The sequence below is a fragment of the Pogoniulus pusillus genome, chromosome 24, assembly GCF_015220805.1.
Source record: "Pogoniulus pusillus isolate bPogPus1 chromosome 24, bPogPus1.pri, whole genome shotgun sequence".
NCBI lineage: Eukaryota > Metazoa > Chordata > Aves > Piciformes > Lybiidae > Pogoniulus > Pogoniulus pusillus.
Genome location: NC_087287.1, coordinates 3894451 through 4136693, shown reverse-complemented (window position 1 = coordinate 4136693; position 242243 = coordinate 3894451). Strand labels below are relative to the sequence as shown.

The following is a 242243-nucleotide window of genomic DNA, read 5'->3' as shown; positions in this document are numbered from 1 at the left end:
TCCAGTGTGGGACATGGGAAGAGCCACAGCACCAACCCTTGGCATGGCTGAGCTCTGCCCAGGCTGGACTTGGTGCTCCTGAGGGTCTTTACCTGAGCATGGGAAGAGCCACAGCATCAACCCTTGGCACGGCTGAGCTCTGCCCAGGCTGGACTTGGTGTTCCTGAGGGTCTTTACCAACCTGGGTGTTTCTGGGATTCTGTGACCCTTGCCCACAGCCTCAACCTTTGACTGTGGCATCACCTTCTGGACTGGGATGGGCATGGCAAGCAAAGCCCAGCAGAGCTGCTCCATCCCTGCAGAGCTCCAGCCAGGGGTAGATGATGCCACTCCAAAAAGAAGGGACCCAAGGCAGAAGGATGCTGTTGGTGTACTGGAGAGGATGCTGAACCTCAGCCTGGCCTCTCCAACCTGCTGCAGGATGGGTGCCCTGAAGTCACAGAAGGGTAGGAGTTGAAAGGGACCTCTGGAGATCATCCAGCCCAACCTCTCTGCCAGAGCAGGGGCACTCAGGGCAGGCCACACAGGGATGCATCAAGATGGAGCTCAAAAGTCTCCAGAGAAGGAGACTCCACAACCTCTCTGGGCAGCCTGCTCCAGGCCTCCAGTACCTTCACACCAAAGATTCTCTGCAGGTTGAGGTGGAACCTCCTGAGGTCCATCCCTGTGTGCCCTGCCCTGGGTGACTCCGAGTGACCTCCAGAGGTCCCTTCCAACCCCAGCATGCTGGGATTCTGTGATGCCATCACCATGCTCCTACAGCCAGCTAGGCATGGAGGCACAGGCATGGAGCTGGGGGAGAGGAGAGGAATCCCAGCGGGGTGGGGAGAGGAGCAGAAGCCGGTGTGGAAAGCGGCAAACGAGGGGAGGGCTGCCCTGGGGTTCAGAGGGGTGAAGGAATGCAAAGAAGAGGCTAAAGGGATTGGGGAGTAAAAATCCAATTAGGAGATGTAAGAGGAAGGAGCCAAGCCCTGAAACAATCAAGATAATGGTTTTAGCTGCCAAAGGAAAAGATTAGAGCTGAGCCCTGCAAGAGGATTTGCAGCTGGGCCAAGAGGAAGGAGAGATTGCAGCAAAAAACACCACCAACCAACCCCCAAGCATGACCCAAGCCATCACAAAGAGTTTTTATCCCTCAGGGCAGAGTCACAGCACAGCCTCACCTGCAGCAAAGGTCACCTCAAGACCCAAACTGTGAGGCTGGGTTTGAATTTTAGGGTAGGCTGAGTTACTGCAGAGGAGTTTGGAATTGCAGCGTGAGTCCTAGAAGCACAGAATGGCTCAGGTTGGAAGGGAGCTCACAACCCCCTGCCATGGGCAGGGACACCTCCCACCAGCACAGGCTGCTCAAGGCACTCACAGCATGAGTTGGGTTGGAAGGGACCTTGAAGATCATTTAGTGCCAAGCTCTGTGCCATGGGCAAGGACACCTCCCACCAGCACAGGCTGCTCAAGGCACTCATAGCATGAGTTGGGTTGGAAGGACCTCGAAGATCATCTAATGCCAAGCCCCCTGCCATGGGTATGGACACCTCCCACCAGCACAGGCTGCCCAAGACTTCATCCAACCTGGCCTTGAACACCTCCAGGCAGGAGGCAGCCACAGCCTCCCTGGGCAGCCTGTGCCAGGCTCTCACCACCCTCACACTCAACAACTTGTGCCTCAGCTCCACTCTAACCCTGCTCTGCCTCAGCTCCAAACCATTGCCCCTTGGCCTGGCTCCAGACAGCCTCAGCAGAAGTCTCTCTGCAGCCTTCCTGCAGGATCCCTTCAGGCACTGGCAGCAGCTCTCAGGTGCCCCTGGAGCCTTCTCCTCTGCAGGCTGCACCCCCCCAGCTCCCTCAGCCTCTCCTCACAGGGCTCTGCTCCAGGCCCCTCCCCAGCCTTGCTGCCTTTCTCCAAACACCTTCCAGCACCTCAGCATCTCTCTGCAATTCAGCAGCCCAGAACTGGACACAGCACTCCAGGGGTGGCCTGAGCAGTGCTGAGCACAGGGGCACAAGAACCTCCCTTGCCCTGCTGCCCACACTGCTCCTGAGCCAGCCCAGGATGCCATTGGCTCTGCTGCCCACCTGGGCACTGCTGCCTCATGCTGTGAGCATTGCCATGGGTTCAAGGTGAGAGTGGGCAAGGTGGTGGGAAGACAGTGTCAGCTGGATGAGTAACTACAGACACAGGCTGCTCGGGGGGAGGGGATGCTGTGCCCCTGCCCCCTGCTAGCAGAGGCCATACACTGCCTGGGCAGACCTGGCTCCTGGAAGAGATGCCAAGGGGTGGGAATTGGGGTGGGGTGTGCACCTACTGCTTCCTGAAGGCTTCCTAGGATGCTGAGTGGTTCAGAGCCTTGTTCTGACCTCCTACAGGAGATCTCCTTACTCCCTGCAGACCTCAGCCTTGTCCCCTCGGGTCTGCCAGGAGTGTCCTGCACCTCACTGCCCGGGTGATGCCCACCAGTGGGTGGTTCCCCCTTGCAGGTCCTGTCCTCAGCTGCTAACCTCCATCAAGCAAACCTCCAGTGACTCCACAGGGTGGGATTTGTTGCCCTCAGCAGAAGCAGAGGCTCTCCCCCTGAGGACAAGCCTGCAGAGGATCAGCAGGCTCCAAGCTCACCCAGCCTTCCCCGTGGCTGTTTCTCCACCACCAACCCCACCTCACAGAGCCACCCTCCTGCCTCCTCTGACAGAGCCACCCTTCTGCCTCCTCTGATCTGCTTGCCAGATGGGAAAACACTGCTGGCAGCTGGCAAGAGGCCAGCCCCCATGCCAGCCCCCGGGGCAGTGGGTGCCAGCTGCTAAGTCAGGCAGCTGGAGATGCTTAATGAAGTGGTGGCTGCACAGGCATCTGGCTGCAGCTCAGGCTGCCCTCTGCTCCCTGCTGCTCCCCATGTGATGGCCTCCTGGGCTGTCCTTCTGACCTTCCCTTCTTCTGGATGCACAGGATGATGGCCTGCTGGGATTGCCACCCCCAGGCACCAACCAACAGCCACCTTGGGTCTGCTGCTTGTGCCCGTTGGGTACCAGCTCAGCCTGGCTCTGAACAAGGACCATGCAACCTCACAGAGAGAGCCTTGCAGGTTCTCATGAGGGCAAAACCACTCCTGGATTGCAATTCGGGAGCCCAGAGCATGCTGCTGCTGAGGGCCTGGCAACTCCCCTGCACTTCTGGGGCATCCCAGGAAGGCAGCAGAAGCAAAGCTGGAGCTGCTGCACTGGCAGGATAAAGAAAAGCCTGCTTGAAGCCAAATGCTGCTGTGAGGGCTCAGGTTGCAGCAGGCTTTGTGCTTCTTTTCCTCCTGGATTAAGCAGTGGCATGTGAGCAGCAGGGAGCTGAAGGGTTGGCAGCTGGAGGTTAACATCAGGTCAACGACTCCTTTCTCTCTGCCTCTCAGCCCTGAGACACCCCCCCTGTCCAAAGTGGGGGAGCTGCTGAAGAGCAAACCCTTCCAAAAGGCTTTTTCTTCCTCCCAGCCTTTCTCTCCGTGGTCCAGAGGAGCTGCCTTGGGTTTCACAGCCACCTTGGACACTGCTGTGCCCCAAGCAGGAGGTAGGAGCAGATCACAGAATGGTTTAAATGACCTCAAAGATCGTCTAGTTCCAACCCACCTTCTCCCATCAGAGGGCTCTGGTCACTGGTGCAGCCTGGTTGGAGGTCTGTGGCCAGTGGTGTTCTCCAGGGGTCAGTTCTGGGTCCAGTCTTGTTCAACATCTTCATCACCACCCCTGATGAAGGCAGAGAGTGGAGCTTCAGGCAGTCTGCTGATGGTGCCAGGTTGGGAGCAGAGGCTGGCACCCCTCAGGCTGTGCTTCCATCCAGTGAGCCCTGGGCAGGCTGAGAGCTGGGGGAGAGGAAGCTCATGAAGTTCACCCAGGGTGAGGGGAAAGTCCTGCAGCTGGGGAGGAACAGCCTCCTGCAGCAGTGCAGGTGAGGGGGGACCTGCTGGAGAGCAGCTCCAAGGAGAGGCACCTGGGAGTGCTGGGGGAGAAGTTCCACATGAGCCAGCAGTGTGCTCTTGTGGGCAAGAGGCCAATGGGGTCCTGGGGGGCATGGAGAGGAGTGTGGCCAGCAGGGCAAGGGAGGTGCTCCTGCCCCTCTGCTCTGCCCTGGTGAGACCACAGCTGGAGCACTGTGCCCAGTTCTGGGCTCCCCAGTTCAGGAGGGACAGGGAACTGCTGGAGAGAGCCCAGGGCAGGCTGCAAAGCTGCTGAGGGGCCTGGAGCAGCTCTGGGAGCAGCAAAGGCTGAGAGCCCTGGGGCTGAGAGCCTGCAGAAGAGCAGCCCCAGAGGGCAGCTCAGCAATGCTCAGCAACAGCTAAAGGAGCTGTGGGGAGCAAGAGCCTGGGGCCAGCCTCTGCTCAGTGGTGCCCAGGGACAGCACAAGGGGCACTGGGCACAAAGTGGCACCCAGGAGGTTCCCTGTGAGCAGCAGGAGAAAGTAGTTTGGTGTGAGGCTGCTGGGGGCCTGGAGCAGGCTGCCCAGAGAGGTTGTGGAGTCTGCTTGTGTGGAGAGCTTCCAACCCCCCCTGGGCACTGTGCTGCTGGGCAAGCTGCTGTGGGTGCCCTGCTTTGGCAGGGGGCTGCGCTGGGTGGACCCAGAGGTCCCTTCCAACTCCACCCTGCTGAGGTTCTGGCTTCTGTGATCTGCAGTTCCCAGGTCCTGGGAACTCCTCCACACCTGCAGGTGTCTGCAGGCAGCCAGGCTGAGCACAGGCTCGGGGCCCTGCAGCTGGTGCCTTGGCTGGTGCCAGGTGTGCTGCTCACAGGCTGACTCAGCCACCCCTGGGTTTCCTCAGGGGGCAGAGGCACAGCCCAGCTCTGGGTGCTGCTGTCTCTTCTCCAAAGCAAAGGTCAGCAGCACCACTCCTGCCCTCAGCACCCTCCTGCTGGCTGCTGGCAAGGTGACACCCCCAGGAGAGGAGGCTGCAGTCAGCTGGGGTTGGGCTCTGCTGCCTGGTCTCAGGTGATGGAAGGAGAGGACCTGGCCTGAACTTGTGCCAGGGGAGGGTTAGGTTGGAGAGGAGGAGAAATGTCTTCGGTGGCAGAGTGGTGAGGGCTTGGCACAGGCTGCCCAGGGAGGTGGTGCAGTGCCCATGGCTGGACCATAACACACTGCAAACGGGACCCTAAATCCACCACCGTGGAGCAGTTGCTTTAGTGCCATGTCAGCACCCTCCAGCAGGAACTTGGCAGTGCAGGGCACACGTGTCCCACCTTCTCCTCCCACTCCTCCTCCTCCTCCTCCTCCTCACCTGCTCCCACCGCAGCACCCAAAGGCCCCAGGGGCTGCCCTCACCAGCTCCACAGAGCTGCACCACAGCAGAGCCAGATGGAGCTGCCAGCTCGCCGGTGGGAGCTGGCACAGCTCCTCACACACTCCTCCTGCCAGGGCTGCCTACTCCTGCGTGGCAGCTGTGAGTAAGGCAATGTGTTGCCTACCCCAGCCAGCACCCCTCCAGCATGTCCCAGAGACACCCACGGAAGCCTGAGCTGGGTGGTGCCTGCAGAGATGCCAAGCAACTCTACCAGAGCCGTTTGTGTGGTCTGGAAGCATCAGAGCCTGCTCCAGCTCCTTTGCTTCAGAGGGAGGAAGCTGCTGCTTTGGGGGGGGGCATCCATCAGCTCCACCTTGTGTGATCAATGCTCCACATTCATCCCTGGAGATACTCAAGGTGAGGCTGGATAGGGCTGGGAGCAACCTGCTCTAGTGGAGGATGTCCCTGCTGGCTGCAGGGGGTTGGGCTGGGTGAGCTTTGGAGCTGCCTCCCACCCCAGCCTCTCCTGTGACTCTCTGATGGGGCAGCAGCTGCTTCTCCTCCTGTGCCAGGCTGCTGTGGTGCTCCCACTCTGCCATCTTCATCTCCGCAGGCACTGCCCACGGCAGTGTGCTGCTGCCTCTCACTCAGCACCTTCATCCTGCACCGTATCTCCCGAGGGCTTCCACCTCCTGCTCCCGGAGCACTTCCACCTCTGCTTTCTCCCTCCTGTCAGGCTTGGCAACGCTGTGACTCCACCAGGGGCCAGCTGGTACAGCCCCAGCGCTGCCCTGGCCTGGGTGGGTTTGTTCGGCGCAGGGCACCACCTCAGCACCACCCCCACGGGCAGCATGGTTGCGTTTTGGCTCGGGCAGAGCTTGCCCATACCTGATGCCAGCTCAGGAGCTGGGCAGAGGTGTTTCTTCTGCTGGGCAGTGGTGCCCTGCTTAGGCAGAGCTTGCTCATGCCTGGTGCCAGCTCAGGAGCAGGGCAGTGGTGCCCTGCTCAGGCAGAGCTTGTCCGTGCCTGATGCCAGCTCAGGAGCTGGGCAGAGGTGTTCCTTCTGCTGGGCAGTGGTGCCCTGCTCAGGCAGAGCTTGTCCGTGCCTGATGCCAGCTCAGGAGCTGGGCAGAGGTGTTCCTTTTGCTGGGCAGTGGTGCCCTGCTCAGGCGGAGCTTGCTCATGCCTGGTGCCAGCTCAGGAGCAGGGCAGAGGTGTTCCTTCTGCTGGGCAGTGGTGCCCTGCTCAGGCAGAGCTTGCCCATGCCTGGTGCCAACAGAGGAGCCGGGCAGAGATGTTCCTTTCGCTGGGCAGTGGTGTCCTGCTCGGGCAGAGCTTGTCCGTGCCTGCTGCCAGCTCAGGAGCAGGGCAGAGGTGTTCCTTCTGCTGGGCAGTGGTGCCCTGCTCAGGCGGAGTTTGCCCGTGCCTGGTGCCAGCGCAGGAGCCGGGCAGAGGTGTCCGGGGCAGCGCTGCCCCGCCCGGTGCTGTGCCGTGCCGCAGGATGCTGAGCCGAGGTCGCCATCCCCTGGTGCGCTGCGAACCGACCTCGGCTCCTCCCAGCAGCTTGGCACCGCCAGGCTGGGCTGCAGCTGGGCACCTGCTCTGCTTGTGGGGCTTCTGATGGGGCAGAGGACACAGCAGTGGCAGATGTCTTGTCTGAGGGACTGGTCAGAGCAAGCCGCTGCTGCTGCCTGTGTGGGATCAGGCTACAGCTCCCCTCGGGTCACCACACTTGGTCCTGAGGTGCAGAGAAACCAGGGAAGAGCTAAAATCTGACCAGGCTGCAGAGGTGGGCACAAGCCAAGCTCAGGAGGTTCAACAAGGCCAAGGGCAAGGTCCTGCAGCTGGGTCGGGACAATGCCAAGCACAACTCCAGGCTGGGCAGTGAGTGGCTGGAGAGCAGCCCTGAGGAGAGGGACTTGGGGGTGCTGCTGGAGGAGAAGCTCAGCAGGAGCCAGCAGTGTGCACTTGCAGCCCAGAGAGCAACCAGAGCCTGGGCTGCAGCAGCAGCAGTGTGGCCAGCAGGGCCAGGGAGGGGATTCTCCCCCTCTGCTGTGCTCTGCTGAGACCCCACCTGGAGTCCTGCATCCAGCTCTGGAGCCCCTGGGACAAGAGGGCTGTGGAGATGCTGGAGAGTGTCCAGAGCAGGGCCAGGAGGATGCTGAGAGGCTGCAGCAGCTCTGCTGTGAGCACAGCCTGAAAGAGTTGGGGCTGTGCAGGCTGGAGCAGAGGAGGCTCCCAGGTGACCTTCTTGTGGCCTGCCAGGATCTGAAGGGGGCTCCAAAAAAGCTGAGGAGGGACTTTTGAGGCTGTCAGGGAGTGCCAGGATAAGGGACAACGGCTTTGAGCTGGGAGAGGGGAGAGTGGAGAGGAGGAGGAGATTGTGTGCAGCCCTACAAGGCCCCTCAGGTAGCTATGGGTGGGGTGAGAGCTGGTGGGAGTTGGAGCTCTGAAACCACTCAGCCTCCTTGGGCCCTTCCTGGGGCAGCACTCAGGGCTCTCCCTGACCTCCTGCTCCCTCTCCAGCCCTTGGCTTTGTCCCTTGCATGCTGGGCACCCAGGGCTCCAAAAGCTACACTGTGAGGCTGCTGCTCAGCCAGGGACTGCCTCCTGCCCAGCCCACAGCCCTCACAGCAGGCTCCATGGCTTGGATCACAGCCTTGCCTGACACACAGGCTGGGAGAGAGGGAAGAGGTCAGGACTTGTTCTGCTTTAGGGCATGAAGCCTGCAAGAATCACCACATAGTTCTGCCCTGAGAGGCTAAGAGCTCCTCTGGTGCTCAGGGCTGCTCTTTAAGCTCCAAGTCCCTGGGGCCAGCTGGAGCCTGAAGTGAGGCAAAACGTTTGAACTGCTCCACTTGCACTGCTCTGGCTGCAGAAGAAGCTGGAAGGTAGCATCAGGCCTTCAAGATTGTGCTGTGATCAGGGCTCCACATCTTCTAGGCCTGGGGGTGTGTGCTCTGAGATGCTGAGGCTGTGGGTCTGTCTGGCAACGATGGCAGCTTGGCCCTGGCAGTCAGGGGCCAAGTGGTGCTCAGCAGCCCAGACCTCTGCAAGGCTCCTGTGGCTGAGCAGAGAGCTGGCAGCTGCTGGTTGGTCTCTCCAGGAGGGCTCTGGGTCATGGTGGGCCTGAGGAAAGAGAAGGAAAGCTTGGGATGGAACAGTGCTCTGAGTCTGGAGTGCTGCAGCCTCCTCCTCACCAGCTCTGCCATCGAAGCAGAGATGTGGTGCTGAGGGCCATGGCTTGGCACCAGCCTTGGCAGAGTTGGGCTGGGTGAGCTGAAAGGGCTCTTCCAGCCAAAAGGGTTCACAGCTCCACAGAATGCATTGGGCTGGGAGGGACCCTCCAAGGGCATCCAGCCCAATCCCCCTGCAGGCTCTCTCCTGCCCTGAGGAGGAAGCTGTGCAGAGTGAGGGTGGGCAGAGGCTGGCCCAGGCTGCCCAGGGCTGTGCTTGAGGCCCCATCCCTGGAGCCATTCAAGCTGAGCCTTGCTGTGTGCCTGTGCAGCCTGCTCTGGCTGCCTGCAGGGGGTTGGGCAGGATGCCCTTGGAGGGTCCCTTCCAGCCCAATGCATTCTGTGGATCTGTGAGGAACCAGAGCTGCCAACCCTGGCACACCCAAGCCAGTCCCTGGTTATCCTTTTCTGTATTTCAAGTGGCTTTTCTATGCCCTGAAGACATCACCAGGGCAAGATTGTGCCTGAGGGGCATGGTTTAGTGGTGACCTGGCAGTGCTGGTTGGACTTGTTGAGCTCAAAGGTCTTTTCCAACCAAACCCATTCTATGATGCTAAAATGCTCTTCCTGGGCATGATGTTGGCATTTCAGCAGCTAGGAGGGGATCACAGAATCAGAAAAGGTTGCAAAAGACCTCCAAGATCATCAACCTTGGACCCAACCCCTCCTTGACCACCATACCAGGGGCCCAGAGTGCCACATCCACTCATTCTCTGAACACCTCCAGCCTGGTGCCAGCTGTGAATCTCTAACAGTTCTTTGTGCAGAAGGAGCAGGAGCCTCCAGACACAAATCTGCTCCCTCCTGCCATGGAGCCCCTCCTGCTGTGCCCAGTCAGGCTGCAGGCAGTGCTGCCTGCTGTGCCCATACCTGATGCTGCAGCCAACAGGCTGTGCCCGGTGGGTGCTCGCCGCGCTCTGGCCCTGCCCCGGGCATCTGCAGGCTGCCTGCAGGCTGTACTGGCCCAGCAGAGCAAGGTCCTTGCCCACAGACTGGGTAGAAGCTTCCTGATGAGCCCTTGGCTGGCATGGCTGCATCCAGTGCCAGTCCTCCTGGCTGGGTAGTTTTAGGCACCTTCCTCTGTGGTTCCTCCTTCTCCAGGGTCTTGCTGGTGTTAGAGATGCAGGTGAAGGGCTTTTGGGAGGGGATGGAATGAGACAAGGGATCAGGCTGGGGAACACTGCAGCCTCCTGAGCCTGGGAAGGACCTGAAAGAGCAGGGAGAAGGGCAGTGATTTACCAGGCCATCTTACTTCTCAAGGAGCAGCCTGGGCACTGCCAGCTCTTGGAGAACCCTCTGTGATGCAGCTCTGGGGGCAGACATGCCCAGGGGACCACAGTGGATTTGCTTCCTCTGACAGTGGTTGTTTGGGTTACTGGGCAGCTTCCCTCTGGTACTGCTGGTGGTGTGCCTGGCACTGGAGCTGCTCACCAGCCAGGCACTGGAGCTGCTCACCAGCCAGGCACTGGAGCTGCTCACCAGCCAGGCACTGGAGCTGCTCACCAGCCAGGCACTGGAGCTGCTCACCAGCCAGGCACTGGAGCTGCTCACCAGCCAGGCACTGGAGCTGCTCACCAGCCAGGCACTGGAGCTGCTCACCAGCCAGGCACTGGAGCTGCTCACCAGCCAAACCCTAGATGAGGGTGCCCAGGGTAGTGGTGGAGTCTCCATCCCTGAAGGAGTTTCAAAGGTGTGGAGCTGTGGTGCTGAGGGCCATGGGGTAGTGGTGCCCTGGCAGTGCTGGGGTAAGGGTTGGATCTGATGATCTGGAAGATCTCTCCCAGTCAAAGTGGCACCCAGGAGGTTCCCTGTGAGCAGCAGGAGAAAGTAGTTTGGTGTGAGGCTGCTGGAGGCCTGGAGCAGGCTGCCCAGAGAGGTTGTGGAGTCTGCTTGTGTGGAGAGCTTCCAACCCCCCCTGGGCACTGTGCTGCTGGGCAAGCTGCTGTGGGTGCCCTGCTTTGGCAGGGGGCTGGGCTGGGTGGACCCCAGAGGTCACTTCCAGCCCTCATCACACTGCCATTCTGGGCTGCCATGGTGTCCCCAGCCTGGCACCACGTTCTGCTCAACACCCAGAAGGGTTACTCAGGCTCTGGCACTGCAGTGATGTTCCCAAGTGGCTGCTTTAGAGCATGGAGCTGTAGCTCACAAAGCAGCTCCTGTCCCCAAGCCCATGCTAAGCCTTCCTCAGAGCTTTAGACCCAGTACCTGAGGGAGCCTGGCAGAGCCAGGAGTGGTGAGAAGAATCCAGGGAAATCCTTTCAAGCAGATCTTCATCACTGCTCTCCCTCAACTCCTCATCACAGCTGGCAGCCAGGCTGCAGTCTCCACTCTTCTCCTCACTGCTGGCTTTTTGGTGCTGACCTCTTTGCAGGCCCCTGGAGAGCAAGCACCACACTTTGAGCTGGCCTTGCAGCTGTGCAGATGTCCCAGCCAGGCCAGAGGGGCAAGGACCTGGGCAGTGGAACTGGTCACCCAAAGTGATCTCTCTCTGCTCTGGGGTTATGGAAAGTGATTTTAAAGATCTAAGCTGCCTCTGTTTGGTCGTCTGAAGCTGTCCTGAAGTGAGTCATGAACCTCAGGAGGTGCAACAGGATTGAGTGCAAGGTCCTGCAGCTGGGTCGGGGCAATTCCAGGCACAACTCCAGGCTGGGCAGTGAGTGGCTGGAGAGCAGCCCTGAGGAGAGGGACTTGGGGGTGCTGCTGGAGGAGAAGCTCAGCAGGAGCCAGCAGTGTGCACTTGCAGCCCAGAGAGCAACCAGAGCCTGGGCTGCAGCAGCAGCAGTGTGGCCAGCAGGGCCAGGGAGGGGATTCTGCCCCTCTGCTGTGCTCTGCTGAGACCCCACCTGGAGTCCTTCATCCAGTTCTGGAGCCCCTGGGACAAGAAGGCTGTGGAGATGCTGGAGAGTGTCCAGAGCAGGGCCAGGAGGATGCTCAGAGGCTGCAGCAGCTCTGCTGTGAGCACAGCCTGAAAGAGTTGGGGCTGTGCAGGATGGAGCAGAGGAGGCTCCCAGGTGACCTTCTTGTGGCCTGCCAGGATCTGAAGGGGGCTCCAAAAAATCTGGGGAGGGACTTTTGAGGCTGTCAGGGAGTGACAGGAGTGGGGGGAATGGAGCAAAGCTGGAGGTGGGGAGAGTGAGGCTGGAGGTGAGGAGGAAGTTGTTGAGCAGGAGAGTGGTGAGAGGCTGGAATGGGTTGCCCAGGGAGGTGGTTGAGGCCCCATGGCTGGAGGTGTTTGAGGCCAGGCTGGCTGAGGCTGTGTGCAGCCTGCTCTAGGGTAGGGTGTCCCTGGGCATGGCAGGGGGGTTGGAACTGCCTGATCCTTGTGCTCCCTTCTAACCCTGACTGATTCTGTGACTCTAAGAGTCATTGAGATGGGGCAGATTAAACGCCCCCTGGTGAGATAAGCATGGAGAAAGACATCTGTCCTCCCAGCACAACTCTCCTCTGGCTTTGAGATGGAGGAATCTCAGCACAGAATTCTCCTTTCAGCCTCCCACTTGGTTGGCCCCAAAGCCTCCTCCCTTTTGCTGCCAGCTCTGAGCATGTCTCAGTGCTTAAGGGAAGTCATTTCCTTTGCCCTCACCACGCCACTGCTGCCCTTCAGCCTCTCCAGAGGGAGCTCAGAGCTTGCCTAAGTTTCTTCTCCCCTTGCCCAGCCTGCAGGTGGAAGTCTGGAGGCCAGGACCGTCCCCTGAAGCCACCAGCAGATGGCCAAAGAGCTCAATCTATGACTGCAGCAGAGCCTCCAGCCCTGCTCTGCTGCTGAATCAACTTCTCACCTCTTGTGCTGCTCTCTCTGTGCTGCCAGGTCAGGAGATTCACCCTCCTGCTGCTGACCTCCTCCAGAGCCAGAGCCAGAAAGGTTTTCTGTCCTCACACCATCCAGGTGCAAAGCTCCCACTGCAGAGGGCTGCCAAAAACGACAGGAGTTAGAGTGTCTTGAGGAACTGTCCCCAGCTCTCTTTCCAGCTGGTGGATGTTTGGGATCATAGAATGGGTTAGGTTGGAAGGAACCTCAAGGATCAGCCAGTTCCAACCTCCTGCCATAGTCAGGGACACCAGCAGAGGTTGCTCAAGGTCTCATCCAACCTGGCCTTGAACACCTGCAGGGAGGTTGTGGAGCACAGAATCACCCAAGGTGATCTTTGATCACCTTGGGTGATTCTGTGCTCCACAACCTCCCTGGAGGTATTCAAGGGAGGTCCTTGGGAGGTCTCTTCCAACCAAGTGTGATCTGTGGCTGGACAAGAGGCAATGGCTTTGAGCTGGGAGAGGGGAGACTGAGAGTGGAGAGGAGGAAGAAGCTGCTGAGAGTGAGGGTGGGGAGACACTGACACAGGTTGCCCAGGGAGGTTGTGGAGCACAGAAGCACAGAATGGGATCTATGATCCCATTCTGTGCTTCTGTGCTCCACAACCTCCCTGGAGGTGTTCCAGGCCAGGTTGGATGAGGCCTTGAGCAACCTGTGCTGGTGGAAGATGGAAGATCATCCACTTCCAAGGCTTTGCCCATGGGAGAAGACTTGGATCTAGATGGTCTTCAAGGTCCCTTCCAACCCAACTCATTCTATGGGATCTCTTGGGAGCTTTTGGTCCCTCCATGGAGGAGTTGTGAACCAGGACTTCTGGGCTCAGCAGGTAGAACATACACCCAGCTTTGGCTTCCTTGCTTCAAGGGTCTTGGTGGGGTTGCCACAGATGACTTGACTGAGTCCTGAGGAAGAAAGCAAAGAGAAAACCATTTCACTGCAGTGCTGGTTTTGAAACCAAGCCCACATTGCTCCCTTCCCAAGGCCAGGCTGATGTCCATGGCATGGTGCATGGTGTCAGCTGGCACATGCCCAACACTGGCTGCCAGGAGGCACTTCCCCTCTGCCTGAATCTCTCTCCTCCTGCTTGCACCGTGGAGCTGCTGGAAATACTTGTGGGAGCCACCTCAGGGAACAGATCCAGATGAGATCTAAAGATGCAGATTGCATCTAAAGAACATTTAGATTTGATCTAAATAATGCTTAGATTCGATCTAAATATGCAGAGGTGGCTGAGGAGAAGCTCAGGAGGCTCAAGAAGGCAAAGTGCAAGGTCCTGCACCTAGGGCAGGGCAGGCTGGGAGTGAGGAGGTGGAGAGCAGCCCTGCAGAGAAAGCCTTGGGGGTGCTGGTGGGGGAGGAGCTGGGCAGGAGGCAGCAGTGGGCACTGGCAGCCCAGAAGGCCAAGGGTAGCCTGGGCTGCATCCAAAGCAGTGTGGGCAGAGCTGGAGAGAGAGGATCCTGCCCCTCTGCTCTGCTCTGGGGACACCTCACCTGCAGGGCTGGGGCCAGCTGTGGGACCCCAACACAAGAGAGACCTGGAGCTGATGGAGAGGGTCCAGAGGAGGCCAAAAAGATGCTCAGAGGGCTGCAGAAGCTCTGCTGTGGGGGCCAGGCTGGCAGAGTTGGGGCTGTGCAGCCTGGAGAAGAGAAGGCTGCAGGCAGAGCTCAGAGCAGCTTTCCAGCACCTGAACAGGCTGCAGCAGAGTTGGGGAGGGACTTTGGAGAAGGGCTGGGAGTGTCAGGCTGAGGGCACAGCTCCAGGCATGAGGACTCCACCACCTCCCTGGTTAACCAATGCTTGTCCCTTCGCTATCAGGAAAGGTTGGGTTTGGAGAGCTGAACCTGCTCTTCATCTTTCACACATGATGAGCTGAGGGATGAACCCTGACCTACCTGACCATGCAATGTCTCCAGCTGAAGCACCTTCCTTGCTGAGGAGCCAATCCTCAGGAGCAGCCCTGGGAGGAAGGCCACAGCTCTGGCTCGTGGGTGTCGCATCCAAGCACTGCAGGTGAGGAAGGAGCTTTTGGATTGCAGCTCTGTAGTTATAACCTGAGGCCTGCAGGGATGGAGAAAGTGGAGATGGAAGAGCCTGTGGTGTGCCAGCAGCAGAGCAGTGTTGCAGGTTGTATGACTGCCAAAGACCATGGGACACCTTCTGGACATGGCAGCCAGCAGCTAAATCCACTCAGCAGTTTCCTTGCACTGAGCTTTCTCCTGACTCACCTCCACTCGCTGGGAGCAGTGCAGGGAAGCTCCTCAGGCTGTGCTGTCATCCACCCAGACATGGACAGGCTGACAGTGGGGCAGGGAGAACCTCATGAAGGCCAACAAGGACAAGTGTAGAGGCCTGCAGCTGGGGAGGAACAACCTCCTGCAGCAGGACATGGGAAAGGGGAGCTGCTGGAGAGCAGTTCTGTGGAGAAGGGTCTGGGAGTGCTGGGGGACAAGTTCCACATGAGCCAGCAGTGTGCTCTTGTGGGCAAGAGGCCAGTGGGGTCCTGGGGGGCATGGAGAGGAGTGTGGGCAGCAGGGCAAGGGAGGTGCTCCTGCCCCTCTGCTCTGCCCTGGTGAGACCACAGCTGGAGCACTGAGTCCAGTTCTGGGCTCCCCAGTTCAGGAGGGACAGGGAACTGCTGGAGAGAGCCCAGGGCAGGCTGCAGAGCTGCTGAGGGGCCTGGAGCAGCTCTGGGAGCAGCAAAGGCTGAGAGCCCTGGGGCTGAGAGCCTGCAGAAGAGCAGCCCCAGAGGGCAGCTCAGCAATGCTCAGCAACAGCTACAGGAGCTGTGAGGGGCAAGAGCCTGGGGCCAGCCTCTGCTCAGTGGTGCCCAGGGCCAGCACAAGGGGCACTGGGCACAAAGTGGCACCCAGGAGGTTCCCTGTGAGCAGCAGGAGAAAGTAGTTTGGTGTGAGGGTGCTGGAGGCCTGGAGCAGGCTGCCCAGAGAGGTTGTGGAGTCTGCTTGTGTGGAGAGCTTCCAACCCCCCCTGGGCACTGTGCTGCTGGGCAAGCTGCTGTGGGTGCCCTGCTTTGGCAGGGGGCTGGGCTGGGTGGTGTCCAGAGGTCCCTTCCAACTCCACCCTGCTGAGGTTCTGGCTTCTGTGATCTGCAGTTCCCAGGTCTTGGATGCATCCCTGCCCTCCAGCCTGGCTGCTGCAGCACACAGCTTAGTGTGGGCAGCAAACTTGCTGAGGCTGCACTCAGTGCCTCTGTCCATGGCACCCACAAAGATGCTGAACAAGACTGGTCCAGGACTGATCCCTGAGGGACTCTGCTTGTCCCTGGCCCCCACTTGGCCATGGAGCCATTGACAGCCACTCTTTGGGTGCAGCCATCAAGCCACTTCTTTATCCACCAAACCCATGTGTCACCAGCTTGGAGACCAGGATGTGGTGTGGGACAGTGTCAGAGGCCTTGCCCAGGTCCAGGTAAATGACATCAGTTGCTCATCAGGCTGCTCTGAGGAGCTCCTGGGCTACTGCCAGCTTCCAGCCCTCCTCTTGCTGGAGAGCAGCATCACCTTAGGCTCAGGTTACAGGAGAGCAGCAGAGGCTTCTCCTGGGGCTGCTGCTCTCGGTGCAGACAAGAGGGCAAGATGAGCTCATCTGCAAATGGAATTACAGAGAGCACACAGAGGAGCCTGGAGAGGGAGCAGCAGCTGCAGCTGGCCCAGTCTACAGATAAAGAGTAGATCGACAGAAGAGCTTCTACAGAGCTGCAGCAAGAGCCAGAACATGAGAAGGACTCAGGGGTCCTGGTGGGGGAGGAGCTGGGCAGGAGCCAGCAGTGGGCACTGGCAGCCCAGAAGGCCAAGGGCAGCCTGGGCTGCAGCCAAAGCAGTGTGGGCAGAGCTGGAGAGAGAGGATCCTGCCCCTCTGCTCTGGAGAGACCTCACCCACAGGGCTGGGGCCAGCTGTGGGACCCCAACACAAGAGAGACCTGGAGCTGATGGAGAGGGTGCAGAGGAGGCCACAAAGATGCCCAGAGGCTGCCTAGGGAGGTGGTGCAGTGCCCATGGCTGGAGGTGTTGCAGCAAGCTGTGCCCATGGCACCTGTGGCTATGGTTTGGTGCCCAAGGTGGGGCTGGGCTGATGCTGGACTGGATGAGCTTGGAGGCCTTTTCCCACCCAAACCATGCTCTGATTCTCTCAGCCTGAGCCTTCCTTAGCACTGTCTGCATTCAATTTGTGCTCACCTTGGGGACAGCAACCACAAGAGGACAAAGTCAGCTGACATGAAGGGTGGGAGCTGCCAGGGCACTTAGGGTGGGAGCTGCACCCCTGGCAGCCCTCGGGCTGGGAGCTGCTCCCCCTGAGCTGGGACAGGAGTGCCAGAAATGAACACCAAGTGTGCAAACCAAGCCCTCACCTCTGCAGCCTCTGCAGTTGGCTTCAGACAGATGAGGTTGCCCTCCACTGTCAGGCACCTCAGCTTGCCACAGAGTCCCAGGTACTGCATCTGGTTGATGTCCTCAATGTGGTTCCCTTCCAGGTCCAAAACCTCGAGGTGATCCAACCAGGGCAGCTGGCTCAGGTCAGAGATGTTGTTGTAGGCTACGTAGAGCTCCTCAAGGGAAGCAAAGAGAACAAACACATAAGGGCAGGTTTGCCCCAGGCAACCCTGAGCTCTGCAGCTCTGAAATGGGGCATGGCACAGCAGGGCAGGGAACAGCCCCCAAGGGTGACCTTTGCCACCTTAAATATTAGGGCTACAAAGGCTGTGCTGCTTTGGCATCTCCAGGCTCAGAGCTGGATGCTGCACCTCACTCAGAAAACAACACTGCAGTGCCTCTGAGACCTGCAGCTGAAGGCATCCAGCCAAAGGGTGAGGAGAGGCAAAGCTACAAGTGAAGGGTGTCCACTCTCTGCAGGCTGGAGGGGAGAGAGAGGCCCAGGCAGGTTGGAGAAGCCCCTCAGGATCACCAAGTCCAACCTAGAACCCTGGTCTATGAGAGTCACCTTAAACCATCTCCCCAAGCACCACACCCAGGCTGGGTGACTCCACCACCTCCCTGGGCAGCTCTTTCCAGTCCCTCACCACTCTCTCCATGTAAAACTTCTTCCTAATGCCCAACCTAAACCTCCCCAGCCTCAGCTTGAGGCCATTCCCCCTTGTTCTAACTCCAACCACCTGTGAGCAGAGCCCAGCAGCAGCCTCTCCACAGCCTCCTTTCAGGCAGCTGCAGACACAATGAGCTCTGCCCTCAGCCTCCTCTGCTCCACACCAACCTTCCCCAGCTCCCTCAGCCTCTCCACAGCCTCCTTTCAGGCAGCTGCAGACACAATGAGCTCTGCCCTCAGCCTTCTCTGTTCCACACCAACCATCCCCAGCTCCTTCAGTCTCTCCTCATCAGATTTATTCTCCAGGCCCTTCACAGCTTCCTTGCCCTCCTCTGGACCTCCTCCAGCACCTCCACATCTCTCTTGTAATGAGGTGCCCAAAACTGAACACAACACTCAAGGTGTGGTCTCCCTTGCTGTAGCCCTCTGAGCAATCTTGGTGGCCTCCTCTGGAGTGGCTCAAACAATTCCATGTCCTTCTTGTGGTGGAAGTTCCAGAACTGCACACAGGACTCCAGGTGAGGTCTCAGGAGAGCAGAGTTCCACCTTCCCCCATCCCAGTACAGCAGGGACACCTCCAACTGGATCAGGCTGCCCAGAGCCACACTGAGTGTTTAGCCTCAGCCTTGGCAGAGTCTGTTGGACTGAAAGGACTTTTCCCACCACAGTGATTCTGTAATTCCCTGAACTGAAGACAGCTTTGAGCTCAGCACTTGGCAGGACACAGCTCCACTCACCTTTAGAGAGCTGCAGGAAGAGATCCCATCCAAATCAGTGAGCCCACAGCGAGCCATCCACAGGACCTGGAGATGGGACAGGCTGGTTCCCAGGTCCCTTGGAAAAGACACAATTCAAGAGCTGTTGGGATGGAGGAAGGAGTTCAGGACAGGCTTTTGGCTCCCAAAGCCCAGCCCACTGCTGATTGCTCCAATCCCCCCTTTGTTTCCAGGAGATGGCATTAAAAATGATCACCTGCAAGGATGGGGAAGAGAATTCCACCCCTCTGGCCCTCCTTTTGTCTTTGTTGTGCTGTGCCAGTGTCAGCCCAGCTGAAGTTAGTGAAGAACCCTCCCAGGAGCTGCTTCATGTCATAACAGACAGGGGATTGCTGTGAGTTAGCCTAGAATCAAGCAGGTTGGAAGAGAGCTCCAAGCTCAGCCAGCCCAGCCTAGCACCCAGCCCTGCCCAATTAACCAGACCATGGCACTAAGTGCCTCAGCCAGGCTTGGCTTCAACACCTCCTTTTGCTGTCCACACATCACTCCCACTAACAGCTGAGAGCTGAGGGCAGAGTTGACTCACTCTGTCCTCTTTTAGAGTCACCTTTCTGCTGATACTGCAGCTGCAAGGCAGAGCTCTCTCACCAAAGGGCAGCTTCTCAGTCAGCAGAAAACTGTCATCCCTTCCAGCTGACTGTCCTACCCCTTAGGGGGAGGAAAACATCAGTGAGGGAATCATTTCTGTGCAGTTCAAACCTTCTGCTCCTGACCCAGAAAAGCAAGTCACAAGGCAAGGCCCAGCAGCTGGGCTGGGACAGTCTCAGGTACAAATCCAGAGTGGGTTGGGAGCAGCCCTGAAGGAAAAGCCTTGAGGGTGTTGGGTGCTGAGCAGCTCCCCAGGAGCCAGCAGTGCCCTCCTGCAGCCCAGCAGGCAGCTGTGTGCTGGGCTGCAGACAGAGCAGTGTGGGCAGCAGGGCAGGAGAGGGCATCCTGCCCCTTGGCTCTGCTCTGCTCAGACCTCACCTCCAATCCTGCCTCCAGCTCTGCTGTCCCCAGCAGAAGGAGGGCACAGAGCTGCTGGAGTGAGGCCAGAGCAGGCCACAGAGATGCTGCAAGGGCTGGAGCAGCTCTGCTGTGAGCACAGGCTGAGGCAGCTGGGGGTGTGCAGCCTGCAGAGGAGAAGGCTCCAGGGGCACCTGAGAGCTGCTGCCAGAGCCTGAAGGGATCCTGCAGGAAGGCTGCAGAGAGACTTCTGCTGAGGCTGTCTGGAGCCAGGCCAAGGGGCAATGGTTTGGAGCTGAGGCAGAGCAGGGTTAGAGTGGAGCTGAGGCAGAAGTTGTTGAGCGTGAGGGTGGTGAGAGCCTGGCACAGGCTGCCCAGGGAGGCTGTGGAGCACAGAATCACAGAGTGCAGCCTGTAGCAATCCCAAGCTTGCTGATACTCAGCAAAAAGAGGGTTGGGTGCTGCTGGTTTGTAGTGTTTCACCAGTGCTGACTCTGCCAACTGCTTTGGCTCTTTCACAGCACATTCCTTCTGCACATCCCCTGCAGCTTGGAGGGGCTGAATGGGAAGGCTGAGGTCAATGTTCAGCCCAAGCTGCAGCTTCTCTCTCTTACTGTGCCAGAGCTCAGACCTGCTCCACACTGTCAAACAGCCCTCCCACCTCAGCATGTTGGAGACCAGAAAGAGCTCATTCTGTAACCACATCTTCATTAGCCCTGGTTTGGTTGCAACCACGGCAGGGAACTTGGAACTAGATGATTTTCAAGGTCCCTTCCAACCCAACTCATTTTCATAGAACCAGGCAGGTTGGCAGAGAGCTCCAAGCTCAGCCAGCACAACCTAGCACCCAGCCCTGCCCAACCAACCAGACCATGGCACTAAGTGCCCCAGCCAGGCTTTGCTTCAACACCTCCAGCCACGGCCACTCCACCACCTCCCTGGGCAGCCCATTCCAATGCCAATCACTCTCTCTGCCAGCAACTTCCTCCTCACATCCATCCTAGACCTGCCCTGGCACAGCTTGAGGCTGTGTCCCCTTTTTCTGCCCCTGGGTGCCTGGCAGCAGAGCCCACCCTGGTTGATTCTATGATTCTGGTGGCTGATTCATTGGCACTGAGCTATGGCAGCTCAGCTCTGTGTCCTTGAGTGCCTGCAGAGCAGATATTCATGACCTAATCCATGCTGATGGCAGTGGGGAAATGGGAGGAATGAAAGCAGCACCAAGGAGTTTATCACCCCTCAGGCAGGACTGTTATTCTTCATGTTTATTGCACTCCTGGCTCACTCCTTACCTCACAGTCACCAGCAAGCTGTCATTCAGCTTCAGCTCTCTCAGGCTGGGGAGGTAGGCACCTATGGGAGGAGAATAAAGAATCCCTCAGCAGGCCAGGGAGCAGAGGAGAGGAAGCTTCTGAAAGTTACAAGCTGTGGCATCAGAGTTTGCATTGCATTTCCTGCATCTTTCTGCCCCAGCTCTGCTGGACCTCTCCTAAGAGAATGAATTAGTGCCCTGCAAAGACATTTCAGCCTCTGCCTGACAGCCCAGTGCCCTCTGGCAGTGCTGAGAGGGCACCTTGCCAGGCTGGTAACAACAGAGCCAGAGAAAGGCTTAGGTTGGAAGGGATCTCAGAGATCATCTGCTCCAACCCCCTGCCATGGGCAGGGACACCTCCCACCAGCACAGCTTGCTCAAGGCCTCATCCAGACTGGTCTGGAACATCTCCAGGGAGGTTGTGGAGCACAGAATCACAGAATGCCCTTGGCCTTCTGGGCTGCCAGTGCCCACTGCTGCCTCCTGCCCAGCTCCTCCCCCACCAGCACCCCCAAGGCCTTCTCTGCAGGGCTGCTCTCCACCTCCTCACCCCCAGCCTGCACTGATACCCAGCCTTGCCCTGCCCTAGCTGCAGGACCTTGCACTTTGCCTTCTTGAGCCTCCTGAGCTTCTCCTCAGCCACCTCTGCAGCCTGCCCAGGTCCCCCTGCATGGCTCCATCCTGTCCTTCACTCTTGCCAAGCACAGCACTCAGCTGGGTGCCACCTGCAGGCTGCCTGTGGGTGCCTCAGTCTGGCTGTGTGTGGCAGTGATGAAGATGCTGCACAGCAGTGGTCCCAGGACAGACCCCCGAGGGGCACCATCCCTTACCCATCTCCACGTGGAGCTGCTGAGGGTGCCTCAGTTCCACCCTCTACAGAACCATTCAGTCTGAAAAAAGACCCTGAAGATCACCAAGTCCAATCCCAGCAGTGCCAAGACTAAACAACTTCCCTCAGCACTGCACCTCCATGGCTTTTAATCCCCCACTCCAGGAATGGGGACTCCAGCACTGCTCTGAGCAGCCTGGGCCAGGACTTGCTAACACTTCTAGGGAAGAAACTCTTCCTCAAGTGCAAACTAAACCTCTCCTGGTGCAACCTGAGGCCATCTTCTCTTGTCCTGTCACTGGCTACATGGGAGAACAGATCAGCACCCATCTGGCTCCAACTATCCTTCAAGAGAGAGTTGTGGAGAGTCAGGAAGGCTCCCTCAGCCTCCTCCAGCAGAGCTTTTCCTTGATGGAAGGCATGCAGGGGAAGCAGCAGTCTCCAGAGTCCTAATCAACTTAGCTTGGCCACCAGCAGGCAACAATTCAATCAGGGCCAGCAAACAGCACTGTGCTTAACTTGATTTGCAGCTATTAGAATCACTTAGGCAGAAGAGAGCTCCTGGGTGGCTCCAGTGGCTCTGTCCCACCAGCTCCTGCACCTGGCAGTTCTCTGAGCTGGTCCTGAAGGCAGCCCCAGATCTGTCAGCAAGGAAAGCTCATGAGAGGGAAACAGCACATCTGCTGCAGGAGGAAATGAAGCCTCCATGTGGCTGAAGAGCACAAAAGTCAGGGCTGAGACCCCCAAAGCAGGCTACAAACAGCTGGGGAGGGACTTTGGACAAGGGCTGGGAGTGCCTGGATGAGGCACAATGGTTTTGAGCTGGGAAAGGTGAGAGTGAGAGTGGAGATGAGGAAGAAATTGTTGAGTGAGGGTGGGCAGAGGCTGGCATAGGCTGCCCAGAGGCTCCATCCCTGGAGCCATTCAAGCTGAGCCTTGCTGTGTGCCTGTGCAGCCTGCTCTGGATGGAGGTGTCCCTGCTGCCTGCAGCGGGGGTGGAACTAGATGATCTTCAAGGTCCCTTCCAACCCAACTCAGGGGGTTGGATGGAGAGGATCTTTGAGATCCCTTCTAACCCAACTCAGAGGGTTGGATGGAGAGGATCTTTGAGATCCCTTCTAACCCAACTCAGGGGTTGGATGGAGATGATCTTTGAGGTCCCTTCCAACCCAACTCAGAGGACTGGATGGAGAGGATCTTTGAGGTCCTTTCCAATCCAACTCAGAGGATTGGATGGAGAGGATCTTTGAGATCCCTTCTAACCCAACTCAGGGGTTGGATGGAGATGATCTTTGAGATCCCTTCCAACCCAACTCAGAGGATTGGATGGAGAGGATCTTTGAGGTCCTTTCCAATCCAACTCAGAGGATTGGATGGAGAGGATCTTTGAGGTCCCTTCCAATCCAACTCAGAGGATTGGATGGAGAGGATCTTTGAGATCCCTTCTAACCCAACTCAGGGGTTGGATGGAGATGATCTTTGAGATCCCTTCCAACCCAACTCAGAGGATTGGATGGAGAGGATCTTTGAGGTCCTTTCCAATCCAACTCAGAGGATTGGATGGAGAGGATCTTTGAGGTCCCTTCCAACCCAACCCATTCCATAGACCTATGAATCCTTTTTCTTTGGTACCCACACAAAGCCAACTCTACTCATACCCTCCAAGTACCTTGCTCCTTTCTGCTCTCCCAGGCCTTTCCATCCAGTTCCAACCCCCTGCCATGGGCAGGGACCACCTCCCACAAGCTCACATTGCTCAAGGCTTCATCCAACCTGGGATTGTTGACCCAGACATTGCTGACCCAGACATTGCTGACCCAGGCCAGGATGCTGGTGGCCTTCTTGACCTACTTGCCACTAGCTGTGGTTCCCTGAGTGCCAAGTCTTGCTTCAGGACTTGATAAAGGAAATTTGGAGGCAGTGAATAGAAGACAAAACATTTCCTTACCCAAGTTCCCCAGACTGCTGTCTCTTGTATCCACTCTCACCTCCAGGACCTGCACTCCCTGCAGGTCATCCACACCTGTCAGAGCTCTCTGCAAAGACAAGCAGAGGAAGCTGTGTAACACTCAAGCAATAAACCAGATGGCAGAGGAGCAAAAAAAAGGGGTAGAAAGACTTCCACTTAGGGCTTTGCCAACAGATAGTGCAGGGCACAATGGCTGCTGGGATGGGCTCACAGGGTGTTAGGGGTTGGAAGGGACCCGAGGAGATCGAGGCCAACTCCCCTCTGCCAGAGCAGGACCACACAATCTAGCTCAGGGCACACAGGAGCACATCCAGACAGGCCTTGAAAGGCTCCAGAGTAGGAGACTCCACAACCTCTCTGGGCAGCCTGTGCCAGGGCTCTGGGACCCTTCCAGTAAAGAAGTTCCCCCTTGTGTTGAGGCAGAACCTCTTTTGCTGCAGCTTACACCCATTGCTCCTTGTGCTATGCCAGGGAGCAGTGAGCAGAGCCTGTCCCCCCCCTCCTGTCCAACCCTCAGATACTTAGAAACATTGATCAAATCCCCTCTAAGTCTTCTCTTTTGCAGACTAAGCAGCCCCAGGTCCCTCAGCCTCTCCTCATAGCAATGTCCTCCAGTCCCCTCATCATCCTCATAGCCCTCCAATTAGAGCAGATCCCTCCCTCAATAACTTACAAACCTGCCCCCAGGATTTGGAAAAGTCAGAGAAATGAAATTGTCTTCTTAGAGTTTCAACTAAATGTAAGAGTGTAGAGAGAATAAATTCTCACAGGATATAGGAGCCTTAAAGGAGAAGGGGATGGGGCCAAAGCAGCAGCCAAAATGGCAGCAGGCACAGCAGAATCACACTCACAGAAGGTCAGGGGCTGGAAGAGACCTTCAAAGTTCATCCAGTCCACCCCCACCCCTGCCAGAGCAGGATCACACAGGAACACATCCAGGTGGGGTTTGAATATCTCAACCTCTCTGGAAGTGTTCAAGGTCAGGTTAGATGAGGCTTTTGATCCACAAGGAGCAGGCAGTTCCAACCCCCCTGCCATGCCCAGGGACACCCTACCCTAGAGCAGGCTGCCCACAGCCTCAGCCAGCCTGGCCTCAAACACCTCCAGCCATGGGGCCTCAACCACCTCCCTGGGCAACCCATTCCAGCCTCTCACCACTCTCCTGCTCAACAACTTCCTCCTCACCTCCAGCCTCACTCTCCCCACCTCCAGCTTTGCTCCATTCCCCCCAGTCCTGGCACTCCCTCACAGCCTCAAAAGTCCCTCCCCTTGCTTTTTTGGAGCCCCCTTCAGATCCTGGAAGGCCACAAGAAGGTCCCCTGGGAGCCTCCTCTGCTCCAGCCTGCACAGCCCCAACTCTTTCAGGCTGTGCTCACAGCAGAGCTGCTGCAGCCTCTCAGCATCCTCCTGGCCCTGCTCTGGACACTCTCCAGCATCTCCACAGCCCTCTTGTCCCAGGGGCTCCAGAACTGGATGCAGTACATCAAAGAGGAGGGAGAAGTTATCATGCTGCTGCTGGCCCTTCACATTGCTACACGAAACTTAAGAGTGATTTTGCTTTGAGACATGCTGAAAGGAAGGCAAAAAGTTGCTAAACTTCCACGAAGTGAAAGCAACTTGGTGCAGAGTTTTCCCCTGGCAAGCAACCTACAATCACCCTGGGAGCAGGTGAGAGGAGAGGTTAACAGAAGCCTGCAGATGGCAGTTTGCCTCCTGCTCCTCATGCCAAAGCTGGATGGCTACTCACCAATTTCCTGGGAGAAAGGTATTCCTCCACAAGCAGCTCTCCATCATCTCTCACCGAGGGGCTGGGATTTGGGGTGCTTTGCCAGCTGGAATCAGTCACCCCAACGGCAGCTGAAGCTGGATGAGAAATGCTGCCAGGATTCCACTTCAAGTCCATCTCAATGGCCCTAAACAAAAGGACAGCAGGAGGCCTGATTTGCCCTGCATTGATTATTTCCCTCCAGGAACATCTCTTTGGGCTTCCAGTACTCCTCAGCAAGTGCCTGAGGAGACACAGGTTGATGAATCAGAAAGAGCCCAAAGCAGTGCATCAGGGGAGGCTGCAGTGAGCTGGGGGTTGGGCTCTGCTCCCTAGCCTCAGGTGGGAGAAGGAGAGGAAAGAGCCTGAAATTGTGCCAGGGGAGGGTTAGGCTGGGGAGGAGGACAAACTTCTGTGTTGTAAGAGTGGTGAGGGCTTGGCACAGGCTGCCCAGGGAGGTGGTGGAGTGCCTATGGCTGGAGGTGTTGCAGCAAGCTGTGGCCATGGCACCTGGGGCCATGGTGGTGGAGCAAGAGCAGAGAAGGTCACAAAGAGGCTGCAAGGGCTGGAGCAGCTCTGCTGTGAGCACAGGCTGAGGCAGCTGGGGGTGTGCAGCCTGCAGAGGAGAAGGCTCCAGGGGCACCTGAGAGCTGCTGCCAGAGCCTGAAGGGATCCTGCAGGAAGGCTGCAGAGAGACTTCTGCTGAGGCTGTCTGGAGCCAGGCCAAGGGGCAATGGTTTGGAGCTGAGGCAGAGCAGGCTTAGAGTGGAGCTGAGGAAGTTCTTCAGTACAAGGATGGGAGGGCTCTGAAATACGCTGCCCAGGGAGGCTGTGGATGCCTCCTGACTGGCACAAGTTGCCCAGGGAGCTTGTGGAGCACAGAACCACAGAATGTGCTCTATGATCACATTCTGTGATTCATAACCTCCCTGGAGGTGTTCAAGGCCAGGCTGTATGAGGCCCTTGAGCAAATTAGGCTGGTAGGAGGTGTCCCTGCCCCATGGCAGGGGGTTAGAGTAGATGATCTCTGAGCTCCCTTCCAACCTGAGCCATTCTGTGGTTGAAGTTGATGATCTTAAGATGACTTTTCCAACCCAACTCATTCTCTGACTCTCTGTGTTATGCTTCAAGTGGGGAATGAAATCTAGACCTTGAAGATGAAGGACTTGAGCCTGCAGTTCCCAAAGCTTCTTCCTTTGACAGAAGCATGAGCCTGTGATCATCCTGTGAGTCCTCTGACTGAAGCATGAGCCCAGAGCTCTGAAGCAGGAGGAGCAGTGAGTGTAGAGCTGTCAGCAGAGCAAGAGCAATAGGCTGTGCCTGGCTGCTACAAGCATTAGGATGATTTACACAGTTCTTTACCAGCTCTTGGCAGCCAGGAAGCATCCCAGCTGGAAACATCACTGCTACAACAAAAGGCTAAAGGAGAGGGAAGTCTTTTTGCTCTGTTGAAGGAACACCTGCAGCTCTGCTCTGTTCTCTGCTGTGAAGCAAGACTGATCCTTCCTGCTGGAGAAGCAATTAAATCATCAAGCTAATCAGAACTGGCTGACAAGGCTTCAGTGGTGGCCAAGGCTTGAGAATTCCCTCCCTGCTGTCTTCCCCTTCCTGCTACCAGTCACACACAGGGGTGAGTGAATCACAGAATCATAGAATCAGGCAGGTTGGAAGAGAGCTCCAAGCTCAGCCAGCACAACCTAGCACCCAGCCCTGCCCAACCAACCAGACCATGGCACTAAGTGCCCCAGCCAGGCTTGGCTGCAACACCTCCAGCCACAGCCACTCCACCACCTCCCTGGGCAGCCCATTCCAAGGCCAATCACTCTCTCTGCCAACAACTTCCTAACAACATCCAGCCTAGACCTGCCCTGGCACAGCTTGAGCCTGTGTCCCCTTCTTCTGCTGCTGGCTGCTGGCAGCAGAGCCCAACCCCACCTGGCTACAGCCTCCCTGCAGGCAGCTGCAGGCAGCAATGAGCTCTGCCCTGAGCCTCCTCTGCTGCAGGCTGCACACCCCCAGCTCCCTCAGCCTCTCCTCACAGGACTTGAGTTCCAGGCCTCTCAACAGCTTCAGCACAGGCTCCTTGCGGTGCCAGAACCTCCTGCTGCTGCCCTGAGTGCATGACCCTAAGCCTGCTGCTTGCTCCGAGAGCTCTTCCCTCCCCGCCTGGGCAGCGCCAGCTGTGCGCAGAGCCGGTTCAGGGCTGGCTCGCAGTGGGACTCATCCCCGTTTTTCTCCTACAGAGCTGCACTGAAGTGTAAACTGTAAGCACACCACGACACCTACCAGCTGCATTGCCAGCCCTGCCGTGAAGGGCTCCCTCAGGCGCTCCCAGGGCTCTCCAGCTCCGCGCAACTCACCCTGCAGCGCTGCGCACTCAGCGCCCTCTCGCCCCGGGGTCACACGAGCCGCGTGCCGGCGGCGTGACCACGAGAGAGGCCTTCAGAAAAGGCCCTTACCCGTCCGAGTAGCGGTAACGGAGGGGCACTGCCCGCAGGGAACCTCCCCGCAGCGCCGGTGGCGGCGGAGGCTGAGACGCGCCGCAGGGACCCCGCCACGCCGAGCGCCGCCTGGCAACGGCGGCCGCGGCTTGCACACGGCGCCGAGCGTCGGACCCGCCCCCTGCGCTCACACCACGCCCCCTGCGCACAGACCACGCCCCCTGCGCACAGGCCCCGCCCCGCAGGTCCAGCCCCGGGTCCGGACCTGGTACCTGCTGTTCCCCGCCCGTAGTGCTCAGAGCCGCAGAGCGGTGTGGGTGGGAAGGGAGCTCCAAAGCTCTCCCAGCCCAGCCCCCTGCACTCAGCAGGGACATCCTCCACCAGAGCAGGCTGCCCACAGCCCTCTCCAGCCTCACCTGCAATATCTCCAGGCATGGAGCCTCCACCACCTCCCTGGGCAACCTGTTGCAGTGTTGCAGCAGCCTCCTGCTGCAGAACTTGTTCCTCACATCCGATCTCAATCTGCTCTGCTCTGCTTTGCAGCCATTGCCCTCATCCTGTCTTTGCAGAGCATTGGGAACAGTCCCTCTGCAGCCTTCGTGTAGCCCTTTCAGGCGCTGGCAGGCAGCTCTGAGGTCGCCCTGGAGCCTACTCCAGGCTGCACACCCTCAGCTCTCCCATCCTGGCCCCAGAGCAGAGCTGCTCCAGCCTCTGAGCATCTTCATGGCCTCCTCTGGACCCTCTCCAGCAGCTCCATGTCCTTCCTGTGCTGAGGGCTGCAGATCTGGATGCAGCAGTGCAGATGAGGTCTCCCCAGAGCAGAGCAAGAGGGGCAGGATCCTCTCTCCCCAGCTCTGCCCACACTGCTTTGGACTGTGATTCTGTGACTGTGACTCTGTGACTCTATGATTCTATGATCTGTGACTGATTCTATGATCTGTGACTCTGATTCTATGATCTGTGATTATGATTCTATGATCTGTGACTCTGTGACTCTGTGACTGTGACTCTATGATTCTATGATCTGTGGCTGTGATGCTGTGACTCTGTGACTCTGATTCTGTGATTCTGTGACTGTGACTCTATGATTCTATGACCTGTGACTGTGATTCTGTGACTCTGACTCTGTGACTCTGATTCTGTGATTCTATGATCTGTATCTCTGACTGATTCTGTGACTGTGATTCTGTGATTCTATGATCTGTGACTCTGCCTGACTCTGTGACTGTGATGCTGTGACTCTGCCATTCTATGGCCCTGTGGCTGTGAGTCTGTGTGTTCAGACACCTGCATGGGCTTTTAGCTCTTCTCCTGCTGCTGCTGGAGGTAGAATCTCAGAATCACAGAATGGTCAGGGTTGTAAGGGACCTCCAAAGATCATCCAGTCCAACCCCCTCTGCAGTCAACAGGGACATTCTCCTCTAGATCAGGCTGCCCAGAGCCCTGTCCAGCCTCACAGTGCTGATGATCTGGTTACAGCCCACCCAGCATGGACTGATCAAAGTCAGTCACAGAAGAAATACATCCTTCCAACTGTGAGCAAGAGAAAAGGGCAACCCAGCTGGGGAAGGGTCTGGAGAACAGGGCTGGGGAGCAGCAGCAGAGGGAGCTGGGGGTGTGCAGTGTGGAGCAGAGGAGGCTGAGGGCAGAGCTCATTGCTCTCTGCAGCTCCCTGAGAGGAGGCTGCAGTCAGCTGGGGTTGGGCTCTGCTGCCTGGTCTCAGGTGATGGAAGGAGAGGACCTGGCCTGAAATTGTGCCAGGGGAGGGTGAGGTTGGAGAGGAGGAGAAATGTCTTTGGTGGCAGAGTGGTGAGGGCTTGGCACAGGCTGCCCAGGGAGGTGGTGGAGTGCCCATGGCTGGAGGTGTGGCAGCAAGCTGTGGCCATGGCACTTGTGGCCATGGTTTGGTGCCCATGGTGGGGCTGGGTTGATGTTGGACTGGATGAGCTTGGAAGCCTCCCCCAAGCCAAACCATTCTATGGTTTAAGAATTCCATTGGACCACACCAGAAACACAGGAGCAGAAAGAGCTTTCTGGGCAGAGCAATCAGCTCTCTGCTCCTGTAGCTCACCACAGCAGGGACATTCAGCTCCCTGCCTGTCACATCCTCCTTCCTCTGACAGGCTGGGCCAAAACCTCTGCCTGAAGACCTCCTCACTTTTAGGTCCCAGTTAGTCATGGTTGAGTTCTACCTACTTTTTCTTTTGCCACAGTATACTTCAGCTTAAAATAGCTCTTCCCCCTCAGGCTGTTTGCACTCCTGATGTATTTATAGAGCCCACTGCCATCTCCTCTCAGCATTTATTTTGCTAAGTCATGCAGGCCAGGCTGAAAATCTCCTCTCATTAAAGACAGGCTCCAGGACCTTTGTATCATCCTGCTCTTCCTTCTCCAGATTGTCCCTGTTGAAAAGGAGGGGGATACACCTGAACAGTACCAGCCCAGACAGCATCCTGGGCTGCATCCAAAGCAGCTGGGGCAGCAAGTTAAGATTCTGCCACTGCTCTGCTCTGCTCTGCTCTGCTGAGACCTCATCTGTAGCACAGGTGAAAGCCCAGAGCCAGCTGGGTGAAAGCCCAGATGCTCATATGGCTGTGGGGACAGGCTGGGAGAGTTTGAGCTGTGCCAAAGTGCCCAGGAGACAGCACTGCTGGCTCCTGGGGAGCTTCTCTTCTCCCTCTCATGGAGCCAGGCAAAGGCTCCAGGGTGAGGAGGTTCCTCTGGTCGGGGCAGGCAAAGGCTCCGAAGGGAGGAGGTTCCTCTGGTGGGGGCAGGCAAAGGCTCCGAAGGGAGGAGGTTCCTCTGGTTGGGGCAGGCAAAGGCTCCGAAGGGAGGAGGTGTCTGTGCGGAGCCCTCAGCTGCGCTGCCCTCTCAGGACCGCAGCAGGCAGCCTCCGGGCAGTGCCTGCACCCACGAGGGAAGATCTTTGCTCTCTATGCTCCCTTGCTCCTTGCCTGAGCTTCCCATGCAGCCTGCCCAGGCTCGACTGGAGGCAGTCTGATGGATTTTGTGTGGGAGCTGGAGCTAAGTGAAGCCAAGCAAGTGAGGGCTCTGTCTGTCAGCTCATCTGCTCCCCCAGGTCTTGAGCGTGAGCCCTGCAAACAGGCTCTGCAGGCTGCTGGGGATGGGGCAGGGCTCTAGGTGTGATGCTGAGAGGAGAAGGCTGCGAGCCATGAACCCAGGCTCGGCAGCTTCTCCTCTGCAGACCACATCCCAGCCAGGTGATCCACTCCTTCGTGCTGTCAAACAGGCCACGGATCTCCTGCCAGCTCAGTAATCCCCACTCACCCCTCTGCCCCGACCAGCCCTGCAATGTGCCTGCTGTGTCTGCACTGCTCTCAACCTGCCTCAAGCCCTGGGCATTCCTGCTCCTCGCTGCCAACGACTGCAGTCATTAACCAGCCTCATTAAGGGAACCTCCCTGCTCGCTTTGCCTGCCAATCAGAGCCCAGCAGCACTCCTCTGCCTCCTCCTCTGCCGCTGCTCCCTCCTCTGCCTCCTCATCTGCCTCTGCTCCCTGCTCTGCCTCTGCCTCCTCCTCTGCCTCAGCCCCCTGCTCTGCCTCTGCCTCCTCATCTTCCTCTGCTCCCTCCTCAGCCTCTGCCTTCTCCTCTGCCCCCTCCTCTGCCTCTGCCCCTGCTCTGCCTCTGCCCCCTCCTCTGCCTCTGCTCCCTCTTCTGCCTCTGCCCCCTCTGCCTCTGCCCCCTGCTCTGCCTCTGCCCCCTCTGCCTCTGCCCCCTCCTCTGCCTCTGCCCCTGCTCTGCCTCTGCCCCCTCCTCTGCCTCTGCCTCCTCCTCTGCCTCTGCCCCCTCTTCTGCCTCTGCCCCCTCTGCCTCTGCCCCCTGCTCTGCCTCTGCCCCCTCCTCTGCCTCTGCCCCTGCTCTGCCTCTGCCCCTGCTCTGCCTCTGCCCCCTCCTCTGCCTCTGCCCCCTCCTCTGCCTCTGCTCCCTCCTCTGCCTCTGCCCCCTCCTCTGCCTCTGCCCCCTCCTCTGCCTCTGCCCCCTCCTCTGCCTCTGCTCCCTCCTCTGCCTCTGCCCCTGCTCTGCCTCTGCCCCCTCCTCTGCCTCTGCCCCCTCCTCTGCCTCTGCCCCTCCTCTGCCTCTGCCCCCTCCTCTGCCTCTGCCCCTGCTCTGCCTCTGCCCCCCGCCCCTGCCCGCACAAGCCCCGGCCGCAGCGCTGCGCAGGGCTCCTGTGTAATGGTGTGCTGGCTGCCGCAGCCGGTGAGGTCATTCCTGAGGCAGCAGGCAGCAGTGCCAGGCAGCAGCAGCTGCAGAGGGAGGTGACTCAGGCACGGGCAGCCAGGCACAGGTTCCCACCTGCCTGCTGTTCCCACCTGCCCCCATGGCTCAGCACAAAGGGCTGAGTGTGGCCCTTGCCTGCCTGCTGTCTTCATCCAAGGGACATCTGGACTCAAGCTGCAGAGCCAGCCCAGAATCCCAGCATGCTGGGGGGGGTTGGAGGGGACCTCTGGGTCCAGCCAGCCCAGCCCCCTGCCAAAGCAGGGCACCCACAGCAGCTTGCCCAGCAGCACAGTGCCCACGGGGGGTTGGAAGCTCTCCACACAAGCAGACTCCACAACCTCTCTGGGCAGCCTGCTCCAGGCCTCCAGCAGCCTCACACCAAACTACTTTCTCCTGCTGCTCACAGGGAACCTCCTGGGTGCCACTTTGTGCCCAGTGCCCCTTGTGCTGTCCCTGGGCACCACTGAGCAGAGGCTGGCCCCAGGCTCTTGCCCCCCGCAGCTCCTTTAGCTGTTGCTGAGCACTGCTCAGCTGCCCTCTGGGGCTGCTCTTCTGCAGGCTCTCAGCCCCAGGGCTCTCAGCCTTTGCTCCTCCCAGAGCTGCTCCAGGCCCCTCAGCAGCTTTGCAGCCTGCCCTGGGCTCTCTCCAGCAGTTCCCTGTCCCTCCTGAACTGGGGAGCCCAGAACTGGACCCAATGCTCCAGCTGTGGCCTCAGAAGGGCAGAGCAGAGGGGCAGGAGCACCTCCCTTGCCCTGCTGCCCACACTCTTCTTCATGCAGCACAAAGACCACTGTGGCCTTCTTGGCCATGAGGACACACTGGTGGCTTACTGGGGACTCGTCCACTCCCAAGCACCTCTTGCTTGCTGAGCTGCTTCCCAGCCCTAGGTGGAGGCTATCCATGAGCACAGTCTGTTGTGGGCAGCCTCCCTGCCTGGGCACTCTAAAGAGAGAGGCTCCTGCTCCTCCCAGGCCACCACCCTTGCTGCAAGAAGCTGTCAGCTCAGGCAAGCTGGCCCTGAGCAGCCCTGGGTGAGCTCAGGCAGGCTGGAGCTCTGCCCACCCACCTGCCAAACAGGTTTCATGGCAGGCAGCTTTTCTTTTTCCCTAGTAAAGCTGAGGGAGTTCATAGATTCACAGACTCAGTCAGGGCTGGAAGGGACCACAAGGACCAGCCAGTTCCAACCCCCCTGCCATGCCTTTAGGGACTTTTTGGGGCTGGGGGAAGGGGAACAAAGCTGGAGGTGTGGAGAATCAGACTGGCTGTGAGGAGGAAGTTCTGCACCCTGAGAGTGGTGAGAGCCTGGACTGGGTTGCCCAGGGAGGTGGAGGGAGTCTCATCTCTGGAGGTGTTTCAGGCCAGGCTGGCTGAGGCTGTGTGCAGCCTGCTCTAGGGTAGGGTGTCCCTGGGCATGGCAGGGGGGTTGGAACTGGCTGCTCCTTGTGCTCCCTTCCAGCCCTGCCTGATTCTGTGATTCTATGGCTTATGAAGGAGGATCTGAATTGATTTTACTGCTCTGGGAGGCACAAGGTCAGGCTGCAGAGGTCTCCTGGGCCACCTCTTCAGGGTGAAATACATTGGGACTGCAGAGTCCTCTCACCTCTGTGGCTGCTGCTGGTGTAGTTTTGTCACCATGGAGCCATCCAAAGTCCATGAATCTTCCCCAGATCTGCAGGGAGCTGTGGCTCAGCCCTCAGCCTGGCAGCAGCAACGTGCTGGAACATGCTGCCCAGAATGTTCTGAGCACCACAGGCCAGCTGCTGGCAAGCAGGAATCATAGAATCATGGAATGGCTCAGGTTGGAAGGGACCTCAAAGCTCAGCCAGTTCCAACCCCCCTGCCATAGGCAGGGACACCAGCACAGGTTGCTCGAGGTCTCATCCAACCTGGCCTTGAACACCTCCAGGGAGGTTGTGGAGCACAGAAGCACCCAATGTGATCTTTGATCACATTGGGTGCTTCTGTGCTCCACAACCTCCCTGGGCAACCTGTGCCAGGGTCTCACCATCCTCTTCCTAACATCCACCTTCAAATCTCCCCTCTGCCACTTCAAACCCATTCCTCCTCCTCCTCCTCCTCTCATCACCAGACCTTCTCAATAGTCCCTCCCCAGCTCTTCTGCAGCCCCCTTCAGATCCTGCAAGGCCACTCCAAGGTCTCCTCCAAGCCTTCTCTTCTCCTCTCCAGGCTGCACAGCCCCAACTCTCTCAGCCTGTGCTCACAGCAGAGCTGCTGCAGCCCTCTCAGCATCTTGGTGGTCTCCTCTGGACTGGCTCCAACACTTCCATGTCCTGGAAGATTCTGGCTGAGGAGGCAGCAACAGAAGAAGGGGACACAGGCTCAAGCTGTGCCAGGGCAGGTCTAGGCTGGATGTTGTTAGGAAGTTGTTGGCAGAGAGAGTGATTGGCATTGGAATGGGCTGCCCAGGGAGGTGGTGGAGTGGCCGTGGCTGGAGGTGTTGCAGCCAAGCCTGGCTGGGGCACTTAGTGCCATGGTCTGGTTGGTTGGGCAGGGCTGGGTGCTAGGTTGGGCTGGCTGAGCTTGGAGCTCTCTTCCAGCCTGCCTGATTCTATGAGGGAAGGGGAGAGGAGGGAAGGGAAGGGCAGGGAAGGGTGGGGAAAGAAAGGACAGGGAAAAGGAAGGGCAGGGAAAGAAAGAGAAGGCAAAGGGAAAGGGAGAGGGAACGAGAGGAGAGGAGAGGAGAGGAGAGGAGAGGAGAGGAGAGGAGAGGAGAGGAGAGGAGAGGAGAGGAGAGGAGAGGAGAGGAGAGGAGAGGAGAGGAGAGGAGAGGAGAGGAGAGGAGAGGAGAGGAGAGGAGAGGAGGATGGAGACTGCCTGAGAACAGAAGCCAGGTTCAATTCAGAGTTGCTTCATCCCTTCCTGGCATCAGCAGAGTTGTATCAGCTGAGCCTCATGTTTCTGGACCCCAGCCTTGTTTCAGTGCTTCTGAACAATTCCTTCTTTCCTTCTGGCTGCACTTCAGTTGTGATGCAAGTACCAGAGGGGCCCAAGAGGCCTCTGAGCTGCATCCAACCTAAGGGAAACTTCTCTTGACAGCATCTTCTGCCAAGGTGATGCTGTGGCCCTCCATGAGCAGGGGTGAGGTCTAAGCTTCTTGCCTTGCTATAGCAACACAGCACCTTCTGATGAGCATTTTTGTCCTCTTTCATAAGCTGGTTGCCATGGTAAGTGACTTGTGCCATGCTGTAGGATCCTAAAAGGGAGCAATTTGTGTTCTCTGAGAGACTCAGGGTTTGCTTGCTGCCACCCCAGCACTCAGCCCCTCAGCTCAGGGAGACAGCAGCAAGAGTGACACTTCCTTGAGGCTGGTGGAGGAGGAACAGATGAAGAAATGGTGAAGAATGTGGTGCTGTGGGAAAGCAAAGGTCAAGGTGGAATCTCTGCTTTATGTTCTCAGAGCCAAGATGAAGGAGAACATCACTTCAACAAGGCTAGGTCCTGCCTGGCCAACCTGGCAGAGTAACTGCAGCAGTGGACAAGGGAAGTCCAACAGATGTCATCTATTGGGACATCTGGAAAGCCTTTGGAACAGTCCCCAACAGCATCCTCCTCTCTGAGCTGGAGAGGTGTGGCTGTGCAGTGGATGAGGAATTGGTTGGCTGGTTGCATCCATAAGGTAGTGGTCAGTGGCTCCACATGGAGATGGGTAAGGGATGGTGCCCCTCGGGGGTCTGTTCTGGGACCACTGCTGTGCAGCATCTTCATCACTGCCACACACAGCCAGACTGAGGCAGCCTCAGCAGCTCTGCAGGTGGCACCCAGCTGAGTGCTGTGCTTGGCAAGAGTGAAGGACAGGATGGAGCCATGCAGGGGGACCTGGGCAGGCTGCAGAGGTGGCTGAGGAGAAGCTCAGGAGGCTCAAGGAGGCAAAGTGCAAGGTCCTGCACCTAGTGCAGGGCAAGGCTGGGTATCAGTGCAGGCTGGGGGTGAGGAGGTGGAGAGCAGCCCTGCAGAGAAGGCCTTGGGGGTGCTGGTGGGGGAGGAGCTGGGCAGGAGCCAGCAGTGGGCACTGGCAGCCCAGAAAGGCCAAGGGCAGCCTGGGCTGCATCCAAAGCAGTGTGGGCAGAGCTGGAGAGAGAGGATCCTGCCCCTCTGCTCTGCTCTGGGGACACCTCACCTGCAGGGCTTGAACTTGAACTTTGGGGACCCCATTTCAGCTCTTTGTCCAGCTGTGGACTCTCAACACAAGAGAGACCTGGAGCTGGTGGAGAGGCTCCAGAGGAGGCCACCAAGATGCTCAGAGGCTGCAGAAGCTCTGCAGTGGGGCCAGGCTGGCAGAGTTGGGGCTGTGCAGCCTGGAGAAGAGAAGGCTGCAGGCAGAGCTCAGAGCTGCACTTGAGTACCTGCAGGGGAGCTGCAGGCAGGCTGGGGAGGGACTCTTCAGAAGGGGCTGTGAGGATAGGCTGAGGGCAATGGTTTGGAAGTGGAGCAGGACAGAGTTAGGTTGGAGCTGAGGAGGAAGCTGTGCAGAGTGAGGGTGGGCAGAGGCTGGCCCAGGCTGCCCAGGGCTGTGCTTGAGGCCCCATCCCTGGAGCCATTCAAGCTGAGCCTTGCTGTGTGCCTGTGCAGCCTGCTCTGGCTGGAGGTGTCCCTGCTGGGTGCAGGGGGTTGGGCAGGATGCCCTCGGGGGCCCCTTCCCACTCAATGCCACCTATGAAGCTGTAATTCTAATAAAGACTGATGCTTCCCATCTGCTGGGCAGAGCTTTGATCTACAGCTGCTGGGGACTCTCTTCTTGCAGAGGTCAGAAAGGGAATGACAATACCAAGGAGTCTTTTTTTGGGTCACAGCACCTACAAAAGTTAGTGATGCACCTTCCCAGGCTGAACTTACACTGCTGTGACAGCTCAGGAGTGGCTTCATGTGGCCATGACTTACAGCCTCGACCTGCAGGCTACACACAGCTTGCTGAAGTCAGGCAGCAAAGACTGAAGGCATTGGACTGATGGAGCAGCTCGTCAGTCTCCCTGCAGGTTGTGTTTTGGCAGCAGGGACCTTCTGGGATGCTCTGCTCTTGCCTTTTGCTGCTCTGCTGCATGCCAGTGGGCCCAGGATCCGAGCAGCCTTCCCCTTCTGGGAGGTACAGCTTGCAGTGGGCAGCAACAAAGCTTGCAGTGGGGAGCGGCACAGCTTGCACAGTGCATGTAAGACACACTCTGGGATCACAGAATCATAGAATCATAGAATCAAGCAGGTTGGAAGAGAGCTCCAAGCTCATCCAGCCCAACCCAGCACCCAGCCCTGCCCAACCAACCAGACCATGGCACTAAGTGTCCCAGCCAGGCTTGGCTGCAACACCTCCAAGCACAGCCACTCCACCACCTCCCTGGGCAGCCCATTCCAGTGCCAATCACTCTCTCTGGGAAGCTTCTCATCCACCAGCACCCACCTATGTTCTCTTCTTCAGGGCTGCTCTCCAGCCAGGCACTGCCCAGCTTGAGATTGCCTGGGGTTGCCCAACCCAGCTGCAGGACCTTGCACTTGGCCTTGTCAAACCTCAGGAGGCTGCCTTGGCCCCGGCTCTGCAGCCTGCCCAGGTGCCCTTCGATGCATCCTTCCCTCCAGCTGTCAGCCACAGCACACAGCTTGGTGCTGAGGCTGCCTTGGTGCCCCATGGCACCAACGGGAGAACTTAAACCAGACCGATCCCAGCGCTGATCCCTCCACCTGTCACCGCCTCCCTCCTGGATCACCTTCGCGGCCCTTCTCTGGACACCTTCCATCAGGAGCTCCCGCACGCTCGGGATGCTCGGCAAAGCCGGATGGCTGCCTGCCGCCGTGCCGTGCCGTGCCGTGCCGCCGTGCCGTGCCCTGCCCGCTCGCCAGCCGCGGCCCGAACAAGCCGGGACAGGCGCCCTGCGTGCGGCTGCTTGCGGCGGATCCCAGCGCCCCGCTGCCTGCGGCCGCTCCCACCGCCGGCCGCCCGCCCGCCCCGGCGATGCTGCCTGCGCCCCTGCCAGCTGCAGGCCCGCAGCTCCTTCGGAAGCAAGGAGGCTCGGTAGAAGCGAGCGAAGCGTTTTCGAGGTAGGTTAAAGCTTCAGCTGCTGGCGGCGGTGGTGTTGTTTGGGCTTGCCTGGTTGCGGTGCTGGCGCTCCCGAAGCGCTCCGGCAGGTTTGCCTGCGCTGGTGCAACAAGTCCGAGGGACCTGAAGAAACCTGCACAGCCTCTCTCAGAGGCTGTCCTTGGGGAGCTTGCTTCACCTACACTCGAGCTAGGAGCTCTGCAGGGCACGGAGCTGCCTTTGTGTGATGTGTCAAAGCCAGCGTCCACGACAATGCTTTCTAGAGCCGGTTTCAGGTTACTTTAGATCCTCTTCTCCGGGGAAACAAGTTGTGTGGCTGCGGGCTTGGAGACGAAGGAGCAGGAACATCCCGCGCTGGATGGGGTGTCAGGGACTGCGCCAAAGCTTGCTCGCTTCTCGTCGAGCAGCGGCCGAGGGAGCGCAGGTTCGTTGGGTCTGGAGAAGAGACCTCCCTGCTCTCTACAGCTCCCCGAGAGGAGGCTGCGGGCAGGTGGGGGCTGGGCTCTGCACTCAAGGAACTAGATGGGGCCAGAGGAGATGGGATTAAGTTGTGCCAGGAGAGGGTTAGGTTGGAGAGGAGGACAAATACCTTTGCCGCAAGAGTGGTCAGGGCTTGGCACAGGCTGCCCAGGGTGGTGGTGGAGTCACTGTCCCTAGGAGTCTCCAAGATGCTGTACGTGGATGTGGTGCTTCAGGGTATCTTTTAGTGGCCACGGTGGGTGAGTGACAGTTGGACTCAGTGATGATCTTAAAGGTCTTTCTCCTCCAGCGTTAATGATTCTGCTTCTCAGTGCTGCTGGCTAACAACCACTGCCCGAAAGCAGCAGGGGCATCACAGCGCCTGGCAGTAGAACCACTTGGTACCAGGCTGGCTGTGACCGGCTGGGGCAGTACTGCATTGACAAGACTTCAGCTCACCGAATGAAGCTTGAGCCCACCAAGGTTTCCTTGTGGGACCCACACAGGATCAGAGCAAGCCTCTCGCCAGGCTCACACCGCTGCCTGCAAGGGGAGGCTTGCAGTTGATGCAGGATCTCTGCCGCCAAGCCCTGCCAGACCTCAGCTGCCCCAGACAAAACCCCTTCAGGAGCTTTGCCTTCTGTCTAAACGGCTCCTGAATCGTATGCGGTGGTTGCTTGTCCTAGGCCTTTCTAAGGGCCCGGCAAGCTGCGCCGGTATCGCCTACAGACAGGGACCGGTGCTACCGACCACGTCCCAGCAGACTCAAGGCCTCCGCGGGTGGCTGAGCACCGGGCACCACCAGGCCTCCAAGGGCAGCTGAGAGGTGGCTGGGCACTGCCCGGTGCCTGGCCTCCAAGGGCAGCCGAGGGGCGGCTGGGCACTGCCCGGTGCCCGGCCTCCAAGGGCACCCGAGGGTCGGCTGGGCATTGCCCGGTGCCTGGCCTGCAAGGGCAGCCGAGGGCCAGCTGGGCACTGCTTGGTGCCCGGAGTGCGGCGTGCAGGTCAAAGGCAGGGCGGCGGCTCTGCCCGCCGCGATACCTGCAGGGCTGGGCCCTTTAGACGGCAGCAGCTGTGCTCCCGAGCTGGCGCAGCGGGACGCAGACCGGGGCAGGAGGGCAGCAAGCTGCTCACCCACCCCGCACTCCGCGTCGGGGTAGCTCCTGCCGCTACCGGGCGAACGGCGGCGCCTCTGGCTGCCCCCGCGGGAAGAGCAGTCCCGCAGCCGCAGGGGAGGGCGGCCCGAAAGCAGCGGGAGGGAGGGGAGGCAGGGAGGGAGGAGAGGCTGGGAGGCAGTCGGCGCCTGCAGCACAGCGCCGGCCAGGCCTTCCCCTCGCCCCGGCGGCGGGCAGCTCCCGAGGAGGGGCCGTCGCGGGGCGGCCGGGAGAGCGCCGGCCATGAGGACGAACAGCGAAAGCCCCGCGGCCCCCGGGGGTGAGGGGCGGGGGGCAGGGGACAGCAGCAGCAGCAGCCCCGGAGGCAGCCTGCAGGGCGAGGCGGCGGCTGCCGCCCTCCCCCCGCTCCCAGCCGCCCCAGGGACCGCCCTCGGGGCCGCCCCGCGGCCAGGCCGCGGTGGGCGGGCGGTGCCTGCTGATTGACGGGAGCGCAGCCCAGCCGGAGGGCGGCGGCGGCGGGGGCCGCCTATCAGGGGCGGCGGCTGAGCGCGGCGGGGCGGGGCGCGGGGCGTGTGCCGCGGCCGCCGGCGGGGCGCGCTCCCGCTCCGCCGCTCTCCCCCCGCACGCACATTGTCCGGGCGGCGGCGGCGGCAGCGGCACAGCGCCCCGGCGCCCGGTGCCAATGCGGGGCGGGCGCGGCACACCGGGGGCGCCTCCACCACCGCGGTGGAAACTTCGCCTGGCCGCTGAGCCGACGAGCGGCTGAACCCCCGGCGGGACTGGGCCGGGCGGGGAGGAGCGGCAGCGGCAGCGGCCGGGGAGGGTGGAGGAGCGGTTTCGTCCGCCTCGGGGGGGTGCCTCTTCTCATTTGATTTGTCTCCGTTGGAAGAAAGCCCAGAGAATAATCTTATCCCGCTTTAAACTTCCGCGCCTCGCATCCCACCCGCTGGGGTGGGCGAGCCGGTGAGTGACCGCCGGGAACGGGGCTGGGGCCGGGGGGGGAGGGGGGTGGGAGGTGCCGTCGCGGGGGCTGCGCCCACTGCCTGCAGGCGGGGCCGGGCCGGGCCGGCAGCGCCGCCACCGCCACCTGTTAGCGGGGCCGTTGCACCCCCCCCTACCCCGGGAAGTTTGTGCCCCCTGTGCTGGCGGTGTCTCTGCCGTGCTCCGGGGGAGGCGGGAGGGAGGGAGCCCTGGGTCGGTGGGCAGCGGTGGGGCCGGGAGGTGCTGGGAGGCGGTGGCGCGGACCCATCTGCCCGCGCCATGACTCTGCTGCCTGGGCGCTGCCCGACGACCCCGGCCCCCGGTAGCCGCCGACATGGGGGAGTAAGGCGCCGCCGTCCCCCCCGCCACTGCACCCTCCTGGGTCCTCCTTCTTCCCTTCGCCCCGCCTTGGCCCCTCCTTCCTCCCTCTTGCACCCCCTTGGGCCGTGCCCATCGGCTCCCCCATAGACCATTCTTTTCCCTGTCCTCCATCTCCCTTCTTCCTCCTCCAGCCCCTTCCTGCTCCCTCCAGCCTTTCTCATCCCAAGCTCCAGCCCCCTTTCCTTGTCTTCCTGCTCCCCATCATGGACCTTAGCTGCAGCCCTCTCGACCCCCTCTCCCTTCTCTTACACCCCCTGCTCTACAGCTCCTTCCCCTCTCTTTCCCTCCCCTTCCTGACACACCCAGTTCTCAGCCCCTTGCATCCTCCTTCCCTCCTCCCCTTGGCGTTCCCCATAGAGCCCCTGTGATGCTTCCCAGAGAAGAGCACTGGACTCCCCACCCCGCCCCCCCGGCTAAAGCCCACTGGGCTCTGGCTGCCCCCAGCCCCCCTCAGGACTGCCCAGCCTCATGGCAGTGCCAGGTGGTGGCGAAACACGGAGGAGGTGCACAGGTGGTGGAGCACAGCTGTGCACAGGTGCCCCTGTGCCTGCCAGCTTCTCCATTCCCACCGTGTGTAGTTCCGTGGGGCTGGTGGTGCCTCTCATCCTTCCAGGGACACTGGAGCAGGCATTGCTCTCATCCTGCTTGCTCCTTTAAGGGTTTCCTGGTGTCTGGGGTGCAACCTCTACACCCTCAGGTGGGAGCAGGTGCACATGGTGGCTTGCTTGACCCTGGAGCAAGGATGCCTGGAGACAAAAGGGCTGATGTGAAATCGGAGAGCCTTGGTGAACCTCTGCAGCAGCTGGAGAGAGAGAGGCTTAGGACAGCTGGAAGGAGCAGCAGCAGGGGCTTGACCAACATCAGGATCCCCAGATCCAAGACTTGGATCATGCCATTGGCTATTTCAGTGACCTAAAGTCATGTGGAGTTGCCCCTGGGTAGGTCACAGAGATGCAGTAGGGGTCCAGATTCCTGCTGAGGCTTTGCTGTGATGTGCCCCAGCCTGGTTGGCACGGGTGGGTTGTGCAGGCTGGGGCAGGAGCTGGGTTTGAACAGCGTGAGGCTTTGCCTGGGCTCAACTGAAGAGTTCCTAGTGGGTTGTGTGGAGGATGCTGGCTACTCCTGGTCAGGTTTGCTGATGGGTTTATCCTTGCAGAGCTCCAGCTGATGATTTGGGGGGGGTCTCCTAAGGGCTTCATAATGCATCTGTGACTTTGAATCCATCCAGGTCCCTCCTGCAATCCTGGCAGAGGAGTCTGTGGTGGGGGTGGCAGCTGCCAGCATGTCTCTTTATGTCTGGGTCAACCTCCTCTTTCTTTTAATTAAGAAGAGATGGAGTCTGTGTGGTAATACCTTGACATCAAAATGATTTTGTAATTAGCAATAATTAGCTCAGTTTGGGATGTTGCTGTACTATTGAAATAGGACTTAGGAGCCTAGGGACACTTTACCTGCTCCCAGGGAGTTATCCTTGGGATGGTTCTCTCCTGAGAGGAGCCACAGAATGGTAGGGGTTGGAAGGGACCTCTGGAGATCATCCAATCCCCCTGGCAGAGCAGTGGCATCCAGGGCAGGGCACACAGGAACACATCTGGATCAGGGCTTGAAAGTCTCCAGAGCAGGAGACTCCACAACCTCTCTGGGCAGCCTGCTGCAGGCCTCCAGCACCCTCACACCCCAGAAGATCCTCATGCTGAGGGGAGTTAGCAGTGATGGGAGGACCATACAGGTTTCCCTGTCCAGTTGCATCATCCAGTGCTGCTTTGTGAGGCTCCCTGGCAGACCTGCTGGCAGGAGAAGGTCTGACTTGGTGGCTTTGGTAACCTGTGGGCTGGAGGCTCTCAAAGGGACATCCTCTCTGTTGTGTTGGGCTGGAGGGGGAGGGGAAAACCAGGCTGAACATTTGCCTTTTGATGTTTTTTTCTCCTCTGGTTTTCCTAGGGAGGGTTGGAAAAGTTATAGGAAGCTTCTGCCTGTAAGAGCAGAGGTGCTGAGGCATCCTTGTCCACATGGCCACCTCTCACCCAGCTCTCCTCCCCCTGAAGAGCAGCTGCAAAGCTCAGCTCACCTTTGCTTTGGCTGGAGATGACACCAACCCCCACCCCACTCTGCTGCTGCTGGTGCAGCCTGAATTTGTCTCCCTCCTGGGCTGCCCTCCTCAGACATCCCCCAGTCTCTTCATCATCTTCCTAGCCTCAGTTGGACTCTGTCCAGAACTTCCCTGCCCCTCTTGAACTGAGGAGCTCAGAGCTGGACACAGTACTCCAGATGTGGTTTCACCAGGGTAGAGGGGGAGGAGATCCTCCCTTGCCCTGCTGGCTACACTCTTCTTCATGCACCCCAGGAGACTGTTGACCTTCTTGGCCTCCAGGGCACATTGCTGTCCCATGAGACCTTATTGTCCACCAGGACTCCATGGAGCTGCTTTCCTCACCTGTCAGCCCTCACCTGTACTGCTGCAGGGGCTTGTTCCTGCCCAGGTGCAGGACTCTCTTCTGAGACCTTTAATGAAGTGCTGTCTCAGTAAGAGGAATGCAAACCAAGCTTGTGGCCTTCTCAGCCTCCAGTGTGCTGGAAAAGAGTGAGGAAAGTAGTGTAGAGTCATGGAACCAAGCAGGCTGGAAGAGAGCTCCAAGCTCAGCCAGCCCAACCTAGCACCCAGCCCTGCCCAACCAACCAGACCATGGCACTAAGTGCCCCAGCCAGGCTTGGCTGCAACACCTCCAGCCACGGCCACTCCACCACCTCCCTGGGCAGCCCATTCCAATGCCAATCACTCTCTCTGACAACAACTTCCTAACAACATCCAGCCTAGACCTGCCCTGGCACAGCTTGAGCCTGTGTCCCCTTCTTCTGCTGCTGGCTGCCTGGCAGCAGAGCCCAACCCCACCTGGCTACAGCCTCCCTGCAGGCAGCTGCAGGCAGCAATGAGCTCTGCCCTGAGCCTCCTCTGCTGCAGGCTGCACACCCCCAGCTCCCTCAGCCTCTCCTCACAGGGCTCTGCTCCAGGCCCCTCCCCAGCCTTGCTGCCCTTCTCCAAACACCTTCCAGCACCTCAACATCTCTCTGCAATTCAGCAGCCCAGAACTGGACACAGCACTCCAGGGGTGGCCTGAGCAGTGCTGAGCACAGGGGCACAAGAACCTCCCTTGTCCTGCTGCCCACACTGCTCCTGAGCCAGCCCAGGATGCCATTGGCTCTGCTGCCCACCTGGGCACTGCTGCCTCCTCTGCAGCTCCTCTCTGCCAGCACCCCCAGCTCCCTCTCTGCCTGCCTGCTCTCAGCCACTCTGGCCCCAGCCTGCAGTGCTGCTTGGGGTTGTTGTGGCCAAAGTGCAGAACCCTGCACTTGGCCTTGTTCAGTCTCATCCCATTGGCCTCTGCCCACCCATGCAGCCTGGCCAGGTCCCTCTGCAGGGCTCTGCTACCCTCCCACATACCGAATGGGCTGCTGAGTCTTGGTGCTGCAACCTTCTGTTGCCTCCTTCCCCAGCTCCTCTGCCCTCCTGTGCCCATCACCAGCAGCATCTTTTGCTTTTAGAAACCTGTTCCTGGTGGCTCTCTCTTACCCTCCCCTCCCTCCAGCCCCTCTCTCTCTTTCCACCCCCCTCCTCCAGCCCCTCTCTCTCCATGCTGTTTCAGCCTTCAGGGAGGCAGTTTTCCTCTCCACATTCCTGGTGGAGGTTGTTACTGAACACTTCCTAGCCAGCTCAGCCAGACCTGGAATGTCTTTAAAGCAGGATGAATGTGAAGCTAAACCCAACCTGGGTGAGTGGGAAGAGGTTTGCTCAGTGGGAATGCTCTCCTGCCTCTCCCTGGGGTTTTGGGCTGTCCCAGCAAGGCTGCCCCTGCAATTCCAGAGGGTTTTCCCAACTCTTCATTTCTGCCTCTGCTGCTCTTAGTACCTTTTCTGAAGTGAATTTCCTTCTGTGTCCTAAGGAGAGGGTTAGGATTGATGATCTCAGAGGCCTTTTCCAACTTGAATGAATTCTGTGGAAGCAATTGAAGATCAAATTGACAGAATGGGTTGTGTTGGAAGAGACCTCAAAGCTCAGCCAGCTCCAGCCCCTGCCATGGGCAGGGACAGCTCTCACCAGCACAGGTTGCTCAAGGCACTCATAGAATGAGTTGGGTTGGAAGTGACCTTGAAGATCATCTAGTGCCAAGCCTCCTGCCATGGGCAAAGCCTTGGATCTAGAGGTTCTTCAGTCTTCCACCAGCACAGGTTGCTCAAGGCACTCATAGAATGAGTTGGGTTGGAAGGGACCTTGGAGATCATCTGGTTCCAAGCCCCTTGACATGGGCAAGTCCTTGGAACTAGAGATCTTCAATCTTCCACCAGCACAGGTTGCTCAAGGCCTCATCCAGCCTGGCCTGCAACACCTCCAGGTAGAAGACATCCATGACCTCCCTGGGCAGCCTGTGCCAGTGTCTCCCCACCCTCACTGCCAACAATCTCTTCCTCCTCTCCACTCTCACTCTCCCCTCTCCCAGCTCAAAGCCACTGTCCCTCATCCTGGCACTCCCAGCCCTGGTCCAGAATCCTTCCCCAGCTCTCCTGGAGCCTCTTCAGCTACTGGAAAGCTGCTCTGAGCTCTGCCTGAGCCTTCTCCTCCAGCCTGCACAGCCCCAACTCTCCCAGCCTGGCCCCACAGCAGAGCTTCTCCAGCCCTCTGCTCATCCTGGTGGCCTCCTCTGGACACTCTCCAGCAGCTCCAGGTCCTCGTGCTGAGGGCACAGAACTGAAGGCAGTGCTGCAGATGGGGTCTCAAGGAGGCAGAATCCCCTCCCTGTGCTCTTGCTCCCAGGAGCTGTGCCATGCCCTGGCAGCCCTGAGCCGCTGGCTGCGGCAGTGCCACTGCAGTGAGTGAGCTCAGCCCTGTGTGTCAGAGCTGTCTGCTCACAGTCCTTGGAGCCCTCTGCAGCTGCCTGCCCTTTGCACCTGTGCCATGCTTGAGTCAATGCTTCCACCACTCCTCTGTGCCCCTTGCAAGGCTCTGGGCAGCAGTTGGGTGCCCTGACCCAGAGGGTGGCACGGTGGTGCCAAGCAGGATCGATTGGGGGAGGAGGGGCCAAGAGGACTCTTCTGGGCTGGTTAATTATTTACTGTGGGCAGGGAGGGAAGCTGCTCTGAGGTCTCCTGGAGCCTTCTCTTCTCCAGGCTGCACAGCCCCAACTCTGCTAGCCTGGCCCCACAGCAGAGGCTCTGCAGCCTCTGAGCATCTTGGTGCTCTCCTCTGGAGCCTCTCCAGCAGCTCCAGGTGCTCCTTGTGCTGGGTTCCCAGAGCTGGAGGCAGTGCTGCAGGTGAGGTGTGAGCAGAGCAGATTGGAGGGGCAGAATCCCCTCCCTGTGCTGCTGCTCTGCCTGCTCTGGCTGCAGCCAGCACACAGCTGGCTCTGGGCTGCCAGCCACCAGTGCTGGCTGCTGGGCACTCTGGCACCAACTGACACCCCCAAGGCCTTCTCCTGCAGGCTGCTCTCAGCCACTCCTCCCCCAGCCTGGATCTGTGCTGGGGATTGCCCTGCCCCAGCTGCAGGACCTTGCACTTGGCCTTGGTGAACTTCTGAGGTTGGCTTGGGCTCAGTTTTGATTTTCCAGCTGATGCTCCTGCAGGACAAGGAGGACAAGAGAGAAGAGATGAAAACTTTCAGGAAGCTTTGAATTCCAGAGGGAAGATGTCTCAGAGTCTTGAAGTTAAGCTCCACAGGGGATGTCTTGCTCTGCTGTTCCCTCTCTTGCCTTTCCCTGCTGAGCTTTGGTACCAGATCTGGCATCTGTGTTTGAGGAGCATCCCAGCAGAGGCATCTGGCACAGTGCTGGGTCCTTGAAGCCTCTTAGTGTCCCTGCTGTGTGCAGCCTCCTGCCTGCTCAGCAAAACCATTCTCTGGCTGTGAGCAGTCAGTCTGTGCCTGCCCCTTCTGCCTGCTCACCCAATGCTGTTCCTTCTTCTGCTGCTAGGGCAGGGATGGTGCCTCTGTGCTGGGCACTGCTGAGGCCACAGCTTGGGTGCTGGGTTTTGGGCTCCTCACTGCCAAAAGGATACTGAGGGCTGCAGCAGGTCCAGAGAAGGGCAGCAAAGGTGTGGAAGGGTCTGGAGAAGAGGGCTGGGGAGGAGCAGCTGAGGGAGCTGGGGGTGTGCAGTGTGGAGAAGAGGAGGCTGAGGGCAGAGCTCATTGCTCTCTGCAGCTCCCTGAGAGGAGGCTGCAGTCAGCTGGGGTTGGGCTCTGCTGCATGGGCTCAGGTGATGGAAGGAGAGGACCTGGCCTGAACTCGTGCCAGGGGAGGGTTAGGTTGGAGAGGAGGAGAAATGTCTTTGGTGGCAGAGTGGTGAGGGCTTGGCACAGGCTGCCCAGGGAGGTGGTGCAGTGCCCATGGCTGGAGGTGTTGCAGCAAGCTGTGGCCATGGCACTTGTGGCCATGGTTTGGTGCCCATGGTGGGGCTGGGTTGGTGTTGGACTGGATGAGCTTGGAGGTCTCTTTCCACCCAGACAGTTCCATGGCTGTGTGTGGAGGCTTGGCCATGGCACATCTGTGGTCTGCTGCAGCTGATGGCCTGGGCAGGACCAGCCTTGGTGAAGGTTGTCCCTGCAGGGCAGGCAGCCAGCTGGGGAGGCAGGGAACCCCCATTCCCTCCTCCTCCTCTCCCCCAAAGGCTGCTTTGCTTTTGGCTCAGCACTACAAGCCCTGCCTGGTGGCTCTCTGCTGCCTGCTCTGCTTTCCCCTGGGAGGGCTTTGAGCCAGGCAGAGCAAACGAAAGCAGCTCTGCTGTGCCTGAGTCAGCAGCGTGCTGCTGCCAGCCCCTCTGCAGAGCTCCTGCCAGGGCCCTGCCCTGCCTGCCCTCCCCTCCTGCTGCTTGCACAACCTGCACGGCCCAGAGATGCAAATAGAGCCCTGGGGCTGGCCCCTCTTGCCCAAGGAGGCTCTTTGTTGAGGTTCTCATGCTTTGCACTTGCTGCTGGGAGCCTGCACCTCATCAGAGCTGCTCTCAGCTCTGCCTGAGAGACACAGAGAAGAGGAAGCAGTGCTGGGTGGGTTTTCCCCTCTCCTCCTCATCCTCATCCTTGTTCCTCAGCAGCTGCCTGCTGCAAAACCACCACCTTGTGGCTGCTTTGCTCCTTCAGAAGCAGCCCTGTGCCTGCTGTGGGTACCCAGCTGGCTTTGGTTGGTGTGGGTGCCAGCCCAGGAGGGCAGCATGGTCCTTCAGGCTGGCTCTGGTTGGTGTGGGTGCCAGCCCAGGAGGGCAGCATGGTCCTTCAGGCTGGCTCTGGTTGGTGTGGGTGCCAGCCCCATCCTAGTTGCATGGTGCCCCTGGTTGGTTCCCCTGCTCAGTGGCTGCAGCTGGGAGTTGCCAGTCTTGCCTCACTCCTTTGTATCACCCCCAACTGGCACAGGAGCAGCCAAGCTCCCACCCTGGGCTGTTGTCAGAGGAGCTCTCTCCCAGCCTGCTTGGTTCTGTGACTCTCTGGTCCTCCACAGCAAGTTGTCATCCCTGGAGGGCAGGCCAAAGCTGCTTCCTCTCCACTCCTCTTTCCAGCATCCAGGCTGGTTGCTGTGACTGCAGGGAGCTCCTGATGGTGCACTGAGGGTCAGAGCCCTGTGCTGGCCTTTGCTCCATCAGTGGCTGAGCATCACCTAGGCTGAGTCTTAAGAGGCAGGGAGAGGCTTCCAGAGCTGTCTCAAATGCAGTGCTGTGGCTAGACCTGGATCTGCTCAGAGGTGTCCTGAGAGCCTGGAGATGAGCTGAGGAAGTTGCAGAAGCTGAAGCTGTGCCAGAGGGCCCTCAGCTGCCCTGCTTCTCTCAGAGCCTTTGCTCCTCTCCTCACCAGCCTGTCAGGCAGCCCTGCTGAGCTGCAGCCACATCTCCCCCAGCCTTACAGCCTTCTCTCTGCCTGCTTTTTCAGCCCTGCTGTGCTTGTGGCTGCTGGCTGTGGGCCCACCCAAATCCTGCCTCTTGGCTTTGCTCTGGGCTCCCCAGGAAGCTCTGGAAGGAAACAACACCCCCCCACACACCTCCCCAGCTTCTGCTGATTGTGCAGCACTGCCAGGAGATGCTGGAGGCTGTGGCAGAGGTGATGGAGCAGGCCCCTGGGCTCCTGTGCCCTGCATGAGCAGCTGCAGCCATGGGTGAGAGGCACAGCTGGGAGGCAACAGCTCCACTATGGAGCAGCAGGCACCATCAGTGTCCTGTGCCACCCTCAGAGAGCCCCTTCATGGGCTCCTGGGGGCATGAGGAAGAGTGGGCAGCAGGGCAAGGGAGGTTCTCCTCCTCATCCTTTGTTGTGGCCTGTGGAGACCACAGCTGGAGCACTGAGCCCAGTTCTGGGCTCCCCAGGTCAAGAGGGACAGGGAACTGCTGGAGAGAGCCCAGGGGAGGCTGTGAGGATGCTGAAGGGCCTGGGACAGCTGTGTGAGGAGGAGAGGCTGAGAGCCCTGGGGCTGAGAGCCTGCAGAGGAGAAGGCTGAGAGGGATCTGAGCAGTGCCTGTGAATATCTGAGGGGTGGGGGTCAGGAGGGGGCCAGACTCTGTTCAGTGCTTTCCTGGGACAGGACAAGAGGCAATGGATACAAAGTGGAGCCCAGGAGGTTGCAGCTGAGCATGAGGAGAAGCTTGTTTGGTGTGAGGGTGCTGGAGGCTGGAGCAGGCTGCCCTGAGAGGCTGTGGAGTCTCCTGCTCTGGAGGCTTTCCAGCCCCCCCTGGATGTGTTGCTGTGTGCCCTGCCCTGGCTGCCCCTGCTCTGGCAGGGGGTTGGCCTGGATGAGCTCTGCAGGTCCCTTCCCACCCCTCCCACCCTGTGTTCTGTCACTGCTGTGGGTTCCTCCTCGTGGGCTGCAGTTTAAGCCCAGTCTGGTGCAGGAGAGGGGCCAGGAGCATCATTTCCTTGTGCCTGAGGTCTACCACGAGCAGCAAGCTTGGGTTTGGGGACCTGAATTGGCACTGCCAGCCCTTGTCCAGTGTCCCTCCCCAGCTCTCCTGGAGCCTCTTTCAGCTACTGGAAGGTTGCTCTGAGCTCTGCCTGCAGCCTTCTCTTCTCCAGACTGCACAGCCCCAATTCTCCCAGCCTGGCCCCACAGCAGAGGCTCTGCAGCCTCTGATCACCTTTGTGGCCTCCTCTGGAGCCTCTCCAGCAGCTCCAGGTGCTGCTTGTGCTGGGTTCCCAGAGCTGGAGGCAGTGCTGCAGGTGAGGTGTGAGCAGAGCAGATTGGAGGGGCAGAATCCCCTCCCTGTGCTGCTGCTCTGCCTGCTCTGCCTGCAGCCAGCACACAGCTGGCTCTGGGCTGCCAGCCACCAGTGCTGGCTGCTGGGCACTGTGGCACCAACTGCTTGATGCTCTTTGTGTTTGTGGCAGTTCTGTGTCACTCTGTTGACAACCTGTCCTGCTGGACAGCAGAGCAGGGATGGATCCCAGCAGTTGCTGCCTGCTCCCTTCCTTTTATCTCCTCCCTGCTGCCCCTTCTTAATGGCTCCTTAAGGTGCCCTGCCCCTTGATTGTTCTGCTGCTCCCTCTCTCAGATCTGCCCCTGCAGGGCTGTTTCTTACTGGACCAAAAACCCAAACCCCTCCCAACAGTTCCTGACCCTTCCCAGCACCCCCTTTGGAGAGGAGATCCCTGTCTGGTGGGTTCTGAAGGCAGCAGGAAGCTCCTCAGGCCAGACCCATTTCCATTGCAGATTCCCAGGGAGAAGAGCCTTGGATGTGTTTCCTGAGGTCACCTTCCTCTGGTTTTGTGTTCCCCTCTAGGATCCATCCCTGGTGCTTGAGCATCTCGCAAGGGGGAAAACCCCAAGCTACCCTTTGTGGCTTTCAAGCTTCCAACAACCCTCCCTGTGCCCTGACCCACTTGTGGAGCTCATTAGGCATTAATTAGCATGCAGGGCACAGCTCCTTCTTGATGGACTTATCCTCCCTCCCCTTCTCTCTGCCCAAGGAAGCTGGGCTGGGGGGCAGCTGCCAGCTCTGCCAGCTTGACAAAGCCCCAGCAGGAGAGCAGAGGTTTTCCCAGCCAAAAGCTCCACTGGAAGCTCTTTGTCTCAGGTGAAGATGTGCCAGGGGTTGGAGCCTGCTTTCACCACCCACTGACAGCTCTGCCTTGGCTTGTTGGCACTCCCCTTGCCTGGCTGGGCAGGAGGAGAATGGGCTTCTGTTCATGGATGGGCTCCTGGAACAGTTTGGGTTGGAAGAGACCTTCAGCATCATCCAGTGCCAAAGCTCTGCCATGGGCAGGGACACCTCCCACCAGCACAGCTTGCTCAAGGCCTCATCCAGCCTGGCCTGGGACATCTTCAGGGAGGTTGTGGAGCACAGAATCACCCAATGTGATCAAAGATCAGAGGGAAGAAGCTATAGGAGGAGAAGAAATGGCCTCAAGTTGCCCCAGGGAAGGTTTAGGTGGGACATGAGAAGAAACTTCTTCCCTGAAAGGGTTCTGAAAGCCTGCCCAGGGAGGTGGTTGGATGCCCATGCCCATGCCTGGAGGTGTTTGAAAGAGGCAGAGATGTGGTGCTGAGGGGCATGGCTTAGCCTCAGCCTTGGCAGAGGTAGAGACTGGTTGGACTGGGTGAGCTGAAAGGGCTTTGCCAGCCAAAGTGATTCTGTGGAGGAGCCTGGAAGGTCCCTAGGCTGAGCCAGGACATTTGGGTTGGAAAAGGCCCTCCAAGATCATCCAGTCCAACAGGAACTCAGCCCCACTATGGCATGAGGATTCCCCCACCTCCCTGGGCAGCCTGTGCCAAGCCCTCACCACTCTGCCACCAAAGACATTTCTTCTCCTCTCCAACCTAACCCTCCCCTGGCACAATTTCAGGCCAGGTCCTCTCCTTCCATCACCAGCAGAGCCCAACCCCAGCTGACTGCAGCCTCCTCTCAGGGAGCTGCAGAGAGCAATGAGCTCTGCCCTCAGCCTCCTCTGCTCCACACTGCACACCCCCAGCTCCCTCAGCTGCTGCTCCCCAGCCCTCTTCTCCAGACCCTTCCCCACCTTTGCTGTCCTTCTCTGGTCCTGCTGCAGCACCTCTACCATGTAAGCTTGCACCAAGCATCCTGCTTCTTGCCTCTGTGCTGCCCAGCAGCAGGGGACAAGATGAGGAGATGCCTCCTGCCCTCACCTGCACATTCATCTCCTCCACATCCATCTGGCAGCTGGCAACAGTGGTGTTCCCCAAGAATCAGTGCTGGGCACAGTCCTGTTCAATGTCTTTGTTGATGACCTGGAGCAGGGGATTGAGTCCAGCAGCAGTGAGTTTGCAGATGACACCAAGCTAGGAGCAGCTGTGGAGCTGCTGGAGGGTAGCAGAGCCCTGCAGAGGGACCTGGCCAGGCTGGATGGGTGGGCAGAGGCCAATGGGAGGAGACTGAACAAGGCCAAGTGCAGAGTTCTGCACTTTGGCCACAACAACCCCAAGCAGCACTGCAGGCTGGGGCCAGAGTGGCTGAGAGCAGGCAGGCAGAGAGGGAGCTGGGGGTGCTGGGAGAGAGGAGCTGCAGAGGAGGCAGCAGTGCCCAGGTGGGCAGCAGAGCCAATGGCATCCTGGGCTGGATCAGAAGAAGGGGACACAGCCTGAAGCTGTGCCAGGGCAGGTCTGGGCTGGATGTTGTTAGGAAGTTGCTGGCAGAGAGAGTGATTGGCATTGGAATGGGCTGCCCAGGGAGGTGGTGGAGTGGCTGTGCTGGAGGTGTTGAAGCCAAGCCTGGCTGGGGCACTTAGTGCCATGGTCTGGTTGGTTGGGCAGGGCTGGGTGCTAGGCTGTGCTGGCTGAGCTTGGAGCTCTCTTCCCACCTGCCTGAGTCTCTGATTCCCTGGTGCCCATCAGGGTTGGATGCTTACCCTCAGGGCTTGCTGAACAAGGCTGGAAGATGTTTCTTGTCTGCTGGGAGCTGCATGGCTGCAGCTGCTGGGGTGGGAGCAGCTGCTGCTGCCAGGCAGAAGCTCCTGGTGAGGCTTTCCTAGACAGCTTTGGATGGGAGCCAGGAGCCCTTGTGACAGGAGAAAACCCACGAGGGAGGCAGTGCAGCAGCAGCAGCAGCAGCTCTGGCTCCACACTGTGGCTGGTGGCTTGGCACATGGATCCCACAATGGTAGAGGTTGGAAGGGACCTCTGGAGATCATCCAGTCTGGATCAGCAGAGCCAATTCAGGTCCCCAAACCTCAGCTTGCTGCTCGTGGTAGACCTCAGGCACAAGGAGATGATGCTCCTGGCCCCTCTCCTGCACCAGACTGGGCTTTAAACACCCCTGAGGCTTGCTGCTGGGGGTGGGGGGCAGTTATTTAAGCTCATCCCCGCTCTAGCACAGCTCCTGCTGCAGGGAAGGCTGGAGGTGTTTGGATGCCCACTCAGGAATCTCCTGCTTTTGGCTCTGGAGAGGCAAAGAGATGCTGCAGAGGGACTCACCCTGCCTGCCCTGCAAGCAGCACAGTGAGCACACAGCAGCTGTGCTCCTGCAAATCTGTGTAGCCTCCAGGCAGGTTCCTGTATCCCATCCACACAGGGCAGCAGATCAGGCAAGTGGCAACTGCAGCCCACGAGGAGGAACCCACAGCAGTGACAGAACACAGGGTGGGAGGGGTGGGAAGGGAGCTGCAGAGCTCATCCAGTCCAACCCCCTGCCAGAGCAGGGGCAGCCAGGGCAGGGCACACAGCAACACACCCGGGGGGGGCTGGAAAGCCTCCAGAGCAGGAGACTCCACACCCTCAGAAGGCCAAGGGCAGCCTGGGCTGCATCCAGAGCAGTGTGGGCAAAGCTGGAGAGAGAGGATCCTGCCCCTCTGCTCTGCTCTGGGGACACCTCACCTGCAGGGCTGGGGCCAGCTGTGGGACCCCAACACAAGAGAGACCTGGAGCTGCTGGAGAGGCTCCAGAGGAGGCCACCAAGATGCTCAGAGGCTGCAGAAGCTCTGCTGTGGGGCCAGGCTGGCAGAGTTGGGGCTGTTGAGGCTGCAGAAGAGAAGGCTGCAGGCAGAGCTCAGAGCTGCACTTCAGTACCTGCAGGGGAGCTGCAGGCAGGCTGGGGAGGGACTGCTCAGAAGGGGCTGTGGGCACAGGCTGAGGGCAATGGTTTGGAAGTGGAGCAGGGCAGAGGTAGGTTGGAGCTGAGGAGGAAGCTGTGCAGAGTGAGGGTGGGCAGAGGCTGGCCCAGGCTGCCCAGGGCTGTGCTTGAGGCCCCATCCCTGGAGCCATTGAAGCTGAGCCTTGCTGTGTGCCTGTGCAGCCTGCTCTGGCTGGAGGTGTCCCTGCTGCCTGCAGGGGGTTGGGCAGGATGCCCTTGGAGGGTCCCTTCCAAGCAGATGCAGTCTGTGAGTGATTACAGCCAACACAATCTGACTGTGGAGCTCCTGGGGCCAGCCAGAGCCCACCCCAGGGAAATGTGGTTTGCCAGCCCTGAGCTTCAGTGCTGTCACCTCCAGAGAGCTGCTGCCTTCCCTCTGGAGCAGGATGCCCTTGGAGGGTCTGCTGCAAGCTGTGGAGCTGGTGGGCACCGAGACAGAGACCCTGCTGCTAGGATTAGCAGCTGAGTGGCCTTCCCTGACCCGAGGCACACAGCCTGGGCTCCTCTGCCCTGCCTCTGCTGCCCCCCGTGGAGCTGTGCTGCCGAGGAGCCTTCTAACCCCCAGCTCTGCTTCTGCCTGCAGGTGCTGCTGCTGCCGGCGCTGCTGAGCTGGGGTCGGCTGGAAGATGACCGAGTACAAGCTGGTGGTGGTGGGAGCTGGTGGTGTAGGCAAGAGTGCCCTGACCATACAGCTCATCCAGAACCACTTTGTGGATGAGTACGACCCCACAATAGAGGTAAGTGGGGGGCTGGGTGCCTCCTCGTGCCCTCCTTGCTCTTCTCCACCTCACCTCCAGCCCACAGCTTGATCTCTTCAGCAAGGATGTTCCTGTGCCTTGCCAAGCTGCCCTCGGCTGCTGTGTGTGTTTGGAGGCAGCAGTGAGCAGCTCGTCCCCTCCTGCAGGGTGTCTGCTGGAGAGGGGTGCTGAGGGATAGGGCAGGGGCTGAGAGCCAGCAGTGCAGGGAGGAGTGAAAGGTTTGGGTCTCATGAGTCATTTTGTGCCTCCTGTGGAATCAGAGCAAATCTGTTGCCTTCTCCTGCAGGGTGGGGTTGAGGTTTCCTGATCATAGAACCAAGCAGGCTGGAAGAGAGCTCCAAGCTCATCCAGCCCAACCTAGCACCCAGCCCTGGCCAGTCAACCAGACCATGGCACTAAGTGCCCCAGCCAGGCTTGGCTGCAACACCTCCAGCCACAGCCACTCCACCACCTCTCCAGGCTTTGTATCCATTGCCTCTTGTCCTGTCCCAGGACAGCACTGAGCAGAGCCTGGCCCCCTCCTGACCCCCACCCCTCAGATATTCACAGGCACTGCTCAGATCCCTCTCAGCCTTCTCCTCTGCAGGCTCTCAGCCCCAGGGCTCTCAGCCTCTCCTCCTCACACAGCTGCCCCAGGCCCTTCAGCATCCTCACAGCCTCCCCTGGGCTCTCTCCAGCAGTTCCCTGTCCCTCTTGACCTGGGGAGCCCAGAACTGGGCTCAGTGCTCCAGCTGTGGTCTCCACAGGCCACAACAGAGGATGAGGAGGAGAACCTCCCTTGCCCTGCTGCCCACTCTTCTTCATGCCCCCAGGAGCCCATGAAGTGACTCACTGAGGGTGGCACAGGACACTGATGGTGCCTGCTGAGGTGGAACCTCCTGGGGTGCAGTTTGTGTCCATTGCCTCTTGTCCTGTCCCCCCTGACCTCAATGATCTCACTCGTTCCAGACTGACTCCTTTTAATTATGCTTCACTTGATGGGCATTTAGGAGGCACTGGGAGGTACCTGCCAGCCCTCTGAATGTGACCAACAAGCCACCCTCCTGTGACTAAGCTACCCTGGTTCATGCCCAGGAGCTGACTCTGTGCAGCCAGCACAGCACTGCTGAGAGAGGAGCAGGAGAGAGAGGGGGAAAGAATGAACGTGGCAGGTGGCAGAGGTTAGCTGAAGGGTGGGTGGCAAGCAACAGGGGCCAGGCTCTGCTCAGTGCTGTCCTGGGACAGGACAAGAGGCAATGGGCACAAAGTGGAGCCCAGGAGGTTGCAGCTGAGCATGAGGAGAAGCTTGTTTGGTGTGAGGGTGCTGGAGGCTGGAGCAGGCTGCCCTGAGAGGCTGTGGAGTCTCCTGCTCTGGAGGCTTTCCAGCCCCCCCTGGATGTGTTGCTGTGTGCCCTGCCCTGGCTGCCCCTGCTCTGGCAGGGGGTTGGCCTGGATGAGCTCTGCAGGTCCCTTCCAACCCAAACCATTCAGTTCTGTGATTCTGGGGGGAGTGTGGGGCACAACTAAGGGATCTGCAAAGGCATGAAGGCTGCTAAGACTTGCAGGTGGAAGAGCAGCAGGGCTGAAGAGGAGCTTATGGCAGCTTTAGGAAGAGGATAGGAGCAGAGTGGGGCTGGAGAGGGGAGCAGGGTAAGGAGGGTGTGCAGATAAATGCCATGCAAGGTTGGCATTCCCTGCTGCCTGCTTCCATGGAGAACATTCCCTGTAGGGCACAGACCTGGGGCAGGCAGCAGGAGACCAAATCAAAACAAGATGCCAGAGCCTAACACATCACTGGGTCAGAGCTGCCTCTGGCCATGCTAAGTCCAGGACCAGGGCAGGTCTGGGCTGGATGTTAGGAGGGAGTTGTTGGCAGAGAGAGTGATTGGCATTGGAATGGGCTGCCCAGGGAGGTGGTGGAGTGGCTGTGGCTGGAGGTGTTGAAGCCAAGCCTGGCTGGGGCACTTAGTGCCATGGTCTGGTTGGTTGGGCAGGGCTGGGTGCTAGGTTGGGCTGGCTGAGCTTGGAGCTCTCTGGGCAGCCTGCTCCAGCCTCCAGCACCCTCACACCAAACAAGCCCAGGGCTGGGTGTTAGGTTGGGCTGGCTGAGCTTGGAGCTCTCTTCCACCCTGCTTGGTTCTATGACTCTATGGAGCTGGGCTGCACACCAGGAGCTTGCAGCTGCCTGCTCCCTGCAGGTGGAGTCCCCATTCCTGGTTTAAGAGGAGACCGAACGGGACACTTAGTGCCATTGTCTGGTCGATTGGGCAGGGCTGGGCGCTAGGTTGGGGCTGGCTGAGCTTGGGGAGGTCCCTTCCGCCCCGGTGGATGATTCTCTGACTGCCGCATCCCTTCGCTGGCTCGGAGCCGTCCCTTTAAGAGCTTCCCGCTGCTGTCCCTGTCCCTGGTGCTGCAGGACTCGTACCGCAAGCAGGTGGTGATCGATGGGGAGACCTGCCTGCTGGACATCCTGGACACGGCGGGGCAGGAGGAGTACAGTGCCATGCGCGACCAGTACATGCGCACCGGCGAGGGCTTCCTCTGCGTCTTCGCCATCAACAACACCAAGTCCTTCGAGGACATTCACCAGTACAGGTGGGTGAGCTGGCACACAGCCCCTTGCCAAGGGCAGGAAGCACTTCAGCAAAGCCTTGGACGCTGTCTGCCACAAGAAGCTCCTAGCCAAGCTGGCAGCTCATGGTTTGGACAGGTTCACCCTGTGCTGGATCAAGAACTGGCTGGATGGCAGAGCCCAGAGAGTGGTGGTGAATGGTGCCACATCCAGCTGGCAGCTGGCACTAGTGGTGTGCCTCAAGGATCAGTGTTGTGCCCAGTCCTGTTCAGTATCTTTATTGATGACCTGGACGAGGGGATTGAGTCCAGCATCAGTAAGTTTGCAGATGACACCAAGCTAGGAGCAGGTGTGGAGCTGTTGGAGGGTAGCAGAGCCCTGCAGAGGGACCTGGCCAGGCTGGATGGGTGGGCAGAGGCCAATGGGAGGAGATTGGACAAGGCCAAGTGCAGGGTTCTACACTTTGGCCACAACAACCCCAAGCAGCACTGCAGGCTGGGGACTGAGTGGCTGAGAGCAGCCAGGAGGAAAGGGACCTGGGGGTACTGGTAGAGAGTAGCTGAAGATGAGCCAGCAGTGTGCCCAGGTGGGCAAGAGAGCCAATGGCATCCTGGCCTGCATCAGGAACAGTGTGGGCAGCAGGACAATGGAGGTTATTCTGTCCCTGTACTCCGCACTGCTCAGGCCACCCCTGGAGTGCTGTGTCCAGTTCTGGGCTCCTCCATTCAAGAGAGATGCTGAGGTGCTGGAAGGTGTGGAGAGAAGGGCAGCAAGGCTGGGGAGGGGCCTGGAGCAGAGCCCTGTGAGGAGAGGCTGAGGGAGCTGGGGGTGTGCAGCCTGCAGCAGAGGAGGCTCAGGGCAGAGCTCATTGCTGCCTGCAGCTGCCTGCAGGGAGGCTGTAGCCAGGTGGGGTTGGGCTCTGCTGCCAGGCAGCCAGCAGCAGAAGAAGGGGACACAGCCTGAAGCTGTGCCAGGGCAGGTCTGGGCTGGATGTCAGGAAGAAGTTGTTGTCAGAGAGAGTGATTGGCATTGGAATGGGCTGCCCAGGGAGGTGGTGGAGTGGCCGTGGCTGGAGGTGTTGAAGCCAAGCCTGGCTGGGGCACTTAGTGCCATGGTCTGGTTGACTGGATAGGGCTGGGTGCTAGGTTGGACTGGAGGATCTTGGAGGTCTCTTCCAACCTGGTTGATTCTATGATTCTGAGGAGCTTGCTGCCCTCTCCTTGCCCTCCTTCTGCCCCCTGGCAGCACAGCCTGGCCCTCTGCTCTGCTCCCGTGGGACCGCAGCTGCGGTGAGTCCTCCAGCGCAGAGGACCTGGAGCTGCTGGGGATGTGCAGCACCTTGGCAGCACTGTTGCTCCTTTGGTGCCAGGTGTGGCACTCTTCTGGCTTCATCTCTTCAGTGTGGACCTGGAGAGGATCCAGAAGAGGGCACCAAGATGAGCAGAAGGCTGCAGAGCCTCTGCTGTGGGGACAGAAGAGTTGGGGCTGTGCAGCCTGAAGGAGAGAAGGCTGCAGGTAGAGCTCAGTACCTGAAGGGACTCCAGGAGAGATGGAGAGGGACTTTGGAGATGGGCTGGGAGTGCCAGGAGGAGGGCCAATGGCTTTGAGCTGGGAGAGGGGAGAGTGAGAGCAGAGAGGAGGAAGAAATGGTTGGCAGTGAGGGTGGTGAGACACTGGCACAGGTTGCCCAGGGAGGTTGTGGAGCACAGAAGCACAGAATGGGATCATAGATCTCATTCTGTGCTTCTGTGCTCCACAACCTCCCTGGAGGTGTCCCAGACCAGGCTGTATGAGGCCTTGAGCAAGCTGTGCTGGTGGGAGGTGTCCCTGCCCAAGGCAGGGGGCTGGAGTTGGCTGAGCTTTGAGGTTCCCTTCCAACCCATCCCATTCCCCAGGGCTGGCTGCAGCAGACAGCAGCTGTCAGACTCCAGTAAAACCCATCCAAAGGGCTCACTCCTGACCCCAGAGACTCACTAATGCAATGTTTGAGTGTTGATGGTGACTCAAGAGTGACCTCAGCCTCCCTCCATCCCCTCCCTAATTAATGCAATTGCTTCATTAGTGCAATCTAGCTCTGCCTGGGAGGGGACAGGCAGGGAGAGCTCTTCCCCTTGCCTGCTGTGTTCTGCTGGCTGCATGTACAGGGGGCAGGCAGCCCTGGCCTCCTGCAGCCTGGCATCAACCAGGGCACAGACAGCAGGAGCAGAGCATTGGAGGCTGCCCAGGGAGAGGATGGAGTCTCCATCTCTGGAGACATTCAAAACCCACCTGGATGTGTTCCTGTGTGACCTTCTTGACTCTGAGGGTGTTGGAGGCCTGGAGCAGGCTGCCCAGAGAGAGGTTGTGGAGTCTCCATCTCTGGAGAGATTCCAAACCCACAAATGTCTGAGGGGTGGGGGTCAGGAAGGGGCCAGGCTCTGCTCAGTGCTGTCCTGGGACAGGACAAGAGGCAATGGACACAAAGTGGAGCCCAAGGGGTTGCAGCTGAGCATGAGGAGAAGCTTGTTTGGTGTGAGGGTGCTGGAGCCTGGAGCAGGCTGCCCAGAGGGAGTGCTGGTGGCCAGGTTCTGCATGGGACAGAGTTTATGTCCATTGTCCTTGGTCCTATGGCAGGACAGCAGCGAGCAGAATCTGGCCCCATCCTCCTGACAGGCACATCTCAGCTATCTGTGGTCAGTGATGAGGTCTCCTCTCAGCCTACAGGACATGGCTCTGTCTGTCCCCTTCTCTGCCCACCACAGCACCACATACCTCAGTTCCTCTCCATCAGCCCAGGTCCCTGATAATCCTGTGTAGCTCCAGGTGAGTCAGAGCTGTTGCTGCAAGCTGCTGAGATGTCTCAGGGCCAGCCTGGGCTGTCCACTGTCTGCAGGGTCATAGTGACACTGTGACCACTCACTGGACTGAGTTGTGGAATCACAGAGTGGAAGTGGCCTCAGAACTTATCTACTCAATCCCCTGCCGTGGGCAGGGACACCTCCCACCAGCACAGCTTGCTCAAAGCACTCAGAGGATGAGTTGGGTTGGAAGGGAGCTTGAAGATCATCTAGTGCCAAGCCCCTGCCATGGGGAAAGCCTTGGAACTAGAGGATCTTCAGTCTTCCACCAGCACAGGTTGTCCAAGGCACTCAGAGCATGAGTTGGTTGGAAGTGACCTTGAAGGTCATCTTGTGCCAAGGCTTTGCTTCAATCTTCCTCCAGCACAGGTTGCTCAAGGCCTCATCCAACCTGGCCTGGAACACCTCAGCCTCCACAGCCTCCCTGGGCAGCCTGTGCCAGGCTCTCACCACTTCACACTCAACAACTTCTGCCTCAGCTCCACTCTAACCCTGCTCTGCCTCAGCTCCAAACCATTGCCCCTTGGCCTGGCTCCAGACAGCCTCAGCAGAAGTCTCTCTGCAGCCTTCCTGCAGGCTCCCTTCAGGCTCTGGCAGCAGCTCTCAGGTGCCCCTGGAGCCTTCTCCTCTGCAGGCTGCACACCCCCAGCTGCCTCAGCCTGTGCTCACAGCAGAGCTGCTCCAGCCCTTGCAGCATCTCTGTGGCCTGCTCTGGCCTCACTCCAGCAGCTCTGTGCCCTCCTTCTGCTGGGGACAGCATCTAAAGCACTTGGGGCTTGGTTTAGCTGAAGCAGTGGACAGAGGTCTGAGGGAGGGAGCAGCTGAAGCAGTGGACAGAGGTCTGAGGGAGGGAGCAGCACTCAGCCCTGTGCTGAGCCTGCTGCTGTGGCTGCTCTCTGGCAGGCTGCTGGCTCCATTCCAAGCCCTGGCTGTAATCCTGCTGTAAATCACTGCCTGTCATCTCCCTTCCCCTCTGCTCTTTGTGTTTGCACTTTCAGAGGCTGTTCCCCTGGGCCAGGCTGGCTCTCCCTGCTTGGGAACCATTAGCAGGTATCTCCTTGCAGCTAAATGGGGCTGGGACACTCCATTTAGTGCTTCAACTGCCTGCCCAGGATGCTCCATGGAGCCTTTTAAGTGGCTTTTGTGGCAGCCTGCTCAATGCAGTCAGACCTCACTGCCAGCTCCTGCTGCATTGAAAGAGATGAGAGATGCTTGTGGTGCCTGCTGCACCTCCAGCTGCTTCTGGCTGGAAATTTGGACTGGCCAGAGGCAAACAAGAGAATGGTTTGGGTTGAAAAAGCTCTCCAAGTTCATCCAGTCCAACATCAACCCAGCCCCACCATGGGCACCAAACCATGGGCACAAGTGCCATGGCCACAGCTTGCTGCAACACCTCCAGCCATGGGCACTGCACCACCTCCCTGGGCAGCCTGTGCCAAGCCCTCACCACTCTGCCACCAAAGACATTTCTCCTCCTCTCCAACCTAACCCTCCCCTGGCACAAGTTCAGGCCAGGTCCTCTCCTTCCATCACCTGAGACCAGGCAGCAGAGCCCAACCCCAGCTGACTGCAGCCTCCTCTCAGGGAGCTGCAGAGAGCAATGAGCTCTGCCCTCAGCCTCCTCTGCTCCACACTGCACACCCCCAGCTCCCTCAGCTGCTGCTCCCCAGCCCTCTTCTCCAGAGCCTTCCCCACCTTTGCTGCCCTTCTCTGGACCTGCTCCAACCCCTCCATGTCCTCCTTAAAAAGGAAATCAACTCAGATCACAGCCAAATAGGACCACACAAGATCATGGTCACATAAAGCCATTCACATTGAGAAGACTTTAACTGCTGGCACAGCTTGCCCAGGGAGGTTGTGGAGCACAGAAGCACAGAATGTGATCTTTGATCACATTCTGTGCTTCTGTGCTCCACAACCTCCCTGGAGGTGTTCAGGATCAGGCTGGATGAGGCCTTGGGCAACCTGAGCTGATGTGATGTATCCCTACCCATGACAGCATCTTAATCTCCCTTCCAACCTGAGCCTCTCTGACTCTGCTTGATTTCCACCATCTCTTTAAAAACCTCTTTTCAGGGAGCAGATCAAGAGGGTGAAAGACTCAGATGATGTTCCCATGGTCTTGGTGGGAAACAAATGTGACCTTCCAGCTCGGACGGTGGAGACGCGGCAAGCACAGGACCTGGCTCGCAGCTATGGCATCCCCTACATAGAGACCTCTGCCAAAACCAGACAGGTAGGAGCAGCTCTCTCACACACACCAGGCAGGTAGGAGCAGCTCTCTCACACCACAGCTTCTGCCCCTTCTCTTATCTCCAGCTTGAGCCAGGCACAGGCAGACATCACCTCTGTAAAGGTGGGTGCGAGGGCTGGGCTCAGCTGCTTGGCTCAGTGCCTTCAGCAGAACCTTCCCTCCCTTATCCAGGCTTTTCCAGCCTGGAGAGGTGTCTGATCCCTGCCCTGGCAGCAGTGAAAGAAAGAGGCTTTCTCAGATCTTCTTCCATGGCTCTGGAATAAGCTCCATGGGTGCTACAGGTCAGCCGAGCTCAGGGGACTTGGCTAACCTCACTGCAGCCTATTGGCAAGGGCTGGAGGAACCACACCAGGACCCTCCCAGAGCACAGAGGTGGAAATGGAGCAGCTGCCACCTTCAGTGGTGGCTTTTCTCTTGGCTTGGTAGACCTCCTTCAGGCTGCTGAAGCTCAGGGAGTGAGAAGCTTTGTGGCCGCTCATTCAGCCTCGCTCTCTGTTTGGAGCTCCCTCTTAGTCTTCCCCCCTCGACTCCACAACCTGCACTGCTGAAGAGGGCAGTGAGGAGCAGAATCCTCTCCTCTGCTCTGTCCCCTGGGCCAGCTGGTTCAAGCAGTGCTTGTCCTGCAGGGAGTGGAAGATGCCTTCTACACCCTGGTGCGAGAGATCCGGCAGCACAAGCTGCGCAAGCTCAACCCCCCGGACGAGAGCGGCCCCGGCTGCATGAACTGCAAGTGTGTGGTGTCCTGAGGGTGAGTGGGGCTGGGCAGGGGCACGGGCAGCAGAGGGAGGATATGGGGAGCTGGAGAGCAGAGGAGGACATTGGGAGCAGGAGGTGGGGAGCAGAGGGAGGATATGGGGAGCTGGAGAGCAGAGGAGGACATTGGGAGCAGGAGGTGGGGAGCAGAGGGAGGATATGGGGAGCTGGAGGTGGGGAGCAGAGGGGGGATATGGGGAGCTGGAGAGCAGAGGACATTGGGAGCAGGAGGTGGGGAGCAGTGGGAGGATATGGGGAGCTGGAGGTGGGGAGCAGAGGGAGGATATGGGGAGCTGGAGGTGGGGAGCAGAGGGAGGATATGGGGAGCTGGAGGTGGGGAGCAGAGGAGGATATGGGGAGCTGGAGGTGGGGAGCAGAGGGAGGATATGGGGAGCTGGAGAGCAGAGGACATTGGGAGCAGGAGGTGGGGAGCAGTGGGAGGATATGGGGAGCTGGAGGTGGGGAGCAGTGGGAGGATATGGGGAGCTGGAGGTGGGGAGCAGTGGGAGGATATGGGGAGCTGGAGGTGGGGAGCAGTGGGAGGATATGGGGAGCTGGAGGTGGGGAGCAGAGGAGGATATGGGGAGCTGGAGGTGGGGAGCAGAGGGAGGATATGGGGAGCTGGAGGTGGGGAGCAGAGGGGGGATATGGGGAGCTGGAGAGCAGAGGACATTGGGAGCAGGAGGTGGGGAGCAGTGGGAGGATATGGGGAGGTGGGGAGCAGAGGAGGATGTGGGGAGCTGGAGGTGGGGAGCAGAGGGAGGATATGGGTAGCTGGAGGTGGGGAGCAGAGGGGGGATATGGGGAGCTGGAGAGCAGAGGACATTGGGAGCAGGAGGTGGGGAGCAGTGGGAGGATATGGGGAGCTGGAGGTGGGGAGCAGAGAGAGGACATTGGGAGCTGGAGATGGGGAGAAGAGAGAGGACATTGGGAACAGGAGCTGGGGAGAAGAGAGGACATTGGGAGCTGGAGGTGGGGAGCAGAGGGAGGACATTGGGAGCTGGAGGTGGGGAGCAGAGGGAGGACATTGGGAGCTGGAGATGGGGAGAAGAGAGAGGACATTGGGAGCAGGAGGTGGGGAGCAGAGGGAGGATATGGGTAGCTGGAGGTGGGGAGAAGAGGGAGGATATGGGGAGCTGGAGAGCACAGGAGAGTATTGGGAACAGGAGGTGGGGAGTAGAGGGAGGACATTGAGAGCTGGAGGTGGGGAGAAGAGAGGTGTGGGTGGGGAGGGACCTCTGCAGATCATCCAGTCCAACCTCCTCTAGCTAAAGCAGGGCACTGGGCACAAAGTGGCACCCAGGAGGTTCCCTGTGAGCAGCAGGAGAAAGTAGTTTGGTGTGAGGCTGCTGGAGGCCTGGAGCAGGCTGCCCAGAGAGGTTGTGGAGTCTGCTTGTGTGGAGAGCTTCCAACCCCCTAGGCACTGTGCTGCTGGGCAAGCTGCTGTGGGTGCCCTGCTTTGGCAGGGGTGGGGGTTGGGCTGGATGATCTCTGGAGGTGCCTTGCCACTGCAGCATGCTGGATTTTGGGATTCTGATGAGTGTCCTCTCCTGCTTTCAGCTGGCTGAGCCCTGTCTTGGAGAGGTTCCTGCTGTGCAGAGCGCAAGGAGAGAGAGGCGAAGCGAAGGAAGCAGCGGAACGGATGCAGGGGAGGAGGAGTACAGGGGGAGGGGAAAAGGAAGAGGAGGAAGAGGATGGGGCTGGGGAGCATGAGCCCCTCCAAGGACTCTCTCACACTTCACCCAGGCCTGCAGCAAGTGACTTTTTTTTCCTGTCTTTTGTTATTTTCTCCTCTGCCCCCCCCCAAATCCCTTCCTCTTTTGGTCTCCTCCCGCCCCTGGCAGCTGTACAAAGCCACAGATTGACTCACAGTAAATTATTATTTGATGGTCTCAACAGAAGCTCTCCATGGCTCTGTCCTTCCAGAGCCTTCTGCTGCTGCTCTGGGAGGGCCAGCAGGCAGAGGAGGTCACCAAGGTTTGCTCTCCACAGGTTTAGGCTTTTCCTTCAAGGAAGGAGCTGCCTCTGACCCCCCCCAGAGCGTGGCCATTGCCTCCCCAGCCCACCCAAAACGCTTTTTGCTGGGATGGAAGAGCACAACCAGTGCAAATCTGTCCTTGAACCCTTCCCTGGGTCCTTTGCCCTCAGCCTAGACCTCCTGGGCTGTTCTCTAGCCCCAGATGCAGAGCCTGGAAGGGAGGACTGGCCCATCAGCCCCCTCCCCCTCCTCCCAGAACTGATCCTCCCCAGGAAAAAGGAAAGAAAAAACCCAAGGAGAAGGAGGCAGCCATGAAAAAGTTGTTGGGGTTTTAAGTAACAATGCTGATGGATGAGGAGCCAGGAGGAAGCTTTCCAGGCTGTAAACAGCAGCAGCAACAGCAGCTACCAAAATGCAGATGGGCCCCAGCTGGTGCTCCCCACCCTGAGCTGCAGCTGCTCCCTGGTGCCCCTCACTCCAAGCTGGAGCTGCTCTCTGGTGCCCCTCACTCCAAGCTGGAGCTGCTCTCTGGTGCCACTCACTCCAAGCTGCAGCTGCTCCCTGGTGCCCCTCACTCCAAGCTGCAGCTGCTCCCTGGTGCCCCTCACTCCAAGCTGGAGCTGTTCCCTGGTGTCCCTCACTCCAAGCTGGAGCTGCTCTCTGGTGCCACTCACTCCAAGCTGGAGCTGTTCCCTGGTGCCCCTCACTCCAAGCTGCATCTGCTCCCTGGTGCCCCTCACTCCAAGCTGGAGCTGCTCCCTGGTGCCACTCACTCCAAGCTGGAGCTGCTTCCCAGCACAGCAGCTCAGGTGCCTCAAGAGGAGGCCTGCAGCAGCCCAGCCCCTGCCTGCCAAGCCAAGAGCTGCCCACCAGCCCTAAGGTGCTTCTGGGCAGCTCCTGAGGGCAGGAAGCTGCTGCCAGTCCTCACCCACTGCCCAGGCCGGGCACACAAACAGCTCCAACTGTTGCAGGGTTACCAAACATCCAAACTAACTGCAGCAAGGGTGTCCTCCATGGCCACCGTGGTGCCACCTGCCCAGCAGTCATGGTGCCACCTCCACAGCAGCCAGTGTCACCTGCCCAGCAGCCATGGTGCCACCTCCACAGCAGCCATAGTGCCTCCTGCCCAGCAGCCATGGTGCCACCTGGAGTCTATGTGTGGGGTTGGCACACAAGCTGAGGGTACTGCCATCCACCCAGAGATGGGCTGCTGCTACCCACCAGGTGCCCCCCACCCAGGCTAAAGCAAAGCCCTGCTAAATACCAATGTTGGCTGCCCATTGCTGGGCTGGCACTCAGGAGATGCCCCAGAGACTCACCAACTGGTCAACCTCCAGCCATCCCCATGGCACCACCCAGCGTGGCAGCAGGAGGTGGCTCCAGCCAGGCTCTGCTCTCTGGAGCCACCACCGTGGCCTTGCCCTGCCTCCAAGTGCTGCTGCCCACAGCCACAGGGCTGCCAGGGGAAGCTCTGTGGAGGCCTCTGGCAGCACCACCACAGGCTGCCTGCAGTGGGCACCTAAAGAAAGCATCTCACATCCCATGCCAGGCAGGGGCAAGGCGAAGCCATGCCACATCCTCACTAGCCCTGGCTGTCCCCTGAGGTGTGCCACGGCTGGGGGAGCTGTGAGGAAGCAGAGTGAGGCACTTGCCCAGCGTGTCCATGGCAAAGGGGCAGCCTCAGCTTGCTGATGCCCACCCTGGCACTGGTGGGCACTGCTGCAGCTCCTGGCTGGGGTGCTCGTACCGAAGCTGCTCTGCTGGCACCTCCACACAGCCCTGCTGAGTGGGGTCCTGCCCACGGTGGGAGGGTGCAGCTCCAGCACCCCCTGCCTCTGCCTCACCTGCCCCCTGCCCTCACTAGAAGGTGATCGACTTGGGTAGCTTGTCCAGGGCAGAGGAGGCTGGCAGGAAGCTGTTCTCTGAGTAGGACTTGGCAACCTGTGGTGGCAGCTTGGGCTTGGGGCTCAGAGGGGGCCGTGGGGCTCTCAGTGCATCGAAGGCTTGCTGGAGGCTTTTGGGGGCATCCAGTGCCAGGGCTGGTGGCAGGGAGGTGGCAGGCAGGGGTTGTCCAGTCTCTGGCAGAGGCAATGCCACCTGCTTTCTGCTTGAGAAGTCCTGCTCCGTGGCGTGGGCCAGGTGGAGGGGGGTGGTGGTTGTGATGAGGGCATAGGGGCTGCTCCCCTCCCTGGCAGGCGACTGTGCCCGCTGGTCAGGGTTGCCCTGGCCCAGCTCAACCACCTCTGGCTGGCAGCCTGCCAGGAGAGGCACGCTGCCCCCCAAGCCCTGTGGCAGCGGCGGGCTCTGCTGCAGGCTGCTCAGCTCCCCCGTGGATGCAGCTTTGGATGCCAAGTGCTGCCAGTCCCTTCTGCTGGGCACCACTGCCCGGCGCCGCGGCTGGCCCAGCGTCTCCTGCTGCAGGCAGCCTGGCAGAGGATGAGGACCCCCCTCGAGTACATCAAGGCCTTGCTCCTGGCAGAGGGGAGGGGCTGGCCATGTGGCTGGCAGGGCATCAGGGTTGGGCTGGCACTCAGCTGGCCCTGCAGCTGGCAGCTCCGCGGGGCAGGGGTCGGGAAGGCTTGAGGCGGTGCGAGGAGAGCAGTCCGAGAGGCCAGCCAGGCTGGGGGAGGGCACTGCTTGCTGCCCCAGCACGGCATGGCTGGCAGGAAGAGGTTGCTGCAGAGGCAGGGCTGTGGGCAGCAGGGGGTGATGTGCCTGTGTCTGGCCAGGCTTCAGCTGCCCATCCGCAGCAGGCTCCACTTGAGCCTCCTCTGCCAAGGTGCCCCTGGCAGGGGGATGCGGCTGGGTGGCTGCAGCTGTCGCTTCGGCTGCTTCGCTGTCCTGCGGGGGGGCAGTCCTTGCTGCTGCTGCTGCTGGCACTGCTGCTGCTGGCACTGCTGCTGCTGGTGCCCCAGGGCCTCTGTGCCCCAGGGGCTGCTCGCCCACCCGTCCGTTCTGCCCGTTGGCAGCCACGGTGCCCTTCGTGCCCACAGGGTTGAGGGAGAGCTCCAGGCCCAGCGGCTTCCGGGGGAACTCCTCCGGTTTGGCTGCAGGGGGAAGAGAGAAGCACCACAGCTGCTCTGGTTGGGCATCAAATCCAGCCATGCCCTACACACTGCTGCCACAGCCCCAGCTGATGCCAGCCAGCACCTCCAGAGCCTTCTCTGCTGGGTACTTTTCCAGCCACTCTGCCACCTCCAGCCCCCACTCAGCATGGAGCCTTCCTGGCACTGTTGTGAGCCCAATCCGTTGTGCCCCCAGCCCATTCACCCAACCTGGCTCATGGAGGTTCCCTCTGAGGACACTCCTGACCCCACCCCTAGCAGATCATCACTGCCACCCAGCTGGGCATCGGCTGCCAACTGGCTGAGGATGCCTCAGTTCCCTTGCCCAGGTCACTGCTGAAGAGGACTGGGACCAAACCAACTCCAAAGGTCATAGAATAGGTTAGGTTGGAAGGGACCTCAAAGCTCAGCCAGTGCCAATCCCCCTGCCATGGTTAGGGACACCTCTCACCAGCACAGGTTGCTCCAGGGCCTCATCCAGCCTGATCCTGAACACCTCCAGGGAGGCTGTGCTCCACAACCTCCCTGGGCAACCTGTGCCAGTGTCTACCCACCCTCAACCTGTGCAGTGTCTCCTCACCCTCAACCTGTGCCAGTGTCTCACCATCCTCTTCCTAACATCCAGTTTCAATCTCTCCTCTGCCAGTCTAAACCCATCACAAGCCCTCTGTTACAGCCACTCCACCACCTCCCTGGGCAGCCCATTCCAATGCCAATCACTCTCTCTGCCAGGAACTTCCTAACAACATCCAGCCTAGACCTGCCCTGGCACAACTTCAGGCTGTGTCCCCTTGTTCTGCTGCTGGCTGCCTGGCAGCAGAGCCCAACCCCACCTGGCTACAGCCTCCCTGCAGGCAGCTGCAGGCAGCAATGAGCTCTGCCCTGAGCCTCCTCTGCTGCAGGCTGCACCCCCCCAGCTCCCTCAGCCTCTCCTCACAGGGCTCTGCTCCAGGCCCCTCACAGCTTTGGCGCCCTCCTGTGGACACGCTCCGGTATCGCAACATCGCACTTGAATGGAGGAGCCCAGAACTGGACACAGCACTCCAGGGGTGGCCTGAGCAGTGCTGAGCACAGGGGCACAAGAACCTCCCTTGTCCTGCTGCCCACACTGCTCCTGAGCCAGCCCAGGATGCCATTGGCTCTGCTGCCCACCTGGGCACTGCTGCCTCCTCTGCAGCTCCTCTCTGCCAGCACCCCCAGCTCCCTCTCTGCCTGGCTGCTCTCAGCCACTCTGGCCCCAGCCTGCAGTGCTGCTTGGGGTTGTTGTGGCCAAAGTGCAGAACTCTGCACTTGGCCTTGTTCAGTCTCCTCCCATTGGCCTCTGCCTACCCATCCAGCCTGGCCAGGTCCCTCTGCAGGGCTCTGCTACCCTCCAACAACTCCACAGCTGCTCCTAGCTTGGTGTCTTCTGCAAACTCACTGCTGCTGGACTCAATCCCCTGCTCCAGATCATCACTAAAGACACTGAACAGGATTGGGCCTCCTCGGGCACTTCACCGTGCCAGAGGGCATGCCCTGGGTGGCAGCCACCCCTCTACCCACCTGGTGGGGGCAGGTCAAACTTCATCTTGCGTAGCTCGGTCATGGAGAGCTGCAGCTGCTCGATGACTGCATCGTCCTCGTAGTGCAGGGAGGCGGCGGTGTGCTCCTGCAGGAACTCCCGCAGCTCCTCCAGCGGCATCTTCAGCAGGCGCTCTGCGGGCAGCAGGCAAAGCCCTGGCGTGGCTCGGGCTGGGAGGGAGCTCCGACATCACCCAGCCCCCCCTGCCGCGGGCACGGACACCTCCCACCACAGCAGGCTGCTCAAGGGCTCTCTGATCTGGCAGCTCTGAGCCCTTCTGCTTCTCCCCCTGCCAGCAACCTGAGGTGGTGCAGTGGCAGCTGAGCGATGCCAGCAGGACCTGTGCTGGGCAGGATGCAGCTCTCAGCCCTTCTGCTTCTTCCCTTCCCAGCAACTTGAAGATCTGAGTCCTGTTTCTCACCCCCAGCAACCTCAGGACCTGTGCTGGGCAGGATGCAGCTCTGAGCCCTTCTGCTTCTCCCCTTCCCAGCAACTTGAAGCTCTGAGTCCTTCTGTTTCTCACCCCCAGCAACCTCAGGACCTGTGCTGGGCAGGATGCAGCTCTGAGCCCTTCTGCTTCTCCCCCTGTCAGCAAGCTGAGGTGGTGCAGTGGCAGCTGAGTGATGCCAGCAGGACCTGTGCTGGGCAGGATGCAGCTCTGAGCCTGTTTCTCCCCTCCCCAGCAACCTGAAGCTCTGAGCCCTTCTGCTTCTCCCCCTGCCAGCAAGCTGAGGTGGTGCAGTGGCAGCTGAGCGATGCCAGCAGGACCAGTGCTGGGCAGGATGCAACTGTTGGGCTCTGGCTGCAGGTTCTCAGCAACGCCTCTAGGAGGAGGGAAAGCTCCACGAGATAGACCCCAGGCGGCACTGAACAGCCACTGCCAGAGGCCAGCGAGCAGCTTAGGGGTGGAGACCTGCACGACGCGGGGCAAGGAGAGCTGAGTCGTGCCAGGGGTGCAGGCAAGGGAAGCTAAGCTGTGCCAGGGATGAAGGCAAGGGAAGCTGAGCCGTGCCAGGGCTGCAGGCAAGGGAAGCTGAGCCGTGCCAGGGATGCAGGCAAGGATGAGATGCAGGCAGGAATGGGATGAAGGCAGGGATAGGATACAGGCAGAGATGGGATACAGGCAGGAATATTAAACCATGCCAGGGCTGCAGGCAGGGAAAGCTGAGCCATGCCAGGGCTGCAGGCAAGGAATGGGATGAGGACTCCACCACTGCCCTGCACCAGGCCTTGACAAGTGCCCAGGTGAAGAAATGTTGCCCTGCACTCGAGGCCATCTCCTCTCTCCCTGTTCTTGAGGGAGAAGAATCCAACCCCCACCCTGCTCCAACCCCCTTGCAGGGAGTTGTAGACCAGTGAGGTCTCTTCTGCTCCTTCTCCAGCCCTCAGGAACGTGGTGGAGTGCCCAAAGCTGGGGCAGGCTGAAGCTGCAGCTGGGCAAAAGTTGCCCAACCTCCACTCTTGGGACTCAATGACTCTGGAGGGCATTTCCAGCCTGGTCAGCTGCGACTGTAAGAGGTTTTGGGGCCAGCAGAAGGCTGGCACTGGGTGGGCAGTGCCCTTCAGGAGCTTACTTTTGTGCAGTTTGAGGATGGTGTAGGCCATGGCAGTCAGGACCCTCTCTCCTTCCAGGATGTAGATGTCCCACAGGCGCAGGGTGAGGGTGAAGGGAGTCTGTGCCAAACACAAACAGCTGGTGAGCAGGGGGCAGGGGATGCCAGCACAGCACAGCAGTGCCAGGCAGAGGCTGAGCAGGACTCTTCCCCTAACACCTTCATTTGATCTTCCATGGTACTGACTTAATTCTACCACCTCTGGGTACCCAAGAGACTGCCCAGAACCTGTCTGTGAAGGCAGAAAGGAGTAAACTTCCCAGCCAGGCACACGGATTGCTTGAGCCTGGAGGGAGCAGCATCACCTTTCAGCTTGTGAGGACACAAAGCCACTCCTGGATCCATGCACACTGCTCCCAGAGCTGGAGGGGCTGTGCAGGAAAGGGGAGGGGGGGGTGAAGGTCCAAAAGGGCTTCACTGAGCACTACAAAACACCTCCTGTGGTGGCTGGGATCATAGATTCATAGGGGGAGTGGGCTTAGAAAGGGTCCTGGAAGGATCTTAAAAGGGTCTGGTTAGAAAGAGTCATCCAGTTCCAACCTCTCAGCCATGGGCACCTCACACCAGCACAGGCTGCTCAAGGGCCTCATCCAGCCTGGTCCTGAACACCTCCAGGGAGGTTGTGGAGTACAGAATGGGATCTTTCCTCTCCAGTGCCCATCCCTGCTTTGCTCTCCAGTGCTCATCTCTGCTTTGCTCTCCAGTGCCCATCCCTGCTTTGCTTTGCTCTCCAGTGCCCATCCCTGCTTTGCTCTCCAGTGCCCATCCCTGCTTTGCTTTGCTCTCCAGTGCCCATCCCTGCTTTGCTTTGCTCTCCAATGCCCATCCCTGCTTTGCTTTGCTCTCCAGTGCCCATCTCTGCTTTGCTCTCCAGTGCCCATCCCTGCTTTGCTTTGCTCTCCAGTGCCCATCCCTGCTTTGCTCTCCAGTGCCCATCCCTGCTTTGCTTTGCTCTCCAGTGCCCATCCCTGCTTTGCTTTGCTCTCCAATGCCCATCCCTGCTTTGCTTTGCTCTCCAGTGCCCATCTCTGCTTTGCTGTGCCTCCAGTGCCCACTCCTGCAGCTGCTGCAGTGCTGTTTGCCCAGGTCTGTGCCTCCAGCTATTTTCCAGAGCCAGAGGGAGTTGAGTAGCCTTTGCAGCAGTGCCAGTGGGCAGGAGGAAGATCTCTGCTGGCTTGGAAGCTGCCCCTGCTGCCACCCAGCCACCTCTCAGCAGCTGCCTGCAGTGAGGCAGCAGGACCTGGTCGCTGCTACCTTTAGCTCCTCCCTTCTCCACTTCCCTGCTTTCTGAGCACAGGCAGCAGGGTTCCACCTCCTGCAGACTTGTGCAAAGGGGCCAAGCAAGCAGAGGGAGCACGACCCAGAGCAGCAAAGGAGGCAGAGGGCAGCCTCACCCGGTCGATGAAGCACTGCAGGAACCACTTGGTGGTGTAAATCCCTGTGGTCATCTGCTCCTTGTCCTAGGAGAGGAGAGAGAGAGGCTCAGCTTCTGCCAGGGGCTGCCCTCGGTGGGGGCAGCTCACAGGGGTGCTGGGGAGGGAGGGAGGTTGTTGGGGGACAGGGCTGGGAGGTGAGTGGGGTGGGTGGGTACATGGTTGGTTAGGTGGGTTTAGGTTGGCTAGTTGGTTAGTTAGGTGGGTGAGTGGTTGGGAGGTTGTCTGGGTAGGTGGGTGTGAGGTTGGGTGGGTGGGTGGTTGGTTGGTTAGGTGGGTGTGTGGTTAGTTGGTTAGGTGGGTGGGAGGTTGGCTGTTTGGTTAGGTGGGTGGGAGGTTGTTTGGCTGGGTAGGTGGGTGGGAGGTCGGGTGGGTGGGTGGTTGGTTAGGTGGGTGAGTGGTTGGTTGGTTAGGTGGATGGGCAGTTGGTTGGGTAAGTGGGTGGGTAGTTGGGTGAGTGGTTGGCTAGGTGGATAGGTGGTTAGTTGGGTGGGAGGTTGGTTAGCTGGGTGGGAGGTCGGTTAGTTAGGTGGGTGGGAGGTTGGTTGGTTGGGAGGTTGGTTGGTTAGCTGGGTGGGAGGTTGGTTAGTTGGTTAGCTGGGTGGGAGGTTGGTTGGTTGGGAGGTTGGTTGGTTAGCTGGGTGGGAGGTTGGTTAGTTGGTTGGGTGGGTGGGTGGGTGGCCCCTGTGGCTGGAGCAGTCCCCCATGGTCAGGCAGACACTCAGCGGTACATCTGCCTGGCAGAGCCTCCCCCTGGCTGCTGTGGCAGGAGAAGGTGAGGGCAGCATGGGCAGAGGTACCAGGTGCTTCTTCAGCTTGGGAAACAGCTTGCTGAGGATCTGCTCGTGATGGGCCTGGAACCTCTGCAGCTTTGGGAACCCAGGGATGAAAAAACCTGGGTGAGAAAAGAGGAGAGAGACAAAACCCAATCCATCAGCAGATGCCCAGGGTAAGCCTGGCTTCCTGGGCACTCCTGCCCTGCCTTGCCCACTGATGCTGACTGGACCACTCAGCTCCCTCCTCTGGCACCCCTCCCAGCACCCACCCTTCACCCCAGCCCCTCAGCACTGTCTCTAGCTGGTCCAGAGAGCACAACCTCTGCCTTGCCCACCACCACCTGCCTGCCAGGGCTCAGAGACAAGCTGCAGGTGTTGGCAGAGCACAAGCACCAAGCCACAGGACTGCCTGTGGACCTCTCCAGCCAGAAGGTTTGGTCCTCTGCTCACATATCAATCCTCTGAGCATCAGGTTCTGCTGCCCAGGGGGGCCCAGGAGGCTCTTTGGTGTGCCTGAGGTGCCTGTGCTGTGGAATTCCACCACCATGAACAGCCAGGGGCAGGCAGCTTGTGGCATGCCCAGAGCAGAGCATTCCAGGATGCTCTTGGACCTGCTTCTGGGACAGTCCTGAAATGCCTGGCACCAGGAGTTCATGGATTATGCCAGGGCTGCTCCAGAGGGAAGGCAGCAGCTCTCTGGAGGTGACAGCACTGAAGCTCAGGGCTGGCAAACTACATTTCCCTGGGGTGGGCTCTGGCTGGCCCCAGGAGCTCCACAGTCAGGTTGTGTTGGCTGTAATCACTCACAGACTGCATCTGCTTGGAAGGGACCCTCCAAGGGCATCCTGCCCAACCCCCCTGCAGGCAGCAGGGACCCCTCCAGCCAGAGCAGGCTGCACAGGCACACAGCAAGGCTCAGCTCCAATGGCTCCAGGGATGAGGCCTCAAGCACAGCCCTGGGCAGCCTGGGCCAGCCTCTGCCCACCCTCACTCTGCACAGCTTCCTCCTCAGCTCCATCCTAACTCTGCCCTGCTCCACTTCCAAACCACTGCCCTCAGCCTGTCCCCACAGCCCCTTCTGAGCAGTCCCTCCCCAGCCTGCCTGCAGCTCCTCCCCAACAACTGTGTGAGGAGAAGCAATGCAGCAATGCCCAAGCTGCAGAGCCTCCCCTGGCACCCGCAGTGCCCAGCCCAGCCTGCCCTACCGTGCATGGCATGGCGCTGGTTGGTCAGCAGCTGGGCCAGGGCCCAGAAGGCATCCTCCTCGTTCAGGTACATCAGCAGGATGGCAGCAATCTGGCTCATCCCTTGGCAGTAGCTCACCTCCTGCAAGAGCCAAGAGGGACACAGCTGCTGGCACACCACTGGGACAGGCTGGGCAGGCTGCCCAGGCAGTCCTCTACTCCTGCCAGAGCTGTGCCATCCCCAGGGTTGGATGCCAGTGTCTCATCATCCTCTTCCTAACATCCACTCTCAATCTCCCCTCTGCCACTTCAAACCCATTCCTCCTCCTCCTCCTCTCATCACCAGACCTTCTCAATAGTCCCTCCCCAGCCCTCCTGCAGCCCCCTTCACATCCTGCAAGGCCACTCCAAGGTCTCCTCCAAGCCTTCTCTTCTCCAGGCTGCACAGCCCCAACTCTCTCAGCCTGTGCTCACAGCAGAGCTGCTGCAGCCCTCTCAGCATCTTGGTGGCCTCCTCTGCACTGGCTCCAACACTTCCACGTCCTGCTTGCAGAGCCCAACCCCAGCTGACTGCAGCCTCCTCTCAGGGAGCTGCAGAGAGCAATGAGCTCTGCCCTCAGCCTCCTCTCCTCCACACTGCACACCCCCAGCTCCCTCAGCTGCTCCTCCCCAGCCCTCTTCTCCAGGCCCTTCCCCACCTTTGCTGCCCTTCTCTGGACCTGCTCCAGCCTCTCAGTGTCCTTCTGGGAGTAAGGAGCCCCAAAACTGCCCCCAGCACTCAAGCTGTGGCCTCAGCAGTGCCCAGCACAGAGGCACCATCCCTGCCCTGCTGCTGCTGGCCACACCATTGCTGATCCAGGCCAGGCTGTTGGTGCCCTTCTTGCCCACCTGGGCACACCCTGGCTCATCTCCAGCTGCTGTCACCCAGCACCCCCAGGTTCTGTCCTGCTGGGCACTTTCCAGCCACTCTGCCCCCAGCCTGGAGCCTTCCTGGGGTTGTTGTGAGCCAAGGTCAGGACCCAGCCCTTGGCCTCTCTGAACCTCATCCCCAGCTTGGTTTCTCTTCTCTAGACATGCTCCAGCACCTTGCTGGACCTTCAGCCAGGAGGCTGCTGTGGCTGGCCAGCCAGAGGGCAATCCCCTGCTCTTTGCTGACAGTTGCTCACCTGCCAGATGTCATTTCCCAGGTGACAAAATGCAGAGGGGATGGAAACAACTGCACAGCCTTCTGTGTTGGGACAGCAGGGGTGGAAGTGCCACTAAGTGTTTGTGGCAGGGATCACACAAAGACCCAGCCAGGGACAGGTGGAACCAGGCAGAAAGGGCTGGGGAAGCCTCTTTTTGGTCTGTGTTGTTGTGTCTGTGCCTAAGGCAGAGGGCAGGACTCACTACTCACAGTGTTGTAGATGGAGTAGGCTGTCAGGACATGGAAGAGGGCCTGCTGCCTGTGGAGAAAAGGAGGGCATTGGCCAGCTGAGCGTGGGCTACACACCTCTGAGTGCCCACCAAAGCCTTCAGCAAGCAGCAGGGCTCACAGCCACAGAGCTCCTGCAAGGGCAAGGGGGAGAGGAGCTCCATGGTGCCAGCTCCTGTCTGCACCACACTGAGCTCCACACAGCTGCTCCTCAGCTTTGGAGCAGGGGCAAGGTGAGAGGAGAGGGAGGGTTGGTGGACTTGAGACCACCAAGTGTGACCACCCCAAGCAAGGGGGCTGGAGACCACCTGGGTTCAGCTATCTGAAAGCCACCTGGCCTAGGGATCTGGAGGCCATCCTGTCCCAGCTGTCTGAAGCCCACCTGGCATAGGGTGTGGAGCCCCCCTCAGCAGCAGTGCCCCCTGGCAGCAGTCCCCAGGCAGCACCAACCCACTCCCTCACCCCGCAGCACCCCCCTCAGCACCCCTCTAACAGCCCCCTGGCAGCAGCCCCCACTCAGCAGCACCTCCCAGACAGCTGCCTTTTAGGAAGCTTGCCCTCAGGAATCACCCCCCTGGCAGCATCTCCCAGGCAGTACCCCCCCTCCAGCACCCACCCTGGCAGCAGACCACTGGCAGCACCCTCCCAGCACCCCCACCTGGCAGCAGTCCCCCCCCAGCTCTCCCTGGCAGCATCTCCCAGGCAGCTGCCCACAAGCAGCATCCCCCCAGGCAGAACTTTGGCAGCATTCCCCCCTCAACACCCCACTGGCAGCATCTCCCTGCCAGCATCCCCCTGGCAGCATCCCTCCTTGGTAGCATTCACCCCTCAGCACCCCACTGGCAGCATCTCCCTGGCAGCACCTCCCCCCAGCAGCCTCCCTGGCAGCATCCTCCCTGGCAGCATTCCCCCTTCAGCACCCCACTGGCAGCATCTCCCTGGCAGCACCCCCCTGGCAGCATCCCCCCCTGGCAGCATTCACCCCTCAGTACCCCACTGGCAGCATCTCCCTGGCAGCACCTCCCCCCAGCATCCTCCCTGGCATCCTCCTCCCTGGCAGCATTCACCCCTCAGCACCCCACTGGCAGCACACCCCTGGCAGCATCCTCCCTGGCAGCATCACACCCCTGACAGCATCACCCCCCTGGCAGCATCCCCCCTGGCAACATCACCCCCCTGGCAACATCACCCCCCTGGCAACATCACCCCCCTGGCAACATCACCCCCCTGGAAGCACCCTCCCGACAGCCTCCCTGGCAGCATCCCCCGCTGGCAGCACCCTCCTGGCACTCCCCTGGCAGCATCCCCCTGGCAGCACCCCCTGGCACTGACTTGAGGCCGTAGCGCTCCCGGAACATGATGTGGTTGCGGAAGGTTCGGTTCACGTCCAGGTCGATCTGCTTGATCTCGGAGGAGAAGCTCTTGGCCTGCTCCTTCATTTGCTGGGGGGGCAGAGGGGCAGGCAAGGGGCACTCAGGCACCAGCCGCAGAGGCTGGCAGCAGCTGCCCGCAGGGCACGGCAGCCCCGCGGGGAAGGAGCCCAGCGGCTGCCCGCCCTGCCCCCAGCCGCGGCTGCCCGTCTGAGGCTGGCACAGTTGGCTTCCACTCCGGCTTCTGCTGAGCTCTCTCTGGGAGCCACTCTGGCTGCAGGGAGGTGTGGAGACCTCAGCTGGCACACACAGGATGCCAGGGGCTGGAAGGGACCTCGAAAGCTCATCCAGCCCAGACTCCAGGTGGGGTCTCGGGAGAGCAGAGATCATAGACTCATAGAACCAGGCAGGTTGGCAGAGAGCTCCAAGCTCAGCCAGCCCAACCTAGCACCCAGCCCTGCCCAACCAACCAGACCATGGCACTAAGTGCCCCAGCCAGGCTTGGCTGCAACACCTCCAGCCACAGCCACTCCACCACCTCCCTGGGCAGCCCATTCCAATGCCAATCACTCTCTCTGCCAGCAACTTCCTAACAACATCCAGCCTAGACCTGCCCTGGCACAGCTTCAGGCTGTGTCCCCTTCTGCTGCTGCTGGCTGCCTGGCAGCAGAGCCCAACCCCACCTGGCTACAGCCTCCCTGCAGGCAGCTGCAGGCAGCAATGAGCTCTGCCCTGAGCCTCCTCTGCTGCAGGCTGCACCCCCCCAGCTCCCTCAGCCTCTCCTCACAGGGCTCTACTCCAGGCCCCTCCCCAGCCTTGCTGCCCTTCTCCAAACACCTTCCAGCACCTCAGCATCTCTCTTGAATTGAGCAGCCCAGACCTGGACACAGCACTCCAGGGGTGGCACCCAGCAAAGACCCATGGCATCACTGCAGAGGCTACCCAGAGCTGGGGTGCAAGGTATGGAGTGTGGCTGGCAAAGAGGCTCCTCCACCAGCAACTGCCCTACAGAGCAAGCAGTGGGTGAAAGCAAAGACCAAGCCCCTGGCATGTGTGCCTGGTGCCACCCTCAAAAGCCTAGGCAGGTGCAATTGCCAGGCTCTTCTGCCATGGCTCATGCCCCAAGGAGAAATGGGGTGGCCTTGGGCTGGAGCTGAGGTTAGGACCCTTCTGGAAAGCTGAACCCACTTCATGCAGGAGCTGCACTGAGGCTCTTCTGGAGGCCATTAGGGGGCAGTTAATTACTGGCAGCAGCTGGCACCAGAGAGGAGGCAGCTTAAGGAGAGCTTGCAGGGGGTTTGCAGGCAGCAAAGCCTCTTAGCCCCAAAGCTGCTGTTTACTGCAGACCCCTCTGGAGCACAGACCAAGCTCCTGGAGACTTTCCTTTGCTTGCATTGCTCCCAGCACCCTGCTCTGAGAGAAGGAAGCAGCACAGCAAGGATCTGCCTGCTGGGACTGCTTCTTGCCTCTGCTGATTGCCTGAGCCCCTGGCAGCTCGCTGGGAACAGCTTCACTTGAGTGAGGATGAGGAGGGTTAGCATCATCCTGCTTAGCAGGCAGGGATTACAGAAGCTCCTGTTGGCAGCAGCACTCCACCTCCTGCCTCCACACCCAGAACTGCCTCCACAGTGGCACAGCCTGGGCTGCAGCCAAAGCAGCATGGGCAGAGCTGGAGAGGGGATCCTGCCCCTCTGCTCTGACCTCACCTGCAGGGCTGGGGCCAGCTGTGGGACCCCAACACGAGTGGGACATAGACCTGATGGAGAGGGTCCAGAGGAGGCCACAAAGAGGATTCAAGGGACGAAGAAGCTCTGCTGTGGGGCCAGGCTGGCAGAGTTGGGGCTGTGCAGCCTGGAGAAGAGAAGGCTGCAGGCAGAGCTCAGTACCTGAAGGGGCTCCAGGAGAGCTGGGGAGGGACTTTGGAGATGGGCTGGGAGTGCCAGGATGAGGGACAATGGCTGTGAGCTGGGAGAGGGGAGAGGGAGAGTGGAGAGGAGGAAGAGCTTGTTGGCAGTGAGGGTGGGGAGAGACTGGCACAGGCTGCCCAAGGAGGTGGTGCTGCCCCATGCCTGGAGTCATCCAGAGTCAAACTTGATGTGGCCTTGAGCAAACTGATTTAGTTGCAGATGTCCTGGCAAGGTGGGGGGGGGGAGGGAGGATTTGGACAAGATAATCTTTAAAGGTCCCTTCCAAACCTGTGCATTCTGTGATTCCATGACTGTGACAGCCTGACCCTCACCTCACTCAAAGCCCCCAGCCCACTCCACACCTGGAGCAGGCTCCAAGCCCCAGATCCACACATAGAGCAGGCTCAAAGCCCCAGATCCACACCTGGAGAAGGCTCAAAGCCCCCAGCCCACTCCACACAGGGAGAAGGCTCCAAGCCCCCAGCCCACTCCACACCTGGAGAAGGCTCAAAGCCCCAGATCCACACCTGGAGAAGGCTCAAAGCCCCAGATCCACACCTGGATCAGGCTCAAAGCCCCAGATCCACACCTGGAGAAGGCTCCAAGCCCCCAGCCCACTCCACACCTGGAGAAGGCTCCAAGCCCCCAGCCCACTCCACACCTGGAGAAGGCTCAAAGCCCCAGATCCACACCTGGAGAAGGCTCCAAGCCCCCAGCCCACTCCACACAGGGAGAAGGCTCCAAGCCCCCAGCCCACTCCACACCTGGAGAAGGCTCCAAGCCCCCAGCCCACTCCACACAGGAAGAAGGCTCCAAGCCCCCAGCCCACTCCACACCTGGAGAAGGCTCCAAGCCCCCAGCCCACTCCACACCTGGAGAAGGCTCCAAGCCCAGGGCAGACATGGAGAAGGAGCTGATGCTCTTCCCCTTTTAAGTCCTCACTAATGTTGAGCCCTTTTCCTTCTCAGCAGCCCCTGGCCAGGGCCAGCTCCCCTCCCAGCCCACGTCACAGGGGAGGATGCCAAGGCTGAGTGTTCCTCACCGTCAGGGCCCTGCCACTGCCCTCCCGCCTGTGCAGGGGGAGATGCCTGCATCACCACCGGCCCAGCCCACCCCAGCAGCCTGCCCACCCCCCTGCTGCTGCTGCCTCCCCTGCCACGAGGAGTCCCTACCTCGTATTTGCCTTCGTTCTCCTTCTTCATCCTCTCCACGTCCAGCAGCAGTGCCCAGACCTGGCCTCGCACCTGCAGCGGGAGCCCTTTGTAGACGCGGCGGCACATCTGCGGGCAAGGGCACAGTGCCAGCTGCTGCTGCTGCTGCCACCGGGGTGCTGCTGCCGCCTGCCAGCTCAGCACACAGCCCGGCACACCTCCTCCAGCCTGATGGAGCCCAGGCAGAGAATCACAGAACCAAGCAGGCTGGCAGAGAGCTCCAAGCTCAGCCAGCCCAACCTAGCACCCAGCCCTGCCCAACCAACCAGACCATGGCACTAAGTGCCCCAGCCAGGCTTGGCTGCAACACCTCCAGCCACGGCCACTCCACCACCTCCCTGGGCAGCCCATTCCAATGCCAATCACTCTCTCTGACAACAACTTCCTAACAACATTCAGCCTAGACCTGCCCTGGCACAGCTTCAGGCTGTGTCCCCTTCTTCTGCTGCTGGCTGCCTGGCAGCAGAGCCCAACCTCACCTGGCTACAGCCTCCCTGCAGGCAGCTGCAGGCAGCAATGAGCTCTGCCCTGAGCCTCCTCTGCTGCAGGCTGCACCCCCCCAGCTCCCTCAGCCTCTCCTCATAGGGCTGTGCTCTTCAGCAGCCCAGAACTGGACACAGCACTCCAAGGGTGGCCTGAGCAGTGCTGAGCACAGGGGCACAAGAACCTCCCTTGTCCTGCTGCCCACACTGCTCCTGAGCCAGCCCAGGATGCCATTGGCTCTGCTGCCCACCTGGGCATACTGCTGCCTCCTCTGCAGCTCCTCTAAACCAGTCCATCTCTGCCTGGCTGCTCTCAGCCACTCTGGCCCCAGCCTGTAGTGCTGCTTGGGGTTGTTGTGGCCAAAGTGCAGAACCCTGCAGGGACACCTCCAGCTAGAGCAGGCTGCACAGGGACACAGCAAGGCTGAGCTTGGCTGGCTCCAAGGATGGGGCCTCAATAGGGCTGGCTGCTAGGTTGGACTGGATGATCTTGGAGGTCCAACCTGGTTGCTTCTATGATTGAATCACAGCCCTGGGCAGCCTGTGCCAGGCTCTCCCTACCCTCACTCCTGCACAACTTCCTCCTGAGGCCCAACCTAAGTCAAAATCACTGCTTGGCACTGCCAGAGCTGCACTGCTGTGCAGCAGGGAGGGAATCCCACCTGCCTCTCATGAGCTCCTCCAGGTGAGGGCAGCTACGGAGCATGCCGAGATGGCACCGAGTTGAAACACCCAGCCCAGGACCTGCCTCCTCCCACTGCCTGCAGGTGGATCAAACCCCAGAGCTGTGAGCTAAGCAGAAGGAAAGCAGGCAGGAAACTTGGAGGCAATTAGGGAAGCTCTCACTCAGAGCAGCAGAGCCACAGGGAAGGCAGCAGGAGATGGCAACTCCTGCTCCATGGGAGAAGACAAAACAAGCCTCAAAGGCACCACCTCCTGCCTCTTACAAACGGTTTGGTCCTTAGAGATGGCTAGAGAAGGTCCCAAACAGGCTGCCAGGCAGCCCAAGGCACAGCAGGCACAATGGCCACCGTGCCAGGCACAGATGGAGGAGCTGCTGGGCACGAGTGGTGTGCAGAAAGGTAAAGACTGAACCCACTGTGCTTAAAACCTGCTCCAGGACATGCCACAGGATCACCTTCCCTCTCCATCTTCCCTCCCTCCCATCTTTCTTTCCCAGCACAGAGGCCATGGTCATAGGCTCATGGAATGGTGAGGGCTGGAAGGGACCTCTGGACACCACCCAGCCCAGCCCCCTGCCAAAGCAGGGCACCCACAGCAGCTTGCCCAGCAGCACAGTGCCCAGGGGGGTTGGAAGCTCTCCACACAAGCAGACTCCACAACCTCTCTGGGCAGCCTGCTCCAGGCCTCCAGCAGCCTCACACCAAACTACTTTCTCCTGCTGCTCACAGGGAAACTCCTGGGTGCCACTTTGTGCCCAGTGCCCCTTGAGCTGTCCCTGGGCACCACTGAGCAGAGGCTGGCCCCAGAACCTTGCCCCCCACAGCTCCTTTAGCTGTTGCTGAGCATTGCTCAGCTGCCCTCTGGGGCTGCTCTTCTGCAGGCTCTCAGCCCCAGGGCTCTCAGCCTTTGCTCCTCCCAGAGCTGCTCCAGGCCCCTCAGCATCCTCACAGCCTCCCTTCAACGCTCTCTGATGTTTCCCTGTCTCTCACTGAGGCCTCCCCTGGGCTCTCTCCAGCAGTTCCCTGTCCCTCCTGACCCGAGGAGCCCAGAACTGGACCCAGTGCTCCAGCTGTGGCCTCAGCAGGGCAGAGCAGAGGGGCAGGAGAAGCTGCCTTGCCCTGCTGCCCACACTCTTCTTCATGTCCCTCAGGAGCCCATTGGCCTCTTGGGTACAAGGGCAGATTGCTGCACTCTCCCTCAGGCTCTGCCAGGCATGATTTTGGGCACAGCCAGCCCAGCCTTTAGGCACATCCACGTCCTTCAAATGTCACCTCTGGTCCTTCAAATGCCAGCTCTGAGCAGCATCCAGCCTTGGCAGCGGGAACCTCTCAGCAGCTGCCCATGCTCATGACACCAGGGTGTGGGGCTGAACACCCAAGTCCTTCAAATGCCACTTCTGGTCCATCAAATGCCACCTCTGGTCCTTCAAATGTCACCTCTGGTCCTTCAAATGTCACCTCTGGTCCATCAAATGCCACCTCTGGTCCTTCAATGCCACCTCTGGTCCTTCAAATGTCACCTCTGGTCTTTCAAATGCCACTTGTGATCCTTCAGTGCCAGCTCTGCTCCTTCAAATGCCATCTCTGGTTCTTCAAATGTCTTCTCTGGTCCCTCAATGCCAGCTTTGGTCCTTCAGTGCCACCTCTGGTCCCTCAAAGGCAACCTCTGGTCCTTCAATGCCACTTCTGACCCTTCAGTGCCAGCTTTGGTCCTTTGAACGCCAGCTCGGGTCCTTGAAATGCCTCCACTGGTCCTTCAATGCCACCTCTGGTCCTTCAAACACCACCTCTGGTCCCTCAATGCCAGCTTTGGTCCTTCAAATGCCACCTGTTGTCCTTCAGTGCCAGCTCTGGTCCTTCAAACACCACTTCTGATCATTCAAATGCCACCTCTGCTCCTTCAGTACCAGCTTGGAGCAGCACTCAGCCTTGGCAGGGATGTGCCAGCAGCTGCCCATGCCCCTGACACGAGGCTGTGGCACAGCACACCCAGATGAAGGACCCAACCTGGCTTTATTCAATGATTTTCAGCACTCTCCTGCCTCTGGAGGCCTCTCTCAGGGTCCTGCCCTGCCCTGCTGCTCTGCAGCACAGCCCTTCCTGCCAGCACTGGCACGGGGTCAAGCTGGGCACCACTGAAACCAAAGCTTCTTTCTCTTCCTTAGGGTCACCAGACTGCTCCTGCCCTGTGGGGGCCCAGCACTGCTTGCTGGGAGGCAGCAGAGCCACTTCCAGTCCCCCCTCCCCAGTCCAGCACAGGGACAATGGCACATCTGTGCCCAGAGCTGCTGGCAGGCTGGGCTGCTCTAAATGCTGCCATTCATTCCAGGAGGAGAGCTCTGGCATTTCTTGACCCAAAGAACCTCCCTCCCTTGGCCACTCCAGTCCCTGGCCACCCAGCAGGGCCTCTGACATCAGCTGCTGCCTGCTGAACACACCTAAGGACTCTTGGGGTACAGCTGAAAGGCAGGGCTGGCATCAGGACTGCTCCACACACTCCTCACCCCCAAAGCCTGGCAGCCTCCCACTGCCCAGGGGTGCCCAAACCACAGACCCACACAAGTGCTGAGGTTGGAAGAGAGCTTTGAGTTCAGCCCATTCACTCACAGCTCACAATGCCACTGCTGCCACCACCTGGCTTTGAAACCCCCCCAGCCATGGGCACTCCACTGCCAACCTGGGCAGCCTTTGCCAGTGCCTCAGGACCCTTCCTGCCAAGGAATTGTTCCTAATCTCCAACCTGAACCTCCCTTGGCACAACCTGAGGCAGTTTCCTCTTCTCCCAGGCAACAAGAGCCAGGGCAAGAGACCAATTCCCACCTTACCTTCAACACCTCCAGGCAAGAGGTAGCCAAAACCTCCCTGGGCAACCTGTGCCAGCATTGCTCAAGGTCTCATCCAGCCTGGCCTTGAATGCCTCCAGGCAGGGGACAGCCACAACCTCCCTGGGCAACCTGTGCCAGTGTCTCACCACCCTCACTGCTGAGAATTTCTCCCTCATGCCTCTGCAGAGGCACAGGATGGGTTGGATTGGAAGAGATCTCAAAGCTCAGCCAGTGCCAACTCCTCTGCCATGGGCAGGGACAACTCCCACTAGAACAGGTTGCTCAAGGCCTCATCCAACCTGGTCTGGAAGGCCTCCAGGGAGGTTGTGGAGCACAGAATCACCCAATGTGATCACTCCAGAGTGGCTGAGAGCAGGCAGGCAGAGAGGGAGCTGGGGGTGCTGGGAGAGAGGAGCTGAAGAGGAGGCAGCAGTGTACCCAGGTGGGCAGCAGAGCCAATGGCATCCTGGGCTGGCTCAGGAGCAGTGTGGGCAGCAGGACAAGGGAGGTTCTTGTGCCCCTGTGCTCAGCACTGCTCAAGCCACCCCTGGAGTGCTGTGTCCAGTTCTGGGCTACTCAAGTCAAGAGGAGGAAGTTCCTGGCAGAGAGAGTGATTGGCATTGGAATGGGCTGCCCAGGGAGGTGGTGGAGTGGCTGTGGCTGGAGGTGTTGAAGCCAAGCCTGGCTGGGGCACTTAGTGCCATGGTCTGGTTGGTTGGGCAGGGCTGGGTGCTAGGTTGGGCTGGCTGAGCTTGGAGCTCTCTGCCAACCTGCCTGGTTCTGTGATTCTTTCATCCTTCTGAGAGCCTGAAGTCACTGGGAGGCTGCAACCCTCTGGACCTCTGCTCTTCCTTCTCCCCCTTACCTTGTCACTGTTCCTGTACTTGCTCCATTTCTTCAGCATCTTCAGCCACTTGTCCACACGTTCAATTTCCTGCTGCTTTTGCTGGTGCAAGGGGGGAAGAAGACAAAAGAGATGTAAGAGAAGAAGGCTCAGGAGATGTAGCCTGAAAGCACAACTCTCCAATCCAGAGGAGGCCACCAAGATGCTGAGAGGGCTGCAGCAGCTCTGCTCTGAGCACAGGCTGAGAGAGTTGGGGCTGTGCAGCCTGCAGAAGAGAAGGCTTGGAGGAGACCTTGGAGTGGCCTTGCAGGATGTGAAGGGGGCTGCAGGAGGGCTGGGGAGGGACTATTGAGAAGGTCTGGTGATGAGAGGAGGAGGAGGAATGGGTTTGAAGTGGCAGAGGGGAGATTGAAAGTGGATGTTAGGAAGAGGGTGGTGAGACCCTGGCACAGGCTGCCCAGGGAGGTTGTGGAGCACAGAATCACCCAATGTGATCTTTGATTGGGTGATTCTGTGCTCCACAACCTCCCTGGAGGTGTTCAGGCCAGGCTAGATGAGGCCTTGAGCAACCTGTTCTAGTGGGAGGTGTCCCTGCCCATGGCAGGGTGGTAGGCACTGGCTGACCTTTGAGATCCCTTCCAACCTAACCCATTCCCTTTAGCTTCCAACTTCTTTGTTGCAGCAAGATGAAGGTTGGTCTCTTCTCCCAAGGAACAAGTGACAGGACAAGAGGAAACAGCCTCAAGTTGCCCCAGGGAAGGTTTAGGTTGGCCAAGAGGAACCATTTCATCCCCAAAAGAGTTGCCAAGTCCTGAGCCCAGGCTGCACCCAGGGCAGTGGTGCAGCCTCCATCCCTGGAGGGGTTTCAAAGCTGTGTGGATGTGGTGCTGAGGTCCCTGGTGGCAGTGCTGGGGTAAGGATTGGTTCTCTGTGACCTTAAAGGTCTCTTCCACCTAAAGGGATGCTGTGACTCTAGGTAAAGATCTCACATCAGGGATGAAGCCACTCCACAGGCAGCTGCAGGACCTGCCAACCTCACCCTGGAGTGGTGTAAAAACCACAAGAGAGAGAGGCTGAACACAGAGGAAGAACTCCCAGAGCAGTTCTCCTGCCAACAAAACTTGCTGCACCTTCACTTTGCCTCCCAGCCCAGCAGGGGAGCAGCAGCAGGATGCTCTTCAGGCTGGACCCTCACAGAGGACGTGCTACCAACTCTGGGGAGACCTTCTGGTGGCCTTGGCAGTGTTTCAAGGGCCAAGCAGAAAGCTGGGGGCAGAGTTTTGATCAGGGCCTGTTGTGCCAGGCCAAGGGGGGATGGTTTGAACTGCAAGAGGGAGACTCAGAGTGGAGAGAAGGGAGAAATGTTTGACCCTGAGGGTGGGGAGAGCCTGGTTCAGGTTGCCTGCAGAGGTAGGAGATGCCCAGGTTGAGGTTGGCTGGGGCTGTGAGCAACCTCCTCTGGCTGGAGATGTCTCTGTTGAGTGCAGGAGGCTGAGCTGGATGAGCTGGAAAGGTCCTTTCCAGCCTCTACCAGCCTGGAGCTCTGACTTAGCAGAGCAAGAAGCTCCAGCAGCTTGGGCACCATGCAGAGTGGCCCTCTTTGTGTGGGCAGCAGCAGCCAGCAGGCACTGGCTGCTTGGCTCCCACTGGCACATTCATTCCCTCCAAAGCCACCCCCTCCCCAGCAGGTGTGACAAGGACCTGGTGCCCATGATGGCAGCTGGCAGCTCTCACCTTCTCCTCCAAGGCAGTGCGGGTTGGCAGCTCCTGCTCGCTGGAAGAGCAAAGGGTCAGCGGTTAGGGAGGGGATGCTACAGCTCAGCACTGCCCCAGGCACCTGAGGAGATCCATTCAGGAGCTCCAGGCCTTCCCTGCAGCTCTCCCTGGTGAGGAAGAGGCTGGAGAGGTATCAGCCAAAGCCCCAGCACCCTGAGGCAGCTGCCAGGGGTCACCAATCACCGGACACTGCTGGGAGTCCTGGGCACAAAGCATCTCCTCAGGGCCTCCTGAGGGAGCTGGGGGGTGGGATTTAGTCTGGAGAAGAAGAGGCTGAAGAGAGACCTCATTGCTCTCTGCAGCTCCCTCAAGAAGGCTGGAGGCAGGTGGGGGGTTGAGCTGTGCTCTCAAGGAACAAGTGATAGGAGGAGAGGAAACAGAACAAGAGGGAATGGCCTCAAGCTGCCACTGGGGAGGCTTAGACTGGACATTAGGAATTGTTTTTTCCCCAGCAGGAGTGGGCACCTGGGACTGACTAAGCCAAGTCAGACAGCAGCTGAAGGGAGAGCTGCTGGACCTGCCAGGCTTGGTGCAGATGGCTGCTCTGCATGGGCATGGCAAGCAGAGAGGGCAGGAGAGGGCAGGAGAGGGCAGGAGAGGGCAGGAGAGGGCAGGAGAGGGCAGGAGAGGGCAGGAGAGGGCAGGAGAGGGCAGGAGAGGGCAGGAGAGGGCAGGAGAGGGCAGGAGAGGGCAGGAGAGGGCAGGAGAGGGCAGGAGAGGGCAGGAGAGGGCAGGAGAGGGCAGGAGAGGGCAGGAGAGGGCAGGAGAGGGCAGGAGAGGGCAGGAGAGGGCAGGAGAGGGCAGGAGAGGGCAGGAGAGGGCAGGAGAGGGCAGGAGAGGGCAGGAGGACTTACTGCAGGAATCCAAAGCGGTCTGTGACTTTGTACAGAGTGAAATCAGCATCTTCCCACGGGTCAATCTGAGCTCCCTCCTGCCGGCCCTGAAAGCAGAAAGGGCACAGATCAGCTGGCCCCAGCAGCAGGCGTGCCCCAGTGCCCCCATCCCAGCCCCAGTGCCCGCATCCCAGCCCCAATGCCTGCATCCTCTCCCAGTGCCCATATCTCACCTCCAGTGCAAGTATCCCATCCCAGTATCTACATCCCACCCCAGTGCCTTCATCCTACCCAGAGCCCACATCCCACCTCCAGTACCCACATCCCACCCCAGTGCCTGCATCCCACCTCCATCCAGTGCCCACATCTCAGCCCCAGTACCCGCATCCCACCCCAACCCAAATCCCACCTCCAGTGCCTGCATCCCACCCGTGCCTGCATCCCACCCCCAGCACACACATCCCATCCCCAGTGTCTGCATCCCACCCCAGTGCCTGCATCCCTCCCTTCCTGCACACTGAAGGCACAGAGCCAGGAGCCCAACATTTGTTGCAGAGAGCCAAGCCCAAAGCAGGCAGCAGCAATGCCCCAGCTCAGCCCAGCCTGCAGCCCTGCTGTGCCCCTGCCCTGGAGAAAGCAGCACTGGGGTGGGGGAGTTTAAAGCCATCCCAGTGGGAAGGCTGCATGGGAAGCCCTGCAGGACCCAGAAGGATCCAGGAGAAGCTTGGGGACCATGAGTGGGCCCTGGAGGCAGGAGCAGACAGGCAGAGCCTGGTGGCACAAGGGTTAGTGGGCACTGGTTGCAGGGAGCTGAAAGCTCTCACTCAGAGCATTCCTGATGGATTAGGTAGCTGCAGGCCCAGCGGGGGGTGGGGCAGGAGGTTGGTACCTTCTCATACTTGGCAACGATCTCTGCTTTCTCCTGGGCTATTATAGCCTCGATGTCCTTCTTCATGTCAGAAGCTCTGCAGCAGAAAAAGAACAGCAGAGGGGCAGAGGTGAGGGTATCTGTGCCCAGCACGGGGTTGGGGGGAAAAGGGGTTGAGGAGAGTGCCAACACAGACCCTGTGCTGGTCACTGCAGCTTCCAACCTCATCCCACACCCAAAACCAGGCTAAGGTAGAGAAGCCAGCTGGGGCCAGAGTGGCTGAGAGCAGGCAGGCAGAGGGGGAGCTGGGGGTGCTGGGAGAGAGGAGCTGCAGAGGAGGCAGCAGTGCCCAGGTGGGCAGCAGAGCCAATGGCATCCTGGGCTGGTTCAGGAGCAGTGTGGGCAGCAGGGCAAGGGAGGTTCTTGTGCCCCTGTGCTCAGCACTGCTCAGGCCACCCCTGGAGTGCTGTGTCCAGTTCTGGGCTGCCGAATTGAAGAGAGATGTTGAGGTGCTGGAAGGTGTTGAGAGAAGGGCAGCAAGGCTGGGGAGGGGCCTGGAGCAGAGCCCTGTGAGGAGAGGTTGAGGGAGCTGGGGGGGTGCAGCCTGCAGCAGAGGAGGCTCAGGGCAGAGCTCATTGCTGCCTGCAGCTGCCTGCAGGGAGGCTGTAGCCAGGTGGGGTTGGGCTCTGCTGCCAGGCAGCCAGCAGCAGAAGAAGGGGACAGAGGCTGAAGCTGTGCCAGGGCAGGTCTAGGCTGGATGTTGTTAGGAAGTTCCTGGCAGAGAGAGTGATTGGCATTGGAATGGGCTGCCCAGGGAGGTGGTGGAGTGGCTGTGGCTGGAGGTGTTGCAGCCAAGCCTGGCTGGGGCACTTAGTGCCATGGTCTGGTTGGTTGGGCAGGGCTGGGTGCTAGGTTGGGCTGGCTGAGCTTGGAGCTCTCTTCCAGCCTGCTTGGTTCCATGACTCTATGGAGCTGGGCTGCACACCAAGAGCTTGCAGCTGCCTGCTCCCTGCAGCAGGGCACAGCTGGGCTGGGAAGAATCCTGCTGAGAAGCACCACAGCTTGAAAATCATTTCCCCGTGCTCATGTGGGGAATAATCCAGCCTGGAGCAGGCTGTCCAGAGAGGCTGTGGAGTCTCCTTCCCTGGAGAGTTCCCAGACCTGTCTGGATGTGTCCCTGTGCAGCCTGCTCTGGCTGGAGGTGTCCCTGCTGCCTGCAGGGGGTTGGGCAGGATGCCCTTGGAGGGTCCCTTCCAAACCAACCCATTCTAAGCTCCCCTGACTCAGTGCAAAGTTGCCATCATTTCCAGACCACAGGAACCCTTTGAAGCTGCTCCCAAAAGGGTGATTTTGCTATCAGGATCTGCTCAGCTTCCTCTGCCCTGTGCAGGGTGGCAGCCAGCAGGAGCAGGCTGGCCAGGAGCATGGGGAACCTTCAGCACCACCCACCCTAGCCGAGTGTCACAACCCTGCTCACTGCCCAGAAGAGGAAGTGAGAGTTTCCCACGGCCCTGGGGGTACACCCAGATGTCCCCTGCCACCCTCAGCCATGACACATTACTTCTGATGGACCCATCAGCTGTGCCTCTGCTCTCCCTGCTCCCTCTGTGCCAGCACCTGCAGAGCACTTGGACACTGCCATCTTTTCCATACAGGTCACTTGCAAGTGCCACATCTGCAGCTCAGCACCAGCTCCTCCTGCCCCACTGCTCAAGGCAAACTTACACCCAGCTATGGAGGCATCAAGAGGAGGGAGGATTTGCTGCTCCTCTGCTCTGCCTGCTGAGGACCACAGCTGGAAAACTCTGTCCAGTTCTGGGCTCCCCAGGTCAAGAGGGACAGGGAATTGCTGAAGAGAGCCCAGGGGAGGCTGTGAGGATGCTGAAGGGCCTGGGACAGCTGTGTGAGGAGGAGAGGCTGAGAGCCCTGGGGATGAGAGCCTGCAGAGGAGAAGGCTGAGAGGGATCTGAGCAGTGCCTGTGAATACCTGAGGGGTGGGGGTCAGGAGGGGGCCAGGCTCTGCTCAGTGCTGTCCTGGGACAGGACAAGAGGCAGTGGACACAAAGTGAAGCCCAGGAGGTTGCAGCTGAGCATGAGGAGAAGCTTGTTTGGTGTGAGGGTGCTGGAGGCTGGAGCAGGCTGCCCAGAGAGGCTGTGGAGTCTCCTGCTCTGGAGGCTTTCACACAATCACAGCATGGCAGAGGCTGGAAGGGACCTCCAAAGCTCCTCCAGCCCAACCCCCTGCAGAGCAGGAGCACCCAGAGCAGATCACACAGGAACACAGCCAGGCAGGGCTTGAATCTCTCCAGAGGAGAAGACTCCACAACCCCCCTGGGCAGCCTGTGCCAGGCTTCTGGCACCCTCACAGGGAAAAAATTCCTCCTCAGGTTTCCATGCAGCTTCCTATGCCTCAGCTTCCACCACTGCCCCTTGTGCTGGCATTGGGCATCCCCCAGCAGAGCCTGGCTGCAGCCTCCTGGCACTCACCTGCACATCTTGATAACCACTGCTGAGGTCACCTCTCAGCTCCTGCTCTCCAAGCTCCCAGCCCCAGCTCCCTCAGGCTCTGCTCCTGACAGAGCTGTTCCATTCCCTTCAGCATCTCTGTGGCTCTGTGCTGGACTCTCTCAAGCAGTTCTGTGTCCCTCTTGAACTGGGGGCCCAGAACTGGGCACCCAGAACTGGGCACAGTGCTGCAGATGTGGCCTCAGCAGGGCAGAGCAGAGGGGCAGGAGAACCTCTCTGGACCTACTCACCACCAGTAGCTTTTTATGGTCTTCTTTTTCAAGCCTCCCCCTGGATGTGCTCCTGTATGCCCTGCTCTGGCTGCCCCTGCTCTGGCACTGGACTGGATGATCTCTAAGGTCCCTTCCAACCCAAACCTTTCCGTCATCTACTCCAACCACTTACCCAGACCACACACTTGGGCTACTTCCCTGCTCCCACTGCACCCCCAGCCAGCACAACCTCCACCATCTGCCCCAGCCACCTCTCCCAGCACCATCACCACCTTCTGTTCAGCTGCAGCCAGCCCAGGGACACAGCTAGAACTTGTTTGCTGCCACAAAGTCATTGAAAGAGGAGGAAAGGAGTTAGGTGGAGATGTGTTGGAGCTCTGAACACCCATTCAGGTCAGCAATAGCTGAGGAGGAAAGTCAGGAGGTCAACCTTGACCCAGCAGGCTGAGCTGCCTCAGACTGAAACCACAGTGGGAGGACAGAGTAAAGAAGGTGCTTGGCTGCTGCAACCACATCCAGCAGGGCTGAGACTCAACAGGTCACTGTTCCTGTTTCAGCTTCTATTTTCAAAGCCCACTTTGACAGAGAGGTTTGCATCTTCAGCTGCCTCTGGTAGAACCTGCAGGCTTAGCTTTAGAGGAACAGCCTGAAAGGAAACACTTCAGAGACCTCTCAGGGCTGGAGGAAGCCTCACAGAGCATCCAGTCCAACACCAACCCAGCCCCACCATGGCCATCAAACCATGGCCACAAGTGCCATGGCCACAGCTTGCTGCAACACCTCCAGCCATGGGCACTGCACCACCTCCCTGGGCAGCCTGTGCCAAGCCCTCACCACTCTGCCACCAAAGACATTTCTCCTCCTCTCCAACCTAACTCTCCCCTGGCACAATTTCAGGCCAGGTCCTCTCCTTCCATCACCTGAGACCAGGCAGCAGAGCCCAACCCCAGCTGACTGCAGCCTCCTCTCAGGGAGCTGCAGAGAGCAATGAGCTCTGCCCTCAGCCTCCTCTGCTCCACACTGCACACCCCCAGCTCCCTCAGCTGCTGCTCCCCAGCCCTCTTCTCCAGACCCTTCCCCACCTTTGCTGCCCTTCTCTGGACCTGCTCCAGCCTCTCAGTGTCCTTCTGGCAGTGAGGAGCTCAAAACTGACCCCAGCACTCAAGCTGTGCCCTCAGCAGTGCCCAGCACAGAGGCACCATCCCTGCCCTGCTGCTGGCCACCCCATTGCTGATCCAGGCCATGCTGTTGGTGCCCTTCTTGCCCACCTGGGCACAGCCTGGCTCATCTCCAGCTGCTGTCACCCAGCACCCCCAGCTCCTGTTCTGCTGGGCACCCTCCAGCCACTCTGATCCCAGCCTGGAGCCCTGCTGGGCTGAGACCCTGGCACCAGGGGCACCTGCAGCCTGCTCTCCGTGCCAGCCAAGCTCTTCTCCCCCTCGTACAGCTACTAGAGGTTGGCACAGCAGCTTGCACAGCCTGCAGTCCCCCTGGCCATGCACACTGCTGCAACTTGAAGCAAAGGTGACTGAAGCCCACCAGGGCATGTTCAGTGCCTCCAAGGGGCCCCTGCAGATGCTGCAGGCTGCTGCCTGCCCACCAGCTTCCCGTCCCGGCTGCTTGGCACAACCAAAGTGGGGCACAGCCAGCAGCCACGAGCTGAGAGAGCAGCTGGCAGCAGGAGCTCTGTCCCCTACCACGACCTAAAGCCTTCCAGAAGCAAAAGCCATGGGGTTTGCACCACCACAGCTGTACCTACCAAGTACAGCCCAAACCAGCCCCGCTTCGGGTCCGCTTCGACGGCATCGCCGCGCTCAAGGAGAGCCTCAAAGGCTGCTGGGAGGGGCAGGAGGAGCTGGGGCAGTGGGCATGGGCAAGGCTGTGTGCCCCAAGAGGTGCTGAGTGCAGGAGGAAGTGACAGCCACGTGTCAGAGCCACAGGCAGAGCTGCTGCTGCTGCTGCTGCTGCTGCGCCAGCTCAGCGCCCACGCGGAAGGCAGGATGCAGACCCTCTGAGGGGTGGTACCCCAGCAGCCAGCACCCCCTGCCCTGGCACCTTTGGGCAGTGGGCATTAGGAGCCCAAGGGTCATCTCAGAAAGGACACAGCATAGAATCAGATGGGATCATAGAATGGGTTGGATTGGAAGGGATCTCAAAGCTCAGCCATAGGCAGGGACACCTCCCACTAGAGCAGGTTGCTAAAGGCCTCATCCAGCCTGGTCCTGAACACCTCCCTGGGCAACCTGTGCCAGGGTCTCACCACCCTCTTCCTAACATCCACCTTCAATCTCCCCTCTGCCACTTCAAACCCATTCCTCCTCCTCCTCCTCTCATCACCAGACCTTCACAATAGTCCCACCCCAGTCCTCCTGCAGCCCCCTTCACATCCTGCAAGGCCACTCCAAGGTCTCCTCCAAGCCTTCTCTTCTCCAGGCTGCAGAGCCCCAACTCTCTCAGCCTGTCCTCACAGCAGAGCTGCTGCAGCCCTCTCAGCATCTTGGTGGCCTCCTCTGCACTGGCTCCAACACTTCCATGTCCTGCTTGTGCTGGAGGCTCCAGAACTGCAGCCAGGACTGCAGGTGGAGGCTGAGGAAAGCAGAGCCAAGGGGCAGAATCCCTTCCCTTGCCCTGTGCCCACACTTCTCTTGCTGCAGCCCAGCTCACCATCATCATCATCACCACAGGTTGCCCAGGGAGGCTGTGGATGGCCCTTCCCTGGAAGCTGGACGAGGCCTTGAGCAACCTGTTCTAGTGGGAGGTGTCCCTGCCTATGGCAGGGGGGTTGGAACTGGCTGATCTCTAAGGTCCCTTCCAACCCAAACCATTCTGCCATCTCCTCCAACCACTTAACCAGACCACACATTGGGGCTACTGCCCTGCTTCTGTGCTCCACAACCTCCCTGGGCAACCTGTGCCAGCCTCTCCCCACCCTCACTAACAACAATTCCTTCCTCATCTCCACCTTCAACCTCCCCAGCTCCAAGCCATTCCCCCCTCCTCCTGGCACTCCTCTGCTTGCAGCAAGGACTCCTGCTGAACCTCATCCACAGCTCTCTGCTTGTGACCAAACCCAAGCTGCAAACAGCTTGGCCAGGAAGCGGCTCTGAACCGAGACGTCACCGGATGGCAGGAGCCCAACCTCAGCCCAAATCCGGCCCCCACTTGCAACCCAGCTCCCAGCAGGATGTGACACAGGCACTCAGAAAGTGACTGCAGGCTGCCAGGACTGAAAGCAAGACACAGGAGATCCTGTTTGCATCTTTACTTCCCGTGACTACAGCACAAACCTGAGGGCAGAGGAGGAAGCTTTGGTTTCTCTCGGAGCATCAGGAGCACCCAAGCCAGTTGGAGGAGGAGAAGAGTCCTGTTCTGACTGTCCTGGGGGGGAGTTGTGACAATGACTGCCCAGAGATCACTCTGGGGGGGTCACCTTCCAGTATCTGAAGGGGCCTAGAGGTGTGCAAAGACAGGCTGGGGGAGTTGGGCTCTGTGTCTGCTGATGCTGCAGCAGCTCAGCTGCAAGGAGCAGACCTCTGCTCTCCACCTCTGCTCTCCTCCTCTGCCCATCCTTGGGCAGAAGACCCTAAGCTGGTGGGGGAGGAGCTGGGCAGGAGCCAGCAGTGGGCACTGGCAGCCCAGAAAGGCCAAGGGCAGCCTGGGCTGCATCCAAAGCAGTGTGGGCAGAGCTGGAGAGAGGATCCTGCCCCTCTGCTCTGCTCTGGGGACACCTCACCTGCAGGGCTGGGGGCAGCTGTGGGACCCCAACACAAGAGAGACCTGGAGGTGATGGAGAGGCTCCAGAGGAGTTTCCCAAGGATCTAGAGAGAGACATAAAGTCCCAGAGCTATGCACTCCATGACTGTAGAAGCCTTTTCCAACCCAAACAATTCCATGCCTCTATTCTACGCTGTGATTCCTCACATCTGCCCCCAACACCTCTGCTGTAGATGTGTTTTAGAGCAGCTCTGCTCATCCTCAGCCACCACAGCTAAGATGAAGCTGAAAAATGAAGAGCACAAGTTCCAATGCTCTGAGACACCTTTGACAGCAGAGCAGGTCCAGGTGAGGCCACAAAGATGATCAGAGGCTGCAGAAGCTCTGCTGTGGGGCCAGGCTGGCAGAGTTGGGGCTGTTGAGGCTGCAGAAGAGAAGGCTGCAGGCAGAGCTCAGAGCTGCACTTCAGTACCTGCAGGGGAGCTGCAGGCAGGCTGGGGAGGGACTGTTCAGAAGGGGCTGTGGGGACAGGCTGAGGCCAATGGTTTGGAAGTGGAGCAGGGCAGAGTTAGGTTGGAGCTGAGGAGGAAGCTGTGCAGAGTGAGGGTGGGCAGAGGCTGGCACAGGCTGCCCAGAGCTGTGCTTGAGGCCCCATCCCTGGAGCCATTGGAGCTGAGCCTTGCTGTGTGCCTGTGCAGCCTGCTCTGGCTGGAGGGGTCCCTGCTGCCTGCAGGGGCTTGGGCAGGATGCCCTTGGGGGGTCCCTTCCATCCCAGTGCAAGCTGTGAACTGTGAGTTGGAGAAGGGAGTGTGGAAATACAACCCAGGTGTAAGCAGAGATCTTCCAGAGGACAAACCTTGTGAGGAGCAGCTGAGGGAGCTGGGGGTGTGCAGTGTGGGGAAGAGGAGGCTGAGGGCAGAGCTCATTGCTCTCTGCAGCAACCTGAGAGGAGCCTGCAGCCAAGTGAGGGTCAGTTTCTTCTCCCAAGTGACAAGTGATAAGAGTCAGTGGCCTCAAGCTGCCCACATGGAGGGTTAGGTTGGCCATGAGGAACAATTTCTTCCCCCAAAGGGTTGCCAAGGCCTGGCCCAGGCTGCCCAGGGCAGTGCTGCAGTTCCCATCCCTGGAGGAGCTGTGTGGCTGTGATGCTGAGGGACACAGTTCAGTGGTGCCCTGGCAGTGCTGGGGTAAGGACTGGACTGGGTGACCTGGAAGGGCTCTCCCAAGCTGAACAACTCACTGCATGGTTCTAAGCAGCACCACATGTGAGCAACATGACCTTACCTGAGCCTGGTATCAGGTGCTGAGATGCATCAGTTCAGCTGGAGCTGTCCTCTCCCCTGCAGGCATCTGCCTGGCAGGAGCTGGTAGTCTCCACTGCGAGGTGGCAGCCAGCAGAGCCCCTGGGGCAGGCACTCCTTGGCCTCACTCCCGAAGTGCCAGCTCAGTGTGGGCACTCTGCTCTCCACTCCCCTGGCACCACACAGCTCGCTGGGGGGAAGGGGGAGGCAGGAGGCAAGCCATAGGCAACTCTCTCCTCTTCTGGGTTCACTGCAAAGGAAATCAGAAGCTGGTGAGTCTCCAGGCCTGGCCCACCCTTGGCCAGCATCCCAGGTCCCTGCACACAGAGGGAGGGCAGGTCCCATGGGAGCAGGCAGCAAGGCAGAGTCCCAGCCTGGCAGGGAAGGAAGAAGCTGCAGAGGGAGGACACAAATCCACAGGCACAAATCCAGGCTGGGTGCAGAGTGGGTTGGGAGCAGCCCATTCCAATGCCAACCACTCTCTCTGCCAGCAACTTCCTAACAACATCCAGCCTAGACCTGCCCTGGCACAGCTTCAGGCTGTGTCCCCTTCTTCTGCTGCTGGCTGCCTGGCAGCAGAGCCCAACCCCACCTGGCTACAGCCTCCCTGCAGGCAGCTGCAGGCAGCAATGAGCTCTGCCCTGAGCCTCCTCTGCTGCAGGCTGCACCCCCCAGCTCCCTCAGCCTCTCCTCACAGGGCTGTGCTCCAGGCCCCTCCCCAGCCTTGCTGCCCTTCTCTCAGCACCTTCCAGCACCTCAACATCTCTGCAATTCATCAGCCCAGAGCTGGACACAGCACTCCAGGGGTGGCCTGAGCAGTGCTGAGCACAGGGGTGGGCACAAGAACCTCCCTTGTCCTGCTGCCCACACTGCTCCTGAGCCAGCCCAGGATGCCACTGGCTCTGCTGCCCACCTGGGCACTGCTGCCTCCTCTGCAGCTCCTCTCTGCCAGCACCCCCAGCTCCCTCTCTGCCTGCCTGCTCTCAGCCACTCTGACCCCAGCCTGCAGTGCTGCTTGGGGTTGCTGTGGCCAAAGTGCAGAACCCTGCACTTGGCCTTGCTCAGTCTCCTCCCATTGGCCTCTGCCCACCCATCCAGCCTGGCCAGGTCCCTCTGCAGGGCTCTGCTACCCTCCAACAGATCAACAGAAGAGCTCAGACAGACAAGGAACCAGCAATGGGGATGGAGGACAGACCCATGCCCTTGGTACCAGCAGCTTGCCAGCCTAGGAGGTGTTATAAAAGCAACTTGGAAGGGTCTTGGGAATTGGGGGTTTGTAAGAGTGTTGAAATCAAACATCTATGACAGAGGCAAAGAATGGGTTGGGCTGGAAGGGAGCTTCAAAGCTCACCCAGCCCAACCCCCTGCACTCAGCAGGGACATCCTCCACTAGAGCAGGTTGCCCACAGTCCTCTCCAGCCAGGGACACAGTTTTGCCTTGCACATGGACCCTCAGCAGCTGGAGTAGCTCCTGAGCAGCTGAAGGCCCCATCCAGGGCTGCTGATATCACCAAGGGCTGCCAGCTTGAGCCCCAGGGCACCAGAGGAGCTGGCAGAGCACTGCCAGCAGGCTTCCTGGCATGTCCCATCCTGTCAGGATGCACAGCCCCAGCACTCCTGGGCTACTTGAAACCAGCCTGAACCAGAAATTCAGGTTTCCCAGCTCCACATCTTCCCCATCCCAGGTTTGGAAACCACCTGTGATGATCACACCAGAGGCAGGTTGGTTTCTGGGGGAGGAACCTTGTGCCCAAGCACACAGAACTGCAGAAGGTTAAGGGTTGGAGGGGACCTGCAGAGCTCATCCAGGCCAACCCCCTGCCAGAGCAGGGGCAGCCAGGGCAGGGCACACAGCAACACATCCAGGGGGGCTGGAAAGCCTCCAGAGCAGGAGACTCCACAGCCTCTCTGGGCAGCCTGCTCCAGCCTCCAGCACCCTCACACCAAACAAGCTTCTCCTCATGCTCAGCTGCAACCTCCTGGGCTCCACTTTGTGCCCATTGCCTCTTGTCCTGTCCCAGGACAGCACTGAGCAGAGCCTGGCCCCCTCCTGACCCCAGAAGCAGCTGGTGGCAACCTTAGAGCTGCTGCAGAAGGGAAACACTGAAGAATCCCAGACTGGTAGGGGTTGGAAGGGATCTCTGGGGATCATCCAGTCCAAACCCCACCATGCCAGAGCAGGTCACACAGGTTCCAGTGGGTTCTGAAGACCAAGGCAGCCCTTGGCCCTTCACAGGATGCACCCAACTCTAACACCACTGCCCCTGAGCCTCAAAACCCACCAAGCTGACACAACTCAACACTCCTCCTGCCTGTGAGGCTGCTCCTCTCTCTTCTCCTCCCCCTCCAGCGATGCACTTTTGGCTGAAAAACCTTCTGCAAGCCCAAAAGCTGGCAGGGAAGTGTTAGGGAAAACACATTCCTAAGAGAAGGTCACCAAAGGACAACAGCTTGGGAATAGCTGCAGCTAAAAATACCTGAGCCCCACAGCCCTTCTGGGGAGCAAACAGCAGCAGATGTCACTTCCCGACGGCACCGCCGCGGCTGTCTGCTCCCAGCGCTGCCTGCTCCTGCCAAGGAACACAGCCACAGGGCTGGAGAAAGGACCTGCAGCCCACCACGAGGCTGGCAAAGGCTCCTGCGCCGGGGAGGTTCCAAACCCTGCCCCAGGCGCTGCCCAGCAGGGCCAGAGAGGGCATCCTGCCCCTTGGCTCTGCTCTGAGCTCTCCTCCAGTCCTGCCTCCAGCTCTGCTCAGAGCTCACCTCCAATCCTGCCTCCAGCTCTGCTCAGAGATCACCTCCAATCCTGCCTCCAGCTCTGCTCAGAGCTCACCTCCAATCCTGCCTCCAGCCCTGCTCAGAGCTCACCTCCAATCCTGCCTCCAGCCCTGCTCAGAGCTCACCTCCAATCCTGCCTCCAGCTCTGCTCAGAGCTCACCTCCAATCCTGCCTCCAGCTCTGCTCTGAGCTCACCTTCAGTCCTGCCTCCAGCCCTGCTCAGACCTCACCTCCAGTCCTGCCTCCAGCCCTGCTCAGACCTCACCTCCAATCCTGCCTCCAGCTCTGCTCAGACCTCACCTCCAATCCTGCCTCCAGCTCTGCTCAGACCTCACCTCCAATCCTGCCTCCAGCTCTGCTCAGACCTCACCTCCGATCCTGCCTCCAGCTCTGCTGTCCCCAGCAGAAGGAGGGCACAGAGCTGCTGGAGTGAGGCCAGAGCAGGCCACAGAGATGCTGCAAGGGCTGGAGCAGCTCTGCTGTGAGCACAGGCTGAGGCAGCTGGGGGTGTGCAGCCTGCAGAGGAGAAGGCTCCAGGGGCACCTGAGAGCTGCTGCCAGAGCCTGAAGGGATCCTGCAGGAAGGCTGCAGAGAGACTTCTGCTGAGGCTGTCTGGAGCCAGGCCAAGAGGGGATGGTGGAGTGGAGCTGAGGCAGAGCAGGGTTAGAGTGGAGCTGAGGCAGAAGTTGTGGAGTGTGAGGGTGGTGAGAGCCTGGCACAGGCTGCCCAGGGAGGCTGTGGAGCACAGAATCAGACGGAAGATCACTTCTGTGATTCTGTGTGAGTGCCTAAATCGTCTCCTCCTCGTTCCAATCACCAAAGGTAAGGATTGCCTTTGTTACCCTCCCAGACTCAGGAGGTGCCTGGCTGAAGGCTCAGGGCTGCAAATCAACAGAGACTCAGTTGCTCTGTGGCCTCCCCGGGCTCAGCCCAGTTTGAATGCCCAGGATGTCTGGCATCAGCTGGAAATCCTGATGGCATATGTGTACCGGGGGCATGGCACCGGCAAGCGGCGCAGGGAGGGGGCAGGGACCCGCCCCGGGGCCGCCAGCCAGAGCCCTGCGAATGCAGAACGCACAGGGAGCCCCTCCGGGCAGCTGCACCTGAGCAGTGCCTGCCGAGAACACCCCCACCAGAACACCTCCTCCAGAGCATCACCAGGACACCTCCATGCCAGAGCACTGCTGCCACATCACCACCGCCAGAGCACCCCCACCAGAGCATCTCTGCCACAGCACCGCTGCCAGAGCACCCCCACCAGAGCATCTCTGCCACAGCACCGCTGCCAGAGCACCCCCACCAGAGCATCTCTGCACAGCATCGCTGCCAGAGCACCCCCACCAGAGCATCTCTGCCACAGCACCGCTGCCAGAGCACCCCCACCAGAGCATCTCTGCCACAGCATCGCTGCCAGAGCACCCCCACCAGAGCATCTCTGCCACAGCACCGCTGCCAGAGCACCCCCCCCAGAGCATCTCTGCCACAGCATCGCTGCCAGAGCACCCCCCCCAGAGCATCTCTGCCACAGCACCGCTGCCAGAGCACCCCCACCAGAGCATCTCTGCCACAGCATCGCTGCCAGAGCACCCCCACCAGAGCATCTCTGCACAGCATCGCTGCCAGAGCACCCCCACCAGAGCATCTCTGCCACAGCACCGCTGCCAGAGCACCCCCACCAGAGCATCTCTGCCACAGCACCGCTGCCAGAGCACCCCCACCAGAGCATCTCTGCCACAGCACCGCTGCCAGAGCACCCCCACCAGAGCATCTCTGCCACAGCATCGCTGCCAGAGCACCCCCACCAGAGCATCTCTGCACAGCATCGCTGCCAGAGCACCCCCACCAGAGCATCTCTGCCACAGCATCGCTGCCAGAGCACCCCCACCAGAGCATCTCTGCCACAGCATCGCTGCCAGAACAGCTCCCTCAGAGCATCTCCGACAGAACAACTGCACCAGGAGAGCTCCCCCAGAGCATCTCTGCCAGAGCAGGTTGGAAGAGAGCTCCAAGCTCAGCCAGCCCAACCTAGCACCCAGCCCTGCCCAACCAACCAGACCATGGCACTAAGTGCCCCAGCCAGGCTTGGCTGCAACACCTCCTGCCACAGCCACTCCACCACCTCCCTGGGCAGCCCATTCCAATGCCAATCACTCTCTCTGCCAGGAACTTCCTAACAACATCCAGCCTAGACCTGCCCTGCCACAGCTTCAGGCTCTGTCCCCTTCTTCTGCTGCTGGCTGCCTGGCAGCAGAGCCCAACCCCACCTGGCTACAGCCTCCCTGCAGGCAGCTGCAGGCAGCAATGAGCTCTGCCCTGAGCCTCCTCTGCTGCAGGCTGCACACCCCCAGCTCCCTCAGCCTCTCCTCACAGGGCTCTGCTCCAGGACCCTCCCCAGCCTTGCTGCCCTTCTCCAAACACCTTCCAGCACCTCAGCATCTCTCTTGAGTGGAGGAGCCCAGAACTGGACACAGCACTCCAGGGGTGGCCTGAGCAGTGCTGAGCACAGGGGCAGGAGAACCTCCCTTGTCCTGCTGCCCACACTGCTCCTGAGCCAGCCCAGGATGCCATTGGCTCTGCTGCCCACCTGGGCACAGTGGTGTTTAAGGCCAGGCTGGATGAGGCTGTGGGCAGCCTGCTCTCATGTGAGGTGTCCCTGCCCATGGCAGGGGGGTTGGAACTGGCTGATCCCTGTGGCCCCTTCCAACCCTGACTGACTCTATGATTCTATGACTGGGGTCTGCTGAGAGCCAGCCAGTGCCAAGGGCCACAGAGATGCAGTGGGGAAGAGCTTTGCAGCCACCACCTCCCTCCAGCCAGCTCAGCCCAGAGGAACTTGGCAGCAGTGCCCTCATGATGTCACCACTGGGTTTGGTGTCTGAAGAGAGGAAGCTTTTAATAGGATTTCCCACTGCCAAAGCTGATAAAGCCAACCCCCATGGCCAGCACCTCAGGCAGAGGGGAAACAGCCCCAAGCCACAGCAGTGCCTCAGGAGAGCAACCACCACTCCAGCTCCACTGCCTCACAGCAGCACCCTGGGCACAAGGCAGCAGGGGCTGAACACCTCCCACCAGCACAGGTTGCTCATCCTGCCTGACCCTGAACACCTCCAGGGAGGCTGTGGAGCACAGAAGCACAGAATGTGATCAAAGATCACATTCTGTGCTTCTGTGCTCCACAGCCTCCCTGGGCAGCCTGTGCCAGTGTCTCCCCACCCTCACAGCCAACAATTTCTTCCTCATCTCCACTCTCACTCTCCCCTCTCTCAGCTCAAAGCCATAGTCCCTTGGCCTGGCACTCCCAGCCCTTGTAAGAGAGGAAAACAAAGATGAGGAGGGAGGAGAGGGAGACATTAAAATACTTTCCTTAAAGAGAGGGGCAAAGGCTTCAAACCAGAGCAGAGCAGATTGAGATTGGATGTGAGGAACAAGTTCAGCAGCAGGAGGACTGCAACAGGTTGCCCAGGGAGGTGGTTGAGGCTCCATGCCTGGAGATATTGCAGGTGAGGCTGGAGAGGGCTGTGGGCAGCCTGCTCTAGTGGAAGATGTCCCTGCTGAGAGCAGGGAGCTTGAAGTGGATGAGCTTTGGAGGTTCCTTCCAGCCCAGAGCACTCTGTGACTCTGTAAATCAAAGGCACCAGCATCTCAGAGAGGTTTCCCAGCTCCACCTCACCTCACTCTGCTTCCCAAGAGCCAAGTGAGGCTTCTGCACCTTCAGAGGGCTGCTGGCTGCCAGCACCTGAAGCTGAAGGCAGCAGGCAGCAGCCTTTGCTGGAGGTTCTCAGACAAGGTCACTAAGGAAAGCACAAGCAGCTGAGCCCCTGTGTGTCATCTTCCTCCTCATCACTGCTCAGCACTCCCCGGGGGCAGTTCCCCTGCCTCCCCCTCTGCCTCCCTGGCCGGGCACCCTCCCTGGGAGCGGGTGAGAGAGCTCAGTGAGTCATGCTGCAGCCATGTGGCTGGGAGCTGCTCCCTGCCCAGCTCCTCGGAACAGCCTTTTATGGTATTTTCAGAGGGGAAGCTGCTGTGGGCTGCAGAACTTTGCCTTGGGGCTCACAAGCAGCCTCAGAGCAAAGAGCTCAGCACCCCCTGGGGCTTCAGGGGGAGCAACCAGGAGCCAGCAAGTGATGAGCAAGCTGATGCCACTCTGCTCTCCAGGGACTTCCTTACCCAGGGATGCCACTCACGGGCTCACAGGATGTCAGGGGTGGGAAAAGACCCAAAGAGATCATCCAGTCCAACCCCCCTGACAGAGCAGGACCACACAATCTAGCTCAGGTCACACAGGAACACATCCAGACAGGCCACTGAAGGAGACTCCACAACCTCTCTGGGCAGCCTGTGCCAGGGCTCTGGCACCCTTACAGTCAAGAAGTTCCCCCTTGTGTTGAGCTGGAGCCTCCTGTGCTGCAGCTTCCATCCACTGCTCCTTGTCCTGTCACAGGAGCAAGTGAGCAGAGCCTGTCCCCCCCTCCTGCCCCCCAGCCCTCAGCTATTTACAGGCATTGCTCAGATCTCTCTCAGCCTTCTCCTCTCCACACTCTCAGCCCCAGGTCCCTCAGCCTCTCCTCCTCAGGCAGTGCTGCAGTCCCTTCAGCATCCTTGCAGCCCTCCCTTGGACTCTCTCCAGCAGATCCCTGTGCCTCTTGAGCTGGGGAGCCCAGCACTGGATGCAGTATTCCAGGTGGGACCTCAGCAGGGCAGAGGAGAGGCAGAGGAGAACCTCCCTAGATCTGCAGGACACATTTGTCTTAATGCCCCCCAGGACCCCATTTGCCCTCTTGCCCAGCAGGGCTCATTGCTGTGCCATGGATGTTGCCCACCAGCACTGCCAGCTCCCTCTCCACAGAGCTGCTCTCCAGCAGATCACCTCCCAACCTGCACTGCTGCAGGTTATGATCCCTCCCCAGGTGCAGGACTCTGCACTGATCCTCACTGAACCTCATTTGGTTCCTCTGTGCCCAGCTCTCACTGCATGGCTGCTCCACACAGCACCATCACAGCCCATCCACCACACAGCTCCCTGGCTGCCTCCACCACCCTCTGAGCCAGATGTGAGAGCACAGGGAAGGTATGAGCTGCTCTCTGGACACCTCAGGCTGCTGCCCAGCATCCTATGGAGTCATTCCCTGAGCCCTACCACCCTTTGGCAAGACACCAGTGACCTCTTCAGCACCTCCAGAAGGAGCCAGCAGACAGACACACTCCTTCCACCACTGGGGGGCTGCCAGCACAGGAGAAGCTGGCAAGGATGCCAAAGTCCCTGCCCTCAGTGTGACCTGAGGACATCTCTTTCCAAGCAGGGACAAAGCTGATTCTGTAGGGTTTCTAATTCATGTGAATTTAGCTGAGACAGAGCAGAGGTTGTGGGGTAAGAGCAGGTAGGGGTTGTGCAGCTAAAGCAAAGTGAAAGCACCACCAAGAAGGGAGGTGGGAGAGAAACCACTCCCCAGGTTTGTGGATGACAGCACAGGCAGCTGAGACAGAGCAAGAGGTGGCTGGGGAAGAGCAGGCAGGGGTCATGCAGCTAAAGCAAAGTGAAAGCACCACCAAGAAGGGAGGTGGGAGAGAAACCACTCTCCAGGCTTGTGGATGACAGCACAGGCAGCTGAGACAGAGCAAGAGGTGACTGGGGAAGAGCAGGCAGGGGTCATGCAGCTAAAGCAAAGTGAAAGCACCACCAAGAAGGGAGGTGGGAGAGAAACCACTCCCCAGGCTTGTGGATCACAGCACAAACAGCTCCAGCTGGGCAAGGTAAAAGCATCACAGAAGCCCAGACCGGTGGGGGTTGGGAGAGACCTTCCAGCACCTGCTCTGCAGAGGCATCACCAGGGGACAGGCTTTGCAAAGGCTGCCAGCTCCTCACCCCTCCGTGGTGCAGCCTGTCCCAAACAGCCTCTGAAGGTCTCAGCAGCATCAGCTCCAGAGCACCCAATAAGCATCCATCTCCCTGCTGCTTTCACACAACCTCTGGAGCTGATCTCCTCCAAGCCCCTGCCAAAAGCAGAGCACCCACAGCAGCTTGCCAAAGAGCACAACAGGCAGCTGGGGACAGAAGCACTCCAGAGGAGCCTGCACAAGCTCTCTGGGCAGCTTGTTTCAGGCCTCCAGCAAAGCAGCAGCTTTTGAAGGAGCTGAGGGGGACAGATGACATCAGAGGAGTGTCCCAAAGCACTGCCCAGTGGGGCTGCAGTGCTGCTCTCTGCCCATCTCTGTACCTGCAGCAGCTCCTGCTCTGGAACAGAAAAGCAGGAAGCTTTCTGCAACCTCACTCCCAGCTCCCACCCACCCCCAATTTTAGTCCTTCTAAAGCCACCTATGTTCCATGGTGATTCCACCTGGAGCCCCAGAGGGCTGGGGAAGGAGTGCCCTGCTTACCAGCCAGGAGAGAGGGAGGGCACAGAGCAGATGGCACCGAGCGGCACAGCAGTGAGAAGCTGCCCCGGAGGGACTGCTCAGGTACAGGAGCCTCAGCCGAGGGGAAGTGCAGGGGAGGTCCCTGTCAGCGAGCACTACACAGCCCACAACATCCTTTGGAGGGCAGCCAAAAGTGACAGCCACAGCACAGCCTGCAGCCCTGCTGCGAGAGAGCAGGGAGCTGCAGGCATGGCTCTGGGCACAGCAACCCTCAGCAGCTGCTGAAGCAGCTTCACAGAGTGCAGGGGTGGGAAGGGACCCCCCAAGAGCATCCTGCCCAAGCCCCTGCAGGCAGCAGGGACACCTCCAGCCAGAGCAGGCTGCACAGGCACACAGCAAGGCTCAGCTCCAATGGCTCCAGGGATGGGGCCTCAAGCACAGCCCTGGGCAGCCTGGGCCAGCCTCTGCCCACCCTCACTCTGCACAGCTTCCTCCTCAGCTCCAACCTACCTCTGCCCTGCTCCACTTCCAAACCATTGCCCTCAGCCTGTCCCCACAGCCCCTTCTGAACAGTCCCTCCCCAGCCTGCCTGCAGCTCCCCTGCAGGTACTGAAGTGCAGCTCTGAGCTCTGCCTGCAGCCTTCTCTTCTCCAGCCTCAACAGCCCCAACTCTGCCAGCCTGGCCCCACAGCAGAGCTTCTGCAGCCTCTGAGCATCTTTGTGGCCTCCTCTGGAGCCTCTCCACCAGCTCCAGGTCTCTCTTGTGTTGAGAGTCCACAGCTGGACAAAGAGCTGAAATGGGGTCCCCAAAGTTCAAGCCCTGCAGGTGAGGTGTCCCCAGAGCAGAGCAGAGGGGCAGGATCCTCTCTCTCCAGCTCTGCCCACGCTGCTTTGGATGCAGCCCAGGCTGCCCTTGGCCTTCTGGGCTGCCAGTGCCCAGTGCTGCCTCCTGCCCAGCTCCTCCCCCACCAGCACCTCCAAGGCCTTCTCTGCAGGGCTGCTCTCCACCTCCTCACCCCCAGCCTGCACTGATACCCAGCCTTGCCCTGCCCTAGGTGCAGGACCTTGCACTTTGCCTTCTTGAGCCTCCTGAGCTTCTCCTCAGCCACCTCTGCAGCCTGCCCAGGTCCCCCTGCATGGCTCCATCCTGTCCTTCACTCTTGCCAAGCACAGCACTCAGCTGGGTGCCACCTGCAGAGCTGCTGAGGCTGCCTCAGTCTCTGTCCATAGCACTGATGAAGATACTGAACAGCACTGGTCCAACACAGGCCCTTGAAGGACATCACACTGGGGGGGAGAGGAGGGCAGGGGACAGCCAGAGCTCCCCAGCCAGGTGAAGGCAGAGGTTGGTGCTGCCCAAAGCAGAAGAAATCTATGTCCAAGGGCAGTCTTCCTGCTGATAGCTATGGGATGGAGATTACAGAATGAAGTTTAAAAGCAGCCTGCCCACGTGGAAGGCTCCATCCTGTCCAGGGGAACACAATGAACTTCCTGCAGCCAGAGTCACAGATAGCATCAGCTGGGCAGGGACCCTCAAAGGTCATCTTGTGGAGCTGCTTAGAACCTTGGAGTGAGTTGTTTAGCTTGGGAGAGACCTTCCAGGTCACCCAGTCCACATCCAGTCCAGTCCTTACCCTTACCACTGAACTGTGTCCCTCAGCATCACAGCCACACAGCTCCTCCAGGGATGGGAACTGCAGCACTGCCCTGGGCAGCCTGGGCCAGGCCTTGGCAACCCTTTGGGGGAAGAAATTGTTCCTCATGGCCAACCTAACCCTCCCTGTGGGCAGCTTGAGGCCACTAACTCTTATCACTTGTCACTTGGGAGAAGAAACTGACCCTCACTTGGCTGCAGGCTCCTCAGGTTGCTGCAGAGAGCAATGAGCTCTGCCCTCAGCCTCCTCTGCTCCACACTGCACACCCCCAGCTCCCTCAGCTGCTGCTTCCCAGCCCTCTTCTCCAGACCCTTCCCCACCTTTGCTGCCCTTCTCTAGACCTGCTCCAGCCCCTCAGTGTCCTTCTGGCAGTGAGGAGCCCAAAACTGACCCCAGCACTCAAGCTGTGGCATCAGCAGTGCCCAGCACAGAGGCACCATCCCTGCCCTGCTGCTGCTGCTGGCCACACCACTGCAGCCTCCTCTCAGGGAGCTGCAGAGAGCAATGAGCTCTGCCCTCAGCCTCCTCTTCCCCACACTGCACACCCCCAGCTCCCTCAGCTGCTGCTCCCCACAAAGTTTGTCCTCTGGAAGATCTCTGCTTACACCTGGGTTGTATTTCCACACTCTCTTCTCCAACTCACAGTTCACAGCTTGCACTGAGCTGGAAGGGACCCTCCAAGAGCATCCTGCAGGCAGCAGGGACCCCTCCAGCCAGAGCAGGCTGCACAGGCACACAGCAAGGCTCAGCTCCAATGGCTCCAGGGATGGGGCCTCAAGCACAGCCTTGGGCAGCCTGTGCCAGCCTCTGCCCACCCTCACTCTGCACAGCTTCCTCCTCAGCTCCAACCCAACTCTGCTCTGCTGCAACACCACACAACAACTGCAGGCTGCCAAAGCCTGGCAGGAAGCCACCACAAACTGCAGCTCTGGGCTGGGCAGGTTGTGTCTGACAACTCTTTCTTTCTCAGCTGTGGGATGACTCAAGCCATGCTGGCAGCACAGGTCTGGCCAGGCAGGGTAGGATGTGTCACCAGGCCAGAGCACAAGGAACACCCTCCCAGGCCTCTGTTTCCCCAGCTGGAGCCAATGCAGTCCCCTGCACTGAGCCTGCAAGCACATTTAAGGCTCAAAACTCACCTGCAAGGGCTCCAATCTCCCTTCCCACTCCCTGAGTGCAACCCAGCTGGGGTCAGCTGCTCTCAGTGAAGCAGTGGCACTCGTGGCAGCCTGCCTGACATCACCCAGGTGCCTTCATTATCCCGAGGCTGCAAGACCTAAAGATGCTTTTGTGCCTTCTCTGGAGAGCTCCATGGTGAGCAGGGCACTCCACTCACCTGCTCCTGACAAAAAACCCTTCCCCTTCCCTCTCAGGGGCCTCTTGGAAGCATGGAATGGCTCAGGCTGCAAGGGAGCTCTGTCTGAGCAGGAAGGTGGCTCCTGCACAGCAAACCAGCTGGGGGTGCAGATGGGGCTGAAGAATACATCAGCCAAGAGCAAACCCAGTGCTGGGACATCCAAACTGCTGCACTGAGTGAGCCTGCTGCACATCTAGGCCAAAAGAGGCACCAAGCAAACCACTGCCATGCAGGGCAGAGCCAAGGTTCCCTGAGAAGCAGAGGAGCAGGTGGGATTGTGAGGGTGCCAGCAGCTGTGAGCAGCAGCTGCTCACCAATGCCCCTGAGCCCCTGCATTGCCAGCCAGGGGAAGGGAACCCAGCACCTCCTCCCCAAGAAGTCCATCCCCTCCAGACAGGGGGGGCTGCCCCAGCCAGTCCTGCCTGCTGGAGCTAAGGCAGGAGGGAAGAAATGGTAAGGAGCAAAGACAGCCCAGACACAGCAGGTTTCAAGGCACTGAGCTCCCAGGCCTGCAGTTCCTTTCCTTACCTGCTCCCTCCTCGGCTCCTGAAGTGCTTGACAAGACACAATCCACTCTCAGGGCAGCTTTGAGCCCAGGCCAGCTGTCAGACCTAGGAGAGCAGGGAAGGAGGCACTCAGAAATATTCTAGAGTCATTCAACTGTTGAGGCTGGAGGAGACCTTGGAGATCATCACCTCCAACCTCACCCCTGAGCTCACCATGCCTCTAAAGCACCTCCCTCAGCACCACATCCATGGCTCTTCTAGAGATCTCCAGGCATGAGGACCCCACCACAGAGTACCTTGGGTTGGAAGAGCTCTCTGAGAGCATCCAGCCCAACCTCTGACCCAGCACTAAACCATGGCCCTCAGCACCCCAAGCTCCTCCAACCCAGCCCTGCACCCAGCCCTGCAGGCTCAGCACCAAACCATGGCACTTAGCACCCCAAGCTCCTCCAGCCCTCCATAAAGCACTGAAGGCTCAGCACAGGTCACCAGAGAAGCCTGCACCCCACTGCTGGACCACCAGATCTGCCCCCACACTTCTCACAGCAGAGCAGGCAGCAACAAGATTGGAAACAGACCAAAAAGGAACTATTTCTGAGGAGACTGGCACCAGTTCTGCTGCCAGGAGATTGGGTTTGTACTGATGGGCATTCAGGCAAGGCTGGCACCAGGGTGGCATGCAAAAGACTGAGCACCCCCAGCACCTGCTTCCCCTTCACAGAATGCCACAATCCCAGCATGGTGAGGGTTGGAAGGGACCTCTGGACACCACCCAGCCCAGCCCCCTGCCAAAGCAGGGCACCCACAGCAGCTTGCCCAGCAGCACAGTGCCCAGGGGGGGTTGGAAGCTCTCCACACAAGCAGACTCCACAACCTCTCTGGGCAGCCTGCTCCAGGCCTCCAGCAGCCTCACACCAAACTACTTTCTCCTGCTGCTCACAGGGAACCTCCTGGGTGCCACTTTGTGCCCAGTGCCCCTTGTGCTGTCCCTGGGCACCACTGAGCAGAGGCTGGCCCCAGGCTCTTGCCCCCCACAGCTCCTTTAGCTGTTGCTGAGCACTGCTCAGCTCTGCTCTGGGGCTGCTCTCCTGCAGGCTCTCAGCCTTTGCTCCTCACCCAGACACCACCATCTTCACGAATGCCTTTTCCCCCCAGTCCTTGCACTGATGACAAGGAAAGCCATGGGCTGAGCTCCAAAAGGTGGGGGCAAACACCTTCATTTGCCTGACTTTTGGGGTAGCACAGCAGCAGGACTCACTGGTGCTGAGCTGTCTCCTTGCTGGAGGGGCAGAGGAAGCTCCTCTGGGTCAGGCTGAGTGATGCTGGCTCCTGTGTGTTTGATTTCCAGGAGCTGAGCCACAAGCAGAGCTAAAATTAGCACAATTAACAGTGGGTTTAACACCAGCCCTGCTGCTGTGCTGCCATCAGACAACTGCCAGCAGGGAGAGGGCTGCAAAGGAAAGGAATCAACTGGGAAAAGCAACTGCCCAGGCCTCCAGCTGCAGCCAGTGTGGGCACAAGGCAGCTCCCAGAGCTCAGCCTGACCTTCACACTCCTTCAGATGCTTGAGGCACAGACTGGCAGAGGTTGGGATGTTGCTCTGGTGATCATTCATGCAACCCCCAGCTAAAGCAGGGCACCCACAGCAGCTTGCCCAGGGTCATGACCAGAGAATCCTCACTCTCAGGAAAAGGCCCTCTGGAGCCTTCCTGCAGGATCAATTCAGGCTCTGGCAGGCAGCTCTGAGGCCCCTTGGATCATCTTTGTGGCCTCCTCTGGACCCCAGAGATCATAAAATCATAGAATCAGGCAGGTTGGAAGAGAGCTCCAGGCTCAGCCAGCACAACCTAGCACCCAGCCCTGCCCAACCAACCAGCCCATGGCACTAAGTGCCCCAGCCAGGCTTGGCTTCAACACCTCCAGCCACGGCCACTCCACCACCTCCCTGGGCAGCCCATTCCAATGCCAATCACTCTCTCTGCCAGCAACTTCCTAACAACATCCAGCCTAGACCTGCCCTGGCACAGAATCACATTCTGTGCTCCACAGCCTCCCTGGGCAGCCTGTGCCAGGCTCTCACCACCCTCACACTCAACAACTTCTGCCTCAGCTCCACTCTAACCCTGCTCTGCCTCAGCTCCAAACCATTGCCCCTTGGCCTGGCTCCAGACAGCCTCAGCAGAAGTCTCTCTGCAGCCTTCCTGCAGGATCCCTTCAGGCTCTGGCAGCAGCTCTCAGGTGCCCCTGGAGCCTTCTCCTCTGCAGGCTGCACACCCCCAGCTGCCTCAGCCTGTGCTCACAGCAGAGCTGCTCCAGCCCTGGGATCACCTTTGTGGCCTGCTCTGGCCTCACTCCAGCAGCTCTGTGCCCTCCATCTGCTGGGGACAGCAGAGCTGGAGGCAGGATTGGAGGTGAGCTCTGAGCAGAGCAGAGCCAAGGGCCAGGACTGGAGGTGAGCTCTGAGCAGAGCAGAGCCAAGGGGCAGGATCCTCTCTCTGGCTCTGCTGGGCAGTGCCAGGGGCAGGGTTTGGAATCTCCGCAGCACAGGAGCCTTTGCCAGCCTTGTAGTGGGATCCACAGCAGGGCATCAGCCCTGCTCTGCCCAGGCTGCTGCTGGCCCTGCCCTGTGCAAGCTGCCTCCTCCTGCAGGCACTCTGCTGGGTGGTCAGAGCCAGGGCAGAGTGCCAGGCAGGCCGTGGAGCTGAGGGTTTGCTCACAGGCAGCCGTAGCAGCAGCTCCTACTGCTGCTGTCCGGGCACCCAGCTGCCAGGCAGGCTGCAAGTGCCAGCTGTGGCTCCCAGAGCACACCAGAGCTCAGCACAGCATGCCCAGGCCAGCCAACAAGCCGTGCCCATGCCAGCCTTGCCTTTATCTCCCTGGCACTCGGCTCCCATTAATGCAATTAGCAGCAGGCTGAGGCAGACTTCACGCCCGGGAGAGGCAGCCTGGGTTGGCACTGCCCCAGCCCCAGCCTGCGCCGCTTCGCCAGCCTGACCCCGTGAGCAGAGCCAGGGAGACAAAAGGAACAAACCCCAACTGTCCAGGGCAATCAATATCCTTCTAGGAACACACAGGCCTCCTGCCAGCTCTCTGCCCAGCCCAGTTCAGCTCTTCTGCAGCACAGCAGGGCTGGCACGTGCAGGGATGCCAAGCTGGGAAGCAGGGCTGGTGCCCAAGCAGACACCCAGAGAGGTGAAATCTGCCCTCAGCACAGACCTGATGCTGAGGGCATCCAAGCATCGTTGGCAGCCTTCAGTGCCTGAAGGGATCCTGCAGCAAGAGACTGCTGCTGAGGGAGTCTAGAGCCAGGCCAAGGGGGAATGGTTTGGGGCTGAGGCAGAGCAGGGTTAGAGTGGAGCTGAGGCAGAGGTTGTGGAGTGTGAGGGTGGTGAGAGCCTGGCACAGGAAGGCTGTGGCTGCCTCTTGTCTAGGGGTGTTCAAGGCAAAGCTGGATGCAGCCTTGAGCATCCTGGGCTGCTGGAAGATTGAAGATCCTCTAGTTCCAAGGCTCTGCCCATGGCAAGGGCTTGGATCTAGATGATCTTCAAGGTCCCTTCCAACAAAACTCATTCCATGAGTGCCTTGAGCAACCTGTGCTGGTGGAAGGTTGAAGATCATCTAGTTCCAAGGCTCCAAAGAGGCAGAGATGTGAGGACCATGGCTTAGCCTCAGCCTTGGCAGAGTTAGAGGCTGGTTGGACTGGGTGAGCTGAAAGGGCTTTGCCAACTGAAATGATTCGGTGGGTCTCCAACAATCCCTGCCACAGCCACTCTACTCTTACCCACTGTGTCTCTGCCCAGAGACCTTCATCCCACTGCCTGCTGCCACCCAAGGCAGACCTTGGCAAGTCAAGGTCAGGCCCACGAGGCTTTCCTGCAGGAAATAGTTGGATTAGATAGAACCATAGAATCAGTCAGGGCTGGAAGGGAGCACAAGGAGCAGGCAGTGCCAACCCCCCTGCCATGCCCAGGGACACCCTACCCTAGAGCAGGCTGCACACAGCCTCAGCCAGCCTGGCCTCAAACACCTCCAGCCATGGGGCCTCAACCACCTCCCTGGGCAACCCATTCCAGCCTCTCACCACTCTCCTGCTCAACAACTTCCTCCTCACCTCCAGCCTCACTCTCCTCACCTCCAGCTTTGCTCCATTCCCCCCACTCCTGGCATTCCCTCACAGCCTCAAAAGTGCCTCCCCAGATTTCTTGTAGCCCCCTTCAGATCCTGGCAGGCCACAAGAAGGTCACCTGGGAGCCTCCTCTGCTCCAGCCTGCACAGCCCCAACTCTTTCAGGCTGTGCTCACAGCAGAGCTGCTGCAGCCTCTCAGCATCCTCCTGGCCCCTGCTCTGGACACTCTCCAGCATCTCCACAGCCCTCTTGTCCCAGGGGCTCCAGAGCTGGATGCAGGACTCCAGGTGGGGTCTCAGCAGAGCACAGCACAGCAGAGGGGCAGAATCCCCTCCCTGGCCCTGCTGACCACACTTCTGCTGCTGCAGCCCAGGCTCTGGTTGCTCTCTGGGCTGCAAGTGCACACTGCTGGCTCCTGCTGAGCTTCTCCTCCAGCAGCACCCCCAAGTCCCTCTCCTCAGGGCTGCTCTCCAGCCACTCACTGCCCAGCCTGGTTTGGTGCTTGGCATTGTCCCGACCCAGCTGCAGGACCTTGCACTTGGTCTTGCTGAACCTCCTGAGCTTGGCTTGTGCCCACCTCTGCAGCCTGCCCAGGTCCCTCTGGATGGATCCCAGCTCTCCACCCTGTCCAGGTCCCTCTGGATGGCATGACTTTGAAAGGCTTTTCCAAACCATTCCATGCTATCCTCTCCTGGGATTCTACATCCCTTGTGTAGAGGCAGCACACGAAGGTTCACCAGCACTTGAGCAACCTTCACCTGAGGTATGGAGATCCAGGCACAGAGCAAGGCCAAAGCAAGTAAGGAAGAGAGCAAGGGCAGAGCTTATTAGCAGAGCACAGAGGTGCCCTTCCTAAGCTGGAGCTGTGGGAGCTGAACTCCTCTTGCCTGTCATTAAAATGCAGAGGAGCAAAGCACAGGAACCACTCCAGAGTGACTGCCAGGGACTAAGAGGCTCTGAGCATCACAGCCAAGCTCAACACACACTCCTGGGGGCACTTTAATGCTAAGGAGGGCAAAAAAAAGAGAGAAACCAAAGAGTTTCTGCTGTGAGAACAGATCCTGCACAAGCCTGCTACTAAAACCTCCCAGGGAGCAAGGGATGGAGAGCAAGGCAGGGGCTGGCAAGCCAGGCTGAAGGCAGGGCAGGGGTTGGCAGCAGCAAGGTGGTGACTGGGGCAGGCTGAGCACCCCTGACAGGGACTGCCAGCTGTGAGAGCCAGGCAATGAAAGCCCATAGCTGGGCACAGCCTGAAATGCTTTGTCCCAGCTCTGCAGAGCCAAGCTGGGGTTCTGCAAAGCCTGAGCTGCTGGAACAACTGCATCAGCTGGGAGGTTGGGCAGCAGGAGACACTCTGTGGGAGCTCCCTCTTCTCATAGAGACACAGACTGGGGTGGGTGGGAGAAGCCTTCTGAGACTGAATCCAGCTGGATCCCAGCAAGGTGTCCCAGGCAGGGAAGGGCTGCAGAGGCACTCACTGCTCCTGTCCAGCCCTTCTAGGGATCAGAGAATCACAGAACTGTTTGGGTGGGAAAAGGCCTCCAAGCTCATCCAGTCCAACACCAACCCAGCCCCACCGTGGCCACCAAACCATGGCCTCAAGTGCCATGGCCACAGCTTGCTGCCACACCTCCAGCCATGGGCACTGCACCACCTCCCTGGGCAGCCTGTGCCAAGCCCTCACCACTCTGCCACCAAAGACATTTCTCCTCCTCTCCAACCTAACTCTCCCCTGGCACAAGTTCAGGCCAGGTCCTCTCCTTCCATCACCTGAGACCAGGCAGCAGAGCCCAACCCCAGCTCACTGCAGCCTCCTCTCAGGGAGCTGCAGAGAGCAATGAGCTCTGCCCTCAGCCTCCTCTGCTCCACACTGCACACCCCCAGCTCCCTCAGCTGCTGCTCCCCAGCCCTCTTCCCCACCTTTGGTGCCCTTCTCTGGACCTGCTTCAGCTCCTCCATGTCCTTCTGGGAGTGAGAGGCCCAAAACTGACCCCAGCACTCAAGCTGTGCCCTCCCCAGTGCCCAGCACAGCTGAGTGTGATGCGAAGAGGCAGGAGGATGTCAGCAAGAGAAGTGACACAGGGCAGAGCTCTTCAGCCTGGCACCCAGGAGAACAGCTCAGCTAAGGAAAGGCCTTTCCTTCTGGCAGGCTGATAAAGGTAAGGAGCCCTCTGAAGGGTGAGCCAAGCACCAAGATAAGGGAGCAGGCAGCAGGATGGGTGCGGCTGCTGCTTGTTTGGGCACTGGTGGGGCCTCTGGGCAAGATAAAGGGGGCTCTCCTGGCACATGTGTGGGCAAACCTTTCCTGCACTGGAAGGAAAACAAGGAGGAAGCTCACAACCCTTAAGACAGCCAATGAAAGGCAGGACAGCTTCTGAAGAGCTGAGATCTTGCTTTGCAGGCACTTCAGATTGGGACAGAAGATGCAACAAGGGTGGTGAGACCTTGCCCCAGGTAGCCCAGAGAGGTGGGCAGGTTGGATGAGGCTCTGATCAATCTGAACTAGTGCAAAAAGTTCCTCCTGGCTGCAGGGGGTTGGACTGGATGACCTTCAATAGTCCTCTGCAACCCAAACCGTTCCATAATTCCATGATTGACAGCTTGCACGGGGTTGGAAGGGACCCCCCAAGGGCATCCTGCCCAAGCCCCTGCAGGCAGCAGGGACACCCCCAGCCAGAGCAGGCTGCACAGGCACACAGCAAGGCTCAGCTCCAATGGCTCCAGGGATGGGGCCTCAAGCACAGCCCTGGGCAGCCTGGGCCAGCCTCTGCCCACCCTCACTCTGCACAGCTTCCTCCTCAGCTCCAACCTACCTCTGCCCTGCTCCACTTCCAAACCATTGCCCTCAGCCTGTGCTCACAGCCCCTTCTGAACAGTCCCTCCCCAGCCTGCCTGCAGCTCCCCTGCAGGTACTGAAGTGCAGCTCTGAGCTCTGCCTGCAGCCTTCTCCTCTTCATGCTGCACATTCCCCAATATCATTGCACTGAAGAAGCCAAAAGAGGAGGACATTTGAAGTTCCAAGTGGATAAAACTTCACTCAGAGAAGCCATTAAGGAAACTCTGCAAGAGGCAGGAATCCACTCAGAGACCAGAACTTGTCCTGCACAGAAAAGCAGCAAACCCTTTGAACATCTTTGCTTCTGCTGTAGAAGCTGTGGAGCTCTTGGTGTATTTCATTAGGAGCTCCTAGTCTGCAGGAGGAGAGCTCAGCAAACCCAGGAACTCATCCATCAGAGGAAGAACTGAGGTCAGCCCCTTTGGAATGGTGTAAAAGTGAGCAGGAGCAGGCTGCAACCCAAGAGAACAATGACCTGAACACAGCCAAGGTAGCAGTGCAAGGACACTGCAGGAAAACAGATGGTGGAGAGCACCCAGGAGCTGATGGAGCACAAGCAGCAGCAGGTCCTGTTGCTCCCTCCAACCTCCATGCTGCCCAGTGATGCTCAGTCATGACCTGAGGACAGACCTAGGCATGAGCCATGGCTACCTGCAGCCCTGCCAGGTCTGCCCAAGCAGTAAGGTGTTAAGCATCCACCCCTGAGGTTATACAAAGGAAGTGTTTTGTCTGCCACTGGTTCAGAAGCATTTGGTGTTGGCCTTCACCACTGCTCACTTCTGCCTTTGCTGCTTCAGGAACATGACAGTCAATGAAGAACTGCCCAGCAGCCAGCACTGGTGGCTGGCAGCCCAGAGCCAGCTGTGTGCTGGCTGCAGCCAGAGCAGGGAGAGCAGCAGCACAGGGAGGGGATTCTGCCCCTCCAATCTGCTCTGCTCACACCTCACCTGCATCACTGCCTCCAGCTCTGGGAACCCAGCACAAGGAGCACCTGGAGAGGCTCCAGAAGAGGTCACCAAGATGATCAGAGGTTGAAAAACCTCTGCTGTGGGGACAGGCTGGGAGAGTTGGGGCTGGGCAACCTGGAGAAGGCTCTGGGGAGATCTCAGAGCAGCGTTGCAGCACCTGAAGGGGCTCCAGGAGAGCTGGGGAGAGACTTTGGAGAAGGGCTGGGAGTGCCAGGATGAGGGACAATGGCTTTGAGCTGGGAGAGAGGAGAGTGAGAGTGGAGATGGGGAAGAAATTGTTGGCAGTGAGGGTAGGGAGACGCTGGCACAGGTTGCCCAGGGAGGCTGTGGAGCACAGAAGCACAGAATGGGATCTATGATCCCATTCTGTGCTTCTGTGCTCCACAACCTCCCTGGAGGTGTTCAGGACCAGGCTTGATGAGGCCTTGGGCAACCTGTGCTGGTGTGAGGTGTCCCTGCCCATGGAAGAGGCTTGGAGCTGGCTGAGCTTTGAGCTCCCTTCCAACCCAACCCATTCTATGATCCTATGAGAGAGGAAGAAGAGTGACTGAGCAGGAGCCAGCCCAGTGCTAGTAACAGGTTTGTAACTGCTCCTTGCTGCTGCTGACAGAGCTCCAAACGACTGCGTCGAACCCAGGAGCAGCCTCCTCTTCCTCAGCACAGCAGTGGCAGAGGAAGGTCCCAAGGCTCTCACTCTCTGTGCTTCACACACCCTGATCCAGCTCATCTCCTTTTCCTGCCAAGAACACTGCACCAAAGCCAGGCTGGCTGCTGCAGCTCCCCAGAAGGCTCCAGACGTGCCCTCACCCAGCACTTGACAGGTGCCCAAAGACGCCTGCTCCAGACCCAGCATCTCCTTCCTCCTCCTGCTGGGAGGTGATGACCAAAATCTACCTCTGCTGGAGCACAGAGAACCTCTCCTGGAGGGAGAAGACCTCACGGCTCAGCACCACGGTGCCAAAACTCACCTTTTGGGGGTGTTGTTTTGAAAGGTTTTCAGCAGAGGGCAAGAAGGGAGAACCAACTGCAAGCAGCAGCTCCCCTAAGGCAGGCACTTGAGCTGCCACATCTCCCACCGGCCCTGCCACCCACAGGGCACACCCCTGGCTGGCCCACCAGCTACAGCCCTGGCAGCAGGGGTCTGGGGGGCTCCCTCAGCTGCCCAGTGGGCACCCAGGCCATGCTTATGCCACCCCTCGTGTCCTCAGAGAGCAACAGGGTTGGAGAGGGCAGCTGAAGGCTCAGCACTCTGTCCCTCCAAGTACTGAGCCCTTCGCAGCCCCCCCCCCCAAAGCACTCAGCCCTCCGCAGCCCCCCAAAGCACTCAGCCCTCCGCAGCCCCCCAAAGCACTCAGCCCTTCAGAGACCCCCAAAGCACTCAGCCCTCTGCAGCCCCCCAAAGCACTCAGCCCTTCAGAGACCCCCAAAGCACTCAGCCCTCTGCAGCCCCCCAAAGCACTCAGCCCTTCAGAGACCCCCAAAGCACTCAGCCCTCTGCAGCCCCCCAAAGCACTCAGCCCTTCAGAGACCCCCAAAGCACTCAGCCCTCTGCAGCCCCCCAAAGCACTCAGCCCTTCAGAGACCCCCAAAGCACTCAGCCCTTCAGAGACCCCCAAAGCTCTCAGCCCTTCAGAGACCCCCAAAGCACTCAGCCCTTTGCAACCCCCCAAAGCACTCAGCCCTTCAGAGACCCCCAAAGCTCTCAGCCCTTCGCAGCCCCCCAAAGCACTCAGCCCTTCGCAGCCCCCCAAAGCACTCAGCCCTTTGCAGCCCCCCAAAGCACTCAGCCCTTCGCAGCCCCCCAAAGCACTCAGCCCTTTGCAGCCCCCCAAAGCACTCAGCCTTTCGCAGCCCCCCAAAGCACTCAGCCCTTTGCAGCCCCCCAAAGCACTCAGCCTTTCGCAGCCCCCCAAAGCACTCAGCCCTTTGCAGCCCCCCAAAGCACTCAGCCCTTCGCAGCCCCCCAAAGCACTCAGCCCTATGCAACCCCCCAAAGCACTCAGCCCTCTGCAGCCCCCCAAAGCACTCAGCCCTTTGCAGACCCCCCAAAGCACTCAGCCCTTTGCAACCCCCCAAAGCACTCAGCCCTTCAGAGACCCCCAAAGCTCTCAGCCCTCTGCAGCCCCCCAAAGCTCTCAGCCCTCTGCAGCCCCCCAAAGCACTCAGCCCTTTTGCAGCCCCCCAAAGCACTCAGCCCTTTGCAACCTCCCAAAGCACTCAGCCCTTTGCAACCCCCCAAAGCACTCAGCCCTTTGCAGCCCCCCAAAGCACTCAGCCCTTTGCAACCCCCCAAAGCACTCAGCCCTTTGCAACCCCCCAAAGCACTCAGCCCTTTGCAGCCCCCCAAAGCACTCATCCCTTCAGAGACCCCCCAAAGCACTCAGCCCTTTTGCAGCCCCCCAAAGCACTCAGCCCTTTGCAATCTCCCAAAGCACTCAGCCCTTTGCAGACCCCCCAAAGCACTCAGCCCTTTTGCAGCCCCCCAAAGCACTCAGCCCTTTGCAACCCCCCAAAGCACTCAGCCCTCTGCAGACCCCCAAAGCACTCAGCCCTCTGCAGCCCCCCAAAGCACTCATCCCTTTGCAGCCCCCCAAAGCACTCAGCCCTTTGCAACCTCCCAAAGCACTCAGCCCTTCAGAGACCCCCAAAGCACTCATCCCTTTGCAGCCCCCCAAAGCACTCAGCCCTTGCAGCCCCCCCCACAAAGCACTTAGCCCTTCGCAGCCCTCCAAAGCTCTCAGCCCTTTGCAGCCCCCCAAAGCACTCAGCCCTTGGCAGCGGCCCCCCCTTCCCGTGCACACTGAGCCCATCGCAGCCTTCCCGAGGCCCTCACAGAGGACGGGAGGGGGCGCAGAGGCCGCCCCCCGCCCCGCGCCTCCTACTGTCCCGTTCCGGGGTGCCCCTGACCCACGGCAAACCCCTCGGTGCCCCGGGGCACATCGCCTTGCGCATCTTCCCCCCTCCCCTGAGCCCCGGTGCCCCCCCGCCCCCCGCACATGCCCTTTGCAGCCGCCCCCGCCCGGTGTTTCTCCACGCCCGCCCCGTTCGGGCTCCGCACACTGCCGCGTCCCGGGGCGGACCCCGCCGCACACGCCCGGAGCCCTCCGGTCCACTTCTCCCCTCCTCCTCCTCCTCCCTTTCCCTTTCCTTCCCGCTCCCCCCGGTCCGGTACCGTAGTCCCCCCTCGGTCCCCTCCCCTCCTTACCGCGGGGCGCCGCGCGGGCGGGCGCGAGCGAGCTCCCGCTCCCGCCGCGCATCCTCCGCCGCCGCTAGAGCGCAGGCGCAGTGCGAACCCCCCACTCGCTCCCCCCCCAGAGGACGTGGAAGCGGCGGCACCGCCCGGGCCGTGGCGGAGATGAAGCAGAGAGGCGATAGGAGGAGGTAGCGTGAGAGCAGGGGAATTAGCTCAAATGGTAGAGCGCTCGCTTAGCATGCGAGAGGTAGCGGGATCGATGCCCGCATTCTCCAAGCCTTTTCCTGGCAGGCTGAACCGCCCCGCGGGGGCTTTTCCTTTTCGTCCTAAAGATTCCTACGCACCGAGTCGACGAATCGCGGAGTCCTTTTTGCTGGGAAAGGCTTCTGCGTCCAACCGACAACCCCTCGCTGCCAGGGCACAGCTGAACCGGCGACCTAAGCACCGCATCTACACAGCTTTGAAACCCCTCCACGGATGGGGACTGCACCACTGCCTTGGGCAGCCTGAGCCAGGCCTTGGCAACCCTTCTGGAGAGGAAATTGTTCCTCATGGATAACCTAAAACTTCCCTGGGGCAACCAGCAAAAGGAAAAGGGGACTCAGCCTGAAGCTGTGCCAGGGCAGGTCTAGGCTGGATGTTGTTAGGAAGTTCCTGGCAGAGAGAGTGATTGGCATTGGAATGGGCTGCCCAGGGAGGTGGTGGAGTGGCTGTGCCTGGAGGTGTTGAAGCCAAGCCTGGCTGGGGCACTTAGTGCCATGGTCTGGTTGGTTGGGCAGGGCTGGGTGCTAGGTTGGGGTGGCTGAGCTTGGAGCTCTCTTCCAACCTGCCTCATTCTATGGTTTAGTTAATGAGACAGGTTAGGTGGCAGGTTGAACTCAGTGATCTTAGAGGTCTTTTCCTGCCTGATGACCTTGGAGATCTCTTCCAGTCTGCTTGATTCTATGATATGCTGTCCTGCTGTCATACAACATCATACCACTCAGCTTGCTCTTCACCCACAGGCATCCTCTGCCTCTCCTGGAGCATCTCTGACCACCCCAGAGACACCCCTACCTTGTCCTGATTCAGGCTGGTTTAGCCAACTTAACGGTCTAGGGGACCTGCATTAATGGCTGTGGTGGTCTTAGGGTGGTGGTTGGGCTTGGAGGGCTTGGAGGTGTTTTCCAAGCAGAACAATTCTGACCGTGGTGTTTTAGCCTGCAGAAGAGCAGCCTGAGGCAGGGAATCTCATCAACGCTGATCAATATTTCAAGGGTGGGAGTCAGGAGGCTGGCACCAGGCTTTTTGCAGTGGTGCCCAGTGGTACCCAGGGCAAGGGGTAAGAGGCACAAGCTGGAACTGAATAAGTTCCATCTAAACATGAAGAGGAACTTATTTGAGGATGGTGGAGCTCATCTCAAGCCTCAACACTTGCCAGTATCTTGATGACCAGGGGCAACCTCAGGATAATGGAAAACTAAAGGAGCATCCAAAGCCTGGTCAGTGGACATCAAAAGGAGGACCCAAAGCCTGGTCAGTGGACACCTAAAAGAGAAGCCAAAGCCTGGTCAGTGGCCACCAAAAGGAGCATCCAAAGCCTGGTCAGTGGACATCAAAAGGAGGACCCAAAGCCTGGTCAGTGGACACCTAAAAGAGAAGCCAAAGCCTGGTCAGTGGACACCTAAAAGAGAAGCCAAAGCCTGGTCAGTGGCCACCAAAAGGAGCATCCAAAGCCTGGTCAGTGGACACCTAAAAGAGAAGCCAAAGCCTGGTCAGTGGACATCTAAAGGAGGACCCAAAGCCTGGTCAGTGGACATCAAAAGGAGGACTCAAAGCATGATCAGTGGACACCTAAGGGAGGACCCAAAGCCTGGTCAGGGGACATCAAAAGGAGGACCCAAAGCCTGGTCAGTAGACACCTAAAGGATCACACAGGACGTTAGGAGTTGGAAAGGACCCAAGTCTGATCAGTGGGCACCTAAAGGAGGATCCAAAGCCTGGCCAAAGCTGTGCTGCATCGCCCTCTGCAGACTGGCAGGCAGCAGCTGCCACGGCTGATGCTGAAGGTGCAGCAGGATAGCAGAGTTGTGTTAGGGGTTGGAAGGGACCTCCAGAGACCATCCAGCCCAACCCTCCTAGCCAGAGCAAGGTCACCTAGAGCAGAGCACATAAGAACGAAGCCAGGTCGGTTTTGGGTGTCTCCAGAGAAGGAGACTCCGCCACCACCACTTTTCTGCAGGTCAGTGAGGTGGTTGAAGAGCACATCTGGACACCCCTGCTCTCCTGGGGCCCTATTTTGGCTGTGCAGACAAGGATGAAACCATCCCAGAGCCTGACTGCCTGCTTGAAGTGTAATGATTCCCACCCCTGTAGGAAATCAAGAGCAGCATGAGGAGCAGAGACCCTCTTTTCTTCTACAAGAACGAGGTGACCACATCAGAGCAGGGAAGAATTCCTCCCTAATGGCTTTCTCCTGGGGATCAATGAAGAGCTGCCACAGCTTGGAGCATCCAGATGTGTGTCAGCAGGGACCATGTGGCTGTGCTTGCTAAGGAGCACAAAGCTTTGCTCAGCCACCCCCAAGCTGCCAGCCACATGCTGCCCAGAGAGGTTGTGGAGTCTGCTTGTGTGGAGAGCTTCCAACCCCCCCTGGGCACTGTGCTGCTGGGCAAGCTGCTGTGGGTGCCCTGCTTTGGCAGGGGGTTGGACTGGATGATCCCCAGAGGTCCATTCCAGCCTCACCATGCTGGGAGTCTGTTGGGTTCTCCAGCCTGGCTCCACAGATCCTTTTGCTCCCAGTGCTGTAGCAGCCTGTTGGCTCATCAGGAATGAGCCCAGCTTTGTCTTTCCTCCCCTTACAAATCCACCCTTTAAGTCTCACACACCTCAAGGAGCAAATGGACTCAGGAATGGATCCAGCAGGAATTAAACCCAGGCTCTCTGTAACCAGCAGACCTACAGCTCCCTGTTTTGGTCACCACAGCTGAGTTCCTGTCATGAATGGGATCTCCTGGGTCGAGTTAGGGAAAGATTTATCACTACCTTGATGATCTGATTGCCTTTAATTGCAGTTAAGTGTGTGCACAGGGGCATGGTGAGGGTGGAGAGACAGAACAGGACCCTGCTGGAGGGGGAAAAGGCAAAGCTGCCAGCTTAAGCTAATGAGCTTCCTTTAAGCATCCTTTTGCAAGTCTGCTTTAGGCTTATGTGTGTAAATTTAGTCTTAAAATGAAGTCATCTGAGATGCATTTTGGCTTCTCCAGATGCCAACACATGAGACCTGCCCTCACTGGGTCCGTGCCAGCTGTGCCCACAAGCCCAGGAGAAGGTGGGCAGCACTGCACTCTCCTTCCAGGTACAATGGGAAAAGGGCAAGCCCTGAAAACAAAAAGGGGAGGGGGGGGGGAGATAAATCTGAGTCACCTCAGAAGAGCCATGGACAAATGGTGATAAAGAAGAAGGAGACACAGAGCAGATGTCAGCACCAGACCTCTCCCTCTTCAGGGTGTCAGACCTGAGGCTGTGCAGCCACCCAAACGGACTCTTTCCATGCCAGGAGCCTTCCACTTTCTCCCTGGAACACCAAGCCCAAGGATTTCTCCCCAGTGTTTGCTGTTGTCTCGCTCAGCCTGACTGTGGCAGTGCCCTCTGGACCTGTGTCTCTGGTCAGCAGGACAGCCTGGTCCTGCTCGCTGGGGGAAGGGCAATGGATTTTTCCCAGTGTGCTTCTTGCTGTCCCTGCAGTGAGGGCAGCCAAAGGGACCACAGTGAGGCAGAAGCTGATAACAGCTTGGCAATGGGGCACCTGGCTTGGCAGTCTGTGTTTGACCAGCACAGACCAGTGAGCAAGAGGTCCATGGGACATAAACTGCTTTGAAACCTCTAATGAACAGCAGACTTTGTCCTCCAGAGCCTCCCCCCAGCTGGCTGCTGGGGACAGGAATGAAGAGCAGAGAGTTGGCAGCAGCACCTGGGTAAGGGGGGATACATTTGCTGCCAGGCTGAGTGAGGCATCTGATACCAGGGGAGCTGGTGGGATGGGAGGTGCTGAACCCCTCTGCCAGGGTTCACTTACTTCCTCACACAGTGGCTTTTCTGAGAGCATCAAGCTAGGCAAGAAGGGCAGGGACAGCTTCATCAGCTGCAGCACCCCACTCACCCACCTACTGGGCAGCATCCTGGCAATCACCAAAGCCAGAAGCTTGTGCCAACCTCAAGTTCAGCAGCATTCAGGTCAGACCCAGGGGCACGAGGACTATATGTGGATGGCCTGATCTGTCCCGGGAGGGAATGGGGAAGAGGTGCACCCTCTGGCATTCAGCTCTCTGCTGGGCACTGAGGAAGGTGAGTTTTAGCTCTTGGAGTTCTTCTGGTGGTCGGTTCCCATCTACTGCAGAAGAAGGGAAATTCTAGTGCTGCCCCCAGGGTGCAACAGAGTCCTGCACTGCCATCTCCTGAAGGGAGGCTGTAGCCAGGTCGGGTTGGGCTCTTCTGCCAGGCAAACAGCAACAGAGCAAGGGGACACAGCCTCAAGTTGTGCCAGGGGAGGTCTAGGCTGGGAGGACAAGGGAGGTTCTCCTGCCCCTGTGCTCAGCACTGCTCAGGCCACCCCTGGAGTGCTGTGTCCAGTTCTGGGCTCCTCCATTCAAGTGCGATGTTGCGATACTGGAGCGTGTCCACAGGAGGGCGCCAAAGCTGGTAGGGGTCCTGGAGCAGAGCCCTGTGAGGAGAGGCTGAGGGAGCTGGGGGTGTGCAGCCTGCAGCAGAGGAGGCTCAGGGCAGAGCTCATTGCTGCCTGCAGCTGCCTGAAGGGAGCCAGGTGGGGTTGGGACAGGATGAACTTGCAGCAAAAGAGGTTCTGCCTCAACACGAGGGGAACTTCTTTCCTGTAAGGGTCCCAGAGCCCTGGCACAGGCTGCTCAGAGAGGTTGTGGAGTCTCCTTCTCTGGAGCCTTTCCAGCCCTGTCTGGATGTGTTCCTGTGTGACCTGAGCTGGATTGTGTGGTCCTGCTCTGGCAGGGGGGGGTTGGACTCGATGATCTCTTTGGGTCCCTTCCAACCCCTAGCATCCTGTGATCTTCTCTATCCACATTTCAACATTCTGGTGGCCTCGTTTTCGGATGGACCCTTCAACTGCAACTATTCCTTCCCTCTGGGGCTAAAACTCGGCGAGTGGTTACAATGAGCAGCGGCAAGCAGTTAAGCCCAGCATCATCGGGGGGTTGTGGGATGTTTTCTTCGTCCTGAGAGTCCCCGAAGAGGGGGAAAGCAAGCCCGCAGCGGAGCACCGCTCTCCCTCTAGCAGGCACCATGTGTACAGCAGCAGAGGTTGCGTGGTAACGGCAGCAGGAAGGCGTCAGCTCTGCCTTGGCTCCCCGCAGAGCGCCGAGCAGCGCAGGGTAGGTACCAGCGACCCAGGCGGGCTCCGGCTCCGCCGCTTCGCCTTCTGCCCGCGGGGACGAGCGCGTCGCGGCCGCGGGGGACGAGCCTGCGCGGGGCTTTGCTCGGTAGGAACGGCGAGCTGGGCTCTGTCTGGCGGGTGTTGCGAGCTGGAGGCACCGGGATGGGGCGTTCGGAGAGAACTTGGTGGGGGGAGAGGCGAAGGTTTGGGACGGGGAGGTCGGGAAGCGACGCGGTGCCCGGAAAACGCTCGGCAGCTCCGAAGCTTTCTTTGCTCTGCTCTGCGAAAGTCTGAGCGAGCTTTTACTGGGCTTTTACCGGCCTTTTACTGGGAAACAATGGGGGAGGCTGGGAGTAGCCGGCAGCCGGAGGGGAAGAGAGCCGAGCGATGACGAATCCCTTCCAGCGCCGGCCGCCGCGGCGGGACGGGGGCGCTTGGAAGGGCACGGCCCCGCGGGGCGGGTGGGTGCCGCAGCACCGGGGCTAGGTGGGTGAGCCACGGGGGTGGCAGCAGCGAAAAGTGCGAGGCGCCCATCCTCCACGCTCCGGGGAGGAGGAGGGGGGGTGGGGGGGTGGGGAGAGAGCTTGGTTTGAAACAGCCCGGAGAGGCCTTTGTGCCGGCTCGGAGCGGCTCGGCTGCGCCTCAACGTGTTGCGCCGGGGGAGGCAGGGCGGGGAGAGGATGCGTCATGGGCAGCGCTGCTGAGAGCGGGCACGGAGTGGCACGGAACAGAGACGAGTGGAGGCTGGAAGGGACACTGAAAAGCTCACCTAGTCCGACTTAGCTGCACTCAGCGGCGACAACTAGAGCGGGTTGCTCAAGAGCCCCCGACAACCTTGATGGGGCATCTCCCACCGCGCCGGGGAGGTCCCATGCGCAGCCGTCTGGCAAGCTGGAGGTCAGGGAGGGACCCCCTAAGGGATGGAGTTTTGTTGTTGTTGTTCTCAGTTTTAATATCCCAGGGGAAGTTCAAGGTGGGTCCTGTCTTCTCCTGTCAATCCCTCCCCGCATGTGTCCCCAGCAAGCTCCTCGGCACTCCATGGGGTAGATGTTGTCCCCGCAGCCCGGCGAGATACCTCCTCACGTAACTTGGATCCTCCTATGCCTTGTGCATCCCTTTGCTACTGAGAATTCCCCCTCTCCAGTCCTCTTTCCCATGTATCCCACTGCTCCTGCTCTGGGCGATAGTTGGGGTGGGTGGGAAAAGGGAAACGGAGGAAAGAGAGAAGGAAGAGAAGGAGATAGGGAGGAGATGAAAAAGGGGAGAAATAGAGGGGAGAAAGGGGAATAAAAAGAGGGCAAAAGGTTGGAAGAGGGGAAAAAGAGGGCAATGGAAGGGGCAAAGAAGGGAAGAGGAGAGAAAGGGGAATAAAAAGGGCAAAAGGTTGGAAGAGGGGGGAAAGAGGGCAATGGAAGGGGCAAAGAAGGGAAGAAGAGAGAAGGGGAATAAAAAGAGAGCAAAAGGTTGGAAGAGGGGGAAAAGAGGGCAATGGAAGGGGCAAAGAAGGGAAGAAGAGAGAAGGGGAATAAAAAGACAGCAAAAGGTTGGAAGAGGGGGAAAAGAGGGCAATGGAAGGGGCAAAGAAGGGAAGAGGAGGCAAGGAAAAGAGGGAAGCAGGGAGAGTACAGAAAAAAGATGGAAGGAAAAGAGAAAAGGCAGGAAGGGAAGAGAAAGAGAAGAAAGGGAAAAAAACCCGGGGGAAAGAAGGGAGAAAAAAGAGGGAAGTGGCAAAATACAGGAAAAAGAAGAAAGTGGGAGATGAGAAGGGGAAAAGAGAAAAATAAGGAAGTGAGAAAAACTCGGAGGGGGGGGGGAAAGGAAGGAAGAGACTATGGAGGAGACAGGTGGATAGGAAAGGGGAAAAGAGGGGGAAGCGGGGGGGAAACCAAGGGAGGACAAAAAAGTCAAAGGGGAAAAAGGCTGGGGGAAAAGAAGCAGGAAGAAGTCAGGAAGAGAGAAGAAAGGGGAAAGGAGGAAAAGTGACAGGACAGGGGAAAAGGGAAAGGGGGAAGAGAGGGGAAAAAGAGGAAGAAGAGGGGAGAGAAAGAAGAAAAGGGGGGGGAGGGAGGAAGGAGAGGAGCGGAAGAGGGAAGGGAGCAGATCCTGCCCTTCCCGCGGGGCGGAGGCAGGGCGGGGGAGCAGCGGGGCGGGCGCGGAGCGGCGGCTGCGCGGTGGCGGCGGCGGGCGGAGCGCGGTACGAGCGGCGCGGCGGGGCCGGGGGCCGGGCGGGGGCAGCGCCGCCGGCTCCGGCCTTAACTGCGCTGCGGGGAGCGGGGCCGGGGGGGCTGCGAAGGGGACGCTGGGCGGGTACCGGGCGAGGCATAACAGCTAAGGCATGAAGAGGACCGAGCCGCGGCCGGTTCCCCCGACACGGCGCTGCAGCGCTGGGGTCGTGCAGGAGAAGCTCTTTTGGGGTCAGAGGGAGCGGAAACGGGGCGGAGTGCCTGGGCAGCGGCTGGCGACTGCTGCGGCTGCTGCCTTTGCCCTCTCCTCGCTGGCTCCCACCGCTTTGGGTGGGCACTGGTTGGCGTCTCCCTTGCTGCTGCGGATTTAGGTGGGCACTGGTTGGCATCCCCCTTGTTCCCTCTGGTGTGGGTGGGCACTGGTTGGCATCACTCCTGCTGCTGCTGGTTTGGCTGGGCACTGGTGGGCGTCCCCCTTGTTCCCCCTGGCTTGGGCACTAGTTGGTGTCCCCCTTGTTCCCTCTGTTTTGGCTGGGCACTGGTTGGTGTCCCCCTTGTTCCCTCTGTTTTGGCTGGGCACTGGTTGGTAACAGTGTGGAATCTGAGCCCCTCTACTCGTGGGCTGTGATGGGAACCCACCAGGGATGTGGTCCTGCCTCCCAGCAGTGCTTTGCTTTGGGTTTGGGAGGGCAGAGGCCAAGGAGCTCCCTGAGCTCTGGCAGCAGGAGCGGTGCCAGGATGATGCTTGTGTCCTGCTTCCCTCCCTGTGTACCAAGAGTTCATCCTCAGCAGCTCTCTCCCCCTGGACGTGGCTTGAGGGATCTGAGGTGGACGAATCCTGGTGTGAGCTGTGATCCTGAGCCCAGCCCTGTGGAGGGCCTGGTTTGGGTCGGGCTGGATTCGGTGGCAGCAGGAGATGCCTGCACTGGGTGAGGAGCTGCAGGCAGCAAGGGCCAGAGAGGTTTGGGCTGTTCACCTTCCTGACAGGAGAGCTCAGGAGACTCTTCTTGCACAGGCTGAAGTCTGAGTCATGGCAAAGCCAAGACACCCAGCCTGGGCTTTGTCACTTGCTGGAGGGCTGCCTTTAACACCACCCCTGGTGACTCAGCCCAGAGCTCAGCCACGTCCTGGGCAGGCTTCTGTCTCTGTGCATCCAGAGCTGCCCTGCAAGGCAGAGTGCTGGGAAACGTTGGGAGAGATGCTGAGGTGCTGGAAGGTGTTGAGGGAAGGGCAGCAAGGCTGTAGCCAGGTGGGGTTGGGCTCTTCTGCCAGGCAAACAGCAACAGAGCAAGGGGACACAGCCTCAAGTTGTGCCAGGGGAGGTCTAGGCTGGGAGGACAAGGGAGGTTCTCCTGCCCCTGTGCTCAGCACTGCTCAGGCCACCCCTGGAGTGCTGTGTCCAGTTCTGGGCTGCTCCATTCAAGTGCGATGTTGCGATACTGGAGCGTGTCCACAGGAGGGCGCCAAAGCTGTGAGGGGCCTGGAGCAGAGCCCTGTGAGGAGAGGCTGAGGGAGCTGGGGGGGTGCAGCCTGCAGCAGAGGAGGCTCAGGGCAGAGCTCATTGCTGTCTGCAGCTGCCTGCAGGGAGGCTGTAGCCAGGTGGGGTTGGGCTCTGCTGCCAGGCAGCCAGCAGCAGAAGAAGGGGACACAGCCTGCAGCTGTGCCAGGGCAGGTCTAGGCTGGATGTTGTTAGGAAGTTCCTGGCAGAGAGAGTGATTGGCATTGGAATGGGCTGCCCAGGGAGGTGGTGGAGTGGCTGTGGCTGGAGGTGTTGCAGCCAAGCCTGGCTGGGGCACTTAGTGCCATGGTCTGGTTGGTTGGGCAGGGCTGGGTGCTAGGTTGGGCTGGCTGAGCTTGGAGCTCTCTTCCAGCCTGCTTGGTTCTGTGAAATGAGGCTTGGCTGTAAAGCTGAACCATCCCTGCTGCCCAGCTTCTCTGGGCTCAGACTACCCCAGCCAGGATGGCCTGGCAAAGTTTGGATGTTAGATCCTGGAAGAATGCTTCTACTACCTACACAGGGACACCTCCTCCACACATCCAGCTGGGGGTTAAATGTCTCCAGACCTCCTCCTTCTTGCAGGAGCAGGCTGCAGACCCCAAACCATTGCCATATCTTTCCACATCCCTTAGAGATGAACCTTGCCACGTCCCAGACAAAACCACTCCATCACTGCTGGGTGTTTGCAGCAGGCAGCTGGTGGTGGAAGAGCACAGCCTGTCCTCTTTGCATGGTGGAGCTGAGAGCTTTGGGAGGGCAGATGAGAACTGCTTCTTCTCACTCAATGAAAACTAAACCCAAACATCACTTTGATGTTTTTTTTTCCCCTTTCATTTTCAGATCCCAGCTCAGCTGTCAAAATGGACCTTGACATCCAGTGTGAAGAGATGAGCCCAACCAGATGGGCTGAACTTCTGTCCACCATGAAATCCTGCAAATCCATCAGGTGGGAGCCACTTGTTTTGTCCTCTCTGCTGGCTGAGAGCTGTTGTCTTTCTCTCGTGTTTCCCAGCTGCAGAACCTCAGGCTTGTGAGGTAGAAGTGGAATAATTCTGCCATTTTGAGCCACAAAGTTCATCTCAAACTCCAGCCTGTTGCAAAAGTGTTTGCAGTTGCAGCTGAGCATACCAAGGGGGTGTCAGTTGGTGCCAAAGTGCCCAGGAGCCAGCTCTGGTTGCTGGCAGCCCAGTGCTGAGCATGAGGGCTGAATAACCTCCCTTGTCCTGCTGGCTACACTCTTCCTCAGCCAGATTACTGCAGTCTGAAGGAGCTTTTTGTCCTCAACAGGTTTAGATCTTGTGGGATTTTTGTTTTCCAACTCTCTAGAGGTGTTTGGGCACTTTGCATGGTGCCCACTTCTTGCAGTCAGGGTGAGGAGACACTGGCACAGGTTGCCCAGGGAGGTTGTGGAGCACAGAAGCACAGAATGGGATCTTTGATCCCATTCTGTGCTTCTGTGCTCCACAACCTCCCTGGAGGTGTTCCAGGTCAGGCTGGATGAGACCCTCTAAGGTCCCTTCCAACCCATTCTATGACTCCATCAAATCCTCTCTTTGGACAGAGAGGTGGCACAGGTTTGCTCACTTCTTACTGTCAGGGTGAGGAGAGACTGGCACAGGTTGCCCAGGGGGGTTGTGGAGCACAGAAGCTCAGAATGGGATCTATGATCCCTTCAGCCTCCTCTTCAGCCATCCAGGCAGGGCAGAGCAGCCCTGAGAACTGAAGAGCCTCTTTCTTCCTCTCCTTCTCTTCCAGGCTGGATGACTGCAATCTCTCCAGCAGTAACTGCAAGGATCTCTCCTCCATCATCCACATGAACCCCTCCCTGACAGAGCTGAAGCTGAACAACAACGAGCTGGGGGATGCAGGCATTGAGTACCTGTGTAAAGGGCTGCTGATGCCAAGCTGCAGCCTGCAGAAGCTATGGTAAAGCCTCCCTGATTGTCCTCCTCTGCCATGCCTGTGGCCTGCTGCAGGGCAAGGGATGAAGCAGGCTGCTGTGTGCTGCTCTCTGAGACCTGCTGGTCCAGTAGCAATCTCTGCTCATCAGTAGCTGGCAGGTGGGTGGGCGAGAGGATGGGGCCAGACTCTTGGCACTGGTGCCCAGAGACAGTACAAAGGGCAGTGGGCATAAGCTAGAGCCCAGGAGGGGTTGCTTGGGAAGCTCTCTTGGTCTGCAAACGGGGCAGCTGCCCCTTCTGGGGTGGGAGATGCTTGAGAAGCTCTCTTGGTCTGCAAACTGGGCAGCTGCCTCTGTTTCCTTTCTCAGAGCTGAGCAGAAGCAGCTCTCTGAGGAGAGCCTCCCTTCAACCTAACTGCACTGCTGCATCTCCCTCACCCTGGTTGTCTTCTCTCCTCCTGGCTGCACAGACTCAGCTCTCAGCCTCTCTTTCCTTTCTCAGAGCTGAGCAGAAGCAGCTCTCTGAGGAGAGCCTCCCCTCCACTGACTGCACTGCTGCATCTCCCTCACCCTGGTTGTCTTCTCTCCTCCAGGCTGCAGAACTGCAACCTGACCAGTGCCAGCTGCGAGACTCTGCGCTCCGTGCTCAGTGCCCAGCCCACCCTGACTGAGCTGCACGTGGGGGACAACAAGCTGGGCACTGCTGGGGTGAAGGTGCTGTGCCAGGGCATCATCAACCCCAACTGCAAGCTGCAGAAGCTGCAGTGAGTACTCCCTCAGCCCTTTGACTGGTCAAGCAGCCCATGCTTGTGGGATGGGCTGGGGAAAGCCTCCAAGCTCATCCAGTCCAACAGCCCCCCCCAGCAGCAGGGAGAGCAGCTGGTGAGGGTGGTAGAGAAGTGCTGGTGCAGGCTGGAGGCCAAGCTGTGTGCCCTGGGGGGCTTCAGCAGTGGTTTGTGTCCTTAGCAGTGCCTGAAGCTTGGGAACTGCTCAGGGAGGTGATGGAGTCCCCATCCCTGGAGGTGTTTAAAAGGAGGCTGGATGGGGCACTTGGTGCCAGGGGTTAGTGAATTAGAAGGTGTTAGGTTGGACTTGATGATCTCAAAGCTCTTTTCCAACCTGCCTAAGTCTGTTCTCTTCCCTGGGTTTCTCTCCTTCCTGCAGGCTGGAATATTGTGAGCTGACAGCAGACATCGTGGAAGCTCTGAATGCTGCTCTGCAGAGCAAACCCACCCTGAAGGAGCTGAGCCTGAGCAACAACACCCTGGGGGACACAGCTGTCAAACAGCTGTGCAGGGGACTGGTGGAGGCAAGCTGCAACCTTGAGTTACTACAGTAAGGAGGAGCTGCTCATCCCCCACTGCACCCTCAGGCAGCAGCAAGCACTGCCAGCAGTTTTAAGGCCAGATTTTGGGGGAGGGGATTGGCTCTGGGAGCTGCAGGGCAATGCTTGGAGCTTTCCATTTGGGTTCTCAGAAGGTTTGGGCTTCCTGAGCCTGAACTGGGGGTGCTGTGTTTGCAGCAGGGAGCCTGAAGTGGGGGTGCTGTGTTTGCAGCAGGGAGCCTGAAGTGGGGGTGCTGTGTTTGCAGCAGGGAGCCTGAAGTGGGGGTGCTGTGTTTGCAGCAGGGAGTCTAAACTGGGGGTGCTGTGTTTGCAGCAGGGAGCTGAAGTGGGGGTGCTGTGTTTGCAGCAGGGAGCCTGAACTGGGGGAGCTGTGTTTGCAGCAGGGAGCCTGAACTGGGGGTGCTGTGTTTGCAGCAGGGAGCCTGAACTGGGGGAGCTGTGTTTGCAGCAGGGACCTGAACTGGGGGTGCTGTGTTTGCAGCAGGGAGCCTGAACTGGGGGTGCTGTGTTTGCAGCAGGGAGCTGAACTGGGGGTGCTGTGTTTGCAGCAGGGAGCCTGAACTGGGGGAGCTGTGTTTGCAGCAGGGAGCCTGAAGTGGGGGAGCTGTGTTTGCAGCAGGGAGCTGAACTGGGGGTGCTGTGTTTGCAGCAGGGAGCCTGAACTGGGGGAGCTGTGTTTGCAGCAGGGAGCCTGAACTGGGGGAGCTGTGTTTGCAGCAGGGAGCTGAACTGGGGGAGCTGTGTTTGCAGCAGGGAGCCAAGGGTTTCTCAGAGGGAACTGGGGGTGCTGGGGGCTGCCTGAGAGGGAGCTGCAGCTGTGCTTTCCCTGCAGCCTGGAGAACTGTGGCATCACCAGCGAGAGCTGCCGGGAGATCAGTGCCGTCCTCAGCAGCAAGGCAGCCCTGGTGGACCTCTCGGTGGGGGATAACAAGATTGGAGACTCTGGGCTGGCCCTGCTGTGCCAGGGCTTGATGCATCCCAGCTGCAGAATCCAGAAGCTGTGGTAAGGGGCAGGCTGGGGTTGCTTAGAGGCTGGGAGCTGTCTCCCTTCTGCTGCCGGTTTGCTGCCGAAGGAAGGCTCCTCAGTTGGAGCAGGAAGGTCTCTGCTGCAGTCAACTCTCAGAGCTAGGGTGGAAGACACCAAGGATGAGGAAGACCACACTTGAAAGGGCTTGGATCAGCCTCTGGGGAGAGAGGCTGGCTGGAGATTGCTGATGGCATGGCCTGGCCTTCCTGTGGAGTCCTCTGCCTGCTGCCAATGCCTCTGCCTGGGGGGTTCTTGCCTTGCAGAGTGGGCTTGGGTGGGACAGGTGGGGAAGTGAGGAGAAAGATGAGGGGGGGAGGGGGGGGATGGTGGGGTTGGGCCTTGTGAGGGGCAGAAGGACATGAGGGGGTGTCTGTGAGTGCTAAAAGAGGGCTCTGCCTTCTAACCTCTTGTCACTGCACCCTGCAGGTTGTGGGACTGCGACCTCACAAGCGCCAGCTGTAAAGACCTCTCCAGACTCCTCAGCAGCAAAGAGACCCTGGCAGAAATCAGCCTGATAGACAACAACCTGAGGGACTCAGGGATGGAAATGCTGTGCCAGGCACTGAAAGATCCCCGCTGCAAGCTCCAGGAGCTATGGTGAGCTTGCTGCCAGGGCTCACAGCCTGCTGCCTTCTGTGGTGGGCACCTCACTGCAGGCAGGTGGAGGTGAAATGAGGGCTCAGGGGGCTGAAGGACCCTATGGGGCCAGGCTGGGAGAGTTGGGGTTGTGCAGCCTGGAGAAGAGAAAGCTCCAGGGAGAGCTCAGAGCAGCCTTCCAGTAGCTGAAAGGGCTTCAGGAGAGCTGGAGAGGGGTTTTGGACAAGGGATGGGAGTGCCAGGATGAGGGACAATGGCTTTGAGCTGGGAGAGGGGAGAGGGAGAGTGGAGGGAAGGAAGAGATTGTTGGCAGTGAGGGTAGGGAGAGGCTGGCACAGGTTGCCCAGGGAGGCTGTGGAGCACAGAAGCACAGAATGGGATCTTTGATCACATTCTGTGCTCCACAACCTCCCTGGAGGTGTTCCAGGCCAGGCTGGATGAGGCCTTGAGCAACCTGTGCTGATGAGAAATGTCCCTGCCCATGGTGGTGGGGGGCAGGTTGGAGCTGGCTGAGCTTTGAGGTCTCTTCCAACCCATCCCATTCTGTGAATCATTCATGGAGCAAGTGCCTGTCCTAAGAACAAGCCCTGAGGCAGCCACCCCCAGTTCCAAGAGTGAGAGAGGGGCTGCATAGAGAGGATGGAGCAGCCAGAGTGGGGTGAAGGAGGTGGTGGCTATGGGGAGGAGGCTTTGGTTCCTCTCACCCTGCTCTCTGGGCTCTCATGAAGAAGCCAACAGTGCCCACAGCTCTGGGCATGCTCCATCAAACCCTTGTGCCACCTTTTGCCTTGCAGGGTCAGGGAGTGTGGGCTCACCACAGCTTGCTGCAAGGCCCTCAGCTCTGCCCTCAGCATCAACAAGCACCTGAAGGTCCTGCACATAGGCGAGAACAAGCTGGGAGATGCAGGAGTGGAGCTGCTGCGCGAAGGGCTGCTGCACCCCAACTGCAGCATCCAGTCCCTGTGGTGAGCTGCTCCTGCGGGGGAACCCTTCCCAGGGCAGCGTGAAGAGGGAGGGAGGGGGCAGTGGGTGGTGCCAGAGTGATTGGCATTGGAATGGGCTGCCCAGGGAGGTGGTGGAGGGGGTGTGCAGCTTGCAGCAGAGGAAGCTCAGGGCAGAGCTCATTGCTGTCTGCAGCTGCCTGCAGGGAGGCTGTAGCCAGGTGGGGTTGGGCTCTGCTGCCAGGCAGCCAGCAACAGAAGAAGGGGACACAGCCTGAAGCTGTGGCAGGGCAGGTCTAGGCTGGATGTTGTTAGGAAGTTCCTGGCAGAGAGAGTGATTGGCATTGGAATGGGCTGCCCAGGGAGATGGTGGAGTGGCTGTGGCTGGAGGTGTTGCAGCCAAGCCTGGCTGGGGCACTTAGTGCCATGGTCTGGTTGGTTGGGCAGGGCTGGGTGCTAGGTTGGGCTGGCTGAACTTGGAGGTCTCTTCCAACCTGCTTGAGTCTATGATTCATTGCTCTCTGCAACTACCTGAAGGGAGGCTGTAGCCAGGTGGAGTAGGGCTCTGCTCCCACGCACCCAGGGACAGAACAAGAGGACTGAATCTATGATGAGCTTGGAGCTCTCTTCCAACCTGCTTGGTTCTGAGAGTCCATGCCATTGATATGCCAGCCCCTGATGAGGTCTTGGAGGTTCCAGCCTAAAAAAGGGTCTCTGGGGCTGTCTTCTGCTGCTGCCTGGGTGAGTGCTGCTGGGCTGGTCTCTGGAGCCATCAGTTCTGTGCTGACCTCTCCATCCACTCCCTTCAGGCTGGGGAACTGTGACCTGACAGCAGCCTGCTGTGCAACCTTGGCCACTCTGATGGCCACCAAGCAGTGCCTGACCGAGCTGGACCTCAGCTACAACTCCCTGGAGGATGAAGGTGTCAGGAAGCTCTGTGAAGCCCTGAGGAACCCCAGCTGCAACGTGCAGCAGCTAATGTGAGAGCTGCCTCCTGCCTTCTCCCCCCTGGCAGGTGGAGAGCAGGGGGCTGTGGGGAGAGCTCTGGGAATGGCAGCTGAGGGCAGCTGCTGGTTCAGGGAGGGCTCAGATGCCATCTGCGTGGCACAAAACACTCCTTGTTCCTTCTTGATCTGCTCTGGCCCAGGGGTGGTGCTGGGGAGGAACTAAGACATTCCAAAGGCAGCTTGCCAGGCTCTGGAACCCAGGGAAGGCTCTTCCTGAGGTGTGGGATGTGTGGGGAAGAAGCTGTTTGTGCATCTCTCTCTTGCCTGGATGGGAGGAAGCTCTCTAAGCCGGTTTGCTTTTCTCTCTCTCTCTGAGTGCAGCCTGTATGACATTTACTGGAGCTCTGAAGTGGATGATGAACTGAAAGCCCTGGAAGAGTCCAAGCCTGATGTGAAGATCATTTCCTGAGGGGTGACTGCCTGCAGAGCACCATCAAAGAGATGTCCTCACCTTCACCTGAACGTTTGTTTCCTCCCATGTAAAAGCTAATTAACTTAATAGAGAATTTGCTAGCACCAAAAAGGGTTGTGGATCCCCTCGGGGAGGGTAGGGGGGTTGTCTAGGGGAGCTTGCTCAACCTTCTGTGCATCTTGGGGTGTGCTGGCGCCCCCCCGAGGCTGCTGGAAGCGTTGGAGGTTGTCACGGCAGCGTTACTGTCCTGGACATCCTCTAGCAGTGGGTCTCGACCCTTTAGGATCTCCTTTAATCCTTTAGGCAGGCTCGAAAGAGAGCTGCTGCCCAAAGGCAGGAGGAGAGCTGCCCACGAGGGGGTGCTCCTGCCAGGGCTCTGGGGCAGCCTCTCCAGCACAACCCAACCTTTATTTCTTTCACCTGAAAGGGAGGCTCTCCCCTGCCTTCCCCTGGAAGAGCTCTCAGCAGAGCAGTGGTGGCCAAGGCAGCAGAGAGAGGAGCTGAGCAGGTGGGCAGCTGCCTGCCTTGCAGTGGGTGTCCCTGGGGAAGTGCTTTTCCTCCCAGCAAAAGCTGCAATCTCTGCAGCCCCCCAGGAGGTTGATGTCTTTGCTCTGGGCACAGTTGCTTCTGCAGGAGCTTCATTAAAGTCTTTGCAAGTACTGAAAGGGTTTGGGGGTTTCTGCTTGGGAAATGGCAAAGGAGAAATGCCCTCCTGGTGAGAGTCCTGCTGAGCTGCACCAGCCCTGCTGCCCAGGCTGGCACAGGCAGCTCAGCCTGAGGGCTGGCAAAGACCTCCAAAGGCCAGCACTGGGCTGGGAGGGGTTGCTGGAGGTCCTTTAGCCCCAGCCCCTTGCAGGCAGCAGGGACTAGGGCAGATTCCTAAGACCCCAACCAAGCCTGCAGCTGATGGAGCCTCCAACACCTCCCTGGGAAACCTCTTCCTGAGCTCCACCAGCCTCATAGGAAAGAACTTCAGAGAGGCAGAGCATGGCAGGGGCTGGAAGGGACCTCCACAGCTCCTCCACTCCAACTCCTGCTTGGGGCTTCAGAAGCCACTGCTGGTGCCCCAGGCCGTTTGCTGCTCAGCCTGGCTCTGCTCACACATGAATTTGGCTCTTCCATCCGAATTCTCAGGTGAGCTGGGGAGGAAATGGAACCTTTTTGCTTTCCTTTTTTAAGGCTTTCTGCAAGGGTGAGCTCAGAAGTGCTGCAGGGTGAGGTGATGGAGATGGTGCCTCTGTGACCAGCCAGGACAGCATTAGTATGAGGAACAGAGAAACTCTTTGCAGGCTCCAGCCTGCATCTGTGGCACAGCAATGAGCCCTGGTGGCCAAGAGGGCCAATGGGGTCCGGGGGGGCATTAAGCAGAGTGTGTCCAGCAGATGAAGGGAGGTTCTGCTCTGCCTCTACTCTGCTCTGCTGAGACCTCATCTGGAGCACTGCCTTCAGTTCTGGACTCCCCAGTTGAAGAGGGACAGGGATCTGCTGGAGAGAGTCCAGTGGAAGGATGTGAGGATGGTGAGGGGACTGCAGCACTGCCTGCTGAGGAGAGGCTGAGAGACCTGGGGCTGAGTCTGGAGAGGAGAAAGCTGAGAGGGATCTGAGCAATGTCTGTGAATAGCTGAGGGCTGGAGGAGTTGGGGACAGGCTCTGCTCACTGCTCCTGTGACAGAACAAGGAGCAATGGATGGAAGCTGCAGCTCAGCAGGTTCCAGCTCAACACAAGGGGGAACTTCTTGACTGGAAGGGTCCCAGAGCCCTGGCACAGGCTGCCCAGAGAGGTTGTGGAGTCTCCTGTGGAGCCTTTCCAGGCCTGTCTGGATGTGTTCCTGTGTGACCTGAGCTGGATTGTATGGTCCTGCTCTGGCAGGGGGGTTGGATTCGATGATCTGTTTGTGTCCTTCTGGCAGGGAGGAGCCCCAAACTGACCCCAGCACTCAAGCTGTGGCCTCAGCCGTGCCCAGCACAGAGGCACCATCCCTGCCCTGCTGCTGCTGGCCACACCATTGCTGATGCAGGCCAGGTTGCTGATGCCCTTCTTGCCCACCTGGGCACACCACATCCATACTAGTTAGGAGAGGTCAGAAAGGAAAAAAGAACAATCAGAGATGTCCTGCAAAGCTTTCCTTGCCCTTTAGGCTGTTCAAAGTGAAAAGCCCTCGAAGGGCAGATGCAAAGCTTGAAGCTTGCCCCTTCTGCAAAGCTTTCCTTGCCCTTGAGGTTGTTCAAACCAAAGGGCAAAGCCCTCAAAGGGCAGATGCAGAGCTTGAATCTTGCCTCTTCCTCCAGGACATGACCCAGTGCCCGTGAGTGGTTGGATTGATTTGCTCTCTGCAGACAAAGCAGTATTTTTCCAGAGGGGGTCTGTAAGAGTCGTTCTGCTCTGCAGCTGGAGCCTTCTAATTAGACTTTGGCTCTAAGGTGACTCCTTAAGCCCTCCGGAGCTGGAGCAGCACAGACAATCCTCCCTAATCTCTTCCTGAGGAAATGCTTTCGTGGCTTAATTGTCTGTGTGCTGGGCAATCAGGGCAGGCTGCTTCCTCCTCTCCATCGCCTCTGCTCCCTGGGCACAGCTGCAGCAGGCTGGCAGGGAACAGGCTCTGCTGGTTTGCAGAGGGAGGGAGGAGAGCCTGGGCTGGGGAGAAAGGCTCAGCAGGGGTGGACAACTCCGTGTGAGTGCTGCACCTCTGCCTTCCTGCTGCATCCAGACCCCTGCAGCATGGAAGCTTCCTCACAGGCTGGAAGAGGAATCATAGGCTGGGAAGGGACCTGCAGAGATCATCCAGTCCAAGCCCTCTGTCAGAGCAGGAGCATCCAGGGCAGGGCACACAGCAACACATCCAGGGGGGGCTTGAAAGCCTCCAGAGCAGGAGACTCCACAGCCTCTCTGGGCAGCCTGCTGCAGCCCTCTCACACCAAACAAGCTTCTCCTCATGCTCAGCTGCAACCTCTTGGGCTCCACTTTGTGTCCATTGCCTCTTGTCCTGTCCCAGGACAGCACTGAGCAGAGCCTGGCCCCCTCCTGACCCCCACCCCTCAGGTATTCACAGGCACTGCTCAGATCCCTCTCAGCCTTCTCCTCTGCAGCCCATTCCAATGCCAATCACTCTCTCTGCCAGCTGCTTCCTCCTAACATCCAGCCTAAACCTGCCCTGGCAGCAGGAGGGAGCTCTGTGTCCTCTGCAGCTGAAAGCACTGAGGACTGAACCTGGCAGCAGGAAAAAAGCAGCAGCCTGTTTGCTGGTGCCCAGCTTTGTTGCCTGGGTACCAAGCACAGTGGCTCCTTTCTGCTGCCTGCCAGGGCCCTCTCACTGCAGGCTGTTTTATTGCACTCCAGAACCATCAGGGCCGTTTAGTCACCTCCGGTGAAGTGCTCTGGTTGCTGCTTCCCATGAAGCCAGGCTGGCATCGGTGCCAGTCCTGCCTGGGAGTGCAGGGAGCTGGGCCAAGGACCGTGCAGGGGACGATCTGAGCTCTTCAAAGCCTCATTGGCCTGCGGGGCACAGCCAGCAGTGCTGCTTCCACCTGCCTGCTCGTCTGCCAGCACAGAGACCATGCTGGGCTGCGCTGCGCTGGGCTGACTGCGCTGGGCTGTGCTGGGTTCACTGTGCTGGGCTGACTGGGCTGTGCTGTGCTGGGCTGACTGGGCTGGGCTGTGCTGGGCTGACTGGGCTGTGCTGGGCTGGGCTGTGCTGGGCTGACTGCGCTGTGCTGTGCTGGGTTCGCTGTGCTGGGCTGACTGGGCTGGGCTGTGCTGGGCTGACTGGGCTGTGCTGGGCTGGGCTGTGCTGGGCTGTGCTGTGCTGGGCTGACTGCGCTGTGCTGTGCTGGGTTCGCTGTGCTGGGCTGACTGGGCTGTGCTGGGCTGGGCTGTGCTGGGCTGCGCTGCGCTGGGCTGACTGCGCTGTGCTGTGCTGGGTTCGCTGTGCTGGGCTGACTGGGCTGTGCTGGGCTGGGCTGACTGGGCTGTGCTGTGCTGGGCTGTGCTGGGCTGGGCTGTGCTGGGCTGACTGCGCTGGGCTGTGCTGGGTTCGCTGTGCTGGGCTGACTGGGCTGTGCTGGGCTGGGCTGTGCTGGGCTGCGCTGCGCTGGGCTGACTGCGCTGTGCTGTGCTGGGTTCGCTGTGCTGGGCTGACTGGGCTGTGCTGGGCTGGGCTGACTGGGCTGTGCTGTGCTGGGCTGTGCTGGGCTGGGCTGTGCTGGGCTGACTGGGCTGTGCTGACTGGGCTGTGCTGGGCTGGGCTGTGCTGGGCTGTGCTGTGCTGGGCTGACTGCGCTGGGCTGTGCTGGGTTCGCTGTGCTGGGCTGACTGGGCTGTGCTGGGCTGGGCTGTGCTGGGCTGCGCTGCGCTGGGCTGACTGCGCTGTGCTGTGCTGGGTTCGCTGTGCTGGGCTGACTGGGCTGTGCTGTGCTGGGCTGACTGGGCTGTGCTGTGCTGGGCTGGGCTGTGCTGGGCTGACTGGGCTGTGCTGACTGGGCTGTGCTGGGCTGTGCTGTGCTGGGCTGACTGGGCTGTGCTGTGCTGCGCTGACTGCGCTGTGCTGCGCTGCACTGGGCTGACTGTGCTGTGCTGTGCTGGGTTCGCTGCGCTGTGCTGCGCTGCGCTGGGCTGACTGCGCTGTGCTGTGCTGCGCTGGGCTGACTGTGCTGTGCTGCGCTGGGCTGACTGCGCTGCGCTGGGCTGACTGGGCTGTGCTGTGCTGCGCTGGGCTGACTGTGCTGTGCTGTGCTGGGCTGACTGGGCTGTGCTGTGCTGCGCTGGGCTGACTGTGCTGTGCTGTGCTGTGCTGTGCTGGGCTGACTGGGCTGTGCTGTGCTGCGCTGGGCTGACTGTGCTGTGCTGCGCTGCGCTGGGCTGACTGTGCTGTGCTGGGCTGACTGGGCTGACCGTGCTGTGCTGTGCTGGGCTGGGCTGGGCTGACTGTGCTGCACTGGGCTGGGCTGACTGTGCTGTGCTGGGCTGACTGGGCTGACCGTGCTGTGCTGTGCTGCACTGGGCTGGGCTGACTGTGCTGCACTGGGCTGGGCTGACTGTGCTGTGCTGGGCTGCGCTGGGCTGACTGCGCTGTGCTGTGCTGGGTTCGCTGTGCTGTGCTGGGCTGACTGGGCCGTGCTGGGCTGCGCTGGGCTGACTGCGCTGTGCTGTGCTGGGTTCGCTGTGCTGGGCTGGGCTGACTGGGCCGTGCTGGGCTGCGCTGGGCTGACTGTGCTGTGCTGCGCTGTGCTGTGCTGGGTTCGCTGTGCTGGGCTGGGCTGACTGGGCCGTGCTGGGCTGCGCTGGGCTGACTGTGCTGTGCTGAGTTCGCTGTGCTGTGCTGGGTTCGCTGTGCTGGGCTGGGCTGATTGGGATGTGCTGGGCTGGGCTGGCTGTGCTGTGCTGCACTGGGCTGCGCTGTGCTGTGCTGACTACGCTGTGCTGTGCTGCACTGGGCTGAGCTGTGCTGTGCTGCGCTGGGCTGCCTGTGCTGTGCTGGGTTCACTGTGCTGGGCTGACTGTGCTGTGCTGCGCTGTGCTGGGCTGCCTGTGCTGTGCTGCGCTGTGCTGCGCTGCGCTGTGCTGCGCTGTGCTGACTGTGCTGGGCTGTGCTGTGCTGCTCTGCACCTGGCCCAGGCTGCCCAGTGAGGTGGGAGCTGCCCCATGGCAGGTCAGGGTGTCTGGGGCTCTCAGCAACCTGCTCCAGTTAGGGCTGTCTCTGCTGAGTGCAGAGGGTGGGACTTGACTGGTCTCTTCCAACCCAATGCATCCTGTGCTGTGCAGTTAGCCCCAAATGCTGCTAACTTACACACCTTTGGTTTCAGAGCAGCCACCAGGACAACCTAACCCTCTTTCCTCCTCAAACTCCTCACACACTCATCTTCAGCCTTCATCACTGCTCTACTCACCTTCTTCCCACACCTTCCATCAGCACAAAGACAGGGAGCAGAAGAGATCTCCTGCAGCACTGAGCTGAAAGAATCACAGAATGCTCTGGGCTGGAAGGAACCTCCAAAGCTCATCCACTTCAAGCTCCCTGCACTCAGCAGGGACATCCATGGTCTAGTTGATTGGCTAGGGCTGAGTGCTAGGTTGGACTGGATGATCTTGGAGGTCTCTTCCAACCTGGTTGATTCTATGATCCTCCACTAGAGCAGGCTGCCCACAGCCCTCTCCAGCCTCACCTTGGATATCTCCAGGCATGGAGCCTCAACCACCTCCCTGGGCAACCTGTTGCAGTGTTGCAGCAGCCTCCTGCTTGCAGAACTTGTTCCTCACATCCAACCTCATTCTGCTCTGCTCTAGTTTGAAGCCATTGCCCTCATCCTGCCCCCTTCAGCTTAAAACTGAGCCTGCTTTTGAAGGCAAGGAAGCACTTCCAGCACAGCCAAAAGGCCAGAAGCAGCACCTCCTTTAGGCTGCAGTGACAATGAAGAGTGAAGAATCTCAACTGAGATGGTTTTAAGTGCTTTATATTTATTATAAAGTATTAATAATTGCATGTCTGGAAAATGATTCTCTAAAACTTAGAGAATAAGCCAAGAGCTTTCCCTCCTCCACCCCCTCCCCCCCAACTTCTTTCTTTTGTACAGGTTCTACAGACAATGAAATGCTGCTCAGGTGGGCAGCTGCTTGGAACAGGATCTGCTCTACAAGTGGGATAAAGGTAGACTTAAGATGTTTATTCTTTATGATACAGTGTTAGAAAGCACAAAGAACATTCAGAAGAAACAAGCTGCCCCCAGCTCTGCAGAGATGGGCAGGGATTGTACTCCAGTTTCAATATACACAGCTCTTGTTCCTCACAGGTTGCTCCTCCACTCCTCTGGGATGGCTGCAACCTGCTGAAGGAGCAAGGAAAGCACTTCCCAAGCAGTGGGTGGGCAGCACAGCTCCCTGCTGCCCTGTTCTCCACAGTCTTTGGCTCTACCACTTTACAGCCAGCTACTGTGGCAACAGGAGAAGAGGTGGGCTGCAAGCACAGCTGCTGTCACTGCCAACCCACTCAGCTGGGCAGCTGCTAGAGCAATTCAAGGCACTCTTCCCAGTGCTGTCAGCACACAGAACCTCCCTGTGCAGGACAGAGCATTGTAAGAGACAACCAGGGCGAAAGAAAGCATCTTCTTGAAGGACAGGGAATGAGAAGGTCCTTCAGAAGGTCCAGTTCAAAGCTCACTGACACTTGGCAGGCACAGCAGCTCGAGAGAGAAACATTCATGTGTGTGTGTGGGGGGTGACCCTCTCCAGCCACTCTGCTCCAAGGTGTTCAGTTGCTTTCTGGGTAAAGTGGTCTAAACTTAGCAGCAGCTTTGAAGATAGTGTTCAAGGGGCCTAAAATCTCACAGTAAGGTCTGAAGCCTACTTCACAGCTTTAACAGTTAACCCTCTCTGGTTTTAAGGTGGTGGTGTCCAGAGTGAACCATCCTTAGCAACCCCACCTCAGAAGATGTCCTGCCAGCAACACTGTTTTGCACTGACACTTGGTTGGAAAGCTTGCCCCAGAATGCAAAACACCTTCTAGAGCCAAAAGAAAAGAGATTGAAAGATATTGCACTGTTGAACTTTCACCTCCCAGGCTCACTCCAAGTGTTTAGGCAACTGTAACTGAGTCCTTCCTGCCCAGTCCCCAGTACTGTGCAGCTGCATTCCAAGGGACTGGAGTTAGAGATACAGTAGCCTAAGCACAGTGTCAGTTCTGTCCAGCTGCCCTCCTCGTACAGGAACCAACAGGCTGCTCCTTCCTGGTCAGACCTTCAGCTTCCTCTTCTGATCAAAGTAGGCATCAAACCTGGCCTGTGCATATTCCTGCAGAGAGAAGGGACAGTCAGCACAGCCAACAGGAACAAGCAACTGCAGCAGGACAGGCTGGGAGGTGATCTGCTGGAGAGCAGCCCTGTGGAGAGGCAGCTGGGAATGTAGGTGGGCACCAAGTTCTGCATGGGCAGCAATGTGCCCTGGTGGCCAGGAAGGTCAGTATGGTTCTGAGGAGGATTCAGTGTGGCCAGCAGGGCAAGGGAGGATCTCCTCCCCTTCTACTCTGCCCTGCTGAGGTCCCACCTGGAATACTGCATCCAGTGCTGGGCTCCCCAGTTCAAGAGGGACAGGGATCTGCTGGATAGAGTCCAGGGGAGGGCTGCAAGGATGCTGAAGGGACTGCAGCACTGCCTGAGGAGGAGAGGCTGAGGGACATGGGACTGAGAGTGTGGAGAGGAGAAGGCTGAGAGGGATCTGAGCAATGTCTGTAAACAGCTGAGGGCTGGGGGGCAGGAAGGAAGGGGCAGGGACAGCCTCTGCTCACCTGTGCCCTGGGACAGGACAAGAGGCAATGGGTGGGAACTGCAGCACAGGAGGTTCCACCTCAACATGAGGAAGAGCTTCTTGACTGTAAGGGTGCCAGAGCCCTGGCACAGGCTGCCCAGAGAGGTTGTGGAGTCTCCTTCTCTGGAGCCTTTCCAGCCCTGCCTGGATGTGCTCCTGTGTGACCTGCACTGGATTCTGCTCTGGCAGGGGGTTGGACTTGAAGATCTATGGAGGTCATTTCCAACCCCTAACACCCTGTGAACCTGTGATCAGCTACCTCCTCCTTTGGGGTGGGAAGCAGAATGAAGCTCTCAGCTGTGTTCCCATCCTTCAGAGCAGCAGCTCCCTGCAGTAATTAGCTCTGCTTGGGAAGGATAACCTGGACAACCTCTCCAGAGGTGTCTGGCAACCTGAGCTGATGGAAGATTGAAGATCACCTAGTTCCAAGGCCCCTGCCATCAGCTCAGGTTGCTGTGGGAGCCTTGGGGTCCTGCCCAAGCAGCAGAATCCATGCTGCTGCACACTGAACACCCTCCTGCTGTCACATTTGCACTTTGCCTACCTCCTCCCCAGCTCCCACCTGCTGCCTGCCAGCTCCTCCAGCTTCTCCCCTGCACAGGACATGCACCACCTGGCAGAGGGTTGGAGCTTCTCTGCCTAGCAGGAAGAATTGCTCAACTTCCCCTTTTAGAAGCCCTTTAAATGAAGGGGAAGAGGACAAGGGAGTGGCAAATTGATTTTCAGGGCTCCACTTAGGAGGTGTAGCTGCTTGAGAGGCCACTTCATTGAGCTGCTGCTGCTGTGTCCCAGGTTAGTCACATTGTTGGCCCCATCAAATGACTCTTACCCAACTTACCAGGTAGCCAAACTCGATGGATGAGATCTTGGCTTGTATAATGGACCAGAGGCCCCAGAAGAAGTGTGATGCAAGGGCAAACCTGAAACAACAAGGCTGTGTTACTGAAACAGCCAGCTCAGGCACACCACCTGAATTCCAGCCCCTGCCTGAAAAGCATTTCCCACTTTAGCAGTGTCCATCCCCTCTCTTCTTCAGCTATGGCATTATAAGCTCCCTTCCCTCTCTTCCCCAGAGAGCAGAGATTTGTTTGCTCCCCCCCTTGTGTGCACTACATTTATCTGCCAGGCTGCAGAGGTGGGCCCAAGCCAACCTCATGCACTTCACCAAGGCCAAGTGCAAGGTCCTGCAGCTGGGGCAGGGCAATCCCCAGCACAGATCCAGGCTGGGGGAGGAGTGGCTGAGAGCAGCCTGCAGGAGAAGGCCTTGGGGGTGTCAGTTGGTGCCAGAGTGCCCAGCAGCCAGCACTGGTGGCTGGCAGCCCAGAGCCAGCTGTGTGCTGGCTGCAGCCAGAGCAGGCAGAGCAGCAGCACAGGGAGGGGATTCTGCCCCTCTGCTCACACCTCACCTGCAGCACTGCCTCCAGCTCTGGGAACCCAGCACAAGCAGCACCTGGAGCTGCTGGAGAGGCTCCAGAGGAGAGCACCAAGATGCTCAGAGGCTGCAGAACCTCTACTGTGGGGCCAGGCTGGGAGAGTTTGGGCTGTGCAGCCTGGAGAAGAGAAGGCTCCAGACAGACCTCAGAGCAGCCTTCTGGTAGCTGAAGTGGCTCCAGGAGAGCTGGGGAGGGACTTTGGAGAAGGGCTGAGAGTGCCAGGAGGAGGGACAATGGCTTTGAGCTGGGAGAGGGGAGAGGGAGAGTGGAGATGGGGAAGAAACTGCTGGCAGTGAGGGTGGTGAGACACTGGCACAGGCTGCCCAGGGAGGCTGTGGAGCACAGAAGCACAGAATCTCTGTTCCCAATCTGTGCTTGTGTGCTCCACAACCTCCCTGGAGGTGTTGCAGGCCAGGCTGGATGAGGCCTTGAGCAATCTGTGCTGGTGGGAGGTGTCCTTGCCTGTGGCATGGGGCTGGAGCTGGCTGAGCTTTCAGGTCCCTTCCAACCCAAGCCATTCTGGGAACCCATGAACAGATGAGTCTCTAACGTCTCCTGGCTGAAGTTTCTCCTCCCAGTGAGGTACAGAAGGGTAGGTACCAGCTGGGAAGGTTCCAGGCCCAGCCAGCTGCAGCAGACAAGTTACCTGTTAACCTCTATGAACACCTCCTCTTCTAGCTTGGACTTCTCCTCGTGGCTCAGGTTCTCAAAGCCATGGTGGAATGCAGACAGGTAACTGGAGATGAAGTGAAGCTGGAAAGCAAACAAACAGTCACTACTCTGTCTCAGGGCACGTTTGCTACCTTCAGAGCTGGGCAGGCCTTCTCATCAGCTGCCCTTGGCTCATTTCAAACACTGGCAGTGCTTAGCTCATGGATGAGTGCTGGTTCTTGCTGCTTGCCAGATTGGCTTAAGGGGAGCCACAACACCAGGCCAGGCTGTGACCTTTGGACACTGCCAAGTGCTGTCCCAGCTGCAGCCCACCAGGGCTGGGCTTTCTGTGGTGCAGAGCTCCAAGGCACTTAGCAGCTCCTCCAACCTGAGCAATCACAGAATCAGTCAGGGCTGGAAGGGAGCACAAGGATCAGGCAGTTCCAACCCCCCTGCCATGCCCAGGGACACCCTACCCTAGAGCAGGCTGCACACAGCCTCAGCCAGCCTGGCCTCAAACACCTCCAGCCATGGGGCCTCAACCACCTCCCTGGGCAACCCATTCCAGCCTCTCACCACTCTCATGCCCAACAACTTCCTCCTCACCTCCAGCCTCACTCGCCCCACCTCCAGCTTTGCTCCATTCCCCCCACTCCTGGCACTCCCTCACAGCCTCAAAAGTCCCTCCCCAGCGTTTTTTGTAGCCCCCTTCAGATCCTGGCAGGCCACAAGAAGGTCACCTGGGAGCCTCCTCTGCTCCAGCCTGCACAGCCCCAACTCTTTCAGGCTGTGCTCACAGCAGAGCTGCTGCAGCCTCTCAGCATCCTCCTGGCCCTGCTCTGGACACTCTCCAGCATCTCCACAGCCCTCTTGTCCCAGGGGCTCCAGAGCTGGATGCAGGACTCCAGGTGGGGTCTCAGCAGAGCACAGCAGAGGGGCAGAATCCCCTCCCTGGCCCTGCTGGCCACACTTCTGCTGCTGCAGCCCAGGCTCTGGTTGCTCTCTGGGCTGCAAGTGCACACTGCTGGCTCCTGCTGAGCTTCTCCTCCAGCAGCACCCCCAAGTCCCTCTCCTCAGGGCTGCTCTCCAGCCACTCACTGCCCAGCCTGGAGTTGTGCTTGGCATTGCCCCGACCCAGCTGCTGGACCTTGCACTTGGTCTTGCTGAACCTCCTGAGCTTGGCTTGTGCCCACCTCTGCAGCCTGCCCAGGTCTCTCTGGATGCATCCCTGCCCTCCAGCCTGGCTGCTGCACCACACAGCTTGGTGTGGGCAGCAAACTTGCTGAGGCTGCACTCAGTGCCTCTGTCCATGGCACCCACAAAGATGCTGAACAAGACTGGTCCCAGGACTGATCCCTGAGGGACTCCACTTGTCCCTGGCCCTCACTTGGCCATGGAGCCATTGACAGCCACTCTTTGGGTGCAGCCATCAAGCCACTTCTTTATCCACCAAACCCACGTGTCACCAGCTTGGAGACCAGGATGTGGTGTGGGACAGTGTCAGAGGCCTTGCTCAGGTCCAGATAAATGACATCAGTTGCTCATCAGGCTGCTCTGAGGAGCTCCTGGGCTACTGCCAGTTTCCAGCCCTCCTCTTGCTGGAGAGCAGCATCACCTTAGGCTCAGGTTACAGGAGAGCAGCAGAGGCTCACCCCTCATCACATCAACCAGGGTGTGAGTATTAAAGCAAGGAAGTGTTGGATTTAAGGAAGTCATAGAACTAAGGTTTTGGGACAGAGGGAATAGAATTGGAGAGGAGAGTGGAAGGCTTTGAGGCTGGACACATCTCTTAGTGTCCAATAATAAACAGCCCCACCTTGATTTAAGCCTTGGGTGCCTACCTGCTGCTTCTTGGAAGGGTATTTGAGAGCAGTAGCCTTGAAGAAGGGATACTTCTCATAGGTGTAATCATACATCCACTCACAGAAGTGATTTCCAATGTCAAACCCTCTGCAAAAGAACAGATGAGGCACCTCAGCATCTGCACACCACCAGCGACCTCCTCTGGCTTAAGCTACTGCAAGGCTGCTCTGAGCTCTGCCTGCAGCCTTTTTTTCTCCAGGCTGCATAGCCCAAACTCTCCCAGCCTGGCCTCACAGCAGAGGCTCTCCAGCCCTCTGAGCATCTTGGTGCTCTCCTCTGGAGCCTCTCCAGCAGCTCCAGGTGCTGCTTGTGCTGGGTTCCCAGAGCTGGAGGCAGTGCTGCAGGTGAGGTGTGAGCAGAGCAGATTGGAGGGGCAGAATCCCCTCCCTGTGCTGCTGCTCCCCCTGCTCTGCCTGCAGCCAGCACACAGCTGGCTCTGGGCTGCCAGCCACCAGTGCTGGCTGCTGGGCACTGTGGCACCAACTGACACCCCCAAGGCCTTCTCCTGCAGGCTGCTCTCAGCCACTCCTTCCCCAGCCTGGATCTGTGCTGGGGATTGCCCTGCCCTAGGTGTAGAGCACCTGTGATGAGCAGTGCAGCAGCTGCTCTCACTGCAGCATGCACAGCTTCCTGCTGAGGAGCAAGCAAAGGCTTTACCTGTAATTGTAGCTGCTGTACTCAAAGTCAATGAGCATCAGCTTCTGGTTCTCTGAGTCTTCTCTGCCTTCCAGCAGCAAGATATTACCTGGCAATGCAAAGAGAAGACAGCATTTAGGGTAAGCTGCAGAAGACAATGCTGTATCCAAAGAAAGTCTGCTCAGCTTATCCCAGGTCCCCCTGGGAAAAGCAGCCTGCAGCTCACCGAGTGCTGGGGGTTGGAAGGGACCTCCAGGATCATCCAGTCCAAGCCAGAGCAGGGACACCCAGGGCAGGGAACCCAGGAACACAGCCAGGTGGGGCTGCAAAGGCTCCAGAGCAGGAGACTCCACAAGCCTCTCTGGGCAGCCTGCTCCAGCCTCCAGCACCCTCACAGGGACAAAGTTTCCCCTGCTGTTCCCATGGCACCTCCTCTGCTCCAGCTTGCCCCCAGTGCCCCCTGTGCTGCCCTTGGCCATCCCTGAGCAGATCCTGGCTGTGTCCTCCCCACACTGCCCTGCAGATCTTTAGCATAGCAGTGAGGGCAGCCCTCAGGCTGCTCTGCTCCAAGCAGCCCCAGCTCCCTCAGCCTGGCCTCACACAGCCACGGGCACCAGCAGCTCACCTTCCTGGCAGTCATTGTGGCAAAACACAACTGGGGATGGAGTGGCTTCAAGCAGGGCTCTAGAAAACAGCAAGAGAGGCTCCTGTGAGTCACAAACCACCAAGGGCAGCTCCAGCTACAAGATGGATTTGTTTGCAGGACTTTGAGGCCCTGCTCATGTCCAGCAGGACCCTGAGGCACTGCTCATGTCCAGCAGGACCCTGAGGCACTGCTCATGCCCAGCAGGACCCTGAGGCACTGCTCATGCCCAGCAGGACCCTGAGGCACTGCTCATGTCCAGCAAGAACTGAGGCACTGCTCATGCCCAGCAGGACCCTGAGGCACTGCTCATGTCCAGCAAGAACTGAGGCACTGCTCATGCCCAGCAGGACCCTGAGGCACTGCTCATGTCCAGCAAGAACTGAGGCACTGCTCATGCCCAGCAGGACCCTGAGGCACTGCTCATGTCCAGCAGGACCCAGAGGCACTGCTCATGTCCAGCAAGAACTGAGGCACTGCTCATGTCCAGCAGGACCCTGAGGCACTGCTCATGTCCAGCAGGACCCAGAGGCACTGCTCATGTCCAGCAAGAACTGAGGCACTGCTCATGCCCAGCAGGACCCTGAGGCACTGCTCATGTCCAGCAGGACCCTGAGGCACTGCTCATGTCCAGCAGGACCCAGAGGTACTGCTCATGTCCAGCAGGAACTGAGGCACTGCTCATGTCCAGCAGGAACTGAGGCACTGCTCATGTCCAGCAGGAACTGAGGCACTGCTCATGCCCAGCAGGACTCTGAGGCACTGCTCCTGTCCAGCAGGACCCTGAGGCACTGCTCCTGTCCAGCAGGACCCTGAGGCACTGCTCGTGTCCACTGAACCAGTTAGGAGCCCAAGATGAGGACAAGGCTGTCCTGTGCTGCTCAGGCTGCCAGATGAAGCAATTGCTCCTATCCTCTTGAGCCTCAGGTAGGTGCCAGGAGCAGGAACAATGTCCTCAGTCCAGGGTATTTCAGTGGCTAATGGGCAAGATCAGACTGAAAGGTTGCCAGGGGAAAAGGGAAGGGGCAGGGAAAAAGCCTACCTTAGATTCTTCATTTCCTGGGGGAGGTTGTAAGCCAGGAGTTTGTTCAGCTTCCTAGTTTTGGATTCTCTGGTAAATTTAACCCTCAGCATTTGGTTTAGGTACCTGTTGAAGACAGAGGTGACAGGACAGGGTTTGTGACAGGCAGAGACAAGCACTTACCAGCACAGGTTGTTCAAGGCTTCATCCAGCCTGACTTTGAACAACTCTCCAGGGAGGTTGTGGAGCACAGAAGCACAAAATGTGATCAAAGATCACATTCTGTGCTCCACAACCTCCCTGGGCAACCTGTGCCAGTCTCTCCCCACCCTCACTGCCAACAATTTCTTCCTCCTCTCCACTTTAACTCTCCCCTCACCCAGCTCAAAGCCATTGTCCCTCATCCTAGCACTCCCAGCCCTTGATCTTTGATCACATTCTCTGATCCACCACCTCCCTGGGCAACCTGTTGCAGTGTTGCAGCAGCCTCCTGCTGCAGAACTTGTTCCTCACATCCAACCTCAATCTGCTCTGCTCTAGTTTGAAGCCATTGCCCTCATCCTGTCCCTGCAGGCCTTTGGGAACAGTCCCTCTGCAGCCTTCTTGTAGCCCCTTTCAGGTATTTGATTCCTGCAGTCGAAGCTCACTGCCAGGAAATAATCACAGAATGGTTTGAGTTGGAAGAGACCTCAAAGCTCAGCCAGTTCCAACCCCCTGCCATGGGCAGGGACACTTCTCATCAGCACAGGCTGCTCAAGGTTTCATCCAACCTGCTCTTGAACATCTCCAGGGAGGTTGTGGAGCAGAGAATCACAGAATGTTATCTTTGATCACATTCTGTGCTCCACAGCCTCCCTGGGCAGCCTGTGCCAGGCTCTCACCACCCTCACACTCAACAACTTCTGCCTCAGCTCCACTCTAACCCTGCTCTGCCTCAGCTCCAAACCATTGCCCCTTGGCCTGGCTCCAGACAGCCTCAGCAGAAGTCTCTCTGCAGCCTTCCTGCAGGATCCCTTCAGGCACTGGCAGCAGCTCTCAGGTGCCCCTAGAGCCTTCTCCTCTGCAGGCTGCACAGCCCCAACTCTCCCAGCAGAGCTGCTCCCTCCCCCTGGATCATCTTTGTGGCCTCCTCTAAACCCCCTCCATCAGTTCCAGGTCCCTCTTGCACTGAGGGTTCCAGAGTGCTGCAGGTGAGGTCTTACCAGAGGACAGCAAACTTACTTCTCCATTGTTCCAAAAAGCCATTTAGGTTCCTTATTGAATGGCATTTTCATGCCATGAAACCTTGCCATCTTCTCAGCTATCTCAGCAGATATGTCAGGCAGAGTTAGCTCCTCAGTGCTGAGCTTCCTGCTCTGTAAGAAAACAGAGGTCTTGAAATGGTAAATGCCAAACACAGCTCTGCACTGGGCTGGAAAAGTGACCCTCGAGGGGCAGCCTCCAGCACGGACACCTGCAGCAGTCTCTGCAGCCCCACAGCAAACCTTAGCACAGTACTCAAGCCATGCACTGTTGCCATCCCAAATGAACTCAGAGAACTGCTCCCTTTGGAAGGGCTGAGCCAGCCAAGCCTCCTCAGGACTTACATCAGCTCTCCTCTAGGTGGAGGCCTGGGGAATATCACATCTCACACCAAGAATATCTTCAAAGCAGCTTTGGGTATGAACATTTCAAAGCATCAAAAGCATCTGCTGCTGTTGCTGTCAGTGGCAAGTGTTAGCCCACAGCTTCCAAGGCTATGTTTGCTATCTAACAGCCTTTTTATCTTCATTTATCAGACCTCTGCTACAGCTGAAGAGATTTGAAGATCTCTCTGCCTGGCAGGAGCTATAATTGGGCTCTCCACCACACACTCTTAAGTGTATCCAATTACAGGCAGCAATTACTGCAAGCTGCCAAGTGTTCCATTCCCACAGCCCTGCTTTTCTGGGCAGCCCAGAGACCTTCTTGTCATGCCCAATTAAATCAGGCAGCAGCAGCAGCAGCCCCCAGTAAGGCAGGAGCAGGACTTACAGGAATGAACTCCTCCAGTCGCCCTTGGGGGAAGATTCCATACAGCTTGGGGCCAAGAGCTCTCTCTGCCAGGATGGCAAACATAACACTTTCCAGAACCATGGCTTCTGCCCCCTGCAACAGACAACACAGGCAAGTGTGACCTGGGCCTTGCACCCAGCAGAACTCAGCTCAGCAGCTACAACGCTGCAGAGAGACAGACTGCAGGCTGCCTGCCAGAGACTCAGAGCTTCACTAAGCAACAGTTACCAGCCAAGAGCCCTGAAGGAAAAGCCTTGGGGGTGTTGGGTGCTTGAGCAGCTCCCCAGGAGCCAGCAGTGCCCTCCTGCAGCCCAGCAGGCAGCTGTGTGCTGGGCTGCAGCCAGAGCAGAGTGGGTAGCAGGGCAGGAGAGGGCATCCTGCCCCTTGGCTATGCTCTGCTCAGACCTCACCTCCAATCCTGTCCCCAGCAGGAGGAGGGCACAGAGCTGCTGGAGAGAGGCCAGAGCAGGCCACAGAGATGCTGCAAGGGCTGGAGCAGCTCTGCTGTGAGCACAGGCTGAGGCAGCTGGGGGTGTGCAGCCTGCAGAGGAGAAGGCTCCAGGGGCACCTGAGAGCTGCTGCCAGTGCCTGAAGGGATCCTGCAGGAAGGCTGCAGAGAGACTCCTACTGAGGATGTGGTTGGAGGCTTTGGTTGGTTGGGTAGGTGTTGGTTGGAGACTTTGGGTAGTTGTTTAGTGTTGGTTGGAGGCTTTGGGTGGTTGTGTACGTGTTGATTGGAGGCTTTGGGTTGTTGGGTAGGTGTTGGAGGCTTTGGGTGGTTGGGTAGGTGTTGGTTGGAGGCTTTGGGTGGTTGGGTAGGTGTTAGTTGGAGGCTTTGGGTGGTTGGGTAGGTGTTGGTTGGAGGCTTTGGGTGGTTGGGTAGGTGTTGGTTGGAGGCTTTGGGTGGTTGGGTAGGTGTTGGTTGGAGACTTTGGGTGGTTGGGTAGGTGTTGGTTGGAGGCTTTGGGTGGTTGGGTAGGTGTTGGTTGGAGACTTTGGGTGGTTGGGTAGGTGTTGGTTGGAGGCTTTGGGTGGTTGGGTAGGTGTTGGTTGGAGACTTTGGGTGGTTGGGTAGGTGTTGGTTGGAGGCTTTGGGTGGTTGGGTAGGTGTTGGTTGGAGGCTTTGGGTGGTTGGGTAGGTGTTGGTTGGAGGCTTTGGGTGGTTGGGTAGGTGTTGGTTGGAGGCTTTGGGTGGTTGGGTAGGTGTTGGTTGGAGACTTTGGGTGGTTGGGTAGGTGTTGGTTGGAGGCTTTGGGTGGTTGGGTAGGTGTTGGTTGGAGGCTTTGGGTGGTTGGGTAGGTGTTGGTTGGAGGCTTTGGGTGGTTGGGTAGGTGTTGGTTGGAGGCTTTGGGTAGTTGCTTAGTGTTGGTTGGGAATTTTAGGTGTTTGGTTAGGCATTGGTTGGAGACTTTGGGTGGTGGTAGATGTTGGGTGGTTGGAGGCTTTGAGTGCTTGGTTAGGTGTTAGCTGGGGGCTTTGGGTGCTTGCTTTGCTGTTCATTGGAAGCTTTGGGTGGTTGGTTAGAGCCTTTGAGTGGTCAGTTAGGGGCTTTGGGTATTTAGTTTGGTGGTTGGAACCTTTGGGTAGTTGGTTCAGTGTTGGTTGGAAGCACTGGGTGGTTGGTTAGGTGTTAGTTGGGGGCTTTGGGTGGTCAGTTTGGTGTTGGTTGGGGGCTTTGAGTGGTTGTAAACTTTGGGTGGTTGGTTTGGTGTTAGTTGGGGGCTTTGGGTGGTTGGTTTGGTGGTGGCTGGAGGCTTTGGGTGGTTGGTTTGGTGGTGGCTGGAGGCTTTGGGTGGTTGGTTTGGTGGTGGCTGGAGGCTTTGGGTGGTTGGTTTGGTGGTGGCTGGAGGCTTTGGGTGGGTGGTTTGGTGGTGGCTGGAGGCTTTGGGTGGGTGGTTTGGTAGTGGCTGGAGGCTTTGGGTGGTTGGTTGGGAGGCTCTGGGGGGTGGGTTATGCTTTGGTTGCTTTGTTGGTGTTGTTTGCTTAGGTTTGGGGTTCTTTTTAACTAGAGAAGACTTGAAAGGCCTGCTAAGGCCCACACCCATGTAAATAAAGCCTCCCTGCAAGCAGCTCTTGCCTCCCAGGCTGTCCCTGCAGCACTGAGGTCAGCCTGTAACAGGAGCAGACAGCTCTGTACTAACAAAGTGAATTTTTAAACAGCACTGGAAACAGCTCTCAGAGATCCAGCTCCAACCTCTCCAGCAGAGCTGGCCTGATGGGCAGGATCAGCTTGTAGGCAAAGCCAGCAGCCACAGGCAAAGTCACTAATTGCAGCAATGATGCTGAGCAGCATCCAGCTGAACTCAAATCCTAGAGGTCTGGCAAACCTCTGCCTGCTCCTGAGCAACTCAAAGCTTGAGCCATGCCAGGGAAGCTTCAGAGCTGAGAGCAGAGCAGTGGAACCCACACCCCTGTGGCAGCTTGCAGGAGTTCAGCTGCTCAAAGTGCAGGGCAGGCTCCTGCAGCTGTGGGCTGTAAAGAAGTCCTCAAGTGAGAGCTGAAGACAACTTGCAGATTGCACCTGTGGCCTCCACCAGTTTTCCATCTCAGCTCCTCCAAGCAGGGCTAAAAATCTGAGGCCTTGAGCAGCCTGCTCTAGTGGAAGGGCTGGAAATAGATGATCTTTAAAGCCCCTTCCACCTCAAACCATCCTCTGACTGAACAAACCTAGGAAGGTCACTCCCATCCCTTCACACCCCCTCAGCACCACAGATCTGAACTCCTCACTTCCACTCTGCAGCCTGATGCCAAGCACCAAAAGGCAAATGAGATCCAGGGCACTGGGTGCCCAATTCCATCACTGCCCATGGATGGCTAAAAGTCCATCACTGGGTTTTGTCTGTGGTTCTAAAGCCCAGCAGCAGCAGTGCTGTTGGTTGTCAGCTCATTTTCACATCTTGGCTGGATAGCAAGTGCCAGAGAAATGTTCTTCCATGAGATGTCCCTCACTGCATCACAAGGGACAACCAGAGGGACACTGTCAACTGCTCAGCTGGGGCACTTCTGCCACACATCTGCCTAGCCTTAGTCTTTCAGGCACACTTCCAAATGCAGAAGCTTCAGAGAATCCACAACAAGAGGACTGCAAGCTTGTGAAGTTGTGTCAGCAGCACTGATGAGGCTGCTCCTTCTGCATGGACCTGCTGCAAGATGAACAGCAGGCAAGGGTCTGACAGAAGCAGTTTAAGAGCACCCAAGTGTGGGGCAGAGTGGCTGGAAAGTGCCCAGCAAAACAGAACCTGGGGGTGCTGGGTGACATCAGCTGGAGATGAGCCAGGCTGTGCCCAGGTGGGCAAGAAGGGCACCAGCAGCCTGGCCTGCATCAGCAATGGTGTGGCCAGCAGCAGCAGGGCAGGGATGGTGCCTCTGTGCTGGGCACTGCTGAGGCCACAGCTTGAGTGCTGGGGACAGTTTTGGGCTCCTCACTGCAGAAGGACACTGAGGGGTTGGAGCAGGTCCAGAGAAGGGCAGCAAAGGTGGGGAAGGGTCTGGAGAAGAGGGCTGGGGAGCAGCAGCTGAGGGAGCTGGGGGTGTGCAGTGTGGAGCAGAGGAGGCTGAGGGCAGAGCTCATTGCTCTCTGCAGCTCCCTGAGAGGAGGCTGCAGTCAGCTGGGGTTGGGCTCTGCTGCCTGGTCTCAGGTGATGGAAGGAGAGGACCTGGCCTGAACTTGTGCCAGGGGAGGGTTAGGTTGGAGAGCAGGAGAAATGTCTTTGGTGGCAGAGTGGTGAGGGCTTGGCACAGGCTGCCCAGGGAGGTGGTGCAGTGCCCATGGCTGGAGGTGTTGCAGCAATCTGTGGACATGGCACCTGGGACCATGGTGGTTGACAGCTGGACTTGATCTTAGAGGTCTTTTCCAACTCAAGTGATTCTCTAAGTTGGAATGCTCTGCAAGCTGACTCCTAAAAGAATTCCCTGGATTGTAAGATAATGGCCAGAGGACAAGAGCCCAAACCAGAGCCCACAAACCCTACCATCTCCATAGCTTGGCCAAAAAGGCTTCTCCTTCACAACCCCTGGTGGACCTTCTAACAAGTCTCCACTCCATGCACTGCAGTCAAATACAGGTGTGGAAAGAAAGCTACTCAAGGACCTTTTCCTGTTCTACTCTGCTCTGGTGAAACCCCACCTGGAGTACTCTGTCCAGCTATGGGGACCCCCATCCAATACAAGAACATGCTCCACGGCCTCCCTGGGCAGCCTGTGCCAGGCTCTCACCACCCTCACACTCAACTTCTGCCTCAGCTCCACTCTAACCCTGCTCTGCCTCAGCTCCAAACCATTGCCCCTTGGGCTGGCTCGAGACAGCCTCAGCAGAAGTCTCTCTGCAGCCTTCCTGCAGGATCCCTTCAGGCTCTGGCAGCAGCTCTCAGGTGCCCCTGGAGCCTTCTCCTCTGCAGGCTGCACACCCCCAGCTGCCTCAGCCTGTGCTCACAGCAGAGCTGCTCCAGCCCTTGCAGCATCTCTGTGGCCTGCTCTGGCCTCACTCCAGCAGCTCTGTGCCCCCCTTCTGCTGGGGACAGCAGAGCTGGAGGCAGGATTGGAGGTGAGGTCTGAGCAGAGCAGAGCCAAGGGGCAGGATGCCCTCTCCTGCCCTGCTGCCCACACTGCTCTGGCTGCAGCCCAGCACACAGCTGCCTGCTGGGCTGCAGGAGGGCACTGCTGGCTCCTGGGGAGCTGCTCAGCACCCAACACCCCCAAGGCTTTTCCTTCAGGGCTGCTCCCAACCCACTCTGCACCTAGCCTGGATTTGTGCCTGAGATTTACCTGACCCAGCTGCAAGACCTTGCTCTGTCACTTGCTGAACCTGATGCAGTTGGCACTGGCCACTTCCCCAGTCTGTCAAGACCCTCCTGGTGCCATCCCTGCCCTCCACTGAGTCCTCTGCAGCACACAGCTTGGTGTCAGAGGCAAAGCTGGTGAGGGTGCATCAATGCCAGGCAGAGTGATGAATCAAGCCAGCACATTCTTCTCTTCAACTGTGGTTCAACTGATTGAAGCTGTTCCAGTAAGCTTAAGTGAAAGGTCCAAACCACAACTTGAAAAGGAGACACTTAACAAAAGGTTTTAGACCAGTTTCAACTTGCTAGGAGAAAAAGGCCAATTCTGGAAGGGTTTCAGATGGTCCTACCTCAAAGGCAGAAAGGAGAGGGGGAGAAAAGCAGCCCTTATCAGAGGAGTAAAACTGCCTTCTCCCAGTCACTCCCAAACCACTGCAGGGCTGGGAAACAACAGCACAGAGCCAGGAAAGCATCTGGCTAAGGTGAAGCAGAGCACTGCCAGGGCAGAGACCTCCATCAGATGGCTGTGGAAGGCTACAGGCAGCTCAACATTGTGCTTCAGGAGCAGAAGGGGCTCTGAATGCAGCAGACAAAGGACCCAAGCACAGTGTGGATCTAGAGGAAGGGCTCCTCAGCTCCAGGTGCTCTCCCCAGAGCCCAGCAGTGCTTTACACAGCCACTCCTGCTCTTCCTCTACTAAAGGAACAGTCACTGGTTAGGGAACTGTGGTGGTGATTCCAAATTCACAGGTAGCTTTGGGCATCCTGCCCAAGCCCCTGCAGGCAGCAGGGACACCTCCAGCCAGAGCAGGCTGCACAGGCACACAGCAAGGCTCAGCTCCAATGGCTCCAGGGATGGGGCCTCAAGCACAGCCCTGGGCAGCCTGGGCCAGCCTCTGCCCACCCTCACTCTGCACAACTTCCTCCTCAGCTCCAACCTACCTCTGCCCTGCTCCACTTCCAAACCATTGCCCTCAGCCTGTCCCCACAGCCCCTTCTGAGCAGTCCCTCCCCAGCCTGCCTGCAGCTCCCCTGCAGGTACTGAAGTGCAGCTCTGAGCTCTGCCTGCAGCCTTCTCTTCTGCAGCCTCAACAGCCCCAACTCTGCCAGCCTGGCCCCACAGCAGAGCTTCTGCAGCCTCTGAGCATCTTTGTGGCCTCCTCTGGACCCTCTCCATTAGCTCCAGGTCTCTCTTGTGTAGGGCCCAGTCCTGCAGGTGAGGTGTCCCCAGAGCAGAGGGGCAGGATCCCCTCTCTCCAGCTCTTCCCATCCTGCCCAGCTCCTCCCCCACCAGCACCCCCAAGGCCTTCTCTGCAGGGCTGCTCTCCACCTCCTCACCCCCAGCCTGCACTGATACCCAGCCTTGCCCTGCCCTAGGTGCAGGACCTTGCACTTTGCCTTCTTGAGCCTCCTGAGCTTCTCCTCAGCCACCTCTGCAGCCTCTCCAGGTCCCTCTGGATGGCTCCATCCTGTCCTTCACTCTTGCCAAGCACAGCACTCAGCTGGGTGCCACCTGCAGGCTGCCTGTGGGTGCCTCAGTCTCTAACACTGATGAAGACACTGAACAGGGTAGAACTGGGGAGCTACTATTCATATGGGGTCTGCCTTTTAGTCTCTCCTGTTCATGTTATATCCAAACCATCTTCAGCCACTCCAAGTTCCTTCTGTGAGCAAGCAGAGCCCTTCAGTGCTTCCTATGGATTCTAGCCCCAGGCAGACCCCCAGCTGAGTAGCTCCTGGTTTAGGGCAGGCAACCCCAACCACACATTTCTCTGCCATGCTGTGAAACAAGCAAATCTGATTTACTCACTTGCAAGTCATTTTCCTTCTGAGACTGTACAGACTCTCCTTTATTACAGGACCTCTATGAATGAGAAGAAGCAAACACAATGAGAAGATGAAATTTCACACTGTTAACCTGCAGCCACCAGAAACAAAGGGAGCAGAAGTGCCAGCTACAATTATCTAGAGGTCTCAACACTCTCTTTCACCTGTGACAGCTACAGCACTAACATCCACCTGGCCTTTGGCCACCACACTACTCCAAACAGGTCCAAAAAGGCTCTCCCAAAGGATGTGCCACTGACAACAAACCACTCCTGCACACAGCTCATTGCCAGCTGAGGTTTTTGTTTCCCCCCAGGGTTTCAAAGCAAGATTTCAACCTACCACAAGCTTAGGGAAGAGGTAGGGGGTGGAAGCATTTGGGTTAGTTAAGAGAAGCTGGAGTGACAGCTGGGATGACATTGCTCTTGCAGCTAAAGCACTTAAGAGATGCATTAGAGGGACCACATAAAAGCCTTGCAAGGACCATGACAAGAGGTTTGCTTGCAAGGTTGCAAAGCATTTGCCTTCCCCCCCACCCCCCTCCCCTTTCTGTTGTTGTTTCCAACACTGCCTGGGCTCTATGGGCAAAGCAAACCCAAGGCTTTGCTTCAAGTAAAGCCTCAAATGGGTTGGGTTGGAAGAGACCTTAAAGGTCATCCAGTTCCAACCCCTTGCCATGGGCAAGGACACCTCCCCTACCAGCATAGGTTGCTCAAGGCCTCATACAGCCTGGCTTTGAAGATCCTCCAGGGAGGTTGTGGATCTGTTCCAGGCTCTCATTGCCTTCACTGGAAGCTCAAGAGGCTTGGAAGATCCTCCAGGGAGGTTGTGGATCACAGAATGTGACCAAAGATCACACTCTGTGATCCACAACCCCTCTGGAGCATCTGTTCCAGGGTGTCATTGCCTTCACTGAAAGATCAAGAGGCTCTGGAGATCCTCTAGGGAAGATCCCCCCTGGGTAATCTGTTCCAGGGTCTTACTGCCTTCACTGGAAGCTCAAGAGGCTTTGAAGATCCTCCAGGGAAGATCCCCCCTGGGTAATCTGTCCCAGGGTCTCACTGCCTTCACTGGAAGCTCAAAAGGCTTTGAAGATCCTCCAGGGAGGTTGTGGATCACAGAATGTGATCTTTGATCAATCTGTTCCAGGCTTTCACTGCCTTCACTGGAAGCTCAAGAGCCTTGGAAGATCCTCCAGGGAGGTTGTGGATCACAGAATGTGACCAAAGATCATGTTCTGTGATCCACAACCTCTCTGGAGCATCTGTTCCAGGCTCTCACAGCCTTCACTGGAAGCTCAAGAGGTGAACCCTGTGGCACAGCAGCAAAACTTTAAGCACTGCCATGCACAATGCAAGGCTTTAGGCTTACCAGCAGCCATCCAAAGAGCTGTTTTGAGAGCATCAAACCTCAAGCAGTGACCCTCTCCTCCCCCCCCTCAGTGGCACATGCTTTTAAGAGAGCTGCACATTTCCAATTCAAAAGATGTCATGAACCCCTTTGTCCTTTAAAGGGCTTGAAGGGAAGGAGAAGAGAGAGAGCAAATCTTTTGCTTCCAATCAGAGACAGTTTGTGGCTGTTCTCTTAGGCTGCAGTTCCACCGCTGAGCATTTGCAGCAGCCTCAGCTGCCCATAAAGGCAACCCCTGCACCTCCCCCCCCAGGTCTGAAGCAGAACACACGACCCCTGTTTTGCACCTCGTTGTTCCAAAGCTCTAAAGTGTCCCAAACAAGGGTGGAAATGTCAACTGAATGCGATACAGTTAAGCACCACCAGCTGCCTTTTAAGTCACCGGACCACAAGCTAACGCCTGCCCACCAACTCTGCAGCTACAGCACCTCAGGAGCTATAGAAGAAGTGTGGTTAACATCCATCCATGGTCTCTCCAAGCAAGCAATTAGAGTAAGGAGTTTAAAAAACGAGACAATGTGGGGAAGAAAAACCAAACCCAACACTTTACTCTCGGTTAATTCCCTCCAGAGGAGTAGAAACTGCAGTCAAAGAACGAGCACTAAAAGCTAAATGCACTCAGCAGCATTAAAGTCATTTGCAGAGGGCTCCTCTGCTGCAGCATCAGCAGGTCCTGCATCAACACCACCCTCTGGCATCTTCCACATTTGTCTGGAACACAGTCAGGAGGTTACTCACCATCCAGGAGGCTCTCCTGATTAATGGTGCTCTCAGAATGGTTCAGCTCAGCAGAAGGGAAGCAGATTAGGCTCTTCCCTTACCACCTCAACTGGCATCTGCTTGCCAGCCAGCCAGTTCTGAGAGTTCACCTCAGACTGGCATTGGAGGCAACCTACTGGCACCTACTGTGCCATCAGATGTGTGCTGCAGAGCCACTACAACGGCAGACTCCTGCAGCAGCCCTTCCTCTTGTCTGCTCCCTCAGCACATGGCATCAGTGCCCAGAAGGGAAGGAACAGGAAGGGCTTTGGGAATCACTTGCAAGGATGAATGGGAGCTTGGAGAGGATCAGTCTGCACAAGTGGCCTCAGGAGCAGCCTGGGATTGGCCAAGCCTCCAGGGAGAAGGAAGCAAGCAGGAAGCAATCTTCTGTCTCCAAGTGGCAGCTGAGGACCATCCCATTGCTACAAAGCCAGCTCTGGGGACAGGGGCTCCACGTGAAGCAACCCAAACCATGAGGGATTTACCTGCTGTTTAACTCGTGGCTACTCAATGCCTTGGGCAACCAAAGTCTAGGTGAGAAGGGTCCCTGCCCATGACAGGGGGGGTGGAGTAGATGGTCTCTGAGGTCCCTTCTAACCTGAGCCATTCTAGGATCCAGTCTTTCACTCCTCTCTCCAGCTCCAGGAGCTATTTACTCTAGCAGCACTGAGCAGATCAATTACCCAAGGAAGAGAAGGACTGAATAGCTGAGAGAGGCTTTTAATCACCCTCTCTATGGAAACAGGAGCTAGACAGGGATTTGTTCCACAGCTTTAGAGGGCTCTAAAGGCTTTCCAATGCTTCTTTTAAGGTGGGGAGGTTTGATCTCAAAATAGACTGAGAAAGCTCACTGGAGTTTGAGTAAGGGAGGGCAAATACAGGCACAGAGCCCAGAGAAGCTGTTACAGAGTCCACTTTGTGACCACACCAACAGCTTAAGAAGCCTCAGGTTCAAGATGGAAGTCCTAGAGTGGGAGACACTGCAGATGAGCTGATCTGCAATCACAGAGGACCAGAGAGTGCTTATCCATCTGGCAGTCTGGCACACACTGAGCTGCTCATTTTCTCCCTAATGCTCCAAGCTTCCTTCTCTTGCAGCTGGAGAATGAGCTACCAAAAACCCCAAATCATAGAATCAGGCAGGGCTGGAAGGGAGCACAAGGATCAGGCAGTTCCAACTCCCTGCCATGCCCAGGGACACCCTACCCTAGAGCAGGCTGCACACAGCCTCAGCCAGCCTGGCCTCAAACACCTCCAGCCATGGGGCCTCAACCACCTCCCTGGGCAACCCATTCCAGCCTCTCACCACTCTCATGGTGCAGAACTTCCTCCTCACCTCCAGCCTGACTCCCCACCTCCAGCTTTGCTCCATTCCCCCCAGTCCTGTCACTCCCTGACAGCCTAAAAAGTCCCTCCCCAGCTTTTTTGTAGCCCCCTTCAGATCCTGGCAGGCAGAATTCACTAAGGTTGGAAAAGACCTTTAAGGTCAAGTCCAACTACAACCTTAACTACCATGTCCTCAAGTGCCATGTGCCCAAGTTTCTTGAGCACCTCCAGGGACAATGACTCCACCACCTCCCTGGGCAGCCTCTTCCAACTCCTGGAGCAAAAATCTTCACTAATATCCAATCAACCTATGCAGGGGAAACTTCTTCATGCTAGAAGCTGCTGGAAGACAGTTTGCACTCCAGGGCAGGGGGAGCACAGAGGCTTGGACCCTTTGCACTCCAGGGCAGGGGGAGCACAGAGGCTTGGACCCTTTGCACTCCAGGGCAGGGGGAGCACAGAGGCTTGGACCCTTCTCATTCCAGGGCAACAGACCCTCGCAATCACTACTTCTGCCGTTGATCAGTGCCAGACCTTAAGGAGCTGGTAGCAATTTGAAGTCCTAGAATCTAGTATGCAAAGGCTAACTCCCAGCTGAAGCCCTCCAAAAGCCAGAGAGACATCTCCAATCCTCTCCATTCCAAGTTCCCATTCCCTCCTGAGGGAGCAGAGGAAAAGGACAGGGTGGGTGCGGGCAGCACTTCGCCACTCGGTTGCGGCTGTAACCATTCAGATGCTGGTGCTACTTTAAGCTTCGTTTGGTGTCAAAAACAACAACAACAACAAAAACAAACAAACAAACAATGAAATCCAGTACTAAATTAAAAACAAAACAAAATGAAAAGCTGTAGAGAATGCTCCAACTTCAGAGATCTCATACTATACCGTGAATCGTGTCTGTCACCTGGAAACCAGAGTGCTCTAGGCACGATCGCATGGGCAAGCCTGCAGCAGAGAACACATGCATATACAACTAAAGTGGTACATTACCCAGCACACCCTTAACTCCACCCAACACAAACACATCCCCAAACAGCTGCTTTGCTTGCTTCCAAGCCTTCTTTTGCCAGTGCCAGGGAGTTTGGTTTGGAGTTACTCCATGCTACGAACAAGACGTGGACACCGACAACCACAGAGAGGACGTTTGAGGTCTGCGTTTGAGTTATCAACTCAGAACAAGAGAAAGGGATACAAGGGAAAAGGCAACAAGGCAGGTATGGATGAGGGGGGGTTTTAACCACACAACTGTGCCAAGCATTTTGTGTCTGCTCACGTAGAAATTCAAAAGACCAGAGAAGAACCTTAGGTGCCCTGGTTTAAGTTCGCCTCGTTTGTTAGTCGAGGGATTGGTTTGGCTGCTGCGAAGTTAACAGAGCCCCTCCAGGGAAATGAAGGCTTCAAGGTTCTTTTGCCATGTAGAAAAGGATGGGAATCTGTATAAAAGGATGGGAATCAATCCCCTCCAAGTTACTTTTTGATTGGTGAATTTCCCCCCCCCAAGAAGTTTCACCTCGATTGGAGCTTTTGTTGCTGCTACCTTGCCTTGAGGTTGCTCCAAATTGCAAGTGGATCTGCAGATCAAGTCCAAATCCTGGTGGAGAACCTTTTGTTGGTTGCTAACACAGCCAGCCAGCAGTTAAAAGACATTTCTATCATGAGGAGGTTTCACTTTTAGTGCTTCCCTTTAAATTTAGCAACTCAGCTGGAGCAAGAATAAGTGAAGCAGAGTAAAGACGTTTCCCCTTCCCTCCCCTCCTAGAACATAACTGCATTGTGCCTCAAACATTGGAGTTTTAATGTGGTTAGTACTTGAAACCTGTCACAAGCACAAATATTTAGCTTTCAAAGACAACAAAACCCAAAAGTTCTGCTCAAGGATACACTCCAGAGAAGTCCTTGATCATTAAACATCCCCTAACCATGGCCGAGCTCAGTTCATCTCCCCCCAAAACCCTCCCTCCCCAAAACAGTCATGCACACAAAAAGATTGGCTTAAAGGTATCAGCTATGACAGAAGGAGGCACAAAGCCTCCCCTGTGTGGCAGCTTCAGCCAACTGGCATGGGTTCTGTTGGATGAGTTTCATGTACTGACATTTGTGTCTTCCAAGAGGCTCAATAAGCAAACTGGGGCCATTTTCAAGCTGCAAAACAAAGTTCCTTTCAAAGGTGGCTCCAAGAATCCTGCTGCCAGAACCATGGGATCTCTCACATTCAGGATCAGGTAAGCTAAGTTTGTAATTCTAGAGGCAATTTTAACTTCCAGCCTGTCTTCTGCAAGACAGTTGGGTGCAGGCTGCAGCATTTCTAGGAGAGGAGTTAAGAGCAGCTGGTTTGGGCTTCAATAGGGGATAAAGTAGCCATGAGTTCAAACATGCTACAGAGCCTCCAAGTGTAGCCACTCATGGCCTCGGAGGGGGTTGAGCACTAAACTGTGGTGCCAGCCCCTAGGGTTGTTGAGCACTAAACTGTGGTGCCAGCCCCTAGGGTTGTTGAGCACTAAACTGTGGTGCCAGCCCCTAGGGTTGTTGAGCACTAAACTGTGGTGCCAGCCCCTAGGGTTGTTGAGCACTAAACTGTGGTGCCAGCCCCTAGGGATGCTGAGCACTAAACTGTGGTGCCAGCCCCTAGGGATGCTGAGCACTAAACTGTGGTGCCAGCCCCTAGGGATGCTGAGCACTACACTGTGGTGCCAGCCCCTAAGGATGCTGAGCACTACACTGTGGTGCCAGCCCCTAAGGATGCTGAGCACTACACTGTGGTGCCAGCCCCTAAGGTGTATGAGCACTAAAAACTGTGGTGCCAGCCTCTAAGTCTCAAAACTCAACTGACTCCAGCAACATCCCTCAATTTCTAAACAGGGTTTTAACCTTCAGCATCATCACTCAGAGATGCCCAAATGACTCCTCCTTACCAGGCTCTGTCATTCAGGTTCTGCTCCTTGGTTAACAATCCTAAAGGAAGGATGCTTTTAAATGCCCCAAGAAAAGAGTTTGCTTATCTTTTTAACTGGCATTTCAAAAGGTGGAGGGGTGGTGGGAGAGGAGAGGGTTGGAAGAGACAAATGTTTGTCAACAGACAACGAAATAAAGAGATCAATCTGTGAACCTCAATGCAATCTGAAAGCTTTACCTTGGGGCTTTTTCTCTGCTTACTTAACCTTTAGTCAACTGCACCAACAAGAGCAGTCATTGCCACTAGGGAAATAAAGCAAGTTAGACATCTCAAAAGATCCTTCAACACCCAGAGCAGAAAGGTTAGAAAGTTAACAACAGGCTTTCAAATTTGCAAACCAAATTAGTGCTGATTTTTACTTTCTTTTTAACTTTTCCTTGGTTTTTTTTTGTTTAGAGCCCAAAAATTTTCAATGTTGCTTTCTTCAACGGGTAAGGGCAGGGAAAAGGCAAGTTAAAAACCAGCCAAACCTTAAGGGAAGAGGAAGGAGTCTGCTTTTTCTTTGCAAGGTAGGAAACAGGCCTTGGGCCACAGAAGTTGGCAGTAGCCAGGTGGGGTTGGTGTGCCCAGGTGGGCAGCAGAGCCAATGGCATCCTGGGCTGGCTCAGGAGCAGTGTGGGCAGCAGGACAAGGGAGGTTCTTGTGCCCCTGTGCTCAGCACTGCTCAGGCCACCCCTAGAGTACTGTGCCCAATTCTGGGCTGCTGAATTGAAGAGAGATGTTGAGGTGCTGGAAGGTGTTGAGAGAAGGGCAGCAAGGCTGGGGAGGGGCCTGGAGCACAGCCCTGTGAGGAGAGGCTGAGGGAGCTGGGGGGGTGCAGCCTGCAGCAGAGGAGGCTCAGGGCAGAGCTCATTGCTGCCTGCAGCTGCCTGCAGGGAGGCTGTAGCCAGGTGGGGTTGGGCTCTGCTGCCAGGCAGCCAGCAGCAGAAGAAGGGGACACAGCCTGAAGCTGTGCCAGGGCAGGTCTAGGCTGGATGTTGTTAGGAAGTTCCTGGCAGAGAGAGTGATTGGCATTGGAATGGGCTGCCCAGGGAGGTGGTGGAGTGGCTGTGCCTGAAGGTGTTGAAGCCAAGCCTGGCTGGGGCACTTAGTGCCATGGTCTGGTTGGTTGGGCAGGGCTGGGTGCTAGGTTGGGCTGGCTGAGCTTGGAGCTCTCTTCCAACCTGCTTGGTTCTCTAAGTTCCAGCACTAGAGCAGTTTTGCAGCCCATGCTCCTGGCTCAAGCCATTTGCCTGTTACTAAGCCTAGGTTCCATTCAAGCTGCTCATTCAGTAGCACCCATGGTAGGAGAGTTTGAAAACCAAAATCTCTCACCACCTTTTTTCCCCACTTGGCTTTGGGCTTCTCTTAAAAGGAAAGGCTCTTGAAGCTTTACTTACTGAGCTTCTACATCTTCTCACCCCTTGAACTTTCTCAGCTGCACAGCCAAGCACTTCATGCCATTTCAGACCACTTTTACACATCTCTGGCAGTGTTTGCTGCCACAGGAAAGCAAATATCTCACATAGTTCAATCCTAGGAGGCTTGAAAGGCAGCAAAGCAACAGCATCCAATGGGATTTTTAACAGCAAGCTTGGTCAAGGCAGCAGGAGCAGGGCTGAAATTTCAGGAGGAGTCAAGCTCCTGGATCAGTTAACTCCAGGCCAAGTGGCAGAGGACTGGAAAACATCCAATTAATGGCTAATGAAAGCAGGATCTCTAAATCAAACAGAACCAACTGCCAGCACACCCAAAAGGTAATTTTAGTGAGCTGCCACTTCTCTTAAGGTTAAACAGTGATTATTTATTTCCAATATCATCAAGTGTCTGGCAGTGGTGGGGGAGGAGAAGATCTGCTGTGCTATGGGAGCAGCCTGCCAGCTTCACAGATCATCTCAACCAGGCATTGGTTTGAATGCTCACAACTGGAAGCAAACTTGCCAACCACTTTCTCTTAAGGTTTGACAGATTTCAGTGCTGTTTACATTTGACTAAGCAAATAAAGGAACATTAGGAGAGTCTGAGAGAGGTGAAGCTTCTGTGCCAGCTAGCAGGCATGTCACACGTTCAGGAGTGAAGATGGCTCTCACACTATTGATGTTTGTGCTTCCTTTGGATCCTAACGCTGCAGATCACATTTGCCAGCCACACAATTACCCAGGAGAGCTAAGAAAAGGCTTCAGCACTGCACCAGTTTGACAAAACCTTCCACTCTGATCTCTCAGGTTGATAAAATAAACACCCCCCACCCCCCCAAGATTAAATTAAAGCAGTTTAGTCTCTTGCAATCTTGCCAGTTATGCCAAAGTCCTACACGCTGTAGAGAAGCAAACTGTAAGCACTCTTGTGAGACACCACAGTCCAAACTTAACACCATCACCAAAACATTACTGCTCAGACAGCAAGTGAGCCTCCAGCCGAGCCACGCCGGGCAGCATCTGCGTGAAAGGGAGCATTAAGTCCTAGACAGCAACAAGCTCTGCTGCAGTCACTCTCAGCTCTCCCCCACCGTTGCAACGCTTCCCAAAGGATCAAGCAGAGATGAAGATCTCCAAAGCATGAAGCCCTCCCGCTCCCAAAGGCCCCATGGTACTCACCATCTGCAGGATGGCACCGTACAAGCGCAGCAGCACCTTCCGCGGCTCGTCTGCCACCGGCTCCAGGCTGTCGGGCAGAGAGCACTGGAACAGCATATTGCTGAGGCCACCTCTGCGGGAGAGAGCAGAGTTAGCAGCCACCTGCACAGGCACACTCAGTGCTGCAGAACCACCCAGTGGTTTGGCTTAGAGAATCGCAGAATCAGTCAGGGCTGGAAGGGAGAACAAGGAGCAGGCAGTGCCAACCCCCTGCCATGCCCAGGGACACCCTACCCTAGAGCAGGCTGCACACAGCCTCAGCCAGCCTGGCCTCAAACACCTCCAGCCATGGGGCCTCAACCACCTCCCTGGGCAACCCATTCCAGCCTCTCACCACTCTCCTGCTCAACAACTTCCTCCTCACCTCCAGCCTCACTCTCCTCACCTCCAACTTTGCTCCATTCCCCCCACTCCTGGCACTCCCTGAGAGCCTCAGAAGTCCCTCCCCAGCTTTTTTGGAGCCCCCTTCAGATCCTGGAAGGCCACAAGAAGGTCACCTGGGAGCCTCCTCTGCTCCAGCCTGCACAGCCCCAACTCTTTCAGGCTGTGCTCACAGCAGAGCTGCTGCAGCCTCTCAGCATCCTCCTGGCCCTGCTCTGGACACTCTCCAGCATCTCCACAGCCCTCTTGTCCCAGGGGCTCCAGAGCTGGATGCAGGACTCCAGGTGGGGTCTCAGCAGAGCACAGCAGAGGGGGAGAATCCCCTCCCTGGCCCTGCTGGCCACACTTCTGCTGCTGCAGCCCAGGCTCTGGTTGCTCTCTGGGCTGCAAGTGCACACTGCTGGCTCCTGCTGAGCTTCTCCTCCACCAGACAAGGAACTAAACATACTCTTCATCAAGAAGCTTTCCAGCATCCCTTCTGCAGTGCATTTTCCCTCCCCCTGCTTCAACTGTAAGAGGAAGCAGTACTTGAAACCTCTGCTTTACTTGCAAAACAGGAATGTAAATCAGCTCTACTTAAAAAAAAATCCCTTTTCTGTCTGCTCCTGAAGACCTTCCAAACCAGATACAACCCACATACAGCAGCCATCAGTGAAGGGATGAGGTAGCACCCATTTTAAGAGTCATTTTTTGCTACTGAACTCTAGAATGCAAGCCTCAGCACATCTTCCTTCACAATGTAATGCAGGGTTTGGTCACACTCAGTATTGAGTGCTCAGCCTGGAGAAGAGAAGGCTTCAGGGAGAACTTAGGGCTGCCTTTCAGCACATGAAGGGGCTGCAGGAGAGTTGGGTTGGGGAGGGACCTTGGAGAAGGACTGGGAGTGCCAGGACAAGGGAAAATGGCTTTGAGCTGGAAGAGTGAGAGTGGAAATTAGGAAGAGATTGTTGGCAGTGAGGGTGGGGAGATGCTGGCACAGGTTGCCCAGGGAGGTGGTGGAGCACAGAATCCCCCAATGTGATCAAAGATCACATTGGGGGATTCTGTGCTCCACCACCTCCCTGGAGGTGTTGAAGGCCAGGCTGGATGAGGCCTTGAGCAAGCTGTGCTGGTGGGAGGTGTCCCTGCCCATGGCAGTGGGTTGGAACTGGCTGATCTCTGAGCTCCCTTCCAACCTAAGGCATTCCATGAATCCATAGCCATAGGAGCTCTTGTGGTGGACAGAGTTGAGCATGAGGGGGCATAGAGCAGAGGTGCTGAGCAGTGATCATAGATCAGTTTCTGTGATGCACCACCTCCCTGGAGGTGTTCAAGGCCAGGCTGGATGAAGCCTTGAGCACTCTGGGCTGGTGGAAGATTGAAGATCATCTAGTTCCAAGGCCCCTGCCATGGGCAAAGCCCTTTCAGGTCACCCACTCCAACCATTCTATAGGCTCCAGACAGACCTCAGAGCAACCTTCCAGTAGCTGAAGGGGCTCCAGGAGAGATGGGAGAAGGGCTGAGAGTCCCAGGCTGAGGGGCAATGGCTTTGAGGTGGGGAAGGGGAGAGGGAAAAATTGTTGGCAGCGTGAGTGGTGAGACACTGGCACAGGTTGCTCAAGGAGGTTGTGATCCACAGCCTCCCTGGAAGTGTTCAAGACCATGCTGGATGAGACCTCAAGCAACCTTTGCTGGTGGGAGGTGTCCCTGCCCATGGCAGGAGGGGTTGGAGCTGGGTGAGCTTTAAAGGTCCCTTCCAACTCAACCCATTCTGTGAACGTTTCCTGGCAGCGAGCTTTGACTGCAGGAATCCACAGCAGATGCAGTGGTTAAAGGCAGTCCTCAGCCCTCATCTGTGACTCCTCTTGAGCAAATATTTTTTTCTGCGCTCTTTTACAGCACAGTAGGGAGTTAAAAGAAGAGTTTTTGAAGGCAAAGGATAGCAAAAAGCAGATTGACAACCTGTAGGTATTGGCCTAAAGAGCCAAAGCCATCGACTGGGAAGAAATCTCAAGAAAACAGGGTGAGAAAGCAGCTGCACCACATGCTCAGGGAAGGAAAGAAGAGAACCAGGTGGCTTGGCAGGCACCCAAGAAAGGATGTTTAGAGACAAGAGATCTGAGGGAACTTTGAATCATGAAGTCTAACAGGTAGAAAACGCAGCCAGATGGAAAGAGCATCAAAAGGAAGAGCAGAGGCAGAGAGTTCTGCAATCAGAACAGGGTTAGCTGCACCAACCACAGTTCTGCCTTAGTGCAACTCTGCTAGCAACATTTCCCACCACTGCTGAGCCTCTGGGGTGGAATTAAATAGAACCAAAGATACTGAAAGCTGCTTTACATGAAGCACTGGTCTGCAGCAGCACTTCTGTTCCTCCTTTAAACACGTGCAGAGAGGCACACAGCACACAAACACCCAGAGACTCTTACTGCTGCCCCTCCAGCCAAACAGGAGTGTCTCACTCAGGCTCAACTTCCTTCACCAGAAGTTTCACTATGGTTTTATGCACTTTCAAGCTTCAATAGTTACCTCTAATCAAGGAAACCCACACGGGAGCCAGATAAGAGGCATTGTTCTCTTCAAAGGTCAGCAGGCTCAGGAGCTGAAGGGCCAAAAGGGCAAATCTACCTCTTGCAAAGCCACCAGGCAGCCTGCTGCCACTGGTTAAAGGTAAACCCTTCTGAAAGGGTCACCTCTCTTCATAGAATCAGGCAGGCTGGAAGAGAGCTCCAAGCTCAGCCAGCCCAACCTAGCACCCAGCCCTGCCCAACCAGCTGGACCATGGCACTAAGTGCCCCAGCCAGGCTTGGCTTCAACACCTCCAGCCACAGCCACTCCACCACCTCCCTGGGCAGCCCATTCCAATGGCAGAGAGCTCTGTGCTCAGACCACAGCAGACAGATGTCCTGGTACCTTCACTTCTGATCAGGTGTGAATCCATTTCTTTGCTCTCAAACAAGGATTGGGTCCTTTCCCTCTAGGAGACCAAACACCTCACAGCTTCTCACGAGGAGGGATGCAGCCAAAAATCAGGCTGATGGAGAGGTTCCAGAGGACATCACAAAGGTGACTGCTGCACCTCCACTGTAGGGACAGGCTGGGAGAGAGCTGTCTTAGAGCTGCATTCCAGTGCCTGAAGGGGCCACAGGAGAGCTGGGAAGGGACTTTGGACAGGGGCTGGGAGTACCAGGATGAAGGACAAGGGCTTTGAGCTGGGAGAGAGAATAGAGAAGAGGAAGAAATTGTTGAGAGTGTGGGTGGGGAGAGACTGGCACAGGTTGCCCAGAGGGGTTGTGGATGCCTCCAGGCTAGATGAAGCCTGTGCTGGTGGAAGATCTAGTTCCAAGGCCCCTGCCATGGGCAAAGCCTAGATGACCTTTGAGGTCCCTTCCAACCCAACTCATTCTATGAGTACCTTGAGCAACCTGTGCTGGTGGGAGGTGGCCCTTCCCATGGCAGGGGGCTGGGACTGGGTGACCTTCAAGGTCCCTTCCAACCCAACTCATTCTATGAGTACCTTGAGCAACCTGTGCTGGTGGGAGGTGGCCCTGCCCATGATAGGGGGGTTGGAGCTGGATTGTCTTAAGGTCCCTTCCAACCCAAACCCCTCTGGGACTATGAAACTGCAATGCTGGCAGACACACTGGAGCATGCACACAAAGTGCTTGACTTCTGGGCAACCAGAACCCTCAAACCAACCTGATGCTGCCTTCTCCACAGGAAGGAGTTGTAAGAAGACCTTTGTCAAAACAAAAAGACATCTAGCCACCAGCATAGGCTTCAACATGCTTAAGTTTGAGCCCATCTGGAAACCATCAAACCACTCTGCAGCTGTGTCTGAAGGGGAGAGCCGCTGAGAAATGGAGGAACAACTGTGCTAAACCCAAGAGCTTTAGGAAATAAGAACCCAAATCAGCAGTAAAGCCTAAGGAGGATGAAAACAGAATCAAGCAAGTCAGATTACAGATAGATTATATCAGAGTGGTTCACTCTCTAGGAACTGGCTGCTAAAAATGACTACATAAACTTATGATGGTGATGAGTGAGGAGATCTAACAATAAAGATGCTACCTTCAGTGGATTTTGGGGAGCTGCTCAGCTTTAACAAAGCTTTTCTCAGAGCTCTGTCAACTTCCTGCTCTTTTAGGGGTAGATTAAACCTATGATGATGATGAGTGAAGAGATCTAACAATAAAGATGCTACCTGCAGTGGATTTTAGGGAGCTGCTCAGCTTTAACCAAGCTTTTCTCACACATTGATGGGCTTTGGTTATACTTTTATAGATCAGAGCTCTGTCAACTTCCTGCTCTTTTAGGGGTAGATTAAACCTATGATGATGATGAGTGAAGAGATCTAACAATAAAGATGCTACCTTCAGTGGATTTTGGGGAGCTGCTCAGCTTTAACAAAGCTTTTCTCAGAGCTCTGTCAACTTCCTGCTCTTTTAGGAGTAGATTAAACCTATGATGATGATGAGTGAAGAGATCTAACAATAAAGATGCTATCTGCAGTGGATTTTGGGGAGCTGCTCAGCTTTAACAAAGCTTTTCTCAGAGCTCTGTCAACTTCCTGCTCTTTTAGGGGTAGATTAAACCTATGATGATAAATGAGGAGATCTAACAATAAAGATGCTACCTTCAGTGGATTTTGGGGAGCTGCTCAGTTTTAACCAAGCTGTTCCCACACATTGATGAGCTTTGGTTATACTTTTATAGATCAGAGCTCTGTCAACTTCCTGCTCTTTTAGGGGTAGATTAAACCTATGATGATGATGAGTGAAGAGATCTAACAATAAAGATGCTACCTTAAGTGGATTTTAGGGAGCTGCTCAGTTTTAACCAATCTTTTCTCACACATTGATGGGCATTGGTTATACTTTCATAGATCAGAGCTCTGTCAACTTCCTGCTCTTTTAGGGGTAGATTAACTTATGATGATAAGTGAAGAGATCTAACAATAAAGATGCTACCTTCAGTGGATTTTGGGGAGCTGCTCAGCTTTAACAAAGCTTTTCTCAGAGCTCTGTCAACTTCCTGCTCTTTTAGGGGTAGATTAAAGCTATGATGATAAGTGAGGAGATCTAACAATAAAGATGCTACCTGCAGTGGATTTTGGGGAGCTGCTCAGTTTTAACCAAGCTGTTCCCACACATTGATGAGCTTTGATTATACGTTTATAGATCAGAGCTCTGTCAACTTCCTGCTCTTTTAGGGGTAGATTAACTTATGATGATAAGTGAAGAGATCTAACAATAAAGATGCTACCTTCAGTGGATTTTGGGGAGCTGCTCAGCTTTAACAAAGCTTTTCTCAGAGCTCTGTCAACTTCCTGCTCTTTTAGGGGTAGATTAAACCTATGATGATGATGAGTGAGGAGATCTAACAATAAAGATGCTACCTGCAGTGGATTTTGGGGAGCTGCTCAGCTTTAACCAAGCTTTTCTCACACATTGATGGGCTTTGGTTATACTTTCATAGATCAGAGCTCTGTCAACTTGCTGCTCTTTTAGGGGTAGATTAACTTATGATGATAAGTGAAGAGATCTAACAATAAAGATGCTACCTTCAGTGGATTTTGGGGAGCTGCTCAGCTTTAACAAAGCATTTCTCAGAGCTCTGTCAACTTCCTGCTCTTTTAGGGGTAGATTAAACCTATGATGAGTGAGGAGATCTAACAATAAAGATGCTACTTGCAGTGGATTTTAGGGAGCTGCTCAGTTTTAACCAAGCTGTTCCCACACATTGATGAGCTTTGGTTATACTTTTATAGATCAGAGCTCTGTCAACTTCCTGCTCTTTTAGGGGTAGATTAACTTATGATGATAAGTGAAGAGATCTAACAATAAAGATGCTACCTTCAGTGGATTTTGGGGAGCTGCTCAGCTTTAACAAAGCTTTTCTCAGAGCTCTGTCAACTTCCTGCTCTTTTAGGGGTAGATTAAAGCTATGATGATAAGTGAGGAGATCTAAAAATAAAGATGCTACCTGCAGTGGATTTTAGGGAGCTGCTCAGTTTTAACCAATCTTTTCTCACACATTGATGGGCTTTGGTTATACTTTTATAGATCAGAGCTTTGTCAACTTCCTGCTCTTTTAGGGGTAGATTAAACCTATGATGATGAGTGAGGAGATCTAACAATAAAGATGCTACCTTCAGTGGATTTTGGGGAGCTGCTCAGTTTTAACCAAGCTGTTCCCACATATTGATGAACTTTGGTTATACTTTTATAGATCAGAGCTCTGTCAACTTCCTGCTCTTTTAGGGGTGGATTTGCAGCTACTCTGTGCATCAACAGAAACAGAATCAGCAGGAAAGCAGACTCAGGGCTCAGGAGAAGCTGGCGATAGGGTGGCCATAGCACTCTGGGTCATAGTTTAATGGCCATGGTGGTATCAGGTTGGACTCCACGATCTCAGAGGGCTTCTCCAGCCCAATCATAGGATCATTTGAAACTCATGACCAGGTAGAGCGATCAGCCTAAAGAGCAGGCAAGTGAAAACGAAACCCTGAACTAACACCACTGTAATTAGCCCATAGGATTAATTGGAGGAGGAAGAAAGGAGGGGACTCGGGAATCGCGCAGAGGAGGCCAATGAGCTCACACACATTCCGCAGGGCTTCTCCAACATCCCCAGCGAACATATTTCGGCTTTCAAGGTGCTGACTCACAAGCACTTGTTACTATATATGCTCCGGGGTGACTCACATCGTCGATCCGCCTCATTTACCTGCTAACTCCTGACCTCAGACCGCACAGGGTCACGCCAAAAGGACACGGAAGGGAGCCCCGTAAGCTGGGTGCAGCGGTTTCTACCGGCTCCATCACCGCCACCGCCCCGGAGCGGGCCCCACCCCCGGCTCCGCCGCCGCAACAGCCCGCACCGCCGAGGCGGGGAAGTGGAAGAGCCTGCCGCAGCCAACCGAGAGCCTGCTGCCACCTCCCAGTCGCCGAGGCGGTGCCTCTCCAGCCGGCTTCCCCGCCCCGGCCGCCGGTGCGCGGAGCGAGGGCGGGTGCGCAGCGGCCGGCGGCGGCGCCGCTCCGCCCGGAGCAGCGGATTTCGGCGGCATTTAAACGACAGCAATAAAAAAATAGGAGAGTAGCAGAGGTGGGTCCCGACCGCCCGCACCACTTGTCTCAGGAAACGGCTCCCCGTCCCTCACGGAGCCACCGCCGTCGTGTCCCGTCCCCAGTTCCCCCCCCGCCCCGCCGCCCCCTTCGGCGCTGACCTGATGGGGTTGATGCGCAGCTGCTCTTCCCGCAGCCCTCGCCAGGCCCCGGGCAGAAACTCCTTACACCACAGATACGCCTTGCGCCGCGTCCGCGGATCGAGCGGCGGCTCCTCCTCAGGCGCCGGCGGCGGGGTGGCGGCGCCTCTGCCCGCCGCGACGGGGTCCTTCCCCTCGGGGTCGGCGTGAACTAGCGGCGAGGGCGGCTGCCCGGTGGCAGAGCTGCAGCCCAGGAGGAGCCCAAGCGGGGAAGGGTCGGACTCGCCGTTGCAGAACTTAGTCTTCATGGCGCGGCACGGGCGAGCGAGGGGGAGGGGGCGGCGGCGAGCAGGGGGCGGCTGTGTCGGGGACGTGGGACGGGCGGGGGCGACAGCTGGCGCGCTCTTCCCCTCGTGTGCGTGCGTCCGCCGTGCGCGTCAGCAGCGACTGAGCCTCACGCCCCCCCGGCGCCGCCTTTTATCGGCGGCGCGGCACGCGGGCCCGCTCGCCTCCCGCCGCTCCCCGCCGCCCGGATTGGCTGCTGCCGGCCGGCCCCGGGCCCGCTGCGGCGGAGCCAGGCTGAAGGGAGGGGGAGGGCGGCAGGCGGGACGGGCTGCCCGCGAGCGCAGGGGGCCGGGCTGCTGCCCGCAGCTCCATCCCATTGGCTGGTGCCTGGCAGCGCGCGGCGCGGGGGGCGGTGCGGAGCGCGCCGATTGGCTGCCCGCCGTTGTCCCGGTGACCGGCGCGCGCAGCTCGGGCGGGGGGGGGGGCGGGGGGCTCTCTGCCGGCCCCGCCCCGCTGCCCGCACCCCCTGCCCCCCGCTCAGCCCTGCCGAGCCCTCGGGCCCCGCTTCCTCTCCAGCCGGGCCCGGCCCCCTTGCCTCTGGCCCGGCCTGTCACACTACTTGGAGCTTCGTTTCTTCCTCACAACGAGCCCAGCCCCTGCCTCCGGCCTAGACCTGCAAATCTAGTGCAGGGTTCTGCACTTTGGCCACAACAACCCCAAGCAGCACTGCAGGCTGGGGCCAGGGTGGCTGAGAGCAGGCAGGCAGAGAGGGCCCTGGGGGTGCTGGCAGAGAGGAGCTGCAGAGGAGGCAGCAGTGCCCAGGTGGGCAGCAGAGCCAATGGCATCCTGGGCTGGCTCAGGAGCAGTGTGGGCAGCAGGACAAGGGAGGTTCTTGTGCCCCTGTGCTCAGCACTGCTCAGGCCACCCCTGGAGTGCTGTGTCCAGGTCTGGGCTGCTGAATTGAAGAGAGATGCTGAGGTGCTGGAAGGTGTTTGGAGAAGGGCAGCAAGGCTGGGGAGGGTCCTGGAGCAGAGCCCTGTGAGGAGAGGCTGAGGGAGCTGGGGGTGTGCAGCCTGCAGCAGAGGAGGCTCAGGGCAGAGCTCATTGCTGGCTGCAGCTGCCTGCAGGGAGGCTGTAGCCAGGTGGGGTTGGGCTCTGCTGCCAGGCAGCCAGCAGCAGAAGAAGGGGACACAGTCTGAAGCTGTGCCAGGGCAGGTCTAGGCTGGATGTTGTTAGGAAGTTGTTGTCAGAGAGAGTGATTGGCACTGGAATGGGCTGCCCAGGGAGCTGGTGGAGTGGCCGTGGCTGGAGGTGTTGAAGCCAAGCCTGGCTGGGGCACTTAGTGCCATGGTCTGGTTGGTTGGGCAGGGCTGGGTGCTAGGTTGGGCTGGCTGAGCTGGGAGGTCTCAGACTTTCAACCTGCCTGATTCTACGATTCAAAGCGGAGTGACCCCAGCTGGGCAGGGAGGGAGCAGCGCTGCCAGAAGCAGGTCAGCCGGCACCCGTCCCCTCCTGCACTGCAGCCATATCTGTGCTGAGGATCAATATTGGAGGCTGGGTGCTAGGTTGGACTGGATGAGCTTGAAGGTCTCTTCCAGCCTGCTTCGTTCTATTATACTATTCCATGATCTCCCTGGGCCCTTCTTCCCCTTTCCCCTGGCTTCTGCCTAAGCCGCGGCAGCCTCCGTGTGCCCCTCTGCGCCTGCTGCTCCCGGCCGCAGCCGCTTCAGCCTGAGCGGTGTTGAACGGGAGAGGTTCGGTGCCGTCGCAGCGAGGGCTTGGCCAGGGGCTGAGCGCGGCGGGCAGAGGAGCAGCTGCCCGCTTTGAGGCTGCGGTGGTTTAGCAGAGCCGTGCCAAAGCTTGCTAATGCCTTGGTGCGATTCCCTCCCGTGCCTTGCCGCGGAAACACGTGGGGAGCCTCTGTGCTGTCCGGAGCGGATTCCGGCAAGCCAGGGCCGTGTTTGTTTAAAGCTGCCTGCCGGGAAGTCACTGGGTTACCGTGTGAGAGGGCTGATTCATGCCCGCATGCCCGCAAAGGGACCTCGCTCCCTCTCTCTTGGCTCAGGAGAACAGCACACTCGCACAGAACGGGGGGCTGCAAGAGGGGAGGAGGTGGGAGGGGGAAAAGCCCAGGCCGTTTCCACAGGCGGTGCCCCAAAGTTGAGTTTCTTTGTTAGTGCTGGCGGCGAAAGACAATCTCCCGGTAAGGGAGACGTCAGCACCTGCCTTCCGGCCCCGGGCAGCGGCGGGGCAGGCAGCGCCGTGATGTCAGAGCCAGCTGGAGGCAGCCGCAGCTTCCCCCGGCCCTCCCGCGGCCAGGCGGCGAGCAGTCAAGGAATAAATCACCTTTAAGCGTTGGAATACCTTTGCACTCCGCTGATTTCCACCACCCGCTCCCCGCCTTTGGCTGTGTTCCCTTTGGCTGGGTGCCCTGGATCTTTCCCTGGGTGTCAGAGAAGCTTGCGTGCTCTCTTCAGATGGAGTTGCCATTGGTCTGGAGGTTGCTGTTGAAGCTGGGCTCTGAGGGGCACCCTGAGGTGCTCCTTCCCCTCTCCAAACTGTGTCACCACATAGGCTGTGAGGTGCTCCCTGGGATGCTCCTTTCCCTCCTCAAACTATGTCACCACATAGGCTGTGAGGTGCTCCCTGAGATGCTCCTTCCCCTCTCCAAACTGTATCATCACATGAGCTGTGAGGTGCTCCCTGAGATGCTCCTTCCCCTCCTCAAACTATGTCACCACATAGGCTGTGAGGTGCTCCCTGAGATGCTCCTTCCCCTCTCCAAACTGTATCATCACATGAGCTGTGAGGTGCTCCCTGAGGTGCTCTTTTCCCTCCCAACCTGTATCATCACATGAGCTGTGAGGTGCTCCCTGAGATGCTCCTTCCCCTCCTCAAACTATGTCACCACATAGGCTGTGAGGTGCTCTCTGAGATGCTCCTTCCCTTCCCCAAACTGTGTCACCACATAGGCTGTGAGGTGCTCTCTGAGGTGCTCCTTCCCCACTCCAAACTCTGTCACCACATAGGCTGTGAGGTGCTCTCTGAGGTGCTCCTTCCCCACTCCAAACTATGTCACCACATAGGCTGTGAGGTGCTCTCTGAGATGCTCCTTCCCCACTCCAAACTCTGTCACCACATAAGCTGTGAGGTGCTCTCTGAGGTGCTCCTCCCCAAACTATAGCATCACATGAGCTGTGGGGTGCTCCCTGAGGTGCTCTTTTCCCTCTCCAAACTATTTCCCCACATGGGTTGCTCCCTCATTCTCCCTGCACACTGCACCTCAGCACTCTCTGCTGCTGGAGATCACCCAAACACCCCAGGGATTGCCTGTGAAGTGGCAGGGAAAGCTCCAGAAGTGCCTTTGGAACTGCTTTGTACTGGCAAAACAGCTTCAGCACGACCAGAACTGCCATGGCTGAAGGATGCCAGAACCCAGTTTAGAGGAGCTGGTTGAGTTAGGGATGCCAAACTGGAATGGAGGAGATACAGCTTCCCTTCTCTCCTCTCTGTGCCTCAGCTCTACGACCCCATCCCACAGCAGCTGAGGATGCTGTGGGGGAGCTGCTGGAGGTAACAACACAGGGCTGTGCAGAAGCCCTTTGGCAAGTCCTTGCTGACATCACTGGTGTGGGGTAGCTGAGCAGCAAAAGCAGTGCTGCAGATGGAAAGTTCATTCTGCAGCACTCTGCTGCTGCCTTTCCCTCTGGGAAGAAGTGGTGCAAACAGCAGAAAGCAGCCACCTTGCAGCCTGACCCTTCTGCTTCCAACTGCTGCTTTGTCAGCCTGTGAATATCAGACCTTCCCCCCCCCCCCAATTAGAGTGATTCGATTTTGTTTACCCCTAGACTGCTGTTAGTGTGCAAAGAGAAGGCAGACAAGTGAGAGAAACAAGAGATTTGGTTTTGCTGGGTGGAGAGAATTCCATCCACTTCCAGTAGACAAGAGAACTTCAGCCTGTTGATCCTGGCTATGTGCTCAGGCAGAGCTTGGCTTCAAAACCTCAAACCATCTCTTTCAAAGCCTCAGAGAGTTTAGGAGGAGGTAGGGAAGTGATGGTTTGCTTTGTTTCATGCCTTTTGGCTTCTCACAGCCCCTTTCTGAGTGTCAGCCCTTTGCTAAGTTCCCTGGATCCACCAGAAGCCCAAACACAAGGCTTCATTCAGACATTTGTTTTGCTCATGACATCATTTATTGCTTCAGCACTTTATGGGGAGTTAGTAACTCATTGTAAGTTATTGCTGAGTTTACAAAGAGGGTGTAGCTCACTCCAAAACTGTTCAGGCTGTTGCAGGGCAAACATCTGCTGGGGAGCCCTGAGCATGTGCAGTACAATAAGCAGCAGAAGAAATCACGTCAGGAATAAAGGTGAGTGATCATCAGAAGGGCTTGCAGGCTGAGCTGAGTTGAAGGCATGGCAATAGAGGGCCCTTGCCAACACTGCTTGTCACAGAGCCAGCATTGTTTGGGTTGGGAAAGCCCTCCAGGATCACCCAGGCCAACATCAACCCAGCCTCACCACGGGCATCAGATCGTGACCTCCAAATGCTAAGGTCACACCTTGCTTGAACACCTCCAGGCATGGGGACTCCACCACCTCCCTGGGCAGCCTGGGCCAGTGTCTCCCTAGCCTCACTGCCAAGGAACAGGGAGTTTGTTGCTGAGCAGCCCTGTGGAGAGGGAGCTGGGAGTGCATGGGCAGCAATGTGCCCTGGTGGGCACCAAGTTCTGCATGGGCAACAATGTGCCCTGGTGGCCAGGAAGGTCAGTATGGGCCTAGGGGGTACTCAGTGTGGCCAGCAGGGCAAGGGAGGATCTCCTCCCCTTCTACTCTGCCCTGCTGAGGCCCCACCTGGAATACTGCATCCAGTGCTGGGCTCCCCAGTTCAAGAGGCACAGGGATCTGCTGGAGAGAGTCCAAGGGAGGGCTGCAAGGATGCTGAAGGGACTGCAGCACTGCCTGAGGAGGAGAGGCTGTGAGAGGGATCTGAGCCATGTCTGTAAATCGCTGTGGGCTGGGGGCAGGAGGTGGGGGACAAATTTGTTTCAGTTGTGCCCTGAGACAGGACAAGAGGCAAGGGATGGGAACTGCAGCACAGGAGGTTCCAGCTCAACATGAGGAAGAGCTTCTTGACTGTAAGGGTGCCAGAGCCCTGGCACAGGCTGCCCAGAGAGGTTGTGGAGTCTCCTTCTCTGGAGCCTTTCCAGCCCTGCCTGGATATGTTCCTGTGTGACCTGCACTGGATTCTATGGCCCTGCTCTGGCAGGGGATTGGACTGGAAGACCTCCAGAGGTCCCTGGCATCCTATGAGCTCCATCTGCCCCAACCTTTCTGGGTGATGCTGGAGTTGGAATGAGCTGGCTCAGCACCCTGCAAAGCTGAGCCTTCAAACTGCCCAGGGTAGGGACTTGGCAGCATCAGGTTAATGGTTGGACTGATCCTGAAGATCCTGAAGGTCTTTTCCAGCCTGTGTGTTTCTGAGGCTTCATGATCCTGTGGTGCAAACCCCAGCAGGGTATGTGGAAGAACAGGTACTGGTTTTACTGCACAAGAAGATTAATTGTTTTCTGTCCTTACCCAACAACTTCCCTGCCTTGGCTCAAAGCATGCAGGAGGAGCAATGTCTGTGAGGCATTGCTGCTGCTCTCCAGCATCCAGGTCTGCTTCACAGAGAGGTTGTCCTTCCAAAGCTACTAAGATGTTCCTTTCCCCACATTTTAAGTCCACATTCACATAAAATAGTCTGGAATAAAAGAGGAAAACAAATCTATTTCCTCGTGGTTTTATTCTGCTCCTAAGGGGGAAATCTTTTGTGGTTAGATAATGCAGAGAGTGAAATCAAACAACATAAAAGCTTGGCTGGCAGCAGAGCTGAGTGCAGCCTAAAAGGGACCAGAACACAAAAATCAAAGAAGGGGACTAAGGGCTGCATTTGGGGCTCAAACACTCACAGATTGCATCTGCTTGGAAGGGCCCCCCGAGGGCATCCTGCCCAACCCCCTGCAGGCAGCAGGGACAACTCCAGCCAGAGCAGCCTGCACAGGCACACAGCAAGGCTCAGCTTCAATGGCTCCAGGGATGGGGCCTCAAGCACAGCCCTGGGCAGCCTGTGCCAGCCTCTGCCCACCCTCACTCTGCACAGCTTCCTCCTCAGCTCCAACCTACCTCTGCCCTGCTCCACTTCCAAACCATTGCCCTCAGCCTGTCCCCACAGCCCCTTCTGAACAGTCCCTCCCCAGCCTGCCTGCAGCTCCCCTGCAGGTACTGAAGTGCAGCTCTGAGCTCTGCCTGCAGCCTTCTCTTCTGCAGCCTCAACAGCCCCAACTCTGCCAGCCTGGCCCCACAGCAGAGCTTCTGCAGCCTCTGAGCATCTTTGTGGCCTCCTCTGGACCCTCTCCAGCAGCTCCAGGTCTCTCATGTGTTGGGGTCCCACAGCTGGCCCCAGCCCTGCAGGTGAGGTGTCCCCAGAGCAGAGCAGAGGGGCAGGATCCTCTCTCTCCAGCCCTGCCCACACTGCTTTGGAGGCTCAGGAGCGGTGCTGAACTCTCCCCCACACTGGCAATGGCTGCACAGCTCCCATAGCAGTCTGTGGCCTCAGCACAGTTTCAGAATGAGGTTCACAGATGCAACCTGTTCAGCATCTTCATCAATGACACAGATGAGGTCACAGAGTGTCTGCTCAGCAAGTTTGCTGACAACTGCAAGCTGGGAGGCTTGGCTGATACAGCTGCAGGCTGTGTGTCCATCCAGAGAGACCTGGGCAGAGCTGGGCACAGAGGAACCCAATGAGGTTCAGCAAGGACCAGTGCAGAGTCCTGCACCTGGGGAGGAACAAGAAACTGCAGCAGTAGAGGCTGGGAGGTGACTGCTGGAGAGCAGCCCTGTGGAGAGGGACCTGGCACTGCTGGGGGAGAACATCCATGGCACAGCAATGTGCCCTGGTGGACAGGAGGGCCAATGGAGGTTCTGGGGTGCATTAAGCAGAGTGTGTCCAGCAGATCCAGGGAGGTTCTCCTCCCCCTCTACTCTGCCAGGTGAGACCCCATTTTGAGTACTGCCTTCAGTTCTGGGCTCCCCAGTTTCAGAGGGACAGGGATCTGCTGGAGGGGGTCCAGCAGAGGGCTAGGAGGCTGATGAGCAGGCTGGAGCACTGCCTGATGAGGAGAGGCTGAGGAGCCTGGGACTGAGAGACTGGAGAAGAGAAGACTGAGAGGGGATTTAATCAATGTTTATAACTATCTGAGAGCTGGGAATCAGGAGAGGGGGACAGGCTCTGCTCACTGCTCCCTGGGACAGGACAAGCAGCAATGGATGTAAGCTGCAGCACAGGAGGTTCCAGCTCAACAAAAGGGGGAACTTCTTGACTGTAAGGGTGCCAGAGTCCTGGCACAGGCTGCCCAGAGAGGTCATGGAGTCTCCTTCTGTGGAGCCTTTCCAGGCCTGTCTGGATGTGTTCCTGTGTGATCTGTGCTAGATTGTGTGGTCCTGCTCTGGCAGGGGAGGGTGAACTCGATGATCTCTTTGGGTCCCTTCCAACCCCCAACATCCTGTGAGCCAGCACCCTGCTACTGGTCCATAAAGATGTTTATCAGCAGCTGCTCTCAAGAAGCCTGCAAAGCTTCCCAGCTCAACTATCTCCACCCCACACAAATGCCACTCTGTCTGTGCCACGTGGCAGGCCCAGCCTCAGCTGGCACTGGGTCTTGCCAGTGAAAGTTGCTGCTGCAGCTCATTATCAGAGCAGCAAAGGCTTGTGAAAGAAAACGATGTGCTTGGTGAGTCAGAACTCTACTGTGAGCAAGAAACTATTTCTGCTGCATTGATGTAACTGGGAGGGAAGAAAAACACAGCTCAATGCAGCTGAAGTTCTCTTTGCTGCAGGCAAACAACTGTTAGAGAGAACCAGGAGCAAAAATTCTGCTGAGCATTAGGAAACCACAGAGAGGAGTAAATGAACAAATCATAGAGCCAGGGAATGGCTCAGGTTGGAAGGGAGATCATCAGGTTGGAGGGAGATCACCAGGTTGGAAGGGAGATCATCAGGTTGGAAGGGAGATCATCAGGTTGGAAGGGAGATCACCAGGTTGGAAGGGAGATCATCAGGTTGGAGGGAGATCATCAGGTTGGAAGGGAGATCATCAGGTTGGAAGGGAGATCATCAGGTTGGAGGGGAGATCATCAGGTTGGAGGGAGATCACCAGGTTGGAGGGGAGATCACCAGGTTGGAGGGGAGATCATCAGGTTGGAGGGGAGATCATCAGGTTGGAGGGGAGATCATCAGGTTGGAGGGAGATCACCAGGTTGGAGGGGAGATCACCAGGTTGGAGGGGAGATCATCAGGTTGGAGGGGAGATCATCAGGTTGGAGGGGAGATCATCAGGTTGGAGGGAGATCATCAGGTTGGAAGGGAGATCACCAGGTTGGAAGAGAGATCATCAGGTTGAAGGGAGATCATCAGGTTGGAAGGGAGATCATCAGGTTGGAAGGGAGATCATCAGAGATTATGTACTCCAACCCCCCTGCCATGGGCTGGGACACCTCCCAACTAGCCCAGGTTGCTCAGGGCCTCATCCAGCCTGGCCCTGAACACCTCCAGGGAGGTTGTGGTGTCAAAGATCCCATTCTGTGTGCTTCTGTGCTCCATAACCTCACTGGAGGTGTTCAAGGCCAGGTTGGATGAGGCTTTGAGGGACCTGTTCTAGTGGGAGATGTCCCTGCCTGTGGCATGGGGGTTGGAACTGGCTGAGCTTTGAGGTTCCTTCTAACCTAAGGCATTCCATGATCCTGTGATCTCTAATGTCCCTTCCAACCTAAGGCATTCCATGATCCTGTGTTCTCTGATGTCCCTTCCAACCTAAGGCATTCCATGATCCTGTGATCTCTGATGTCCCTTCCAACCTAAGGCATTCCATGATCCTGTGTTCTCTAATGTCCCTTCCAACCTAAGGCATTCCATGATCCTGTGATCTCTAATGTCCCTTCCAACCTAAGGCATTCCATGATCCTATGATCTTTAATGTCCCTTCCAACCTAAGGCATTCCATGACTCTGTGACACAGACTGCCCAGTCCCTGCTTTCCCCAGCTAAGAGGATCATTCTCTGGGTTGTAGCTTGCTTGCAGTGCAATTAGTCACTGTGTGATTTGGCTGTGCTTTATCTCACCACTGATGCCTTCATAGGCTTCCAAGTGAGGTCATCCAGGGGACAGAGGTAGCTGAAGAACTCTTCTCCTAATGGGCATCATTTATGAGGTGCTGCAGTAGATTAACCTGAGGAGTCTGGAGAGGAGGAAGAGATTCTTGCCTGTGAGCGTGGAGAGACACTTTAACAGGTTGCCCAGGGGGTTTGTGGATGCCTCCAGGCTGAAGGAGGCTGTGAGCAACCTGGGATGGTGGGAGACTGAAAGGTCATCTAGTTCCAAAGTCCCTGCCATGGGCTTTGCCTATCTTCAAGGTCCCTTCCAACACAACTCATTCTGTAAGAGCCTTGAGCAGCCTGTGCTGGTGGGAGGTGTCCCTGCCCATGGCAAGGAGCTTGGCACTGGATGATCTTTGAGGTCCCTTCCAACACAACTCATTCTATGTGAGCCTTGAGCAACCTGTGCTGGTGGGAGGTGTCCCTGCCCATGGCATGGGGTGGGAGCTGGATGAGCTTTGAGGTCCCTTCCAACACAACCCAGTCTGTGAATCTCTAACCCTGTGAGGTTGAATTGGAAACTGTGGAGGTGCAGAACCCAAGCCTGTGCTCTACCAAAGGGTTCTGAGGGCCACTGTGGTGCTGTGACAGCTTCAGTCCTCCTAGCTTCATCCCACAGAAGCCCGTGGGAAGTCCATACATTGCTGTCCATACAGCCCCAGCTTGGCAATGCCTTCCAGAACTTCAGGCACCTCCTCCACACCTGCCTCCCTTTCAGACTAAACCCATCCCAGATCTCCCTGATGCCCAGCAGAATTCAAGCATGCAGCCACCCAGCCTTTCTCAGAGCAGATCCTTGAGGCAATGCCCTTGCCAGGGAGTCCTCCCAAGGCTGTTGAAGGAAGGGAGGAGTTGCCATAGTAACCAGCACCTGCACTGCATTGCCTCTTCTCTGGTTTTAGCAGTTCTGAGCCAGAAGCAGCTCCTCAGGTCAGGGCCACACTTGGCTCTGCCAGCTGGAGAAGAGTGTGGAAGGCACTGGGAGGTTCCCACCCATCAGATCCTTGCTTGCTTGCTTCACCTGCTGGAGGAAGTCCTCCATGCTTCCAACTGGTCTTTTGTGACAGAGCCAAGAGAGATGTTCAGGTGCTGGAACCTCCCTTCAGGTAGTTGCAGAGAGCAATGAATCATAGAATCACAGAACCAAGCAGGCTGGAAGAGAGCTCCAAGCTCAGCCAGCCCAACCTAGCACCCAGCCCTGCCCAACCAACCAGACCATGGCACTAAGTGCCCCAGCCAGGCTTGGCTTCAACACCTCCAGCCACAGCCACTCCACCACCTCCCTGGGCAGCCCATTCCAATGCCAATCACTCTCTCTGACAACAACTTCCTAACAACATCCAGCCTAGACCTGCCCTGGCACAGCTTCAGGCTGTGTCCCCTTCTTCTGCTGCTGGCTGCCTGGCAGCAGAGCCCAACCCCACCTGGCTACAGCCTCCCTGCAGGCAGCTGCAGGCAGCAATGAGCTCTGCCCTGAGCCTCCTCTGCTGCAGGCTGCACACCCCCAGCTCCCTCAGCCTCTCCTCACCCCCAGCTGCTCCAGGATCTCTGACTAACAACCCTTGGTTGTTGTCCAGGTCTTTACCCTCCCAGGGACCTCTTTGTTGCCACACTGGCAGGGGATGAGAGAGCAATGTTTCCCTGTGAAACCCTCCACATCACCCAGCCACTCGACCTTCATTCAGAGGCAGCCACTGATAACACCTGAGAGGTGAAGGTAACTTTAGATGTGACCAACCTGGTTCTGTGACAAACCTCAACTTCAAAGAGTGGTTTTTGACCCCAGAATGAAGCTTGCTGTGGTTCCCAGAAGAGTGGAGCAGACCACAGAGCTGTTTTGCTGTGCTGCCTTGGCATTAACTCATTCAATCCCTACTTTGTCTCCATTTGGACACAGTTACCTCTGACAGCTAGAAAATGGTCCCTGGGCAACTCACCCAAAGCAGTTAGCCCCTTTGAGTCACAGGCTTGGCTTGGAAAAGGCCTCCAAGCTCATCCAGTCCAACATCAACCCAGCCCCACCATGGCCATCAAACCATGGCCACAAGTGCCATGGCCACAGCTTGCTGCAACACCTCCAGCCATGGGCACTGCACCACCTCCCTGGGCAGCCTGTGCCAAGCCCTCACCACTCTGCCACCAAAGACATTTCTCCTCCTCTCCAACCTAACCCTCCCCTGGCACAATTTCAGGCCAGGTCCTCTCCTTCCATCACCTGAGACCAGGCAGCAGAGCCCAACCCCAGCTGTCTGCAGCCTCCTCTCAGGGAGCTGCAGAGAGCAATGAGCTCTGCCCTCAGCCTCCTCTGCTCCACACTGCACACCCCCAGCTCCCTCAGCTGCTGCTCCCCAGCCCTCTTCTCCAGACCCTTCCCCACCTTTGCTGCCCTTCTCTGGACTTGCTCCAGCCTCTCAGTGTCCTTCTGGCAGTGAGAAGCCCCAGACTGACCCCAGCACTCAAGCTGTGCCCTCAGCAGTGCCCGGCACAGGGACACCATCCCTGCCCTGCTGCTGCTGGACACACCATTGCTGATCCAGGCCGTGCTGCTGGTGCCCTTCTTGCCCACCTGGGCACACCACATCCTTATCCCTTACTCTAGGGAGAAGAGACCACCCCCACCTCACTGCAGCCTCCCCTCAGACAGGTTCTGCCAGTGGAATGCCCCTCCCCTGCCTCTCCCAGCAGAGCCTCCTGCCCTCCCTGACAGGTATGCCACACATGTCTGAATGAACCCAAGGCTGGGCAGCCTGAGCTGCTTTCCTCCAGGCAGGCTTTACAGCCTCTGGCTCGTTAGGCATTAACCTGCTGCCTGGGAATCCGATTGAGCAACGCCGCAGCCCCCGGGGCCACATCAGTCCTGGCCCAGGCCTGAGCAAACACAGCCTCAGATACTGATCCTCAGCACAGATATGGCTGCAGTGCAGGAGGGGACAGGTGCCAGCTGACCTGCTCCTGGCAGCACCGCTCCCTCCCTGCCCAGCTGGGGTCACTCCGCTTTGAATCACAGAGCCAAGCAGGCTGGCAGAGAGCTCCCAGCTCAGCCAGCCCAGCCTAGCACCCAGCCCTGCCCAACCAACCAGACCATGGCACTAAGTGCCCCAGCCAGGCTTGGCTGCAACACCTCCAGCCACAGCCACTCCACCACCTCCCTGGGCAGCCCATTCCAATGCCAATCACTCTCTCTGCCAGCAACTTCCTAACAACATCCAGCCCAGACCTGCCCTGGCACAGCTTCAGGCTCTGTCCACTTCTGCTGCTGGCTGCCTGGCAGCAGAGCCCAACCCCACCTGGCTACAGCCTCCCTGCAGGCAGCTGCAGGCAGCAATGAGCTCTGCCCTGAGCCTCCTCTGCTGCAGGCTGCACCCCCCCAGCTCCCACAGCCTGTGCAGCCCACAGCACAAACACAGCCAGGGAGCAAGGCAGCAGGGCAGCAGAGCCAGGCCACCCCTTCCCTGCCATGCCCTGTTTGCCTCAGGACTTTGTCCTTAGAGCATGCAGCATCCCAGTCCCTGCCTGGCAGTCCCCTGGCACAGCCCCACAGGTCCTGTTGCCCCGAGGAAGCAGAGGCTGAGCAGTGCTGACTGCTGGGTCAGGCCACTCTGGCACGTGTGTGCCATGCCTGGTGTGTCAGGACACTGCCAGGGCTGCCTCTTGCTGCCTTTCCAAACGTGCCTGTGTGGCCAGCTGCCATGGAAGGGCTCAGTTAAAGTTCAACCAGGCCCTGGAGCCAGGCAGTCAGCCCCTGCTGCCATCAGCCCTGAATTAGAACGACTTCAAAACAAACAGTGTGACCTAAAAACCCAAAATAGCAGCGCCAGGCACTCACCTCCTGCCTTCCTCAGCAGCCCAGGGTCATCTTTTGCACCTACTGGCAAGCCCTGCTCTGGCTTCCTACCAGTGGCCTGCCCTGCACCTGCTGGCCAGCCCTGCCATGGTTGATGTGCTGTCTGCAGTGTCCTGTCCCCTACCCTGGGGGTCTGTGATGCTTCTTTCCCACTATTCAAAGAGCCTTTATCTCCCTGTGAGCTCTCAGTAGAGTCACAGCCTCAGGAGGACTGCTTGTCCCTGGCAGACCACTCTGTGTGTGTGCTCCACATCCTCCTGTCACAGTGCAGAACAAACTCAGGTTCCAGGAGCTCCTCTCTAAGGCTTTGTCACACCAAAGGGCTGCACCTGCAGCACTGTGTCCAGCTTGGGTGGTCCTAGCACAAGAAGCTATTGGAGAGGGTCCAGAGACCACCAAGATGCTCAGAGGGATGGAGAGCAGGGAGAGCAGCAGCACAGGGAGGGGATTCTGCCCCTCCAATCTGCTCTGCTCACACCTCACCTGCAGCACTGCCTCCAGCTCTGGGAACCCAGCACAAGCAGCACCTGGAGCTGCTGGAGAGGCCCCAGAGGAGGCCACGAAGGTGATCAGAGGCTGCAGAGCCTCTGCTGTGGGCACAGGTTGGGAGAGTTGGGGCTGTGCAGCTTGGAGAAGGATCCAGAGAGAGCTCAGAGCAGCCTTCCAGTAGCTGAAGTGGCTCCAGGAGAGCTGGGGAGGGACTTTGGAGAAGGCAGGATGAGGGACAATGGCTTTGAGGTGGGAGAGGGGAGAGTGAGAGTGGAGATGAGGAAGAAATTGTTGGCAGTGAGGGTGGTGAGACACTGGCACAGGTTGCCCAGGGAGGTGGTGGAGCACAGAAGCACAGAATGGGATCTTTGATCACATTGGGTGCTTCTGTGCTCCACCACCTCCCTGGAGGTGTTCAGGGCCAGGTTGGATGAGCAACTTATGCTGGTGTGAGTCGTCCTTGCCCATGGCAGGGGGTTGGAACTGGCTGATCTCTGAGCTCCCTTCCAACCCAACCCACTCTGTGAATCTGCTCTCAAGCCAAGCCCAAACCTTTGTGTGCAGACACCAGCACCAAGGGGGCCTGCTCAGGAAGGATCTAGAGGAGCCTCAGAGCCAGCACACGTGCTGCAAAGGCAGCAGGGCTGATGCTTTCTGGGTCAGCCTTTGCTGCTGCCTTTGGCTGCTAACCAGTGAAAACAAAGCCCTGCTGTTGGTATTGCCACGCTGGAGAGAGCAGTGTGAAGGACAACCAACCCTGCTACCAGGCAGAGAGGGACACGGAGGAGAATCAAACAGCTCCCTCCTGTCCTTTTCCTTGTAGGCTGTGCTCAGATGATAACAGTTCCCTTATCTGGAAACTAACAACAGCTCAGCAGCAGCAGCAGCACAGGGAAGTTAAATGCAGCCTAAGCTAAGGGGATGCAACCCTCACCCCTCTGCACTGACTAAAGCTGCAGACCTGATGCTCAGGAAGAAGAAGAAAGCTGCCAAAGGAAGAGGTTTTGAGGTGGCACTGACCCACAGCTGCTCTTCTGTGGTCCATCGTGGGCCACCTGGCAAAAGCACAGGCAGAGGCAGCACAGATGCCCAGGCAGAGGCAGCACAGAAGCGCAGGCAGAGGCAGCACAGATGCCCAGGCAGAGGCAGCACAGAAGCGCAGGCAGAGGCAGCACAGATGCCCAGGCAGAGGCAGCACAGAAGCGCAGGCAGAGGCAGCACAGATGCCCAGGCAGAGGCAGCACAGAAGCTCAGGCAGAGGCAGCACAGATGCCCAGGCAGAGGCAGCACAGAAGCTCAGGCAGAGGCAGCACAGAAGCACAGGCAGAGGCAGCACAGAAGCTCAGGCAGAGGCAGCACAGATGCCCAGGCAGAGGCAGCACAGAAGCACAGAAGCACAGGTGGAAGACTGAAGATCCTCTAGTTCCAAGGCTTTGCCCATGGCAAGGAGCTTGGCCCTAGATGATCTTGAAGGTCCCTTCCAACCCAACTCATTCTGTGAGTGCCTTGAGCAAGCTGTGCTGGTGAGAGGTGTCCCTGCCCATGGCAGGGGTTTGAGCTGGCTGAGCTTTGAGGTCCCTTCCAAGTGATTCTCTGAAGCCTTAGGAGAAAATGCTGTGGTGGTCACCCCTGCTGTGCCAGCCCTTCCACCTGCTCCTGGGAGATCCTCCACACCATATCCAGCGTCTGCTGCAGCTGCAAGCTCACAGCTGGCAGTGCTAACTCCACACAGCAAATCTGCTGACCAGAGCAGTGGACCTGAGAGCTGTCAGTGGGTAGGAGCCAGGCTGCCCGAGCAGGGTTGGGTGGGTGCTTAGCGGCAGGGTGCAGGAATGCCTGGAATGCTCCAGCTAGCAGGATTGGGAGGCAGATGAGGAATGGAGCAGAAATAGTTGGGAGGCAGATGAGGAATGGAGCAGAAAGGTTTGGGAGCAGATGAGGAACAGAACAGGAAGGTTTGGGAGGCAGATGAGGAATGGAGCAGAAAGGTTTGGGAGCAGATGAGGAATGGAGAAGGAAGGTTTGGGAGGCAGATGGGGAACAGAGCAGAAAGGTTTGGGAGCAGATGAGGAATGGAGCAGAAAGGTTTGGGAGGCAGATGAGGAATGGAGAAGGAAGGTTTGGGAGGCAGATGAGAAATGGAGCAGGAAATTTTGGGACCAGATGAGGAATGGAGCAAGAAGGTTTGGGAGCAGATGAGGAATGAAGCAGGAAGGTTTGGGATGCAAGTGAGGAACAGAGCAGAAAGGGTTGGGAGGCAGAGGAGGAATGGAGCAGGAAGGTTTGGGAGCAGACAAGTAATGAAGCAGGAAGGTTTGGGATGCAAATGAGGAATGAAGCAGGAAGGTTTGGGATGCAAATGAGGAACAGAGCAGAAAGGGTTGGGAGGCAGAGGAGGAATGGAGCAGGAATGTTGGGAGCAGATGAGGAATGGACCAAGAAGCTTGGGGGACCCTGAACTGCAGCAGGCTTGAACAGCAGCAAACAGCATTTCCAAGGGCAGCTCAGAGTGCCAACTGCTGCACTCCCCCTGTGGGCAGCAGGTGAGGAAGGCTCCATCTGCCAGGGCTCTGTGTTCAGCTCAACAGGTGCCCGGATGGACGAGTGCCAGTCACCACTGGCAGTGCCTGAGGTGCCCAGTTAGGCGCTGGGCTCCGTCCCTGCACAGAGCTGAGCAGCTGAGGCAGCCTGGCTGCCCTGCCTGCTGTCTGGCACAGGCTGTCCTCTGCCTGCCTCAGCAGCAGGGGCACAGCATAGGACTGGCAGAGCCCGAGGGCAGCATTGGCTGCAGCACACAGTGCTGGCCGAGTGCCACTGCTGTGGAGGTCAGGGACAAACCTGCCCTTGGCTGATGTGGCAGCTGGCACTGCTGAAAAATGCCACCCTTGGGCTGTGTGAAGTGAGGCTGCTTCCTCTGGGCCCCAGGAGAATGGAAACCTTTTCATCCTCAGCCCCGTGGTGGGCAGTGGAGAACCACAGAACAAAGCAGGTTGGAAGAGAGCTCCAAGCTCAGCCAGCCCAGCCTAGCACCCAGCCCTGCCCAACCAACCAGACCATGGCACTAAGTGCCCCAGTCAGGCTTGGCTGCAACACCTCCAGCCACAGCCACTCCACCACCTCCCTGGGCAGCCCATTCCAATGCCAATCACTCTCTCTGCCAACAGCTTCCTAGCAACATCCAGCCTAGACCTGCCCTGCCACAGCTTCAGGCTGTGTCCCCTTCTTCTGCTGCTGGCTGCCTGGCAGCAGAGCCCAACCCCACATGAGGCAGCAGAGTGCCCAGGTGGGCAGCAGAGCCAATGGCATCCTGGGCTGGCTCAGGAGCAGTGTGGGCAGCAGGGCAAGGGAGGTTCTTGTGCCCCTGTGCTCAGCACTGCTCAGGCCACCCCTGGAGTGCTGTGTCCAGTTCTGGGCTCCTCCATTCCAGTGCGGTGTTGCGATACTGGAGCGTGTCCACAGGAGGGCGCCAAAGCTGGGGAGGGGCCTGGAGCAGAGCCCTATGAGGAGAGGCTGAGGGAGCTGGGGGGGTGCAGCCTGCAGCAGAGGAGGCTCAGGGCAGAGCTCATTGCTGCCTGCAGCTGCCTGCAGGGAGGCTGTAGCCAGGTGGGGTTGGGCTCTGCTGCCAGGCAGCCAGCAGCAGAAGAAGGGGACTGAATCTATGATCCTTGGGATCCCTTCCAGCCTTGACAACCCCATGGTCCTCTGGCCCCTGTGTAGCAGCAGACACTGCTGTCTGAGGGCACACAGCAGAGCCCTGGCACTGAAGTTCAAGTCAGCCTTGTTGCAGTGGGCATGGAACCCTGCAGCCCTTCAGTGATCCTTCAGCTGCTGAGGTCCAGAGTCTAAGGTCAGGCCCTCATAAATGGGGATTTGCTCATGCTCAGCTGACTGATGTTGCCCTTTGAATGGACACATCAACAAGATGAGTTCAGCTGCCTCACCCACTGCCACCGACCCCCTCCCTCCTCACTGCCACCTTGTCAGTGGGAACTGGAAGCAGAGATGACAACTCAGAGCTGCCAGAGTGAACTTTGGCTGTGGGGTGAACTGTTTCCCCCCACTGCTGGGCAGCCTCACTGCCTGCATCCCAAAGCAGCAGGACCTGCACCATCTGATGGGCTGAGAGAACACTCAGGGGGAGCAGGCAGTGCAGTGCAGTGCAGTGCAGTGCAGGGCAGGGGAGCTGCAGTGCACCAACCACTGTCTTGGGAACTGCAAAATGAGGAGTGCTGGGCTGCAGGCAGAGCAGGGAGAGCAGCAGCACAGGGAGGGGATTCTGCCCCTCCAATCTGCTCTGCTCACACCTCACCTGCAGCACTGCCTCCAGCTCTGGGAACCCAGCACAAGATGGACCTGGAGCTGCTGGAGAGGCTCCAGGAGGTGATCAGAGGCTGCAGAAGCTCTGCTGTGGGGCCAGGCTGGGAGAGTTGGGGCTGTGCAGCCTGGAGAAGAGAAGGCTCCAGGAGACCTCAGAGCTGCATTGCAGTAGCTGAAAGGGCTCCAGGGGAGGGACTTTGGACAAGGGCAGGCAGTGCCAGGCTGAGGGACAATGGCTTTGAGCTGGGAGAGGAGAGAGTGAGAGTGGAGATGAGGGAGGAATTGTTGGCAGTGAGGGTGGTGAGACACTGGCACAGGTTGCCCAGGGAGGTTGTGGAGCACAGAATCACAGAATGTGATCTTTGATCTGTGCTCCACAACCTCACTAGAGGTGTTCCAGGCCAGGCTGGATGAGACCTTGAGCAACCTGTGCTGGTGAGAGGTGTCCCTGCCCATAGCAGGGGGTTGGAGCTGGCTGGAGCTTTGAGGTCCCCATTCTGTGACTCTGAATCTCCAACCACCACTCAGCTGTGTTGTGCTCCTCAGCTGATGGAGGGGCCACAGGCAGGCCCCTCTGTGAGCAGAGAGGGGACTGGAGGATGTGCCCAGGGTACATAACACATGGCTGGTGCCTGCTTCTACCAACTCTACAGAAGCTGCCTGCTGGAATCTTGCCCCAGCAGGCTCTGTTGCTAGCACAGCAGTCTCCCAGGACAGCTCTAAGCACTGATACCTTGCACTGTTCTCAATCTGTCCTTCAGAAGCCTGGAAGGTTGCCCAGGGTGGCTCAGCTGACAGGAGCACTGCAAATCACAGCCTGTGCCCGCAGCCTCCTTTGTGTCAGGCACCCAGAGACAGCAGGAGGCAGAGATGGAGATGTGGCAGCAATGCTCTGGAAAGGCTGCTGCTGTCTCAGGGTTGTCTTGAGCAGAGCTGAGCAGCCCTGAGCAGACAGCTCAGGACAGTTTGTTCCCCTAACTGCTGTAGAACTTCAAGCCTTTGCTGCAGAACCACTTCCCTGTGCCCTGCTGAGGCCACAGCTGGAATGTTCTGTCCAGTTCTGGGCTCCCCAGATCAAGAGGGACAGGGAACTGCTGGAGAGAGCCCAGGGGAGGCTGTGAGGATGCTGAAGGGCCTGGGACAGCTGTGTGAGGAGGAGAGGCTGAGAGCCCTGGGGCTGAGAGCCTGCAGAGGAGAAGGCTGAGAGGGATCTGGGCAGTGCCTGTGAATATCTGAGGGGTGGGGGTCAGGAAGGGGCCAGGCTCTGCTCAGTGCTGTCCTGGGACAGGACAAGAGGCAATGGGCACAAAGTGGAGCCCAGGAGGTTGCAGCTGAGCATGAGGAGAAGCTTGTTTGGTGTGAGGGTGCTGGAGGCTGGAGCAGGCTGCCCAGAGAGGCTGTGGAGTCTCCTGCTCTGGAGGCTTTCCAGCCCCCCCTGGGTGTGTTGCTGTGTGCCCTGCCCTGGCTGCCCCTGCTCTGGCAGGGGGTTGGCCTGGATGAGCTCTGCAGCTCCCTTCCAAGCCCTCCCATCCTGTGATTCTCTGAAATGGGGAGAGATGCAAACATCTCCTCTGAAGACCAGCCCCAAAGGGCACTCAAAGAGGCTGCAAGGGTAGGAGAGAAGTCAGGAGGTGCAGGAGGAGGAGCTGCAGATGAGGAGAGTGAAGGCAGCAGCACAGCCAAGGTGGAGCTGGAAGGAGCTGGAAGAAGCTGATTCATCCCCCGGGCATCACTCGTGAGTGCTGCTCCCTCTCCTGGGGGAAACCTGCCTGAAAAACGCTCCAAAGGAACAGAAAAAACACAACCCAGAGCACCTCTGCAGGCCAACAGTGCAGGCACAGAGCTGCCAGGCAGAGAGACTGAACAGGGCCAAGGGCAGGGTTCTACACTTTGGCCACAACAACCACAGGCAGCACTGCAGGCTGGGGCCAGAGTGGGGACAGAGCCCACCTGGCTACAGCCTCCCTGCAGGCAGCTGCAGGCAGCAATGAGCTCTGCCCTGAGCCTCCTCTGCTGCAGGCTGCACCCCCCCAGCTCCCTCAGCCTCTCCTCACAGGGCTCTGCTGCAGGACTCTCCCCAGCTTTGGCGCCCTCCTGTGGACACGCTCCGGTATCGCAACATCGCACTGGAATGGAGGAGCCCAGAACTGGACACAGCACTCCAGGGGTGGCCTGAGCAGGGCTGAGCACAGGGGCACAAGAACCTCCCTTGCCCTGCTGCCCACACTGCTCCTGAGCCAGCCCAGGATGCCATTGGCTCTGCTGCCCACCTGGGCACTGCTGCCTCCTCTGCAGCTCCTCTCTCCCAGCACCCCCAGCTCCCTCTCTGCCTGCCTGCTCTCTGCCACTCTGGCCCCAGCCTGCAGTGCTGCTTGGGGTTGTTGTGGCCAAAGTGCAGAACTCTGCACTTGGCCTTGTTCAGTCTCATCCCCTTGGCCTCTGCCCACCCATGCAGCCTGGCCAGGTCCCTCTGCAGGGCTCTGCTACCCTCCAACAGCTCCACAGCTGCTCCTAGCTTGGTGCCATCTGCAAACTCACTGTTGCTGGACTCAATCCTCTGCTCCAGATCATCAACAAAGACATTGAACAGGACTGTGCCCAGCACTGATCCCTGGGGCACAGCACCAGTGCCAGCTGCCAGCTGGATGTGGCACCATTCACCACCACTCTCTGGGCCCAGCCCTGCAGCCAGTTCTTGACCCATACCAGAGTGAACACAGCTCTCAGGTTTACAGCTGTGGTAGGTTTGGGGTTGGGAGGACCTTTGCCAGCAGATAAAAAGGGGCTGGAGGAAAGGTACTGCTGCTGCCCTATATCCTCTGCAAGCTAAAAGAGGTCTTGTAATTACTTTACTGCTCTAACTACAGGAGTCATGGCCACCATGGCCAAGGCTTGGAATGCATCACAAACGTTTGCATGACTCAGAAAAGTCCTTGTCCTGAGCAGCTGCCACAGCCTGGTTATCCTGACAGGCTTCACCAGGTGGCAGGCAGGAGGGACAGGACCAGGGCAAAGGCTGCAAACTGAGGCAGAGCAGATTGAGATTGGATGTGAGGAACAAGTTCTGCAGCAGGAGGCTGCTGCAACACTGCATCTCAGAATCACAGAATCAAGCAGGTTGGAAGAGATGCTCCAAGCTCATCCAGCCCAACCTAGCACCCAGCCCTGGCCTGTCCCTCACCCAGGTGGCAGACACAGCTCAGGAGCCAGAAGCTGCAGTGAGCTGTAAGGTGAGGCTGCTGAGGCAAAGGTGAAGGACACACAGCAACAAAAGTGATCTATAAAGTGGGGGAGGCTGAGACTGTAACAGGTCCCATGCCCTGAGACAAGAAACCAGGCAGTCAGTGCCCAGGCACCCAGGCTGCTCCTTCACAGCATGGGCTGGGCTGGAAGGGACCTCCAAAGCTCCTCCAGCCCAGCCCCCTGCACTCAGCAGGGACATCCTCCACTACAGCAGGCTGCCCACAGCCCTCTCCAGCCTCACCTGGAATATCTCCAGGCATGGAGCCTCAACCACCTCCCTGGGCAACCTGTTGCAGTGTTGCAGCAGCCTCCTGCTGCAGAACTTGTTCCTCACATCCAACCTCAATCTGCTCTGCTCCAGTTTGCAGCCATTGCCCTCGTCCTGTCTCTGCAGGCCTTTGGGCACAGTCCCTTTGCTGCTTCCCACCTGGGGCTGCCCCCTGTGAGGCTGTGGCATGGGATGGCAGCCAGAGCCCTGGGTTCCACAGGGCACAGCCTGCTGCCCTTAGCTCTGCTGAGTCCATGTCTGCCAGCTGGGTGCCTGAGGTGGGCTGCAGGCTTCCTTCTTGCCTCGTTTAGCCTCCTCCTTCTGGCAGAGGCATTTCTCCTGCTAAGCTCTACCCCAGCTCAGCTCCCAGGGCCCTCTCCCCTCCTGCTGGCTGTGGCTACTCTTTCCCTCATTAAAAGCACCTACAGATGCTCAAGCTCTGGCAGAGCCTCCTGTGCCCTCACCTCCCGTCCCCTGGCTGCCTCTGGCTTTGTGGAGCATCCAACCTCAAGGCAGACCTCCAGAGCAGAGCAGTGTTAGGAAATTGCTCTGCCCTCCCTTTCCACAGCAGTCAAATGTGAATGCTGGGGGGCCCTGGTTTGAGAGCCCTGCAGAGCCATGGGGCTGGCAGCAGCCAGCTTGCTCTGGGTGGATTTTGGGAGCTGTAAGGCCAGCCAGCACCCCCTCCCCCCAAGAACGCAGGCAGCATTCCTGAGGCAAGTGCTAATGCTGGCTGCTGCCCAGGGCAGGATGCCTGCAGGCTCGCTGGGATGCTGCTCTGCTGGCCTCTTTACCCTCTCTCCCACTGGCCCCACTCCCCCTGCACATCCCCAGCTCCCAGGGTGCCAGCAGCTTCGGAACACCTCCAGCCATGGGCACTGCACCACCTCCCTGGGCAGCCTGTGCCAAGCCCTCACCACTCTGGCTCCAAAGACATTTGTCCTCCTCTCCAACCTAACCCTCCCGTGGCACAGTTTCAGGGCAGTTCCTCTCCTTCCATCACCTGAGATAGGGAGAAGAGACCAAGAGCCAGCAGCAGGCCCATGGATAGGGCTGGAAAGGGTAAACCTCCTCCTGGGGCAATGCAAAAGGATAAGCAGGAGCCAGAGCAGGGCTGCAGTTATCATCCAGCTCCTCCTTGAGCCACCCCACAGCAGCACTGCTTAGACCATTCCCTGCCTCCAGCCCATGCTGCCTGGAGCTTGCCCACAGCTACCCCTCAGAGGCTCTCCTGGGAGCTCTCACTGTGAATAACAGGCACCAGAAGAAGGGGACACAGCCTCAAGCTGTGCCAGGGCAGGTCTAGGCTGCCTGTGAGGAGGAAGTTGTTCGCAGAGTGATTGGCATTGGAATGGGCTGCCCAGGGAGGTGGTGGAGTGGCCGTGGCTGGAGGTGTTGAAGCCAAGCCTGGCTGGGGCACTTAGTGCCATGGTCTGGTTGGTTGGGCAGGGCTGGGTGCTAGGTTGGGCTGGCTGAGCTTGGAGCTCTCTTCCAGCCTGCCTGAGTCTACGATTCATTGCTGTCTGCAACCACCTGAAGGGAGGCTGTAGCCAGGTGGAGTTGGGCTCTGCTCCCACGCACCCAGGGACAGAACAAGAGGACTGAATCTATGATGAGCTTGGAGCTCTCTTCCAACCTGCCTGATTCTATGAGTGATTCCATGCCCCAGCAGCCCTGGCCCAGTGCTGCAGACCCATGGCTGATGGCAGCAGGGCCAGAAGCATGTCCAACCCAGCACACCTCTCTGTGGCTGTCACTCCCCACATCTTGGAGCTCCCAGCCTCTACTGTCCAAGCTTGCACAAAGCCACAGTAACTGGAGCAGAAGACACTGCTGAATGCAATGGCCAAAGAGAATTGACTTTGAGGAACCTCATAAAGCACCAGTGGAAAAATCTATGCTTAGCTGCACCCATTGGCAACTCCACACTTGACTGAAGCTCACAGCCCATAGACCTTTGCTCACTAAGCTAAAGCAGTTCCTGAGCCACACCTGAGCTGAGCCTGCTCCTGTGTCAGCACCAACAAGGAGGTCTCCAGCACCTGAGCTGCTGCTGCTCATGGCAGGAGCTGTGCTCATCAGGTTTTGGGGAAGGATGAGTCTGAGTAAGAATCACAGTGAAAAATCATACAGCACAGAGCAGAGTGGGTTGGAAAGGACCTCAGAAACCAACCAGCACAAGTTGCTCAAGGCCTCATCCAGCCTCGCCTTGAACACCTCCCTGAGTAGCCTGTGCCAGCCTCTCCCTACCCTCACTGCCAACAATTTCTTCCTCATCTCCACTCTCACTCTCCCCTCTCCCAGCTCACAGCCATTGTCCCTCATCCTGGCACTCCCAGCCCTTCTGCAAAGTCCCTCCCCAGCTCTCCTGCAGCCCTTTCAGCTATTGGGAGGCTGCTTTGAGCTCTGCCTGAAGCCTTCTCCAGGCTGCACAGCCACAACTCTTCCATCCTGTCCTCAAAGCAGAGGTTCTCCCAGCCTCTGAGCATCTTGGTGCTCTCCTCTGGAGCCTCTCCAGCAGCTCCAGGTGCTTCTTGTGCTGGGTTCCCAGAGCTGGAGGCAGTGCTGCAGGTGAGGTGTGAGCAGAGCAGACTGGAGGGGCAGAATCCCCTCCCTGTGCTGCTGCTCTGCCTGCTCTGGCTGCAGCCAGCACACAGCTGGCTCTGGGCTGCCAGCCACCAGTGCTGGCTGCTGGGCACTCTGGCACCAACTGACACCCTCGAGGCCTTCTCCTGCAGGCTGCTCTCAGCCACTTCTCACCCAGCCTGGATCTGTGCTGGCACCACACAGAGACTTTGCTTCCTACCCCTGCAGCCACACAGCTGAGTAACCCCAGGGCAGAAGGTGCTGGCAGCACACAGAGACTTTGCTTCCTACCCCTGCAGCCACACAGCTGAGTAACACCAGAGCTGAGGGTGCTGGCAGCACACAGAGACTTTGCTTCCTACCCCTGCAGCCACACAGCTGAGTAACACCAGAGCTGAGGGTGCTGGCACCACACAGAGACTTTGCTTCCTACCCCTGCAGCCACACAGCTAAGCAACCCCAGGGCAGAAGGTGCTGGCAGCACACAGAGACTTTGCTTCCTACCCCTGCAGCCACACAGCTGAGTAACACCAGAGCTGAGGGTGCTGGCACCACACAGAGACTTTGCTTCCTACCCCTGCAGCCACACAGCTGAGTAACCCCAGGGCAGAAGGTGCTGGCAGCACACAGAGACTTTGCTTCCTACCCCTGCAGCCACACAGCTGAGTAACCCCAGGGCAGAAGGTGCTGGCAGCACACAGAGACTTTGCTTCCTACCCCTGCAGCCACACAGCTGAGTAACACCAGAGCTGAGGGCGCTGGCAGCACACAGAGACTTTGCTTCCTACCCCTGCAGCCACACAGCTGAGTAACCCCAGGGCAGAAGGTGCTGGCAGCACACAGAGACTTTGCTTCCTACCCCTGCAGCCACACAGCTGAGTAACCCCAGGGCAGAAGGTGCTGGCAGCACACAGAGACTTTGCTTCCTACCCCTGCAGCCACACAGCTGAGTAACCTCAGAGCAGAAGGTGCTGGCAGCACACAGAGACTTTGCTTCCTACCCCTGCAGCCACACAGCTGAGTAACCTCAGGGCAGAAGGTGCTGGCAGCACACAGAGACTTTGCTTCCTACCCCTGTAGCCACACAGCTGAGTAACCCCAGGGCAGAAGGTGCTGGCACCACACAGAGACTTTGCTTCCTACCCCTGCAGCCACACAGCTGAGTAACCCCAGGGCAGAAGGTGCTGGCACCACACAGAGACTTTGCTTCCTACCCCTGTAGCCACACAGCTGAGCAACTCCAGGGCAGAAGGTGCTGGCACCACACAGAGACTTTGCTTCCTACCCCCTGCAGCCACACAGCTGAGTAACCCCAGGGCAGAAGGTGCTGGCAGCACACAGAGACTTTGCTTCCTACCCCTGTAGCCACACAGCTGAGCAACCCCAGGGCAGAAGGTGCTGGCAGGAGCTGTAAAGGAGGCGACTGACACATGAACAAGTCCACCATGGCCAGGAGCTTCCTAACATCCTTTTATTAAAAACCAAAAAGAGCCAAAAGTTTGCCCTGATGCTCTCCCTGGGTAGAAAGCAGGCTCTGAAAAGGCTGAGCTGGGGTTAAGAGCAAAGAAGTGGCAACTGCTGCAGAGTTGAAAACTAGGTTGACAGCTTCCTATTTTATTGGCATGGATGTCTTGTGTGTGGGTTTTTTTTTTCCCTCTAAACTTAAAAACCCTTCTGGCAAGTTATCTTTAGGACCAAAAATTGCCTTTTTTTTTGTTTTGTTTTTCTTTTTTCTCTCACAACACACAAATATTTACAACATTTACAGCTTCTTTGTTTGCTTCTCTTTTTCTTTTCAGTCTTTTACAACTGCTTCTCAAAAGACAAACAATTTCTAAGGTTACCACAGAACAAAAGCTGTGACTTTTTAAGCTGGTTTTGTTTTTTTGTCTGCTGTTTTCAATTTCATAAAACTATCATAAGTTAAAGTGAATCAATTTTTTTTTTATCCTCTTTAAATTCCTTGTAGCATTTTACAAGTGCAACCAAACAAAAAAGATTTAAACAAAAGAAAGAACCAAAACCAAACCCAAACTAGGAAGGGATTTGAGAGCTGAAGTCGATTGGATCAATGTTGTCACCTTGTGGTGTGGTCACAATGATTTCACAGCAAAGGCTTGGATAAAATAAGCACCAATCATTCTTGCAAAGAACAATTTGGGGTTTTTTGGGGGGGTTGGGGTTTTTTTTTGGTGTTTTTTTTATCTAAAAGTATTGAAAAGTGTTAAATACAGAGTGGTTTAATTTACAGAACGAGCAATAAATACATTGGGATCCAAAACACTCCTCTGCTGCAGCCTGCTACCCTTGTACATAGAAGGTACTCCAATGCCAGCAAATCCTCAACACCTTCTCAGCATTATTAGGGGGGGGTCCCTCCTTTGTTAAGAAGCCAATCAGTTGCACTTCCAGAAGCCAAATTCAGCTATTGATGTTTTTACCTCCAGAAGCCAGTTTCAGAAGCCAAACAGTTTGACTTCCAGAAGCCAAATTCAGAAACCAGTTCTTTGGACTTCCAGAAAGCAAATTCAGCTATTGATTTTTTTACTTCCAGAAGCCAGTTTCAGAAGCCAAACAGTTTGACTTCCCAAAGCCAATTTCAGAAACAAGTTCTTTGGACTTCCAGAAGCCAATTTCAGCTATCAAATTTTTTACTTCCAGAAACCAGTATTACTTTGGCTTCCAGAAGCCAAATTCAGAAACCAGTTCTTTGGAATTCCAGAAAGCAAATTCAGCTATTGATGTTTTTACTTCCAGAAGCCAGTTTCAGAAGCCAAACAATTTGACTTCCAGAAGTCAATTTCAGAAACAAATTCTTTGGACTTCCAGAAGCCAAACTCAGCTATTGACTTTTTTACCTCCAGAAACCAATTTCAGAAGCCAAACAGTTTGACTTCCAGAAGCAAGTTCTTTGGACTTCCAGAAGCCAAATTCAGCTACCGAATTCTTTACTTCCAGAAACCAGTATTATTTTGGCTTCCAGAAGGCAATTTCAGAAACCAGTTCTTTGGACTTCCAGAAGCCAAACTCAGCTATTGATTTTTTTTTACCTCCACAAGGCAGTTTCAGAAGCCAAACAGTTTGACTTCCAGAAGCCAATTTCAGAAACCAATTCTTTGGACTTCCAGAAGTCAATCAGTTGGATTTCCAGAAGCCACTGAGTTGGACTTCCAGAAAGGAAATTCAGCTATTGATTTTTTTACCTCCACAAGCCAATTTCAGAAGCCAAACAGTTTGACTTCCAGAAGGCAATTTCAGAAACAAGTTCTTTGGACTTCCAGAAGCCAAATTCAGCTATTGATGTTTTTTACCCCCAGAAGTCAGTTTCAGAAGCCAATCAGTTTGACTTCCAGAAGCCAATTTCAGAAGCCAGTTTTTTGGACTTCCAGAAGCAATCAATTGGCCTTCCAGAAGCCAAATTCAGCTATCAATTTTTTCACTTCCAGAAACCACTATTTTTTTGGCTTCCAGAAGCCAATTTCAGAAACAAGTTCCTTTGACTTCCAGAAACTAATCAGTTGGACTTCCAGAAACCAAATTCAGAAATCTTTATTTTCTTTACTTCCAGAAATCAATTTTAGAAACCAATCAAGTTTGACTTCCAGAAGCTAATTTCAGAAACCAATCAGTTTGACTTCCAGATACCAACTCTTTGAAATTCCAGAAGCCAATCAGTTTGACTTCCAGAAACCAACTCTTTGGAATTTGAGAAGGAAATAAGTTTGACTTTGAGATACCAAACCAAATCTGGACTTCTAGAAACCAAACCAATTCTTGTGACTTCCAGAAACCAACTCCTTGGAATTCCAGAAGCCAATCAGTTTGACTTCCAGATACCAACTCCTTGGAATTTGAGAAGCCAATCAGCTTGACTTCCAGAAACCAACTCCTTGGAATTCCAGAAGCCAATCAGCTTGACTTCCAGAAACCAACTCCTTGGAATTCCAGAAGCCAATCAGCTTGACTTCCAGAAACCAACTCCTTGGAATTTGAGAAGCCAATCAGTTTGATTTCCAGATACCAAACCAAGTCCAGACATCTAGAAACCAAACCAACTCTTGGGACTTCCAGAAGCCAATTCTTGGGACTTTCAGAAACCAACTCTTGGGACTTCCAGAAACCAATTCCTGGGACTTCCAGAAGCCAATTCTTGGGACTTCCAACCAACCAACGTTTTGCTGCTAGCACAAAGGCCACAAACAGCAGGCATGGGACAGCTTACAGTGTTAAAACTGACAAAACTCCAAGGAGTGAGGAGGGTGAGGAGAGGGGGAAAGAAAAACCAAACCATCTAGCAAAGAAACTGACAAGCTGTAGATCATTGCTGGTGATATTAACAGAGCCTAGAAAAAACCTTTCATTCTGCTGCTACTATGATTTTGTTGGAATCATTTCGCCCAAGCCTCGGAGGAGCAAACCCAAAAGGGCTGAGCGAAGGAACGCGAAGGATTCTGTAGCCACATTGGATTGTTGTTTCATTGTCCTGCAAGGAAAAGATTTGGCTGCTGCTGCTGCTGCTGCAACTTCATCATTTTGCTCCAGCTTATTTTTTTTTTTGTCATTTTTTTTTATTTTACAAGAGAGCAATTTTGTGGTTTTTTGTTTTTTTTTAACCTCTAAACTCCCAAGAATTGCACATTAGGAAGGCTATTAAAAAGTACAATAAAAATCTGCACAAATCAGACTTTTGTTTTGTTTCAGAAGATGTCAGAATGCTGTACACTTTCTACAAGGTTACTCCCAAGAGGTGAATCAAACAAAATAACCAACAAGTGCTGCCAACAAGGGTCTAAAGGGGAAGTTCTTCAGCTGAGAGGAATCATCCCATGGAATTTCTGCTGGGGTCCAAAGTGGGGAGGGTTGGGTTGGGGGTTTTTTGGGATGCTGTTGGGGGTGGAGTTGGAGTTCTTAAGTTTTTTTGTTTTAAAAAGGTGTTATTTTGTTTTAAAATGACATCCAGGTCAGTTGAAAGACCTATAGAAGCTTATGCATTGAGCCTTAAAGATTGATCCTCTCTCCTCCTGGAAGAAATATCGATGTCTATGGAATCTTTGCCAACGATAAGCCTTAATCTCTTCGCTGGAGGAAGAGGAATAAAGTCATCAAATTCATCATCATAATCGTCTTCCTCATCATCCTCCTCTTCTGAGGAGGACTCATCTGCCGTTTCTTCTTCGTAGTGCCCATACTCATCCACCTCCATCCTGGACTGCAGCAAGGAGAGGGTTTCACTGCAGCACACTCCGTTCTCGCGGAGCTCCTCGGGGTAGGGCCCTCGGTTCTCCTCCTCTCTCTTCAGCTGTATTTTCAATTTCGTGGAGCTGTTGCCCGATCCTGAGTTGAAGCCATTGTTCAGCTTTGCTACATATAAATTATTATCCTTTTCGTGGTCTTTACTTAGCTTGATGCTGATTTTGGAGGAGTTGACTCCGTCGCTTTCCTGGTCGGCGGCCTTGCTGCTGCTGTCGTGGCGCCTGCGCAGAGTCAGCTTAGGGATGCCGGAGCTGTTTTCCAGGATGAGCTGAGCGTCATACCTGGTGATCCGCCTTTTCTTTTTGCTTTTGGCAGTTCTAAAGCTGTCTTTTGCTTTGAAGCTGTCAGATGCGACCAAGGAGCAGCCACCAGCCGCGGGGATGCAGTCCTTATAGCCTGCCACAGGCGCATCGGCCGCATGGGTCCTCTCCGCCGGGTCCGCGCGGGAGCTGATCAGCTCCGGGACGTCGTCTTTCCCGGGGGGGTTGTGCATAGTATCAGCCTGCTCTGCCTTTGCAGGGCCTTTCACAAGCTTGCCCGGCCGAGATTTCTTTCTTGAGGCACCTGCCTCGTTTTTCTGGCACCTGCCCTCTCCTTTGTGCGCTGGTCCCCGGTCGCTATCGCCGCCGCCGTGCGCCTGCTGCTCTAAAGCGTCCGCCTGCAGCCTGCTCAAGTTATTCTTGTAGCTATCCAAGGTATTTGGTTCAAGCTTTAGGTCAGAGGTCTCCTTCAAACTCAGCCTGGTTCTGACCGACCTCCTGGTGATGTACGTGCAGGGTGGGATGTCCCCATGCTCGTGAGCACCTTTCACAGAGTTCAGTTTGTGTTCTCTGGCTGCATGCCTCGTCAAGCACCCGCTGGAGACTGCAACTTTGACTGGTCCCTCCAACTCCTTCTCCTTCTTTAGGGGCAGGTTTTTGTACAAAACCACTTTAGGCTCTTTGAGAACCAAGTTTCCCATTTCGAGCTTTCTCGAAGCGTTCTTTTGCTCGGGCCTTTTGCACTGGTTTCTCAACTTGATCTTGGAGAGTAAAGGCTTTGCAGGCTTTCTCAGTCTCTTTGGTACCCTGGAATTGTTTATGTGAGTTAGTTTAGCTGAGGTAGAGTTGGCTGCTGCTGGAATCCTGGCTATAGACTGTCTGGTCGTCAACGCTCTGCTTTTGCTGTTCTTTTTGACGCCAATTGAAGATTTCCTGGTAGCTGCAAGAGAACAGAAGTTGAAGAGGGGGTTACAACACTGCTTTCTCCTCAGCTTTCACACCCCCAACAAAAGGCTGCAGGTGTTGTGTTTGTTTTAACCACTTCACGCAGTCACACTTTACTCTGCTCTCCTGAGACCTCACTTGGAGTACTGGGTACAGTTCTGGAGCCCCCAGCATAAGGAGGGCATCAAACTGTTGGAGTGAGTCCAGAGCTGAGACCTCACCTGGAGTATTGGGTACAGTTCTGGAGCACTGGGTACAGTTCTGGAGCTCCCAACACAAGGAGGACATCAAACTGTTGGAGCGAGTCCAGAGGAGGCCACCAAGATGCTCAGATGGCTGCAGCAGCTCTGCTACAAGCACAGGCTGAGAGAGTTGGGGCTCTGCAGCCTGGAGAAGAGAAGGCTTGGAGGAGACCTTGGAGTGACCTTCCAGGATCTGAGGGGGGCTACAGGAGGGCTGGGGAGGGACTATTGAGAAGGTCTGGTAATGAGAGGATGAGAAGGAGTGGGTTTGAATTGGCAGAGGGGAGATTGAAACTGGATGTTAGGAAGAAGTTCTTTGCAATGAGGGTGGTGAGACACTGGCACAGGTTGCCCAGGGAGGTTGTGGTGATGTTCAGGACCAGGTTGGATGAGGCCTTGAGGGACCTGTTCTAGTGGGAGGTGTCCCTGCCTATGGCAGGGGGTTGGCACTGACTGAGCTTTGAGGTCCCTTCCACTCTAAACCATGATTCTATGCACCTGTGAAATGCATCATCATAGACAGAACTTTCACTCTGTGATTCTGTCACCTATTGCTCTCAAAACACTCCAGGAAAACACTTAAGCTGCTCTTTGGAGATATTCAAGACCTGCCTGGCTGTATTCCTGTGTGATCTGCTCTAGGTGATCTTGCTCTGCAGGGAGGTTGGACTGGAGGAGCTTTGGAGGTCCCTTCCAACCCCTGACACTCTGTGATTCCGTCACCTATTGCTCTCGAAACACTCCAGGAATACAATGAAGCTGCTCTTTAAATCACCTCCAGATTCCCAAAGAAATTCCACTTCCAACTGCTGAGATGCCCTCAACAGTAGCAGAGGGGTAGCTGCAGGGTGCCAGTTGGCCCTTCTCTGCTGGAGCTCTGCCCTGCAGCCCAAGGCTGTCCCTCACTTACTTGCATTCGCTTTTTCCTGAGTGGTGTCCGCGTCGGTGTTGGAGCTGACAGACTGGCTGTCAGAATTCTTGCTGCTGTCCCCCAGCTTTTTCAGTCTGTTCAACCTTTTATCTGTTTCTCTCAGTCCATATTTACTGTTAATCACAGGAGTAGGTGCTGGCAATCCCACTCTTGATTTAAAAGCACCAGTTCCACGTCTAGAAGCAAAAGAAGGACCTGACAGATGAGGAACTCTTAACTCAGAACTCCCCCTCTCATACACAACAGTTTGGATATGTGGATAAGCAACAGCAACAACCATACAACTGATTTAGTATTTTGGGGGGGGTGTTTAAAGATGTCTGCATGTTGTGGATGCTCTCTCCCTGGAGTTCTTTGCAGTGAGGGTGGCGAGACACTGGCATAGGTTGCCCAGGGAGGCTGTGGAGCACAGAAGCACAGAATGTGATCAGAGATCACAAGCTGTGCCAGGGCAGGTCTAGGCTGGATGTTGTTAGGAAGTTCCTGGCAGAGAGAGTGATTGGCATTGGAATGGGCTGCCCAGGGAGGTGGTGGAGTGGCCGTGGCTGGAGGTGTTGAAGCCAAGGCTGGCTGGGGCACTTAGTGCCATGGTCTGGTTGGTTGGGCAGGGCTGGGTGCTAGGTTGGGCTGGCTGAGCTTGGAGCTCTCTTCCAACCTGCTTGGTTCTGTGATTATTTTGTCCTTGATAGGATTTCCCTCTCTACAGTTAAGTCAAAACCAAACTGAAGTGTTAGAGGTTCTGTGTAGTTCCTGTGGGATCTAGGTGAAGCTCTCACAAACTATGCTGAGCCTCTAAGCTCACAGTCAGCAGAGGTTTCAAAGTGGCAAAAAAACAACTATAAAAACCCTTTCAACTGATCTGGGGAAGAAACTTAGTCGGGACAGCACAGGTGAAGAACAGATCCAACAACTACCTGCACGCACAGTCCAAACCAGGAGATCTTAACAAACACCCAAGTCCTAATAACAGAGTGAAAACTATTTTGCCCATTCCCATCAAAGCAAACTTCAGGTCAACACACAAAACATGACAGAAAATTGCTTTTTCTAGGGTCTAAAAAAGAACAAAGTTGGGGGTCAGCTGCTGATAAGACTTGCAGAAGCCACCAAGTGCTTTTCCTTCCACTCCTGCTTTACTCAGTACAAGTAAGTTGAAGAACCTACACTTACAAAGTGCTCCAAAAGCTGAATATTCATTATTGAGGCCCTTCAGATTTACAAACCACCTCAGGAAGATGCTGAATGTCATCTGAAGCTTCTTTCCATCAAGACCTACCTTTCACAGGTGTAACATTCGCAGTATTCATTGTTTTCTCCAAAAAAACCATCTCCATAGTAACAAGAGATCTCTTCTCCAGGCTCAATGTCCCTCAGAGCTTTCACACATGCTGTGTCTCTGCCCGTTGACACAAACTGGGGAGGGAGGTGAAAGGGGTGGGAGAGAAAAAAAAAACACCACCACAATAAAAATGGAATCATTAAGATTGAAAGCATCTGCTTAAGAAAGAGTTGGGGAGGAAAAGGGGCAGGGATAGAGGGAAGAAAACAGGAGGGGTGCTTGAGGGATTGAATTTTCATTTCTTGCTTACCTTACAGTTAGGTCTGCAATCTGAAAAAGGTCCAAAAGATAAAGTCAATTAACTGTTGATAAGACCTGAAACATGAATAGTTGTAGATATCTAAAGTAAGGATTCACTCTGACTTCAGCAACTGTAGAATCTCAGCTAAACACTGGGAATTAGGTTAGCACTGCACAAAGCTAAGCATCCCAAAGTCATCTCTTCTGATACACTTTGATTTCTGAGCTCTTCCCTGTTCCATTTCCCTACTCTTTAAGGTAACAGGATTCAATTTAAGCCCTGCCTGCTGCATAGATCTGCAACAGAATCAGTTAAAATTCTGTGCAAAGGGTGAAAGGAGAGGTCAGAAATTCAATTAAGAAGCACACTGCTCTTGGCTGAGTTCAAACAGGTCCAAATAGCCCACAACATGCTCCAATAATTTAGCTGCCAGCTTCAAAGTCTCTGTGAAGGGAGCAAGAAATCACTTCCTAGAGCCTCTGGGGAACTCCCCAGTTCACAGCCCAGCAACTGCTCTGGGAAAAGCCCCAGAGGATTTTGCCCTCCAGTAATCCATTCTGCTAGACCCAGCTTTTTGCTCACAAGGCTTTTGTGGAGAGCTCCTCACCTCCTTTAACAAGGTTCCCACTACTCACCATGATTGATGAAGGCAGCAGGACCAAGCCACAGCTGAGCACAGTTTTTCCTGGTAGAATACATGACACTGAAGTCATTTTCCCCATGCCTCAGCAGCATATTTTCTTCCATTTCTGACAGCTCAGCAATGCAGCCCACCAGTAACTCGATTTTATCGTTCCGCTTCCTTTGGGAGCAGCACAAAGAACACAGATGCCAAAGAAAGAGAAGTTGTCAGTAGCAGGAAGCAGTCTGTGAACCATTCCTCCAGCTCTATAAACCTCATCCTGTAATTCAGAGACAGGATCAGAGCCTAAACAGACCTCTTACAGACATGGAATGAACACACTCATGCTGTGGCAGAGAATCATGGAACCAGTCAGGGCTGGAAGGGAGCACAAGGAGCAGCCAGTTCCAACCCCCTGCCATGCCCAGGGACACCCTACCCTAGAGCAGGCTGCACACAGCCTCAGCCAGCCTGGCCTCAAACACCTCCCTGGGCAACCCAGTCCAGCCTCTCACCACTCAGGCTCAACAACTTTCTCCTCACCTCCAGCTTTGCTCCATTCCCCCCAGTCCTGTCTCTCCCTAACAGCCTAAAAAGTCTCTCCCCGGCATTTTTGTAGCTCACTTCAGATCCTGGCAGGCCACAAGAAGGTCACCTGGGAGCCTCCTCTGCTCCAGCCTGCACAGCCCCAACTCTTTCAGGCTGTGCTCACAGCAGAGCTGCTGCAGCCTCTCAGCATCCTCCTGGCCCTGCTCTGGACACTCTCCAGCATCTCCACAGCCCTCTTGTCCCAGGGGCTCCAGAGCTGGATGCAGGACTCCAGGTGGGGTCTCAGCAGAGCACAGCAGAGGGGGAGAATCCCCTCCCTGGCCCTGCTGGCCACACTGCTGCTGCTGCAGCCCAGGCTCTGGTTGCTCTCTGGGCTGCAAGTGCACACTGCTGGCTCCTGCTGAGCTTCTCCTCCAGCAGCACCCCCAAGTCCCTCTCCTCAGAGCTGATCTCCTGCCACTCACTGCCCAGCTTGGATTTGTGCTTGGCATTGCCTCAACCCAGCTGCAGGACCTTGCACTTGGTCTTGTTGAATCTCATGAGGTTGGCCTGTGTCCACCTCTCCATCCTGTCCATCCATCACATCGGTTCTGACACACATCCATGGAGCTACAGAATGAGTTGGGGTGGAGCAGATCTTAAAGTTCATCCAGTGCCAACCCCCTGCCATGGGCAGGGACACTTCCCACCATCCCAGGTTGTTCAAGGCACTCACAGAATGAGTTGGATTGGAAGGAGCCTTAGAACTAGATGATGCACCCTCAGCAAGTTTACAGATGGCACCAAGCTGTGTGGCACAGTCGACTTGCTAGAGGGCAGGGATCCATCCAGAGGGACCTGGACAGGCTGCAAAGCTGTGCCCAGGCCAACCTCAGGACATTCAACAAGGCCAAGTGTAAGGTCCTGCACCTGGGTGGGTGCAATCCCAAGCACAGCTCCAGGCTCGCTGGGCAATGGCTGAGAGCAGCCCTGAGGAACAGGCCCTGGGGGTCTGGGCTGATGCAAAGCTCAACAGGAGCCTGCAGTGTGAGTGCAGCCCAGACAGCAACCCTGTGCTGGGCTGCAGCAAGAGCAGTGTGGGCAGCAGGGCAAGGGAGAAGCAAGGGGGTCCTGCACCTGAGTGGTCGCAATCCCAAGCACAGATCCAGGCTGGGTGAGGAGCTGACTGAGCTTTAAGGCCCCTTTCAACCCAACTCATTGTGTGATTGAATGCAAGCAATAGAGAGCAGTAGAGCCTTTTCTTACCACTCTTTTGTTGCCACAATCTTGGCTCCGTTCTGCTCCGAGGAGTAGCGGTTACAGGGCAGGATCTCAAAGCCGCTGTCGGTCGCAAACATCCGCAAATAAATAAATACCTGCAAGGGAAGGGAACAGAACTCTTCTGTTACAGGCAAGACCACAAGCAGGAAGGCATCTTTAGAGGAAATGGAAATCAGTCAACTGCACACACAGAAAAAAACAACCCAAACCAAACCTCACAGGAAAAAAATAATCACACACAACAGAATCACAAAATCCCATCTCGGTGAGGGGTTGGTTGGAAGGGATCTCTGGAGATCATCTACTCCAGCAGGGGCATCCACAGCAGCTTGCCCAAGATCATAATGTTCAGGTGGATTCTCTGTCATAGTGGAGGTAGTTGAAGCTTCATCCCTGAAGTCAGGCTTGACATGGTCTCTAGTGGGGGGTGTGCAGTGGAGCACCTCTCCTATGAGCACAGACTGAAAGAGTTGGGGCTGCGCAGGCTGGAGCAGAGGAGGCTCCCAGGGGACCTTCTTGTGGCCTTCCAGGATCTGAAGGGAGCTACAAAAAAGCTGAGGAGGGACTTTTTAGGCTGTCAGGGAATGACAGGACTGGGGGGGAATGGAGCAAAGCTGGAGGTGGGGAGAGTCAGGCTGAATGTTAAGAAGTTGTTGTTCAGCCTGAGAGTGGTGAGAAGCTGGAATGGGTTGCCCAGGGAGGTGGTTGAGGCCCCATGGCTGGAGGTGTTTGAGGCAAGGCTGGCTGAGGCTGTGTGCAGCCTGCTCTAGGATAGGGTGTCCCTGGGCATGGCAGGGGGGTTGGAACTGGCTGCTCCTTGTGCTCCCTTCCAACCTTGACTGATTCTATGTCCCTGCTGCATGGGGGGGTCAGACTAGACCACAGAATCCCAGAACTTTAGAGGCTGGAAGGGACCTCCAGAGATCATCCAGTCCAATCTCCCTGCCAAGGCAGCATCACCCAGGGGAGTTTGCACAAGAATGCATCCAGGTGGGGTTTGAAAGTCTCCAGAAAAGAAGGCTCCACAACTTCTCTGGGCAGCCTGCTCCAGGGCTCTGTCACCCTCACTACAAAGAAGTTGTGCTCCTCCTTGTGCTGAGGTGAAACCTTCTCTGTTGCAGTTTGGCTTATTGCTGCTAATCAGCAAAGAGATTTGCTCCAGGCACTTGACCCCCACCCTCAGATATTTGTAACCATTAATCACATCTCCTCTCAGCCTTCTCCTCTCCACATTGAACAGCCCCAGGGCTCTCAGTCTCTCTCCCTAGGGGAGATGCCCAAGATCCCCAACCATCCTCACGGCTCTCTGCTGCCCTCTCCAGGAAGTCTCTGTCTCTCTTGAACTGGGGAGCCCAAAACTGGACACAGTATTGCAGGTGTGGTCTCACCAGGGCAGAGCAGAGGAGGAGGAGAACCTCTCTAACCCTCCTGGCCACACTTTTCCTGATGCACCCCAAGCTGCCATTGTCTCTCTTGGCCACAAGGGCACATTGCTGCCCCATGCAGAACTTGACATCCACTCTAAAGTCTTTCTCCAGGGAGCTGCTTTCCAGCAGGACAGCCCCAACCTGTAGATGATCTCCAGAGGTCCTTTCCAAGCCAAACCAATGTGACTACTGCAGTGGGAAGGTGTCTGCTGAAATGCATTTCTGGTGTCACTTGGAGCTACACAGAGAGGATCTTCAGCCTGCCTTGCAGGGATCCTCAGGTGGGCAACATGACCTAGCCAGATTTAGAAGAATTAAAGATGCTTCATGTGGTACAAAGGAGAAATGAACCATTTGGCTTTGAGGAGAAATGGATAATTACTCCTTGAAGCCAAATGGATAATTTCCCTTCAAAACCAAATGGATAATTTCCCTCAGAGTTGCTGAGCAGTTGGCATTCAACAATTCTCATCTCTTTACAAACCACTCAGACCTCACCACCTCCAGAACCAAATTTGATCCTTTCCCAGTTTCATGACCAATCCAGGTTCTGGGTCCTTTCTTTTGTGGTTAAAATGTGGTTGTGTTCCTCCAAAAAAACACTTTGGGAAAGCAGAATTTACTGCCAGCTTTTTTTCTCTCTACACTGTTAGATCTGCTGAGACTTTAAAGTAGGGCAAATTCCTTTTGGTTTGATCTGAAAACAATGCTCTCATTCCTGAAGTTCTTTTTTAACTACAAAACTACCACCATTTCCTTGCCACAGCCTTTGTGCTGGATGCAAAATGGATTTAGGATGTGGAAAAGGGAGGAAGAGGACTGAAGACTCCCACATAAAGACCCTGTGCCCCTAAAAATGAAGGCATTTTGAGGTATCAAGTCTCCTCCCCTATCTTTACCTTCCATCTGATTTACAATAGCTCTAAGTGAAAAAGGATTATAAAAGGGCACAAAATAAAGAAAAAAAAAAGGGGGGGAGGAGAGGGGAAACTCCTTCCAAAGAATGAAGGCCTTAGATACAAGGAAGCAAGGGGTTTGCTGTCCCTGAGACTTGGTTGTGACTTGGCAGAGGTTTGGAACTGGAGCAGGGCAATGTTAGGCTGGACCTGAGGAGGAAGCTGTGCAGAGTGAGAGTGGGGAGAGCCTAGCACAGGCTGCCCAGGGCTGTGCTTGAGGCCTGCAAGCCATTCAAGCTGAGACTTGCTGTGTGCCTGTGCAGCCTACTCTAGCTGGAGGTGTCCCTGATGCCTGCAGGGGGGTTGGGCAGGATGCCCCAAGGAGGGTCCCTTCCCACCCAACGTAATCTGTGAAGCTGTGAATCTTGCCTAAGACCTGGGCCAGTGTAATCTGTGAAGCTGTGAATCTTGCCTAAGACCTGGCCCAGTGTAATCTGAAGCTGTGAATCTTGCCTAAGCCATGGGCCAAACCCAGGCTGTGCCCCCAGAGTGGCAGCTGAGAGGAGCTAGATAAGGGATGGATTCTTTTAAGAGGTTGTTTTGTTGCGAGTTTGGGTTTTGTAACACTTACATTGGCACCAGTTAAACACAGGTCCCTTTGCTAAGCAGCCTGGGATGGACAAGATGCCCTTGGAATGTTTGCTCTCTTCTGCTTAGGACTTAAGCAACCAGCACCAGGAGCAAACATTTTCCTTTCTCCATGTGCCTTAAATAAGCTCATTGCTGTCTGCAACTGCCTGCAGGGAGGCTGTAGCCAGGTGGGGTTGGGCTCTGCTGCCAGGCAGCCAGCAGCAGAAGAAGGGGACACAGTCTCAAGCTGTGGCAGGGCAGGTCTGGGCTGGATGTGAGGAGGAAGTTCCTGACAGAGAGAGTGATTGGCATTGGAATGGGCTGCCCAGGGAGGTGGTGGAGTGGCTCTGCCTGGAGGTGTTGAAGCCAAGCCTGGCTGGGGCACTTAGTGCCATGGTCTGGTTGGTTGGGCAGGGCTGGGTGCTAGGTTGGGCTGGCTGAGCTTGGAGCTCTCTTCCAACCTGGCTGATTCTATGACTCCTTGCTGCCCTCGAGATTCATTAATGGGATTTAAGCTTCTGGAGGCTTTTGCAATACTGAATCCTCAGATATGCAAAGTCAGACATTGAAAGACGTGAAGTGTTGGGAGGCTCTGGTCTAGAGCTACTCTGCCCACTGGCTAAGAGGAATCATTATTAGTCAGTTGGAAGAAATTCTTTTAGTTGACACTAATCTATACCAAAAAAAAAAGGAGGAAGCAGGAAGAAAGTTGCATTTTCAAAACCACAGGCAGCTCCTGTCACCAAACAAATCAACCAGCAAAGCAGAGAGCAGTCAATTACTTTGCTACCGCTCCACGCCTAAACGCTGAACATTTCTCCCCCCTCAGCTTTTCAACCATCTGGATTAAAAACAAAACAAAACCACATGAATTACAAATACACCTACATGTTCCTTGAACAACCTTTCCTGCATTTTGTTCTTGTTAAGAAAATAGTGCCGGGCCCAGTCACCTGACGTCAAGGATTTGAAGGCTTTTTCTAAGTGCTCGTCTTTCTTAAAGCGTTCGATCACTTCTTTGAGTTCTTCTTGCCTTCCTTTAATGGGTCGAAACCTGCAACACAGAACACAGCTCTTGCAAGTCAGAGAATCAGAGAATGGGTTAGGTTGGATGGGATCTCAAATGATCAGCCAGTTCCAACCTCTCCCTGTTATAGGCAGGGATACCTCCCGTTAGAAAAGGTCGCTCGAGGCTTCATCCGACTTAGCCTTGAACACCTTTGGGGAGGTTGCGGAGCACAGAAGCACCCAATGGGATCTTTGATCCCATTGGGTGCTTCTGTGCTCCACAACCTCCCTGGGAAACCTGTGCCAGTGTCTCACCACCCCCAACCTGTGCCAGTTGTCTCCCCACCCTCAAACAGCATCAGCTGTCTCACCACCCTCAACCCGCGCCAATATCTCACTACCCTCAACCTGTGCCAGTGTCTCACCACCCTCACTGCAAAGAACCCTTTCCTAACATCCAGTTTCAGTCTCCCCTCTGCCAATTCAAATCCATTCCTCCTCATCCTGATATTACAAGACCTGGTCAATAGTCCTTTCCCAGCCTAGTTAGTCCAAACCCTCCTGCAGAGTAGGATCAGAATCATAGCATCACAGCATGTCAGGGGCTGGAAGGGACCTCCAAAGCTCAGCCAGTCCAAACCCCCTGCAGAGCAGGATCAGAATCATAGCATCACAGCATGTCAGGGGCTGGAAGGGACCTCCAAAGCTCAGCCAGTCCAAACCCCCTGCAGAGCAGGATCAGAATCATAGCATCACAGCATGTCAGGGGCTGGAAGGGACCTCCAAAGCTCATCCAGTCCAAACTCCCTGCAGAGCAGGATCAGAATCATAGCATCACAGCATGTCAGGGGCTGGAAGGGACCTCCAAAGCTCAGCCAGTCCAAACTCCCTGCCAGAACAGAATCACCTAGAGCAGATCACACAGGAACACATCCAGGAAGATCTTGAATACCTCCAGAGAGGGAGACTCCACAACCTTTCTGGGCAGTCTGTTCCATGATTCTGTTACCCTCACAGGCAAAAAAACTTCCTGACATTTACATGGGAATTCCTATGCCTCAACTTCCCCCACTGTCCTGTGCATAAGGAGAGAACTTTGCCTTCTTTCCCATGTTTGACATTTAAGCAAAACCATCCCTCCTATCTGCTTATAGAGAACCCCTCCAGGACTGTAAGAAGCAGAGTTCCATGTTTTAGCTGCAACAGCATTCAAAGAAAGCAGAACTGAGTTAGAGATGATGTCAAATCTACCACATGCCTTAGGCTGAGAACACAGAATGGTTTAGGTTGGAAGGGATCTCATAGGTCAGCCAGTTCCAACTCCCCTGCCATAGGCAGGGACACCTCCCACTAGAGCAAGTTGCTCAAGGACTTGCCTCAGCCAACCTGGTCCTGAACACCTCCAGGGAGGTTGTGGAGCACAGAAGCACCCAATGTGATCAAAGACCACACTGGGCAACCTGTGCCAGGGTCTCACCACCCTCACTCTAAAGAGCCCTTTCCTAACATCCACTTGCAATCTCCCCTCTGCCACTTCAAACCCATTTCTCCTCCTTCTCATCACCAGACCTTGTCAATAGTCCCTCCCCAGCCTTCCTGCAGCCCCCTTCAGATCCTGCAAGGCCACTCCAAGGTCTCCTCCAAGCCTTCTCTTCTCCAGCCTGCACAGCCCAAACTCTCTCAGCCTGTCCTCACAGCAGAGCTGCTGCAGCCCTCTCAGCATCTTGGTGGCCTCCTCTGGCCTGGCTCCAACATTTCCATGTCCTGCTTGTGCTGGGGGCTCCAGAACTGCACCCAGGACTGCAGGTAGGGTGTGAGGAGAGCAGAGCCAAGGGGCAGAATCCCCTCCCCTGCCCTGCTGCCCACACTGCTCTTGCTGCAGCCCAGCACAGGGTTGTGTCTGGGCTGCACTCACCCTGCAGGCTCCTGTCGATCATTCTACGATCAGTGGGGAAAAACAAAGGCAAGTAAGCAGGGCAGATGCTAAGTTCAAACAGCAGCTCTCAAAACCAACAGAAGGAAACAACAGCCTACATCTATGGCAGTCAAAAGCACATCTTACAGCCCCAGGTTTCTCACAACACACTGTTCTCAGGGGCTGAACAACTGGCTGACTGCCTTAAGGAGCTCAGAGCATGGCCTCAAGCCTTTAGAAGTGATCTGCAGCCCTCTACAGATCATACTGAGCAGTTGTTTCTCCAGGTTCTTCTCTTGGGCATTGCACACTGCTGGTGGAAGTCCTTAAGTGTCCAGCAGTAACTGATGGAAGATCACTCTTGAGACACAGAATGGTTTTAGTGTAGGTCCAGGTTCTGAACAAGCCAAGAAGAAAGCTGGGAATAGGGAGAGTGTGAAGAGATCACAGAAAGCCTAAACCATTCAAAGGTCAGGTGAATGTCCCATGGCCTGAAACCTGAACAGGTTCTTCTATGAACACAACTTTCAGCACCCAATGTCTCAAAAACTAATAGTAAGGACCTCATAGAATCAGTCAGGGTTGGAAGGGACCACAAGGACCAGCCAGCTCCAATCCCCCTGCCATGCCCAGGGACACCCTACCCTAGAGCAGGCTGCCCACAGCCTCAGCCAGCCTGGCCTTAAACACCTCCAAGGATGGGGTCTCAACCATCTCCTGCAGTTCCTCTCCCAAAACACGGCACTGGTGTTTCTGATACGGTGACAAGACAGAGACCATGAGAAGAGATAAAGAGGAACCCAAGCAAACAGGAGGTGTCCACAAGGACATGAAAACAGGCTGGAAAGCAACATCACAGGATCACATGTGGTAGGGCTTGGAAAAGACCTCCGGAGATCATCAGGTCCCTCCAAGAGCATGATCACCCAGGGCAGGGCACATAGGTTGGCTTTCAAAGTCTCCAGAGAAGGAGACTCCACAACCTCTCTGGGCAACCTGCTCAATGCCTCCAGCACCCTCACACCAAACAAGTTTCTTCTTCTGGTCAGGTGGAACCTGCTGGGTTCCAGTTTATATCCATTATTCCTTGTCCTTTTACTGGGTGCCACTGAAAAGAATCACAGAATGTCAGGGGCTGGAAGGGAGCTCCAAAAATCATCCAGTCCAAGCCTCCTGCCAAAGCAGGGGCACCCAGGAACACACCCAGGTGGGGCTGCAAAGGCTCCACAGGAGACTCCACAACCTCTCTGGGCAGCCTGCTCCAGCCTCCAGCACCCTCACAGGGAGAAAGTTTCCCCTCCTGTTCCTGCAGCACCTCCTCTGCTCCAGTTTGCCCTTAGTGCCCCTTGTGCTGCTCTTGGCCACTCCTGAGCAGAGCTTGGCTGCATCCTTCCCACACTGCCCTGCACATCTTTAGCACAGCAGTGAGGGCAGCCCTTAAGCTGCTCTGCTGCAAGCTTAGCTTTACAAACCTTAACTGATCTTGGGCTCTATAATCTTCTGGGCAGGTCTTGCATTTGAGCTACAGGGGAGGACTCAATGTCTGGATCTGGAAAGACTTCCCTTGTGTGTTGGCAGCCCTGATGGCGATGACCAAGTGCTGCAGACACATGGCTGATGCTGACACTGCCCTGCACATCTTCATCACCAGGAATGAGGGCAGCCCTCAGAAGAGCAAGAGAGAGACAGAGCCCAAGGAAGCCAAGGCACCAAAAAGCCACCCCAGCCTAAACAGAGAGGCAGTTAAAATCAGATCTGCTTAGGCAGACATTTGGCCTGCTGCTACGAAGAGCATCTTCATCAGACTCCATCCTGCAAACTGAACAAGACAGGCTGGGGTTTGGATCTGCTCACAAGCACCCTGCAGACAGCTCCAAGGGTCAGGTCTCACAGACCATGGAGTCTATTGTAACAAGTTAGCTAAGGATGAATGCCTCAGCTGGAGTGGCATCTCTGCAGAACTAACAACCCCTGCAGAATGGAAGCTTTTCACACTTAGCTAGGAATTATTCCTTTTTCCCTAAGCCAGAAGATCCAAAAAGGCTGCAGCTGTTGCAGCTTCAGAACCAGCTGGAAGATGACCTCATCCCAGGAAAGGCAAACTGAGGTATTCCCACTGAAGAAGACAGCAGGAAATGGCTTGGGCAAGCAAAGCTCTTTCTCGCTCCAATTTCTCTTACCTCAGGAACACTTAAAGAATCTTGAAACTCCAAGGTATAAAGCCAAAGGTCAGCTTGCCTATAAAGGAAGTTAAAGGAGAGTTTCTGGTAAGTTCAGAAGCACAGGACCTTGCTCAGTGTCAGTCACTGAGAGCAGTGAGTTTGAACAACAAGAACACACTGACCCTACAAGAGATCTGGCATGGAACTCCAGATAGTGTCCCAGCACCTGATAGACTCACACTTCTACTCCTACTTCTTATCTTCTGACCTTAGGACATCAAGAGCAGTGAATTTATCAAAACACAGCATCCCAGCAGCATCTCCATCACAGGAACTTTGTCTGGATGGTGTTTTTCTTGAAGTGGCTATGGAAAGACAGCAAGTTGCTGTTGATCTGATAGCAGAGACTCAGCACAGAAGCCAGAACAGCAAGGCTGTGAGCACAGCAGGAGCTGCAAATCATCAGCTTAGATGTGGAAGCTATGGATGTGGAGGGCATCATTCTGGCTGTCCTCCTGCCCAGTCCTAGAGCATACTTTGTTCTGTGTTTCAACTCCACTGATGTTAGCTGAAACCCTCCCCAGGATCTTCGAGGGTAGAAGCTCCAGCCAGTATTTGAATGAAGAAAGCAAATCCATGCTGCTTGAACTGCTTGACCTGAAGCTGCACACACAGCAGTCTGGCCAAAACTCCAGGCTGTAAGTGAAGGCAGCTCTGCCAGCCACATCATTCCCCTCCCCTCAGGAAGGTTAGGGAATGAATGTTGGGTTTGTTAAATAAACATGGGACACACAAACACCTTCCTCAACGTTTCCATTCATGCCTACTCTGACACTCCAGACAGGAAATTTCATTTAGTAGGTACTAAAAGAAGGTCCCAGGGACACCTTAGAGCAGCCTTCAAGTACCTGAAGGAGCTCCAAGAGAGCTGGAGAGGGACTTTGGACAAGGGCTGGGAGCGCCAGGATGAGAGACAATGGCTTTGAGCTAGGAGAGGGGAGAGTGAGAGTGGACATGAAGAGACTGCTGGCAGTGAGGGTGAGGAAGAGATTGGCACAGGTTGGCCAGGGAGGTTGTGGATCACTGAATCACTCAACGTGATCACATTCTGTGATTCAGTGATCCACAACCTCCCTGGAGGTGTTCCAGGCCAGGCTGGATGAGGCCTTCAGCAGCCTGGGCTGGTGGGAGGTGTCCTTGCCCATGGCAGGGCGTTGGAGCTGGATGACCTTTGAGGTCACTTCCAATCCAACCCATTCTGTCACTCCTGTCTGTAAATCTTGCCACTGTGTAAACAGCTTTTTTCATAGAGGCCAAATATAATTATTCTGGGATGTACACACAGACTGAAGCCTGGAAAGTGAACCACCATGTCACTAGGTAAGAGCTGCCTACCTCCAATCCAATATCTCCAGAGCACTGCAACTGAACTAATCAGCCACAGCCACTGAAGGCTGTGCAGCAGAAGCCACCTAAGTTGTTTTAACTCCAAACTCCATTCAAGATGCCTTTAATTATTACACTGAAATGAGCTAAGGAGCACAGAGGAGACACAGCACAGAATGAAGTGATTCACAGAGTCACTGAATGAGATGGAATGGAAGAGACCTTGAAAATCATCTAGTTCCACCAGCCCAGGTTGCTCAAGGCCTCATCCAACCTGGCCTTGAACAACTCCAGGCAGGAGGCAGCCACAACCTCCCTGGGTAGCCTGTGCCAGTGTCTCCCCATTCTCACTCTCAGCAATTTCTTCCTCATCTCCAGTCTCAATCGCCCCTCTACTAACTCAAAGCCATTGCCCCATGTCCTGTCAAAAGTCCCTGTCCCTCCCCAGCTCTCCTGTAGGTCCCCTCGTACTGAAGGCTGCTCTAAGGTCTGCCTGGAGCCTTCTTTTCTCCAGGCTAATACAGAACTGCTTTGCCTTTTGCATCTTTCTTGCACAACAGTGACTCCAAGGGACAGTGACATCCCCTGTCACATCCAGGAAAGCCTAATGGTTTACACCAAGGCCAGCACTTGCTCTTGGGGCAGTGCTGAGAGAAAGCAGCTCCCCAGACACAATGTTAGCTATGGACAACATGTAAACTCCTAAAGCCTGGTCCTTTAGTCTCACTTTATCAGACAAGACAGCAGTCACTGGGAGTCAGAGGGCACCCCCAGATTCTCCCAAGACTGACTGCAGTGCACTTGACTTTCTAAAGCACTTGCAGACTTGGAAAGCCATTGAAATGCTCTCAGTACTGCCCACGATGCTGCTGGTGCTTTGGGAAGCAGCAATGAGTGCTAATCATAGAATGGTTCAGGTTGGAAGGGAGCTCAAAGCTCAGCCACTTCCAACCCTCTGCCATAGGCAGACACTTTCCACTAGCACAGGTCACTCAAGGCCTCATTCAACCTGATCTTGAACACCTGCAGGGAGGTTGTGGAGCACAGAATCACTCAATCTTTGATCACATTGGGTGATTCTGTGCGCCACAACCTCCCTGGGCAACCTGTGCCAGTGTCTCACCACCCTCACTGTAAAGAACTTCTTCCTAACATTCTGTTTCAATCTCCCCTCTGCCAGTTTAAACCCATTCCTCCTCATCCTATCATTACAAGGCCTTGAGTGCTAAGAGCAGCAGTATGATCAGAAGCCTTGCTCCAGAGGCAAACCCCAACACATCTGTATGGAGGTGGCAAGGAGTGGATCAGACACCAAGGCATGAGACCTAGTGAGCCAGTACTCAACTAGGTAGAGCCATCTGTAAGTAAGAGATGGGGAAGAGCAGGCAGAGCTCACCTGGGCCCCTTGCAAGGATCCCTTTGCAGCTCTAGTGTAAGGCAGCAACAGCTTGCAAAAATCATTTTTCTTCTGACATAAAGGCCATGCATGTGAGATGAAGTTAATCTTTCAGACAGAGAACCTTGGTCATCACAAATAAAAGGTCTGATATAACAGGATTTGTACAGGAAGCACCAAAAGCTCTTGGCACAGCTATACCTGAGAAGATTGCACTTCCTAACATCAGCTTTGGCTTGCTTTATTAACTGCCCACCTCCTGTTTTGTCAACTGAATGAAAGAATGACCACAGGGTCTGTAAAGCAGGCCAAAAGCATTGCAAACAACCTGTTGTTTCCTGCAAATCCAAGAGGAGGGGGAAAAAAACTGAGTTTGGGTAAAGGCAGAGCTCTATTTTAAAGTTCCCAACAACTTTCTGGTGACAAGAAGATCTCTCAGAACACTGGACAAATTCACTGGGGGATTCAACTGTAAGCTTTTGAGAAGCAGCCTTCAGCTCTGCCAGATGATACTGACTTGATAGCTCACAGAGCTAACAGCTCAGAGGCCATTCAGAAAATGCAGGAATTGATTTTTATAGCCCCCAGAATAAAAAGGAAAACACCAATCCTGCTCTTGTCACCACTCTACTGTAAGGTCACTCACTCAGTACAAAGAAGGCAGCAAACGAGGATGTTCCAACAGTAATCAAGGCACTTTGCTGACTGTTAGGAGTTTTTTCCCCTCTAATCAGTACATTCTGGGCAATATAAAGTCCTCAACCAAAGGCAGCAATGATGCTCAGTGCTTATACAGAAGCCACTCAGACAAACAGCCACAGGCTTGGCCTCTGAAGTTAGGTAAAGCACAACCTGAAGTGGTGATCGATCTGCTGGTTGCAAAGATACAAACCTCTTCTGTGCTTCCCAGCAATGGGAAGCAATAGGGGCACAGGCACTGCCCCAGCACATTTCCAACCAAATCAGAAGGGAACAACAGAAGATATTTGCCTGCCATCACAAATGGCTGGTTTGCTTTAAGTGCACCTCTGTGCACAATGTGACCCTCAAGACTTCAGCATGCTGAAGCAGAAAATGTCCCAATACAGGCTGTAAACCTTAATCTCGACTCCAACCATCTCTCTAGGTGCTGGCAGCTGGTATTTGGAGTCTTTTCACATCTGCTGTCCCTCTCTCTTCCCTGCAACCCATACAACAGCTACAGATCCCAGGAGCTCAAGAACATCTACAGCTTAGTAGACAGAAAGAAGATGATCTAAGCATCACAGCCATAACAAGAAGCAGATGTCAACACTGCACCAGAAAGATAAACGAGAATCTTGCTGATGCCTTTAATTCATTGCAAGAACAGAAACTCTCTCTCAACAGGACACTACTGAAGAGACCAGATGATGCTTCTGGTAAAGGCTGTAAGCCTCACCCCAAGGTCTCCTCACAGTGCTCCACTGTCCTTGAGGGCTGCCTGGAGCTGTCCCCCAGCTCTGAGGAGTGCATTTGTAAAAGTGTGTCCAGCAGATCTAGGGAGCTTCTCTTCCCCCTCTACTCTGCCATGGTGAGACCACACTTGGAATATTGTGTCCAGTTTGGGGCTCTCTAGTTTGAGAAAGACAGGGATCTGCTGGAGAGAGTCCAATGAAAAGCTATAAGGATGACTAAGAGACTTGAACATATCTCCTGTGAAGAAAGACTGAGACTCCTGAAGGCTAAAACAAGATCTTACTAATGGCCATAAGCATTTGAGGTGTGGGTGTCAGGAGGAAGGGGCCAGGCTATTCTCAGTGGCACCCAGTAAAAGGGCAAGGAATAACAGACATAAGCTAGAACCCAACAGGTTCCACCTGAACAGGAGGAGTTGAAAAGTTATCAGCAGAAACTAACATTTAATCAAGCAGCTTCTCTACCATTAGACACTGACTCCTAGCTAAAAGCCTAACAATTACCCTGCAGACTCCCATCCATGCAACTCAGTTACACTGAGCATGTAAAATCAATTTTATGAAATGCTGGAAGCATAAAGTCCTCCTGAACTAACTGTGAGGGTATCAGTGAGCTGAGGGCTGGGCTCTGCTCTCTAGTCTCAGGTGACAGGAGAGGAGCTGGCCTGAAATTGTGCCAGGGGAGGCTCAGGCTGGATATCAAGGAACAATTAACTGCTGCAAGAGTGGTGAGGACTTGGCACAGGCTGCCCAGGGAGGTGGCAGAGTCCCCATGGCTGGAGGTGTTGCAGCAAGGTGTGGCTATGGTGGGGTTGGCCTTAGAGGGCTTTTCCAATCCCAACAATTTAGTGGTTCTACAATAATAAGGACACAGATCCTGATCCCAGGAACTCATAATTTCTATCCAGCTTCTCCATTCAGCCAGCAGTGCAGATCTTGTATGCAAGCTAAGGCTGAATTGAAATCTGCAGAAAACACTTCATTAATCAGTCATTAATCAGTCTGTGAAACAGGAAGAAGCAGGCAACAGCTGAACCCCAACCCCAACTGAACTGAGACCAGAAGCACTCAGACAGGTGCATAATAGTGCAAAGTTGGTGCAGTTCTGGTGATCAAGCTCCCAATGTGCATTGTCTTCTCTAGACAGATACATCTGAGGGGCTCTCCTCTGACAGAGCTTCAGACCAAGTGCAACAACAATGACACACTGAGAAACTGCATCCTTGTGCTGTTGTGGCAGTAAGGAGGAAAAGAACTACATCTTTCTTGTGCTGTCAGAAGAAGCTAACACCAAAAGCACACAGGCACACAAAAAAGCAGACAAGTCCCCAACTCTACCTTCTGTCTTTGAAGTACTTCCAATGGCTACTGGCTGCAAACTGATGAAGAGCCCCAAGCTGAAACGGATTGTCTGCTGACAACCTGTCCAACAACCTGCTGCCACCCAGCTCCAGGCCTCAGTCTCCTGTGCAGCACCACATCCAAGCTAGAAGCTGCTCACAAATTGCCATTTCCTCAGACTCCCTTCACAAAGCTACAGAAATCCCCCAGTTTTCCTCTGATTCCAGCAAGTGACAAGACACAGTTAGTTTCCAGAAAAAGCAAAGCAAGTTACCTAGTATTCATTTTGTGTGTCTGAAAACCTAAATAGGGATCAAGAACCAAACTAGTTGCTAGGTCATCGTTTTCACACAGTTCCTTGGCAGACATTCCAGAGGAAGGCACATAACGACTCTGACCCTCAAATCCTGAAGCACCGCTACCTGCGAACAAGAGAGGATGAATTAGAGACCATGGAAGGAAAGCCACAAAACCCATCTGGGCTCAGGGGCAGACAGTCACCAGCTGGAGAGAAGAGACAGGTTAGCATCTCCCTGGCTTGCCCTCTGCCTGAAGAAGCAGGAGCACAATGAATGTTTCACTCTTGCTTCTCTTCATTTACTTAGCAGGCAACGGAGAAGGGATTTTAGAACATCATAACTTTGGTTTCTTGCTTTCTTCTCCTCCTCAGCTTCAAGAAACTTTAGCACTGCACAGTTCAGCCACCTCTGCTTCTAAAATTTCTGACCTATAAAGAAGCCATGAAAATCTCAAACCTGCTTTTCCCAAGATTTGCATAAAGGACTTTGGATTTAGTCCTTCAGCCCAGACCAAGAGAGGAACTCCAGCCCCACCTTCCTTAAAACCACTTCATAACGACTCCTGCTGTATGTGACTTCATCCAGAGCAGGGTTTGCTCTCACTAAAAGCTGGCTGAGTAGTTCCAATCAGCCCTTACCCACTCTCACTGGCTAACTGTGGTGCTAACCATGTGTTTCCTACTGGTACCAGTTCCAAATTCATTTACATGCAGTTACTCTCACTTCACCTTCAAACCCATCTGAAGAGATCCACCTTCCTGAAGCCAGTTCACACAGGCAAGCAAAACAAACACACACTAATGCTTCTGTTGAGTGCAGACCTCCTTCCTGCCTTGGGAGAAGCCAGAAGCCTGGCCTGCAGCCTGCCAGCTGAGCCACACACCCCTGTACGTACATCTGCTCGATCTTCTCTCCACTCCATTTTTGCCAGCCTTGGGGTTCTCCTTTCCCACGTGTTGCAGCTTGGTCTGACTCTGGCCGTGGTCATTAGACGACTTGTTTCCACTTCTCCTGCCATTCACCACCATGTTCTTGGATTCTCCCAGCCACTTCATTCCCACAGACAGTCTGACTCAGTTGCATTTAGTCACTTTTCAAAAGGCTTGGAGAAGTGGATGAATAAATTCGGTTTCGGTTCCTACTGGAAGCAAAACACAAAAGATGATTAGAATTGGCTGGAAGACTGTTTCCAAGACACAGATTTAAACCACCAGGAAAAAGGGAAGAAGAGGAAAGGAGGAGACATGGAGAGAGACTGTTTGCCAAGGCCTGCAGGGACAGGACAAGAGCAATGGCTTCAAAGCAGAGCAGAGCAGATTGAGATTGGATGTGAGGAACAAGTTCTGCAGCAGGAGGCTGCTGGAACACTGCAACAGGTTGCCCAGGGAGGCTGTAGATCACAGAATCACAGAATGTGATCACAGATCACATTCTGTGATCCACAACCTCCCTGGAGGTGTTCAAGGTCAGGCTGGATGAGGCCTTGAGCAACCTGGGCTGGTTGGAGGTGTCCCTTGGTTGAGATTGGATGACCTTGAAGGTCCCTTCCAACCCAACCTATTCTGATTCTATGACTTAAGAGGTGGACTGCCTCAAACCTCTAACTAGAACTGTCCCCCAGAAACTGACAGGCTTTAGAACCTTTACAAGCTGTCATAAAAGGACAGTAAATTACTCACAAGTGTACCAATCACCTTAAGAAGCTGGCTGAGCACTGAAGCTGAACTGAGATTATTTCATTGGGCAAGGACTTTTCTTTCTGTCCAGCCCAAACCATTCTGCAAATCCATGATTCTGGGAAGCAGAGCACAACTCCATAGGCAGTTTTCCTGTAGGATCACCAGGCTGTAGATGATTTGACTACAGACACCCTGTCAGAGTAGCAGCCACCATTACTTACCCTTGAAGTGTTCAGGTTTCTAAGAACACTGAAAAATGTGTAAAATCAGAGCTGGATGAAAACCTGCAGAGCTTTAAGAAGCAGCCTCAAATCTGAGTGCTGTTTCTGACAGCTCAGACAGGAACTATTCAGCCAGAGAGGAAAAGGAGGCACAGAACGGCTCAGAAGGGTGTGAAGCCACTTGTCACTTGAAACAGGAACTCGGTGCTCCATGGTACACTACAAGTTCTTAACAGCTAAGCCTGGCATGGGACCCTATCCAACTACAGAAGGTGACAATAAAAAGAAGGTATTTGGGAGTTTACTCTCCCAGAATCCTTGCAGTCCAAATTGTAACTTAAGGAAAGGTCAAGCATTCCCACGAGGCTTTAAGGATTGTGGAGTGGAGGATAAAAGCCACCCAGGAAGGCCTGCACCAGTCCCACCCCTGAAGATGCTTACTTTAGCCACCTGACTGCACAGCCACATGTAACTTTCTTTTCCCTTGGTGATGAACTGCTTCAGTATATGAAACCAGGAAAAGAAAACTTCACAAGACAGCGGGGTTTGAGTTCTTAGAACAAGCTCCGTGCAGAGCTGGGCATGGATGAAAAGCAGCCTGTGGGAGGCTGCAGGAGTGTGTCAGAATTGACTGGGGCCAGGGGAAGCAGAGCTACAGCACAGGATGGAAGCTGTGGGAGAGCACTGGGACCCAGCACTGCCCCAGACCCAGGCTCCAGCCCCCCCAGCTCTGTCTGTACCTCTCACTTGTGCCAGTTCTCCTGCAAGCAGCGACTGTGTCAGTTTGGATGCTTATCCAAGCACAACACAGGCAGCATGAGTGTCCCACTATAAATGAGTGGCAGAGAGGGGACACGCAGACAGAGCTGCTTCAGCAGCTCCTACCCCTTCTCCCCACCCCGGCCCTGAGCTAGGTGCCTTCTCTGGGTGAAGGTAAGCACCCTAAAGGCTGCACGACCCCCCCCAAGTCACTGCAGCAACTCCCCCACACCCAGCACTTTGAAGAGACAAGGCAGAAGTTCGCTGCCACCTCACACAACCCTTTTCCCCAGCTCTGAAGCTCACCTGACCTCTCCACCACTCAATTTAAGCTCATTAACCCAACAAGTGGGAGAACAGGTGGTTGTCCTGCTGGTTTAGGGTGCTGAGCAGGCTTAGCAAAGAGAGCATGCAGTGCTGGAGCAGCAGCACCACCAAACAGGGAAGGGCAAGAGTTAGCTTGCAGTACTGAGTCCAGTTCTGGGCACCCCAGCACAAGAAGCACAAACAGCTACTGCAGAGACTCCGGTGCAGGGCCACTGAGACGCTGAGGGCCTGGGACAGCTCTCATGTGAGGAAAGGCTGGGGGAGCTGAGGCTGGTTAGTCTGCAGGAGAAGAGGTTTAACAATGCTTACAAATATCTAAGGGGTGGGTGTCAGAGAGGCAGGGTCAGACCCTTCTCAGTGGTGCCCAGTGACAGGACAAGAGGCATTAAGCATAAGCTTGAACACAGAAGTCCCAACTGAACAAAAGAAGCTTCTGTACTTTTGAGAGTGGCAGAGCCCTGGAGCAGGCTGCCCAGAGTGGTTGTGGAGTCTCCTACTCTGGAGACTGTCAAGACCCACCTGGACTGCCCTGAGTCATCCTGCTTTGGCAAGGGGGTAGGACTCGATTTTCAGAGGCCACGATCAGCCCCTACCATTCTGTGACTGTGTTGTGGCAGCTCAGCTGAGTGAGGTGCAGAGTGCCCAAGCAGCTCAGGGCAGCCTGACCTGGCTGGCACAAACAGCACCACCAGAGCTCAGTGAAGCCCTCAAACTACCTGGCACTAAACTCCCTCTGTGCCAGCAGAACAACTGCAGAGCCAAGTGGGGACTAAATCAGAGAAACAATCTGAGCCTTGCTGGCTTCAGCCATAGTAGGAGAGAATGTACAGGAGGGTGCGGGGGGTCAGTGAAGAGGTCAGGAGCACTTCTGATTGGGCTGCTCCCAAGAGCTCTGCCCTCTGTTGAGCACAGCAGTCTCACACCTGGCACCTACTATGGCAATCTGGGCAGCCGTCTGAGGCTGTCTGGAAAGGAAAGAATGCTGGGAGCTGTAGTCTTGCAGCAAGAGAACTCTGCCAGGGCAAAGCAAGCACTCAGGAGCCCCGTCCAGTCCTGTGGCTCGGCACAGCAGGAACCACCACCCCACTTACTTCACATGAAGACATACACAAGCGGTGACTACTTTAAGGAAGTCTCATTCTTCCCGAACTCAAAGGGGATAAACAGAGACGTTTGTTTATGTCTATGGGGCTCTAACAACAACACAAATCCCATTTTTCATTCAGCTAAGTCTTAATCTCCTCACCCAGCATTACTTGCAAAGAAGAAAGCTTAAAGAATGCAGGACAGAAGTTCATGTTTAATGACAACACAGAGGATACATCCACAGCTACAGTGCCCAGGACACGACTCTGAACTTGCTCTGGAGTACATTTTAATCCCACTGATTAAAGCTTCCCACTGCGTGTTTATAGCCACACTATCAAACACTGATCAGATTGCCGTCTCCCGTGCGACGCTGAATTCAACCCACCAAAAGACTACACCTGACATTCTCCTACTGTCTGTGAAATAACTCAGCCGAACCCCGGCCGCTCTCCCTGTGTGTCCCTCTCCCAGCCGAACCCCGGCCGCTCTCCCCGTGCATCCCACTCAGCCGAACCCCGGCCGCTCTCCCCGTGCATCCCACTCAGCCGAACCCCGGCCGCTCTCCCCGTGCATCCCGCTCAGCCGAACCCCGGCCGCTCTCCCCGTGCATCCCGCTCAGCCGAACCCCGGCCGCTCTCCCCGTGCATCCCACTCAGCCGAACCCCGGCCGCTCTCCCCGTGCATCCCACTCAGCCGAACCCCGGCCGCTCTCCCCGTGCATCCCACTCAGCCGAACCCCGGCCGCTCTCCCCGTGCATCCCACTCAGCCGAACCCCGGCCGCTCTCCCCGTGTGCCCCCCTCCCCGCCGAACCCCGGCCGCTCTCCCCGTGCCCGTCCTCGTCCCCCTGACTTTTTCAAAGGGCAGAGTGTGTTACATAATTTGACTCTAAAGCTTCAGGTATGGATGCTGGGCAAAGATGTGCTTTACCTCTTACTTAAGAGCCTCTATTTGCCGGTGCTAAATCACCCCAAGAACCAAGCTACGAGAGGCGCTTCCAGCTAACTGCAGCGAGCGGCTGGCCCGGCGGAGTCCCTCTCGCAAGTCCCTGAAGCACCCACACGGGTTACAGTGCCTGCGCCGGCTCTCACCGAGGAAGCCGCCGGGTCCCTGCCCCCTCAGACGACCAAGCAGCTCCCATCCCGCCCCCACAGTCCCCGCACGCCTCTCCGGGCACAGCCCCAGCGCCAGGGCAGGAGGCGGAAGGGCCGGGCCGGGCCGAGCCGGGCGGAGCTACCTCCCGGCCCCTGTGCTGCCCCCTAGGGCTCGCCTCCCGCCGCCGCCGCCCGGTCCCGGCCCCGGCGCGGCCCCCACCTCCCCGGGCACCGCCTGCAGCCGTCCCTCTCTCTGTCTCCGAACGGCTGCGGATGCCCCCTCGGCTTCCGCCAGCCCGGAGCACTGGCTCCGCTGTCAGCGCCGCCGAACGCCGACTTGGCCCTGCCCGAAGCGGTGGGGAGAAGCCGGTAGCCCCGACTGCTGCCTTCTCGGCCGGCCCACGGCGGGAGCAAGAGAGGCAGCCTCCGGGCCGGGACAGCAGGCACGGCCCCCGCGTCCCCTCAGCAGCCGCGGGGCGCCGCGCCCGGGACACCTCCGCCTCGCCTCCCGCTGACAGACGACCCCCCCCCCCCCCGCCCCGCAGCGCTCCCTGCCCGCACGGCCCAGGGCCGCACTCCCCACACTCACCGCCCGGCTGCCCGCCGCGCTGGCTCCTCCGGCGATGCCCCGGCCGCCGCCGGTGCAAATGAATCATCCACGGGGAGGGAGCGAGGAGGAGGGAGGGAAAAAAAAGGGGAGGAAGACGGCGGAGGGCAAGGAGGCGAAGAGCGAGCGCGGAAGGGGCGGGAGGGAAGGAGAAGCTAAGGCGGGGGACAAAAAGCAGCGATAGGCATAAAAAATAATTCCGAGTGGGGGGAGGAAAAAAAATGGCGGATTAAAATCCAAGATGGCGGCGCCGAGGGGCGAGCGGTGCGGGGGGGAGGTGACGGGAGAGCCTCCCAGAGATCCCTCCGCCGAGCCCCGCGAGAAAGAGTCCCTGGGGCTCCCTCGCAGAGACCCCGCGGGGCGGCGGCGAGCACCGGCCCCCGCCGCTTCCGTCTTCCTTCTCTTTCTTCTCTGCGGGGAGCCCCCTTTTCCGCCTGCCCGCCGAGCCAGGCGAGCCGCTGTGCCAGCCGCCTCACTCGGAAGTTTCTGCTCCTTCTCCCCAGCGAAGCCCGCGACCTCCTCGCCCCGTCCGGGAAGGCACCGCCTGCCCCTGCGCTACCGGCGGCGGAGGGACACGGCGGCCAGGGGCTGCCTTACGCCCGCCGCCGCGGAAGGATACACCATTCGACGGCAAACACCGCCCGGCCCCCCTAGAACCTGCCCCGCTCCCCGCCTCCTCCCGCCGCCGCTCCCCGCCTCTTCTCTCTCCCCCCTCCCCGCCGCCGGTGCTTCACGCCGCTCGGCCCCGCGGCGGTCTGCCCGCCCGCCAGCCCCCGCGCCTCGCCCGCGGAGGAGGGCCAGGGCGAGCCGCAGCTCCCATGACCGCTGAGCGCGGCGCTGCGCCGCCGCGGAGGGATTTCGCGAGGCGCAAACAAGGCCCCGGCTGCGGCGCGGCTCGGGCTGCCGGCGGTGCGTCCGGGAAGAAGGCCCGGCCGGCTCGCAGCGGCGGAAGGATCCCTCCGCCCGGAGCTGCCCTTTAAACCGAGGCTGCCTGCCCGCCGCGGGGGCGGCCGCCGGCAGGGCGGGAGGGAAGCTGCGCTCCGTGCGGGGCGGCGGCGGCAGGGCCTGCCCCGCCGGTGGAAGGCGGCACCGCAGCCTTAGCGCTGTGCAGAGCACCCAGGCTCCAGCACCTGTTTCCCCTAGCGCCGCTTGGCAGAGCCATTTAAAAATGGCCCCTGCGGCCCGGAGGGGCTGGGGCGGCGCTCTCGGTTCCCGAGCCGCTGCGGGGAGCTGGGCACGGCCCGACCCTTCGCACGCCTCTTGGCTGCTGCCATGGGACACCCTCCCCTCACCCCGACTCTTGACGAGTGTTGACGGGCGGGTAGAGCCGGCGGCACCGGAGAGCTGTTGGGCTCCTCCTGGGCCCTCTCCGAACAAAAGCCTGCGGGGCAGGCAGCGCTGCCCGGGAGCGGACGCGGGGCCGATGCGGTGCGTTTTGGAGGGGTCGAATCCTTGCTGCCGCCACAACCGTGCAGCGATCCTGGCTTTTGCGGGAGGAGGGAAACTCGGAGACGGCTTTAGGCGAAAGTTGAGGAGTTTTCTCGTCTGCTGGAGGGTTTCACGGTGGTGTTTTAATGCGGTGCTGGGCACAGGAGGGACTGTTCCCAACCAGGAGTTTACCAAAGCCTGAGTCGTGGAAGAGGAAAAGGTTTGCCGTGGGTTGTCACCCACCAGCAGTGCCACGGCCTGGGCTTTGGTGTCCCGTGTTCCCCACCCCCCTTTGCCTTGTGAGATGCTGAAGGCTTTGAAGTCAAATGCAAGTTGGCTTTGAACTCTGCGAGGGGGATGTGTGCCAACAAACCGAGCTGCTTGGGGAGCTGATGTCGCAGGAACAAGAGCTTGGCTCGAAGGGGCTGGAGGCCCTGTCCCTGAGCTGGATTTGCTGGGATGGTTTGGGCTTGAAAGAGACCTCAGAGATGTCTCTGACCCCCTGCCCGCAGCTCCCACCCGCACAGGTTGCTCCTCATCCAGCCTGACCCTGAACACCTCCAGGGAGGTTGTGGAGCACAGAAGCACCCAATGTGATCAAAGATCACATTGGGTGCTTCTGTGCTCCACAACCTCCCTGGGCAACCTGTGCCAGGGTCTCACCACCCTCTTCCTAACATCCACTTTCAATCTCCCCTCTGCTTCTTCAAACCCATTCCTCCTCCTCCTCTCATCACCAGACCTTCTCAAGAGTCCCTCCCCAGCCCTCCTGCAGCCCCCTTCACATCCTGCAAGGCCACTCCAAGGTCTCCTCCAAGCCTTCTCTTCTCCAGGCTGCACAGCCCCAACTCTCTCAGCCTGTGCTCAGAGCAGAGCTGCTGCAGCCCTCTCAGCATCTCGGTGGCCTCCTCTGGACTGGCTCCAACACTTCCATGTCCTGCTTGTGCTGGGGGGGCTCCAGAACTGCACACATCATCTTGATGGCCTCCCCTGGACCCTCTCCAGCACTTCCATGTCCTTCTTGTGCTGGCCCCCCAGAACTGGAGGCATTGCTGCAGGTGAGATCTGAGCAGAGCAGAGGGGCAGAATCCCCTCCCTTTGCTGCTGCTCTGGCTGCAGCCAGCACACAGCTGGCTCTGGGCTGCCAGTGACCTGTGCTGGCCTGCTCTCAGTGTGAGCACCCAGAGAATTTGTTCTCTGAGTGAGGAAACATCTTGCTGTGATGTCTCTGAGAGGATCAGTCCCTTCCATCCATGCAGGAACCTGGCCCTAAGCACCAGCCAGAGTGCTTCAGTGAGCCTGCAGTGAGAGGTACCATGACAATCCAGCTGGCATCACCTCTGGCTGATGCCACGAGGCACTTCTCAGTGGCTCTTTCAAACCCAGGCCATGGACATAAAATTAAAGCCATTTTCTATCCAAATGCCATGAATTTATCCCAAAAGTAGATATTGCTGGTAACAGATGGCCAATAATAGATGATAGATGGCCTCCTCTGTGTGAATTAATGCCTGTAATTCACTCGAGGGGATCTGCTGATGTCATAAGCTGCCAGAGTGCAGCCTGAGTGATTTATTAACAGCTGCAGCAATCCTGGAGTGAATTGCATCCTTGTATTGCCTCAGTGCCTGTGCAGGCAGAGGTCTGCAGCCCTTCAGCACCACAGGGTCTTGTCTGTGGCTCTGATACCACATAGCAGGACATGAAGGGTGGATGCCAGGAGGGTGGAGACTCCCTTGTGCCAAGGAGTCCCATGGAGCAGACAAGTGGGGATGGGGACAAGTCAGTGCTGGGGACATTGCCATTGGGCTCCAGAAGGAAATGTTCCCCATGAGCACAGCTGGACACTGGAATCATCTGCCAAGGGCAGCAGTGCAGTGCCCTGCAGTTCAGCTCCCTGCTGCAAACACAGCACCCCCAGTTCAGGCTCCTTGCTGCAAACACAGCACCCCCAGTTCAGGCTCCCTGCTGCAAACACAGCACCCCCAGTTCAGCTCCCTGCTGCAAACACAGCACCCCCAGTTCAGGCTCCCTGCTGCAAACACAGCACCCCCAGTTCAGCTCCCTGCTGCAAGCACAGCACCCCCAGTTCAGGCTCCCTGCTGCAAGCACAGCACCCCCAGTTCAGCTCCCTGCTGCAAACACAGCACCCCCAGTTCAGGCTCAGAAGGGGCTGGCTCCTTGCTGCAAACCAGAGCAGCTCAGCTGGGCATTGCTACACCCTGCAAGGCTCAGAGAGCTCTGCCTGCAGGTTTGGTCCCTGCTGTACAAGAGAGACGTGGACAGGCTGGAGAGTGTCCAGAGAAGGGCCAGAGAATGAGCAGAGGGCTGGAAGGGCTCTGCCCTGTGAGGAGAGGCTGAGAGCTGAGTCTGTGCAGCCTGGAGGAGAGAAGGCTCAGGGCAGACCTTATCACCGTGGAGCAGGACACAAAGGGAGGCTGCCAGGAGGGTGTAGACTCCCTTGTGCCAAGGAGTCCCATGGAGCAGACAAGGGGGGATGGGGACAAGTCAGTGCTGGGGACGTTGCCATTGGGCTCCAGAAGGAAATGTTTGCCAGGAGCACAGCTGGACACTGGAATCATCTGCCAAGGGCAGCAGTGCAGTGCCCTGCACTGGGCAGTTTGGAGGCTCAGCCTGGCAGGCTGCAGCTGCAGCATCAGCCAGAGAGGTTGCAGCAGATGGTCCTTGGGGTGCCTCCCAAGCTGGCATTCAGTGATGCTGTGATTCTAGTACCAGGGCATGGGGCAGGAGTGATGAGGGCAAAAGCTGAGCTCCCTGCCTGCAGGTTGTCTCCACTAATGCAGACCAACCACCACTCTTCCTTTGAGTTCTGCAGTAAGCTGATGAACACCTGCAGAGGTTTACAGAAGCCCTGGTTTGTTCCCCCATCACATACAAATAGTGCTCAGTATCTTCTGATGCCAGAATCTCCAGAGCTCAGTGTTGGAACTGGCTGAGCTTTGAGGTCCCTTCCAACCTCAGCCATTCTGTGATTCTGTGATTGCAGCCTGCAGGTGCCATGCCAAGGGGGTGGCAGGAAGGAGCTGCCTCGGTGGCTGCAGGCTGCATGCAGCTTGTGATCAGTGTAGGGGGGTGCTGATGGCAGTGAGTAGAACCTGCTTTCACTGAGGACCTTGAGGGGGCCTACAAGAAAGCTGGGGAGGGACTTTTTAGGCTGTCAGGTGAGGACAGGACTGGGAGGAATGGAACAAAGCTGGAAATGGAGAGACTGGAAGTTAGGAGGAAGTTCTTCAGCATGAGGGTGGTGAGAGCCTGGAATGGGTTGCCCAGGGAGGTGGTGGAAGCCTCATCCCTGGAGGTGTTTAAGGCCAGGCTGGATGAGGCTCTGGCCAGCCTGATCTGGCATGAGCTGTCCCTGCCTATGGCAGGAGGGGTTGGACCTGGCTGATCCTTGTGGTGCCTTCCAACCCTGACTGATTCCGTGATTCTATAATGCCTTATTAGATGTCTAAACACACCAAAAGCCTCTGCTTAACAGAATCCCAGGCTGGAGATGGATCACCAAGGCCCACCTTGTGTTCCCTGAGCATAAAGGGCACTGTGTGCCAGCCCCAGCTGCCAAGGCTGTGCTGAATGCAGGAGGATTGCTGCCCCCCGACAGCAGACCTGGAAGGGGTTTGCCTTCAGCTGCCTCCTCAGGACACACACAGCATGTTCATTCTTTGCTTTGAAACAGCTTCTGTGCCTAAGCTGGGAAGCACAGAAGAGTTGCTCCTCCTCCTGCCAGCCCAGCACTGCACTGGGCACTGCCACAAGGAGAAGAGGAGCAGCATTGCACAGCACTGAGCGACTCGACCCTGCAGTCACAGCCACAGGGTGGCTTGGGTTGGAAAGGGACTCAAAAGCCCATCCAGTCCCAACCTCCCACCAGCACAGGTTGCTCAAGGTCTCAGCCAGCCTGGCCTTGAACACCTCCAGGGAGGTTGTGGAGCACAGAAGCACTGAATGTGCAGCCTGATATCTGGTGCCAGGCACACCTGGAACTCTAGGCTCTGGGCCCCTCACTGCAGGAGGACACTGAGGGGCTGCAGCCTGTGCAGAGCAGGGCAGCGAGGCTGGAGAAGGGCCTGGAGCAGCTGGGGGTGAGGAGGGGCTGAGGGAGCTGGGGGTGTGCAGCCTGCAGCAGAGGAGGCTCAGGGCAGAGCTCATTGCTGTCTGCAGCTGCCTGCAGGGAGGTTGGAGCAAGAAGGGAGCAGCCTCTGCTGCTTGGTGCCAAGGGACAGGAGCAGAGGAAATGGTTCCAAGCTGCAGCAGGGGAGGCTCAGGCTGGACAGGAGGAAACATTTCTGCCCTGGAAGGCTTCACAAAGCTTGGCCCAGGCTGTCCAGGGCAGTGCTGCAGTGCCCATCCTTGGCAGCCTGTGGAGCTGGTGCTGAGGGCCGTGGTTTGGTGCTGAGCCTGCAGTGCTGGGTGCAGGGCTGGGCTGGAGGAGCTTGGGGTGCTGAGGGCTGTGGTTTGGTGCTGAGCCTGCAGTGCTGGGTGCAGGGCTGGGCTGGAGGAGCTTGGGGTGCTGAGGGCCATGGTTTGGTGCTGAGCCTGCAGTGCTGGGTGCAGGGCTGGGCTGGAGGAGCTTGGGGTGCTGAGGGCCATGGTTTGGTGCTGAGCCTGCAGTGCTGGGTGCAGGGCTGGGCTGGAGGAGCGTGGAGGGCTCTGCCAAGAGGATGGATTCAGTGACTCTGTGATTCTGTTGCTCTGTCACTTGCCTGCATGACAAGATGCACCCAGGCAGACTCTCCAGCTCTTGCCTTCCTCTCAGCCTGAGTCTTCCCAGAGCTTAAAACAGAGACATCAAGCCCACCTCTGGACAGCTCTGTGACAGTAGCCAGATGGGTTTTCCCCATCTTCATTTCCAGGCAGAGCTGAGAGTGAAAAAGCCATTTCCAGAGCCATATTTCAGTGTGGTGGTCAGGAGGAAGCAGGTGAGTTATGACAGCTCCTGAACAGCTGAGGAAGATTTATTGCAATGCTCTTTGGAGTCCAGAGAGACTTCCTATCATGCTTGCTAAAGTGCACCGAGAGAAACCTTAGCACTGCCACACTCAGCTGCTTTGCTTTTCACTCTGAGCAGCCTGAGGGCTGCCCTCACTGCTGGGCTAAAGGTGTGCAGGGCAGTGTGGGGAGGACACAGCCAGGATCTGCTCAGGGATGGCCAAGGGCAGCACAAGGGGCACTGGGGGCAAGCTGGAGCAGAGGAGGTGCCACAGGAACAGCAGGGGAAACATTGTCCCTGTGAGGGTGCTGGAGGCTGGAGCAGGCTGCCCAGAGAGGCTGTGGAGTCTCCTGCTCTGGAGCCTTTCCAGCCCCACCTGGCTGTGTTCTGTGTGCCCTGCCTCTGGCAGGGGCTTGTCTCTGGAGCTCCCTTCCAGCTCCTATCATTCTGTGATTATCTGCCCCAGAGACCCCAGCAGAATGCAGCACTGCCCACAGCAAGCAGCCAGCTGGGCACTGTGACCACAGGCTCACAGGGTGTTAGGGGGTGGAAGGGACCTCTGCAGATCATCCAGTCCAGCCCCCCTGCCAGAGCAGGACCACACAATCCAGCTCAGCTCACACAGGAACACATCCAGACAGGCCTGGAAAGGCTCCACAGAAGGAGACTCCACAACCTCTCTGGGCAGCCTTGCAGTGAAGAAGTTCCCCTTTGTGTTGAGCTGGAGCCTCCTGTGCTGCAGCTTCCATCCACTGCCCCTCGTCCTGTCCCAGGGAGCAGAGCCTGTCCCCCTCACTCCTGGGTGAGCTCTCAGCCTGCCCAGGGCTCACTGGATGCCAGCACAGCCTGAGGGCTGTCAGCCTCTGCTCCCAAATCTGCAGAGGGTCCACTCTGTGCCTCCATCCACTGAGGGGTGGTGTTGAACAAGACTGGACCCCTCTGTTCATGTGCACACTTGGACCCTGATGGCACTGAGCTGTGTCCAGGATGCTGGGAGAGCAGTAACAGCCTCACCGAAATTAGCAAACTCAGAAAGACTTCAAAGGGCTTTGCCTCAAGGCAGGGAGCAGCTTCTGAAGCCTGTTTTTCTGCACATCCTCACCTCTGTTTTCAGCACGAAGAGCTCCTTCCTGCTAGTCCCAGCTTTTGGGTAGAGAGAAGTCACTCAGAGAGAGGGAAAGCAGGAGATGAGCAGTGTTTGAGTTTGCTCCTCACCCAGGACAGGGACTGCAGGCACTTGCCCAAGGACTGCTGGCATCTAACTACCAACAGGCAAAACTAACCTGGGAGAAGGGAGGAGCTGGGAAGGGAATCAGTCCCAGAATCCTAGAATGGCTCAGGTTGGAAGGGAGCTCACAGAGCATCTGCTCCAACCTCCTGCCACAGGCAGGGACACCTCCCACTGGAACAGGTCGCTCAAGGACTCATCCAACCTGACCTTGAACACCTGCAGGGAGGTTGTGGAGCACAGAATCACCCAATGTGGTCAGAGCTCCTCAGCCTCTCCTCACAGGGCTCTGCTCCAGGCCCCTCACAGCTTTGGCGCCCTCCTGTGGACACGCTCCAGTATCGCAACATCTCTCTGCAATTCAGCAGCCCAGAGCTGGACACAGCACTCCAGGGGTGGCCTGAGCAGTGCTGAGCACAGGGGCACAAGAACCTCCCTTGTCCTGCTGCCCACACTGCTCCTGAGCCAGCCCAGGATGCCATTGGCTCTGCTGCCCACCTGGGCACTGCTGCCTCCTCTGCAGCTCCTCTCTGCCAGCACCCCCAGCTCCCTCTCTGCCTGCCTGCTCTCAGCCACTCTGGCCCCAGCCTCTAGTGCTGCTTGGGGTTGTTGTGGCCAAAGTGCAGAACCCTGCACTTGGCCTTGCTCAATCTCCTCCCATTGGCCTCTGCCCACCCATCCAGCCTGGCCAGGTCCCTCTGCAGGGCTCTGCTACCCTCCAACAGCTCCACAGCTGTTCCTAGCTTGGTGCCATCTGCAAACTCACTGCTGCTGGACTCAATGCCCTGCTCCACATCATCAACAAAGACATTGAACAGGACTGTGCCCAGCACTGATCCCTGGGGCACAGCACCAGTGCCAGCTGCCAGCTGGATGTGGCACCATTCAGCACCACTCTCTGGGCCCAGCCCTGCAGCCAGTTCTTGACCCATATCAGAGTGGATCTGTCCAAGCCATTAGCTGAGAGCTTGGCCAGGAGCTTGTTGTGGCAGAAGGTGCCAAAGGCTTTGCTGCAGTCCAGGTAGACTCCATCCACAGCCTGTCCCACACTCACCAGGCAGGGAACCTGATCATAAAAGGAGATCAGGTTGGTCAGGCAGGACCTGCCCTTCCTAAAGCCATGCTGCAGAGGGTTGATAACTACCTGCAAAGAGGAAAGTTGTGTGGCCAGGTTCATCCAGAGGATGTCTTGACAGAGGGCTTAGCACACAGCTTCTCTTGCTTCATTTCAGGGCCTGTGTGCTGCTGTCATGTTGTCTAGGAGACTGCTGAAGTGGCTCTTGAAGACAAGGATGAAAGCTTTGTTGTGAGTCATGTTAAGAGTGGACTGATAAAGTGACAGAAAAGGTTATAGAAGCAGCTGCACATTGGCCCTAAACGAGGAGTTGAGGGAGAGGCTGTCAGGAGGAGGGTGCCAGGCTCCTGCCAGTCATACCCAGAGACAGGACAAGGGCCACTGGACATGAACTCAGTCACAGGAGGTTCCACTTCAACAGGAGGAGAAAGCTTCTTTGGTGTGAGGGTGCTGGAGGGCTGGAGCAGGCTGCTGGAGACCTGGAGCAGGCTGCCCAGAGAGGTTGTGGAGTCTCCTCCTCTGGGGGCTTTCCAAAGCCACCTGGATGTGTTCCTGAGTGCCCTGCCCTGGGTGAACCTGCTCTGGCACGGGGTTGGACTGGATGGTCTTTAGAGGTCCCTGCCAACCCCTCCCATTCTGTGATTCTGTGATTTGGCAGTCATGGTTTGGAGAGGGGAGAGGGGGGAAGGAAGAGGGGGGAGGGAAGAGGGGAGAGGGGAGAGGAGGGGGGAGAGGAGGGGAGCAGAGGGGAGGAGAGGGGATGGGAGGGGAGGGAAGGAGAGAAGCAGAGCAATGTGTGCAGTGCACACGGTGCCACTCAGCTGCCTTTCTCCTGCTGGAGGTCACAGGTGCTCATTTAGCATCCCTGGCACAGCCTTGCCCTGGCACCTTGCTCAGCAGGGGGCACCAGGACAGAGCTGTTCAATCTAAGCGCCCACACTGGGCAGAGATCAGATGGGAAGGTTGAAAGCCAAACTTCCTCTGCCTTAGCAAAGCCTTTTTGCCAGCTCTTCCCAATCAGTGGAGCAAGGATGACAGAAGATCTGGGTTGGGTGTTCTCCTGTGCAGCCTGAGGAGCTGTTGGCATCCTTCCCCTCCCTGTTTGCCTTCAAGTGAAGCTCCACAGAGATGCTGGAGCTAACTGCAGAGCAGAAGGTGTAAATGAGCTGCATGACTCTTCGTGCTGCCTGTGCTTTGTGACTTGCCACATCTGAGCTATTTTCATCCTCCTTGCTGTGATGGCAGTGGAAACCCACGAGTCTCCAGTCTCCCTGCTGCTCCAAGTGAGGTTTTTCCTATGGCATGGTCAGTCTGAGCTGGGTTCTTCCCAGCTTTTCCTGTCTTCCATGGAGAATGTGTGTCCTTGAGTTCAGCACCATGAGGCACTGGAAAGAGAGAGCAGAAAGCTTTCACTGCCTCACCCTTCTGCAGCAGAGTGCCTGTAAAGGTGTAACAGATGTGCCAAAGGAGAAGTGCTCCTTCAAGTCTGAGAAGAAGAGGAGGAGGAGAGGATGTGGAAGAGGAGCAGAGTTTCTCACAGCACTTGCATGGTGTTCTGAGACAGGTTCCTCCTTCATTTCCATGCCATGGGTCAGCAGATGGAAGATCAGGTCCCTCAGTGGGAAAACCTGCTCTGAGACACCTGCCAAGTGGTTTGCAAGGGTGTGGTTGTGTGTGCAGGTCCCAGCAAGTGCAGCCTGCACTGCTTTACCTGACTGGGCAGCTCCTGAAGCCTTCAGGAGAAAGGGAATGCCCTGTCT

The 242243-nt window shown here is 57.1% G+C and overlaps 7 protein-coding genes and 1 non-coding gene across 18 annotated transcripts; 3 read left to right on the top strand and 5 right to left on the bottom strand.

Moving 5' to 3' along the window:
- Positions 1-7616: 7616 nt before the first annotated feature.
- On the bottom strand, positions 7617-25093 carry LRRC56 (leucine rich repeat containing 56). 2 transcript variants are annotated; one of them, XM_064163937.1, is made up of 11 exons: positions 24933-25093; positions 23165-23252; positions 20368-20428; positions 18092-18188; positions 16663-16860; positions 14189-14354; positions 13134-13198; positions 12265-12395; positions 10691-10860; positions 9356-9692; positions 7617-8378 (listed from the first exon to the last, which is right to left on the bottom strand). In XM_064163937.1, the coding sequence occupies exons 1-11, from the start codon at positions 25086-25088 to the stop codon at positions 8189-8191; spliced, it is 1659 nt and encodes a 552-aa protein (XP_064020007.1). In that variant the 5' UTR covers positions 25089-25093; the 3' UTR covers positions 7617-8188. The 2 variants fall into 2 exon arrangements, with proteins under 2 accessions (XP_064020007.1, XP_064020008.1); XM_064163938.1 differs by having other exon boundaries at positions 16663-16857.
- Positions 25094-37323: 12230 nt separating this feature from the next.
- LOC135186344 (collagen alpha-1(I) chain-like) lies at positions 37324-40684 on the bottom strand. Its single transcript, XM_064163991.1, has 4 exons — positions 40495-40684; positions 40193-40336; positions 38885-40126; positions 37324-37775 (listed from the first exon to the last, which is right to left on the bottom strand). The coding sequence occupies exons 1-4, from the start codon at positions 40682-40684 to the stop codon at positions 37324-37326; spliced, it is 2028 nt and encodes a 675-aa protein (XP_064020061.1).
- HRAS (HRas proto-oncogene, GTPase) lies at positions 40043-64707 on the top strand. The gene is made up of 6 exons (XM_064163115.1): positions 40043-40212; positions 54237-54390; positions 56807-56985; positions 61876-62035; positions 62680-62801; positions 64367-64707. The coding sequence occupies exons 2-5, from the start codon at positions 54280-54282 to the stop codon at positions 62797-62799; spliced, it is 570 nt and encodes a 189-aa protein (XP_064019185.1). The 5' UTR covers positions 40043-40212; positions 54237-54279; the 3' UTR covers positions 62800-62801; positions 64367-64707.
- Positions 64708-65089: 382 nt separating this feature from the next.
- Positions 65090-120235, bottom strand: LOC135185912 (USP6 N-terminal-like protein). Of its 3 annotated transcripts, none has more exons than XM_064163111.1 (16): positions 120168-120235; positions 109055-109137; positions 96366-96632; positions 88651-88726; positions 87783-87868; positions 86887-86926; positions 85174-85254; positions 80280-80387; positions 77163-77272; positions 75813-75861; positions 74438-74558; positions 73257-73351; positions 72418-72483; positions 70985-71084; positions 69392-69544; positions 65090-67831 (listed from the first exon to the last, which is right to left on the bottom strand). In XM_064163111.1, exons 4-16 carry the CDS (start codon positions 88714-88716, stop codon positions 66645-66647), a joined length of 2262 nt encoding a protein of 753 aa, XP_064019181.1. In that variant the 5' UTR covers positions 88717-88726; positions 96366-96632; positions 109055-109137; positions 120168-120235; the 3' UTR covers positions 65090-66644. The 3 variants fall into 3 exon arrangements, with proteins under 3 accessions (XP_064019181.1, XP_064019182.1, XP_064019183.1); XM_064163112.1 differs by having other exon boundaries at positions 80280-80351; XM_064163113.1 differs by lacking the exon at positions 80280-80387.
- A 122-nt stretch (positions 120236-120357) lies between these two features.
- On the top strand, positions 120358-120430 carry TRNAA-AGC (transfer RNA alanine (anticodon AGC)). The gene has a single exon. It is a non-coding gene; the product is annotated as a tRNA-Ala (tRNA).
- Positions 120431-125446: 5016 nt separating this feature from the next.
- On the top strand, positions 125447-137107 carry RNH1 (ribonuclease/angiogenin inhibitor 1). Of its 5 annotated transcripts, none has more exons than XM_064163108.1 (10): positions 125447-125536; positions 130060-130165; positions 130975-131145; positions 131713-131883; positions 132284-132454; positions 133297-133467; positions 133918-134088; positions 134883-135053; positions 135839-136009; positions 136358-137107. In XM_064163108.1, exons 2-10 carry the CDS (start codon positions 130080-130082, stop codon positions 136443-136445), a joined length of 1371 nt encoding a protein of 456 aa, XP_064019178.1. In that variant the 5' UTR covers positions 125447-125536; positions 130060-130079; the 3' UTR covers positions 136446-137107. The 5 variants fall into 5 exon arrangements, with proteins under 5 accessions (XP_064019178.1, XP_064019177.1, XP_064019180.1 ...); XM_064163107.1 differs by lacking the exon at positions 125447-125536 and adding an exon at positions 125543-125644; XM_064163110.1 differs by lacking the exon at positions 125447-125536 and adding an exon at positions 127695-127732.
- Positions 137108-143084: 5977 nt separating this feature from the next.
- On the bottom strand, positions 143085-176802 carry CHKA (choline kinase alpha). 2 transcript variants are annotated; one of them, XM_064163103.1, is made up of 12 exons: positions 176281-176802; positions 168654-168765; positions 159610-159663; positions 153002-153115; positions 152210-152343; positions 151010-151114; positions 149950-150008; positions 149346-149433; positions 148667-148775; positions 146821-146927; positions 145580-145661; positions 143085-144228 (listed from the first exon to the last, which is right to left on the bottom strand). In XM_064163103.1, the coding sequence occupies exons 1-12, from the start codon at positions 176565-176567 to the stop codon at positions 144169-144171; spliced, it is 1311 nt and encodes a 436-aa protein (XP_064019173.1). In that variant the 5' UTR covers positions 176568-176802; the 3' UTR covers positions 143085-144168. The 2 variants fall into 2 exon arrangements, with proteins under 2 accessions (XP_064019173.1, XP_064019174.1); XM_064163104.1 differs by lacking the exon at positions 159610-159663.
- Positions 176803-204172: 27370 nt separating this feature from the next.
- KMT5B (lysine methyltransferase 5B) lies at positions 204173-232457 on the bottom strand. Of its 3 annotated transcripts, none has more exons than XM_064163101.1 (10): positions 231784-232457; positions 226922-227167; positions 226002-226149; positions 215972-216137; positions 212116-212225; positions 210335-210501; positions 209709-209728; positions 209396-209532; positions 208099-208295; positions 204173-206941 (listed from the first exon to the last, which is right to left on the bottom strand). In XM_064163101.1, exons 2-10 carry the CDS (start codon positions 227079-227081, stop codon positions 205473-205475), a joined length of 2574 nt encoding a protein of 857 aa, XP_064019171.1. In that variant the 5' UTR covers positions 227082-227167; positions 231784-232457; the 3' UTR covers positions 204173-205472. The 3 variants fall into 3 exon arrangements, with proteins under 3 accessions (XP_064019171.1, XP_064019170.1, XP_064019172.1); XM_064163100.1 differs by having other exon boundaries at positions 226922-227164; XM_064163102.1 differs by lacking the exons at positions 226002-226149; positions 226922-227167; positions 231784-232457 and having other exon boundaries at positions 216037-216105.
- Between the last annotated feature and the right edge of the window lie 9786 nt (positions 232458-242243).

Excerpts from the sequence above, each read along its gene's own strand:
- KMT5B (XM_064163101.1), bottom strand. The coding sequence starts at position 227,081 with ATGAAGTGGCTGGGAGAATCCAAGAACATGGTGGTGAATGGCAGGAGA. Across the intron at positions 212,226-215,971 it reads AAAGGTTGTTCAAGGAACAT|GTATTTATTTATTTGCGGAT; the intron begins GTAGGTGTATTT and ends CTTCCCTTGCAG. Across the intron at positions 206,942-208,098 it reads TCAGGAAAAAGCGAATGCAA|CTACCAGGAAATCTTCAATT; the intron begins GTAAGTGAGGGA and ends GTTCTCTTGCAG.
- CHKA (XM_064163103.1), bottom strand. The coding sequence starts at position 176,567 with ATGAAGACTAAGTTCTGCAACGGCGAGTCCGACCCTTCCCCGCTTGGG. Across the intron at positions 159,664-168,653 it reads ACGGTGCCATCCTGCAGATG|AGGTCCTGTAATAAAGGAGA; the intron begins GTGAGTACCATG and ends TCTCATTCATAG. Across the intron at positions 144,229-145,579 it reads CCATCGAGTTTGGCTACCTG|GAATATGCACAGGCCAGGTT; the intron begins GTAAGTTGGGTA and ends TTCTCTCTGCAG.
- LOC135186344 (XM_064163991.1), bottom strand. The coding sequence starts at position 40,684 with ATGGGCACGGCCCAAGGGGGTGCAAGAGGGAGGAAGGAGGGGCCAAGG. Across the intron at positions 40,337-40,494 it reads GTCATGGCGCGGGCAGATGG|GTGGCGGTGGCGGCGCTGCC; the intron begins GTCCGCGCCACC and ends CCCCGCTAACAG. Across the intron at positions 40,127-40,192 it reads CGGCTCGCCCACCCCAGCGG|ACAAATCAAATGAGAAGAGG; the intron begins GTGGGATGCGAG and ends CTTCCAACGGAG.
- LRRC56 (XM_064163937.1), bottom strand. The coding sequence starts at position 25,088 with ATGGACTTGAAGTGGAATCCTGGCAGCATTTCTCATCCAGCTTCAGCT. Across the intron at positions 18,189-20,367 it reads AGCTTGCTGGTGACTGTGAG|GGACCTGGGAACCAGCCTGT; the intron begins GTAAGGAGTGAG and ends GTCTTTTCCAAG. Across the intron at positions 14,355-16,662 it reads CAACTGCAGAGGCTGCAGAG|GCCTCAGGTTATAACTACAG; the intron begins GTGAGGGCTTGG and ends CCATCCCTGCAG.
- RNH1 (XM_064163106.1), top strand. The coding sequence starts at position 127,874 with ATGAAGAGGACCGAGCCGCGGCCGGTTCCCCCGACACGGCGCTGCAGC. Across the intron at positions 132,455-133,296 it reads TGCAACCTTGAGTTACTACA|CCTGGAGAACTGTGGCATCA; the intron begins GTAAGGAGGAGC and ends CTTTCCCTGCAG. Across the intron at positions 133,468-133,917 it reads TGCAGAATCCAGAAGCTGTG|GTTGTGGGACTGCGACCTCA; the intron begins GTAAGGGGCAGG and ends TGCACCCTGCAG.
- LOC135185912 (XM_064163111.1), bottom strand. The coding sequence starts at position 88,716 with ATGAAGAAGGACATCGAGGCTATAATAGCCCAGGAGAAAGCAGAGATC. Across the intron at positions 77,273-80,279 it reads AGAACGAAGGCAAATACGAG|CAAATGAAGGAGCAGGCCAA; the intron begins GTAGGGACTCCT and ends CTGCCCCCCCAG. Across the intron at positions 75,862-77,162 it reads CGGGAGCGCTACGGCCTCAA|GCAGCAGGCCCTCTTCCATG; the intron begins GTCAGTGCCAGG and ends TTTTCTCCACAG.
- HRAS (XM_064163115.1), top strand. The coding sequence starts at position 54,280 with ATGACCGAGTACAAGCTGGTGGTGGTGGGAGCTGGTGGTGTAGGCAAG. Across the intron at positions 54,391-56,806 it reads AGTACGACCCCACAATAGAG|GACTCGTACCGCAAGCAGGT; the intron begins GTAAGTGGGGGG and ends CTGGTGCTGCAG. Across the intron at positions 62,036-62,679 it reads CCTCTGCCAAAACCAGACAG|GGAGTGGAAGATGCCTTCTA; the intron begins GTAGGAGCAGCT and ends CTTGTCCTGCAG.